Source organism: Cetorhinus maximus, chromosome 9 (genome assembly GCF_964194155.1).
Source record: "Cetorhinus maximus chromosome 9, sCetMax3.hap1.1, whole genome shotgun sequence".
In the NCBI taxonomy this organism is placed as follows: Eukaryota; Metazoa; Chordata; class Chondrichthyes; order Lamniformes; family Cetorhinidae; genus Cetorhinus; species Cetorhinus maximus.
The window spans coordinates 85,128,546-85,416,903 of record NC_135887.1 but is presented as its reverse complement, the minus strand read 5'-3'; the positions used below and the strand labels follow the sequence as shown (position 1 = coordinate 85,416,903).

At 43.8% G+C, this 288,358-nt stretch overlaps 4 protein-coding genes across 7 annotated transcripts in view; 2 read left to right on the top strand and 2 right to left on the bottom strand.

The window, feature by feature from the left end:
• The first annotated feature begins 21,593 nt into the window (after nt 1-21,593).
• Nucleotides 21,594-94,665, top strand: LOC144684776 (tetraspanin-32-like). Of its 2 annotated transcripts, XM_078548985.1 has the most exons (8): nt 21,602-21,791; nt 26,323-26,437; nt 39,340-39,437; nt 56,442-56,516; nt 72,477-72,578; nt 87,239-87,325; nt 89,750-89,833; nt 93,958-94,665. In XM_078548985.1, exons 1-8 carry the CDS (start codon nt 21,726-21,728, stop codon nt 94,051-94,053), a joined length of 723 nt encoding a protein of 240 aa, XP_078405111.1. In that variant the 5' UTR covers nt 21,602-21,725; the 3' UTR covers nt 94,054-94,665. The 2 variants fall into 2 exon arrangements, with proteins under 2 accessions (XP_078405112.1, XP_078405111.1); XM_078548986.1 differs by lacking the exon at nt 72,477-72,578 and having other exon boundaries at nt 21,594-21,791.
• A 16,692-nt stretch (nt 94,666-111,357) lies between these two features.
• On the top strand, nt 111,358-188,297 carry LOC144684778 (CD81 antigen-like). Its single transcript, XM_078548987.1, has 8 exons — nt 111,358-111,517; nt 122,252-122,366; nt 162,552-162,649; nt 177,112-177,186; nt 178,056-178,172; nt 179,679-179,765; nt 184,845-184,931; nt 186,119-188,297. The coding sequence occupies exons 1-8, from the start codon at nt 111,452-111,454 to the stop codon at nt 186,179-186,181; spliced, it is 708 nt and encodes a 235-aa protein (XP_078405113.1). The 5' UTR covers nt 111,358-111,451; the 3' UTR covers nt 186,182-188,297.
• Nucleotides 188,298-189,024: 727 nt separating this feature from the next.
• Nucleotides 189,025-235,528, bottom strand: sigirr (single immunoglobulin and toll-interleukin 1 receptor (TIR) domain). 3 transcript variants are annotated; one of them, XM_078548983.1, is made up of 10 exons: nt 235,373-235,528; nt 226,407-226,730; nt 217,555-217,762; nt 211,968-212,098; nt 211,409-211,549; nt 206,638-206,781; nt 205,875-205,977; nt 204,265-204,415; nt 200,779-200,953; nt 189,025-191,781 (listed from the first exon to the last, which is right to left on the bottom strand). In XM_078548983.1, exons 1-10 carry the CDS (start codon nt 235,500-235,502, stop codon nt 191,675-191,677), a joined length of 1,614 nt encoding a protein of 537 aa, XP_078405109.1. In that variant the 5' UTR covers nt 235,503-235,528; the 3' UTR covers nt 189,025-191,674. The 3 variants fall into 3 exon arrangements, with proteins under 3 accessions (XP_078405109.1, XP_078405108.1, XP_078405110.1); XM_078548982.1 differs by lacking the exon at nt 189,025-191,781 and adding an exon at nt 194,427-195,595; XM_078548984.1 differs by lacking the exons at nt 189,025-191,781; nt 206,638-206,781 and adding an exon at nt 194,427-195,595.
• A 20,137-nt stretch (nt 235,529-255,665) lies between these two features.
• The window catches only part of LOC144685067 (anoctamin-9-like), a 316,975-nt gene continuing 284,282 nt past the window's right edge, over nt 255,666-288,358 (bottom strand). The window contains exons 19-22 of the mRNA XM_078549602.1: nt 276,095-276,214; nt 257,046-257,139; nt 256,393-256,505; nt 255,666-255,711 (exon numbers count right to left, since the gene is read on the bottom strand). Coding sequence (XP_078405728.1) covers nt 255,666-255,711; nt 256,393-256,505; nt 257,046-257,139; nt 276,095-276,214 — 373 coding nt within the window. The remainder of the gene's footprint in view (nt 255,712-256,392; nt 256,506-257,045; nt 257,140-276,094; nt 276,215-288,358) is intronic.

The window sequence follows — 288,358 nt, the reverse complement described above, 5'->3', positions numbered from 1 at the left end:
TTTAAAGACGAGAAGATTGAGAGGAGATTTGATAGAGACGTTCAAAATCATGAATGGTCTAGACAGAATACATAGAGAGAAACTCTTCTCACTGGCAGAAGGCTTGAGAACCAGAGGGCCCAGATTTAAGGTTATTGGCAAAAGAATGAAAGGCAACATGAGGAAAAATCTTTTGTATGCAGCTAGTGGTTATGATCTGGAATGCACTCGCTGAGAGAATGGTGGGGACAGATTTCAAAAGGGAATTAGATAAGCGCCTGAAGATAAAAAATTTGCAGGGCTACAGGGAAAGGATAGTGAACTGGGATTAACAAAGTTGCTCTTGCAGAGAGTCAGCATGGACTCGATGGGCTGAATGGCCCCCTTCTACACTGTACTCATTTTATGAAGAGACATCTAGGACCAGTTAAACATAATATCGAAAAAAAAATTTATGATAATTTGTGACAGCCTATATTATGCACCTGAGGTAAGGGGTGGGGTTTCTGAGTTAAAGAGGAGAATGCTATCAACTGAGCCAGTCTGAATCCCACTGTAATATTATACTAGATTTTTATTCTTTCAAGGAAGGCTGTGTTTGTTGATATGATAAGTTTGTTTTCATCAAGTTGATTAAATTATTTGATTTCTTCAATGGAATTCTTCTGCAATATATTGAATGTTTTTCACACAAGTCATATTAAACAACTGTAACATCAGTTTGGTGAAGGGTCACTTGCTAGATTTATCTGATCTGTGTTCTAGGCACATTCTGAGTTAATCAGGTTGTGTATGTGAGATGCACAGCAAACTGTAAGTCTCAAGTTTCATGCAGTGCAACTGCTCCCTGCAGTGCCAGATTAGCATGCCTTAAGCATTCATACCATGCAGTAGAAAAACTGGGTCAAGTAATGTGACTTCTAATGGAGGAAAATATTCCATCAGTGTGGAAGAGACATAAGGAGCAGGAATCTAATGAGAGACTTTGGACGACCAAATTAGTTTTATGTTCAAACCTAAATAGTGGTCAATTACAAACCATTGCCTTTGAATAACATGATACAAATCTCACATTCAATTAGCTTTTTCTAAATAACTGGTTATTGAGCAGTCCCTGTGTATCAGTGACTTTGTGCGCTTGTTTCTACCAGGGATTTGGTTAAGACTGTTCTCAAACTTATTTCAAAATCCTTAGTATATGCACAGAGAAGAGACTTTCATCCTCTTAGTCAGGCTTGGAAGTAATTCCACATTTGTAGGAAAAGCACAGTAGGATCTACCTTGGAGCATTCAAGGGGTGGTATTTAATGGAGGTGACGGGGGTTTCGTCCAAGAGCTCCATGTAGCCACTTTTCAGGAAGGCCTGCCACATCATGTGTCACTCAGGCACTTGACAGGCCAGCAGCAGTGCCTTTCCATGGGATCAAGGTCCCCGGGTGTGGAAGTCCCACCCACAGAGAGCTGCCAGCCAATCAGAGGCCAGCAGCTCTATTGGATGGCAGCGCCACCAGGGAGTTGGTGGCTGCTGCCAGCACAACACCCACTCGAGGCCTAGTATTGTCATTGGATCCCAGGCCACAGATGAGTGATGGTGGGGGGGGGTGGGGCAGCACGGTGGGGGGGGTGGGGTGGGGTGACACAGAGGGGCAGGGTCTGAGCGGGGTCACCAGCAAGGGCAGGGAGGGTGGCTCTCAGCAGGCCCCTCTTCCCCATGCCAGGATACTCAATCAAGGCACTGAGTGTCTTTGAAAGCGGGACCCGCCTGGACGCCCCTAAACAATCCCACACAAGTTTGCTTGTCATGCTCCCTGCATGGTGAGCCCCCCCGACCCGCCACCGCATTAATATCAGTGGTGGCCAGATGAGAACCTTAAGCGGGCATTAATTTCCCATTTTAAGGGCCTCAATTAGCAGCAGGACACAAGGCCGTCCATAGGCCTTCCCACCGCACACTTAATCAGGGTGGATGCAGGAAGGTAGAGGGGTCCCCATCCCCTCCCTCCCGCCAGATTAAATGCCACCCCCACCATCAAACTCGCCATGGGGAATGGAACGAAATGTTTCTGAAAACATTCTTAAGGCATAGATTATGCTGAAGCTAATTTTTACTCTTTGTCATTTTGTGTATTGATGTTGTTATGTGACTTTACTTGTCAGGTTGCTGAGTAAATGTGGTTTATCATTTTTTTCCTCTATGTTGCTTTTATCAATTCCTTTACATGATAGTCATGGTAGGCAAACAGTTTCATAGGTTCCTAAAGTCATTTTTTTATCCGTGAATACATTTGTTGAACCAGAGATAATATCAGATTTGAGATCCTGTCTTCACTATATTCACACACACTTTCAAGCAGGACTGAAAAAAGGAACCATGGCCAATTTTGCTCTCCTTGTCCATGGTGCTGAGACCGATTATAGTGCCCCTATTGCAGCCCAAGATGGTCAATGAAGTCCTTGGTGCACTCTTTACCTGTTGAAGTAAGCAGTGGTCATCTATCTACATGGCTGGTCAACACCCTGAAACTTTACAAGTGTTTCATCTATATACCACTACACATCAATGGTGAGATTACCACTAAACTCGCTGAGTCATATTCCTCCACCAGATCAAAGATGACTTCTTGCACAAAAGTTAGAGTAAGGCATGTTGAGTGGACCAGTGTGATCCTAGTGAATCACCTGAGATTGTAGTGCCTGTTGAAATAGATGCGGCATCAACAGGGAAATGCTGAAATGGAGGGATGTGAATTACAGATGCAGCAGTAGATAACACCTATTTTGTCTCCCGTGAAGTGGAGCTAAAAACTCAGTTCCATGGGTGCTGGACTTCAATTCAGAGAGCCTATTATATTTATTATGTCCATACTTGAAGTCTACTATCTAGAATAATATTGTGCTGTATTCCAATCTAGACTTTTAACCAGATATTTTGGAACTTCAGTGGCAGATAACTGGAATTCCATTCAGAGGATTGTGAACATGTAGGACTCCAATTCAGAAGGCTTTGCAATTCCAGAGAGTTTAGTATATCAACTCTGTTGTGTTGAACTTCCATTGAGAAAGTCTGATAAGTCTATTGTCCCCATTCAAAGGACGTGATTACCCTGTGGAAGACTTCTGGACGCCGATTGACAACAACTGATGTACTTTATGATGGAGTGTTGGACTCCTGTTCAAGAGGCCAAAAGAGGCCTGGCATCTCTAATAGTAGATTGTTGGACACCCATTGCAAAGGTCTGGTGCTACTGTTGATAGAGTAAATATGCCCACACAGAGCATCTGATAACCAGTGTTAGAATGCTGGCTCCCCATTCAGTTTCTGGTAATTCATTTGTAGAATGCTGAATTCCTGTTCAGAAGATCAGTTATTTCCAGATGAAGTGCACATAATTCTCATCTGTAAGATTCGCCAACTCCAGTAGTAGATTACTCGACTCATTCAAGAACCTGGTCAACACATTACTGGAAGGACATAATTGCTCTGGAGAGAGTACAGAGGAGATTTACGAGAATGTTACTGGGGCTTGAAATTGCAGCTGTGAGGAAAGATTGGATAGGCTAGGGTTGTTTTCCTTAGAACAGAGGAGACTGAGGGGTGACCTAATTGAGGTGTACAGAATTATGAAGGGCCTAGATAGGGTAGCCAGGAAAGACTTGTTTCCCCTAGCTGAGGGGACAATTACCAGGAGGCATAGATTTAAGATGATTGGTCGAAGGATTAGAGGGGACATGAGGAAAAACTTTTCACCCAGAGAGTGGTGGGCGACTAGAATTCACTGCCTAATCGGTGGTTGAGGCTGAAACGCTCAACGCATTTAAAAGGTACTTGGATCTGCAGCTGAAGCGTTGTAACCAGCAAGGCTACAGACCAGGTACTGGAAAGCGGGGTCAAAATGAGCAGCTAGTTTCTTTTTCATCTTTTCTGGCCGGCGCCAACATGATGGGCTGAATGGCCTCTTTCTGCACCGTAACTTTTCTATGGTTCTATGGAACCTGGCATCCCTATCACTTAAAGCAGTGGATTCCAATTCAGAGAGTTGTATAAGCTGGATTTAGTGCAGCCCACTGGAGTGGGAAAGATGAATGGCGAAGCGAAGAATCACACAGGAGGCCATGGATCAGAATTCCGACGGCGGGAACCTCATTGAAATGAATAAAGAGCCACTTGAATATAATTTACATCCAATTTGCAGATGTTTAATGCTACCTCCTGAATTGAATAAAACACACACTGGTTTCTTGTGCTTTTAGTAACCCACCCAGTGAAAGCTGGTGACTTGTAAGTGGCTTCCTTGACTCACTGTGAGAGTTGTTTTGGCTTCCGGGAGACTGAATCACAGGGTACTGGATCGATCTTGGAGCTTTCTCTGTGTATAAAAATTGCAGACCGGAGAGGCTCAGGAGTGGAGCCTCAGCCAGGAAGCTCACTGTGGAGAAGAAATGGCTCAAAATTTAAAGGGGCGGTGCACCACTGAGGTGCAGAGGGGCCATTCCTTAAAGTGGTCTCTCAGATCTCAGGACCCAAGGAGAGGACACCTTGGATGCTGTCTGTAAGGAAAGGATGAGGTATTGACACCATGGGATTAATCTACCCAGTCCTTCTGCATCGTCATGTGCTGGACGGAATGTGCAATGCTGATGAGCATCCTGCTTCACACAACCAGTGCAGCCCACACATCAGTAGCGGCAACAACAGGAGGCAGCACAAGGACAGGAAGCCAGGCAGCAAAAGAGATGGAGGCGCATCGCCTAGTGCATCCAATGTGTGCAGGACCAGGATGGCATACTTGCAGATGTCAGAGAGGCAGTGCCAGAAGAGACTATGCCTCTCAACGCAGACAGACACAGACCTCTGTGCCCTACTGCAGGGTGACCTGCGTCCACAGTGATACTTTAGAACCCCAATTCCAGTGACCCTGAAAGTCTATGCAGCCCTCAATTCTGGGATCCCACAGGTGAGATTTGTGGTATCTTGCAAGCAGCTACTCACCGCTCCTTATAGGAGGTGACAAATGCACTGTTAAGATGCCTGGAGAGTACATCAGATTCAGGACAGATGACAACTGGCAGGCAGAGAAGGCAACAGGATTCACTGTCGTAGCTGGGTTTCCACATGTTCAGGGCATAAAAGACTGCACCCATGTAGCCATCAAGACACCATCTGAGCAGTTGGTGGTTTATATCAATAGAAAGGGCTACTATTCACTCAATATTCAGCTGGGAGTTAAATACTACAGGTGTGTGCTCGATATCCAAGCTGTGGCCATGAAGCCTACGTGCTGCGTGACTCATAGGTGCCACATCTCGTACCATGACCACAGATTAATGGATGGATCCTCAGTGACAGAGGCCACCCTTCGCACCTGGCTGATGATACCTGTCAGAAACCTGCACAGTGATGCAGAACAAAGAGGTACAATGCTAGCACAACAAGGGCCATAATTGAACAAACCATCAATGTTCCGAAGATGCATTTCTGCTGCTTCGATCGCTCTGGGGATTGTCATTGTGTGCTGCACACTTCACAACCTTCCCAGATGAAGAAGAGGAGGCACAATCCTCATCTGATAAGGAGAATGGGGATGTGGAGATTGATCATGAAGGGGACCAGAGCATCTGCATGGAGTTGATGCCTGAACCATGGAGGTAGACAGATGGGAGGCAAAGGAAAACCTTTTCCAAACCTGCTTCCAAAGACCTCAATACCAGTAAGAATCAGCCATTCACCATTCTTATTTTTTGGCTATATTTGGCACATGTCCTTGCAATAAAGCCCTTCCATTGTCCTTCCACTGCTATCACAGAGATGCACGTTGCTGAAATGGTGACCAAGCTCACAATGTTCTTTGCACACATTCTGATGGGTTTCCAAACCTCTTAATGGGGCAACATCAGGAAGCCTTCAAGAAAAAGAGCACACATTGATGTACACCCTAAAACAGTTTAACATGACACAAACATTCTTTCCAAACACAATGAGCTAACCAATGGTGCAACTGTGTCTAAGTGAGCTTTTTAAAACTTTTCCGGGTGCTAAGGTGAGATACATCCCCAGCATCTGCAGATGTGTTGGGGACAGGCTGCTATTCTCTATGCCCCATGGCCTTGGATGATTGCAGTGGACGTCCTCTGGCAGCCCCAGGCCTTCAGGGCCCAGTTAACTACAGGTCTCCTGCTCTCCTGCACCAGTGCAGGAGGCTTCTCTGTGGCCACTGCTGCTGGAGGAGTTTGGAAACACGAACAGAGGGGCTGGGGTGCTCCTGTCAAGACTTGGACAACCATGAGAGGAACGTTCAAGTGCATTAGGCTGCATCTCCCCCCCACCTCTTGGTGCAAATGGCACCTCCCTGCTTCCTGTTGATTGAGGTACCCCTGGAGGAGGGTACAGGGGCACTGACAATCTCTCGCTTACCCACTGCTGCGCTAAGCAAGTTTGCAGGTTTGCCTACTGCCATCTATGGGTGCAGCGATTTGCCTATATTACAGACATATTACAGAGTAGGGCTAGATTATCTGACCATTTTAGGTCTTGGTTGTTTAAAGGGACACTATCTCATGAGAGGACAAGTCATGGTATGCATAGTCAGAGGTTGAAGACAAACAGAATAATAAATATTTCTAATTCATCTTAATTTGAATGAGGTTTTTGGTAAGTAATCACAGCCTAAATATGATTTGTATTTACACCAGGCATCCACTGAGGGTCTCCTGGGTCTGCCTCTCCACTACAGTCACCAACCTCTCCATGGAAGAAGCAATGCACTTAGCCACCTGAGACATGGCAGAGGTCATTGTCTGGATGGACTCTGCCATTGACCGTCCATGTCTGCTCAAAGCCACAGGCAGCTCTGCCAGATTCTCTTTGTTTGCCTCTGTAACTCCACCAGGTTGAGTGTGGTCCTCATTGGAGGCCCATCACTAGCCTGGGGCGAAGCATGGGCCTGGCCTCCAACAGCTGTCTGACTGTCAGTGGCCTGGTCTCTTGCATCCTCCGTCATCGGCATCTACATACCTGCGAGGTACTTACCAGATTGTGGCCTGAGGCCGGTTCGCGATTGTCTCCCCACTGAAGTGAGTGCAGCTGCGCTGCTGCTGGGTTCAGGGGAAAGATGTGACACTGCACTGTCGGAGACAATGGGGCTTTCTGGAGGTTCAGTAGCAGGATGCTCATGAGTCTCGGCTGCAGCAGAACCTGCATGGGAAGCATAAACACTATTAGCTGAGTGAAGACTGTATGACCTACTGCCATCTATGGGTGCAGCGCTCTGCCTATATTACAGACTATATTACAAGTAGGGCTAGATCATCTGACCATTTTAGGTCTCAGTTGTTTAAAGGGACACTGTTTCATGGGAGGACAAGTCATAGTTTGCATAGTCAGAGGTTGAAGACGCAGAACAATAAATATTTCTAATTCACCTTAATTTGAATGAGGTTCTTGGTAAGTAATCACAGCCTAAATATTATTTGTATTTAAAACAATATTAAATTATTGCTTCCTGTCAAGACATGTATTGGTTGCAATAGAAATTCAGCTGCTATTGATTATTTAATTTGTTTCTTGTTATAGATCCATTGACATAACGAATACTCAACCAGAGACTGTTAAAGCTTTGTACTTTAATAGTACAGTAACCGTGGCAACAATTGTATTAATGTTAAGTGATTTTTTTCTCTCAATCTCTTACACCTCTCCTAAAGACACTGAATCATATTGTAATATGTATCCAGGGACACTGGCAATTTTCCCAGTACCTCAGTCGGTGGCTACTTTGTATGTGCAAGCTTAAATAGCAAATGTTAGCAGGTTATAGCCAAGCCAATCTTGTTTTTGTTGAATGGCCACACACATGTATTTGTGTATAGTGATCGGGAATGAAACACAGGATAATTTCTTGCCTTTTGCCCAGAGGTGCTGAAACCAACTCCTACCCTAAATAGCACTCCAGCTGCAAAACTGATATTTTTATTGGTTCTTAATGAAACACACAATGTTGCATCACAGCTGATTGTTACCAAGCTCAGGTGTGCCCCTAGATATTTTCTTGAATTCAGGGTAGTTGATCAATTCCCTAAATGAAACCCACATCCAGAAAATACATTTACTGCCCAAATATAGCATTAGAGGATGTACTATTAAGACCCCTTATTGTGTGTACTGAATACTATGATTACTGCACATGACACCATGTGCATTTTTCCTATCTTTTGGTAGGCAGATTGAGAAGTGCTCTTGTGAGATGTGGCCAATTACAAATGTTTGTTTATTCAATGAACACAACACAGTATTACAGTGACTTTCAATCACTTTCCTATCATTGCTCATATCATGAAACATAAGTAAATGATTGGGCCTAACTCACTTTGTAAGTCCTATCCATCTCTAGTACTCAAACTTCCTGCAGAATGACTCTTTCAAAGATAAAGTGAAAGACAAGTGTTGACTCTGACCCTATCCCAAACTGAGTGTGTCATGAGCTGGTTCACTCAACTGCCAAACAAATCTATCATCTTGAAGACATCTTCCCCTTTCATGTGGGAGTTATCAAAATAATGTTAGTTGTTTAGCTTATCTCACTGCCAGTGGGTTCTGAATGAAAACCATTCCAACATTCTGATGAAAGGTCGCAGGCCTGAAACATTAGCTTGGCTTCTCTCTCCAAAGATGCTGCCAGAACTGCTGTGTGTTTGCAGCATTTTCTGTCTTTATTCCAACATTAAAGGTGTAAGTATCTGGTATTCCAATAATCTTACTCTGAACAATGTTCAGGAAACGTGTAACTCTCTGAAACTCTTTTGTGAACATTATCTAACTTCAGAGCAGCAGTGTGACATAACAATTCAAAATCTCTTCCACAGCAAACAGCTAAAAAGTTGAAACATGAGACTCACCATGAGTTGGTGAGTTTTACCATAACTGCAGAGATAATGGATTTTGCTGAGAAGAGAGACGTAGTGCCGCAGTTTTTCGTTTTGCACCAATCAGGACAAATGCAAGAAAGCTAAATTTCAAACGATCACAACAATTTATGCTACAGGAGAAAAGGCTGTTGATTGGTTGGCAAGGCAAATCTGATTGGTTGAGGTGTTGCCATGGAGAAAGCAATGGGGAACCATAGGCTCCCTATGCTCCTGGATAATTCAAACAAGGCTTGAACATATTCATTTTGTTTGCAGAGAATGAGTCCCTGTGTATGAGTGGATGTTGGAGAGATTGAGTAGACTAGGCCTTTATTCCCTTGAGTTTAAAAGAATGAGAGGTAATCTAATTGAAACATAAAATTCTTAAGGGGCTTGACAGGATATATGTTGAGAAGATGTTTCCCTTGGCTAGTGAATCGAGAACACGGGGTCACAGTCTCAGCCATTTAGGACTGAGATGAGGAGAAATTTCTTCACTCAAAGGGTTGTGAATCTTTGAAACTCTCTATGCCAGAGAGCTGTGGATTCTCAGTCATCAAGTATATTCATATCAGAGGTTGGTGAAATTTTGGATATTAAGGGAATTAAGGGATCTGAGAGAAGTGAGGGAAGGCAGAGCTGAGATAGAAGATCAGCCATGATCTTGTTGAATGTGGGACAGACTTGAAGGGCCAAATGACTTAGTTCTGCTCCTATTACATTGTTATGAGTATACCTTACACTCTTGGTCAAGTGTGACTCATACTCATTAATGTACAACACAGAGTATAATGTTGTATTTCTGTCAATGCTTTTAATGGGGGTATGGGTTTGTTAAAGGTGGTCAGGTGCATTCTTTCATCTTGAATGTACGATGGGTAAGTGTAAATTTTAGATTTCATAAATCCTTGGAGTAGGAGTTGGGCTAGTGCTTACCAGGAAGACATCTATCTGGCAAAACCCCATAGTACTAGACAGTGAAATTCTAACTCATACTCCATAATGTGTGAAAAAATTCAGTTTTATCAATATTACCTTTCATTCAGTCTCTTCCAATTGCCCTAGAATCTACTGTTGAATTGGAATGAGTTGCCACAATGGGACTTCAGACACTGTCACCCTGTAGAACTGTGAGGTTGAGGGCTGGGAGATCAGTTGAGAGCAGGTAACCAACTGAACAAACTAGCTGATTCTGTGGTGAGGAACCAATCCATCGAATGGTGAGCAATCATGGGGTGATTCATGAACACCACTGTAAGTGGAAGATTGATGATGGAGAGGTAAAAGAGTTGTTGATCGACAGATAAAGATCAATTGATTGAGGATTAGAGATTAATGCTATGGAAAGATTAGTTGAATGAGGAGTATGATATCTGGCTGTTGAGGGAGTTGATAGAGAGGTGAGGGATTGGTTGATCAATGAGTAAGAGATCAGGTGATTAATAGTAAGAAATGAGTCAATTGAGCAATAAAATATTTTTTTATATTCATTCGAGGGATGTGGGTGTCACTGGCTGGGCCAACATTTATTGCCCATTCCTAATTGCCCTTGAGAAGGCGGTGCTTAGCTGCCTCCTTGAACCGCTGCAGTCCATGCAGTGTGGGTACACCCACAGTGATGTTAGGGAGGGAGTTCCAGGATTTTGACTCAACGACAGTGAAGGAACATGATATATTTCCAAGTCAGGATGGCAAGTGGCTTGGAGAGGAACTTCCAGGTGGTGGTGTTCCCATGTATCTGCTGCCCTTGTCCTTGTAGATGGTAGTGGCCGTGGCTTTGGAAGGTGATGTCCAAGGAGCCTTGGTGAGTTTCTGCAGTGCATCTTGTAGATGGTACACACTGCTGCTGATGTGTGTCGGTGGTGGAGGGATTGAATGTTTGTGGATGAGGTGCCATGGATGGTGTTGTTCTTGAGTGTTGTTGGAGCTACGCTCATCCAGGCAAGGGGCAACTATTCCATCACACTCCAGACTTGTGCCTTGTAGATTGTGGACAGGCTTTGGGGAGTCAGGAGGTGAGTTACTTGCCACAGGATTCCTAGCCTCTGACCTGCTCTTGCAGCCACAGTATTTATATGGCTAGCCTAGTTGAGTATCTGGTCAATGGTAACCCCCAGGATATTGATAGTGGGGGATTCAGCAATGGTAATGCCATTGAAAGTCAATAGGAGATGGGTAGATTCTTTCTTGTTGGAGACGGTCATTAGCTGGCACTTATGTGGCTTGAATGTTACTTACCACTTGTCAGCCCAAGCCTGGATGTTGCACAAGGACAGCTTCAGTATCTGAGGAGTTGCGAATGGTGCTCAACATTGTGCAGTCATTAGCAAAAATTCACACTTCTGACCTTATAATGGAAGGAAGGTCATTGAGGGAGCAGCTGATTTGGGCTGAGGACACTACCCTGAGGAATTCCTGCAGTGATGTCCTGGAGCTGAAATGACTAACCTTCAACAACCACCACTATCTTCCTTTGTGTTAGGTATGGCTCCAAGCAGCGGAGAGTTTTCCCCCTGATACCTATTGACTCCAGTTTTGCTAGGGCTCCTTGATGCCGCACTCGGTCAAATGCTGCCTTGATGTCAATGGCAGTCATTTTCACCTCACCCCTGGAGTTCAGCTCCTTTGTCCATGTTTGAACAAAGGCTGCAATGAGGTCAGGAGCTGAGTGGCCCTGGTGGAACCCAAACTGAGTGCCAGTGAACAGATTATTGCGAAGCAAGAGCCACTTGATAGCACTGTTGATGACCCCTTCCATCACTTTACTGATGATTGAGAGTAGACTGATGGGGCGGTTATTAGCCGGGTTGGATTTGTCCTGCTTTTTGTGTACAGAACATATCTAGGCAATTTTCCACATTGCCGGGTAGATGCCAGTGTTGCAGCTATACTGGAACAGCTTGGCTAGGAGCGCAAGTCTTCAGTACTATTGCCGGAATATTGTCAGGGCCCATAGTATCCAATGCTTTTAGTTGTTTCTTGATATCACGTGGAGTGAATCGAATTGGCTGAAGACTGACATCTGTGATACTGGGGAGCTCCGGAGGAGGCCGAGATGGATCATCCACTCACCACTTCTGGCTGAAGGTTGTTGCGAATGCTTCAGCCTTATCTTTTGCACTGATGTGCTGGGCTCCCCCATCATTGAGGATGGGAATATTTATGGAGCTGCCTCCTCCAGTGAGTTGTTTAATTGTCCACCACCATTCACGACTGGATGTGGCAAGACTGCAGAGCCTAGATCTTGGTCATGGAATCACTTAGCTCTGTCTATCACTTGCTGCTTATGCTGTTTGGCACGCCAGTAGTCCTGTGTTATAACTTCACCAGGTTGACACATCATCTTTGGGTATGCTTGGTGCTGCTCCTGGCTTGCCCTCCTGCACTCTTCACTGAACCAGGGGTGATCCCCTGGCTTAATGGTAACGGTAGAGTGAGGGGACATACCGGGCCATGAGGTTACAGATTGTGGTTGAGTACAATTCCACTGCTGATGGCCGACAGTGCCTCATGGATGCGCAGACTTGAGTTGCTAGATCTGTTCGAAATCTATCCCATTTAGCATGGTGGTAATGCCACACAACATGATGGAGGATATTCATAATCTAAGGACGGGAATTCGTCTCCACAAGGACTGTGCGGTGGTCACTCCTACTGATGCTGTCATGGACAGATGCATCTCCGGCAGGCAGTTTCATGGGGATGAGGTCAAGTATGTTTTTCCTTCTTGTTGGTTCCTTCACCACCTGCCGCAGACCCAGTTTAGCAGCTATGTCCTTTAGGACTCCACCATCTTGGTCTCTGGTGGTGCTACTGAGCTACTGAAGACTTCACCCAGAGTATTTAAACTAGTGTGGCACGGGGATGGGATCCCAGGTGTAGGATCAGATAGGTCAGATTCAGATCAGAAAAATAGAGGTAGAACATTAGCTAGGGACGTTGTGATAGATATGGAGCTACAGGAGAAGCGAAGTTTACAAAGTGTCCAGCAAGGGAAATTGACGGGGTTAAACGGTTTATACTTCAATGCAAGGAGTATTGCAAACAAGGTAGATGAGTTAAGGGCACAGGTAGACACATGGCAGCAAGATTTCATTGCTATAACAGAGACCTGGCTAAAGGAGGGACAAAACTGGCAGCTTAATATCCCTGGTTATAGAGTCTTCAGACACGATAGAGAAGGAGAAAAAAAAGGAGGGGGGCTAGCACTAATGGTTAAAGAATCAATTCCAGTTGTGAGAAGGGATGATATACTAAATGGGTCAACAAACGAGGCTTTATGGATTGAGCTTAGAAATAAAAAAGGGGCAGCCACACTACTGGGAGTATACTATAGACCCCCAAATAGTGAAAGGGAGATAGAAGAACAAATATGTAGGCAAATTTCTGCTTGTAAGAACAAGAGGGCAATAATAGTAGGAGACTTCAACTATCCTAATATCAACTGGGTTTCAAACAATATAATGGGTACTGAGGGAGAAAAATTCATGCAGTGTGTCCAGGAAAATTTTTTCAACCAATTAGTGACAAACCCAACCAGAGGAGATGCAATTCTAGACCTAGTCTTGGGGACCGAAGAAGGGCAAGTGGATGAAGTGGCAGTTGGCGACCATATCGGGGACAGTGATCACAATTCAGTTAGATTTAGCATTACCATGGAAAAGGACAGAGATAAGGCAGGAGTAAAAGTCTCGAACTGGGGGAAGACACATTTTGCAGAAATGAGAAGGGACTTGGCTGAGGTGGACTGGACAACACTGCCGGAGGATAAAACAGTGGAAAACCAGTGGGAAGCACTAAAAAGCGAGATCCTAGTTGTACAAAGTAGACATGTCCCCTACAAAAATAAGAGTGGTACTGCCAAATTTAGACCCCCCTGGTTGTCTAGAGGAATACAGGGGAAGATCAAACAGAAAAAGAAAGCGTACGATAGGCATAAAGAACTAAGCACTGCAGATAGCCTAGATGAATGTAGGAAGTGCAGGGACGAAGTAAAAAAGGAAATAAGGAAATCAAAGAGAGGGCATGAAACAAGATTAGCAAGTAAAGTTAAAGATAACCCAAAGATGTTTTACCAATACATTAATGCTAAAAGGTTAGTTAAGGAAAAAGTGGGACCTATCAAAGATGTAGATGGAAACTTGTGTGTAGATGCAGAGGCTGTGGGAAGGGTTTTGAATGAATATTTTGTCTCCGTGTTTACAAAGGAAAGGGAGGATGTAGATATAGTAGTCCAGGAGGAACACTGCGAGATATTGGACGGGATAGTCATAAAGAGAGAGGAAGTACTCGGAAGGATTGAAATCCTTGAAAGTTGATAAGTCACCAGGGCCAGATGGATTGTTTCCAAGGCTGCTGAAGGAAGTCAGGGAGGAGATAGCAGATGCTCTGAGGATGATTTTCCAATATTCATTAGATACAGGGGAGGTATCGGACGACTGGAGAAATGCAAACGTAGTTCCATTGTTTAAAAAGGGATCAAAGGAAATGCCAAACAATTATAGGCCAGTTAGTCTTACATCGGTGGTGAGCAAATTAGTAGAATCAATCCTGAGAGATAGGATTAACTGTCATGTGGAAAGGCATGGACTAGTCAAGGATGGTCAGCATGGATTTGTTAAAGAAAGGTCTTGCCTCACAAATTTGATTGAATTCTTTGAGGAAGTGACAAGAAAGGTTGATGAAGGTGGATGTTGTGTACATGGATTTTAGCAAGGCATTTGACAAGGTCCCACATGGCAGATTGGTCAGGAAAGTAAAAACCCATGGGATTCAGGGTAATGTGGCAAACTGGGTAAAAGGTTGGCTTTGTAACAGGAAACAAAGGGTAATGGTCAATGGATGCCCTTGCGAATGGCAAGTTGTCTCAAGTGGTGTTCCACAGGGCTCGGTGTTGGGACCCTTGCTGTTTGTGTTATCTATTAACGATTTGGACGTGAACGTGGGGGGCACGATTGGTAAATTTGCAGATGACACAAAGATTGGCTGAGTAGTGGATAGTGTAGAGGATAGCCATAATCTCCAAAACAATATAGATGGGTTGGTGGAGTGGGCGGTAAAGTGGCAGATGGATTTTAACATAGATAAGTGTGAGGTCATACATTTAGGGAGGTCAAACAGTTACAGGGATTACACAATAAATGGAAATATACTAAGAGGGGTAGATGAATTGAGAGAACTTGGCGTACAAGTACACAGGTCCCTGAAGACAGCAGTTCAAGTAGACAAGGTTGTAAAGAAGGCATATGGAATGCTCTCCTTCTTTGGCAGAGGTATAGAATATAAAAGTAAGGATATAATGTTGGAATTGTATAAAACACTGGTGAGGCCACAACTGGAGTATTGTGTGCAGTTCTGGTCACCACATTACAGGAAGGACGTAATAGCTCTGGAGAGAGTGCAGAGGAGGTTTAGAAGAATGTTGCCAGGGTTAGAAAAGTGTAGCTATGAGGAGAGATTGGATAGGTTGGGGTTATTTTCCTTAGAACAAAGAAGGCTGAGAGGTGACTTGATTGAGGTGTACAAAATAATGAGGGGAATAGATAGACTGGACAGGATAAAATTGTTTCACTTGGTGGAGAATTCTAGAACCAGGGGACATAGATTCAAGATAAGTGGCAGAAGACGTAGGGGGACATGAGGAAGAACTTTTTTACGCAGAGGGTAGTGGGTGTCTGGAATTTGCTGCAAAAGTTGGTGGTAAAGGCAGAAACTCTAAACTCTTTTAAAAAGTACCTGGATCTGCACCTTAAGTGCTGGAAGCTGCAGGGCTATGGGCCGGGTGCAGGAAGGTGGGATTAGAAAGGGCACCTGGGTGTCCTCGGACTGGCATGGACAAGAAGGGCCAAATGGCCTCCTTCTGTGCTGTAACTTTTCTATGGTTCTATAGTACATTCTGCACTCCTGCCACCACCAGTGCTTGCTCCAAGTGGTGTTCAACATGTACTGACGCATCATCCGTGGAGAGTGATATGTGATAATCAACAGGAAGTTTCCTTGATGCATGAGACTTATGGAGTCTGGAGTTGATGTTTTAGAGTCCTAGGGCAACTCCCCCCTGACTATATACCACTGTGCTGCCACCGCTGCTGAGTCTGTCCTGCCAGTGAACCAAATGGTCATCATTAGACTTTTCATTCCAGATTTTTATTGAATTTAAATTTCATCGTCTGCCATGGTGGATTTGAACCCAAGTCCCAAGAGCATTAATCTAGGTTTCTGGATTACTGGTCCAGCAACAATACCACTGCACCACTGCCTCCTCTATGCAATAATTGAGAAGTTATTTTTTTCTCTAATAATCCAAAGTATTTTAAGCAGTTATGTTCCATTCAGGCAGAGTCTTATTTTAATGATTCATTATTTCTAGCTAATAAATATTCTTAATTCATCCAGCTAATGAATAATGTGCAAAATCTCTATTTTCCCCAGCGTCACTGCTTACCCTTTCCATGCTTATTTCCATGTTGTCAACATCCTCCACTCTCTCGCTGTGCTGACTGTACACAAATGCCTGTTTCATTAAAGTACACCGTGTTAACAATCCCTGTGAGTGATGTGCACCAGCTGTTGTTAGATCTCTCACTCCTCGCTCTTTCGCCTCTGTTATGAGAGAGTGTATGATCTTGCTTTTGATCAAACCTCCCACTATGTTCAAGGCGATTTACTGGCCTCTTTATTGGCAACGAAATATATGCAGTTTCCACTTAAAGAAATTGAAATGAATAGTGGGCTTTGCATTCGCATCTCATTATTCTGAGATTCTTTCATCTTTCCCCAACATTTAGAATCAAAACTAATGCCAATTTGAGAAAGTTTTCTTTGTGTGGATTTTCTCTTCTATTATGAGGAATAGCCAATGTTTTTTGGGTTTAGTTCCATGGGATAAAAGCAAAATACCATGGATGCTGGAAATCTGAAACAAAAACAAAAATAGCTGGAAAAACCCAGCAGGTCTGACAGCATCTGTGGAGAGGAATACAGAGTTAACGTTTCGAGCCCATATGACTCTTCATCAGAACTGAAGAGAAATAGAAATGAGGTGAAATATAAGCTGTTTAAGGGGGGTGGGACAGATGGAGCTGAATAGAGGGCCAGTGATAGGAGGAGGCAAAGGAGAGATTGCCAAAGATGTCATAGACAAAAGGACAAAGGAGTGTTGACAGTGGTGATATTAGCTAAAGGAGATGCTAATGATGACATTAAGGGTAGAAAGCAGGATGATCAAGTGACAGATGGCCCCAGTGGGGGTGGGGTAGGGGGAAGGGATCGAAATAGGCTAAAAGGTGGAGATAAGCTTTTAGCTTTTAGCCTATTTTGATCCCTTCCCCCTACCCCACCCCCACTGGGGCCATCTGTCACTTGCTCATCCTGCTTTCTACCCTTAATGTCACCATTAGCATCTCCCTTAGCTAATATCACCGCTGTCAACACTCCTTTGTCCTTTTGTCTATGACATCTTTGGCAATCTCTCCTTTGCCTCCTCCTATCACTGGCTCTCTATTCAGCTTCACCTGTCCCACCCCCCTTAAACAGCTTATATTTCACCTCATTTCTATTTCTCTTCAGTTCTGATGAAGAGTCATACGGACTCAAAACGTTAACTCTGTATTCCTCTCCACAAATGCTGTCAGACCAGCTGGGTTTTTCCAGCTATTTTTGTTTTAGTTCCATGGGAGCCTGGTGCCCTCCGATACTGTGAGAAAGTGATTATTTTTCATGTTAGCCTGAATAGTACGTGCCAGTATGCTATTCGATTATAGATGGCATTGTAGTTCAGTCCAGTCTTGTCAACACTTAACATGCACATATGTGCCTTTCCAGCAGATCACTGGACAGGGATATAGAGGGGGGAGTCCTGCTGATTTTATCTCACTCAACCAATTGTACAGAAATCAATTATAGAACCACCAATTATCACACAATTGTGATCAAAGATAGGACCTTCCTTTTCTGTATGGCTCAGTACCACTATGCCTGAGGCATTTACACACTGAGCACACTATTGCACACCTATAGTCAACATGACACACGTTCATGTCAAGTACAGCAGAGATTAGACTAAAATTCCAATCAATCATACTCTGACCCTCAGTGGTCTCAGCCCTCACCTCAGCAGGGCAGCCACTACTGTACCAGTGTGATACTTCATTCCTCCTATACCCTGATGATCTCTCTATTGAGATGAGTGACAATTTGTACTGAACTTGTTGGTCATGTTGTGCTGTGGAACTGTGCACTGTAAGAACATCGTAATGGCCCAAGTGGTTCACTCTGTTTAGGATCCTAATGGCAAAAAGAGTGAAGACTTTCATCCCATCAGTCTCAGCGGTGATAGGCCAATTTGCTAACTCAGTTGGGAAGATGGTCTTTTGTTGGATCCAAGTGGAACTGTGTCTTGATATACCGATGATAACTGCCTGCCTGAAGGGCTTCCTCATTGGCAGAGTGAAGCATAGAGCAGAAAGGAATCTCATTGTATTCATGTGCCTAGGGCAATCTACAATGAGCGCCAATATATCTGGGTACATGACGTGGTTGGCAAGGATTTTGATAAATACCTACATTCAGCGTGTTTATATCTGAATTCATAGGACAATCTGGGTACTCAAGATGATTCAGGCTACTACACCTGAATACATCAGGGAACAGTACCATTATGGCTGAGTGCAAAGCTCAGTATAGAAGGTCATCAGTGTCAGTGTAGCCAGGCAAAAGGAGGTAATGGGGGTAGGTACATGAGGTGATCAATGTCTTTTGGCTCAGTGGATAGTGCCCCTGCCTCTGAGCTAGAAGCTTTGATTGAAGCCCCACTCCGGGACTTGTTGACTCCCTAAAGAGTGTTCATGGTGCGGCCAAACAGGTTGATAATCAACCTGCTAATCCTTCCAACATACCCATAACAGGCAGGAAGAGCAGGAGAGATTCCTGCGGTAAGCCATGCTAGCTGCAGAGAGATGCCCCTCAAGCTATAACTACTTTTCTCTCTCTAAAAAGAGAGAGATATGTCTATGATCCCTTGTGGACTATGGCTAATTATGATGGCCATGGGGTGATCATTGTTGTTACACTAGGTACCTGTGCCAATTGGCATTGTCAGTCTCCTTGATGAATTAGTTCATGTGATTAATATCTAGTTGAATTAAACCTCATAACTCCATCAAAAGCTTAATTGGTGAAGTCAGCATGTTGCACAGCCATAGAGACCAGAAGCCTTGGATTCAGTTCTTAGGTTTTGCTGAGTCAGTGGAGCTTGACATGGGCAACAATCAGAACTTTGGCCTTCATGCCCTGGACATGGGAGAACAACATAGACCATGCAGGGTGGCTACACTTGATCACCAGCAAGTGGTAACTGGTAGAAGGTGCGTGTGTATGATGTCAAATGTGGACAGGAGTGGGCTGATTGTTGTAATGCACATCATGGTAAAACAACTCTGCCTCTGGGCTCCCACATAAAAATGCTCAGTTGAATGAGGTACAAGACTCAGAACCTTCAGGGAAGGAAATTGGGAATAAGGAATAAAATACATAGAATACATAAACTCAGGTTTTCAGCCTTGAAGGGGAAATAAGAGATCAGGGTTCAATACTTTAATGGGCAGCCTGATGACTGGATAACTGTCATGTTAATATCCGGTGAGAAACAGTACAACAAATTGGAAGCAAACAGCACCACCTGCTGTTGACACATGTGACACAAAATGAAATAACATTACTTGTTCAAGAGAAACATAAATGTTATACAAATATAAAAAAGTGACAATGCGCTTTTGGGGAGGTGGTGGCATAGTCACTGACTAGTATTCCAAAGGCCCAGGGTAATGCTCCGGGGACCGGGGTTCGAATCTCATCATGGCAGATGGTGAAATTTGAATTCAATAAAAATCTGGAATTAAGAGTCTAATGACGGCCATGAAGCCATTGCTGATTGCTGTAAAAATCCATCAGGTTCACTAGTGTCCTTTAGGGGAGGGAATCTGATGTCCTTACTTGGTCTGGCCTACATATGACTCCAGACCCACAGCAATGTGGTTGACTCTTAAATGCCCTCTGAACAGGGGCAATAGATGCTGGCTTAGCCAGCGATTCCCACATTCTACGAGAGAATAAAAAAGATTAACCTTATTAAACAGTCAATAATCAGTTAGCCCCCAAACAACATTTTCTGTCTGCGAACAGGCAGCTAGACACGAGTTCAGAAATTCCAAGTATGTGTTTTTTTTTTTAAAAATTGCCTGCCATCTTATTTTGCCCAAAGCTGAAGAAGCTAATATTGTATTAGAAATAAGATTTCTAACATCATAAAGGTAAAAATGCAAAAATACAAGAAAACATTAACTTTACCCAGACAACATTATATCCTCATCTTCCTACTTCTTTTCTTATTCCCAGCATAACAGAGATTTCAGATGGGAAATCTATTTCTGATGAGCAGCCCTGAGTAAAAGCTGCAGCAAAAGTTCAGAATGAATACCTCTGAAATACTGAAAAGAGCAATATGCTGTCAAAGTAACGCCAGCTCATAACATATCCTTCTCAATGAAGTATCCACTCTTCCCAGAGTTCCCACTGCCATTTATATATTGGCTGTAATTGCTGGGGACAGACTTGGAGTCAAAATTGGGGTAGATGGACAGGGGAGTTTAGCTACACCTTTTGGCACCAGTTATATGGCCTCCAAGTTGGCATTAAATGAGATGTTCTGCAAGGATAATTCAGGAGCATTTTTTTGGCAGATTTGAGATGGTAGTCACTAAGAATCAAGTTTATTCTGTTTAATGCCCAGAAACTGATCAAAATTGGGCTGTAATTCAGTGGAGAATCTACCCCTCATATTCAGTTCCCAGAACTATCCTTCCTGTTAACTGCTCAGCTATGATTCTAATCCTTACAAAGAATATTTTAATAAGTGCAACCAACATTTTTTTTATTATGCTGCACGTGATGTGTATTGAGGCTTCCATCTGGCTCCTGTTTTTTTTCCTAAAGCAATTGATTGCAGCTGCAAACTGCGGACTGAGACTGGGGGCGGGGAAAGAGGCCTTCTACATGTTCATCTTCAGCCAGGGGCAACATTTAGACTGTGCAATTGCACAAAGTGGATCATGAAAGGTTACCAATGAAAGGGATCCCAGATCATCCTGCCAACTATTTTTCTATTACTTTTTGCAAACATGCTTTTTCCTGATTGTACATGTGTGGATCTGACACCAGATTAAGTAGGTGGTATCACTGTTCAGTGGAACCTAGGGGCCTTTTCACCGAACCTTTCCTGAACAAAAACAAACAGATTAGGCCACCAGAACACAAAAGCAAAATACTGCAGCTGCTGGAAACCTGAAATAAAACCAGAAAGTGCTGGAAATACTCAGCAAACCAGGCAGCTCCGTGGAGAGAGAAACAGGGTGAACGTTTCAGGCCAATGAAAGGTCATCGACCTGAAATGTTAACTGTTTCTCTCTCCACCGACGCTGTCTGACCTGCTGAGTATTTCCAGCACTCTGGCTTTATCTGGGCTACCAGAAAGCTGTCTAGCCAAACATGGGCAGTCGGCATGGGGAAAAAAAAGTATTTTATTTATTTGTCCTATTTGTTCCCAGATATGTGCAAGTGGTAAAAGTCATTTGACTGAAGTGTGGATGACTGGAGCAAGGGTTTTTGATAAATACATTCACACATGCATACTTGCATCCATACATGTACTAAAGGCAAAACATAGGCTGCGACGGAACACTCGCTCTGAGCTGAACCAGGCTGGGCTCCCTTTGCTCTGAGTGACAAGCTGGCGAAGGACAGCCCACAGCAAGTTTAGAAAGTTAGAGAAAGTCAAAGTAGCTGCAACCATGAGGATCGGGTGTCTGATTAAAGCTACAAAGTACCAGCTCCTGGGCACCAGTTTCACCGTAATGGTAACTAATAGCTTATGATGCTTATTCTAATGCTAACCCTTCTAATGCAAGTCGTGCTGGAACGAAAATGTTTAACCTATTGTGTGGGAATTTAAAAAAAAATGAAATGTGAAATTCGTATTTTTGAATACCAAATTGGTTGTGCAAGCCTCTTGCTTCGCAGAGGATAAAACCTCTGGTGTAATAAAGTGATGTTTGTGATGTATGTGCTCAGCAGTTTTAACGCCGTATTGTTTGGGCTAAAGCTGTCCCTGGGACTAAGTTTTTTTAAAACTTGGTTTTAGTCGCTCCATCACAATCCCACTCCCCGCCGTTTCCTGGTGTTAATATTTAAGTGTGATTAACGTCACCGCAGGCCGCAATCTTCGTGTTGTAAAACAGTGAATATCTGCGAACTACTGGACTTTGGGGAGGCATCATAGCTGAGTAATTATTTCTTCATGATGCATTATTAAACAGTATGAACAGATGATAGCAACATCGGTTTATGTTATACTGTACTCAAGATGAAAGTAGGTACACTTTTCAGACAGCCCACTCCCGCGTTAGGTATGGAGCCAGTAAAACTCACACTGCACTACTGCAATAACTTGTTTCAGAGCCAGCTTCAGAAAAGCACCTCTTATTGCACAATGTGATATTTTCCGCTTTCTACACCTGTCATCTTGTGGTTTCTCAGAGATCGCCAATTTCAAATACTATGGGCAAACATTACAAAACAGCCAAGAATATGTGGCCTGAATGTTTCGATTTTTCTAAGGTCTTTTCGATCAGCTGCTGTCAAAATAGGGATAGACTACAGTGCAAATTTCAATTTCTAATGAGATAAATCTAATTCCTCATGACCTATCTTGGTATTATCATCAATTGACTCGGATTAGACAGCCCCATTTCTTTCAAGAATATCTCCAATTTGCCCCAAAAGCAGACTACACAGCGTGGACTTATTAGGGACAAAGAGGGTGATATATGCTAGAGGCTGGGGATAGGGCTAGAATATTTAATGAGTACTTTGTACCAATGTTTACCAAGGAAGAGAAAGGATGCTGATAAAATATTGGTAGAAGCAGAGATGGTGGAAGTAGCGGATAGGGTGAAAATTCATAGTCAGTATGTGCTAAAAAGGCTGGCTATGCTTAGAATGGATAAAGTACCTGGTCCAGATGGTTTCCATTCCACATTACTAATGGAAGTTGGAGTGGAGGAAGGGCTTGGTATAATCTTCCAACCTCCACTAGATATGGCAGAGGTGCTAGAGGACTGGAAAGTGGCGAATGTGATATGCTTGTGTAAGAAGGGGTGTAAGGACATTCCTAGTAACTACAAGCCAGTCAGTTTAACATCAGTGGTGGGTAAGGTTCTTAAAACAATAATCAGGGAAAAGATCAACAGGTGCTTGAAGAGGTTTGAGCTAATTAAGGAGAACCAGCTTGGATTTGCAAAAGGCAGATTGTGTTTGACTAATCTAATTTCTTGATTAAGTAACAGAGAAGGTTGTTGAAGCAGATGCAGTGGATGTTGATTATATGAATTTTAAGAAAGCATTTGACAAAGTATCACATCAAAGGCTGGTTAACAAAATTGAGGCTCATGGAATAGCAGGGTGAGTGACAGCTTGTATAAAACTAATTGGCTTAAGAACAGAAAACGAGTCATGGTAAATGGTTGTTCTTCAGACTGGAGGATGGTAGACAGCAGTCTACCAAGGGTCAGTGCTTGGACCACTGCTTTTTTGATATATATAAATGACTTGTATATTGGAACACAGAGTAAAATTTCAAAGTTTGTTGATGACACTAAACTTAGAGGTGTGGCCAATAGTGAGGATGATACAAATTAACTACAAGTCATAGGAAGGCGAGCAGAATGGGGAGACAAGTGGCAAATGGAATTTAATTGATAGAAGCGAGATGATGTATTTTGTCTTAAGGGATATACTTAATGGCACAGTTCTAAAGAGTGTACTGGAAATTGAAGGTCCTAGGGGTTCATGTGCATCGATCTTTGACAGTGGCAGGACATATTGAGAGTAATAAGGAAAGCATATTGGATCGTGAGCTTCATGAATAGAGATATTGAGTACAAAAGTAGGGAAGTTTTGCTGAACCTTTATAAAGCTCTCTTTAGGCCACAACTAAATCATTATTTAGTTCTGCAGAGGAGATTTACCGGAATGGTTCCAGGGATGAGGGATTTTGGCTACAAGGTTAGGTTGGAGAATCTGGGATTGTTCTCTTTGAAGCAAAGGAAATTGAAGGGAGATGTAATAGAGGTGTACAAGATTATGACAGGTGTAGATAAGGTAAACAAAGAAAAGCTGTTCCCATTAGCTGTTGGTACAAGAACTAGGGGACACAGATTTAAAAATTTAGGCAAAAGATGCAGGGGGCATGTGAGGAAGAACTTTTTTTACACAGCGAGTGATAATGACTTGCAACTTGCTGCATGCAACGGTAGTGGAAGCTGAGATGATCAATGTTTTTTTTTTAAAATTGGATGCGCAGTTGAGGAAAATAAACCTGCAGGGTACGTGGTTAGAGATGGGTAATGGCTCTGACTGTATTTTTCTATAGAGAGCCAGCATGGACTCGATGAGTTGAATGGCCTCCTTCTGTGCTGTTATGACTCTATGACTCAATGATTCTACATCCACGTTCTCATATGCACTCTCCAAAATTAGTGTTTTTCCATCAAGAGCTCCTCCTCAGGTTATTGGAAAGGAAATTAAGTTTCTCAGCTCGAGGATTGCAGTCCCTGTCACAAAAGCCTCTTGGTATAAGTCATTTTCAAAAGCAGTTCACATTTATGTGACACATACAGTTATAGCTTCAGGGTAATTTTGTCAATGATAAAGTGAATGGAGGGCAAAAGAGTTAGTCTAAAATGCACCAAAAGTTTTGGAGGAAAGATGTTAAAAGCTGATTTCTATGGCAGTAGATTGGAGAGTAATTTGGTTATCTAGGTCAGTGTTTCTCAAACTTTCTCATTTGATAGACCCCTTTTTCAAATGGATTTGTAATCACAGCCTTATCAAAACTATAATACTCAATATGGAAGTGTTGAATGTAAAGAGTGTTTTAATAATGCTTTTAAGATAACATAGGTTTGCTTACAAATATCAGTGAGATGCGTGCACCTGCTTCTCACTGCAAGGTCTGTCAATCCTCAGTATAACTCGTAAATAATTCTCCACTTCCTCTTTGGGACCTGTACTTTCTTTTCCGACCCTTGGGGGTGGCATTGTGTGTGGTTGTGGTGCACAGGCAGTGCTGTTATTGTGGGAGCACACCATTGCCACCAACAGTCCCCTCCTTGGGCCATGGAGTGCTGGGAGGCTGCCAGGTTTCACTGGCAGTCTCCCTACATGGAGGCAAACACCTATGATGTGAGAAAAATGCCCACAGAGGCAGGAAATGGCCCTTAATGGGCCACTTAAGTGGCTCAATTGGGCTCCCAGCAGGTGGCCAATCTGCCAGCTTTCCCACTGCTGGAAAAATGGCCTGGCATCAGGAAGACGGTGGGCATGCCTCACTGATGCCTTCCTATGCCGTATTGCCAGCTTTCCTGTCTTCCAGCCAGATGCCAAAGGACTGGTAAAAATCAGCCCTTTGTTTGAAAGGAAGTAGTTCAGAAGCACAAAATGGTATCTTTCCGTAAAAAAAGTTGACGATTCAAGAAAGGAAAAGTATATTTCTCAGAAGGGTGAAAGCCAAATTTAGGTTTCCTTTGATCATTTGGGTTTGACGACATGCTGAGTTCAACACAAGTTCAGCAGTAAGTAGTTAATATATAACTAATTAAAATAGAAAGGTGAAGCAGATCAGATTGGAAAGAAGCCTGGTTTGTTTTAACCAAGTGTGTGCTTTGTTGTTCCATATCTCTCACTTAGGGACTGCGTGGATGGACAGTGAAGCTGATTAAAGTATTTCAACCATAGAAAAGCCACATGTGGCTTAAAAGATGCTGGTTGTCCCAACCCTAATGCAGAAAACCAGCCGAAGACAGTGACAATTTTATGCTGTTGATGGCTTCCCCAGAATATTCGGCCAGTGGAATTGGTAGATCTCTGCTTGAATTAGGTGTTCAAGTGATCACATACAGTATAGACTGTCAGTCAAAACAGTTGATTTTGTGATGCTTGATACCTTTAAGTTCAGGGTTGAATTATCTTCAGGAGACAGACAAAAAAAAATTCCCAGAATCCTTGCTCAAGAATGGACTGATTAGAGTCCAATGATTGTGTGTTGTCTGTGAAAGGAAGGGATTTGCTGGGCTGACTGGCCGTCCCTTGTACAAAGGAGTTACAACACAGGAATAGGTAGAATTAGTACTAATAGGAATAGAATTAGTACTAATAAAACTGTTGCAGCAAGAATCAATGACTTCAGAGCAGGAGTGGCAGATAAAGTCAAAGAGGTAGAGGAAGCAAAAGAGATTATAATTATTATTATCGCTGTCTTCTAATGAGTAGTTTGGTGCAGTCCAGAATCTCACATCTCATTACCTTCCCCTTTGTTGTGTTTCACACTAGTTCCTTGGAGTTGCAGTTGCTGCAATAACCTTGTGGATCTCCTTCAGTGATGAGTTTATTGTTATCCGCAATATCACCATTGAAACCAACCGATACGCTAGACTTCATGATCTTGGTGAGTTAACTTGAAGACAACTGAAAAACAGACACTTTTCCCATACAGGCAAAGTCCCTTTATCAATCCTGATGAATACACAGTCTGCTAATGTATCAGTTCTCTGTCAGAACTATATAGACACCAGAATTTATTTAAAATATTGAGCCAGCAATAACATTCATATCTTGACCCACTTAATGCTCAGTCAGTCAATGCTAAATTTAAGCTAACTAAAAATGCTATGATTTTTAATGAGGGTTGAACTGATGGGTCATTGTGCAGATAGTCCAATAGTAGGCACACAGAATCACTAAATGGGAACATAATGGGGAACTATAGACTTTCAGCTGGTGTTTCACATAAAGGAAAACTGGCCACTCAAGTCTAATTTATGCAAGCAAGTGTGAGTTAGATACTGTCTTCCATAACTGGGACCTGATTTCAAATCTAGCTCATACTCATGGAACGAAGGTTTTCTGTCTATAAGGGTCCAACACGAAATGGATAGTAACTCAACAACTTGCATTTATATAGTGCCTTTAACATCAAAAATTATCCCAAAGAGCTTCACAGAATTATTACCAGAGAAAAATCAACACTGAGCCAAAGGAAAGGTATTTGGAAGGTTGATTAAAGGTTTGGTCAAATAGTGGGTTTTAAGAGGGAGTCTTAAAGGAGGAGAGAGAGAGATGGGAGAAAATTCCAGAACAGGAAAGGAACGGCCACTGATGGTGGACAAAGTGAGTGGCGGATGCTTAAAATGTCAGAATTGAAGGCAGAGACCTCAGAGGTTGTAAGCTGGAGAAGGTTATAGAGATATATAGCGAGAGGTCATGAAAGGACTTAAGGATGAGGATGAGAATTTTAAATTTATATCATTTTAAAAATGTTTTCACGTGTTATAACACAGCAGTTGGTAAAGGCTGAATTGTTTAAATCCCAGAGGAAAACTTGAACAACTGCTATAACCTATATTTTCAATTGGTATGTTTGAGATGCAGCTTTGAATTAAGGAATAAGACCACCGAGCCTCTAAAGGTTTTTTATATAAAACTAAGTTAAACATTTATTAATTTAGCAACCAATTAAACACATACACATGTCTACAAATTACTACCATAATAAATTTTAAACAAATCCCCAAATTAATCACTCCCAGGGAAATCTTCACCAAGGCAACAGTAACCCATAGACTTTAAACAGACACCTGGCAAAGCATATTTGACCTTACGAATTCAAAATGAGGTTCTTTTCAATTTGTTTCCTTTGCAGACAGTTGTAGGCTTACAGGCTGGTTAAATGTCAAATGCCTCTGACCTACACACACACACAAACTCCTTTCTGTATATACCTAGCTTTCCCTTTGAATGTAAATTTTCCATTGTATTACTAGGTTTTTAAATTTTACTTCTCCTAACAATAATCCTTTCATTCCACCAATTTTATTAGTAATGTAAACACATTGCTTGGTGTCTCCCAGCTAGGTGCAAGATTTCACTACCACTCTTGAGTGCTTTCTTCAACAAATGCAAATTTACACTTTGCCTTTTAACTTCCTTACGTTTATCTAATTAACACCTTAAAACTACTATACATCAAAGCACCCAGACGAGTTGGCTTTAATCAAATTAAGCCATGCACAGACACAAACATAGACAGAGACCCTATTACAATTTCAATTTAAAAATAATTTCCAATAACATTATAGATATTAATATCTCTTCATTGCATCACAGGATTTGGGTGTCGCTGACCAGGCCAGTATTTATTGCCCATCCCTAATTGCCCTTGAGAATGTGGTGGTGAGCTGTCTTTTTTTTATTCATTCATGGGATGTGGGCTTCGCTGGCTGGGCCAGCATTTATTGCCCATCCTTAGTTGCCCTTGAGAAGGTGGTGGTGAGCTGCCTTCTTGAACCACTGCAGTCCATGTGGTGTAGGTACACCCACAATGCTGTTAGGAGGGGAGTTCCAGGATTTTGATCCAGCGACAGTGAAGGAACGGCGATATATTTCCATATCAGGATGGTGTGTGGCTTGGAGGGGAACTGACAGGTGGTGGTGTTCCCATGTGTCTGCTGCCCTTGTGGGTGGTAGAGGTCACAGTAGGCACTGTCGAAGGAGCCTTGGTGAGTTGCTGCAGTGCATCTTGTAGATGGTACACAGCTGCCATTGAGCATCACTGGGAGAGGGGGTGGATGTTGAAGGTGGTGGATGGTGTGCCAATCAAGTGGGCTGCTTTGCCCTGCAGGGTGTTGAGCTTCTTGAGTGTTGTTGGAGCTGCACTCTTCCAGGCAATTGGAGAATATTCCATCACACTCCTGAGTTGTGCCTTGTAGATGATGGACAGGCTTTGGAAAGTCAGGAGGTGAGTTACTCTCCCAGCCTCTGACCTGCTCTTGTAGCCACAGTATTTATCTGGCTGGTCCAGTTCAGTTTCTGGTCAATGGTAGCCCCAAGGATGTTGGTAGTGGTGGATTTGGCAACAGTAATGCCATTGAATGTCAAGGGGAGATGCTTGGATTCTCTCTTGTTGGAAATGTTCAATGCCTGGCACTTGTGTGGCATGAATGTTACTTGCCACCTATCAGCCCAAGCCTGAATGTTGTATGTGGACACAGACAGGTGTGAATGGTGCTAAACATTTTTTTATTCGTTCATGAAACGTGGATGTCATTAGCTAGGCTAGCATCTATTGTCCATCCCTCCATTTCTGTGGGTCTGGAGTCACATGTAGGCCAGACCAGGTAAGGATGACAGATTTCCTTCCCTAAAGGGCATTAGTGAACCAGGTAGGTTTTTACGACAATCAGCAATGGGCATCATCAGACTTTTAATTCCAGGTTTTTACTGAATTCAAATTTCATCATCTGCCATGGTGGGATTCAAATCAAAGTCCCCAAAGCATTACCCTATGTCTCTGGTATACTAGTCCAGTGACAATACCACTATGCCACCACCTCCCCAACATTGTGCAATTTTCTGTGAACATCCCCACTTCTGGGAATTTGGGAACTGAGAGTCAGTGTAAATGAGGAAGACTGGGTGATGTGTTAGCAGGACCTGGTACAAGGTAGGGTATGGGCAGCACAGTTCTTGGATCAATTGAAGTTTATGGAAAGTTTATGGAGACCAACCAGGAGAGTATTAGAATAGTCATCTCTGGAGGTGATAGTAATGCCAAATTGGGGCTAGTTTTGTCCTGTGAGATGGGACAGCATAGGGAGCGGTTTACTCTGTGTCTAATTTGTGCTGTGCAGGGCACGGGAGATGGGTGCGCATGTGGTGCAAAATGCCAGGATCCGGGGTCTATTGGGGCTGGGCTTGGTGTTGTAAATGTAGTTCTTGTTAAACAGTTAGGTAGAATTGGGGAAATCTGGTGGTTTGGTCAAACTTTTCACATTTGTCGCAGCTCAGGGAACAGTGGGGCTCGATATTACAGCGCACTATCCCCAGTGAGTCGTGACAACCCACCACCCTCCCTGCCCCATGAATAAATGCCCTGCCTGCCTCCAGACACACCACTAGAGTAGGCAGAAAATTCACCCCAAGGTTTGAAAAGCCAGGTATTCAGTTTAAAGTTTGTTTGGTTATAATTATTTGAGTTCAGCTCAGGAAATTAGTTTGTGGCATTGAAGGCTGAAGGTCAAAGGTAAGTTCTGTCCCCTGCTCAGCAGTAAGGGCCTCAGCACAAAACATGGTAAAAATGCCCTTTTGCCATGCCACAGACTAAAATTGTACAAACGTTATGTCCCGACTATATCTTTTCATCATAACTTCTTAATTTAATCAACTGTCAAATTATTGATGCAGTTACAGGCAACTCAATGACTTGGCAAAATTAAACAAGCCACATCCTGGTGGTTTTTGTTCACCAGAGAAGTGTTTCTGTTCAACTAACTTGCATCAGTCACAGAAGTTCTCCCGGCTGCAGTGAGCCACATGCAGGGTGAATTCAACGCACTTGTAATGATGCAGATAATCCTAGATTCAACTACATTGCTCTGCATGAAATGCTTTTATAATCCTATAGAATATAAGTACTTTCAGTTCTAATGAGGCACAGTCTCATATTGTCACAGAAACATTCCCCTCTCTTGTATAAAATAAATAAGTTATGGAATTACAAAAGCACATTACTGCCAAATGCTGGAAATCTGAAATAATAACAAAAAACGCTGGAAATACTCAGCAGGTCAGGCAGCATCTATGGAGTTTCAGATTGAGATGACCTTTCATCAGAACTGAAGAAAGTTAGAAACATAATAGGTTTTGAGCCAGTGGAAGTGGGGGAAGGGTCAAAAAGAATAAAAGGGAAGGTCTGTGATAGGGTGGAGGGCAGGAGAGATTAAATGACAAAGATTTTCATGATGCAAAGGCAAAAGAGAGAGTGGCAATGGATATTGGAAAGAAAGAAAAAATGTTTCCAGATGAGATGTGAATGGCTACATAGCAGCCATCTGAATACAACGCGGAGATATGGAAAGAAACGAGACAAGACCAGATGGAATTAGCCTGGTTGCTGAGTTTAGACTGTCAGATAATACTGTATTTCCCTACAGATAAATCAGATACACAAAGGTCTATCCCTAAACTATTAACCATATAATCATAGAAACTTACAATACAGAACAACGTGCTGGTTCTTTGAAAGAGCAATCGTGCTTAGTTCCACACTCCCACTTTTTGTCCGTAACTCTGTAAAGTTCCTTATTCTCAAGTACCTGTCCAACTCCCTTTCAAGATTATCTATGGAATCAATTTCCATCACCTTTTCAGGTAGAATGTTCCACATCTCGATAATTTTGAATGAAATCATTTCTCCTCATCTCCCCCTCTAGATCTTTTTTCCATTGATTTAAAATTCATAACTTGATTGAGTTATTTTCTGCCATTTTCTGCTTCTTATTCCCCTGCCAAATCAGTTTAAACCCTCCCCAAAGGTATTAGTTAATCTCTCATAGAGAATATTGGTCTCAACTTCCTTCAGGTGCAGCTCATCTATCTTGTAAAGGTGTCCCTTCTACCAGAGCCGGTCTCAAAGTCCCAAGAATCTGAAACCTTCAGTCCTGTATCACCAGAAATGCATTTACCTGAACTGTCTTCCTGTCCCTGTACTCACCAGCAGGTGCACTGGGAGTGATCCTGATACTACTGGGTTTGAGCTCCTGTTTTTAATCTTTTTCCCAGCTCCTGTAACACCCAATTTCTTCACTATCTCCATCTTTAGTTCCAATACGAGCCATGACTTCTGGCTGTTCCCCTTCCCCTGGGAGAATAACCTGCACCCGCTTGGCGATATCTTTTCCCTGGCACCTGGGAGATAACATACCATTCAGGAATCATGCTTGTGGTCATAGAGACGCCCCTCTATGTTCTTTACTATAAAATCCCCCATGACTGCACTTTTTCTACTCTTTTTCCCATGTTCAGTCAAATCTCTCCTTGTGTTGGGAGTTTGATTCCGAGTACTTCCTTCCAAGGATTGTCAGCCTCCCAGTATTCCAAACTGAAAACTGGTTAGCCAGTGCCACAGCCTTGGGGGATTCCTGCCCTACAGTTGTCTCCTTCCTCCCCTGCCTGGTGCTCAGCCATTCCCTCATCATCCAGCCCTTCTGTAGCTATGGAGCAAGCAGACCCTGGAACACACTTTCAAAGAGACTGTCAGACTCTCGAACGCACTTCAGTGCTTGCAACCGCTTCTCAAGTTCCAAAACTCAGAGTTTGAGCTCAAGCAACTGGTGACACTTGCTGCACACAAGGTTAGCCAGGACACATGAATTGTGATCTGCTAGGGTTGTCAATCCACTGACTTCTAAATCAGAGACCCTGACCACAAAAACACTTAACATTGAATCCTACAAAGCTATGAAGTGGACATCTAAGACATTAAAATGCTGACCTATAAAATTATAAGTAACTGACCTTTGAATTATCTAGATACTAAAAGAGTAAAAAGTTAACTAAAAGAACTGGAAATTATACCTATCAATCTAAACACAATGGGAATCGCCATTGAAGTGAATTCCAACAGTGAAAAATGAGCAGTTTAATAAAACAAACTAATATATTCCTGTTACCCAACAACCAGCTCGCTCTGTGGACATGACATCACTTTTAAATTTCTAAGATTTCCATGTTCAGCTCCTGCTCAGACTCTGACTGACCACTATCTCAGTCTCTTTCTGCTCTCGCTGACTCTCGCACTCTTAGGGCTCGCCTATTGTCCTTCGCAGTGTTTTTCACTCTCTCTCTCTGCTCTCAATCATATGGAATAATACCACTCTATTTAGAGTACCTTCCTATAGTGAATTCTTCAGCAATAGCCTTAAAGGCACAGGCTTGCAGCTGAACATCACAACCATGTTGCATGAAGAATGCCATGGGAAATGGCATTTGAACATACATTCACTAACTTTGACTACTCCTGTTAGGGCATTGAACAACTTCTGGTGCTGTTTCCTGACCCTCAGGGTCAAACTGCTGGTATTGATCCCCATGGTTATCTGCTCCCACTGCTTTGAAATATGCATCCTAGCCCCTGTGAAAAGATCACCTCTCTTCTCCTTTCAACCTCCAACACTATAGCCTCCAGGGCTGCATCTGAGATTCTAGGATCCCTGTCTCTGGTTTGTTGTGCCATTATTCAGGTTTCCTTTCTTCTCCTACTGTGTTTCCCAGCCAGTTGAATAAGCTGCTGCAGCCAGCATGCACCTCCTCTTTGAGGAGTTAATCGGTGCTAGCCTCAAATTCTGAACTTGCAGCCACTCAGCAGCACATTTGGCCCTGGGCTGCTTGTCACCATCATGGAAATGAGCATGATGTTTGCATGTTGCCTGCATTACTTTAAATAGTCACGGGTTAATTGCGCATTGTGACCCCAGTGCCCCTTATCAGGTCTCATCAAATTTTTAGCACATTCTGTGTAATATATTCAATCCATGTAATTTCTATTTGTCTAACAAATTCAACTTGGTCTTTCTGTAACACGGTCCTATGCGATTTCTTTCTCTAACACTCTGTATAACAAAATTCATACTGTGTAATTTCTCTCTCACCTGTGTAATGCTCGCTCTTTCTGATCTTATGTCACTCTCTCATCACACTCTATCCATGCAACACATTCCATCCTGTGTAAGATTCTCTGCTGATACACTTTACAGACATAATGCTCTTTCTCTAATATATTTCAGTTTGTATGATTTTTATGCAACACTGTGTCACTGCTGACAATTTGCTGTGTAACATATACCAGCTTGTGTAATGTTCTCTCTGTGCACACTCTCCAGTCTGTTAAATTATTTCTATGCCAGGCTCTCTCATTTCTGCTCCTTGATAGGGTTGAGCAGCATGGCTGGGAGCACTCGGTGCGTTATCTGAGGGGCCCTCTCTCTCTCTCTCTCTCTCTCTCTGCTATCTCTCAGTGACCATGCTAAGTACTGCTTCTGCTATCAGCAACTGACACCTCAACAAGAAAAATCATCCTAGTTATTTTTCTTGCTTCAAGTTCTGCAGAGTGGAAAGAGCTGATGCAATATACATCTCCTGAGCTGTTTATCTTACTGAACAGCAAAGCCTTCCTCTTTGACTGTGACTCTGAAAGCGGGAGCTTCACACTGAAGTGGAATAAACATATTTACGTAGTAAATTCTGGCTCTGGGAATGGTTATATACTGTGATGTGAAGTGCAGGACTGAATCATGTAAACTAGGAAGGTGCCAGAGCCAGTGGAGGCCAAATTGGATAGCCAGAAATGTGTATCGGAGATCTCAGTGGCCAATAAAGCCACACCCAATGGTTGAAGTGAAGGCAGCATACTATCTTTGTGTCGCCTGCTCATTACCATGATTTTTGTGTGAAGCCATGTTAAGTGTTAATTGACTGCACGCATTAGGAGGGGGCCCAAAATTGTAACATCCTAGCACTCCTTGAAGCTAGCCAGCACCTTTAAATGGAAATGTACTTGGAGCAGGTGCTGGGACTCATGCAGGAAGTGAACCTGACCTAGGAAAGAGTGATGAATGACACCACATGGGAGAGAGCATGCTCCAAGGTTATTAGATGCTACACTCAAGGTCTTGGTGGAAATGAGGAGAGACTAGTTCTATATCCACAAGGGGCCAGAAGACCCTCTAGACACACAGTCAAAATATAGTGTAATCAGAGAGCCGTGGCGATCAATGCCAGGAATCAAGCCCTGAGGACCTGGATGCAGTGCCACAAGATGTTCAGTGACCTTACACAAAGGGTCAAGTTCAGTTGATGCATCGTCAAATGTCATATCCTATCATTTGCACAATTAGCTTCAACCATTCCTTAATACACTAGCAGTGAACTGCAGTGGTCCTTCTGCAACATCATTTCCCACTTTCTGCCACTCTGAATAACCACCCTTTACTTTCACTCTGTGTTCTGCCTTGAAGCCAGCTAGCAACCCATTCTACTACACCCTCAGACGCTTATCATTGCTACAAGTATCACACCCACATCTCGCACATTGCACACATTGCCAGCTATTTCAACTGTGACAGCCACAACACTTGAACAAATTGTACAGCACTCGTTGATAAACTTTCTTCTCTTGTAGTGCACACGCACAGGCTGAGGAACTAACTAGAGGGGGACAGGCGCACCTGCATGTCCTAACCGCCCATTGATGACACAATTTAATTTTATTTATTCATGGGATGTGTGTTTTACTGGCCATCCCTAATTGCCCTTGAGAAGGTGGGATGAACCCCCCTCTTGAACTGTTACAGCCTGTGTGATGTAGATGTGCCCACAGTGCTGTCAAGAAGAGAGTTCCAGGGTTTTGACCCAGCAACAGTGAAGGAATGGTGATATAGTTCCAAGTCAGGATGGTGTGTGACCTGGAGGGGAACTTGCAGATGGCGATCTTCCCATGTGTCTGCTGCCCTTGTCCTTCTAGGTGGTAGAGGTCACGGGTTTGGAATGTGCTGTCAAAGGAGACTTGGTGATTTGCTGTAGTGCATCTTGTAGATGGTATACACTGCTGCTACTGTGCTTCAGTGGTGGAGGGAGTGAGTGCTTAAGGTGGAGAGGTTGTAAGGGTGTCAGATGGCGTATGGATCTCTAAAATGCTGTGTTGGCATCAAATCAGCCTGGCACATTGGTTGATGTCTCTGTATACTTTCGGTGGATGTTGTTGTGCACCTACTAAAGCCTTTACCAATATGTTGTCCTGGGGGTATTTACAGAAGTGTGTACGTGCAAAGTGGATGCTATTTTGGGCAAATAGCTGGCTTAATGCTCACATTCCAGGTTCATTAACAATGATTACTTGTCTGAGATGCTGGAAGTTGCTGACCACCTTCCCCCCCCCCCCCCCAAACACACCCAGCTCCCTCTGGAACTGCACCCCAGCAATAGTTAGCACCTTCAAGGGTTAAGGTGGGGAAGGAGAAACTGGGAAAGTCCAGTGGCAATGTTGTTACGCAGGCAAGGGAGAGGGATGCAGGCCTTCAGAAAGATGCAAGTAGAACCTGCCATGGGAAGGAAGTGACCTTGACCCTCGGCGATAAAGTAACATTTTATTTGTAAAAAAATTCTAGATCAGTTCATGGGAATTCTGGGGTGATCTGGGCTCTTCTCCCTCCTCCCTGAATGGCAGCCAGGCACTGAGTTTCTAGGAGTATGGCGCAGGCAGGAGACAGAAATGCTTCCATAGAGGCAAAGGCACCCACCTGCTCTATGTTAACCAGATTCCTTTCAATTGACCTCACATAATCTGATGCGATCAGTGTTGGAGGAAAACAATCAGTCCATATCTGGCCGTAGAACAGCGGTTCTCAAACTGTGGGTCGCAGAGACAGCAGATAGGGTTACGAGCACCCCGTGCTCCACACATTGAGGCCCAGGCTGTGTTTGGCCCTGCCACAGCCCTGCTTGTCTCTTGGACTCACTCTCTCCGTCGGTGAAGAGAGTCCTGGATGGTGCCAACACTGTGAAATACAAGTTCAATGTGTGAGTCATTGATTTTCTCCTCCCACACTTTGTCCTTCTCCCACTGAATGTATTTACCGGATCTGACCTCAGCATTGGCAGTCCAGTCCCTGGGACTTATTTTCTTCTTCTCAAGACCTTTTAAAAAAGTCACGTGCAAGGGGACTCACGAACTTGGGAGTTCCTGTTCTTTGGCCCATAATAGAACCTGTTGTGCACTAAGAGGTAGGAATGTGGATTAACAAACCGATTTATCTGAAAAATTAACTGGAGCCTGAGGAGGACTCAGTTTTTACACTGATGGGTATGTGGGTGGTGATGGAGGGTACAGGGGTGGGGGGGGTTGGTGAGAGAGTAACCCCGCTAATTATTACATGATCCAGTCTAACATAATTACACAGTTTTCCTCCAAGCATCAGTTTACTCCAGTGAAGTATGAGGGAGTGGACTTTATAAGAATAGCAAGTTTTAACTAAAAATGTTAAGAAAATATGAAATTTTTAATAGACAATAGCTGGTAGGCACAACAGGAGCCTGGGGTTGGTGAATCAGCTGAATAACGACTCAAGCTGAAGCTGGGCTCAGGCTTTCAGAGCTGGCGCACCTCCCCATTGGCCGCCACCGGCTACCTGAATTATGTGCTCTGTGGGGGGCAGAGGACCTGATTACAGTGTGTGTGGGAGGGATTGAGGGAGAAGGGCTGATTACAGAGTGTGTGTGGGGGGCCGTGGTGGGAGGAGAAGGGATGATTACTGTGTGTGCATGCGCATGCGTGTGTGTGTGGAGGTGGGGTAGAAGGGCTGATTACAGAGTGTGTATAGGGGTGGTGGGGAAGGAGAAAGCTAATTATAAGTCTGTATGTATGTGGGGGGGGAGCGTGGTGGGTAGGAGAAGGGCTGTTTAGAGTGTGTGTTTTGGGGTGGGAAGAGAGGGGCCTCACTGATGCCTTCAGTCACCTGGGAATATGGAGAGCTTGGCTGAAACCTACATGAGTACATAAAATAATAACATTTTAACAAAGTGCTTTAAAAACAGATTTTCGTAATAGATACTGAATGTTAATATGCTGCTTCATTTACTGTTTTGTTTTTGTTGATCATGTTAATTTTAAAGTGTTAAAATTGGGTCACATTGGAAAATAGCTTGAGAAGCACTGCCATAGAGAAAGCAGCTTCTTGTTACTTTGTCAATACAGTGGTTCAGCACAAAAACAGAATTACCTGGAAAAACTCAGCAGGTCTGGCAGCATCGGCGGAGAAGAAAAGAGTTGACGTTTCGAGTCCTCATGACCCTTCAACAGAACTGAGTAATATTAGGAGAGGGGTGAAATATATTCTTCCTTAACTGAGGTTTTCCACCCACGGTCGTTGACAGGGCCCTCAACCGTGTCCGGCCCATCTCCCGCGCATTCGCCCTCACGCCTTCTCCTCCCTCCCAGAAACATGATAGGGTCCCCCTTGTCCTCACTTATCACCCCACCAGCCTCCGCATTCAAAGGATCATCCTCCGCCATTTCCGCCAACTCCAGCATGATGCCACCACCAAACACATCTTCCCTTCATCCCCCCTGGCGGCATTCCGTAGGGATCGTTCCCTCCAGGACACCCTGGTCCACTCCTCCATTACCCCCTACTCCTCAACCCCCACCTATGGCACCTCCCCATGCCCACGCAAAAGATGCAACACCTGCCCCTTCACTTCCTTTCTCCTCACCGTCCAAGGGCCCAAACACTCCTTTCAATTGAAGCAGCATTTCACTTGTATTTCCCCTAACTTAGTCTACTGCATTCGTTGCTCCCAATGCAGTCTCCTCTACATTGGAGAGACCAAACGTAAACTGGGCGACCGCTTTGCAGAACACCTGCGGTCTGTCCGTAAGAAAGACCCAAACCTCCCTGTCGCTTGCCATTTTAACACTCCACCCTGCTCTCTTGCCCACATGTCTGTCCTTGGCTTGCTGCATTGTTCCAGTGAAGCCCAACGCAAACTGGAGGAACAGCACCTCATCTTCCGACTAGGCACTTTACAACCTTCCGGACTGAATATTGAATTCAACAACTTTAGATCTTGAACTCCCTCCTTCATCCCCACCCTCTTTCCGTTTCTTCCCCTTCCCTTTTGTTTTTTCCAATAATTTATATAGATTTTTCGCTTCCCACCTATTTCCATTACTTTTAAATCTATACCTTTAATGCCCTGTTAGTCTTTCCACCCCACCCCCACTAGAGCTGTACCTCGAGTGTCCTGCCATCCATTCTTAATTAGCACATTCTCTTAGATAATATCACCACCTTCAACACCTCTTTGTTCCTTTGTCTGTGACATCTTTTGATTATCTGCTCCTATCACTGCTTGCTTGTCCCTACAACCAACCCCCCCCCCCCCCAAAACTTCTCCACCCCCCCCCCCCCCCCCCCCACCTTAAACCAGCTTATATTTCACCTCTCTCCTAATATTACTCAGTTCTGTTGAAGGGTCATGAGGACTCGAAACGTCAACTCTTTTCTTCTCCGCCGATGCTCCCAGACCTGCTGAGTTTTTCCAGGTAATTCTGTTTTTGTTTTGGATTTCCAGCATCCGCAGTTTTTTGTTTTTATCTCAGTGGTTCAGCACTCTTGCTGGCCATTCTATTATATGCAAAACACAGTACCTAATCCTGCATCGTTCTCTGGCTCCATTGGGTCAGATTGCCAATACATGCTAACAGGGGAAGTTTTGTGCTGTGTGCTTAAAACTATTAATCAATGCTTTACCAGCCAGTAGACAAGAAATTTATTAGCTTGTCATTTTTAGCTAGATTTAAACTCCAGTCCCAAAGATTAAAGGCCAGAGATTAACCTGCTCCTGACTCTGCATTTGATCAGTTGCTAAATATGGTGACATTTTTGCCTGAGCAGCATTCGCCCAAACTACCACAGGTTAAAGCCAATTGTTGTGTTCCTCTGTCTATTCCTACAGCTGCGTACAGTGGCCTGTCCGCCAGTGTCTTTCTCACTCTCCTGGGAATTATCTGTCTGATTGGAATCATAAGGGAATCAGAATACTTGCTCAGTGTGGTAAGTAGCACATTGCTCAGAATATATCTCACAAGGTATTCATTGGAGGTTATTATTCAGGCAACAACGAACAATTAGATTCTGCTTGAGGTCATCATCAGGCAGACAAACACAGCTCTGTGTTTCAAGCAACGATCTGACTGTTGTATGTGTGCAGGCACATTCTGTCTTTCTCTTTCAGTCTTCTCTCTTTGTTTTTCAGCTCATGCAGTTGCAATATTGCTGGTGTACTCCCAGCACCATTGTGTGTCCTAGCTCAGGTGTGTGTCCCACTTTGAGATGCCAAAAAGGCTGAACAATTCAAAAATAAAATGTAAGAGTTTAGGGCCCATTCCCAAAAGTCTCAAAGCAGGCCAGCTATTCCTGAAGAGACAGAAGAAAAGACCTGGAAAGGGGCTAAACCAACAATAGCAATCCACATGAAGTAGGTAAAAACTAAGAACAAACCAGAAGTATGATTAATTAATGTAATCATGTGCCTGTACTCAACAGGTTAAGCCCCAGGAATTATATTCAAGTGAATTTATCCAACTACTAAATGTATATTTTCTCCAGCATATACCCAACTGATGAAAACAGCCCAAAGTATTCCTTAAGTACGACTCCAAAACACACACATCTGCCTGTAAACTTGGAAAATTAATTAAAAACCAAAATAAGACCCCAATGTGAAAAGATCAGCTGACCTCTACGCTATTTCCACCACACCCCCTCTAGACATCAATTTTCCTTCCTTTACCTTACATTGGGTAAAGAATACCAACTGTAACTTCAGAGAATCCAGGACCAAATTAAGTGAGCTGCAACCTGCCAAACATAATTAACCTGAAAGCAAAATGTTAACAGTTGTAGAAATTCCCCAACTGTGAATAAAACACTGGTGAAGCAGTGACTGAATTCATATTAAAGACTGAAAAACAAAAGAGACAGTCCCCAGGAATTTGAGCTGTCGGCTCACTGTATAAATTGTACCACAATTTAGTCACATTCCACTAGAGGGCAGGAAAAGCCTGCAAATTGACTGACTGTATTTCTTGCTCATACCAGTCCAAATGGAGGGCAGGGATTTCTGCTAGATTGTGTTGGTTTTTCTAGCAGAAATCATCCGAAATCAGCCAAAGCAGCACAAATTATGTTCTGCATAAATCGAGTTTCCATAATGTTTTGCGCTAGTTTTATAAATCTATTGCGCTAGAAGCAAGCCTCACTAAAATGCCCATGGCCCGAGACTGAATTCATTACCATTGTGAATTTCCGCTAATTGCATGCATTTGCAGGCACTTGAGGGGACTCTTAAAATAAAACTGATTCTTTTAGGCATGTGGACATGAATAGTTATCCCTTTAAAACCTTCTAAATTTTATAATTTACTAAGAAGTTTGAATTTTGTTTCCAACGAATAATGATTTTGTTATGCTGCTTTAACACAGCTGAGGAAATTTTGAATCGTCAGAAACAGAACAATAATAACCCTGGATGCATAATTTCAATACACCATTAATTAGGTTCAATTTACAGTAAAATAACTCATTTTAATTACACTGTCGGGGACTCAGCTGGTTTAAGTGTAATATTATTAATATTCAGCTTTGAGCTTTGTCAAACTTAGCCAACTTCAGTTTACAGAGTGAAGTATCTGTCAACAATAATTACTTAACCCTTAGGAATGCGCAGAATGCAAGAGAACATTGCAGTCAATCTTTTTTGATATTCATTTACGGGATGTGGGCATCGCTGGCTAGGCCAGCATTTATTGCCCATTGCTAATTGCCTTTGAGAAGGTGGTGGTGAGCTGCCTTCTTGAACAGCTGCAGTCCACTTGGTGTAGGTACACCCACAGTGCTATTAGGGAGGGAGTTCCAGGATTTTGACCCAGTGACAGTGAAGGAATGGTGATATATTTCCAAGTCGGGATGGTGAGTGGCTTGGAGGGGAACTTCCAGGCGGTGGTGTTCCCATCTATCTGCTGCCCTTGTCCTTCTAGATGGTAGCGGTCATGGGCTTGGAAGGTGCTGCCTAAGGAGCCTTGGTGAGTTTCTGCAGTGCATCTTGTAAATGGTGCACACTGATGCCACTGTTCGCTGGTGGTGGAGGGAGTAAATATTTGTGGAAAGGGTGCCAATCAAGCGGGCTGCTTTGTCCTGGACGGTGTCAAGCTTCTTGAGTGTTGTTGGAGCTGCACTCATCCAGGCAAGTGGACAGTATTCCATTTTACTCCTAACTTATGCCTTGTAGATGGTAGACAGGCTTTGGGGAGTCAGGAGGTGAGTTACACACTGAAGGATTCTTAGCCTCTGATCTGCTCTTGTAGCCACATTATTTATATGGCTAGTCCAGATCATTTTCTGGTCAATGGTAACCCCCAGGATGTTGATAGTGGGGGTTTCAGCAATGGTAATGCCATTGAATAGAAACATAAAAATAGAAGCAGGAGTAGGTCATTTGGCCCTTCAAGCCTGCTCCGCCATTCCATATGATTATGGCTGATCCTCTATCTTAGCGCTGTAGTCCTGTGCTCTCCCCATACCCCCCTGATGCCTTTAGAGTCCAGAAATCTATCTATTTCCTTCTTAAATATATTCAGTGACTTGGCCTCCACAGCCTTCTGTGGTAGAGAATTTCACAAGTTCAATACACTGAGTGAAGAAGTTTCTCCTCATCTCAGTCCTAAATATAGAAACATAGAAACGTAGAAACTAGGAGCAGGCTATTCAGCCCTTCGAGCCTGCTCCGCCATTCAATATGATCATGGTTGATCCTCTATCTCAATGCCATATTCCTGATTTCTCTCCATACCCCTCGATGCCCCTAATATCCAAATATTTATCAATTTCTTTCTCGAACGTACTCAGTGACCTGGCCACCACAGGCTTCTGTGGTAGAGAATTCCACAGGTTGACCACCCTCTGAGTGAAGAAATTTTTCCTCATCTCAGTCCTAAATGGCCTGCCCTGTATCCTGACATTGTGACCCCTGGTTCTAGACTCCCCCCTGCATCCAGTCTGTCTAGCCCTGTTAGAATTTTATACGTTTCAATCAGATCCCCTCTCATTCTTCTAAACTCTAGTGAATATAGGGCCAGTCAAACTGATCTCTCCTCATACGACAGTCCTGACATCCCTGGTATCAGCCTAGTGAAACTTTGAAGCAGTCCCTCTATGGCAAGTATATCCTTTCTTAGGTAGGGAGATCAAAACTGCACACAAGACTCCAGGTGCAGTCTCACCGAGGCCCTGTATAACTGCAGTAAGACATCCCTACGTCTGAACTCAAATCCTCTTGCAATGAAGGCCAACATACCATTTACCTTTCTAATTGCTGCATCTGCCTATTTACTTTGATTGGTGTACAAGGATACCCAGATCCCTTTGAACATCCACATTTCCCAATATATCACCATTTAAATAATACTCTGCCTTTCTGTTTTTCACACCGAAGCGTATAACTTCACATTTATCCACATTATACTGCGTCTGCCATGTGTTTGCCCACACACACAACTTGTCTACATTGCCTCCTTGCATCCTCCTCACAACCCCGCCCAGTTTTGTGTTGTTAGTAAACTTGGAAATATTGCATTTGGGTTCCTCATCCAAGTCATTTATATATATCCTGAATAGCTGGGGCCCAAGCACTGATCCCTGCTGTACACCACTAGTCACGGCCTGCCACCTGGAAAAAGACCCATTTATTCCCACACTCTGTTTCCGGTTGGTCAACCAATTCTCAAACCGTGCCAGTACATTACCCTCAATCCCATGTGCTTTAATTTTGCCCAGTAGCCTCTTATGTGGGACCTTATCAAAAGCCTTCTTGAAATCCAAACACACCACATCCACTGGTTCTCCCTTATCTATTCTACTAGTTATATCCTCAAAAAACTCCAGTAGATTAGTTAAGCTTGATTCCCCTTTCATAAACTTACGCTGACTTTGTCTAACCCCATTAATGCTTTATAATAGAATAAATGGTCTGCCCGTAGCCTGAGTCTGTGACCCCTTGCTCTGGACTCCCCAGCCAGAGGAAATAACATCTCTGCATCCAGTCAGTTCATCCCTCTCTGAATTTATATGTTTCAATTAGATCTCCTCTCATTCTTCAAAACTCCAGTGAATACAGGCCTAGTCAGCCTAATCTCTCCTCATACGACAATCCTGCCATCCCAGGAATCAGTCTGGTGAACCTTCACCGCACTCCCTCTATGGCAAGTCTATCCTCTCTTAGGTAAGGAGACCAAAACTGCACAGAATACTCCAGGTGTGGTCTTACCAAGGCTCTCTACAGCTGCAGCAAGACATCCTTGCTCCTGTACTCAAGTCCCCTTGCAATGAATGGCAACATACCATTTGCCACCTTAACTGCTTGTTGCACCTGCATGCTTGCTTCCATTGATTGGTGCACAAGGACACCCAGATCCCTTTGTACATCAATATTTCCCAATCTATCACCATTTAAATGCTACTCCCCCATTCTGTTTTTCCTACCAAAGTGGATATCTTCATGCTTATCCACATTTTACATACTTATAGAAGCTTTTACAGTCTGCTTCTATGTTCCTTGCAAGTTTACTCTCAGACTCTCTCTTTTTCCCCTCTTAATCAATCTCTTGGTCCTCCTTTGCTGAATCCTAAACTGCTCCCAATCCTCAGACTTGCTACTTTTTCTAGCAAATTTATATGACTCCTCTTTGGATCTAATACTATCCTTAATTTCTTTTGTTAGCCATGGTTGGGCCACTTTTTCTGTTGTGTTTTTGTCCCAAAAAGGAGTGTATAACTGTTGCAATACATACATTTGTTCCTTAAACGTTAGCCATTGCCTCTTCACCAACATGTTTTTAATGAAGCTCCCCAATCTATCTTAGCCAACTCATGCCTCATGCCTTTGTAGTTTCCATTGTTAAGATTTAGGACCCTAGTTTCTGATCGGACTGCTTCACTTTCCATCCTAATGAAAAATTCTACCATGTTATGGTCACTGTTCCCTAAAGGACACCGCACAACGAGATTATTAATTAAACCCTTCTCATTGCACAATAACAAATCTAGGATAGCCTGTTCCATAGTCGGCTCCACGACATACTGGTCTAAAAAACCATCTCGCACACACTCCAGGAATTAATTTGCCACAGTATTATTGCTAATTTGGTTTGCCCAGTCTATATGTAGATTAAAGTCACCCGTGATTACTGTAGCACCCTTGTTGCATGCATCTTTAATTTCCTGTTTAATGCCATCCCCCACCTTATCACTATTGTTGGAGGCCTATAGACAACTCCCACTAACGTTTTCTGCCCCTTGTTGCTTCTTATCTCCACCCAGACTGATTCTACGTCTAGATTTTCTGAGCCAATATCCTCTCTCACTATCGCATTGATTTCATCCTTAACTATCAGCACCACGCCACCTCCTTTTCCTGTTTACCTGTTTGTCTTAAATATTGAGTACCCTTGGATATTCAGTTCCCAGCCTCGGTCATGCTGCAGCCATGTCTCCATAATCGCAATCATATCATACCCGTTTACATCTATTTGCGCTGTTAATTTGTCTACCTTATTGCGAATGCTCTATGCATTCAGATACAGTGCCTTTAAGCTTGTCTTTTTAACATTTTTACACTTTTTTTTTGTACCATGGCCTTATTTGCTGCTAGCCCTCGTTTCCTCTGCCCTCCACTTTTGCTTTCTACTTTTCTGTCTTTCATTCCTATCTTTCTTTCCCTCTCTTGTGTCTCCCCACTCAGGTTCCCATCCTCCTGCCAATCTAGTTTAAACCCTCCCCCACTGTACTAGTGAATACCCCTGCCAGGATATTGGTGCCGGTCCTGCTGGGGCGCAACTCGTCCAACTTGTACAGGTCCCATCTTCCCCAGAATCGGTCCCAATGCCTCAGGAATCTCAATCCCTCCCTCCTACACCACCTCTCCAACCACCAATTCATCTAGTCTATTCTCCTATTCCTGATCTTGCTAGCATGTGACACTGGGAGTAACCCTGAGATTACTACCTCTGAGGCCCTGTTTTTTAATTTATTTCCTAGCTCCCTACATTCTGCTTTCAAGACCTCATCCCTCTTTTTACCTATGTTATTGGTACCAATATGGACCACAACCTCTGGCTGTTCACCCTCCCCCTTCAAAATGTCCCGCAGCTGCTCAGTGACATCCTGACCCTGACGCCATTCTGGTGTCACATCTGCGGCTGCAGAAACATCTATGTGTTCCCCTTACAATAGAATCCCCTATCGCTATTGCTTTTCCACTCTTTTAACTCCCACTCTGTGCAGCTGAGCCACTCGAGGTGCCACGGACTTGGCCCTTGCTGTATTCCCTTGAGAAACCATCTCCCCCAGCAGTAACCAAAATGAAAAATCTGTTGGAGAGGGAAATGGACCCAGGGGACTCCTACACTTCCTGCTTAGTGCTTTTACTTTGTCTAGCAGTCACCCATTCTCTTTCTGCCTATGCATTCTTTACCTGCGGTGTGACCGCCTCACTGTACGTGCTATCCACGAAGATCTCATCCTTGTGGATGCTCCACAGTGACTCCAGGTGTAGCTCCAGAAAATAGATTTCGAGTAGCTGCGGCTTGAGACACTTCCTGCACCCATGGTTGTCCTGGACACTGGAAGTATCCCTGACTTCCCACATGGCACAGGAGGAGCATTCCACTTGGCCGAGCTGCCCTGCCATGACTTACCCTTATATTACTCCCTTTACTTTTACTTCAAGTTTAGAGAATATTAAGGACAGAAGAAATACTCACCAGGTCCTACTTACCAAGGCCGCCACTCTTCTTACTGAAGAAAGTAGAAAATGAAAGGATCACCTCCTTCCCTCTTCAGCGAACTCCCTCTCTCACCAAGCTTCAACTTAAGCACTCTAATGCAGCCCAAAGCAGCACTGTAGATGGCTTGCTCTTATGCTGTCTGAATCTAGCTTCTGAAAACCTGTTTAAGCCAGTTAACTAATTTACTAGCTGCAGCTGCAAGCAGAGCCTGTATAAGCCCTGTTTTAAAGCTGGACTAAACTCACCTTCTCCCAATTCAAAGAGCAACTTTTAGTTAGTTGCTAAATTAAAGATAGATTAGACTTTAGATAGAAATTAACCCTTAAAAGTCTGTCTCTCACCAAAGTCCAACTGAAGCACTCTAATGCAGCCCAAAGCAGCACTCCAGTGCTGGGGCAATGGTTAGATACTCTCTTATTGGAGATGGTCATTGCCTGGCACTTGTGTGGCACAAATGTTACTTGCCACTTGTCCGCCCAGCCTGGATATTGTCCAGGTCTTGTTGCATTTGGACAAGGACTGCTTCAGTACCTGAGGAGTCTCAAATGTTGCAATCAGCAGTGAACATCCCTACTTCTAATCTTATGATGGAAGGAAGATCATTGATGAAGCAGCTGAAGATGGCAGGTTCAAGGTTAGAAAAATACCATACGTCTAGTAAGATGCAAGTGGGAAAAATAACCTACATTTCTCAACCTACTCAATCACTTTTGCCACCCAGATATCCATCAAGTTTGTTCCTGAACTTACTGCTGCTCTCTGGTTCCACTGTCTCTCTGGCCATTTAGTTCCACACGCTATTTTTGTGAATCAGTTGAACTCTTCCAATTTGTTCTCCCAGTCTAGAATCTGAGAGTTCTTGTGGAAGTTGAAGATTATGTCTAATTCTGGCTTCTTGAGCATCGCTCAATTTTAATCGCTCCATCTTTGGTAGTCGTGTTCAGTTGCCTAGGTCCTAAGCTCTGGAATTCCCTCCCCATGACTCAAACCCTCCACTTTGTTTTCCTCCTTTATGTCATGTCTTGTCCTTCATCCGTCCTCATTCTGAGGGTCAATCGCACTATGAACAATCTTTCTCCATTGATTTCTATTCTATGCTGCCCTCGCTGCCTGTCCCATGGAGAGGCTACTCCACATTCTAATATTATCCATCCATACCATCTTGGGTCTTCCTTTTGCATGTTTTCCAGGTATTTTGCCCTGCATTTACCTCTTTATCCAAACATTCCTCTCCTGTTCGCATCATGTGAACAAAATATGTGAACTTCCTTGGCATCACTGCATCAAATGAGTTCGTCCTAACATCAGCTTTCTTGAGCACCCACTTTACACCACTCCTTAAAACCTACCTCTTTGACCAAGCTTTTGGTCATCTGGCTAAGGCTGTAATTATATGCTCCCCACCAACCCCCACCCCCGACCCCCAGGGAGGGTTTGACAGGCAGGGGGGCATAAAATCAGGTGCCACCATGCCCATTCCCTACACACCGCCACTGGGATTTTACCTGTCGCGGGGGAGCTGTCAAGTGACCTGTGGGCCAATTGAGACCCTTAAGTGGCCAATTAAGGGTCTTTCTCCCACTGCCACTGGAATTTTATCATGGCAGCGAATGCCAGAACCAAGCGTCTGGCAGCCTTGTAACTGGCTAGGGTTGAGGGCACTTGTTGTTCAGGCATCCTTTGCGCAGCGGCAGCCACTGCTATAAGGTAAGTCCTCCATCCCTCGTATTACCCACACCACCCTGACAAACCTAGCCCCTCCCCACCCTCCTTGATGGTACCTGTCAGCCTGGCCCGAGTAAAGTCCAGATCCATGACATCTCTTCTTTGTGGACTGCCTGTGGTGGTCACCGTTCCTGAGAGTGCTGCTGAGATGAGAGAAATGTCAACCATTTGATTGGCTGGCAGCCCTCGGAGGTGGGCCTTCTTCCCCGATGTAGGTGGAAAGCTTGCATTGAGTTAATTAACAGCCCGACGCTGTTAAATCACTGTGGGGCTTCCCGGCCAAGCAGAGGCTTTTCAGTCAGGTGTGCAGAGTCACTAACTCAGTGTAAAATTCTGGCCCATGTGGTTTATGTGGCTCCATGTCGTATTTTGTTTTATAATGTTCCCGTGAAGTGCCGGGGCAGGTTTAATTCCATTAAAAGCTCTAGCTGTTGTTGTTGAATATTCTTCCGTATCACTTAAAATCCTGGATATCTAAGTGAGGTCTTGCCTCAGCCGTTTCTTCCCAGATGTAAATATTTCTCAGTTTAATTCTACAGCCTGGAAATTGCTGGCTTAAGTCCAGGGCTTAACTAAGGATCACTTGATGAGGGTTTTTAAACACTAGTAAAGCCCTTGATTTACAGTTTCCTGGAATTGCACTAAACCTTGCCTTTTAACATCCATACACTGGGAAATAAAAAGATGAAACATCAATAATATGGACCATCCGCTCTGCACTGCAATAAAGAGTCATTTAAAAGACTGCAATAATGCAAGGGAGTCTGGAGCTTCTGTTTATTAAGCAATATTGCCGAGACAGAGAAAAGCCTGGTTTGCTGACCAGGTGATGCCAGAAGAAGAATAGAATGTATAGGATTGATGCCTCCGCCAACCCCCAACGCCTAATTAGCAGATTTTGGAGAATATAGCTAAAAGTGTAAATGCTGTGTCCAAAACCTAGAAACAGACAACATATTAGGAAAATAAATACCAGGCCTAAAGAAGCTTGCGGTATATAGGAAGCATCTCCCATTTCTGCTCATTTTAAAATTCTTAGTGCTGGGAGAGGATAAACAGCAAGAGAAGCTTGCGAAAATACAATATTGACATAATGGAAGGACAGAGAATGCTTTGCTTGAATGGGGACTCAGAGGGTACAATATAATTAGAAGAAAGGAGTGTGTATGGAAACCTGTATGCACAGCAACAATTATTAATAGGCTTCACTCCAGCAATATATATCTCCCATCTATAACATGCAATATGCCACCAAAGTTGTGCAGCTGGGTGTCATTGCCACTGCTTTATGAGCTTTAATACTCCTGAACAATTATTTAACTTGCAGGACAAGGTAACTGCAAGGAACTGGCCCAATTTGGAATTAGGCTGGAACAATTGAAACCTTAGTCCTCTTTCATGGATGCCACATTGGAAATCATAGACTGGTCAATGGTTACTGCCTCTGCTAATTACCAAGGGGTTCAGATTGCACACTGTTTGCTTACGGACAGAAATCACTCTTTGAGAACTGATTTTGTCACATGTTCATGAAAATCACATTTCAAGATCAAGGAGGAAGCCTACTACCTGGGTCCACATAGTAATGGATGAAATTCAGTCTGCACTGCCATCTGCAATGGAGCATGCACTCACTCCTGAATCATCTGCATTAGAGACATTGGCAGAGATTGTAGGCAGAGTAGGGGTATCTCTCCTGAATACTACAGAGACCTTGTGCTCCAAAGATACAGGTGCTTTTTGGCTGGTTTGACCAGCAGTAGAGACTTGAGAAATTTTAAGGTGGGGATTCTAAGGCCTCAGAGCTGCCCAAAGTTCTGCCCTTGTACAGATCACCAGACATATTGAGGACATAGCCATCAGCAGTGAGATGCCTCCAATAGCCAGGGATGAAGCAACTTTCTTTCAAACCACTCTGGCTAATCAACTATCTCTACCCAAGTAGTAAACAAAGTGTAGCCAGTGCTAAATTTGGCTGAGTCAGGGAATAAAATAACCAGAGAACTATCAGTAAACCCTGTAGTTGATCATCATGTTTACTCTTTTCATAGTCAAAGAAATAAAAAGTTAATTTCTGGCATCACACACAGTGCATTGGTACAAAACACACTAACCATGGTCACATATGGCATTTGAGAAACTGTGCAGGAATTTGTGGGTGCAAGTGGTTTTTGAGAAGATTTACTTATCCAAATTGATTGCAGCTTTAAGAATTGGCATAGCTCTGGCACACTTATTGGATGGTATCTTGGTTTATAGTCAGGTATACCAACTCTCCTAAGCACGTGGGTGATTGAACAGTTAATTGCTCATTGTCATTTTCACCGTCTTGCTTTGCCATGATTTTGCGATCCTATTTTAAGGGCTCCATGACCAGGTAAAGTTATGGAAGATGCAGCAGACACATTGGCCTGGGTTTTCGTGCCCACCAGCGTCGGGCGTGTTCAGTGGCATGAGCGGACAATATGGCACAATAAGTTTCACGATGGCGTGAAACCATTTCACAATAGTCCGCTCAGCCCGCCAATGACGGGCCGCCATCGGGTGTTGGGAACCTCATTGTAATACATCACCGTATCATGATTAGGCCAGCCTGCTGGAATCATCCCCCTGCTGGATCGTCCGCCCATGTCAGCAAGAAAACATGCTGACATGTTTCACTACAGCGCATAAGCGACATGGACTCAGAGGGCTGCACTTCATTCAGGATTTCAAGATTTCATTGCCTACCTGGCTTCAGTCAGCACTCACACATCAGCGCCAGGCTTCACAGACAGCACCACATCACTTTTAGTGGGCCTCATGGTTGCCTCTACCTACCAGATCAGCCATATGTAGGTGGCCTTTCAATGGCTGCAGGGCTAGGGCTTGCTTGGCGAAGGGGGAGAAGTGGCTTCAGGCAAGGGAACAGGCTGCAGGATGAGGGCTGTACTGGAGAAGGAGGGTAACCCAGGGTGTGTGTGTGAGGGGAACATTTGATCTGTGCATGTGGCCTTAAGATGGTGATGCCTGAGGAGGCAGTCTCCAGAGTAGATGAGGCCAGATGTACACGTGAAGATATATGTGTGAGAATGGATGGTGCTGTCCCTTGAGCTGGCAGTGAGTGAGATGCCAGTGAATGTGTGATGGGCTTGAGTGTGAGTTTGGAGTGATGAGATGGTTGCCATACCCTGGCTGCACGGATGAGATCATTCACCCTCTATCTGCATTGGATGGCCAACCTCTTCTGTGCAGCATTGGCACTGATCACTGCTGCAGTTGCCTACCAAGCCATAGTGGTAATGTTGCTGACCCTTCCGCGGCCATTGTGGGGGCAGAGGACATCACAGTGGGCCTCCATGGCGTCCAAAGGGCGCTGGAGGGCAGCAATCTTCTTGCCTTTCGGGGCAATGTCCTCTTTGCTGCAGTCCTGGGCTGGAAGCACTGAGCGCGGCTGTACTTTAATCGTGTTCCCTGGCATGATGAAGTGACGTGGCAGGCGAATCGGAGCCCACCCACCATGGAAATGGCGCGTTTCCCAGGAGTGCACAAATAACGTGGTGGGTTTGGGATGATATGGCTTGAAAACCCACCATCACAGCCGGCGGGTAAAATGTCATTTTACCCACCAACTACTGCATTTCTGGGACAATTCTGACCATTATTTCTGAGACCGTTGTGGGAGGGTTTATTGTGAGGTGTCTAACAACCATTTGATACTAAGCATTGCTTCAAGATTCCAAAGGAATGTTCATTCTAGGTGTTGCAAGAGCATTTTGCTTAAATCCATTTATCACAAGACTGTCATAAGCTAAGGCTGCAGAGGGTATCATGGATTGTTAGACTCATTCTTCTACTTATCTTCCAAATAAAAGTGGCGTAGATGATTGGCTTAAAATGGGAAATTTGGTAGAGCACTCTATGAAATGAGCATTATTCTCTGCTATTAGGCTGGTTCCTGTAGAGACTGTTGTCATGTCCCTAAGACATGAAAGAGATCATGAACTGTTTAAATTAAACCTTACCTTTTTGCTTATTTAAAAAGTGGATCTTGCTGAACTAAAAGATGGCCACATGATTCACAACTTGCCTACAGTTTCTGGAAATTTCCAGCAGCGGTTACAGGACAAAAGCGAAAGCCTCATCCTTGTGGAATCTCGTACCTCTCATTGTGAGGGCACATTACAATCAATGAAACCAGGGGCCAGTAGAAATTCTGTCTCCCCAACCTGGTCCTATAACAAAGGGAGCATCATCAAAACTCATTATACATGTAGAGGTGCTAAAAGCCACCATCTATCTCCTAAGGTGAATAATGGATTTTGACCAGAGGCATAGAAACTGCTTGTTAGCCTACAACTGACTCATTAATGGGCAACATTACATGACCTAAGCTTCTGGCCTTTGGAAAGTTTTAGTATTACATTTCTAGACTCGCAACTCAGTCTGCTTTTAAACTCCAGCCTGCAAATATCTAAGCAGGACTCCATGCTGACCAACAGCCTGTATCAAGTCTAAGTCTCCTCATAGTCTGTTTTCTGTGGAAGATCCCTGCCATCGCCTTCCGAGCAGACCAAGTTTCTGTATATCAACCTCATCTCCCTGTGTCACTGACAACTTTAAAGGAATTCTGAAAATCTTAGCTGAACCCACCTGAACGACAGCTTCTCCATGAAGAAACCCTCACTGGACTCTGACTTTCTGGACTCTGGCAATCACATGAATTAATATCCATATCTGTGATGCTTTTTCTCTTAAGTTATTCATAGTTTTAAAAATTCCTGTTTCATATCTATCATTGTGTGCTTGTGCGTGTGCAGGAAGTTGCAACTTTTCCCTGGGTTTGGATGTATGAATAAGCCATACTTCCGATTTAACCCTAAGGAAAGTTTGCTGTGAGTCACTTTTAAAATTGACCTCATAAACAGAGGCTTAGGAAAACATGCCACAGCCTATTTCAAAAAATTAATACACCTCTGCTTGTGGACAGACACTGAGAAAAATAAAGGTGTTCAGTTTTGCCTCTCTCCCCTATCCATAACGCTGTGCTATAATGTAAATACAGCATGGGGTTATTGGTCACATCAAGAAACTGACAGGGAATGTATTTTCTGTAGTTTTGAGTATTAGCTGCCTACCAAGTAATGTTTAGTTGACGTTGCTTTTAGTTTGTTTGTTACAGTAAAGTTTTAAAGCTTAAAAGTCTTAAAACTCCGATGCAGATACAATGGGCTGAATGGCCTCTCTACGACATAACTTTTCTATGATTCTACGGTTGAAATCTTGTGCTTCCTTTAAGGCAGTCACTGGGAATTCAAATACCTTTTTATAAGATATCAGTCTCTATGGAGATAGTCATACTACTCACTTACAGACAGTGAACCTTAGTATACTAACTACTGACATAGATTAAAGTTTGTACTGACTAGTCACATACTGTATAGACTGAACTGTATTGGCTACTGTTATATAGACTGTGAACTGAACTGGCTCTTTATATATATAGACTGTGAACTGAACTAGCTCTTGCTCCTATTTATTATGTTCTGAATATACTGCTTACTGAATTACTGTGAGCCTAAGTTTTTTCTTATTCATTTGTGGGATTTGAGCGCCAGCAGTTATTGCTCATTAATTGCCCTCAAGATCCTGAATGCACTGCATACTCACAAACAGACTTCAATCTTGAATGTGCTACTGACATACAAACCGCAAACCTGAATGTGCTACCTATTCACACAAAGACTGAGGTATGTATGTATTATTGACTAATACACAGAACTCAATCGGGGTATGTTAACAACAATACAGATCTCACCGTGTGCGTATTACCCACTCACACATGCATGTTTCCCATTTAACTATTCAGATATACAACAATGCAACATATCCCATCCACCAATATTACATGACATGAGCAACTGCTCAATATTTAAAGAATTCATGCTTGAGACTTCAGCAAGTCTAATATTTGGGCTCAAAACTAGGGAACAGAGAAGCACGGGGCAAGGCCCTTTACCAAATTTCTTCTTGGAACTTATCTTCAGTTTTGAGGGCTCTGACTCTTCCTGAAGTACAATTGCACAGGGACAGGCTATCCTCTGGTATCTCACCCAAATGTCTATCCTTCATGTCACAGCCTGGACAGTGAATATCATCAGACTGGTTAGAGAGAGCCTCACAACCAACCTGAACATTAGATCATAAGTGGACTCTCCAGGAGGACTGACTGGACGGTGCTCAAGTGCTGAAATTTGAATTTATCCACCCCCTCCCCTGGACAATATCTGAACACAACTAAGATTAATTAGCATTCTTACGCCCACCTTAGGGGAGATCACCTGTTGGCACAGATCAGAAATCAAGCCTGCAACCAGGTCCATGTGAATTAGTTATGTAGTCGGCTGTGTTTTTACCTACTAGGTTGCTTAAGCCTTTTGAGCAAATCCTATAAATAGAAGTTTATTTGAAGTGAGTTAGATAAATCAATTCTATTAGGAATGTGGTTTTTAATCATACAGTCAATATTTTAAAGAACATTGAGATTCCAGGCTGAGATGTGCTCACTAAAGGTTTAATATTGTATTCTGTGCTCTGTCTCTCTCTCTGTCTCTGAGAGAGAGTAATAAATCCCAGCAGGGTTGACGGCAAAGCCTTTGAAATGATCAGCCATTCCGAACTATGTAATGAAAGCTGGAATGCAGTTTTTGGATTTCCAGATGGATATTGCTAATCAAACCCCTCTCCACAACTCAACTCAGCTGAACAGCAGTAAGGATGCTCCATTTGGCCTCTCTCCAATTCCCATCTTTAACAAGCAATGGCAGGATCAGGATTCACTATGATAGACAAATAAGTGTACCTTCATTTATTGTTTAGGTTGACACTTAATGAAGCAGTACAGGATGGTTAGTATCTTTGAGTGTATCTACCAATGAGAGTTGCCAAGTTTGGGAAAGAAGAGACTATAAGGGATAGCACAATGAACACAAGAAAGTATAAAGTGAAGAAAAAACTTCTCATCCTATTGAAGGTCCATAGATGAATTCCATCATGGTCTTCCACACCACCATCTAGTAATCCTCTACTTGAAGGAATACTAAGGTTGTATTTCCTCTACCTCCCCTGAAAAGAATCAGAAAGTGCCATTAAATACCTTTCTAAATATGACTGCCCTTCTCAATGGCAAAGGCGGTTCTCCTGTAAGATGTGCAATTTTGATTATCCTACTCATTAAAAGAATATTGGTACATTAGTAATTTACATCAATCCAAACACATTTAAAAACTATCCATTGAACACAAACCATTGGCCATCTTTGGCAGTTTGTTCTCCATGTCCTGTAGCCTGTAGGGAAAAGGTATTTTTTCCACATTTCTAAGCTTACAATTTTATTCTTGTGTCCATTAGTTCAACTTAAACAGATTTTGTACTTCAGTATTATGATCAATATGGCAAACAGCATGTGCCTTCCAGGCTGGAAATGGACCACCAACCATATTCATTCAGGTGCCCAGAGCATAAGAACATAAGAAATAGGAGCAGGGGTAGGCCATTAGGCCCCTTGGTGCACAACAAAAGTATTCAAAAACCTTATAATAAAGCAAGGCACTTACATTGGTTGCAGGGCACTTTTGTGAAATTGGTCTGCTCCAGGATGTGACTAACCATGTGATAAACCCACCATCAAATCACGGCATGAACTATCAGCAGGGGGTACTACAGGAGCTTCACTTAAAGGAGCTCACACCTTCCATTTGCCCTGTTATCTGCATGTCACTGGATCACTTTATCCCGGGTACCATTTTTTCACTTGCTTTCTATCTCTGGCACAACTGTATCACTCTCTCTCTCTCCAGTACAACTGTATCACTTCCCTCACATGCTCTCTCTCCGATACCACTGTATCACACACACTCACTCTCTTTCTATTTCCGGTACAACTGCATCACTTCTCTTTCTCTCTGGTACAACTGTATCACTCTCACTCTCTCCAGTACCACTGTATCACTCGCTCCCTAATCTCTGATACCACTGTATCACTCACTCCCTAATCTCTGGTACCACTGTATCACGCTCTCTCTATCTCTGGTATCAATGTCACGCACACTATGATTCAACTACTCAGTGAACATTAGTTAATTTATTATTCCTCTGCTCAGACAGTAATGTCCTGGTTGCGTTCACTTGTGAAAAATATTGGAGGAATGAAGGGTGGCAGAGGATAAAACTTGGGGATTTATTAAGGCACTGCACAAAAGAACTAGGATCTGGAAATAGGCTGTGTCGACACATGGATTGAGCCTGGGAATATCTTGGTATGTCATGAAAGGTGATATGTAAATGAAAGTCTGTCTGTATTCCAGGAGTCACTAGATTATTCTGTTTCTATTCCTGATGTTTTCATACCCTACCATGTCTATCGCGGGTGTCTCCTCATACCATAGCCTTTATCCCAGATGGATTAGTCTCTAAAACACCTGTTTTCAGTTTTGCATTTCCTCTTTCTGCAGGTACTGTTCTGTTTTGCTCTCCTGTTTTGTGGAGTGGTACAGATGATGTATTGGAGGTCTACTTATAAGCAGCTGGTGAGTCACATTCCAAACCTGGACTTAATTACATTTATTCATTAATACAGCTTGTAACAGACTGGAGAAGTGACAGATTATATACAATGTATACGTTGTAGTTAGTTACAGAGAACAGGTATCACTGGGAGGTGTGATACTTCTATTAAGTGGCAGTGCAGTTTCGTTAACCTCCATCAGTGCCCTTCATTTGGCCATGGTCAGCAATAATTTAGAAAAGACACTCAGATGGGATTTTGGAGAAGCAAAACTGCTACCCTAGACCAGTGATAAGTGCTCTTTGGCGCTTGATACAATAGAGAGGAAGTTTTACTCTCGGGGGAATTCTAACTCCGAAGATTGGGTGGGTTTCAGTTGGATGAGAAGTAAAAATGTAAAAAAAATCTCAAGCGCAAGAATCGGAACATCAAGATGTAGAATCAATTTGGGTGAAACCAAGAAACAGCAAGGAGCAGCAAACATTGGTGGGAGTTGTTTATAGGCCACAAAACAGTAGTGGTAGTATAGGGAAATCAGGAAATTAGAGCTGCATGTAACAAGGGTAATACAGTAATCATGGGGGATTTCAATCTACATATGGACTGGGTAAATCCAACCAGCACTAATGCTGTGCAGGACGAATTCCTGGAATGTATACAAGATAGTTTTCTAGAACAGTATATTGAAGAACCAACTAGAGAACAGTTCATTTTAGATCTAGTATTTTGCAATGAGAATGGGCTAATTAATAATCTTGTTGTAAAGGAGCCTTTAGGGAAGAGTGACCATAATATGATAGAATTTTACATTAAGTTTGAAAGTGATGTAGTTCAATCCGAAGCTAGGGTGTTAAATCTAAACAAAGGAGACAACCAAGGTATGAGAGGCAAGTTGGCTGTTGGTGGATTGGGAAATTGTATTAAAAGGTATGAAGGTAGACAGACAATGACTAGCATTTAAAGAACTAATACATGGATTACAACAAAGTTACACTCCTTTGAGGCAAAAAAACCCAACAGGAAAACTGATCCAACCATGGCTAACAAGATAAACTAAATTTTGTATTAGATCAAAGAAAGAGGCTTATAAAGTTGCCCAAAAAAAGTATTAAGTCTGAGGATTGGGAGCATTTTAGTATCCAGCAAAGGAGGACCAAGAAATAAAAAGGGAAAATAGAATATGAAAGTAATCTAACGAGAAACATAGAAATGGACCATATAAGCTTCTATAGATACCTAAAAAGGAAAAGATTAGCAGAGATAAATGTGGGCCCATTACAGGCAGAGACAAGAGAATTCATGATGGGGAATAAAGAAATGTCAAAGGAATGAAACAACTATTTTGTGCCTGTCTTCACGGTGGAAGATACAAAAAACCTCCCAGAAATATTAGAGACCCAAGGGACTAACAAGACTGCAGAACTGAAAGAAATTAGTATTAGTAAAAATGTAGGACTGGAGAAATTAATGAAAGTTGGTAAACCTCCTGGACCTGATGATCTACATTCTAGAGTGTTGAAAGAGTTGGCTGTAGAAATAGTGGATGCATTGGTGGTCATCTTCCAAAATTCTATAGCTTTGGAAACAGTTCTTGCAGATTGGAAGGTAGAAAATGTAGCCCCACTATTTAAGAAAAGAGGGAGAAAGAAAATGGGGAGCTAGAGGCCTGTTAGCCTGTAGGGAAAATGCTAGTCTATTATAAAGGATGCGATTACTGGAAAGTTAGAAAATAATGGTAGAAATGGACAGAGTCATGGATTTATGAAAGGGAAATCATGTATGATAAACCTGTTGGAGTGTTTTGAGGATATAACTGGCAGAATGTGTAAGGGGAACCAGTGGCCGTGGTGTACTTGGATTTTCAGAAGACTTTCGATAAGGTCGCACACAAGAGTTTAGTACATTAGAGTACATGGGATTGGGGATAATATACTGGCATGGATTGAGAATTGGTTAATGGACAGAAAACAGATTAGGAATAAATGGATCATTCTCAGGTTGGTAGGCTGTAACTAGTGGGGTGCTCAAGGATCAGTGCTTGGGCCCCAGCTGTTCACAATCCCGATCAATGATTTTGATGTGGATACCAAATATAATATTTCGAAGTTGATACAAGATGATACAAAACATGGTGGGATGAGTGTGCAAAAACATGGCAGATGGCATATAACGTGAAAAAATGTGAAGTTATCCACTTTGGTAGGAAAAGTAGAAATGCAGAGTCTTTTTTAAATGGCGAGAGGTTGGGAAGTGTTGATGTCCAAAGGGACCTGGGAGTCCTTGTTCATGAATCACCGAAAGCTAGCATGTATGTGCAACAAGCAATTAGGAAGGCAAATGATATGTTGGCCATTATTGAAAGAGGATTTGAGTACATGAGTAAAGATATCTTGTTGAAATTGTATAGAGCCTTGTTGAGACCGCACCTGGAGTATTGCATACAGCTTTGGTCTCCTTACCTAAGGAAGGATATACTTGCCATAGAGGGAATGCAACTAAGGTCCGCCAGACTAATCCTTGGGATGGCGGGATTGTCCTATGAGGAGAGATTGAGGAGGTCTCTATTTTCTAGAGTTTAGAAGAATGAGAGGTGATCTCATTGAAACATACAAAATTCTTACAGGGCTCGACAGGGTAGATGCAGTAAGGATGTTCCCCTGGCTGGAGGCATCTAGAACCAGGGAACACAACCTCAGAATAAGAGGTATGGCATTTAGGACTGAGATGAGGAAGAATTTCTTCACCACAGAGGGTGGTGAATCTTTAGAATTCTCTGCCCCAGAGGGCTGTGGAGGCTCAGTCATCGAGTATGTTCAAGACAGAGCTCGACAGTTTTCGAGATAGTAAAAACATGCAGGGATGTGGGGATGGTGCGGGGAAATGGTGTTGAAGCAGAAGATCAGCCATGATCTTGTTGAATAGTGGAGCAGGCTCGAGGGGTCAAATGGCCTACTCCTACTCCTACTTCCTATGTTCCACCTCCAAATGCTCCCATTTCCAGTTTTAATGGAGGAAGGACAAGTGCAGGCAACCAACATGCTGGGTCCTCATTTAAATATTTTAATGAGGCTTCATTCCTCAGATTTTTTTTCTCTGTTTTAGCTTTAACACTGGGCCGAACAGGTTTCCCAGACTTTGGAAAACCTGGCAGCTGAAGGGAGGCGACTGCTGCATGGAATGGATTAGTGCATTTCCTGCAATGCTTGTGGGCCACGAAGAGCAGGGGTACTTCATCCTGATTCCTCAAACAAACCTGTTAACCTGCCTGCCTAGCAATAGTAAACCCCCCCCCACCCCCCCATCCCCATGATCTGATCCTTCGCAGCCCGTGATCTCATCTCAGCTTTAATCCCCCTCCCCCCACCAACATGTTCTCCTGGGACCCCCCCCCATTATCCTCTTTCCTCCTCCCCCATTTTATATGGCTATCTGTGATCTTCTCCTTTCTTCCCTAATCTCTCTGCAATCCCGTGATCTTCTCCATCGTGACCCCCACTCTTTCTCTCTCGAGGCCTCACCCATTGATGTCCCCTCCCCTCCACTCACCTACCTGCCTGACAGCCGCAGAGCTTCCCAACTTGGATGGCTGCAACCGGGAAATGGAATCCAAAAATGGTAATGATGTTCTGCTGCTCAATTTACGGGACCTGGGAAAAACACGTAGTCCTGGGTTTCCTGACCTAGCAGAAAGGGTAAATAGGGACTTGGGATAGGGGCTTTAAACTGGTGGAACACCCCCCACCCCTCCTGTGCCGCACCCTGTCTTTTAAGAAATGGAATGGCCTAACAGGAGCGCACAGAACAGACTAAATTAAGGAAGGACATAAATGGCTAGGGAACAAATAGGCCAAAATTTTGACCTCAGCAGGGGCAGGCGGGGAAGCTGACTGCTGCCCGTGATCAAGGTTGGACCGTGATTTCACGCTGGCAGACCAATTAAGGCCCACCAAGCATGAAACGCGTGCTGCAGCGCTCAGCGCTGCCTGTGTAGGGGGAGTGGGGGAGGAGGGCGAGCGTGCAAGTTCGTGCATGTGTGCAGGTACACGCAGGAAAAGCTCCCTGACACACACAGCTGCCTCAGGGAGATGAAGGTATAAAAAATTAAAAGTGAGGCATTTTAAGATATTAAAAAAACATGTCCCCTCATGTGACTCATGAGCAGGGACATGTTAGAAATTAGTATGAAAATTTTTTTTAAATGATGGATCGAAACCTCATTCCGCCTGTGGGTGAGGTTTCGCAAAAAATGCAAAGGCTGCTTGGCCTTTTCACATGCCCGCCAACTGTAAGGTTGGATGGGCAGCGATAATTTAATTAAATTACGTTGTTAATGGCCTTAAAGGCCTTTTACTTGTCGGCAGGTGCGCTGCCAACTCCTGCGCACACCTGCCAACCGAAATGTCATGTGAATGCGTAATGACATCGGGACACTCGCCCGATGTCATTGCGCGTCATTTTACGCTGGTCTGGATAGGGCGCGCGCCCGCCCGACGAGAGAAAATTCTGCCCATAAGAGTTGTAGGACAGAAGTGTAAAAATAGAGTTAAAAATAAAATGAGAGAGACTGTTATTAAAAATGAGGTAAAATATCTGTACAGCAATGCACATAATACCCATAATAAAACAGAGGCACTGGCAGCAACCATAGGTTGCAAGGAACCAGATATCGTTCAGATTACTGCAACATGGCTCCAGAAAAATCAGGACTGGGAATTAAACATTGCAGGGTGTCTTGATAATAGTTGATTGTGGTTGTGGACTCCAGTATTAGATTCCACACGGTACTCTGTGCTATACACAGGGCTACCTGACCTGGGGGTTGAAGGTCAGATAGCACATGTTGGAGCATGTCTTGATAGGGTTCAAACATTGCAGATAAGTGTTCATGTTAGGAAAATGTGTTATCAATAAAATTAGCTCAGATACAATGTCGACAGTCTGTGTGCATCATTAAAAAAAGAAACAAGACACAGGGTTAAACATATTTCGAAAAGGTTGAGGGAGAGAAAGGGGAAAATTTTCTGACCTTATTAGGCACAACATAATGGTAGTACAGAAAAGTGACAAATCCATCAGTAAGACAGAAATAGAATTTATGTGGATAGGCAAAAATGATAAGAAAAATACAAATTAGGGAAATGAGTGAAAACAAAACAGCATAATAATCATGAGGGATTTTAACTACTCCGAACTTAATTGAATCAAAGAAGTAGGTAAAGGGGGTAGGGAATGGACTCCCTACATCAGGTGTTCATAAACTGTGGGATGCGACCCTCAATGGGCTTACAGAGGTCACATTTGGGGCCGCAAGTCGCCCCTCTTCCAAGATAACAATGGTGACTGTGGAGGGGAGACTGCCCAGTCTGGACAGACGGGACAGCCTTGGACCAGTAAATCAATGTCACTAAACAGCAAGGGGTAAGCAGTGAACCCAAAGTGCCCTTGAACATCAGAAATCACTTTTAGCAGTGAATTCAACAGTGCTGAAATGTTTGCGTGTATTCTTGGCACAGGCAGTAGCAGGCAAGTGTAACTCAGTCACTGGCTTATTGCGGGAAAAACCGGGAGGTCATGTGGCTGAGCCGAGAAAGCTAGTGGTGGCTTCAAACTCTACTGCGTTTCTACTCCTGTCTGCCTGTTGTACAGGCTCCTTACCCCAGGATACTGACTGTGCTTTGCGAGCACCGACAACGAGACCAAAAGTGGGGAAGGGGGAGCGGGGCTAGCAGTGTGTGGGAGAGAGTTGGGAAGAGGGGTGTGTCTGTGTGCGTGCATGCGTGCGCAGAGGAGCTGATTACAATGGGTGTGGACAGTGGGGGAAGAGTCTTCTGTCACCAGGAAATATGAAGAGGTTGGCTGAAACCTCCATGGGTATATAAAATAACATTTTTACAAAGTATTTTAAAAACACATTTTCACATGCAAATTTTAATTATATACTGAATGTTACTCTGCTACTTTACTACTGTTTTGTTTTTGTTGGCATCTGGGAGAGTATTACTTTTCAAGTGTTAAAATGGAGTCACATTGGAAAATAGTTTGAGAAGCACTGCACCACATTGTGCACGGGACTTTAATCTAATAAAAGGGAACAAACCAGAGCAGATAAAAGTAGAAAATGTAGAGGAACATTTAAGTAGTAGGGACCATACTATAAAACTTTAAGATAATAATTGAGAAGGACACAAACATGTGTCCTGCCGCTATGACATGAAAGAGATCACAAGCTGTTTAAATCAAACTTTACCGTTTTTCTTATTTAAAAAGTGGACTTTGCTGAACCAAAAGATGGTTGCTATAGGTCACATGATTCACAATATGGCTACAGTTTCTGGAAATTTCCAGCAGCAGTTACAGAATAGAGGCTCAACCCTCATTTTTGTAGAATCTCACACCACTCATTGTAAGGACATATTACAATCAATGAAACCAGGGACCAGCAGATGATCTGTCTCCCCAACCTGGTTCTATAACAAAGGGAGAGCCATTGAAACTCATTATACGTGCAGAGTCGCTGAAAGCCACCATCTATCTCATAAGATGAACAATGGATTTTGACCAGAGGCATAGAAACTGCTTATAGCCTGCAGCTGACTCATGAATAGCTGCTTAACCTTAACCTTAGCTACTGGCCTTTGGAAAGTATTAATATTACATTTCTAGGCTTGCAACTCAGCCTGCTTTTAAACTCCAGCTTGTAAACATCAAAGCATGACTCCAGGCTGACCAACAGCCTGCATCAAGTCTAAGCCTCCTAAAAGCTTGTTTTCAGTGGAAAATTCCTGCCATCGCCTGCCGAGCAAATCAAGTCTCTGTATCCCAACCTCATTTTCCTGTGTTACCATCAACTTAAAGGAATTCTGCAACTCCTCCTTCAGCTAGCCGAACCCGTCTGAACTGTAACTCCTCCATGAAGAAACCCTCGCTGGATCCTGACTTTCTGGACTCTGGCAATCACTTGAACTGATCTTCATATCTGTGGTGCTTTTTCTTTTAAGTTATTCATAGTTGTGAAAACTCCTCTTTCCAATCCTCTTATTGCGTGCTGCTGTGTTTTTAGGAAGTTGCGACTATTCCCCGGGTTTGAATGCATGAATAAACTATACTTCTGATTTAATCAGAGAGAGAGAGTTTGCTGCAAGTCACTGCAAATTGACCTCACAAACAGAGTGTTTGGGGAAATATGCCACTGCTTATTTCAAAAAATTAAAACACCCCTGCTTATGGACAGATGGTGAGAAAATAAAGGTGTTCAGTTTTGCCTCTTTCCCTTGTCCATAACACATGACAAAGACCAGGGTAATAGATGGGAGAAAAGCCGGTTTAGAGAGACTGAGATCAGAACTTTTGGAAAATAAAATGGACAACAAATATTAATGTAGAATGTCAATAGGAAACATCTAAAATTTCCTGTTTTTATTTTTCTGCCTCTATAGGATTTCACTATTTTATGTTCATTGATAATTTTGTTTCATAATCCTACTTTGCCTTCCTAACTTTTTTTACTGCTCTCCGAATCGCTTCATATTTTCCCTTATCGTGCTCTTCCCTGCTGTCCGTGTACTTAGTGTATGCTTTTTTCCTTATCCTCAATTTTTCCCTTGTCTTTATTCATCCATGGTGTCTCATTAGTCTTTAGTTTGCTCTTTGAATGCCACACTTAAAACTATTGTAAAAAATATCTTCATTTTTTCTCACCTGGATAATTTGGCCGTAATTTGTTGGAAATTTACAAGTATTTGCCATACTATGGAACTTTCCTAAGCAGTTATCCTCTGACTAGCCTCAGGATATGCCATTTCCTCACAGAATATACCTGAGCAGCCTTAAAGGACAGTTAAGCACAGCTGTACCTTACCAGCTAAACAACACAGCCGTGGTCCAGATACCAGACTGCCTGCTGCCCATTAGCAACCCCACAGGAGATCAGCTAGTATTAATTAAACACTTGATTAACTATTGGTTGAGCTGCTAAAACAGCAGACATGATTCAGAGACACTAGCAATTAATCTGATGCAGACAGCCCTGGATTTATGTCAGTATAATTCTGAAAGCCTTCACTCAGTATCTATTACGTATGGAGCCTAATGTGAATGTACAGCCCATGGCTCAGGGCCTCATTTAATGAATTCTCTGAGGTCTGTGAGCTATCATTAATAGCTAGAGATTGAATTGAGTTTTGCTTTGTGGAGACTGACGAGATTTCTCAAGCAGACCATCCAATAAAGCTTGTTTAGGAAAGGCACACAGAATAATTTGTGTGGTTTTGCTGCATCTCCAGCTGGATACATCCATTCTGTAAGATATTTACACCATCTAAAATTAAACTACCCTCCAGAACCTGACCCTATATTGACCCCTGTATAGATAAAGGAGCAGCAATAATTTCCCCATAACTAAACTTGATGTATATTCAAGTTCAAAACTAACATCCCAGTGCTGATTACACTTTGTGTGTATCTGTCTGTCTCTCTGCTGATGTCAAGTGCTGATACTATTGTTACTGACCCTAATACAGGTTCAAGCTTGGAGCAAAACCTGGGGCAGAATTTTGCCCTTGACGGGTGGGCGGGCCCAATCGACTCAGCGGCGGGCGGGCAGCCGACTGCCGCCGCCAAAACGGGCCGCGCCGCTATTTTGCGCAGGTGGGCCAATTAAGGCCCGCCCAGTGGGTTTGCAACTCCCGTGGAGAACGGGAAAATAGTCGCAGAGGCGGGCGTGCTCAGACCGCCGGATCCAATGGGTAGCCGGCAGTCTGTATAAAGAGTGGCCAGGCAGCCTGCTTGAGGCAGTGCACCATGGCCACTCGAAGAGGGAGAGAGGCTGCTGTCAGGGAGCAGGAGGAGGGGGGCAGGCTGCAGGAGGGGCCAGCGGGGGGGCCATTATGCCCCTCGCTTCTCCGATGCCTGCCTTTCTGTCCTCCTCCAAGAGGTGTCCAGCCGTCGAGATATATTGTATCCGGATGATGGGAGGAGGAGGGCCCCCCATGTCACCAGGCAGGCGTGGGAGGAGATAGGTGACACAGTAAGCGCCCATGACGATGTGCGGCGCACAGGAGCACAGTGCCGCAAACAATTCAATGATTTGCTGCACTCTGGAAGGGTGAGTACCATGTCAGCCTTGACCATTTGACCCAGCAGGTAGCCTTAGCGTTTGACTGCCCCCCCACCCCATATCTTAGTGCCGTTACTGCATTGGGCATTTGGCGCACGCTGGGTGGGCAAACAGATAGTGACCATGCTTACATCAGCCTTAGTGGTTGAGGAGAAGATGGGTTCTCCCTGCTGCATATGTTGGTGTTTGTCACATTTGAGTAGTGTGGGGGCAACCTGCAGGGGAGGCAGCTAGACACATACTCAGAACTTATCACCAGTAGTGTGGACAGGAGCCGCTGGAGGCCTCAGATGGGCCACTGTGGTTGGGGTGTGGCGTGCACGTGTAGAGTACATGAGCGATCAGCCCCAATAAGCCCTCTTCTCTGTTCTGCAGGCAAAAACTGAGCACAATCAAAGGGAGTGCCAGAGCACTGGTGGTGGGCATGCCCTGCTCCAGCGCCTCACCACCTTCGAGGAGCAGGCCCTGGTGCTGGGGAGGAGGCAGACGGCCAAGGCGGCAGGTGGCGGCGAGGCTGGGGTCCAGCGGCCAGGTATTTGAGGGCCACAGTCCCATCCACTCTGTCTGCCCACCATTCAAAGCACTGATGATTGCTGCAATCGTTAATGCAGCAACACTGCTCATTCACAGACTGATGCAGTCAGACGTGTGGGTCATACACAAAGAGCCCTCGCCCCCTTGAGGATGCGCGTCTCTAGCACCTTCCAAAGTCGCTTTATGCCATTTGTGACCACTATCCCCATGGTCTAACATGCCATGGCATCGCTGCTGCACAACCAAAGACGTTTTGCATCTTAGGGGGTGGTTGGTACCTCCACCACCCTTTCAGCCAGTGCGCCCCACATTACTCTGTCCAAAAGGTCCTCAGCACCTCACCTGTGAACCTCATGGCACTCAACTTAAATAAATGCCACCATGTTACTCATCCCTGCGCCAAGGGGAAATGTTGCCTTCTGCCCACCCAGTCTATGCCCCTCTTAACGGTTATGAAGGTCAATAATGTGACCTGTCAATCTCCTGTGATCCACGGCAAATGCCGCAAGTGTTTGGAATGTATCCTCAGCATCGCAACTCTCCAGGCCAGCATGCATCCAGGTCAGGAACCTCTGCGCTCTCCCCACTCCAATGGCACATAACATTCCATGTGGCATTCCTGAGGCCATCTGACCAGCCTGTCTGTATGCGCGTGTAATGTTTGGGCCTCCTCTTGACTCTTTTCCACCCCACCAATGTTCGTTTCCTATGGGTTTTGAAGAGTGAGTGACTTATGAGGCTGTGAGGGAAAGGGATGAAAGGTTTAACTGACTGTACGCTAACTGATGCACTGTCCTTGTTGTTAATTTCAGCATCACTACCGCATGGCCGTGCCCAACGACACCACAGCTCCCCCCTCCACACCTGAGGCCCAAGACGTGCAACTTGCGGCACATCATTTCAGCCAGCCAGGCACCAGCGCAGACATAAACACCTCGGTGGGGAATTTAACGTCGGCTAGTGTTCCGGGTCACAGTGGAAAGGGCACTTCACAATCGCTGGAGGAGATAGCAGGGACAGAGAGTGCCGATGGCGCCAGCAGCCGGAGGGCTGCAGGGGACCAGGCACATGCTGAGTCCGGCAGTGATGATGTGCCTCTGGAGTTGTCACCAATGCAGCAGCTGCAGGACAAGCGGCAGGAATCGCGTTTGCATCTGGAAGGGTTGCATGAAGGTGTGCTTCAGTTGGTCTCTGCGATGGAGGAGTCCAGGCAGAGTGTCAGTGATGGCATGAACCTCAGGACAGAGCTTCAGGCTTCCTCCACTGCGAGATTGGCGACTCTCATGGAGAGGGGCTTCGATCGGATGGAGACTCTTCTGATTGGGTACGCTCTGACCTGCAAGCCCTCACAGCGCTAATGGCCACAGGTGGTCATTCCCAATGTGGGAGATGTTCTGGGCACCAAGTGTCGCCGCTCGGTGCCCATCCATCTGTGGTGAGCAGGGAGGTCCAATATGACCTCACGTCGGCGCAGCAGCTGCCTGCCGTCGCTGTGAGCTCCTCTCAGGGCGCTCCAGATGAGGGCAGCAGCTCCTCCACCCCTCTGCCAGTGACCGTTGCATCCGTTGAGGCTACGACAACTGGGGAGGTGCCAGTTCTGGAACTAGCCACTCCCTCCCAGGCGGGGCCATCACAGGCTCCATGGGCCAGAGGACACCCGCCAAGGTCATTGACGCCAACAGGACAGCAGAGTCAGCAGCCTGTCTCACAAGCCACTCCAAGCGATGGGGTGGCACCTAGACGTAGCACCCGCAAACGAAAGCATAAGGCACGTTAGGCACTCAACGGGTATGTCACTGGTGATTTTGTGTTGGCCTTAGAATGGGGAAACATATACTTATGTTTGCAATAGAGACGTTTCTGTTATATGTTGGACAGAATAAAGTCCATTTTTCTGACCATGGCTGAGGGTGTTTCCTTTGTGGATTTGTCTGTTTCATAGATATCTCATGAGTGTTTGGGTGGACATTGATGTTTATGTACTAAGCCCTTAGGTGCAGCTGATGAGGTGGAAGATGTAGCACCTAAGTGCCACATGTGGAAGTGCCAGGCAATGCTGGTCCTGCTGATCCATGTGTGTGGAGCTAGCTGAAGGTTCGTTGGATTAAATTGTCCCGGGTGTCCCTGCCTCCTTGGTGTAGTAGTGGGTCGGCGTGCTGCCCCTCATCATTGCCCTGTGCTTCCTCATCCTCTGAGCCACTGCTGGATTCATCCTGTACAGCCTCATCCAGTGTGTCAAGGTCTTCATCATCAACTGCATCCCCCCTTTCCAGCGCAAGATTGTGCAGAGCGCAGCATGCTACCACTGTCACAGAGACGCGATCTGGGGGGTACTGGAGTGCGCCCCCTGAGTGGTCCAGGCAACGGAAGCGCATCTTCAGAAGACCGATGGCTCTCCCCACCACAACCCTTGTGGAGCCGTGGCTCCTACTGTACCACTCCTCGGCTTCTGTTCTTGGATGGCGGAGAGGTGTCATGAGCCATCTTCGCAGGGGATAGCCCTTGTCACCCAGCAGCTACCCATCCAGCCGAGCCGGAGCACTGAAGAGCCCCGGCACCTGGGAGTGTCTGAGGATGTAGGCGTTGTGGGAGCTGCCTGGGTACCTTGCACAGTGGAGAGGTCAGAACCCATACCCCCAGGCTAAATGGAGGCCTTCGGAAAGCTGCAGGCCCGAGAAAGATTACTGTCTGCAAACTGGTTTCAAAGTACACAAAAAACTCTTGGAAATCGATGTGAACTGCTAACAATCAAATAGGCAACTTTAAAACACTTTCTGCATTAAATACTTCATGGAAAACATGAACAACCCCTCTGAGTCCACATATCCCACCAGTACATGAGTTTTAATAAAAAATCTCCTACCCGCCTGCCCATTGGGTCCGTGCGCCAACCCGAAGTTCGCACGGGCCCCTCAAAACGTCGACAATTGGCAAGTTAAGGCCCTTATTTAATGGCGGGCGCGCGTCCCACTGCTGTGCGTGCCTGCCGACCGAAATATCGCGATGCCGCGCGCTGACGCGGGATGCTCGTGCGCCATTTTAAGCCCTGACATGCGGGCTCCGGCCCTGCACGTCAGCCAGAAAATTCTGCCCCTGGTTTCTGGCCCTTTACAGGTACTTCCTGATACCTCCTGTTACTGATGTCAATACCAGTTCATTAACCACATTGATTTTCCCATTACTAATCTCAGTACACAACAAGAATCAAAACCAGATATCTCCATTATTGATGCCAGTGCAGGCCCAAGATCAATTGTGAAAACCCCAATACTTATTCCATTATAGATCCAGGCTTAGTACTTCTATCCTGGTAATTGACCCTGGTACACTTCCAGCCAGCACCAGTATTGATACATAAATTGTGATCCTAGGCCTGGACTAGGATTGATATCCCTGTTAATAGTTCTGATCCAGGTTCATGTATGTACTTATACTGGTCCATTATCAGTACACATCCTGGATCATTGCAGACATCACACTTACTGAGGACAGTCCAAGTCCAGGATTGACAATGATAACCTAGTGAGTTACACCTAAGCCAGAACCAGGATTGATGCCCTTGTTCCTGACCCCAGCCCCTATTGGTGGAAGAGCAACAAAGTGATTCTGTGGTCAAGGCTCTTAACTTAGGAGGAGAGAGATTCATTCAACTGCACTTGATTCTATGCAAAAACAAAGATGCTAAGAGACATGGATGATGTGGATGTGTGCAGGGTTTTAGACAGTAGCTATGAATATAGGACCAGAGTCTACATAAAATTAACAACTCTCAGGAATAACTAGAAATAGAGTCTAGATATTGCTTTGAGGTTAAATAATTACTCCAGCATGAAGAGGCAGCAAAGTTAGGAGTCTGTCAGAAAGCACAATTCCCATGTAAGCATTGAAAATGCTGTGCACTATTGCACTTAAACCCATTAGGCTGTTTTGCTCATTAATTCATAGATAATTGATCATACATTACACTATTACTATACTTTAAAAGTACTTTATTGGTACAAAAGCACTTTGGGACATGCTGAAGTCTTGGAAGGCACTATATAAAATGGAAGTCTTTATTTCTTAAGGGGCCAGTCTACCAAATTCCAATCTTACACATGTAATGTGCTCCTACCACTCACAGAAAGCAGTTACTGCACCTGAGTCAGCTCCTTGACTATCAGGATTCTGAAGGAAACAACAATATATTGAGTACTATCGCTGACATTGTCTACAATCAGTTTTACTTTTAGTATTTCCCTGGTGCATGGTTTAGTAAAGAAAGGGCAGAGAAGGGTCAACAAGAGATACCAGATAGCATCGAAATTATACTATCTAGAACTGCTGCTTTATGATGTATTATAACTAAAGGCAACAAAAGAAGAGCAGTGTCTCCAAGGTTGTTACATAACTATTATATATGCCTCTGAAAGACCTGCAGACAACAGGCAACATAGGGATGGCACTGCTATTGGCCGTATAGGTGACTACTGCTGTCAGTTTTTATGTCTCAAGCCTCTTCTAGATCAATGCAGAGTACATCACCAGAGTACATCAATAGACTCCAAATGCATTACTCAATAGGGACAACAACTTCATCTCCCAAATGGCAACAACAGGTCGATAGGGCTGTCTGTCAATTTCTGACTTTAATAAGCAAAGGGGCAACCGATAATGTCCATCTGTCCACCAGTCCTCTAGCCACAGTGGCCCATGTGAATGTGAAAGGTGTTCTACTTCACCAGTATACAGCTGAGCAGTGACCACCAGTAGGTACAGTGTCACACAGGTCCACGAGTCCTTTACAGGCAGCACTCACAATGCTTTCATTTGAAGGCAATCGTACGAGGCATGTTTGAAGGTGAAGGCAGATGGGCAGGAAGGCTTTTGGAAGATGAAGGTGATGTTCTTCAGCCTTGACACTTACTACACCAATGTTCTTGGGGAAACAAGGCAACCTTTTCCCACTCATCTCATACAACAGCTCTGCTTCACCAGCCATCAGCCAGGGATGCGGTTCCAGGTGCTGTGTTTACAGACTCAATTTCCTGCACTAACATTAGTTTTGTCATCCACATCTTTTTGCCGGCTATCTCTTTTAACAAGTTACCAGTGCCAGACTCTATTCTGGCTGGGAGATTACTTTAAATAAAGTATGATGGCAGCTCCCAGAGGATCTTGAAGCATTGACCATTTATGATTTGTGAAAACTAAATGCTTGCAGTCCTCTGGCGTGGGAATGGAAAATGTATCTAAGTCTTTACCTTTTTGTAGTTTTCTACCTATCTCATTGGACTATCAACTTTTGAAGAGTACACCCTTCTGTGCAACACAGCATGAGTCTCGTCTCCTCACTAAATTGAGCACTTTCTGTCTGTAATCAGCAAAATGGGCAAAGCAACTTCTTCCCTTCTGCATTTTCCTGGGATCTTACTGTGTAATTCTCCACCAGGTTACCTCTGCACTAATGGGGAGCCTCGATTATTTGAACTTGAGGGAAAAAAAAGTGTTTGCCCGTGGCAGAAGCGGATCTGCCCTGGCAACTCAGAGGTCCGGTTGTGGCAAATCTTTCAATGGAAACCTAATTCTAATTTGAATAGGTTAGTAGCAAATGAAAATGATGCCCAGTGAGCTTGGGTTATACCACAATTGGCTGGGAGGCAGAAAATCCAGACAGATCTTGTAGAACCTTATCATTAAAGGCTAAAATAGATAGTTGCTCACAATGACTAAATGCAGACACGTGGACAGCATTGTTTCTGATGCAGAAAGGTTGGAGGTTCTGCTGCAGCAGGTGCACTAAAGGAGAGTGGCCCTATTTGGAATTTGGAACTGAAGGCCAATGCAGCCCCCTAACTACCCCACACACACACACACACACACACACCCCCCCCCCCCCCCCCCCCCACCCCTGCCAGTCAACAACGTGACAAACACTCAGGACTACATGGATGGAAAAAGGTCCAAAACTGAGTCTATGCAGTTTCCCAGGTCCCTTTGTACCACGCTCCAAATGTGAAAGATGTTTGCTGCTGTCAGACCGAAGACAAAGATAACTAGTTTTGCTTACTTTCTTTGTGAGGGTCTTTAGATTGTGGTAAAGATTCAAACTGGACACCTGGGCTATGTAAATGACTAAGCCCAAAAAGACATGAGTTCAGAGTACCTTAGGTTGAGCACATTTCGGGTGCACATTCCATGACTCACAACAAAGATAAGGGGGAAGGGGAGGGAAGGAAAATCAGCAAAACAAAATGCAGCTATATTTTTTAATGTTTACATTATTGCTGAAGAGGTGTGTGTGTGTGTCTGGTTATATGGTTGTAAACATTTGAATACAATGTGTCTCATCAGGTAGAGAATGCAGTGAAGGACGTGTATGATTTTCTATATGATGATTTCACGAGAAACAGCTCCAATCATTCAAAACAGGATTTGATAGCCATTCACTCAACTGTAAGTAATGGTACAATCTGCTTCCACAATCCAAGATTTCTGTTACAGTGGAGATTTTTTACCAGCGGAGAGTTTTCCCCGATTCCCATTGACTCCAGTTTTGCTAGGATTCCTTGATGCCAAACTCAGTCAAATGCGGCCTTGATGTCAAGGGCAGTCACTCTCACCTCACCTCATACTGATTAAAAACTATGGAATGTAAATATTACAGACACCTGACAACAGGACCTGCATTTATATAGCATAAAATATCCCAAAGTACTTCACAGGAACAGTTTCAAACAAAATTTGGCACCAAGCTACATAAAAAGATTCTAGGATAGATGACTAAAAGAAATAAATTTAAAGCAGAGTCAGAACTAGAGAAGTTGGGAGGCTTAATGAGGGAATTCCAGAGTGTAGCACCTCAGCAGCTGACAGCACAGTCGTCAATGGTGGAGCAGTTAAAATCGGGGAAACTCAAGAGGCCAGAATTGATGGAGCAGAATAATCTGGGAGGGCTGTGGACTGTAGAAGGTTACAGAGATAAGGAAGGGCAAGGCCATGGAGAGATTTTAAAACAAGGATGAGGAAGTTGCTAGATTGGTAGCCAATGTAGATTAGCAAGCGAAGGGGTGATAGGTGAATGGGACATGATGCAAGTTAGGATATGGGCAGAATTTTGAATGAGCTGAAGTTTATGGAGGGTGGAAGGTGGGAGACTGGCCTGGAGAACATTAGAAAACTCAAATCTTGAGGTAACAAAGACATAGAGAAGGATTTCAGCAGTGGGTAAGCTGAGACAGCGGTGGAGTCGGTTGCCTGGATTTTACGGTCAATGGTGAAATGACGGCGCTTGGCACTAATCTTAAAGAAAGTTGACTACAATGATCTTGTAATCTCTGTAGCATGGATTTCCCCCTTTCCAATGTCATTTTGAATCTGGCACCAAGTCAAGGGAATCTCCAGGTGTCCAGCAACAGTGATGTCATTAAGCAGGGTAAAGAGCCAATCAGAGACAGCAAACCAAGAAGTAATATGTACTGAAATTTCCAATTTTAATAAGATTTTACAGAGAGCAGAATAAATGATTGAGAAATGGGGTTAAGGTAAAATCTGAAATATCATGAACAAAACTTAAAATATGTTTATTTAAAAAGTGTGATATTGGAGGAATGGAGGAATTTGACATTTCACAAAAATGAAATTGGCTCCAAGGCCATTGATGCTTATCAGCAGCAATTATGAACTTAGTACATCATTAAAAACCCAGTTACACCTCATTCAACAAGGTGTAACTTTTACAGAGAGACTAACAACATTAAAGGGCAACTCAGTGATTCTACTTGATTGCAGTTGGGGGTGGGGGGGGGGGGGGGGTGGGGTGGGGAGTGGCCTTCAAAACCACACCCTGTGCGGCAGGAGGGTCAAAATATTTTTTCCCCTCAAGGGCTCCTTTTGAGATTTTCTCAAGGGCTACTTTTTGATTTTCAGGGCTCCTTTTTCATTCTCACTAACTCCTTTATTAGGTTATGTAGTCACATAGTCACAGTATCTTCTGCATTTGTATTGACTTTTTCTTCAGGGTTCCTCTTTTCTTAGATAAAATAGCACAAGTACCAGAAGGAAAGACTGTAATATTTAGCAATTCATCTAATCTCAAGACGAGAATCAATCAGATCAAAATAGTATGCTAATCATGGGTCAATGCTGGATTAAAAACGCATTTTTAAATTTTAAATTTATTATTTCATGGGATGTGGACGTCATTGGCTAGGCCAGCATTTAATGCCCATCCCTAATTGCCCTTTATTTTGCAAAGTAACGCCTTTATTTCGCAACACATGGCTTGTGCAACAGTGACTCAAACAAAACTAGAACAGAGAAAACATATGGAAAGAGGGTAACAGCAATTTTGATTGAAAAGAAAGTTTCCATTATAACCAAAAGTGTTCATCACCTGGGATGAATACAATTCCCAGTTTACAATAATAAACTAAGATCAGATTCATCTAAAGTTCTAACTATTTGCTGCAATGAAATATAAATCAGACAGGCATAAGCAGTTCAGGTAAGTTAGTGAAAGATCAAATGAATCTTCATGGTTTTCTTCTCATTTCTCATTGCCTCCCCTGTCCCTAGCCCCCATGCACAACCACCATAATACAGAAATAAAATTTGACGGACCTTTTCTCCGCTGGCTGCTGCTCCTGTTCCCAGTACAGGTGGCTCCTCAGGGCCTGCTCCTGGCCTCATTTCTGGACCTCCATCATTTTCCTTTTCTGTTTTTTTTTCCCTTAGACATCACCCCAGTCCCGGAGGATGTCGAAAGTTCAACTCACTGGTCATCTTGGTCCTGGAGAATGTGGAATGTTCAAGTTGAATTGGTCGTGGCCTAAGATAATTACTCCAGCTCCTCCAATGACAGGTTCCCTACCTCCTGCCCTTGCTGTTCCTTCAATCATAGTTCCTGTCTCTGGAGGAGCAGCAAGAGTCAGAGGGAGGGAGCCTGTCATTGGAGCAGCATGAGGGAGACAGAATCTATGATTGGAGGAGCAGCTCCTCACAGATTTTGTCTCACACACTCAGTCCCTGCTCCTCCAATTAAACTGCATGTTGTTTTCCTATTCCCTGTGCCTGTGCCTGTCCCCCCCTGTTTATTTTGAAACCTGCTATGGAGAAGCTTGATATCACCTATAGCAGCTTCTGGATCTCTGTGTTGCACTGCGCATGTGTGGATTCCAGAGGGTGTTGTCAATTTCAGAGGAGGAATGATGCTGAGAATTTCACTATCAACACTACTGCTAAATCTGGGTCTTTATTTTCTTTCAGTGGGTTAAGGCAGGGACAACTCGGCCATACAGACCAGTAAGGTCCTAGGTTTGATCCCTGGTCAGTGCTGAAGTAGCAGATCATAGCGAGGGCCTCATGGTATGTACTGCAATTGGGCATACCCTGCCAATACCCATTGTTCAAGCTCATGCAGAGTGGCTACTTGAGTGAGTTAGCAGTGAAAAGCATTCATGCAAAGAAATGTTGACACTGCCTTGGAAATTGCCGATAATTCAAAAGCAAGGAGCACTGGTTTAGAAGTTCCTGGCAACTATTAGAGATCATTTCTTCCAAATTACGTTACATATACATAAATAAATCAGAAGGAGCTGGCCAGACTGGCAGAACTGAGCCATTTAAAGATGGAGTACTTTCACCTCATACTTCCCTGCATCTTTGGAGAAGGTTTTTTTTTCCATTATGGGAGCTATAGATTTGCATGTCACAATTGTCAAAATGAAGTTTTTTTGGTCATCAACACGTTTCTAACCCCCACTCATAGAAAGGGATATCATTGAGCAGCATGTATTTCCATATTGTCATTCTGCTATTGCTATCTTATGCTATCTTATCAAGGGTGGAGGAGAATAAACTGGAGCAAAGGAGACAGTGAGGGTAAACAATTATTAATGCAGCCCCCCCCACCCCACTAAAATCCATATACCTATAGATGCAACAGATCTTATAAGTTACTGAATGAGAAGTTGTGCCTTTGGCAATGTGTCTTCACTAAGGAAGCCTCGGATGAGTTTTGCCACTTCTAGATGATGACCTCCAGCTCTGATCAAGAGCTGAAACAGCTCTATCCATGACTGTCAGCACAACTTTCAACTTTTGTGCCACATACCCCTTCTGAGCTGCAAATCCAGACTTTTGCAGCATCATTGAAGACTGTGTTCTCCTATACATGTCAGGTCACTGATATTATTTTCAGTGCTGGGACATTCAATCATTTTGGGATGACACCAGGGCTGTTTAGTTCTATCATGTTGCTGATTTCCCCAAAGTTAAGGGAGAAATCGATGGCACCCAAAGATTGTTGGAGCCAGCCAATTTTCTGAATAGAAAGGAATTCTTTTAGTGTTCAAATAGAATGTGACCAGTTACAAGGAATTGTGGTAAATTTTCAGAGTTGCCATACTTCATCTGTCACGACACCATTCGCACCCCCCACCCCCGCCAACTCCCCACCCAGGCCCAGCTCGAATAAGGCAAGACAGCAGAGTGTAGGGGTGTATCCTGAAAGACAGACAAGGCTTCCATCTTTATGAAGCATTCACAGGGAGGAAGTGTGCAAAGCATCCAGGAACGTTTTTCCTTCCTAAACAGTTACAGAAAAGCCACAGGGTACAATCTTTGTGCAACTCACCAGTATCTTGCCCTATGACTAAGCTGAATGTTGAATAGCATGCTCTCAACCTGCACTGTCATCAGAACCTGTATGTTGTATGTTGCACTGGTTTGCAGTTACCAAAAATGGAATGTGCTCAGCCAAGTTCTAACGCCTGGATTTCTTGTGTGCAATTCCTGGGGCAGGATTTTCCCGTCGGGAAATCAGCTGCGTGCCTGCCGACCTGTCAATGGCCAATTGAGGCCATTGACAGAGTCATTGAAGTAATTAATGGATCTGCCCGTCCAACCTTAAGGTTGGCGGGCAGGTCAGGAGCCCTGGTGGGCATTAGAAAAAGCATGAAGCCTCATCCACGGGCGGGATGAGGCTTCATGTAGGTTTTAAAAAGCTTAATTAAAGTTTTTAAAATAGTTATGGACATGTCCCAAATCATGTGACAGTGTCACATGAGGGGACATGTCAGGGAATTTTTTTTTCTATTTTTAATATTTTTTAATGTGTAGTCAATCTCCCTGAGACAGCACTTAGCTTCAGGGAGATGAGTGTGATCTTTCGTGCACATGTGCGAAAGAGCACACTGTCAGGTTTAGAGATTCACCCCCCCACCCGCACAAGGAGCGCACAGTGCTTCCATGTGGACGTCACGCTGGGAGGGCCTTAATTGGCCCGTCCATGTAAAATGGCAGCGTGCCCCTGATCCTGCCCCTGATCCTGCCCCTGGAATTGGTTGCTCACAACTACCACAAGCAAATATGTGTGAGTGGCGACCACTACGCTTAAAGCTATTTGAGAAGATTACCCATCAAGAAAATTTGGCCCCAACGCCATGGAAAGATTAGTGTTGAGAGTTCGGAGGTATGCTACTTCCACCAGTACATATCCTCCTTTTTTGTCCTTCGCTGTTACCCTTGCTCATTCTCTCACTCAAAAGCACCACTTGGCAGGACAACAGCATGGCATCAAACCTCTGTTATAAAATTCCACCCTGAAACCAGAATAATACATCATTTTTTCATAAAAATATAGGCTGGTTTCCAAGATGACAGATCATGTTCCACACTCCATCTTGCACAGGCACCAACACAAATCAGAGTACGGCAGAGTATTATGATAGTGGTTTGAAGAGAGAGGATCAGTTGAAGCACAGAACAATGGTCTGTAAAAGGTAGGCCATCGTGTATCTGTCAAATTCCAATGCATAAGGAAATCAATAGACTTTTGGACTCTAAGGGAATCAAGGGATATGGGGGTGGGGGGTTGGCGGGAAAGTGGAGTTGAGTTTGAGGATTACCCATGATCTTACTAAATGGTGGAATAGATGAAAGAGGTTGTATGACGTACTCCTGCTCCTGTTTCTTATGTAACATGAGGAAGTGGTGGTAATGGAAAAACAGTAGCTGCGGAGGCTTCCAACATATTTCTTACTGCATGGGTAAGGGATCCATACCTTCCTGATCCTGCCATTAGAAGTCGGTTGGTTGATGATCAAAAGACCTCCTAGACCACCTTTCACACAATGCTAAACACCATACCAGAATCGTCAGTGAATGTGATAGTAAGTTAAGCACCAAGAAGCAGCCCCAGATTGCTCCCATTTCATCATCATAACTGCCAAGATTGCTGCAGCGACTCCGTTTAAGCATGTACACATAGGAGGAAACTTTGTTCATGTCAGACTACACTGATTCTCCGGGGACAGGTAGCACTGTGGGCCATTGCCTGTACAGCTAGTGCAGCTTTCTTCAATGATATCAATGAGGAACACTGCATGGGTGGCAGCCAATGGCACTGCCTAATCACGTTTACTCCCCCGTAGCTTCTGCTACAAGTCCGGCAAAGCTACAGCAGCTCTGAGGTAATTCCCAACAATAAGAAACATGTGGTGATAGGCAGTGAAGGCACATCATTAGATAAATATCACCTGAGTACATTCAAGCACTTTAATTTCCCTTGGTGCAGATCACTTCTGTTGTAAAGGGTCATATTAAAGTTCCAGCTAATGAAAAAATAGTGCGAGATGACAGTTAAACAACAGCAGATAGAGAAAGATAACCCGGAATTTTATTCAGCTACTGTTCTTGTACAGGGGCCAAATCTAGATCATATTGGAAGCAGATATCAACAAATGACTACGATGTCAACCTTCTTGGCTGCATCTTTACTTACTTTATTTTCCCCTCCCACGCTTTATCCTTATTTAGTACTGCTTTAAAAAATGGGCTCCCCATCATCCTGCTACATGATGATTCCTTATTTTATAGAGGAACAATACAACATGCAGTGATTATTTCTGATATCTTGACGGATGTGAAACAGACCGACCATATAAATACTGCAGCTACAAGAACAGGTCAGAGGCTGGGAATTCTGCAGAGAGTAACTCACCCCCTGACTAAGCTAGTCCACCATCTACAAGACAGGAGTGTGATGGAATACTCTCCAGTTGCCTGGATGAGTGCAGCTCCAACAACACTCAAAAAGCTTGACACCATCCACGACAAAGCAGTCTGCTTGATTGGCACCCCTTCAACATCCAGTCCCTCCATCACCAATGTACAATGCAGCAGTATGTATCATCTGCAAGATGCACTGCAGCACCAAGGCTCCTTCGACAGCACCTACCAAACCCACAACCTCTACCACCTAGGAGGACAAAAGCAGCAGGTGCATGGGAACACCACCACCTGCAAGCTCCCCTCCAAGCCACACATCATCCTGACTTGGAACTATATTGACGTTCCTTCACTGTCTCTGGGTTAAAATCCTGAAACTTCCTCCCTAACAGCACTGTGGGTGTACCTACTGCCACCTTCTCAAGTGCAATTAGAAATGGGCAACAAAAATGCTGGCCTAGCCAGCAACATCCACGTCCCATGAAAAAATTTTTAAAACCCTGTCTAAGCAGATCTAACAGCAGGAATTTGAGCAGGTCAATAATGTACCTTGTTATGTTTACATTCTACTTGTTCTCAGGGGTTTCACAGCAGCTCATTAACCATGGCTACCGAGTCTCCCTGCAACCAACCATCTAATCTGTAGACCAGATTTTAACCCGGAGCGGAATTAAGTGTGTGGAAGTAAAGGCTGCATCAAATACCAAGCTCCAGTGACCTCAATAGTATGAGGCCTGGTCAATTTTAACCCCCAGCCTGTGCGTTCATGTCCCCTATGAGTTGGGAATAGGCATTTGCCCAGCAGGCTGGTGCAGAATATTGAAAGGCAGGAGGCTACTGGCCATAACCAATAGAACATTTGGCGGAAATTGTGGGAAGAGGCTTTTGTAAGTATCTCTGATTCAAGCACTCCTGCTCCTCCAGGGAATGTTTCAATAAAGAAGATATTTGTTTTATCTTAGTCAGACCCAGGCTCCTTTTCCCACTGTAAAAATGGCAGTTGGAGCTTAATGATGTGATTGGACCCCAGTCTGCATATTTATAGAAGAATCCCAACAGCCACAGGCTATACAGGCCTCAGAGGAGCTGGCTAAAATAGAAAACACCAGAAATGGACTGGGAAATCAGCAGGTATGTCAGCCAGGCAAGGTTAAAATATCCTCTTATGTGCTCCTTCAAATAAAGTGACAGACTGCTGCATAATGAGGGCAATATGGAGGCTTCCTGCATGTTGGCATGAACTTGCATTCAAGTTGTCTGTGGCTAGACATCACCTGAACATTAATGGAATGGAAACTCTTTCTACCTGTGCTGGCTAGGGGGTTAATGGAGCATCCCTGATGCCCAGGTGGGTGCCACCAACCATGTTCTGTATTCTGGGCAAATGGAAGTTGTTTGCCCTGCCCAGCTTCAGTGGCTCAGAGCAAAACAGTGGCATAAAGCTTAATGCGATAACCTTCAGAGCAAAGGGAAGAACCTTCCCTGCCCTAGAAGTTGTTTGGGGCACATTTCTCTCACTCAGTGACAAAAAAATTGTCTCTTCTGACATGCCCAGCTGGGAGCACCTTGGTTTGTAAATGCAGCACTGGTGCCTGACAGGATAACTCTCTTTCTCTAAGTCAAGCAGTACATTAGCAGCCCTTCAGAGGAATCACCAACCGTAATACTTTGCTTATTCTAGGTTCCTTTGCTGCAGCAAACATCAATATTGTAGGTAAGTGCAGCAAACAAGTTATGCTGAGATGCAAAATTAGCACCTTCCCCAGCAAAGGAAACTACTGCCATGAGCTGAAAGCTTTTTTCTAAAAAAGGAAATCACAAGTTTTGATTGAACTGTGGACTGGGTAACTCACTCTAAGGATCCAAATTCAACATGCTAGTGAACTGGTAGTGAGTTACGATTCCTTTTGCCTGGCACCTCAATAACATAGCTTCTCCTTTGCAAGAAGGCTATTGCTAGGCAGCCTCACACGCACCCAAAATCATGACCTTTGCTCTCCCATGGAATGGCCCACATGACCAGTAGAACTTTGCAATTTTAGATTTTGTACATGCTTTTGAAATGCTTGCTTGGTAAATGCATTGCTCTGTACGGTATGAGGATATACATGCCAGGAACCCGAGACTTTATCTCTGGACTGCGCTAAGTTAGGTGATTCAATTCGAGACAATAGTTGGGAAAGTGCCCCTAGACTAGGAATGAACTAGCCAGGGTTTCTCTTCCTGACTGCAGTTCAATGACTGTAATGCATATGTTGTGTGGACATTTAAGGAGGAAATGACTATGTCTGGCTGTGATGCTCTCCACTGCTAAATATCTTACTCATTGTTATAAATACATATCTCCAAGAACTATACTTTTTTTTTTAAATTGTAAGGACATTGAATTGTTTGGACACTTTTTTGGGAACTGACCTGGGTTCGTTTTTTTTAAAGTTAGAAGTTCACTTTGGACTGTGAGGAAACTGCATTTTCCAACAAGTCCCATGACTTCAGCTAAATGACCAGCAAGGCTGGTATTTGTTTACTTGAACTTTAATTGCTGGAGGGAGAAAACTATTGTTTTCAGGTTCTAAGGCCATGTGATTTTCTGGAAACCACCTGACTGAATGTGCTTTCTGTTTTGAACTTGTGCTTTGAACTCAGTTTTGGGAATAAACCAAAAAGGAGAAGGCCCTCTCCCTACCTCAACTGAAATGTGGTGTAGTTATCAGTTCTATGTAGAGATTCTCATCTCAGTACAACTCATCTGTATTTGGAAATCTGAGGACTGACATGAAAGAGAGATCCCAAGGACATAAATTACGCTCTGTCCTCCTCCACACTAAAGCTCCTTTGGAAAGAACTTTCAGACAACTACTATGATCAGAGATCCATCTTTGCACGTGGGAATACCAGGTCAACAGTATCAAAACGCTTCAAGTTTCATCCTTTTTCATAAAGTTTTCCCTTTGGCCAAAAGGTGTTTTTTCCCCTTAAACGCCAATCTCTGCAGAGACCCTAATTGTTTTGTCCTTTGCGTGTATGTGTGTGTGTGTTGGGATTTAAAGGAGTATTTAGTTACACTTCCTGATCACATATTGTATGTTAACCAGTATTTTGCAACTTGTTTTTATTTTAAAATACATTTTGTTTCAAAATAAATCAATCATTCTGAGTTTATTGAAAGAAGCCTGGTTAAAGTCTCTTTTATTCTGGTCCAAACAGTAGTGAAAGTAAACAATTGGCCATTTTGGTGAGTGAATAAAACATTTACATGCATGGTGCAATGTGACTGTGGAATAATGGGGCTCGAGAAACTGCATACTCCTCCCGTCCCAGTTGTAGCATAGATTGGGGGCTTGTCTAGGATATCAAAATGTGGACAATGGGTGATTCGACACGGAATAATGATAATTGGTAAAGGATAAAAAGGACAGATACCAGGTTTCTTATACATCAGTAAACCAAGATGGCTTTTGAAGTTGTTAAGACTTTTCTAAAGATGAAAGATTTATCCCTGACTAGCTTACAAAAAGTAACCAAGTTAATCTAATGCAATTGGAGGATAAGTTGAAGTTAGAATTAACTGTAGAGGTGAGGAGAGCAGACATAGTTGAGGTAATGGTGCAGCATTTGAAATTGGAAGAGATGCAAGAGAGATCACGTTCTCTAGGGGGTGAATCAATTGAGTTAGCTAGGATTCAGTTGCAAATGAAGCAGCTTGAACACCAAGAAGAAATGGAGAAACAAGCTTGAACAAGAGCAGAAAAAGAAAGAGCATTTAAGCAGCTAGAACTGGAATTTCAGCCAGGAGAGAAGGAATGAGAAAGGGAATACCAGCTTAAAAGGCTGGAATTTTAAAAAGAGGCCCTGGATTCTGGGGGAAGTTTTAAAAACTATCCCCAACCCATAGCGCAGTGGGGAGGTGTTTAAATTTGTACAAACCCTTCCAAAGTTTGAGAAAAGGGACGTAGAGGCATTCTTCATTTCCTTTGAGAAAGTAGCTAAGCAAAGGAAGTAGCCAAAATAAAACTGGACACTGCTCCTGCAAAGCAGATTGATGGGCAGAGCTCATGAGGCTTATGCATCACTTTCAGAAGAGGTTTCTATGGATTATGATGTAAAAAAACACTATTCTTAGTGCGTATGAATTTGTCTGAGACAATACAGGCAGAAATTTAGAAACATAAGGAAACAGCCTGGGCAGACCTACATTGAATTTGACAGGGTAAAGCAAAGTAATTTTGACCATTGGATATGGGCATTAAGGGTTGATGCCATGTATGAAGCTTTTATGGAAATAATTCTCTTGGAAGGATTTAAAAATTCACCTCCTCCAATAGTTAGAACCCATGTCAAAGACCAGAGGGTTGCAACAGCTAAACAGGCAGCAGAGATGGCTGACGATTATGAGCTGGTCCATAAGTCCCTTTTTCCGTCACCCGGACAAACCTGAGAAGGCAAGTAGCTAGGGAAAAGAAGGGACAGCTGGGAATGCCCCCTCAGACCAGAAAGGAAGGTGCTGAGGGTGGAAGTGATATTCGAAGGCCTAAGCGTTTCCATTGTAACAAGGTGGGACACCCTCGTGTAGACTGCTGGCAGTTGAACAGGAAATCCATGGGACTTATTGGGGTACATAAGAGCAGTTCAGAAAAAGGAGCCCAGATTGAAAATTTAACAGATCAAGTTGTAGCATTAACTACAGCTGTGAGACCAAGTGCGAACATTGCTGTGAGTTCAGGGGAGGTGAATAAGATACATTAAAAATTTTTGGTGAGAGGAAAAGTAACCCCTTATTCCTCAAATGAGACAGTTACACCTTTAATTATATTAAGACTTATGGAAGCCACTCAAACACTTTTGCTGAGGAAAGGCATAATTTTTCCACTAGAGTGCACATTAAAAGCCAAAGTTTTAATAAATGGTATTGGCGGGGAGTATATACCTTACCTTTGTACAGGGTGCACTTGGACAATGTCTGGGACAGTGATGGTGGGAATTGTCCAGAACTTACTTGTAGACGGAGTTGACTTACTCCTGGGAAATGATTTAGCAGGTGTGAAGGTAGGCTTTCCCATATTTATGAAAAGCCCAAGTTATGGAAAGCCCAAGTGAGGTTAAAGAGAGAGGTCAGTTACAAGAAAAGGTTCCAGGAATTTTTCCTTCATGTGACCTGAACAATGGCTAAGCAAAGCCCTTCATTGGAGGTCAAAATGGTACCACAGACAGACATTCGGTCAGCTGAAGCTTTCTTTAGAGACTTGGATAGTCAAAGAGAAATGTTTAGTAAATTTTCTCAAATCAAGCTCCAACAAGCTGATCCAGAGTCAAGTAAGGTAGCGCAATCAGCCCAAACTGTAGTTGAAGCTGAGGGAGTTCCAGAATGTTATTATGATAAAAGGGGATTCAGATGAGGAGATGGAGACCTCCTCACAGACCTGCAGATGAAGAGTGGACAGTTGTCCATCAGATAGTGGTTCTGCCCAAATATCATAAAGAGATATTACGTATAGCACATAAATTCCTATGGCAGGGCATGTAGGGATACGGCCAGATCTTCACAAGGATGTTGTGCAGTTTTGTAAAACATGCCATACGCGCCAGATGGTGGGAAAACCACAACCTGCAATCAAACTGGCACCCTTAATTCCCATACCAGTTTTTGGGGAACCATTTCATGTATTAGTAGGCTATGTGGGACCATTACCAAAAATGAAAGCGAGACGCCAGTATATCCTTACTATTATGGATATGACAGCTCAATTTCCAGAGGCCATCCCTTTGAGAACAATTACAGCTAAGATAGTGGTAGAGAAATTAAACCAATTTTTTACTAGATAGAGATCGAGTCAGATCAAGGTTCCAATTTTATGTCTAAAATTTTTCAAAAAATATTGTAACGAGTAGTTTGGCTATAAAACAGTTAAAGCCCACAGCATATCATCCACAGACACAGGGAGCTCTAGAGAGGTACCATCAAACTCTTAAAACAATGATTAAAGCACATTGTCATGAATATCTCCATGATTGGGACAAAGGACTGGACTTCCTTTTATTTGCTACCCAAGATTCACCGAATGAATCTATTGGTTTTAGTCCTTTTGAATTAATTTATGGACATGAGATACGAGGTCCTCTGAAATTAACCAAAGAAATGTTTTTAGGACAGAGGGTCGAATTGTCTATTTTGAATTATGTGTCCATGTTCCAGGAACAACTCACGGGAGCCTGTAAAGTGGCTCAAGAATATCTTATCTAGCTTCACGAACAATGATGAAGGATTGGACAGATAAGCAAGCTGAGACCCAAATATTTCAACCAGGGGATGAAATGTTAGCGTTATTGCCTTTATAGGGGGAACCTCTAAAAGCACAGTTCAGTGGTCCATACAAGGTTGGTAAGAGGGTTGGTAAAGTAAATTATTTGAAAGACACCCCAGATTGCAGGAAAAAGAATTACCTGTGTCATTTCAATATGTTAAAACAATACCATCATAAGAAGGAGGATAGGAAGGAGCAGATACGCCAGATAGTAAGGACAGAGGAGGACAGAAGAGACAATGAGGGTGAGGCAGAAGGAGACTTAGACAGTTCACAAATTGAACCTCCTGTTATCTGGTTAGCTAACATTGAAATATAAGGACAGTTAGAAACCGTATTTTCATTCGTAGAGGTAGGACAACAAGAAGGCCTGGTGAATTTACAGAATTTAAAGGAATTTGAGGACAAACCAGGGTGTACAACTTTAACCACGCATGAAGTGGATGTAGGGAAATCTTCTCCTATAAAACAACATCCTTATCATTTAAGCAGGGAGAAACAGGCTCAGGTGAAAGCAGAAATTAAATACATGTTGGAAAATCACCTAATTGAACCTAGTCAAAGCAGTTGGTGTCCTCTAGTAGTGTTAGTGCCTGCAGGATTATAGAACAGTTAATGCAGTAACAAAAACAGATTCGTACCCAATCCCTCATTTAGAAGATTGTATTGACAGGGTTGGCAGTGCCACGTTCCTTACTAAGATAGATTTAAGGCATGTACCTTTAACACCACAAGCTAAGAAGATATCGGCCTTTGTCATACCAAACGGGCTATACCAATGCCGAGTGATGCCATTTGGGCTAAAAAAAATGCTCCAGCCACTTTCCAAAGACCAATGAATCAAGTTGTAACCAGTTTTCCTAATTGTGTGGTTTACTTGGATGATGTATTAATTTACAGCAACAGTTGGAAAGATCATTTAAAACAATTAGAAGCCCTATTTAACCAATTACAATCAACAGATATAGTAATAAACCTTGTCAAATCACAACTGTGATCAGTGATCTGTCTTCGCACACGGGAACACCAGATCGACAGCATCAAAACCCTTTGAACTTTATCCCATTGGCCAAAAGGTGTTTTTTTCCCTTAAACGCCAGCCTCTGTAAAAACCCTGTTTGTTTTGACATTTGTGTGTGTGTGTGTGTTCGGATTTAAAGGGGTATGTAGTTACACTTCCAGATTACAAATTGTATCTCAACCAGTTTCTTGCAGCTTGTTTTTTTAAAAAAGAAGTTTTGTTTCTTAATAAATCAATCATTGAGTTGATTGAAAGAAGACTAGTTAGATTCTCTTTTATTCTGGTTCTAACAAAAGCAGAAGTAAACAATTGGCCAATGTGCTGAGTGAATAAAACATTTACACTCATGGTGCAACCTGTGGACTAGTGGGGCTGGAGAAACTGCACACTCCTCCAGTCCCAGTTGTAACATAATTCGCTACGTTTATGTACAAAGAATAGCCACTTAGGAGAAGTACTAAGGCACTGGAAATGATTGCAACAAAAGTCAGAGCTTTCAGGATTGAGAAAAGGAAATTGGGGAGATTTGGGGGTAAAAGACTGAATGACTCCAAATCCTTCCTTTCTAAAGCACCCAACAAAAGCTTAGATTGTGTACAAACTCATTGTTAAAATCAGAAGTTACATGAACCCTATTCAATAGAATGCATGTGCCTTCAATTTAACACAGAATTTGGTCACAGTCTGAATTCTTATTTTGCACAAATTTCAGGATTCCCTATGCACAGTATTTTATTTCGAGTTGTAGGTAATTAAACTATCACTTCTCTATTTTCTTATAGTTTCTTTGCTGTGGAAAAAACTCAACATTCAGCCACTACAACCCTGTTGAGAATGAAACGTGCTTTGCAGAAGGCCCTCCTCTAAAGGTATGGCAAGTATTGCAACTAAAGAGAACATGAAAGATCATGTCTAGGATTACAGAGAGCAATAGGGACTGTGTCCAGGATTATAGGCAGCAGTATGGATCATGTCCAGGCAACAGTAGGGACCAGGTCTAGGATTACAGGCAGCAGTAGGGCCCATGTTTAAAATTATAGGCAGCAGTAGGGGCCGTGTCTTAGATTACAGACAGCAGTAGGGACCATGTCTAGGATTACAGACAGCAGTATAGATCATGTCCAGGATTACAGGCAACAGTATGGATCATGTCCAGGTTTACAGGCAGCAGTACAGACCATGTCTTAGATTACAGACAGCAGTAGGGACGGTGCCTTGGATTATGGACAGCAATAGGGGCCTTGTCTAGGATTACAGACAGCAGTAGGGACTGTATCTAGGATTACGGACAACAATAGACACAGTGTGTAGGATTACGGACAGCAATAGGGACTGTGTGTAGGATTAGAGACAGCAGTAGGGATAGTGTCTTAGATTACAGACAGCAATAGGGACCGTGCCTTAGATTACAGACAGCAATAGGGACCTTGTTTTGGATTACAGACAGCAGCAGGTACCATGTGTAGAATTACAGACAGCAGTAGGTACCATGTGTAGGATTACAGACAGCAGTAGGGACCTTGTCTTGGATTACAGACAGCAGGAGGGACCATGTGTAGGATTACAGACAGCAGTGGGGACCTTGTCTTGGATTATAGACAGCAGTAGGGACCATGTGTAGGATTACAGACAGCAGTGGGGACCTTGTATTGGATTACAGACAGCAGGAGGGGCCGTGTGTAGGATTACAGACAGCAATAGGGACCTTGTCTTGGATTACAGACAGCAGTAGGGACCTTGTCTTGGATTACAGACAGCAGTAGGGACCATGTGTAGGGTTACAGACAGCAGTGGGGACCTTGTATTGGATTACAGACAGCAGTAGGGACCATGTGTAGGATTACAGACAGCAGTGGGGACCTTGTATTGGATTACAGACAGCAGTAGGGACCATGTGTAGGATTACAGACAGCAGTGGGACCTTGTATTGGATTACAGACAGCAGTAGGGACTCTGTGTAGGAATACGGACAGCAGTAGGGACTGTGTGTAGGATTACGGACAGCAATAGGGACCTTGTCTAGGATTAGAGGCAACAGTATGGATTATGTGTAGGATTATGAACAGCAGTATGAATCAGGTGGAATTATGTTCAGCAGCATGAATCATGTGTAGGATTACTGGCGTCTAAGTTCTGCAAGGTTCCACTGAGGGTTAGGAACAAGGAAGGCCCAGCGTAGGTTTCCACCCATTTATCATGGGCAAGCAAAGGTTGCCCGGACAGAATTACCTCCCGCACTGCCCCCTTCACCAGAAACTGCCAACAAAGTTGAGGACCCTGTATATCCATATTCCAGCCTGTTTTCAGGGCAGTTAGGGCATTCGAAGGCCCAGGCTAACTTGGGAGTCATTGTACCTTATTACATCTCAGAGAAGCACCTCAAAGCACGCAATGGATTAATTTGATGTACAGTGACATTGTTGTGCAGGCAAACTTGTCAGCCATTCTGCACACAGCAAGATCTCACTAACAACAATGAAATGACAATGGCAATGGGTGAGGGAGGTATATTGCTCAGGTTACTGGGCAGCTCCTTGCTCTTCTTTGAACAATGTCATGGGAGTTCTAACGCACATGGTTGGTTTAATATCTCATACAAAAGATGGCACCTTTTGGAATGCAGCACTCCCTCAGTGCTGCATTAGAACGTTAACATAGATTATGGATTAAGATCATGGAATAGAGTTCAAATCCACAACTTTCTGCGGCTGCCAACACAATGGTGGACACCCCCCCAATACCCTAAAGGAGCTATTTTCTGGAAAGTTGAGCATGGAAATGCTGGATCCACTGGTTCCAAGTGCACCATTGAGGGCCGAGAGCCCAAATGGGACTAGGAGCCTTACCGGAAAGGCAGCTATCTGAATGCATCCAAAATAAAATGTGACTTCTCTGCACTTCGACACTCCGGGCACCCCTTTTCTTTTGTCCATCCCTTTGCTCGTCCCTACTTCTGTTGTGCCCCTCCCTCCATGCTGGCGATGTGCCCGAATTACAGCAGATAGCCTGCAGCCCTTTTTTTGACTACTGCCATCCAACAGCGTACCTTCAATGCTTCCATCACCTGGTGAGAGACCTGCCCAGAGCACCAGCAAGTTAATACAACTAACCAACCTCACTTTATCCAGTGAGGTCAGCTCATTTGTGCATAGACTTGTTGCTCGAAACTGAGTCAAGCTGAGAGTTGAATGAGAGAAGGCTTGTTGAACCTGTGTTTTTATCCTTAAAGGTACTGCTTCTTCCATAAAGGCTTTCAGGTGTGAATTTTCGTAACCACGTGTTTTGTCCATTAGGATTGTCTTCAGGCAGTGGAGGATCAGATCACTGGCCTCATGGCTATTGTTGAAGCACTGATGGTGTTGCTGGGAATTGTCACGGTAAAGTCAAACCAGAGCTGCATTGCACTTTCAGCTTGACGAATATTCTTCTTACCTTAAGAATACAGCAAGATCTTTGTTATCTGGCATGCTCGGGGAACAATTGACGCTAATTAATCAAAAATGCCGGTTAACAGGGAGTCATGTTACTCTGGACACAAGACAAGATGCGTTATATCTTTGTTGAGGCACAATAGCCAAAACTGACCCAATAATTTCATCATTTCAATGTAAAACCCAAGAACTGTTTCTGCAGATTTACAATCTATTGTTATTATATTATTTTTTTAAAAAAAATAATGCATTATCTGAACACAGAGTGATTGGCTTTAAAAAAAAATCAAGGCCAGAATTTTCAACCCGTCGGGGTGGTGGGGTGGGGGAAGGGGGTTATGCGGGGGTGGGCGCGAACCTGCCGCGACGCCATTTTACATGGGTGGGCCAATTAAGGCCCGCCCATTGTGATGTGCGCCCGCAAGCGCTGAACGCGCCCTGTGCGGGCGGGGGAATACCCTGAGTGGCTCCTTGCGCTCTTTCGCGCACACGGAGGTGTCTCAGGGAGATTTGTTTAAGTTATGGATATTTGAATGAAGGTGGGGAAAAAATTTAAGGACATGTCCCCTCATGTGAAACTGTCACATGATCTGGGACATGTCCACTATTTATTTCAAAAATTTTTATTTAAATAATAAACCCTTCATGAAACCTCATCCCGTCCGTGGATGAGGTTTCATGATAAATGCGAAGGCCGCCTGGGCTCTTCGCCTGCCCGCCAACCTTAAGGTTGGACGGGCAGCTCAATTAATTACTTTAATTACTTTTTAACAGGCCTTAATAGGCCTTTGACAGTTCGGCGGGCGTGCAGCTGAGTCGGCTGTTTGCCTGCCGAACTGAATATCTGATCGACATGCAGTGGTGTCGGGACGCCTGCCCGACAACACTGCGCGTCATTTTACGCATTGGCAAGCAGACCCCGCTCCCGATCACCAACAGGAAAATGCTGCCCCAAGCTGTCAGAAATCTCAGTTGCTAGAGAATTCTGGGTGGTAGAGGGCCGAAAAACTCATAGTTTACTGTATTTTGAAAAGACCAACTACAAAAGAATTCTGCTAGGGGGACCGAACTTTGTTCTAAAGGGATTAACATGGGAAAAATAAAATTGACAGGACCTGTGGGAAAAAGATGAGGAAAACCACTAGGAAGAATATGTAAACCTCCAGAACAATTGGTGGAACTTTCATTCTGAATGGGTTTAAATGAGTAGTGTTGAATTGATAAATCATTATAAACCCACATGATTTTTCCTTCCTGTAAAAGTCAATGGAGTGTTTAGAGGCCATCCTCAAAGCCCACACCCTAAGACACAGATCTGCATATTATGGAGGCTGGCATCCACCCCTCACATTGTACACTTTTCCTATGCCTGAAGGAATATGCCCATAGGAATCAGTGCTTCCATCTTTGATACACTGACTGGCCTCCCCTTTCAGGAAGAACATGTGTAGAGCTTTTAAGAGAAACCACTCTGCCCAGCAAGCACTGCATGCAAGTTCTCTCTCTTGATTGTGTGGCAAAAGATTAGAATCATTGGCCATGTCAGCCAGTTGCCACATGTCTGCTGAGCAGCAATGCAGTGCACCTATAAATGCTAGGCAAACCCGTGAGATTGCCACCCATTCATTTTACAATTGAAAAGTGACATTTGGGAAAGCTCCGCTCAGCAATATCAGATTCCACTTCCATGCAATCTTCTGGTTTCCTTGTGCTCAGTGCCTCATTCACATCTACACTACCTTAGTGAGCCCCATTGATCCTATCCGGGCTGGTGAATGAAACTGACAGGGTTGCTGAAGCAGTGTCAAAAGTGGACAGATCTGTTATCTATCAGCTGCTTCCACTTTGTTTTCTATTTCTGAGGCTATTAAAGGAGCACAACAATTAGCACAATTCTGTTGTTACTTAAATAATATCCTCATCATCTTATTTTAAAGTTTCAGCCACATTTTTTGTTGCTGCTCTGATCTGTTCAGCCATGATCTGATTAAATGGTGAAACATACTCAAGGAGCTGAATGGCCTACACCTGTGCCTATGTTTCCATTCCCATAGTTTACCATAGATTCACTTGGTCATCACCAAGCGACTGCAGGCACAGAGGCCCTGAGCCACAAAACACTGAACTGCATATTGCAAAAATGATTTTATTGTGCAAATATATATTTACAGTTAGTGCTTCTTTTCATCATCATGGGCAGAATTTTATGGGCCACCCATGAGGTGGGAAAACAGACAGGTGGACCCATAAATTAGGGCGCTGTGCCAACAGCAGCGTACCTGCTGCAGGTCCACCTGCCCCCACCCCCTCCACGATTTTACAGTCAGCTGTAGGGACATCGGATGGGTTACTCACTTGTAGCCCAATTGAGGCCCTTTGGGCAATTAATGCCCAATTAATTGAGGGCCTCATTCTGCCACTGCTTTGATATAATGGGCAGTGGGAGTGTCAGCAGTGGCTTAGTGGACGCACTCACTGCCCTAAATCAGAAGTTTATGGGTTCAAGTCCCACTCTGGAGACCTGACTTCAAAACCCACACTGATGATTGGCTTTATGGTTTAGTGGGTTAATGCGCCTGCCTGAAAAATAGGAGGTTTTGAGTTCAAACCTCAGGCGCACCTTGTCTTTTCATTGAATGCATGGTTTTATAATGGGCAGCAGAAGAGGCCTGTGCCCAACATGTAGCTGGCAGCTTTAATCCTGAGTGCGGCTTGTCAGTTAAAGGGGGTGCGGTATGCCTCCTTCCTGGGCCCATGTGTCAATCGGAGCCACAGCTTTGCCTCTCTAGGCCACCGTCCCTCCAGCCCTGTCCAACATGCCCCCCTAGCCCGCTCCTCCTCGCTTGGACCTGGCCCAACCTGGCCCCAGCAAGATCTCAGACTTACCTCAATAGCCGGGTCCATCACTGAATGTGACCTCCTAGGCCTACCTGCAGCACCAGCAATGGCCATCTCTCCTGCTTGGCATCGCTGACTGCTGTATGAGGTGGGACGTCCTCCTGGAGGTAGAAATAAGCCCCGCCTCATACTAATTAAAGGGGTGTTGCCCAAAAAAATTAAAGTGGGGCGAGCCAGCTAAATGGAGGTGGGCCCACCCCCGAAATTTATGCTGGAGTGCAGCAAGCCCGCCCTCAGTGTAAAACCCAGCCCCACGTGTAGTCCAAGCGGGGACTTGCTGGAGAAGTCGCATCATTGGGAGACAGAATAGTGTCATGAAAACAGACTATAGGCACACCATCGTACTGGGCCCTGATTCTGAGTTGCCGATTAACAGGAGGGCAGATCGGGTGACATCGGTTAGTTGTTTCATAGCGTGTCACCTCAGTGGCACATTTAAAATGAAGATAAACATTATCAGCAAAGGGAGCAAGTTGGCTAGAGGACAGGAAACAGACTAGTGTAAATTTTGATGTCCCTTAGATTGCAGTGTTTGTACCATTACTCTTCTCATTATGGCAAGGACGGGCTGCATGGCCTCCTTCTGTGCTTTAGTTTTATATATGTACGTTTGGGAATAGAAGCCACAATATCAAAATTTGCAGAAGACACAAATGTAGAGAGGTGGTTAATTGTGAAAAAAAGCATAAGTGACTTTAGGAAGACAGACACAGGCAGATACGCGCATAAGATAAAAGCAAAAAACTGCGGATGCTGGAAATCCAAAACAAAAACAAAAATACCTGGAAAAACTCATCAGGCCTGAGAGCATCTGCAGAGAGGAATACAGTTAACTTTTTGAGTCCGTATGACTCTTCAACAGATACGCATCAGATTAAATCTAATGTTGAGAAATGTGAGGTAATTTCGGAAAAGAAATACAAACCAAATGGTTAACATTTGAAAGGAAATAAAAAGACCTGTGGGTTCAGCTATACAATTTTTTAAGTGGCAGGACAAAGTAGAGGTTTAGTAAGTTGTGGCAAGCTGTTCACTATGATAAAGCATTAAAACCATGTACCGGAGTCAACAATTAAGAGGTTAGGAATCGGAAAGAAAACAGGATGGAACTTTTTTTTTAAACTTGACTTTTATATATTGATATTAACTGCTAGTTTCTGTTGTCCCTCCAGGTTTACGGAATGATCCTTGCTGCCTTCCTCTGCTTTGCTGGTTGCTTGACCGTGAGTTGGTACACGAAAGGGAAGTACAAGGTGGCCAAGCAGTAGTGAGCACTGAGCTGGAATCAGAAACTAGGAGCTGGTTGGACAGAAAGAAACACCCTGTGAACTGAGCTTTCCTGATACTGTGAAAGATGTCACCCCTCTCAGATTTCAGATTCTCTTTGCACTGAAGTATCTTACATTCTCATTCTGAAGGAAGGCAAATGAATGCATATCTACTTCACTCGGTCCATTGCGAGCAAATCCCCAGATCTACCTTCTCTCTCCACTGCATTGTGCCTACAGATTCTGCTTTTAAAGTGCACTAGGCTTTGCGTCATGCTGTTGTAGCAAGAAATTTTGATATTGTGATTCTGCGACTATGTGATTCCTTTTTAAAAATATATAATTTTAAAACAGAAAATGATTTTAAAAATGAACATTGAGAAGCTCAGTGATTCTTCTTACTGGGGTTGGCAATTGGGACGGGGAACATATGAACACAAGAACATAAGTAGGCCATTCAGCCCCTCGAGTCTGTTCATTCAATGAGATCTGCCATTCAATGAGATAATGGCTGATCTGTACCTAAACTCCATCTACTTGTCTTGGCTCTATATCCTTTTATATCATTGCCTAGTTAAAGTCTGTTGATCCCAGAATAAATTATTAATTGAGCTAGCATCTACTGCTTTTTGTGGGAGTGAGTTCCACACTTCTACAACCCTTTGCATGAAGAAGTGTGTCCTAACTTCTCTCCTGACTGACCTGGTTCTAATTTTAAGGTTGTCTTAGACTCCCCCACCATTGGAAAATGTGGAAGGCTGATCAATGGGCTTCCGCCTGTCCCAATTGATCCTATTCCTGGGAAGCCTGTGTAATAGTAACCCATGTTTCAGATTCATAGACAATGTTTCCACTCTGGTTGATTAGGAGTGAGGAAACATTGATTAGTGTAGGAGAGGGAGTGAGGTTGGGAAGGAACGAGTATCAAGGCTGGAGAGGAGGAGGGGTACAGTTGGGTTAGGAGCTGGAGGGAGGGATTGTGTTAGGCACTGAAAGGAGCATGGATTGATGGGTAGGTGTGAGAGACTGGAGAGAAGAAGGTGCTGTTGACTCAGCTACCTGTGGTCTGGCATAATGTTTAATTCTTACCCATGAGTTACTTTGGAACAACAAGCTGCTTTGAACAAGAATTTGGTAGTAGTGTCAAACACAGGTTTATGACCTCTTTAAAGAGAAGCATTCTGGATCAGTAATCAGTGCATGTAGAGTCTCAGCCTGCAATGTGATATTTTTATCACCTTTCGGTAACTACAGCTTCTTCTTCTTGTAACACGTGCTGGGTGTCATAATGTTGGTGTCTGAACAAAGCATGTTCATCCCCGTTTTTGCTATTAACCAACCTCTCATATTGTCCTGCTGTATTCAGACTGTCATCCCTGTTATGATATGGCAGGTGGTATTTGCTAGGCTGACCAAATCCACAAGGGAAACTTGACCACGCTATCACAACAATTTTGAAATTTGTATTTATTATGATAAGGTTTGTGCACTGAAGTCAGAAGTAATGAGTCCACTACCACCTTTAGAGATTTTAAAGATTAAATTAAAACATTTTTAACAAAAGAAGAAAAAACTTACACAAACACAAGATTACAGTTACACAGTTATAACAGTTCCCAAGATTCCTACTTATCCAGACTCCCCCTTTAAGGCAACAGTCCAAATAGGTTCCAAATTTATAAAGTCATCCAGCAATATTATCACAAGTACCCACTGGACAATGGAATTCCAAAGGCTTTTAACATAACTTTGGTTACTGGAACAGCAAACTTCTGCAAGGTGGCTAGTGGCTTTTCCCCCAAGTCTGTTTCATACAGCCACCTTTCAAGATCTCACATGCCACACCTCACATAGTCTTCCATCCTTCTTTAAATATATTTCTCCCTTTTTTTCTGTAAATCCTATTCTTTCCCCTTGTCTTTAGAAGTTACTTTCCCAGAATATAACAATCTTTCATGTTATCATTATGGCCAGCACTTTTGGTAAAAATCAACGTAATAACCTTGCCTTATTTATCTTGCCAGTAGTAAACATTTTCCACACCCCTTTGAAAATCAAACACCTTTCCCACTTACCTAAAAATGAAAATTTCATTCACATTGGCCAGGATTTTCCCCTTGGTGATTTGGCGGCGGGGCCCGCTCACTGAGGGGAAAATGACGCGGGATGATGTCGGGAGGAGCCCCTGACTTCATCCTAGTCCGTTTAAATTTTTTGGAAGGTGGGCGGACAGCGAAATCAGCTGTCCGCCCACCGACCTGTCAATGGCCAATTGAGGCTATTGACAGGCTAGTTAAGATAATTAAAGGCCTGCCCATCCAAGCTGAAGGCTAGTGGGCAGGCCAGGAGCCCCAGCAGGCTCCAGATTATTCATGAAACTTCATCCACTGGCGGGATTAAGTTTCATGTCCGTTTTTAAAAAATTTAATAAACTTTATGTGTTTCTTATTAACATGTCCCATCTCGTGTGACATTGTCACATGAGGGGGACATGTTAATAATTATAATATTTCTCTATTTTTTGACTTTTCTTACCTGTCAGTAAACTCCCTGAGACAGTACTTTGCCTCAGGGAGCAGTGCGCGCTTTCGTGCGCATGCTCGAATGAGCGCACTTTGACAGATGGGGAATCCCATAGCGCTTCCTGTCGGGCAGGCCACTGGGCAGGCCTTAATTGGCCCGCCCACTCAAAATGGCAGCGGGCCCCATTTCGGTAGCGAGGGTCAGATGTACGCCCGCCGCAGAGCCGGTGGGGCCCGCCCGCCATCCGAGGGCAAAATTCTGCCCACTACCTCACTTCTTTGATACTTTAAACCTTGCAGTCTAACCGTCTCTAGTTTAATTAAATTAGCCACACACATAGAATCATACACACACACACACACACACACACAAGAGAAAGTATCCCACAATAATATTAGGAAAAATACGATAGTTCCTTGGCAACCTATTTAAGTATCATTTTAGTCTTATTCTTATACCATTGCATTTCACTTAGCCTATATGTTGCCTTTGCACATATTGACATTCTCACAGAGCAGTAATACTCCTTTCTGCCTTTAATTGAAGGAAGTTCTTGTTTCAGCGCATCCTTTCCCTCACATGCATCTACAAATTAACAGTTCTCCTACCCTGAAGTGTTAAATTCTGCTCATTCCAAAATTAAAACGTTTCACTGTTTGGTACCCACTATGTGACTCACACGCACAGGCAGCGAAATGACATGATTGACAGATGAATAGCCCCAATGTTTAATAAACAATGCAACTTCTGTACGATGCTGCTTCCACTGATGAAAGGATTAATTATGCAATGTTCTCAGCTTCTTCAGATGGACTTTACTGCAGTGAGTGTCTGTTTGTTACACTTAAGCACTTGGTACTAACCCTTGCTGGCAATGGCTTATTGAGTAATGATCCACCTGGTGTGATGCTGAGCAACACCCCAGCGTGGCATGTCCCAGGATTAATCCATTCCGTATTGTTAGCTGATCAGAGCCAGGGACAGCTGCTGCGGTGCTGTAATTAACCTCAGCTCCCTAAGGTTAAGGAGGACAAAATTAGGTAGGTTACACAGTCTTGATCATTATTCAATGACTCCTGACGGAATTTGCACTTGTATGGACCTCAGACTCCGACTACCTGTCGAAATTCTTATCACTGTTGAAGGTAGAGGTCCTAAGTACTCTAATTTTATAAAATTCCCAGTCCAATTGTGGAATAAATGCAGAATAATCAGCTGCCACTCCACGTTAATGCATACATGCTGCTTTCAAACATAATACAGGGCACATAGGCTTTTAGAATCACAGACATGATTGTACTTGTATGGCACATTTCACATCCTCATTCCAAAACACCTCACAACCACTGGGGTACCTTAGCAGTTTAGTCACTGTGGTTATGTAGGCAAACACAGCAGTCAAGTTACACACAGCAAAGTCCCATAGACTAGAGTGAGATAAATGACTGGATAATCCATTTTTGCCAGTGTTGGTTGAGTGATAAATGTTAGCGAATACACCCCACCTGCACTTCTTTTTCATATATTGCCTGTCTTTTTTAAAAATTCATTCCTGGTATGTGCATGTCACTGGCTAGGCCAGCATTTATTGCCCGTGCCTAATTGAAAAAGTGTCAGTGAGCTGCCTTCTTGAACCACTGCAGTCCATGTGGTGTAGGTACACCCACTGTGCTGTTAGGAAGGGAGTTGCAGGATTTTGACTCAGCGACAGTGCAGGAATGGTGATATATTATGGTGAGTGGCTTGGAGGGGAACTTCCAGCTGGTGGTGTTCACATGTGTCTGCTGCCCTTGTCCCTGTAGATGGTCCCAGATGTTTGTAAGGGGGGCTTTACAGGGTCAATAGGGCTGAGTTTGCCATTGTCGTTTCCAGTGCCTAGATCGATGCCAGCTGGTCTGTCTGGTTTCGTTTCTTTTTGACTTTCTAGTGTTTTGATACAAGCCAGGCCATTTCATACTCACATGTAGGCCAGACCAGGTAAGAACGGCAAATGTCCTTCCTTAAAGGGCATGAGTGAACCAGATGGGTTTTTACGACAATAATGATTATCATTCGACTTTTAATTCCTGATTTTTATTGAATTCAAATTCCACCATCTGCCATGGTGGGATTCGAACCCAGGTCTCCAGAAGCATTACTAGTCTGGATTACTGGTCCAGTGACAATATCACCACACCATCACCTCCCCCCGGAACATTTTGGTTGGGGGGTGGGGCTCTCTCATGATCAATAACATGGGATCTTTAATATTCGCTTTAAGAGGGGCAGACGATACTTTGGTTTAATATTTCAGCCAAAGGCCAGAATCTTTCACTGTGAAGCACTGTAACCCTCTTGGGATTGCACTAACATCTTAATCCAGTCTAAGTGCTCATCTCTGAAGTGGGGCTTGAACCCACAACCAGCTGATTCAAAGACAGGCATGCCAGTGAGCCAAGGCTGATACAATATATATAGAAGACATGGAGGCCATTTCTTCAGCAAGACTTTTGTTCTGTAAATTTGAGGAATATAGTTGATGATATTAAAACCCCTCCATGGTTTTGATGAATGCACCAGCACAACACAAAAAATAAACATTCTCAGTCTGACTGAAACACAATCATACAAGCAGACTGGCAAAATAAACACCAGCATTATATAGGCAGGTAACAATACACAGTCAGTCAGAGATAGCATTGCACAGTCAGGGAGACCTGAAAGAGCATTATACAGACACAATGCCCAAATGTAGCATTATACAGGCAGGAAATTCAAATACAACTCTATAGAGGCAATTGAATGCATAATGACACAGGAAGATTTAAAATACAGCACCCGACAGGCAGAATGTCCAGGTACAAAATTATATGAGTAGGAAGTAACAGACAGCATTGTGAAGGAAAGAAACTTGATTTAAACACCGTCTAAACACAACGTTCAGCCACAACATGACACAGGTAGATAGACTCCCAAACAGAATATTCAGCCACAACATGACACAAGTAAAGAGCCTGAATGCAACACAGCAGGGCAGAGCCCATATGCAATGCAAAACAACTAACAAGACCCTCCCCTTCAAATAAAGGTGGCACAGTTGATTAAAGGCATTGTGGGAGCTCTCAGGGAAGCAGGCATTGACCTGAATTATTCTGCACTGGCAGTCACATACCAGCTGGATAGTGATGAGGTAAAGGACATAGATTGTACACAAACCCAAAATGGCAACACAGGTGTAATCAATGAGCTCTTGGGAAGCTATAAGATATGTAGAATTGTGATATCCTCTCACAGTGCATCTGTTTCTGGTGAGAGGAGAAAGTAGTGTAGTTACTAGCCTCATTGGAATAATTCATTTGTGACCTTGGTGCATAGGGATCAGTAAACTATCTTATAATGCTGGTGTCACCAGTGCTATCCAGAAAAGAGCTTGATGCCCAGGGATCTATGTGGGAGGCCTTAACCAATTTATAATGGCCAGACCTGATTTACTTCCTGCCAGCCAGCTGCCCACTGAAGCAGATGGAAAAAGGCAACTGTCTAGCCTCAGTCAGCTCAAATTTGTACGGCCTAGCAGGCTAGGAACATATATTTTATCACAATGTACGAGCTTTGGACAAAAGCTAAGTACTAAACAATTCTTCTTTAGTGCTGATAATCTCTGTACCCTCTCTACTGCAATTACATCCCCTCTGTAATGAAGTGACTACAACTGCATGCAGTACTCAAGTTGTGGCCTAACTAGTGTTTTATATAACTCCAGCATAACCGCCCCCCTCCCCAGCTCTTATATTCTATACCTCAGCTAATAAAGGAAAGTATTCCATATACTTACCTTCAGGGATCTGTGGACATTCACTCCAAGGTCCCTCACTTCCTCTGCACCTCTCAGTATCCTTCCAATTATTATGTATTCCTTTGTCTTGTTTGCCCTCCCCAAATGCATCACCACACACTTCTCCGGGTGCTATAATTAACCTCAGCTCCTTAAGGTTAAAAAGGACAAAATCCTCCGGGTTGAACTCTATTTGCCATTTTTCTGCCCACCTGACCAGCCCATTGACATCTTCCTGCAGGCTACAGCAATCCTCCTCACTATCAGCCATGCGGCCAATTTTTGTGTCATCTGCAAACTTCTTGATCATGCCCCCTACATTTACGTCCAAATCATGAATATATACCACAAAAAGCAGGGAACGTAGTATTCAGCCCTGCTGAACCCCACTGGAAACAGGCTTCCAGTCGTAAAAACACCCGTCAACCATTATCCTTTGTTTCCTGCCACTGAACCAATTTTGTATCCAGCTTGCTACATTTCCTTGGGTCCCATGGGCTTTTTTTTAGCAGTCTGCCACATGGGACCTTGTCAAAAGCCTTGCTAAAATCCATATAGATGACATCAACTACACTACCCTCATCAATCCTCCTTGTTACCTTCTCAAAAAATACAGTCAAGTTAGTCAGACACGATCTTTCCTTAACAAATCCATGTTGACTGTCCTCAATTACTCCATGCCTTTCTAAGTGACAATTTATCCTGTCTTTCAGAATTGATTCCAATAATCTTCCCACTACTTGGGTTAGACTGACTGGCCTGTAATTAGCCGGTCTATTCCTCACTCCATTTTTAAACAAAGGTGCAACACTTGCAATCCTCCGGCACCACGCCTGCATCCTATGAGGACTGGAAAATGATGGTCAGAGCATCCACTATTTCCTCCCTGGCTTCTTTTAACAGCTTGGGGTACATTTCATCTGGCCCTAGTGATTTGTCCACACTCAAGGATACTAATCCCTTTAATACTTCCTCTCTCCCTATGTTTATCATTTCCAATATTTCACATTCCCCCTCAACTACAACATCTGCATCACCTCCCCTTTTTGTGAAGGCAGAAAGTATTAATTAAGAACCATACCCACATCTTCCACCTCTTCACGTAGGTTGCCTTTATGGCCTTTTATGGGCCCTACATTCTCCTCAGTTATCCTCTTACTCTTTATGTATTGACAAGACATCTTTGGGTTCACCTTAATTTGCTTGCCGATATTCTTTCCTGATTTTCTTTTCGTTTTCATCCCTGCACTCTCTATACTCCTCATGGTTTTTTGATATTATGAGCAGCACCGGGTATTCATTGTAATAAGTAATTTCCAAATAGAGAAATGAATACAGACTTCAGATTGACTACCCTTTATCCGAAACTCCTGGGGCCAATTGCATTTCGGTATTTGGATATTTTTGGTTTTTAGATATATAGTTAGGATGAATAAGTAGTGACTGGTGGAAACCCAGTTAGTAATGAGGAGTTGGGAAAAGATTTTGTGTCCCTCAGCGGTATGTTAAACAATTTGTGAAGCAAGAGAAAGCAACTTCTGGCAGACCGGACTTGGCACTCATATCTGTACTTCCAAAGACGTGCTGATTCCATTTGATTCCTGAGGGACAGTGTTTTCTTGGTTGAACTGAGTTGCCATGATAGGGTTTGGGTCAGAAGCAAAGACTCTCACAACAACTGGGCACAAGGTAAGGCAAACAACTAGACTTCCCGCACTAAAGGTCAGGTGCAGTCAGCAAGGTTCGTGTCGGCTCAGGCTGTATCGGCTCGGGTCAGGGACTTCCCGCACTAAAGGTACATGAGGTTCAAAAGAAGTTTTCGGATGTGTTTGGTTTTCGGATTTACGGATAAGGGATACTCAACCTGTAACACAAACTGCAATAATATAAATCAGAAACCAGACACACTGCAGTCCCACCCCTGGCCTTCCCTCCAATCCAAATAAATGTCCAGTTTTGGACCTGGCAAAAGGTGGCAATTATACACAGTTACTTACTGGACATTTGAGGAAGTTGTCTTTCTCTTTACTCTCTCTCAGAGCCTTGTAACTGAAATTTACAAAACCCTAGGGTTAAGCATTGATTGTGATCTCAATGTTGCGCAGCATATTTGTGAAGAGCAGCTTGGTCAATAAAGCAACTAAAAGCATTGGTGTATGAGAGGACTCGAATGTAATTAGATAAAAGTGACTCCCAAAAATGAAAACAAATTTTCATCCACCTTTGTGTCTATTCCAGTGCTGAAGCTGAGCTGCAGTCAGCAGTACGTCCAAGGCATCATCTAATTGTAGAAGTGGAGGGGAGCTTAACTGACACCCAAGATAAAATTGCAGTAAGACTGCTGAAAACAAATCAGTTTAGGAATTTAGATAGGTGGTTGAGAGAAAATGGGTTAAAGTAATACAAGAGCAGAGCGACAGAGTGGTTTTGGATTACTTCCCATGTGGAGGGTAAACACCGGCAAGAACTGGATGGCTTGGTGTAATGTCTATATAATTCAGTGGTCCTGGTCATTCTTCTCGGAACCATTTCTAATGCACATAATTCTTTTGAGGTAAGGCAATTAAAACTGAAACCTCATTCCAGAATTGGCGTCACCATTGGTCTATACCATGTCAATATAACTTGTTCTGTCTTGTAATCCACTGTCTCTCAAGTGTGGCCAGTACCTTATTTGACTTAACAGCTGCTTCTTACTGGTCAAATATTTTCAGGGTATCATCAACAATCATTCCCAAATGTTCTTCCTTTCAGCTTCTGCCAATGAAGACTCTTTCATGTTATGCAGACACACTGTTTTCTGTCCCATATGCATTGCTTTGCTGGTATTAAAATCAATCTGCTATACTCTGTGAAAGAGAGAACAAAGGAAAGTCTGTTTTCTGAATTGCAACAGTGACTATATTTTAAAAAGCATTCCATTGGGTGGGAAGTCATTTTGGACACCCTGAGTTTGTTGAAGGCGCTAAATAAATGCAAATTCTTTCTTGTTTATGCTTGTCATCTCCATCAATGGTTACCTTCAAGGACATTTAGACCAATCTTCTTTCTGCTTATTTCCTGCCTACAATTTTGAAACACCAGCTAATCTAATACTACTAGAGATACCCAATTCCATATCATGTGATTTGTGAACAGTGGGAATCCCGCAATGTTTCTCTATAAAACTCTGCTGGGTAATTTTCCCACTATTTTCCATTTATTGTCACTGTCTATCAAACAATTCTCAATCCAGCTATGTGATTTGCCATACTTTCCATGATGTTTGTATGAGGACCTTTGTCAATTTTTCCAAAATTTCCAGACACTAGTTTTACAGGATGACATCATCCATTAGCTTAATTATTTCCTTCAAGAAGTTCAATAGATTTGTAAAGTACATTCCATTATTTCTGACATTATCCTGATTGGTGTCTAAGGTGCCTTTGCATTTAGATGTTCATTTTTTAAAGCATTCCTCATAATACCCTTAACTATTTTTCTTCCAAGTCCAGCTAACAGCCTGTAATTGCCACATTCACAGGTCACTCCTATTTCAATATTAGAACAACTTTTGAAACCCTCCAATTCTTAGGTACCTTGTCAGCATTTATAACTTTGAAAAATATCATCCAAAGCACCACTATTTTCCACTTTTCATCCCTTAAAGATTCTCAGATGTATCTCTGCTGGTCCAGGGATCTTCTGAATATTTAATCCTGCCAGTATTTGGCTAGAGTTGAGGAGTTTCTATATAATACATTGTTCATATATTATATATGGATTGTGAATTACTCAGCCCCATTTAATATGACTAGAACTCATCCACAGTCATCTTTTGCAAACAAATATATGCCGTATTCTGATCGTAGATCATGAGGTTGTGAAAGTGTTATATAAATGCAAGCCCTTTATTTTCACATGATAGTAACAGGATGGTGATGGTAAAGAAGAGGAGAAAGAATAGATGCAGCTATCTCCTAATCAACTGTAATGATGACAAACAGGATAGAAAAGAGGGAGATGCAGCCCACGCTTGAGATTCTCTCTCACACACACACACAGATTTCTTTAACACAGAAGCTGTATAACCCTAATCCGAATGAAATTTTGGGAATTTTCCCTCTAGCTTTTAATAAAATAATGAAGAACCATTAATGGGAAAATGTTAGAAGGAAAGTAAAATATGCTAGCAGTTTAGCTCCTAGGTTTACCTCCTAGGAACAGCAGAAGGCTATTCAGCCCCTCCAGCCTGTTCTTTCATTCAATTGGATCACGTTGTCACATGGAGCAAAGCATCCTGTTTGCAAGGTGTTCCACACTCCCTAGAACTATTTTCTGCTCTCCCCCTTTAGACTAAAAATGTACTAATCTAGAGAGCATTGAAGAATTCTTCTGTTTTGCAACCTATATTGGCTGTACCCCAGTGTATATTTAAATAACTAAATCTCTCCATTTTATGGTCTTGTTGCATTTTTCTCTAACTTGTCTGCACATCTTTTCCTCTGTAGCCTATTGTTCAGTCTACACTGTACTCCCAATAAAGTAACAAATCCTTCCTTACTCTTCAACTGTAACTAAATACCATGTATTTTACCTCCTATATCATCCCTCTGTTGTCATGGTATCCTTGATTAACACTGCAAATCCTTCTCTATTTTTCCTACTCTATCCCTCCTGAATATATTGTACCCCAAAACAGCTAACTTCATACTTGCCCAAATCACTTCTCTGATAATGCTATTATATTCCAACCCACCATAGTAATTTGTGTCTCTGGCTCAGAAATTTTATTCAAGATAATTTATATTTGCACATCTCAAATCTTCCTCAACTTCTTTAGTATTCTCATTCATTTATATGCTCCACCTTCTGATCTGTTTCTTTCATCTTTCCCATATATTTTTTCATGTGTGATGTTTTATTTCCTTCATCCGTTATCTTGTCTTCCCCCCAACCTGTAATATGATTTAAACCCTTCCTACAGCATTAGGAACTCTCCCAGTGATGACACTTATTCCAACCTTGTTCAGGAGAAGTCCATCCATCCTGTAAAAGTCATTCCTATCGATACTAGTCTCAGTGTTCCAGGTATCTGGAATCTTTTTCTCCGACTGCTTATTTAACCCACTTATTCCAATAATCCTACATGGACTCGCATAGCATTTGGAGTAATCCTGGCATTAATACCCTTGTTTAGTTCTGCTCTTTAACCCATCTCTCAATTGCTGAAACTCCCTTTAGAGGACCTCAGTTCATTTTCTTCCTTTATCATACAAACCATACCTTATGAACCATATCTTCCTGAAAACCTGAGGCAGCAGATGGCCAAACAACTGCACCCTTTTCCAAACCTCCCACTCCTCAGCAGAGTGAATCAATGGAGGAAGAACCAGCAGATGATCAGCCGGGGGAGCGGCAGCTGGTGAAGAAGACTAGAAAGAAGAAGGGGCTAAGAAGGGACCAAGCCACTTCCCAGAAGAGTAGCAAGAAGCAACTCCCATCTGACATGGATGACAGGGACTGCCGCTCTTCGGACAAAGAAGGGCAAGAGCGGCACCTACAGAAAAAGGGGTAAAAGTCTAGGGAGCTGGAGGAGGAGACACCCGAGGTCCAGAACATTGGAGCCAATGAAGAGGACAACACATCCCAACTTTGACCTCAACTTACGAGGCCAGCATGCCCCAGCCCCAGCCCCAGGAAGCTGGGAGCAGTGAAGCGCTCAGCACACCCCAGCTCCAGGAAGCCGGGAGCAGCAATGCCCCAGAGGGGGAATGGATCGCAGAGACTTCTCCAACAGAGAACAATTGAAACCTCATTCCTTGCACGAACCGCCCAATGTCATGTGAGCAGAACATCTCCAGCGATTCAGGACAGTTTCCTCAGCCCAACCAAAGTGAGACAATTTGCAAACACTATGGGGTTTGCAGGAGCAGACCAAAAAGGCTGGAACTGTCAAAGACAACAGGTCTGATAAGGGACAAAATGCTTTAAAAATGGGGATAAAGATTGCATCCATTAGCGTGTGCAGCATTAAATCTACTTCACAATGTGTTGCGACCTTGGATTACCTTGCCACGGTCAAAGCTGACCTGCTGTTTCTGCAGGAGTGTGCAATACCACACCTCAGCTGCAACAAGCAATGGCCACAATGGTGGTCCCATGGGTCATCGATCTGGTCAGGAGGAAACGACTCCTGTTTCTCCAGCCTGGGTATTCTGCTGCGGGGAGGAAACTTTTCCATCTCCGAGGTTAAGGAGGTGGTGGGCGGGTGCCTCCTTGTAGCAGACGTACTGTACAAGAATGCACCACTCTGGTTAATTAATGTGTATTCCCTGGCTCAAAACGGTGAGCGGCTGACAGTCCTTCAGCAGCTCCCACTGCTGCTGGCGACTTCCAGGCTGATCATTCTGGGTGGTGACTTCAACTGCATCTTTGATGCAGCTGGACGATCCAGCAGGGCCGACAGTAGACTAGACGGTGCTTCCAGACTCCTGATGGAAACGGTAAAGGATGCCAAGCTGTCTTCAGCAACCCTGCTAATGGAGCGCAGCGTAGATATAACTGGTCGCGGCCAGATGGGTCCATCTCTTCCAGGTTAAACTTCCTGTTTGTGTCCCCAGCATTCACAGTCAGATCCACCGACGTCAAGCTGGTGCCCTTCTCTGACCGCTGCCTCCTACTGGCCAACTGTCACTTACAGGAAGACCAGAGGGTTGGCAGGGGAACATGGCAGCTGAACATGCACCTGCTGACCCCAGAGAACATTGAGGAACTCAAGAGGGATTACAAAGGTTGGAGAACCGTGAAACCCCTCTATGAGTCCCTGACACACTGATGGGAAGCGATCAAGGGGAACATCAAGAAGTTTTTCATCTTTAAAGGTGTTCAGAAGACTAGAAAGGAACAGAGGAAAATGTCCCAACTCCTGAAAAACATGCAAAGTTGCTCAGACTGCTGTTGATGGGGCTCGATGTCAAGGAGGAACTCCAAGAGGTGAAGAGCCATTGGAGGCCTCCAAGATCATCTTCCGGTTCAGAGTCTGCTCCGTGGAGCAGGATGAGATGTGCACACGTTTCTTCTTCCACAAGGTACATAGAGAGAGCCCTGTGATCAGCAGCCTGATGGAAGAAGGTGGCTCAGTAAAGTCATTGCAGTCTGACATTTTGAGGATCAGCAAATCCTTTTATGCTGTATTGTATGACGTGAAGCCCAGAGACTGCGCGGCCTCCCAGTCTTTCCTGTTCTCTATCAAGGAGGTCTTAGACGACAGTACACGGGAGAGTCTGGATAAACCACTAACTCCTGATGAACTCACTAAGGCTCTTGAGTCCTTCGAGAAGTGTAAAACTCCGGGAAGTGACAGCTTACTGGCTGAGTTGTATTTGGCTCTGCGTGACTGGATCAGCCCAGACCTGCTGGAAGTGTACGAGAGTATGCTTCTGGCCAGCAGCATGTCAGAATCCATGAGGAAAGGCATCATCACCCTCATCTACAAGTGGAAGGGGGAAAGGGAGGAAATTAGAAAATGGTGACCCATTTCACTGTTGAATGTGGACTGTAAGATTCTCTCCAAGGTCATTGCCAATCAGGTCAAGTCTACTCTGGAGTTGGTGATCCATCCTGACCAGACCTGTGCTGTACCCGGCAGGAAGATCTCTGACAGCCTCGTGCTGCTAAGGGATACGATTACCTATGTATTGGACAGGGGTGTGGACACCTGCCTCATCAGCCTGGACCAGGAGAAAGCCTTTGACAGAGTATCAGACACCAACATGGTGGATGTGCCCTCCAAAATGGGGTTTGGGGAGGGAATACGCAACTGGATCCAACTGCTCTACACAAATATCTGTAGCGCAACTTCAATCAATGAGTGGGAATCGGAAAGCTTTCCAATTAAATCTGGAGGCAGGCAGGGCTGCCCTCTCTCCCCTGTCCTGTTCGTGTGTTTCATAGAACCCTTTGCTGAGTCTATCAGGGAGGATCTGGGCATAAGAAGAGCAATGATCCCAAGCAGTGGAAGCACTCAGGTCAAAACCTCTCTATCCATGGATAATGCCACTGCTCAGATCCACTGTCGGTGTGCAGACTGATCAACATCTGCGACCAGACCAAGTATCACTACGTGCTGAGGTTCTACCTGTCCCCGGCGTTGCGAAGGATGGGTCTGGCCACGCTGCCGCGAAACGCTCCAAGTAGTTGGACCATGCCATACTACCTGTCCCTCGTGGAAAAATTTATGCAGTGAAACACCTTTGACCACAAGTCCATCAGGCAGTGGTCAGCGTAAAGTCTCAGAGACCCTGCGGGAAAAGGAAACGGTGGATCCTGTTGGATGGCTCCCCAAGCAGACTTTCAGTCATTTGGCAAAATGCCTCATCACCAGAACTTTCCAACAAGTATCAAGACGTAGCTTGGCTGGTGGTGAGAGAGGCCCTCCCCATCAGATCCTTCCTACATGCCAGGAGTCTCACCCCACTCCGCATGCTGCCCTCGAGGTGGCTGTAGTGGGGAAAAGACCATTGTCCACCTCCTTGTGGAATATGCCTTTGCAAATAAGGTCTGGAGAGCAACACAATGGTTTTTGTTGAGGTCCAGCCCGAGCAGCTCCGTGACTAGGGATTGTGTGCTCTACGAGCTGTTCCAAGGGACACACACCGAGAAAAATATCAACTGCAGCTGGAGGTTCATCAGCACAGTGAAAGACGCTCTTTGGTCTGCCTGAAACTTGTTGGTCTTCCAGTGCAAAGAGTTGTCCCCAACTGAGTGTTGCAGACTGGAACATTCCAAGGTCCAGGACGACGTGCTGAGGGACGCGGTGAAGCTTGGGGCAGCTGCCGCAAAGTCGCAATGGGGAAAGCCGTGGTCTAAGACCTTTCAGCCATAGTTCACCAAGAGGCTGGGAATTGTATAACCCCCTCGGGCTGTATGACTCACAATGAATGTATGCAGAGAATATTACAATTATCACAATTGTACTGAAGCACCTCAGAGTGCTTCTATGTGGACAACTTAAATACCATTGACTTCTGATGAAGAATCATATGAACTCGAAACATTAACTGTATTCCTCTCCGGAGATGCTATCAGACTTGCTGAGTTTCTCCAGCTATTTTTGTTTTTGTGTTAAATACCATTGCATTGTCTGAATCTGTTATGACCATTATCAAATGTCTGTAATGTTCCTTGATTGTATTGAAACACCTCACGATGCAACATGATCTATGTGGAAAACTTGAATATGATTGCATGTTTTGTGATGGCTGTTTTAAAATGTTTTGTAATGTTCTTTCAGATATTTTATGAATGAAGTATATCTTTTGCAAAAAAGAGACTCTTCCTCAGAGCTCTGAAGAATCATATGGATCAAAACATTAACTCTGTTTCTCTGGCCACAGATGCTGCCAGACCTGCTGAGTTTTTCCAGCATTTTTTGTTTTTAATTTCAGATTTCCAGCCTCTGTAATATTTTGCTTTCATGCCAATGCTAGGACAGAACAGTTCCTCTGACATGTCTTCCTTCTTCCTTAACCGAGGTTTCCAACCGATGGAGGTTGATAGGGCCCTCAACCGTGTCCGGCCCATCTCCCGTGCATCCGCCCTCACACCTTCCTCTCCCTCCCAGAACCATGATAGGGTCCCCCTTGTCCTCACTTATCACCCCACCAGCCTCTGCATTCAAAGGATCATCCTCCGCCATTTCCGCCAACTCCAGCACGATGCCACCGCCAAACACATCTTCCCTTCACGCCTCCGGCGGCTTTCCGCAGGGATCGTTCCCTCTGGGACACCCTGGTCCGCTCCTCCATCACCCCCTACACCTCAACCCCCTCCCACGGCACCTTCCCATGCAACCGCAGAAGGTGCAACACCTGCCCCTTTACTTCCCCTCTCCTCACTGTCCAAGGGCCCAAACACTCCTTTCAAGTGAAGCAGCGCTTCACTTGCACTTCCCTCAATTTAGTCTACTGCATTCACTGCTCCCAATGTGTCTCATCTACATTGGAGAGACCAAACTCAGACTGGGTGACTGCTTTTCGAAACACCTTCGGTCTGTCCGCAAGCATGACCCAGACCTCCCTGTCGCTTGCCATTTCAACACACCACCCTGCTCTCATGCCCACATGTCTGTCCTTGGCCTGCTGCAATGTTCCAGTGAAGCTCAACGCAAACTGGAGGAACAGCACCTCATCTTCCGACTAGGCACTTTACAGCCTTCTGGACTTAATATTGAGTTCAACAACTTCAGATCATGAACTCTCTCCTCCATCCCCACGCCTTTCCGATCCCCCTTTTTCCAATAATTAAAGAAAATATATATTTTTCTTTTCCCACCTATTTTAAAATTTATTTCCATCTATTGTTTTATCTCCACCTTTTTGCTCATTTCGATCCATTCACCCCACCCCACCCCCACTAGGGCCGTCTGCCACTTGTTTGTCCTGCTTTCTACCCTTAATGTCACCATTAGCACATTCCTTAGATAATATCACCACCGTCAACACTCCTTTATCCATTTGTCTATGACATCTTTGGCAATCTCTTCTTTGCCTCCACATCCAGCTCTACCTGTCCCACCCCCCTCTACCAGTTTATATTTCACCTCATTTCTCTATTTCCTTAGTTCTGTTGAAGAGTCATACGGACTCGAAACGTTAACTGTGTTCCTCTCCGCAGATGCTGTCAGACCTGCTGAGTTTTTCCAGCTATTTTTGTTTTTGTTTAGGATTGTTCGGACCGTGCTGCTATTGGCTAGGACTGGGCCTGGCTGTAATTGGTCCCTGTTACTATTGGCTGGTTGAGCTCTGATGTGATAGGATGGCTGCGGTGCAATTAATTAGGGTAACCCTGAGTCTACTGGGATTGGACAAATTGTGCTTGTATGGGCGGGGCTGTGGATCGAACTAAGCAGTGATTGGCTGTGTGGTGTCAGTGCGTTGTGAGCCTTGCGAGGCGGTGTGATTGGTTGCGCCTGTCGGGAGGGCGTGTCCTGATCCGGAGTTGCTCTCAGTTACCGCCAGCTGCCGAGCTGCTTCGAGTTGTTGTTTGCGAAGGGTCTGCGTGTGAACACTGAACGGAGCCATGGGCGTGGAAGGCTGTATGAAATGCATCAAGTATTTGCTGTTCGTCTTCAATTTCCTTTTCTGGGTAAGTGGTAAAGAGATTGAAGGTGTGAGGGGCAAAATCCAACCCGGGATTCCAGCACCGAGATTGGGCGGAGACACCGCCCGGAGCAGTTTTACATCGAGCGGGGAGCCCCCGGGGGCGCGGGGAGGGGAGGTTCCGACTCAGCCCTCATCCCAATCTGCACCCTGTGGTTTCCCCTTCTCGACAATACAAGGCGGTAACTGCAGTCGAAGAGAAGCCAGTGATGTTCACACTTTACGTTAATCTCTGGCTGTTAGCGTGTCCTGCAAACCACCCGCAAAACCGCCGGCCCTCCTCCTCCTTGCGCCCCCCCCCTTCCTCCTCCTTGCCCCCCCCCTTCCTCCTCCTTGCCCCCCCCCCTTCCCTCCTCCTTGCCCCCCCCTTCCTCCTCCTTGCGCCCCCCCTTCCTCCTCCTTGCGCCCCCCCCTTCCTCCTCCTTGCGCCCCCCCTTCCTCCTCCTTGCGCCCCCCCCTTCCTCCTCCTTGCGCCCCCCCCTTCCTCCTCCTTGCGCCCCCCCCTTCCTCCTCCTTGCGCCCCCCCCTTCCTCCTCCTTGCGCCCCCCCCTTCCTCCTCCTTGCGCCCCCCCCTTCCTCCTCCTTGCGCCCCCCCCTTCCTCCTCCTTGCGCCCCCCCCTTCCTCCTCCTTGCGCCCCCCCCTTCCTCCTCCTTGCGCCCCCCCCTTCCTCCTCCTTGCGCCCCCCCCTTCCTCCTCCTTGCGCCCCCCCCTTCCTCCTCCTTGCGCCCCCCCCTACCTCCTCCTTGCGCCCCCCCCTTCCTCCTCCTTGCGCCCCCCCTTCCTCCTCCTTGCGCCCCCCCCTTCCTCCTCCTTGCGCCCCCCCCTTCCTCCTCCTTGCGCCCCCCCTTCCTCCTCCTTGCGCCCCCCCCTTCCTCCTCCTTGCGCCCCCCCCTTCCTCCTCCTTGCGCCCCCCCCTTCCTCCTCCTTGCGCCCCCCCCTTCCTCCTCCTTGCGCCCCCCCCTTCCTCCTCCTTGCGCCCCCCCTTCCTCCTCCTTGCGCCCCCCCCTTCCTCCTCCTTGCGCCCCCCCTTCCTCCTCCTTGCGCCCCCCCCTTCCTCCTCCTTGCGCCCACCCTTCCTCCTCCTTGCGCCCCCCCCTTCCTCCTCCTTGCGCCCCCCCTTCCTCCTCCTTGCGCCCCCCCCTTCCTCCTCCTTGCGCCCCCCCCTTCCTCCTCCTTGCGCCCCCCCCCCTTCCTCCTCCTTGTGCCCCCCCTTCCTCCTCCTCCTCGCGTGCCCCCCCCCCCCCCCCCGCCGGGCCTGGCCTCCCCTCCTCCTGGCCTGGCCCTGCCCCCTTTCCCCTTCCTCCTCCTTTTCCCCCCAGATCCCTCTGCCCGTCGATGCACTTAAGGGTTCTGCCATTTACCGTATAATTCCTACCTGTATTAGACCTTCCAAAATGCATTACCTCGCATTTGTCTAGATTAAACGCCATCTGCCGTTTCTCCACCCAAGACTCCAACCGATCTATATCCCGTTGTATCCTTTGACAATCCTCTTCACTATCTGCAACTCCTCCAACCTTAGTGTCATCTGCAAACTTACTAATTAGCGCAGTTACATTTTCCTCCAAATCATTTACGTATACTACAAACGGCAAAGGTCCCAGCACTGATCCCTGTGGAACACCAATAGTCACAGCTCTCCATTCAGAAAAGCACCCTTCCACTGCTACCCTCTGTCTTCTATAACCAAGCCAAGCTTGTTGTTCAATTGGGCTCATGCTTTGGGAACTGCGGTTAGACTGTCTAAACTCAATTCATGCAGGTATATGAGACTCCTGTTCCGTTCAAAATGGGCAGATTGGGAAAACACATACTAAAGTAACAAAGGAGAAGTTGAAAAAGCGGAACCTCTAGGAAATGATATAGTTACACAAATCACTTGGAGGGGTGGGTGGGTGGGTGAGGATGGTGGTAAAGCTAAATTTAAAGTAGAGTTTGAGCATAGAGTGAACATTGACGAGCTGTGACTGAGTGGGGGAGGCAAATGAGAAGGGAACCACTGACACGGCAAGTCCCATTCACGCATGTAGGAGTCACTCGACAGCTCAGTGGAAATAAACCAATTGTAGTGACTCCTCTGCCCCAGATCAGCATCGGTGAAGAGCCTGGGCTGGTGCCTAGTTTGACTAATAACAAGCTATGAGGAAACTTCCCTCTGACAGAACCAGTAGGATTTTCCTTCATTTGATATAGCATTCTTTCTAAACCAGGTAATAAAAATAGAATAGTGGAAATACTGAGCAGCTCAGACAACATCTGTAGAGAGAGATCAAACTTGGTGCCTCAAGTCAATGATCTTTCTTCAGAACTGGAAGAATATAGACATGTTAACAGATTAAACAAGTACAGAAGTAAGGAAAGTTGGGGGGTGTGCGGTGTTGGAAGAGACCAAATGGTCTGTGGCAGGGTGCAAGGCTGAAGAGATTGTGACAAAAGGAATGATGATACAAGGCAGAAGCAGATGGTAATGGGATAAATATAGAAACAAAAGATGGGTCCAGAGGGGAGAGAAATTGGAAGTAGCAAAATCATCACCAGCTGCCATCAGCAAGCCTGGAGGCAGGGGGCGATTGGCAAGCCTGGAGGCAGGGGGCGATTGGCAAGCCTGGAGGCAGGGGGCGATTGGCAAGCCTGGAGGCAGGGGGCGATTGGCAAGCCTGGAGGCAGGGGGCGATTGGCAAGCCTGGAGGCAGGGGGCGATTGGCAAGCCTGGAGGCAGGGGGCGATTGGCAAGCCTGGAGGCAGGGGGCGATTGGCAAGCCTGGAGGCAGGGGGCGATTGGCAAGGATTAAACTGAGTCCAGAAGGCTGGAACAATGAGGTGCTGTTCTTCAAACTTGTGTTGCCTTTCAACGGAATTGTTGGAGGCTGAGTCCGAGTGATTATAGAGTTGTTGCACCACAGGAAGCTGCCTTGTCTGTGCTGGCTATCTGCTAGAGCAACTCTGCTTCTCCCACTTGCCCTGTCTTTTCCCCATAGCCCTGCAAATATTTCTGCTCGGATGCTTATCCTCTTCTGTTTTGGAAGCCATGATTGAATCTGCCTCAGTCACGTTCGATGCTTTTCAGATTGAAACCACTCGTGTTAAAAAGAGAAACCCTCATGTTCTTCTGCCGATCACCTTAAATAGATGTCCTCTAGTTCTCAACCCTTCTGTCAATGGAGATGGATTCTCCTCTGTCTAGACCCCACATGATTTTGAACATTTCTATCAAATCACCTTCTCTCAGGAGAGCGACCAGAACTTCTCTAAACTTGCCACAATACTGAAGTCCCTCGTCCCTGGAACCATTTTGCAAATCATTTCGGCCACCTCTAAAACTTCGCATCTTTCAAGTGCGTTGAACAGAATTGGATGCGATACTCCTGTTGAGGCCCAACCATTGTTTTGTAAAAGTTCATGATAACTTCCTTGCTTTTGTGCTCTAAGCCACTATTTATAAAGCCCAGGATCTTGAATGCCTTTTTAACCACTTTCTCACCCTTTCATGACACTACCATTGATTTGTGCACATATATCCCCAGGTGTCTCTGTTTCTTCACTTGCCTTAGATTTGTATGCTTTATTTTATATTGCCTCTCCTTGTTCTTCCTACCAAAATATATTACTTCGCACTTCTGCATTAAATTTCTTCTGTGTGTCCAGCCATTATATGTCTATCTTTGTCCTCTCAGTTCAAAATCCTTCCAAGTTTTGTCATTTTCAAATTTCAAAATTGTGCTTTGTACATTCAAGTCTAGGGACTGTGTATCTACCTCCAGTTCAAAAAGCAACCGTTCAGCCCTATTCTGTTCCTTGTCACTCAGCCAATATAGCATCTATACTTCCATGCCACTGTCTTTTATTCTGTAGGCTTCAACTTTGCTGGCAAGTCTGTAATATGGCGATTTATCAGACAACTTTTGGGAGTCTGTAATATGCCATGTCAACCCTCTGCTACCTCATCAGAAAACCCAGTCAAATTAAACACAATTTGCTTTTATCAAACCCATGTTGGATTTCCTTAATTAGTCCATACTTATCCAAACGATTGTTAACTTTGTCCTGGATTATTGTTTCTAAAACTACTGAGATTAAACTGATTGACTGTGTATTTGCTGAGTTTATGCATACTCCCATTTTTTGAACATGTGTGTAACATTTGCAATTCTCCAGTCCTCTGGCATCACTCCTGTATCTAAGGAGAATTGGAAGATTATGGACAGTACCTCAGCAATTTCTTCCCTCAGTATCCTCTGATGCATTTCACCTGGTCCTCAGCAACTTTAAGTACAGCCAGTCTCTCTCAAACCTCCTCTATTAATTTTAGCCCATTCAGTATCTCAACTACCTCATCTTTCACTATGACTTTGCCCTGGTAAAGAGACAAGTACTCATTTAATATCTTAGCTATGTCCTCTGACCCTATGTGCCAATTCCCTTTTTGGCCCCTAATTGGCTCCTCCCCTCCTATTTCAACTCTTTTACTATTTATATGCTTATAGACACTTTTGGATTCCCTTTTATAATCTGGCGGTCTCCAATGCTTTCTCTTTGCTTCTCTTTCCTTTTTCAGTTTCCCTCTGAAATTTCTCTCTAGCGTGGTTCTCACTTCTTATTACCAACCTGACATCTGTCATACTTTTTTTCTCTGCTTCATCTTACTCTACCTCTTTTGTTATTCAAGGAGCTGTAGCTTTTCCCCTTTTGTGGGAATGCATCTCAACTGTATCCGAACCGTTTCCTCTTTAATGGTCGTCTGGAATGGGACATATTACATGACAGGTGACTTCTTCAGCCCACTCCTCCTTGTGGCATGGTAACACGGCACTTCCAACAATCATGTTTGACAAATCTTACTTTCTTGAGGTTGTAACCATTAGGGTAGGTGAGGGGGAACCAGTGGAGGGAGTGTTATTGGATTTTCAAAAAGCATTTGATAAGATGCCCCACACAAGATTGTGAAGGAGTTGGGAGTAATGTATTGACATGGATTAAGGATTGATTAACAGACAAAAAAAAGGGTGGGGTAAATGGTCATTTTCAGGTTGGCAGAATGTAGCTAGTGGGGTACTACAAGGATCAGTTCTTGGGTTTTGACTATTTAGAATCTATGTCAGTGGCCCAGATCTTATGGTCAGCGGCGAAGCAGAGGCATTCGTCACTGACCATGTGAAAAACTATGCCTCTACCTTTTCCATAGGCTGCAGCTGGAACTTACTCTCCTGGCTGCAGTGTGGGCCCAACAGTGAAAGAAGTGGAGAGGCCCAGTGATAAGGCACATTGCTGGTGAAGCCGTACCCCATTTTAAGTTACAAGCTGAAGATGCCCCTTGAGGTTCAGCTCAATGATGGGTACGTTTTTCTTGATTATTTGTAATCTTTAATTTGTAGTTTTAATTACAGCCTCTCCCCAACCCAGTACCCACCCCTCACTGCTGTCCCTTTTCCCGCAGCACCCCGCCCCCCTCAATCCCACTGATGCCAGAAACAGCACTTGGAGGGGAAAAGACATTCCATTGCTGTTTCCCACATTGGCAGGATTAAGGAATCGAAGGGTGTGGTGTGGGGTGCAGCAAGGAGAGCTGGAGTTGCCTGAGGAGCAGAGCCAAGGGTGAGAGGAGCTGTTGGTTTAAAGGGATTGTTCCTAGCTCCCCAAAATAATAATTACGTAAAAAGTTGTGTAAGTTCTGGGCAATCAACCCAAGTTCCTGACTGACAGGTCCCAGTGAAACCATCAGTTCCAGAACCCGTTCGACATGCTGAAACTTGCAGGTTTGGGCTCCCCGAAAAGTTGCAGTGCCGTTGCCAGCTTTAATAACCATGAACTTCTGTGTTTGCCGCTATTGGGACTGCAATATTCAGGCCATTGATCTACATGTCCAAATATAAGTTTTCTGATGAGATAAAGTTGGGTAGGAAAGTGAGTTGGGAGGAGGATGCAAATAGGCTTCCAAAGGGAAAAAGACAGATGAAGTGAGTAGACAAGAATGTGGCAGATGCAATATAATGCACAGTTTGGTAGGAAAGATGAAAAAACATGTTAAATGGTGAGAGACTAGGAAATTGCAGTCAGAGAGACCTGGTGTTTTGTACACATCACAAAGTTAACATGCAGGTACAGCAAGCAATTATGAAAGCAAATAGTATGTTAGCTTTTATCACAAAAGGATTAAAGAATAAGCGTAATGGAGTCTTAACTATTATGTAGGACCTTGGTGAGAACACACTTGGAGTACTGTGAGCAGTTTTGGTTTCCTTACCTTAGGAAAGATATACTTGCCTTAGTGGAAGTGTAGTGTAATTTCACTAATGATTCCTGGGATGTGAGGATTGTCCAATGAATAGACTAGGCCTATATTCCCTAGAGTTTAGAATAAGAGGTGATCTCATTGATACAGAAAAAGATCTTAAGGGGCTTGACAGGGTAGATGCTGAGAGGTTGTTTCCCCTGGCTGGAGAGTCTACAATTTAGGATCAGGGGAGTGAATCTGTGGAATTGGCTGTAGAGGCTGGGTTGTTAAGTATATTCAAGGCTGAGATAGATTTTTAATCAGTAAGGGAATCAAGGGTTATGGGGAAAAGGCAGGAAAGTGGAGTTGAGGATTATCAGATCAGCCATTATCTCATTGAATGGTGGAGCAGACTCGATGGGCTGAATGGGTTACTTCTGCCCCTCTGCCTTATGGGTAAGGGGTCGGCCACATAAGACTGAGATGATAAATTTGTTCAAGTAAAGAAAGGGTTGTGAACATTTGCAATTCTCTAAATGGTGGATGCTCAGTTGTTGAATATGTTCAAGACAGAGATGAATAGTTTTCATGGATACAAAGGGAATCAAGGGATATGGGAATAGTATAGGAAGGTGAAGTTGACCCCACAAGCTTCTGACTTGGACATGAGAGTGCTACCAACTGAGCCAAGGCTGACACATCTATCCTAGTGAAATCCTAGTGGCTACAGTGTGAGAGGGGGTCTCTGCTAGAGGAGCATGTTTGGACTAGTGTTTTATTTTCCTCTTTCCCCACCCCCCAACCCGTTGTTTTCCCAGGGTAGGAGTCAAATGATCCAAGTATTGTTTTGGCAAACAGTACATCCGTTAGCCTATGGGCTGCTTAACCAGGCTCCAGTTTTCAAAACAAGTTTTTCTGTAACAAACAGTAAGTAATTTCCGGTAAAGCAAGCGTTTCTCTCCCTCCTGAGAAGCTATTTATAGTCTCTGTAAGCACAGGCAGTAAAGGAAGTGCAGGATTTATAGATGATAATGCAGCCAAGGGGCCAAGAGAATCTTTCATTGTGGAAGGAAACATGTGGGAAGCCATTCTTTCAATTTCCCCTCACTTTCTGAATCCCTTATCTGTTTTTTAATACATAATGAATAATACCTATACCAGAGTCCAGAATGAAACAAATAAGATTTGTGATATCCCAGTGATCTCCTGACCTGGCCAACGTGGTCAGGCCTAATATGTTCCACAGTTAGCTGAACCCTCCCTGTTGGAAGAATTCGGCAAACGTCGGCAACTGTAGATGTTGGCCCAGGATTCCTGTGCAGGGCTGGGGGAGGACCCCTGCTGTAGATGTGTATTTGGAATGGTGTGGTTAACACCTTTTAACCATCCTGTGAAAGCATTCTTGACACCCAGGCGTATCTGTGGATTTGATCACTTTCAAAGTTATTTTTCTGCTTCCATTTGCACCCTACTTCCTCAAGCTGCCAACTCTTGTAGACTAATGCAAAATCAAAATACTGTGGATGATGGAAATCTGAAATAAAAACAAAAATGCTGGAAATACTGAGCAGCTCAGGCAGCGTCAGTGCAGAGAAACACAGTTAATGTTTCAGGTTGAGTGACCTCTCATCAGATGAAAGGCCACCTCGATCTGAAACGTTAACTGTTTCACTCCACAGATCCTGCCTGACCTGCTGAGTACTTCCAGCATTGTTTCATAACTCTTGCAAGCTTATGTTTTCATGATTACTGTCATTCTAAATGTGAGTGGAGATTTGGAGGCTGACTTGTGTTTTTAATGGTTCACGCTGTTCTAGCTGAGATTAAGAATTGAATCCCAAGCCTGCCCCTCTGTACTATTTAGCTCAAAACCACACTGAGCATTCACTTTATCAATTGAACCAGCGTGAGAACCCTCAAGTTCTATTTCAACCTTACTGTTTCCAATGTTCCACTGGAATCCCAACCCATCTGCACCCACCCACCCTGCAACTTCGTTCAGTGAACCAGAATGTTTGTTGATGAATCTTTTCCAGGGAGCATTCCCTGGAGCACCCTTATTACTAGACCCCTCTTCCCTTTAAAAATATGCTACAAACGTTATGCCTTCAGTGTTTGGTTCCCCACAACCCCCTTTCAGACTTTCAAGATCAATTGCTTCCTCTGATAGTGAAGACATTTTGGGTGGACCTGCAGCTTAAATCTTAACCGAGTCTTCATGTGTAGTAAGGGCTGTCCTTGAGTCGGCAGCTTTTTAAAGAATCTGGCAACTTTTCTACTTTATAGGTTGGCATCTAGGCTCTTCTAATTCACTGATTGCTCTGGTCTCTGGGTCTTTTCACTCCTGAGTCTGGCGTTCAAATGTAGCCAGAAGCAACAAAATTAAAGTCGTCTCTCTGCGACATGTTTAGAATAGTTTTGGCTTAGTTCTCTATGGGCCAGAGTTTACAGCATAAAACTTCAAATATTGTAGTAAATTTATTTCTCCCCTCTTCCTCGTTCATTTACCTCATAAATTTGGCAGGAAATTTGTTGGGAAAAAATTAACACTCGTGCAAGAGTTTTGCCTTTCCAAAGTTGGCATTTCTAATTTAATTAAGTTGCAGACTTCCTGCGCTATCAACCTGTGATATATGGGTGTAGTAGGGGCTTTTCAATGGATTGTGTGGCGACGTCGTTGACTGACTTTGATCCAAATTTACTCCAAACTGATAGGTTGATTGTCACCTCCCCCAGCTAACTAGGGATGTGTGAAAACTGAACTAGAGGTAACTTCAGTCACGTTCATGGTGAGATTCAGTTTTAAAAGAAATGTTACTTTGGAACATACTGGCGTTGTTTTGGCATTTACACCCAGACTGCAAGTACTGTCTGGTGTGCTCTGTAACTGATCTGATATTTCCTAATGAGCACAGTCATTGCCCTTCATGCACCCCATGCTCTACTAATTTGGAAATAAACTGTTAATCCTGGTCCCCAGCTATGGTTGAGTTTCATAAATGTTTTGCAACCTGATTGATTGCTTTCCCTCTTACACTGGGGAATGTGGAGTATATTTCAATTGTGCTGGGTGTCTTTTTTCAACCCAGGTAAAGAGCCGTGGCTCATAATGCAGTACAGCAGCGAGACTGTAGTGAGGTTGAGGTAAATTAAAAAGTAGTGATTAGGAAATGTCAAGCTTGAGTTGTAAGTGTGTAGATTGGAAGAGACGACTTATGGGAGGTGAGTTCCATAGTTTTGCCTATTGATGGAGTACAGTGCATTTTATTTGATTTCAGTGTTGGAACGGATAAGGAGCATGCCAGATGGCATAATTTGGCGCTGAGAGGAAATAAAAGGAAAGTTCAGAAGAGTAGCCACTAGAGTAAGATATTGGTGAAATAGAGAGGGGTACACTAAGTTGCAATGGAAACAGTTAGATTTGAGAGAGATCGCCCACTGGACCACACCCTTTTCATGCATTCTGTTCAGGGGTGAGATTGTCTTGGAGCTACCATGGAAACAGTTTTCAAATCTTTCTTTCAAGTTGGCCTCCTTACTCAGTTATGGTATATGATCCTCAATTGCAGAGTATCTGTAGATGAGTTTCTGCAGATCTGTCATGACAGTGATAAATGCAACATTGTTCAGGCAACAGATCAACAAGATCAAGAGCAACCTCCACAACAGAGCTGTGGAGGCTAGATCACAAAGTATTTGAAGAGAAGGTAGATAGATTTTTGAAATATCAGGGAGTTGAGGGCTATGAGGAGTTGGCACAAAAGAGGAGTTGAGGCCTGGGGCAGATCAGCCATGATCTTATTGAATGGCGGGGCAGGCTTGAGGGGCCAAATGGCATACTTCTGCTCCTATTTCTTATGTTCTAACTTACTGATCTGAGCTTTTTCTTAAATTGTGGATCATAAATTTAATTCGAAAATGGAAGGTTTTGTAGTTTGGGTACTGAGAGAGGTGCACGCCATTATCTATAGTTTGGTATCTTCGATTTAACTGCAGCAATTGGATAAACTGCTGTTGTGAGGATGTCAGTCACATCTTATTGCACATTGAAGCTTGTCTCTGTCTAGCCAGCTGTCCTCCCTTTATTATGGAGAATTGTCTTTATCCAGCTGAACATCAGCCTATTATACATGATGCCATGAAAGTTGCTACAAGTAGTAGAGAAAAGCTAAGATAAATCTGAAATTAGTTGATAACCAAGCTTCGGTTCAAAAAAACTGGTGGATTGTAGGAAGGAAGGGAGGACTGAGAGCACTGATGAGCCCCACGATTTTAAAGTTCTAGGAAAGAAGGAGCTTGCTAGGAGAAGGAAGATCATGTAGGATGGCAAACGAGGGAAGCTCGTAGCAGCACCAGCCATGCTGGTGTTGGTTGAATAATGATGAAAATAATGCACTGAATGAAAGAATAAAAGAAAAAAAAATCAGATTGGATTCAGAGAAAATATCAATGAAAGTCTGTGGTGAGGGAAATCCAAGTGTTTAATGTTTTTCTTTTTCTTTCTTCAGCTTGCAGGTGGAGTGGTTCTGGGTGTGGCTCTCTGGCTCAGACTTGACCCTAAGACGACCAGTGTGCTAGAGACACATTTTGCAGATCAATCGGCCCCCAGCACCTTTTTCATAGGTAAGGATTGAAGTTTTAAGTTCAGTGCAACCAGACATGAAAGCCGTTGGTCATAGGTAAGAACTGAGTTGGAGATGACAAATGCAGCCTAACCAAGGCCTTGTTAGTTGAAGGAACCACTAGAATTTTAGCCTGAGCTGAATCTGTTACAGTATATTTATAAAATTTTTAAAATTAAAAATGTTAAAACTGCCAGTGGCTGCTGGTAAACATATTGCCTTGCAGAGTACTATGGCGTAATGTCTCAGCAGGCTCCAAGTTCTTTTGACTTGTTGAGTCAGTAGTTGGGACAATTCAGTTGGCCTCTGTGTTCAATCAGCCCGGGCTACTTCCTGATTGGCATTTAGAGAACCTTACTGGAAACCTTGTCTGGTGAGAATAGTTAATGAGTCAGTAGTGATGCTATAAGCAGAATAGCTAGCCAGGCTAGCCCCTCATGAGGAATAATCATTTGGGTGAGGAACTGGAGGGCTGCTGGCACATGCGGGATGATATCCCAGCGCAGTCAAAGCTTTCAGGAGTAATGAACCTTAGAATTTCAATACCAACCAGGAGCCCATGTTCAAAAATGCCCACCATGTCAATATGAGGTAGCAACTGGGTTAATAAAATGGAGTTTCTTAAAATTTTAAAACATAATTCAGGAATATTACATCAGTAAACCTTGATTTTTTTTTAGTAGGGTTTAAACTATTAAGTAGCATCTGACTGACCTTTCCAACCACTACAAGCTTTAATGTGTAAACAAAGCTGATGCTTGTGAACGGAGTTACAGAATAATGAATAACCAAGGATATGGTAGAGAATTTCGTTACTTCTAGTCAAGTAGAAGCTTGGGCAGTTTTTAATCATTGAAGGTTTGTGAGGAAGAAATAAATGGAGCGAGGCTGGCAGAAAAATGTGGTCAGGACTGGGAAGTGTTGTAGAGATATTAGCATAATTCTGTAATCCATAACAATTCATTATGCTTTGGAGTCATTGCCTTCTGTCTAGCTATGAAATAGCTAGTCCATATGCTTTGTTTAAGCAAATGGAATGGGTAGAACACGTTTTTCGTACTCGTACAAAGAGCAAGAAAGCTGTGGAATTCCACCATAGCCTTGATATTGCCAATGGCTGCAAATACAACTGCACTTGGGCTTTTATCCATTGGGCTTATTTTAGGTTGTTACTGGGGACATCAATATTGATCCAAGCAGCTTTGGGCTGATGTGTGAAGAAAGTCATCTTGTCCATGCATCACAATAACACGTTTGTCTTTACAACACTTTTGATGTAATAAAACACCCCAATGGGCTTACAGGAGTATTATAAAGCAAAATTTGACACTAAACCACATAAGGCCTTATTAGGACAGCTGTCAGACAGGTTTTGAAGAGGATGTTAACAGTAGAAAGAGATGTGTGTTTTATGGATGGAATTCTAGAGTTTAGACCCTTGACAGTTGAAGGGATAGTCACGAATGGTGGAATAATTAAAATTAGGATTCTCAAGAGGCTAGAATTAGATGAGCATAGATATCTGAGGGGCATGGAGCTGGAGGAGATTAGTGATAGAGGGATGAGACACAGAAGGTGTTGCTTGCTTATGAGCCAATGTAGGTCAGTGAGCACAGGGGTGATGATGAACAGGGTATGGTGCAAGGAAGGACATAGGGAGCAGAGTTTTGGATGACCAAGTTCACAAAGGATAGAATGTGAGAGCCAGCCAGGAGTGCATTGGAATAGTCAAATTTAGAAGTGGCAAGGTCTGGATGAGAGTTTCAGCAGCAGAGGAGCTGAGATGGATGGAGTTGGGTGATATTACGGTAATAGAAATAAGTCTTAGTGATGGTGCACATGTGGCCAGAAGCTCCTCTGGTACAGACATGACAGAGGTTGCAAAGAACCTGTTTCAGCCTCTTGACAGTTGCCAGGGAGAGGGATTCAGTCAGTGGCTGTGAAGCCCATTGGGATGTTTTATTATGTTAAGTGTTGAATAGGTGCAAGTTGTTTCTGTGATGCACAAACAAGGTGACTTCCTCCACAAATTAGCCCAAAACTGCTTGGATCAATATTGGTGATGTCTCCAGTCACAACCTGAAATAAGCTCAATAGATAAAAGCCCAAGTGCAGTTGTGGTATTTGCAGCCATTGGCAGTACCAAGGCTATGGTGGAATTGGCTGGTAGAATGCACCATAATTCTCATTACAGTTTCCCTGCTCTTTGTATGAGTGGAGGTCAATGCATCCCAGTGATGTGCATGAATTGACTGATAATTGAACCTGACACATGTAACATTTGTGTGTTGTTCCTCTTCCTTCAAAGATGGAAGATACAGCAGTCTGTACTAGGGACTGAGAATAGCGTCTTTGGTATCTCCAATATTTAATCAGACTACTCATCGAATGCTGGATCTTTGAGCAGCCCTGATAATGTAAAGACAGTGAAGGAGTGAGAACTAATACCCTGTTTTCAGTGGTATCACTTAGGGGCAGCATGCGGTTGAGAAAGAGGAGGGGGCCAAGAATGGATCCTTGGGGGATGCTAGAGGTAACGGTGTAGGAACAGGAAGAGAAGCCAATGCAGATGATACTTTGGCTACAATTAGATAAGAATGGAACCAGAAGAAAGCAGTCCCACTCTACGTGGTGGTGGTGGAGAGGCATTAGAGGTGTTAACTGTTTTAAAGGGTGCAGACAGATCGGGGAGGAATAGTTTGCTTTTGCCACAGTCACAAAGGATGCCATTTGTGACTTTAATAAGAGCTGTTTGGCACTGGGGTGGGATGGAAACCTGATTGGAGAAACTCAAGCATGGAATTCCCAGAAAGGGAGGTTAACGATGGGGCAATAGTTTGCAAGGATAGTGGGGTCAAGGTTTAGTTTTTTGTGCAGAGGATTGATGTTGGCAGTTTTGAAGGCGAGAGCATTGAAAGAAAGAACCCTGAGCAAATCAGTTAAAATGCATCTCTTTTCCCCTTGAGCAACCAACAGGAGGATGTGTGTGCCTGAACTCCCTGAAGTTCTGCAATTATCAGTTGTACCATGGTAGTCCTACAAGTTCCATTGCATAGTGATGCAAGTAAATGTTTCCTTGGAAATTTCTATGCTGCCTTAATTTTTAAGGTAGTCCACCAGTGCTTGACCTCAAAACCATGTCTCAGGGTAAATTCTGAGGATCCCTGATCTGCAGCCATGGCTATAATCACCTCTAATTTCCTAGGATACCAGTTGAAGTGAAATGCACTTATGTTTGCATCATGTTATAATCCACATTTTACACTGGAAGCATGTTTTAACTGTGCTTTGTGCATATTTGAGAATCTGATTCGGTCATAATTGATGTGATTTTAAGCAGGTTTGAGATCCTGATTAACAACAGACCAATAATGTAACAAAAATATAAAAATTCAGAAGTTTTCATTGTGTGCAAGTTTTAATGACCATAGATTGACATGACCAGATTGTTTACTCTTGCTTATTCTGTCTTAAAGGATGGGGCTTCCTACGAGAGGCAGTTATTTAGAATTGGCTGTTAGAGATCACTCTTCTGTTTCTGGTTAGCATTTTAAAAATAATAGCTGCTTATGAAGCCACGACTGATTACTAATTTGCTAGATGCCATGACTTTTGTTGCTAGAGATTGGGATCCAGTGACCCAGAACCTCCGTTGAAGTTTTGAGCTGACCCGAGTCAAAATAAGTGAGGATGACAATTTTGAAGATGACAGTGCTGACCCTCTGACTCCAGCCTGTCTCCAGATGCTTGGATATAAGATGATATGCGTGCTTATCAGATGACTTGTTTTAACGGAAAAGGTCTGGGTTGGCAAGAATTGAAGAAAGTTTGTGTTTCAAATTTGGAGATAAAATTCTGAAATTACTGATTATTATAAACAAAATTCTTCTGTGAAGTTCATGTAAAATATTGTTTTTTTTTAACATTACCTTGTCCATCAAATTAGAAATGCCTTCAAAATGAGCCTGTAAACATTAGGAAATGTTCTCCTCGTGTTATACATATACTTACTATTGGACTGGAAAATTTATAGTATATAACAGACTTGACTGTTTAATGTTAATGTTTCCACAGGAATTTTAAGTGTGCACTTTGCAATGTTGATGTAACAATTGAAGCTGCCATTCAATATGGTCTAATGAGTTTCTAGGATTGTTGCTGCCTGTTCCACAATGCACAACTTTCTCCTGTTGGGCATTAGCAAGGTGGTGGCAGAGGAGGTCAGCCCCACTACAGCCCCACAAGAGGTTATTGTAAAGGACAGGAGTGACATGAAGGACCAGTAGAAGATAATCATGGACTAATGAGATGTTTGCCATGAGCCTTTGCTTTTCAACACAACTCTCAAATCTGCCATTCATGCCACTCAGTGAAAGCAGCTGTTAAACTTGTCAAGAAGAATACACTCTGACCATATTTTTAATGTCCAGAAATTTTCTCCCCAGTTTTGTTGTCATCTCAGCTTTCTACCTTGTTGCCTCCCCTTGGTAACCATGTGTGAAGTCCTGTATCTTGACCTAATCAAATGCTTTGCCTAGATGCTGCCTGAGTGGCAGGAAGATAGTTAATGTCTCTGCCATCTTCTGTGAAGAGGAACTATAATCTTAAGATGTCTAACTATATTTATTATTTTAGTAAAGGCCTTTATTTCATTTTATATTTATCTGTCTGTGTGCCTTTAAATGCGCATATACATGTGAAAAAGCAGTTCCAAATGGAGACTCTGAGGGGAGGTGGTAAAAGGTACCCACTGAAATAGCTGGGGATGGTGTGGGGGTAGGGCATGTGGATTCTGGGAATCCCCTGATAATGTCAAACCCAGAGAGAACTTGATGGGAACAGTTCATTTTAGTTGCTAATTAAGCACTCCTCCCACAGATTGTTTTACCCATTACACACCAGAAGGTATTGACATCATACAATCTCTGACTTTCAAATAACAGATCACAAATAACAGTAGTCACGAAGCCTGTTCTACAAGCAGTGCTGTTAAAGGGAAACTGATTTGGGCCATGAAATTGTCACATGGATTGATCCCATTTGAATTCATTTGTGGATTTACTGAATTTTGTGGCTCTTCTAATTTGTTGTCCTCCTCCTCCTCCCCCCTGGCCCCCATCCTGCACGCCTCTGCTGTCCAGTGGGCCTCAAGTGTCCCATTACACTGATTTTTCTGTCTCAATCCTGTCTGTATTTCATGTGCTAACAAGTCAAACCTCTGTGCAGTAGATGAGAATAAGAATGATAGGAACATGGCTGTATGAGAACTGTGATTTGGTGGGGTGAGGGGTGAAATTTATCTCTAATTTTGCTGTTCATTAGCAACAATCACTTCTGTGTGTTTATATGTTTTGTGATTGTTTGGCTGTGATTCCTTCTATGGACCTATACTCTACTGCTCAGATCCCCATTATGAAGTATAGTCACAAACTATGTAGTAGAGGTACTGGAGCCCATGAAATTGGACCGTGCCTGTTTGATGTTCCATATGATGAGACTGATGTTTCTGGGAAGTCCTGACCTGTCCTGGTTGAGGAGGGTAACTTCTTCTCACCAGGGCAGCATGGATTGCATTTCCCTATATGTAGGAATGCTCCTTCAGTGAGTCATCCTAGGGGCATTTAACCTACAAAGGGGTCTCTAAGTGCTACAGTCCCCATATATTGGTAACACATTGTTGTAGATGGCCTGGAACTTGTTTTCCTCCTGAGCAGTCCATCATAACTACTGACATTTGCTACAATCTGGATAGCTTTGTATTTATTGTCAGATATGGGGAAGATGTGGAATTGATCATTGGAAATGTAATGATGAACTCTTATTTATTCAAATGCTCAGTCAGCATGGATTTGCAATGGACAGTCATTTCTGACTAATTTAGTTACATTTCTTTGAGAATGTCATTAACAAGATGTCAACTGTTGCTGTCTATATGGATTTGGCAATTTTTAACTTTTTTTGGTTGAAGCACCCCTTTTTTCAAATGGATTAGTAATTATGGACCCCTTCTGGCCGTACTCTGCTCCTGCTCCCAGCTTGACTTTTACATTATTTCGCAGGCCTCTGGAAAGCCTGTGCAGACTCCTGTGTGTCTGCAAACCTCAGTTTGAGAACCACTGCACTAAAAAGCATTTGATAAGGTTTCACACAAGATTATCAGCAAAACTAAGTGCATGAAATTGGCAGTAACCATGTGATATGGGATGTTAATTGGTTGGGAAGCAGGAGGTAGCAGGGGTAAAAATAATGTCCTCTGATTAGCAGGATGTGACAAGTGGTTTCCTGTTGATTAATGGGGAGCAATTTATTTCTCCTGTTCCTTTCCCCTGCCGGGAGTGTGTATCATTGGGTTTCACTCTGCAGTAAACTTAACGAGTTAATGTTCTCAGTGCCCAAGGGGCACATCACAACCAGGAAGTAGTTTTGGTTGTTGCTGCCAAGGTTGAGTCATATGTGATGACCAACCTGCTAAAAATAAAATCATCCTACAAAATGAGCTGCCCTAAACCCTAATTAACTGGGAGAGTGGCTAGACCCAAAACTAGACTATCACCCTGGACAAACTACCTTACAGTTCATTGAAATTCTAGTGACAACCTTCTTTCTAGAATATATCTTTACCTTCAGGGGAGGCGGCCCTAAAATTAAGGGGACCCATGGAAAGTCCTAATCATTGCAGTGTGTATTTTCCATTATGGAAACAGACACTTCATTTCATCTGCAGCTGAGATGTTTGTCCCATGGTGAGGCCATTTGCTCATTTGACAAGACACAGATTTCTGTCAAGACATTTCAAAGAAAAAATGAATTAGATACATGTGTGTCTGGAGGGGAGAGCATAACCAATGCATGATAGTTTATCGTGGTAGTGAGTTGCTGACCCATTGGAGTCTGATGTGCACTTGATACTAAATTTCTGCTTATGTTTTTGCCTCCAAAGGTTAACCTATGGCTTCTGGAAGCCACACTATATATTGGCTAGACATCAACTGTGATCCTTTGATCAGAGAAACTTCCTCACTAGGAAGTGATTGTCACTGCTCAATTCCCTGTCTGGAAAAATGCCCACTAGCGTTAAATACGTCAGCACATTTGAATCATGTTCTCATTTATTCAATATAGTGATACAGCTCGATTTCCCACTGAATCCCATGTGTGTGTCCATTGACAGAAGAACTGGAGAATCTGCTGCCAACTGCCATAGTGACTTTCTGCCTTTACTATAGTACAAACCATACAGAGCACGCACTTGGAGATTTGTCTGTCTTAATTTGGGCTCTGAAATTGGCTTCGATGCTTCAGGCTAGGGATGGGGAAGAATCAGTTTGCTTCTGTGTGCTATTCAGTGACTTATGCTGGAATGTGTTTCCAGCACTGGTGATAGCTGGTTTTGGCTTATATGGTGCCCCTTGCAGTCCAGTATATTGGCAGTGTTCATCTACAGCTCTTCTATAAAAGACTAGCCATTTGACTGATATCAGTAACCATGGAGATGTAGGTGATGCAGCATGTTCGTACCTGCATGACAGAGAGAGAGCTGCTACTACATAAGGCTTTATCTTGCCTTTGAAGCAGAATTGTGTTGGAGAGTTAATTCACCCAAAGCATCTGTAGACTGACAAAGTACACAACTGCCTTCTCATGCACTCACCAGGACCACATCACTCTCATCCAGCATATAAAGTGCATGCTGGCCCATTTTCCTTAATCGAGCTAACCTCCATGCTTAGGAATGTGTTGGGCTCTGTTGGTGAGTAATGTTACTGAGTGTAGAGACCTCTGCTGGACGCTGGTATCCATCTATAATGCAGCACAAAAGTCATATTGAACCATCATGACTGTAGAAATCGGATCAATTTAAGCAGAGTTGGCTCCCCCAATGATTTCCTGCACGGATGGCAGTGCTGCCTGTAGTGTTAAACCACGCAACCTAAAGGGGAACAATGGAAAGAAAGGACACAGTGCTTCGAGGCTGAGCTTGCCTAATATTTATGCTGAGGCTGCTGCCACCCTGAAAAGGAAAATTGAGAATTATTCATTCACAGGATGTGTGCATTGCTGGCAAAGCCAGCATTTATTGCCCATCCCTAATTGCCCTAGAGAAGGTGGCCGTGACAGCTGATTGGCTTGCTAATCCATTTTGGAGGGAAATTAAGAGTCAAGCACGTTGCTGTCGGTCTGGAGTCACGTAGGCTAGACCAGGTAAGGATGGCAGATTTCCTTCACTAAAGGCTGCCAGTGAGCCATTTTGGGTTTTCTGGCAATCTGATAGTTTATGGTCACCATTGCTAGTATGAGATTTAATTAACTGAATTTAAATTCCCTAACAGTTGGAATTTGAACTTGCATCTCCAATTATTAGGCCAGGCTCTGGTTACTAGTACAGCAATATATCCACTGTGCTACTGTAGCCAAATGGTTAATAGTGGAATACCATGACTCAACTATATTTAAAGCCATAGAGGAACATCAGGATTTCAGAAGATTCTGTAAAGAAATTTGAAGTGCTGTTGATGGTGTAGTTGTTAATGGCAGAGTTTGATGTGTTACTGAGCTTTACAGAGTGGAAGCTGCGGCTTTGATAATCATCATTGGGCAGGAGCAAAGGTGGTACGTTGGTTGTGATGCACCTAGATTAAGGAGAGATGAGTGGCCTGGGCACCTAATTTATCCAACAATCCTGACCAAGAATGTGTGGGGCCATTAAATAAGGACAAGTTTTGGTTTCGCTACAATTCCTGCAATGACACATACTTTACCGATGTTTAAGTCTAGGAATAAAATCGAAGAATGCCTTTTGGGCAAAGTACCAGAGGGTATTGCCTGTGGAGCTACATCCCTAAAGGAAGGGAATTGGACAAGAGTCAATAGCAGAATCCATGAACCAAGTGTTGGTCTCCAGCCTACTGTGTTTGATCAGTGTGGCTGTGCTGTTTCTTGGCACCTGGTGTCTTGGAACCTCTGCTGCTAGATGTACAAGTTCAAGTTGCTGAGTTCATTAGGCTGATGGCTGATGTTGACACAGCCGGATAGGGATTTGGGATACTGTAGGTTTGAAGGGAAATGGAATGCAGTGTGTGACTGGGCTAGGTTTCCTGATCTTGCGTCAGGCCAGTGTTCTTTAGTCTTTACTGCAGCTTTGGAAGGAAGTGATTGTCTTCCATGTGCCTCCAACTAGTTTAACAAGAACTTTACTACATTTTGTTAGTTCTCCGAAGCTGAGATGATGTTTGGACCTGTTGGATTTCTTGTAGTGCTTGAAAATTGGTCTGTTCAGAGAAACCTTTAGCTTTGCGAGTAATCTTTTGTGTGAAACCTAATCGAATGCTGTTCGTACAGTGGCTCTCAAACCAGAGCCTGAGGACACCTGGGGGTCTGTGTAAACTTTCCAGGGGCCTGCGAAATATGAAAAGCACAAGCTGGAGTGAGAGAAGTATGGCTGCAGAGTGGGCTGCCTCATGTAGGAAGTGAGTGCATGGAGCACCACTGACAGTGGTACAAAAGCGAATACGTGTTCTCTTCCGAACAAGATTAAAACATTGATATCCTGAGTGTATAATTTAGATGAGGGTTGGTCTGTGATTACTAATCTATTTGAAAAAGGGGCCTTTCAACCAAAAAAGTTGGAGAATTAAGTCCATATGGACAACCATAGACACCTTGTCAATGACACTTGCATAAAATGTAACTAGTTGGACATGACCTGCCCATCACAAGTCCATGCTGATTGAGCATTTGAACAAATAAGAATTGACCCCAGTAACTTCCCCACATCTGACAATAAATACGAAGCTATCCAGATTGTAGCAAATGTCAGTAGCTATGATGGACTGCTCTGGAGGAAAACAATTTCCAGGCCATCAACAACAATGTGTTGTCAATATGAGGACAGTTAATGTAGCACTTAAAGACCTCTTTGTAGGTTAAAAGCCCCTAGGATGATTTACTAAAGGAGCATTCCACATAAAGGGAAATGCAATTTGTGTTGCCTTGGTGAACAGAAGAGCTACCCTCCCCAACAAGGACAAATCAGGCTTTCCCATAAACATCAGCCTCACCAGATGGAACATCCAACAGGCACATTTCAGCTTGGGGGATAGGGAAAGATAAAAGGAAACCTTATTCTGTTAACTAGTAATGTTCACATATGTACCTTCCTGCAGGGGTTTCTGGACGGTGTTGAGAAATGGGAACATTTTTTGCTTGCGTTTCTCCCCCCCGCCCCCCCCCACCCCCACCCCAAAAAGTACTGTTTGCACCTCTCTCTTCTCACTCTTGCATGCTCAATCTTGAATTGCGTCAGCCTGGCTATCATGGGCATTGCTGGGGCCTTGGTTGTGATTTTCTATTTCCCCTCTTTCCATGGTGCAGCTGTCACTGCCTGTAATGACATTTATCGGGATGCCCAGTGTCTCCCTTCTGTTTCTTTGGTGAATGTTTGTTTGTTTGACTTCCAGCTGCTTGTTTTTCTTCATGGCACTAATCCTGGATTTTGTTGCCTCTGCTTGGTGTTGGGAAAATGGATGGAGAGTGGCAAGGCTGCTTCTAGGGTTGGAACTTGTGCGGATTTGATTTAACACTGTCTTGTAACCATGGCTGGAGGGGGAGAAGGGGATGTGAGAACCACAAATGTCTAGTTGATGGTGAAGTAACAATATCTTGCATACTGTGGCCTTCTGATAGCACTAATGACTCAGCCATATGCACCAAATAGGGCAAATATCTGCTCTGCAGTTGGCAATTAAAGACTAGGAAAGACTACTGCCTCCAAATAACAGAATTGAAAATATGTAGTGTGCTTGTGCCAGTGTGAAATGTTTGAAGGATTCTGAAATGCCCACACTAGGTGGGTGAGGGCTGCAAGGCAAGCAGTTACTTTAAATATTCGCTTTGTCCAACTGTTGCTATAAACAGTCTCAAACAATGACATAGAAGTTGTCTGGCAAAGGTAAGCATTCTTCTTAAGCGAAAAAATATCTTTTTCCAACCAATGTGGAAGAATTTGCCAGAATTGCAGTAAACATTGCCTCATGTTTTATGTGACTGAGCACTGAATTCCCAGAAACCTATTTGCTGCTATTGCAAATAATTCCCATGTCCCTGTGGTTTTCATGAGTCTGTCTTTAGGATCTCAGCTTCTAACTCAGCTGCAGTCAACTGCCATTCTTTTCCAGTGCCTGTCTGTGTAATGGACAGACTCACACCACTATTGCCTCCTTGTCTCTGAAGGAGTGAAGCTGTAGAGTTTAAAGGCTCAGCCCTGTGATATGACCCTTGGGCGTCAGAAGTTGACATCTGTCTCCACTGGTACTGAGATGAAAGCGATGACTTTACCTCTGACTTCCTGAATGCTGTAAATGAATAAATGACATTCAAGAGATCTTTTCCTAAGCAGGATGTGTGATTTGGTGGGAATTGAGGAAACTAAACCAGACTCCTAGCAGAATTGCACAGGAAAGAGGGGTTGTAGTTTTCTAGTTGCCAATTGTTCTTGGGCTGATGCAGAAAAGAATTTGCAAGGCATTTGTGATTTGATGTTTGGAGACTGAGTGCCCTTGGATCCCTAGAGTATTTTAAAACAGATGACAAAACCATTTATGTTCATGTTGTGAATTGGCATCAGAACTCAAAGGTGTGACATACTTTGCTGCGGGTGATTTTATTTCTGGTTTAAACATAATCTGCCATTTTTATTAGGCTGACCCACCATTGCTCAGCCATTTCAGAAGGCAGTTAAGAGTCAATATGCAGCAGGCCTCATCAATTGCCCCACTTGGAAGATTGTGACCTCCCCCACTTGTACCTTGTTAACTGGTGGGTATCAGTTGAATCCTATCATTTCTCTTGCTGGATCGTCACTGAATGAAAGAACGATCTGTAGTTGACACAGCATTCATGGGAATGGGGAAAGCTTTCTAACCAGAATATGTTGCCAGTAGATTTGAGGAGTGTGTTTCCTATTGGTGAGTAGCCGTATAAAATCCCTGATGTGTGATGGAGAAATGGGGAAATACAGAAAAAGGAGACACAGAATGAGGGAATGATATATTAATGTACATTACTGTTCTTGGCTATCCCCTGGAACCTGTGACTGCAGCTTGTGTTGTTTTTGCTTGAGAAACTCAATGGGTATGTAACTTCTATATGAAAAATCCCATACCTGAAGTTTAGCCTGTGTTGACGGCCATGATAACTGAGTATGGGTTAGGGTTGGTGATTGTTTGAGGTGATATGACTCCTTTCTTATTGGGTGGTAGACCTGTATTTGGCAACTGTTAAAAATGCAATAATCAGGTTGAATCCAGTGTGCTTCAGATCTTTCTGGTGATCTGGCAATGTCAGTCATTGGCTTCACTTGTCTCCACTGGCGTAGTGCCCATGATTTCACAAATGCTTACAGTGAGGCAAAACAGAGGGGAGAGTGTTCTGCAAGGCAGTGCCTTGTTATTGGGCTGCTGCAGATGTTGGGAGTTGGTCAAAAGATGTAACACAGGCCTGAGAGGAGTACAGGACTTCTTGAAGTTGACCAGTGTATGGTTGAACAGTTGGTAAAACACCCAGCTATTAGAAGTAAATTATGGCTTTTGACTGCTGGACATTGCAGGCCCAGGCTTTGATCCAACATGCCTTTAGGTAACTAACTTACCAATATCTATGGTCAAGTGGAGGGCAGCTGCAGTGTTAACATCACTTCATCTAACCAAATTTTGTTTTTAAAATTCCACCTGCGTCATCCAAAGGCTTGCAGAGTTTCCATAGTTTCCCTGACTGATCTTGGGTACCTCACCAAAAAGAGACCAGTTTCTTGCATTTATTGCACTGAGCAATGTTTTTGCCCTTGTGTCTTATGGGAAGTTGCGAGGGGCTTTTAAGCAATGCATTCTCTTGAATGATTTTTAAAATTCATTCATGGGATGTGGGCATTGCTGGTTAGGCCAGCATTTATTGCCCATCCCCAATTGCCCTTGAAGGTAGTGGTGAGCTGCTGCCTTGAACTGCTGCAGCCCCTGTGTAGGTACACCCACAGTGCTGTTAGGGAGGGAACCCCAGGATTTTGACCCAGTGACATTGAAGGAACGGCAAGATATTTCCATGTCAGGATGGTGAGTGGTTTGGAGGGGAAATTCCAGTTGGTGGTGTTCTCATGTGCCTGCTGCCCATGTTCTTCTTGATGGTAGCAGTTGTGGTTTGGAAGGTGCTGTCTAAGGAGCCTTGGTGAGTTCCTGCAATGCATCTTGTAGATGGTACACACTGTTGCCACTGTGTGGTGATGGAGGGAGTGAATGTTTGTGAATGGTGTGCCAATTAAGTGAGCTGCTTTGTCCTGGATATTGTTAAGCTTCTTGTGTTGTTGGAGCTGCATTCATCAGGCAAGTGGAGAGTATTCCATCACACTCCTGACTTGTGCCTTGTAGATTGTGGACAGGCATTGGGAGGTCAGGAGGTGACTTACTCGCCGCAGGATTCCTAGCCTCTGACCTGCTCTTGTAGCCACAGTATTTATATGGCTGGTCCAGCTCAGTTTCTGGTCAATGGTAACTCCCAGGATGTTGATTGGGACACTCATACAAGCCAGTGATATACTTGTCCCATTGCTGAGATGTACAGAATGTGCCAGACATCAGAAATAGTACCTGGGTGGAATCTCAAAGTCCCATGCATGACCATAGTAACTGTACAAGTGCTGCCGAATAGGCCTGCCACTGTAATTCTGACACACGCACAGAGCAAAGGAAACTATCTTCAATAGATCATCATACGCAGTTGAATTATAATAGCGCTTGTGAATTTTCTAGTGCTCGGCAGCACAATGTGGCACTCCCAGACACTGTGTGGAAGTGGCAATCGTCGTGGCTTCACAGCCTTACACTGATGTTTCTCTAGGCCTGGTTCCAGAGCCTCTGATAACAAGAAGTTATTCATTGCAGACAAAGGAGGATTGAGGCTGGACTGATGCTGCAGATTGTCTCACGCAAATTCTGTTGTGCCACGGAGCAGGCAGAGCAGGGAGGCGGTGCTGTACTTCAGATATCATTGCTTTCTATTGCCAGGCAGCGGATGTGACCAGAATGAAAACTTCCCACTGGGATAATCAGCCTCTAGTGTGCCCACTTTGATTTATAGCCAGTGCGTCACGTTTCAGAGCTGGATAGTTTCATTTTTGAAAAAAGCAGCAGACTTTAGAGTTAGAGGCTAATATTCCAATAAACTTATTAATTTTTTTGTACCAGCCCACTACCTTCAAGTGATGATGTGAGAAACCGGAAGGGGCAAGTGAAGGTGAGATTCTTGGGAAGAGAAGAAAACAAGGAAACACAATTGGAAGTAAAAGGGAAGGCAAATCTGCTATGAAGGGGACACATGAGGAGGGAGACTTGGGTAAATGAGACATGGGAGGAGGAGGAAAACTGGTGTGGGCAGGTGGAGGAGAGCATGGAGAAAGGGGAGACTGACTGGCAGGAATGAAGGAGTAGAATGGAGACTGGAATATGAGGTGTTTTTTAAAAAAAAAAGTGGGGAGGAGGATTGGGGTCAGGAGCGAAAGCATAGTTTCAACAATTGTGGGGTGAGGGTTGGGAGGAATGAAGATATGTTCCATAAGTGCCCCTGATGTAGGAGTGACCTGCAGTGGGTTGGCCCTCAAGAATACAAGACACCACGGGAAGGAAGAGACAGTGACTGGTGAAGTGAATTTTTGAGTAAATTACTGGAGCGATCTATTTGAAGCCCAATCCACATCAAATGACTTTGTTGCGAGGAATAAATATTGAGCTGTACATGGCTAATCTTTCCCTGACTTTGCTTTAAAATGACCTCTGAAGGCAGGCTGTTTGTGTTTTGGCTGAATAGCTGCAGCATCTCTACGAGCCACTTTTATTATAGAAAATAGATTTTGTTTTAAGGACTGGGTGTACAGCTGTGACAATCGGTGCATGGGCTCTTCGCAGTAACATGCCCCCCCCCCAAAAAAAAACACAGAAGCCATTTGGTTAGTTAGAACTTCCTGTTTACTGTGCAGAGGAACTTGTCAACACCTTTGGTCCATCTTTTGTTGAGCACCCCCACATACTTTCCAGTTGAAGCCACTTCCTGTTGAGCTGTCAGTGTTTGTGTTTTGTTGAGACTTACGGAGAAGCATCTATCTGGTTATAGTAGCTGGTCTGTGGGGAAGGGAGGGAGAATGAAGATCTTAGTAATTGAATGTGAGAGTGATTAAGCAGCAGTTTAAATAGAGTGCATTAGATGCTTTCACAAGTTGAGTGAAACGTTGATTTTAATATCTATCTGACAGCAAGCCATAGCTTTCTATAACTTAACATTGGAAAAACAGAATTCATACTTTTTGAACCTCAATCCTATTTGCCCCACCATACACTGACCCCTGCCCCCACCCTTACTCAGGCTGAACCAGATGGCATGTAACTTCGCTGTCCTGTTAAACCTGAGCTGAGCTTCAAACCTGATGGGCTGTCTATCACCAATAGTACTCGCTCTGTTTCTGCCTGGAGCTCGCCTGTACCCTGCTGAAACCCTTGTTTGCACCTACATTAACCTTGAGGCTGTTTTGTTTCTTCAGTACTCCTCTTTGCTAGCTTCCAAAGTTTCAACCAAAGTGAACAGCAGCTGCCTATATTCAGTCCCCCACACATGTGTGGCAGTTGTCCCCCCATCCCCCACACTCCCACCTGGCATGATCACAGCAAGCAGGCAGGAGCAGAATGACCAAGTTTGAAGCAGTTGCATTTCCTCCTGGCGTAGATTGTGTTCAGGCTCGTGGCAGTACCACAAGTAGTAAGCTTGAGAATTATGGGGTGGTTGGAAAAAAAAAAGTCAGGACAACTGGTCCTTCTGGATTTTGGAGATCTGTCCTGGTACGGTTACAAAAAATGGGACAAATGGCATCCTGGGGAGATTTCCTACAAACGTTTAAAATGTGGATTGATTGGTCACCCAGTTTTTTTTTCTTGTCTTCCAGTGTGTTTTTCCTCCTCACCAGTGGATGGGATTAAATCCATCCTGCTTTACCCTCTAGAACTCCTTTCTTTTCTAGCCTACTCTTTGTCTCAAAAACTATATCGTTTTTGGTTGTACTTTTGGTTATCTTCCCTGCATTCTCCTCTGAAACACCTTTTGGGCACTTTCCTACATAAAAGGTGTATAGAAACACAAGAAAGCATAAGATTTTTTATGCAGCTGGATATGACCATCTGTAATTTATTGCATGAGAGGGTGGTGGACACAGGTTCAATGTTAACTTGTAAAAAGGAATTGGACAGATATGTGGCAATGTAGGGTGATGGAGACAGATTAAGGAGTGGGACTAATTGGATGAGTATTTCAAAGTGCTGGCACAGGCTTAATGAATTATTTTCTGTGCTGTAGAATCTAAGTAATTATAGTCGATATTATTAGATTCATAATTGTCTGGAAAGCTTGCCCCCTCAGGATTTCTAATTGGGATTGCTACCTGTTTATTGTCAAGTGGATGATCAAGCTTGATTGTATTGAATGCCAGAGCAGGCTCGATGGCCTGAATGGCCTACTCTTGCTCTTATGTTCCACCCTATGAAACTTCTGAAATAGAAATAAACTGGAAGTTCAGTTTATTATTCTTTTTCATTTGTTCCTGTGGCTTAAGGCATGGAGATCTTTAATACAGATTTTCAATTAATTGTCATCAGTCAAGCAAGCTTTAGAACTCAAAACACCATTCCACCCCTGGCGCACCATCTTAGTTTTCAGTTCAGTAAAAGGCAGCAGCTCTGGCACTCATTGGGCAGTGACGAGTTGTACAAGGGATTACCTGAGATCCATTGACTGTCCACTTTTAGCAGAGTTGTTCACTTTTTAACAAAAGCAACAACTTCCATTTATATACTGCTTTTAACGTAGAAAAATAATCTGAAACGCTTGAAGAGGCATAATAAAGACACAAAATACAGTCAAAGAAGTTGATATTAGAAGCTTGATGAAAGCAATGGGTTTTAAGGAGTGTCTTACAAGAGGAAGGTGGAAGGGCAGAACAGTTTAGATCAGAAATTCCAGAGCGCAGAAGGCACAGCTGCCAAGATTAAACAGACAGGAGTGAAAAAGGCTAGAGCTTGGAATGTAGAGTTCTAGAAAAGATTCTGTCAGGCTGGCGGAGGTTAATGATAGAGAAGAGGCCCAGCCGTAAAGGTATTTAAACACAGAGAATTGAGCAATATTCTGCTGTAGAAGAAGGTAGCAGCCCAGCTTTGTTCTAGATTTGTATGTAGGAGGCTGTCTCAAGTGCTGGTGTAGTGGTTAAGGCAGTTCTACATTATCTGTAGAAGCCTTTTGACCAAAGTATTGATTTACCAGGTGAGACAGCATACTTACCTCAACTTTGGGAAGCACTTTGGAATGACTAAGGATGTTCTAACCTTATCCTGGACATCTGCAAGAGATCCTTTAATTGCAATGGTCCTTTTTTAAATCCTCTCTTGCCTCTCCCCAAAGGGTTACTGTTCAAAGTCATCAAAGCTTTTACTGTGTTTGATTCCATTAGTCCATCAATCTTATGGTTACCTCAACCAGCTAATCATTCTAAATGCATAGCTTTCACGCAAGCCCTAATATTAAACAGGATATTCAACTGCAGGTGCATCACAGCTGAGCCTGATCCTTTCCTTTCCCAGTCTTCACTTTTCACCAGTGGGCAGTGATCTTAAGTGGGAACAATGGTTGATTTCTTTTTTTCTTGGGGCCCTGAGATTAATAGCAGAGTATTCCTACTACTGTGTCTGAGATTAGCAAAATCTATGGGCCATGGATTAAAGTGGAATTTTTTTGCTGTGTGGCTGTATTATTCCAGGTATTGCTTTTTATTTGAGGGGGCCTTGTTTGACTAATTTTTAATGTTTTTCTTTGCAAGTTTAAAAAAAAAAGTTATGCGCTTTTTGAATTGGCTTTTATCTTCAGGTGATTGAAAAGTGCAGAGAGTGGTTTGGGGATGGTACATGAAATTACTGAGCTCTGTGTTAAGCACTTTAGCCTTGTGCAGCTGCTGATGGTCTTTCCTCTGACTCATCCTGCTTTTGCTGAGGCTGTGCAGCATCTCCAGCCGGCTCTCGTTAGCAGTGGCACTGTGGCTTTGGACTGTGTCCAGTATACCCAAAATGCAATGATGGTTTCCATCCTGTGACAAAGTGCAGTCACTGCTGAAAGCATTTTGTTGCTTCTGTTGATTTTTTTTGCAATTGATTAAAAAATCAGGCTCTGGCAGTTGGCCAGATGTTTACCTGCTTAGTTACTTGTGCATTTTCACTGGGCTATCAAATCAGCAGAGTGAGCAGTTACTGTAGAAGCAAAAAACTGTGGATGCTGGAAATCCAAAACAAAAACAAAAATACCTGGAAAAACTCAGCAGGTCTGACAGCATCTGCGGAGAGGAATACAGTTAATGTTTCGAGTCCGTATGACTCTTCAACAGAACTGTTCTGTTGAAGAGTCATACGGACTCAAAACGTTAATTGTATTCCTCTCCGCAGATGCAGTCAGACCTGCTGAGTTTTTCCAGGTATTTTTGTTTTTGTTTTGAATGAGCAGTTACTCTTGGGCTGCTGGGGAATATGGCACTTACCATAATTTGGCACTCCCAGATCAGGTACAGCAAGCGTTAGACTAGGAATGAAGTTCACTCCATATTGTATTTGATCTGTGCTGTATCCCACCTGAGAGTGCTTGAATAAACAGAGTAAAGCTCCCTCTTACTTTGATGATCTGAATTCGAGTGTCTCTTATTGCAACGCTCATGCTGATCTGATCATAGCCACAACACCTTGTTAAATGTGTTCTCTTGCCATCATCTACAGAGTCCTCAAAAGATTGGCCTTTGGTCCTCTACTGTTATCTTCATGTCACCCCTCAACAACATCATCTGCAGACAGCTTCCATGTGTATGTCAATGATCCCAACCTTTACCTCTCCACTGGCCCTCTTGATCCCTCTACTTCCTCTGCTGTTAGCCTGGATGTCAGGCAAGCATACTCTGATCCAGATAAACACCAGATGACTAAAGCTATCACCTTCCCCCACTGCAAACTCTGTACTCAGCACCAATCCATTTTTCTCTCCAGTCACTGCTTTGTGCTCATCTGGAGTATTTGTGAACCTGGCATTCTGTTTGATCCCAAGCAGAGCTTCTGACTCCTTTTCCTCTCTACCAGAAAGACCTATATAACGTTGCTCATCTCCATTTCACCTTACCTACTGAAACCCACACCCTTGTTCTTGACACCTTCATATTTGGTTATTGTAATGCTGTCCTGGTTGACTAGCAGACTGTGACTATGCAGTCTTAGTAAATGGGCTTTGTAATGAGAAGTTTTATTTAAAAAAAAACTGGCATTTTATGTAGTACCTATCACAACCATTGGGCATCCTAAAGCTCTTTACAGCCAATTAAGTATTTTTAAAAAATATTGTTACTGTTGTTCATATCTGGGAATCAAGGGATATGGGCAGCAGGTGAGAAAGTGGGTCTTAGGCAGAAGATCAGCTATGATGGTATTGAACGGTGGAACTGGTTCGAGGCCATACAGTCTACTCCTCCTATCTCTTGTTTGCTAAATTATATATGAAAATGTGGCAGCCAATTTGTGCACAAGCAGTTCCCACAAACGGCTCTGCGATAATTACTGGATAATCTGTCATTTGGATTGAAGGATAAATATTGGCCAGGACACTTGGGTAACTCTTAAAATTAAAGTAAAACACTGCAGGTACTGGAAATCTGAAATAAAGACTGGAAATTCTCAGCAGGTCTTGCAGCATCTGTGAAGAAAGAAGCAGAGTTAATGTTTTGAGTAGAATACGACTTCAGAATGTTTTTTTCCTTTCATATGATGTGGGTGTCGCTGGCAAAGCCAGCATTTGTTGCCCACCCCTAATTGCCCTTGAATTGAACACTTCAGGGGACAGTTAAGAGTAGCCAACCACACTGCTGTAGGCCAGATCAGGTAAAGACAGGTTTCCTTCCCTAAAGGACATTAGTGAACCAGATGGGCCTTAATGATGATCGATGATAGTTTCACGGTCACCGTTAATGAGACTAGCTTTCAAATCCAGATTTTTTTTTTATTAATTGAATTTAAATTCCACCAGCAGCCATGGTGGGGTTTGAACCCATGTCCCCAGAGCATTAGCCTGGATTACTAGCCCAGTGACACTATTGTCACCATTTGCTTCTCTTCCCCCCCACCCCCCCCCCATAGTCATATTTGACTCTAAACATTAACTCTGTTTCTCTCTTCACAAATGCTACCAAGCGTGCTGGGCTTTTCCAGCACTTTCTGTTTTTATAACACTGGGATAACTCTCCTCTTCAAAATAGTGCCATGGGATCTTTCCTGATTCCTCAGTGGGCAGCAGCACTCCCTTGGCATTGCCTTGGAGTGTCAGCCTAAACCTTACGCTCAAATCCTGTGGAGTGGGACTTAAACCTGTAACCTTCTGACTTCGGGGCAAGAGTGCTACCAACTGAGCCACAACTGACACGTCAAAGTTCTTGCAGTGGCTGGGAATCTAATCCTGGTCAACTGCTTGGATGGCAGCCATGCTCACCAGTAGGGAGGGCTCCAGTGAACCAGTCCGTGTCCTGGTGGAGGAAGAGAGCAGGAAGGGTTTCAGTGAGCGGTTATGTCTCTTGAAAGACCAGGAATAAAACACAGCTGAATCTGGGAATAATTGGGTGACCTAAAGAACTAATGAAAGGAAAGTGTGTGTTGAGGTCAAAGATACAGTAATTGCGTTTCTTTTCCAAGGCTGGCTGCTGAGAATCTGCACATGCCTCATGAATTAATTCACATTCTCTCCTCCACCACTCCCCCATGACCCCCCCCCCCCCCACCTCCCCCCCACAACACCTTCTGCTTTTGCTGACATGCATTTCCACTGTCACCTGCAGCTTTCAGATTTTCACTTCAGCCAAGTGGCCATTCTTTGCAATACAGTGAGCTCATCAGTGATTCCGCCATGAAGGACATCTGACCTGCTCATGATCCTCATTCATGGTGGTGTTGGAGATTGAAAGAACTTTGAGTAATTACTTCTCCCTTCCTAATTGAGGCACTGAGGCCAATTATAGTGCCCCAATTGCCCTATCTGAGACTAGGTAACTCGGCCTAATCGTTTAATCACTAAATGCTGAATTTCTTTAGGAGTTGGGGGGTGGGGGGTGTGAAGAGGAGTGGGAGTTGGGGGGTGGAGGTGTGAAGAGGAGTGGGAGTTGGGGGGGGTGGGTGTGAAGAGGAGTGGGAGTTGGGGGGGGTGGGTGAAGAGGAGTGGGAGTTGGGGGGGGTGGGTGAAGAAGAGTGGGAGTTGGGGGGGGTGGGTGAAGAAGAGTGGGAGTTGGGGGGGTGGGTGAAGAGGAGTGGGAGTTGGGTGGGTGAAGAGGAGTGGGAGTTGGAGGGGGGTGAAGAGGAGTGGGAGTTGGGGGGTGGGGGTGTGAAGAAGAGTGGGAGTTGGGGGGGGTGGGTGAAGAGGAGTGGGAGTTGGGGGGGGTGGGTGAAGAGTGGGAGTTGGAGGGGGGTGAAGAGTGGGAGTTGGGTGTGAAGAGGACTGGGAGTTGGGGGGGGGTGTGAAGAGGAGTGGGAGTTGGGGGGGTGTGTGAAGAGGAGTGGGCGTTGGGGGGGGTGAAGGGGAGTGGGAGTTGGGGGAGGGGGGGGCGAAGGGGAGTGGGGTTCGGGGGAGGAGGGGGCGAAGGGGTGTGGGGTTCGGGGAGGTGGGGGGGGGCAAAGGGGTGTGGGGTTCGGGGAGGTGGGGGGGGTGCGAAGGGGTGTGGGGTTGGGGGAGGCGGAGGGCGAAGGGGTGTGGGAGTTGGGGGAGGCGGAGGGCGAAGGGGAGTGGGAGTTGGGGGAGGCGGAGGGCGAAGGGGAGTGGGAGTTGGGGGAGGCGGAGGGCGAAGGGGAGTGGGAGTTGGGGGAGGCGGAGGGCGAAGGGGAGTGGGAGTTGGGGGAGGCGGAGGGCGAAGGGGAGTGGGAGTTGGGGGAGGCGGAGGGCGAAGGGGAGTGGGAGTTGGGGGAGGCGGAGGGCGAAGGGGAGTGGGAGTTGGGGGAGGCGGAGGGCGAAGGGGAGTGGGAGTTGGGGGAGGCGGAGGGCGAAGGGGAGTGGGAGTTGGGGGAGGCGGAGGGCGAAGGGGAGTGGGAGTTGGGGGAGGCGGAGGGCGAAGGGGAGTGGGAGTTGGGGGAGGCGGAGGGCGAAGGGGAGTGGGAGTTGGGGGAGGCGGAGGGCGAAGGGGAGTGGGAGTTGGGGGAGGCGGGGGGGCGAAGGGGAGTGGGAGTTGGGGGAGGCGGGGGGGCGAAGGGGAGTGGGAGTTGGGGGAGGCGGAGGGCGAAGGGGAGTGGGAGTTGGGGGAGGCGGAGGGCGAAGGGGAGTGGGAGTTGGGGGAGGCGGGGGGCGAAGGGGAGTGGGAGTTGGGGGAGGCGGGGGGCGAAGGGGAGTGGGAGTTGGGGGAGGCGGGGGGCGAAGGGGAGTGGGAGTTGGGGGAGGCGGGGGGCGAAGGGGAGTGGGAGTTGGGGGAGGCGGGGGGCGAAGGGGTGTGGGGTTCGGGGAGGGGGGGGTCGAAGGGGTGTGGTGTTCTATCGTGTATCTTGGCTTAGCTGCTGTTACCCTTGCCTCTCAGTCGGCTGAAGCCCTACTCTTGAACTTGAGCACATATCTAGGCTGACACTGGATGGAGGAGTGCTGCATTGTCTGAGCTGCTGTCTTTCAGATTAGGTGTTAAACTAAGATCCTGGCTGCCCTTTCTGACGGTTGTTTTAAGAGTTTATGGAATGTCTCTTGGAAAGAAAGCAGGAAATTCTAATGTTCGGACTGGCATTCCTCTTCCAACCGGGTGATTGATCTGCTTTGCTGTTCTTGGTAGTTTGCTGTGTACTAATTAGCTACTGCAGTCACCTCCACAACAGTAGTGACTATTTCAAAAGTAATCCACGAGACATGAAATGCTTTGGAGCATCCGGAAGACTTGATACAGCACCAGTTCTGTGTACTGTAAGCGGACTGTGTTAGCAGGAATAATGAGGTTTAAAAGGATTAAAAAGATTCTTCGTGTATATTGCTTGCAAGATGCAAGTCACTGTATAGAAATGTTGCAGTGTGTTGCACTGGAATATTCTCCTGGGAGTCAGTCGGACTGTTGGGCAGGCGTGAATCCAGGGGAAGCATTTTACTGTGGTAATGGTTGGATTGAACTGAAAGTTGCATTGCCTGTGTCCGTTATTTCTGGCTGAGAAACCCTTCTCCACAACAGATTTGTGTGAAGAGGGTGGGGTGGTTAAATGTTGCCTAGTGATGCTGCTGTTTTTGTTTTCTTTTGAGTCCATTGTGGGGTTTTACTTGGAGCTGGTGTGGCCCTGTTTTTTTTCATGTGACTGGTTGGTCACCATGGTGACTGTCTGGTGTGATCCTGTGTGTTCTGCAAACAGCCGAGTGCTGCTTCTCATCAAGCCGGACTGAGCCAGCTGGGCGGGAATGCTGGCTGGGATGCAGAGCTTTTCCACTCATCGTTTTAGCTGGCTAGCTGCCCAGCCTTGTTTTGAGTACTTTCCAGTCGGCTGTTAGGTTGGGATTTCTCTGACTGCAGGAGATGCTTGTTCCTTCTCTTGCAGCTGGTTCACCATATTAACTGAGCGAGTGGCCATTTTGCGTGAAGCTCTTTTCGAGCTGATGGTATTAGTGAAATGGGACACAGTTCCGGGCCTGCAGGTTTCCACACGTTCTCAGCAGTTGGAGATATGAATGGTCTCATCAGCATGCGATGGCTGCAGAGCAGACCTGTAGATTCCTGGGTGGAATTCTTCAGCAACTCACTCCCTGTGAGAATGAGGCAAATGTGCCCCTTCGTCTAGTGCTTCCTATCTCTATCTGCATTCTCAGCTGGAATTATATTGGAAAATAGCAAGAGCCAAAAGAATAAAAATGAGGATATTCAACTGACAGTTTGTGGACAGGGGTGGGTAGAGAAGGAGAGTGATGTTGGGTTTATTTCTGACAGGGGTGTGTGCCTTTTCCTGAGGGGGTTCAGAAGGAGAGAATCAATGCTGGTCAGTTAGTTTCACAGTCAATACCAATCCCATCACTTTGTGTGCAGATTGCCATCTTGTGAATACCAATATGTAGGCTCAATTCTCCACTTTGATGGGGTGGTAAGGGGGAATAAACCTTTAATCCCACAAAGCCACAGGCAAAAAAAAAACACTTGAATACTTGTCCAGGGAGACCTAGAGCTGCTCCCTGGTTTTGAGGCTGCTTGTTCTCTACAGAAATGGGTTTTTAAATTTGTTTATCTTCTGTCACCTGAAGGCACTGACTCTTACTGGGTTAAGGTTTCCTAGTGCCCACCAGCACCTTGCTTAAAGGCCATTCTTTGAGCCTGAATCATGAATCACACTATTTGCCTGCAGAGACCTCAAAAGATGAGCTTGATTTTTTTTTGGTCCTTGTTTAAAGGCCAAAGCAGTGGTAACTGGGTACTGGTCAAGTATGGAAGCTCTATCTGATTCAACCCCTCCTCTGGCCTCTTCAGGAATACTGAATGTGATGGTAGCTCCCCTGTTGTTGCCCTGGCATCATCACAGTTTGCACATCAAGCCTGTGTCCTTCTGCTCACACCATTTGGTATATTTCAAAGCAATGGGAATGACTGGGGGGTGGTGGCTGTTTGTGTGGAGAGGGATGGGATCAGGCTATCGAGGCCAACACTCAACCCTCTGTAAACTACCTTCCATTGCAGACCGAGACACCAAATGGGCCAAGTGCAATCACATTGTGACTAAACATGTGGTTATACATGTGGTCATTCGGACTCGAAATGTTAACTGTGTTCCTCTCCACGGATGCTGTCAGACCTGAGTTTTTCCAGCTATTTTTGTTTTTGTTTCAGATTTCCAGCCTCCGCAGTATTTTGCTTTTATCTTGTGGTATAATACCTGTTTGTGTTTTCTTTTATATTTCAGAATGCAACTTGCAGTAATATTTGATAATATTTTTGAATATTTTATTGGATGATACAGGGCAGATCTTGTTTTCAGGGGCCATAATTCATAGGAGTGTTGGGGAGGAAGGAACATTGGTGGAGAGGGTGGGAGGAATAAATGGACATAACCTGGGCTGAAAGCATCTTGAGGGGAGGAATATGCCCTGTATTCTCCTCCATACCTCACAACTGGTTACTGGAAATGAACAGAACACCAGAGGGGAGAGGTGCGCAAGGACAATGCAAAACATAAACTGACAGATTAACAGTACCTCCCCATCGCACAATTCTGATTTTGTGTTGTCACTTGGATTTCCTTTATGGTAAACTATGTGGGGGTGTGTGCATACCTAGATGAGACGTTGAGACAGCCAGCAGTAAATCTGCACATTCTGTTCCAAACTCGTGTCTGTGGAGACTATTTTGAGCTAAGCTGCACTAGGGTTTGAAATGCATACACTACGGGTCTGTCACGTGGTAGTGGGGCTGTTTTTAAGGTGGTGATGCAGCAAGTGCAGATAAAACTGGTTTAAAAGCAAAGTACCGAGGATGCTAGAAATCTAAAACAAAAATATAAAATAGTGAAAATATAGATGGGAACTGAACATCCAGGGGCATTCAATGTTTACGAAGGACAGACAAATGAGGAAAGGAGGTGGGGTAGCATTGTTAGCAAAGGAGGAAATCAATGCAATAGTGAGGAAGGATATTGGCTCGTAAAATCACGATGTGGAATCTGTTTGGGTGGAGATAAGAAACACCAAGGTGCAGAAAACGGTGGGAGTTGTCTATAGGCCCCCAAACTGTAGTGGAGGTGTAGGGGAAGGCATTAAGCAGGAAATTAAAGGTGCATTCAATAAGGGTACAACTGTAATCATGGGTGGCTTTAATCTACATATAGATTGGACAAGCCAAACTAGCAATAATACTGTGAAGGAGGATTCCCTGGATTGTGTTCGTGATGGCTTTTTTTTAGACGAATACGTTGAGGAACCTAACTAGAGAGCAGGCTACTCTAGACTGGGTATTGTGCAATGAGAAAAGATTAATGTGCAGGGTCCCTTGGGGAAGAGTGACCATAAATTGTCCATTAAGGTGGAGAGTGAAGAAGTTGAATCTGAAAACTGAGCGGGTTTGTGAGGATAATGCAAGGAGGCGATTTAGACAAGTTGTGTGTGTGGGCAAACGCATGACAGATGCAGTATAACATGGATAAATGTGAAGTTCTATGCTTCGGTGTGAAAAACAGAAAGGCAAAGTATTATTTAAATGGTGATATATTGGGAAATGTGGATGTACAAAGGGATTTGGGTGTCCTTGTACACTAGTCAATGAAAGTAAATAGGTGCAGTAAGGAATGCAAATGGTATGTTGGCCTTCATTGCGAGAGAACTTGAGTTTAGAAGTAGGGATGTCTTACTGCAGTTATACAGGGCCTCGGTGATACCACACCTGGAGTCTTGTGTGCAGTTTTGGTCTCCCTACCTAAGAAAGGATATGCTTGCCATTAGAGGGACTGCAGCGAAGGTTCATGCTGATACCGGGGATGTCAGGACTGTCATATGAGGAGAGATTGGTTCGACTGGCCCCCTATATGCACTATCATTTAGAAGAATGAGAGGGGACCTGATTGAAACGGATAAAATTCTAACAGGGCTAGACAGATTGGATGCAGGGAGGATGTTTCCCCTGGCTGGGGAGTCTAGAACCAGGGACCACAGGGTCAGGACACTGGGCAGGCCATTTAGGACCGAGATGAGAAAAATTTCTTCACTCAGAAAGTGGTCAACCTATGGAATTCTCTACCACAGAAGGTTGTGGAGGCCGGGCCACTGTGTATATTCTAGAAAGAAATTGATAAGTTTTTGGATATCGGGCATCAAAGGGTATGGAGAGAAAGTGGGAAAGTAGCGTTGAGATAGAGGATCAGCCATGATCATATTGAAAGATGGAGCAAGCTCGAAGGGCTGAATGGCCTACTCCTAGTTTCTAAGCTTCTAACTAGAAAATGTTGGAGATATAACTGGGTTTAAGTACAGAGGAAGGGTGAAGAAAGAACAGACGGGAAAGTCTATGATGGAGTGAAACGTAGGAGAAATTAAATGACAAAAGGGACGGTGGTGTAAGGCAAAAGGAAGAGATGATGGTTTCAACAAAAACTAGATGGATCTATAGAAGCTGTAGCTGGCGGTGGGGCCGTTGCCGGTCCCTGGTGGCTGGGCTTCATTGGAACAGTAGAGGAGACCAAGGACATAGAGGTGGGAGTGGGACTTAAAACTTAAAATGGTAAGTGATTGGAAACTCGGTAACACTTGAGAACTGAATGGAAGTGTTCAGAAAGGGGATCATCCAATCTGGTTTAGGTTTAGCCATACAGAAAAGATCACGATGAGCACTGGCACAGAAGTACATGTAAATTGCTGTTTCACCTGGGGCCCAGGATGGTGGGAAGGGAGATGGTGAAAGGGAAAATGTTGCATCTCCTGTGCTTGCTTGGGAAGCTGGGTGGGTGGGGTGGTTAGGGTTGATGGAAGCATGGCTCAGTATGCCACGATTGAGGTGGCCCTTTCAGAATGCTGAAAGGAGAGGGGTGGGGTGACATCATGCTGGAGATGGCTGAGGATCGAATATGGAGGCGGTGGGGTAGAAGCTGAGAATGAGGGTAACCCAATTGTGGTTCTGAGGGGGAGGGGAAGGGGTAGAGTAGAAGTGCAGAAAATAGAACCAGACCCTGTTGACCAGTGTGAGGGGAAATCCTCTTTTGAGATAGAGGAAGACAATTCTGAAACACTGGTGTGGAAGGTGACATTGTCAGAAATGTGATGGGGAAAGTGAGAATGAAAGAGCCCTTGCAGAAAAGGCTGTGGGAAAACAGTGGGCAAAGCGTAATCAATGTAGCTGTGGGCTTATAGTCAACATTGATAAAGAGCTTATCCACAGGAATGGAAATTAAGTGAGGAAGAGAAAAGAAATATCAGATGCTCCAGCGAAGGCAAGAGAAGGATTAAAATTGGAAGCAAAGTTGATGAAATGTCCCAGTTTGGGACAAAAGCAGGAAGTGACACAGATGGTTATCAGGGTCCAACAGATGACAAAGATATGTAGGACTGGAACAAAGATTTTTCCTCTAATCCCACGCAAAGACAAGCATAAAGACCCACTTTTCTTTTTTGTTCATGGGATGTGGGCGTAGTTGGATCAGCCTGCATTCATTGCCCATTCCCAATTGCCCTCCTTCAGAGGGCATTTAAGGGTCAACCACATTGCTGTGGGTCTGGAGTCACATGTAGGCCAGACCAGGTAAGGACAGCAGATTTCTTTCCCTAAAGGACATTAGTGAACCAGATGGGTTTTTTTTACAACAGTTGACAATGGTTTCATTAGACTTTTAACTCCAGATTTTTATTGGATTCAAATTCCACTGTCTGCCTTGGTGGGGTTCACTTCCCGGAGCATTACCCCTGGGTTTCCGGATTGCCAGTCTAGTGACAATACCAATACACCACTGCCTCCCCAAATGCAACATTTTGAGGGAATGAGAGAAGTCAAAGGAAAAAGCTGTTCAATGTAAGCAGTTTTTCAGCCAAGTGGAAGGGACTGTTACTGGGGACTGGTTTGCCCTCCATTCAAGGAAGAAATAGAGAAAACACATTTTTTCAGCTGTTGACTGATCTCTTGACTCATGTGGTTGGATGTTACAGATCTTGCTTGCAGTCGCATGCAGGGTCCTCAGCTGGCGCTTACACAGGAGGATTCCAGTACCTTGTGGTTGCAGGTCATCTGAGCTATTTAATCCAAGTTTACATCCACTGCCCTGTGTAGGCTTGGTGAAGTGTCAACACATGATAATGGCAAAATTGTCAGAGGTTTAAGTGGGCCTCTGACCTGATGAAGGATCAGGGATGGCATTGGTACAGTGCTGATGTGACCAGGATTGTCTTCCAGGACCGCTGTGATCTGGCAGTGGAATGGGTCCTGATGGTGGAAGGGGGTGGGTGCCAAACAGTACCTGATTTAATGAGAAGCCATCCCTCTGCCTTAGAGACTGTGTGTGGTCTGTTCATGCAACAATGGAGTCTCGTGCCAGTGAACTCTGACAATTCTTGTAGGTTAGGGAGTGACCTGAATAATGGATTTGAGAAATTATAAAGCAGGGATGGGGTGGGTAGCAGTGCAATAGGATTCCAGTAGTATTTGCTGTCCCTCTGCCCCTCATTATACTTGTCACTTCAATACAGTAGTTTAGTGGCTGTGATACTGTCAGTCCAAGCATTGAGTCTGAATTTGTTAAATCTAGTAATTTAGATCATTTGTGGGCTAACACCAGAAAGCTGAACATAAAAGCTGGAATGCTAATGTCCATTAAGGGAAAAGCCTGCCACTTTGAGTGGTCTGGCACGTGCCCGAATCCAATGTCAAACTTTGACTTATTAATGTCTTCCGAAGTGGCTGAACAAGCCACTCATTTGCACAAACAATTTCTATTCAAGAAGCCCCAGCATCACCATCGCAGACTAGGAATGGCCGGTATATATGGCCTTGCTGGCATTGTTACCCACAACCGGACAGCAGATCTGAAAAGCTGTTTGCAGTGTAGCATTCCATGCAATTCCCAGGAGTCTTCATGTCGCAGTTCAACATTGCATGTAGAAGAATTAAACCAAACAGCTACCATCCCAAATGCCAGGAAGTTCAGTGTTTATATCCAGTTTAAATATACATGTGTTGGAGTGCTGGGATTTTGTCTGAGGCACAGGAAGTCTGCGTATTTCTGCTGCTGGCTGTAGAATTAGAGGAAAGTGCACTTGAGGCTGGGGATGTGCTGGGGTAGTCGGTGCGTATAGTCAGGGTCAGTAAACATTTAAATTAAAACTTAGGTTGTTGATCTAATTCACTTTAGACGGGAGTCGATGCCAGTAAAATGGGGCCAACTGGTGTTGAGTGTTTTGATGCAGCAAGTGTTAGCGTTAGCATTTGGATCAGGACCATAGTATGAGGAGGAAATGCCTGCAGTTTGGGAGTTCTTATATTTGCTTCGTTTCTGAAGGAAAGTTATTCAGAAACCACAATTAATAGCTCCACATTGCATGGAGTGAAATGCCTCCAGTATTGGAAATTTTGAACAAAAACAGTCCAGATTTTGAACCGGCATGTCAAAGATTGCCAGAGATGAGCAGGATGAAATGAAAACATAAAATGCTAAAAACATTCGGCATGTTTGTGGAGTGAGGGGAGCCGTGTTGACCGGTTTTGCTGAAGGGCCTAATCTGAAACATTAACTTGTCTTTCTTGCCACAAATCTGTCTGACCTACTGAGCATTTCCATTTTTCCAGTTTTTTTTTAAAGAAACTTCTGGTGTTACTGTTCAGAATCTGTACTTTCTGGGTGGACTTGTTTGTGATGCAATGGTCAGTGCAACCTCTCCCTGCCCCTTTCCCAACACAAAGTGTTTGGACTTCTGACAGGCAGTAGATTTCTTATTGAAAATAAGGTCGAGAAAGAACAGTATCGCTTGATAACATTTCTCAAGAACAAAGTCTAGGTTCTGGCCTCATCAACTCGGATGCATGAGTTGTTTTGAATGGTTTTGAGCCAACAGTCCAGACTTGAAAACCTCTTGGATGTTAACTGGAAAAGAGGGCACAATCTTGGATCTAGGCTGTGAAAGAATGGAATAGGAAACACCTTTTTCTCACCAAGGCTGGCAGAAATTTAGAATTTGCCCCTCAGAAGGCTGTAGATGCTGGATCACTTGCAGTTGCCAAGGGAATTAAGGGATTTGGATAATGGGTGGGTAAATGGAGTTGAGCCACAGATTGACTGTGGTCTAGTGGAATTTTCAGCACATGGTTGAGGTGCTAAATGGCCCACTCTTTTTATGTTTAAAACAGTTTTTCCCTTCTATCTTGTCATTAGGTGTTATTAAAGTTTGAACTTTTTAAGGAAACCTCAGATTTCAAGATAAATAGAATCCCATCCCTTGTCCTGTTTCCTGCCTAGATTTGAACCTGCAAAAAAATTGGCTGCAGATAACTGAAGGTGATGGGGTGAGCAATTTCCTTTTAATTGGGTGGTTGTTTATGATGGAACAGGAGAAGATTCTTAACCTAAGGACACAGACTAGATCCATTGGGAGTAAAGGTTTAGATGGGCATTCCCAGGTGTTTACTGGGCTTTTATCAGAACCTCACACAGCTGCTACTTACACTACCACTTAGCTGATCCAGGCTTCTTGTTTAACTCTGGGCGTGGTAGAATGTCTCTGCGACTTGTGCTCAAGAGTTACTGAAAAATGTAGGGAAAGGGAGCTGATGGTCTAAAGTAAGGGGCTGAGAGAGCTTGATCTAATCTGATCTGGACTATTTTTTTCCATTTAAGGGATGTGGACACGCTGGCTAGGCCAGCATTCATTGCCCATTCCTAATTGCCCTTGAGATGGTGGTGGTGAGCTGCTGCCTTAAACTACTGCAGTCCATGTGGTGCAGGTACACCCACAGTGCTGTTAGGGAGGGATTTTGACCCAGCAACAGTGAAGGAACGGTGATATATTTTCAAGTCCAGATGGTGAATGGCTTGGAGGGAAACTTCCAGGCGGCAGTGTTCCTATGTGTCTGCTGCCCTTGTCTTTCTAGATGGTAGCAGTCATGGGTTTGGAAGGTGCTGCATTTGGACATGGACTGCTTCAGTATCTAAGGAGTCGCAAATGGTGCTGAGCATTGTGCAATCAGCGAACATCCCCACTTCTGACCTTATGATGGAAGGAAGGTCATTGATGAAGCAGCTGATGGTTGGGCCTAGTTCACTACCCTGAGGAACTCCTGCAGTGATGTCCTGGAGTTGAGGATTGATCTTCAACCACAACCACCTTCTTCCTTTGTGATAGGTATGACTCCAACCAGTGGTGAGCTTACCCCCTGATTCCCATTGACTCCAGTTTTGCTAGGGTTCCTTGATGCTGCACTCAGTCAAATGCTGCTTTGATATCAAGGGAAGTCACTCTCACCTCCCTCCTGGAGTTCAGCTCTTTTGTTCATGTTTGAGCCAAGGCTGTAATGAGTTTCGGAGCTGAGTGGTCCTGGTGGAAACTCTTTCGAGTTACCAACAGTCACAGATTGCAACTTCTTTCGAGTACAATCACAGTTCTTGGTTTTCCAGGAGTGGGACATGAACCCACAACCCTCTGATTCAAAGGCGAGGGTGCTATGAACTGAGCCACAGCTGACACCCCGTGGTCCTGGTGGAACCCAACTGGGTGTCAGTGAGCCGGTTATTGCTAAACAAGTGCCACTTGATAGCATTGTTGATCTGATCCATTACTTTACTGATGATTGAGAGTTGACTGATGGGGTGGTAATTGGCTGGGTTGCTTTTGTCCTGTTTTTTGTATACAGGACATACCTGGGCAATTTTCCACATAGCCAGGTAGATGACCAGCGTTGTACTGGAACAACTAGGTTATGGGTGTGACAAGTTCTGGAGCATAAGTCTTCACTATTGCCGGAGTATTGTCAGGGCCCATAGCCTTTGCAGTATCCGGTGCCTTCAGCTGTTTCTTGATATTACGTGGAATGAATCGAATTGGCTGAAGACTGGCATCTGTGATACTGGGGTCCTCTGGAGGAAGCCGAGATGGATCATCCACTCGGCACTTCTGGCTGAAGGTTGTTGTGAATGCTTCTGCCTTATCTCTTTGGCCTTATCTTTTGCACTAACGTGCTAGGCACTTCCATCTTTGAGGATAGGGATGTTTGTAGTTTGTTTGCCTCCTCCAGTGAGTTGTTTAATTGTCCACCACAATTCACGACTGGATGTGGCAGGACTGCTGAGATTTGATTCATTGGTTGTGGAATCACTTAACTCTGTCTATCACTTGCTGCTTATACTGTTTGGCATGCAAGTAGTCCTGTAGCTTCACTAGGTTGACACCTCAGTTTTAAGTATGCCTGGTGCTGCTCCTGGCATGCCCTCCTGCACTCTTCTTTGAACAAGGGTTGATCCTCTGGCTTCGTAGTAACAGTAGAGTGGGGGATATGCTGGGCCATGAGGTTATAGATTGTGGTTGAGTACAATTCTGCTGCTGTTGATAGCCCACTATGGAAAGGAATGTGGTTTAACAAGGCCTCACCTGGACAGGCCTGAGCATATGACTGTGCTTGAGGCTATTTTGGAAATGCAGAATGGATATGAATCCACTTTGCAGTTCCCAGAATATTTCTGATTCTTGCTGGATAATGGGTGGGTAAATGGAGTTGAGTTAGATTAACCCTGATCTAGTGGAATTTGTCACGTGACATGCTGGATAAAGCACCAGTGTTTCATACTTGTCATGTGTCACTTATTGGGAATATCTTTTTACAATTGCTGTGCCACCCTCAATCCATTCAGAAACTGGTTGCACCCAGAATTTCTGTAGTAGTGACTCTCAAGAGTCGGGGACAGACGGTACCTTGGGTGCACTGGGCCCCTTTGAGGAGGTAGGGACTGAGGTTTGAGTTACATGGGGCTCCTCTCAATGTAGGGTACAATCTGATGGGAAAGGTTCAAAATTGGAACTACTTTGCAAGCTGCAAATTTCATTGTTTTCAACAGCAAAATGTGCACTGGAAGGGGAACTGCTTTCTGTAAGTCTGTTTATGTGTAAAAGGGATCGTGTCCTGACTTGCATCATCAACAGTAGGAAGTCCCCTTTTGAGTTTAGCAAGTGATTTGATCTTGGGCCTCAACCTCTGTTTCCTGACCTGAAATTTGGAATTTTTGCATGAGGCTGAAACATTTCCATTGAAAGGCATCACTCCACAAGTCCAACTATCCTGTGCTCTAAACAAAGAACACAACATGAATAAAATTGACAATGATAAAAATAGCTCCTGTACCAGGGAGGTGATCAGTGAATGTGGGACTTTTAGGGTGGAGCCTCAATTTGGTCTGCAGAGTGTGGGTAACGTGAGCTATGGAGGTGTAAGACCGCTGTTTGTCTTCCCTTCTCTCCATCTCACCGCTATGTGGTAATGACATGCTGTTCTTGCTGTTACAAATATGTTCATAGCACATTATTACGTTGAATGCGGGGCCTGGAACTCATTATTGTAGTGTTTTCCAGATTCTGCTCCACTGAGTGCCGCTAGAGAACATTCCCTAGCCTAGAGTTGTAAACAGGCCACTGAGTCTGGAGTAGGTGGGGATGAGAGGTTTATAATTATATTAGGGGGACAGTAGCATTGTGGTAATATGATTAAATCGGTAATCCTGACACCTGAACTGAAGTTCCAGAGACACTGCAGCAACTGAAGAAACTTAAATTAATTAATAACTTTGGAATTAAAAGTTGGTCTTGGTAATCATGAAACAATCAGGTTGTCATAAAAACCCATCTGGTTCTCTAATGGCCTTCAGGGAAGGAAATATGCCATCCTTGTCTGGTCTACATGTGACTCCAGACCCACAGCAATGTGGTTGATTCTTAACTGCCCCTGAAACAAGCCTCTTGGTTGTATCTATAGAAACGTTGAAAAGGAGTAAAACTGAACAGATCACCCTGCATCAACCTAGGCACTGGATATGAAAAGGGCAGACCCTGTTCAGTGGACCCTGCAAAGTCATCCTTACTAATATCTGGAGACTTGTGCCAAAATTGGGAGAGCTGTCTCTCAGATTAGTCCATCAACAGCCTGACATAGTCATACCAAATCACCTACAACCAATATCCCAGACCCCTACATCTGTCAGGGAAAATGTTCGAAGCTATTAAAGACATCATGGCAGGGCACTTAGAAAAATTCAAGGCAATCAGGCAGAGTCAACATGGCTTCATGAAAGGGGAATCATGTTAAATCAATTTATTGGAGTCCTTTGAAGAAGTAACATGTGCTTTGGATAAATGGGAACCAGTGGATGTACTGTACTTAGATTTCCAGAAGGCATTTGATAAGGTGCCACATCCAAGGTTATTGTAGAAAATAAAAGCTCATGGGGTAGGTGGTAATCTATTGGCATGAGTAGAAGATTGGCTAGTTAACAGGTTAAGTAGAAAGTAAAGTAGGTGTAAATGGTTCATTTTCTGGTTGGCAAGAGTGGAGTGCCATAGGGATCAGTGCTGGGACCTCAACTTTTGTACAATTTTGATAGATGACTTTGATGGTATGGTTGCTAAATTTGCTGTTGGCACAAAGGTAGGAAAGTAAGTTGTGAAGAGGACATAAGCAGTCTACAAAGGTATATAGATAGTTTAAGTGAATGGGCAAAGATCTGGCATATGAAGTATAATGTGAGAAAATGTGAAACTGTCCATCTTGGAAGTAAGAATATAAAATAAGCATATCTAAATGGTGAGAGATTGCAGAGGGACCTGTGTGCTTTAGTGCATGAATCGCAAAAGGTTAGAATGCAGGTATGGCAAATAGTTGGGAAAGCTAATAGAATGTTGTTTATTGTGAGGGGAATTGAATACCGAAGTATGGAGGTTATGCTTCAGTTTTACAGGGCATTGGTAAGACCACATCTGGAGTACCGTGTATAGTATTGGTCTCCTTATTTAAGGAAGAATGTAAATGTGTTGGAAGCAGTTCAGAGAAGGTTTATTAGACTAATACCTGGAATGGTTGGGTTGTCTTATGAGGAAAGGTTGGACAGGCTAGGCTTGTATCTGCTGGAGTTTAGAAGAGTAAGAGGTGACTTGATTGAAACATATAAGATCCTGAGGGGTCTTGACAGGGTGGATGTGGAGAGGATGTTTCCTCTTGTGGGAGAATCTAGAACTAGAAGTCACGGTTTAAAAGCAAGGGTTCGCCCATTTAAGATTGGGATGAAGAGAAATATTTTCCCGAGGGTCGTGAGCCTTTGGAACTCTCTCTTCCTCGGAAGGCAGTGGAAGCAGAGCCTTTGAATACTTTTAAGGCAGAAGTAGGTAGATTCTTGATAAGGGAGTGAAATGTTATTGAAGGTAGGGGGTAACATGGAGCTGAGGTTACAGTCAGATCAGCCATGATCTTATTGAATGGTGGGGCAGGCTTGAGTGGCATACTAATTCGTATGTTTGGATCACCATCCTTGGGTATGTCCTGCCCCACTGGCGCCACTACAAGTGGGGGTACAGTGGTATAAAGTTAGGATGGAGTAGCCTGAAAAGCCCTCAAGGATATGCTCAGTCAGTCAACATCCCTGAAGTTCAGAAGCAAGTTAATATTCTGGGTGCAGCTTGTTACCCCACAGTGCATCAGCCCAGAGCTGCTGAGGCTCAGCTGGTTGATCTGAATCTTCCCCTGTTTTCTCCAGTTGCCCCCGTCCCAGCAGCTGGCTCAGAGTGCCTTGTAAACCACTGTCCTTTCTCGTACCAGCCTAGTGATTGGTAGTGCATCACAACAAGAAAACAAGTTTCAAAATGCAGCTGAATCTAAGAGGCTTTTATTCAAGTCCTGGCATTGGGGTGGCATGGAGTAGGTTGTGTCCTGATAATGTCTTTGTGTGTCAGTAGTATTGCATCTCAGTACAAAGGGTTTATAGAACACACTCCACATCAAACAGATGCATATTGTATTCTGGTAATAGCCAGAGGTGGCATGATAGTGCTCAGTGACTGCTCCCTTGATCTGCCATTAATTGTGACACTTTCTCTATGCAGCATGCTTTTTATTTTACTGTTTTGAATCACTTTCCACGTTTAGTCTCTTGCTGGTATTTAGATGTAGATGTATACTGTCAGCCTGGCATATCTGGTGTCATGTTTGTCTCTTGGGCAAGTGGTCAGTGGTTCAAAAGGTAGGCTGGTACTTGGAGTGTTAAATTGTTGGAGTTGTTGTCCATCAAGGTGATTGATTTAAAAAAAAAAATCTCTACTGATTCCATGGGTTCAATTGACAATTAAAGTTCCCAATGAAAAAGAGCAGGTGTTCTTACGCTGCTACAAAACCTACCCATTTTAAATGGGTGCTCATCGCCTGTGATTAAGCACTTACTGCCATATTTGGTCAGGAAAGTAAAAGCCCATAGGATTCAGGGCAATGTGGCAAACTGGATAAAAGGTTGGCTTTGTAACAGGAAGCAAAGGGTAATGGTCGATGGATGCCCTTGTGAATGGAAAGTTGTCTCAAGTGGTACTCCACAGGGCTCGGTGTTGGGACCCTCGCTGTTTGTGTTATATATTAACAATTTGGACGTGAACGTGGGGGGCACGATTGGGAAATTTGCAGACGACACAAAGATTGGCTGAGTAGTGGATAATGTAGAGGATAGCCATAATCTCCAAAACGATATAGATGGGTTGGTGGAGTGGGCGGTAAAGTGGAAAGATGGATTTTAACATAGATAAGTGTGAGGTCATACATTTAGGGAGGTCAAACAGTTACAGGGATTACAAAATAAATGGGAATATACTAAGAAGAGTAGATGTAGTGAGAGATCTTGGCGTACAAGTGCACAGGTCCCTGAAGACAGCAGTTCAAGTAGACAAGGTTGTAAAGAAGGCATATGGAATGCTCTCCTTCATTGGCAGAGGTATAGAATATAAAAGTAAGGATATAATGTTGGAATTGTATAAAACACTGGTGACGCCACTACTGGAGTACTGTGTGCATTTCTGGTCACCACATTACAGGAAGGATGTAATAGCTCTGGAGAGAGTGCAGAGGTGGTTTACAAGAATGTTGCCAGTGTTAGAAAAGTGTAGCTATGAGGAGAGATTGGATAGGTTGGGGTTATTTTCCTTAGAACAAAGAAGGCTGAGAGGTGACTTGATTGAGGTGTACAAAATTGAGGGGAATAGATAGTGGACAGGATAAAATTGTTTCCCTTGATGGAGAATTCTAGAACCAGGGGACATAGATTCAAGATAAGTGGCAGAAGGTGTAGGGGGGACATGAGGAAGAACTTTTTTACGCAGCAGGCACCTGGGTGTCCAGAATTTGCTGCCCAAGTTGGTGGTAGAGGCAGAAACTTTAAACTCTTTTAAAAAGTACCTGGATCTGCATCTTAAGTGCTGTAAGCTGCAGGGCTATGGGCCGGGTGCAGGAAGGTGGGATTAGAAAGGGCACCTGGGTGTCCTCGGGCTGGCATGGACAAGATGGGGTGAATGGCCTCATTCGGCGCTGTAAATTTTCTATGGTTCTGTTTGCCCTCTAGTGATCCATATGATCATTTGAGACCTGACTTCTAATCCAGGGGATAAAAGTCTCATCTTGGACTGTGATGATGGGCTTTGACTGTTTTGAACAGTCCCAACCTGGTTGCTGGGTGTAAATGCAAAACTTGAAGTGTGACTCGGGCTGCTAAAGGAAATGAGATGGCGGGGGTGGGGTTTAGAAACACTCTAAAGTTAATCTGTAGGTACAATGAATCTAACCAATTCTTACTTGAGCTGGGATTGCTTGATGAGACAATGCAGAGGGAAATGTATTCTGCATCTGCAAGAAATATCAGTGTCAAGCACCCTTGGGTCAGGAACAACATTACTTCAAGAACAGAAGTTTGTAGGATAGTTTGAGGGATTAATCACCTCGTGAATGTCAGTCACAAGGTTGGAAATCAATGCAAGGATTCAGTCTTCAGTTCAATATACAGCAGGAGTAGGCCATTCAGCTTCTCGAGCCTGTTCCACCATTTAGATCTTGGCTGATCTGGACCTCAACCCCATTTACCCACCCTTGATCCATATCCCTTGATACCTTACCGAATAGAAAATCTGTCAAGTCCCATCTTAAAATTTTAGGTGACCCAGCACTCACTGCATTTTCGAGGAGAACTGGTCCCAGATAATAAGGGATTATTGAGCTTGAGTTTGCTGTTGTCATGGTTCAGATGTTTCTGGAGCTTGATGATGTGCTTGGTGCTGCGCTGCCACCAGAATAGTTTGCTTACCCCAGACCTCCCTTTGTTCTAGTTCTGCTTTGTTCTCCAGATTTCCATTGTCCTTTGTGTGGAAAACCATATTGCCTGATTTCACTCCTGAATCTAATTTTAAGATGGTGCCACCATGTTCCAGATTCCCCTATGAGAGGAAATAGTTTCTCTGAATCTTTTGTTTTAACGTATTAAACCTCAATTAGCTCTGTCCTCAACCATCTAAATTCAAGGGAATATAAGCAATATTTAAGCAACCTGTCATCATGAGCTAAGGGAGCACATTGGTTATTCAGTCCCCTTGGTAAGGGGATAAATTGCATATTCTCCTGTGTTCAATCTCATTTGTCTCAACACTGTTAAAGTAAGTGTCATCAGAAATGGAGCCTGCCAGTTATTTGCCTCCGCTTGTAGAATAGTTGGCTCAAAACGGATGCCACTCATGCCTGCCTCTGTATTAACAGTGACAGGCAGCAGCATAATGCTCTAGTATCTGTGATGTAGAGTTAAGGCAGCAGGCCACTGGTGTATGAGTGCTTTCAATTTGGCTGCTTTCACTTTCCCCAAACATGTGCAAGATCCAGTATCAGTTCTTTGTAAATGGAATTGGGCAGATGCATCTGTAACTCAGTCATCTATTTCTTATTCAGTCATAGATCCACCCACGGAGAGCATTTGAAATATTTAAAATAGCTGCAAATGTGACATTTACTGGAATGGGTTTGTTTTTTTGTAAAAAGGGATTATTGAGTTCAAGTTTGCTGTTGTCATGGTGCAGATATTTCTGGAGCTTGATGATGTGTTTGGTGCTGTGCTGCCACCAGGACCATTTGCTTACTCCAGACCTCCCTTTTTTGTTCTAGTTCTGGTTTGTTCTCACCCCTCCCCCGTTCTCCTTGATTATCCCATACCCATTTCTTCACTGATCAAGTCTATTCCTGGGGTTGTCTTCTATTTCTTGCGTGTATGCCCATTCTTTTCTAATCTATATGGTGAGTGTTGGCAGATAGTCATTCAGCCATGGAGGCATCAGCAGCAGTCTCTATCCTGTCCTCACCTGCCACACGTCCAGTCGAGCTCACTGAGTAACAATGGGAAGTGGGAGCCCTAATCATAATCCAGGAATGCTTGGACTAATTGTGGTGCCTGTTGTGCCAACAGTTGCCAGTTTGGATGAATATTCCAAAGTTGCAGTAAAGTTGGCCTCACCCAGATCACAAAAATAAGAAAGGGTGAATGAAAAGAACATTGGGTGTTCAGGCATAGCAGTGAGCTGAATAAAGTGTTTGTGTATTTGCCCCCTAGTAGATACTGCTGCTTTTACGTGTTAATCACTACTCTTTCTCTCCTCACAGGGGTCTACATCCTGATTGGTGTTGGAGCTGTGATGATGATTGTCGGTTTTCTTGGTTGTTATGGTGCCATCCAGGAATCCCAATGCATGCTGGGAACGGTAAAACACAAAGATTCCTTTCTGTTTGGTTCTGTTATTGTTTAGCTTTCACACTCCTCAGACATGGCTGCTGGCTCTAGGACAGGATCCTGATGCCTGCTTTACTTCACTGCTGCAATCTATGACCTACAGTACTGGATAAACTCCCTTTCTGCTTGCAAGTTTTTAAGAAGTGTTTGAAAGCATGCAGAAGTACTTTTTCTAGATTATTAAGGAGGTAGTAGCAGAACATTTAGAAAATCATGATACAATCGGGCAGAGTCAACATGGTTTTGTGAAAGGAAAATTGTGTTTGACAAATTTGTTAAAGCTCTTAGATGTAACAAGCATGGTTGATAAAGGGAAACTAGTAGATGTGTGTTTGGATTTCCAAAAGGCATTTGATAAGGTGCCAAATAAAAGGTTACTGCACAAATAAGAGCTCATTGTGTTGGGGTGATATATTAGCATGGATAGAGGATTGGCTAACTAACAGGAAATGGTGTCTGGATAAATGGGCCATTTTCAGTTTGGCAAACTATAATCAGTGAGGTGCCACAGGGATCAGTGCTAGAGCTATACAATCTATAATTGCAATCTATATTAATGACTTGGATAAAGGGCAGACTGTATTGTAGCCAAATTTACTGACTATACAAAGATATAGTAAGTATCGCAGTATCTTTACAGTGTAGAAGGAGGCCTTTCGGCCCATCGAGCCTGCACTGGCTGTCTGAAAGAGCTTTCCACCTAGACCCACTCCCCTGCCTTATCCCTGTAACCTTCCATATCCTCTCTTTTCAGATAGCAATCCAATTCCCTTTTGAATACCTCGATCGAACCTGCCTCCACCACCCTTTCTGGAAGTTTGTTCCAGACTCCAACTACCCTCTGGGTGAAAAAAATTCTCCTCACATCACACTTACTCCTTTTGCCAATTATTTTGATTCTAAGCCCTCTAGTTCTTGATGTTCTCTTGAGTGGGAACAGTTTCTCACTATTTACCCTGTCCATACCCCCCAGGATCTTGAATACCTCTGTCAAGTCTCCTCTTAGCTTTCTTTTCTCCAAGGAAAACAGTCCCAACCTCTCCAATCTATCCTCATAGCTACAGTCCTTCATCCCAGGAATCATTCTTTTGAATCTCCTCTGTACTCTCTCCAATGCCTTCACATCCTTAAGTATGGCACCCAGAACTGGACGCAGTTCTCCAGGTGAGGCCTAACTAGTGTCTTATACAAGTTCAACATGATCTCCTTACTCTTGTACTCAATGCCCCTGCTAATAAAGCCTAAGATACTATATGCTTTATTAACTGCTCTCTTTATTAACGTGCCCTGCCATCTTCAATGACCTATATACACATACACAGAGGTCCTGCTGTTCCTGCGCCTCCTTTAGAGACTCTCCCTTTATTTTGTACTGTCTCACCATATCTTCCCTGCCAAAATGAATAGCCTTACACTTCTCTGCATTGAACTTCAACTGCCACTTGTCTGCCCAATCCACCAACATGTCTATGTCCTTTTGGAAGTTCAAAACTATTCCCATCACAGTTGACAACATTTCCAACCTTCATTTCATATCTGCAAATTTTGAAATTGTGCCCTGCACACCACAGTCTAGGTCATTAATATATATCGGGAAGACCAAGGGTCCTAACACTGACCCCAACACACAGGAATTTCACTACAAACCTTCCTCTAATTTGAAAAACAACCATTTATCACTACAGTTTCTTGTCTCAACCAATTTCTTATCCAAGTGCCTACTTTGCCTTTTATTCCATGACCTAGAATTTTGCTCATGAGCCTGTATGGCACTGTATCAAATGCCTTTTGAAAATCCATATACACCACATCAACAGTGTTTCCTTTATCAACCTTCTCTGTCACCACCTCAAAAGACTCCAAGTTAGTTAAACGTGCTTTTCCCTTGATAAACCCATGCTGGCTTTGCTTAATTATCCTGCACTTGTTTAAGTGACTATTGATTTTATCCCATACACTCGTTTCGGAAGTTTTCCTACCACTGAGGTCAAACTGACTGGCCTGTAGCTGACAGCTTTATTTCTGCACCCCTTTTTGAACAAGGGTGTAACATTTGCAGTTCTCCAGTCCTCTGACACCTCCCCTATGTCTAAGGAAGACTGGAAGATTATCGCTAGTGCCTCTGCAATTTCCACTCTCACTTCCCTCAGTACCCTTGGATGCATCTTATCCTGCCCTGGTACCTTATCTATTTTAAGCAAAGATAGCCTTTTTAATACCACCTTCCTCTCGATTGTAAGTTCTTCTCATGTACCAGTTACCCCCTCTCTCTCCTCGGCCTGGGTAGCAAGTTCTTACTTTGTAAAGACAGAGGCAAAGTACTCATTTAACACCTCTGCTATTTCTCCCGCCTCCACATGCATGTCCCCTTTTTGTCCCTAATTGGCCCTAATCTCTTATACCACCATTTTATTATTTACATGCTTATGGAAGACTTTGGGATTCCATTTTATGTTCGCTGCCAGCCTCTTTTCATGCTTTCCCCTTGCTTTTCTTCACTTGCCCTCTGGTCCTTCTTTATTCAGCCTAATTCTGCATTGTATTTTCTACCTGACATCTGTCGTATATGCACTTTTTTCATCTTTATCCCTCTCTCTCTTGTCATCCAGGTTGCTCTGGATTTGTTTGTCCTACCTTTTCCCTTCAAGAAAATATACCTTGACATTGTCTGCAATACTTTTTTTTTAAGGTGGCCCATTGTTCAGCTACTGTCTTTTCTGCCAACATTTGATTCCAACTGTCTGGACTCGGGCGGATTCTTATCCCATCTAAGTTGGTTTTCCCCCAAATAATTATCCCTGCTCCATATTGTTCTGTCCTTTTTCCATGATTAACCTAAACCTTATGATACAGTGGTCACTGTCCCCTTGAGGCTCTCCCACTGATATTTGATCCACTTGGGCCAACTCATTCCCCAGAACCAGGTCCAAAAATGCATGTCCTCTCATTGGACTGGAAACATACTGCTGCAGAAAATTATCTTGAACACATTCCAGGAACTCTCACCCCACTTGTCCTTTTGTACTATTCCTATTCCAGTCTATACTTGGATAATAAGTCCCCCGTTATGATTACTCTTTAACTCTTGCACTCCTCCATAATTTCTTTGCAAATTTGTTTCTCCGCATCCCTTCCACTAGTTGGTAGTCTATATACTACACCAATCAATGTTATTACACCTTTTCCATTCCTTACCTCTAGCCAAAGAGTTTCTGTCTTCGACCTCCCTGGAACATCCTTTCTCTGCAGTATTGTAGTGTCATCTTTAATCAATATTGTCACTCTACACAGCCACCCCCCCCCACCCCCTTTCCTGTGTCTCCTAAACACCTTGTACCCAGGAATATTTAACGCCCAGTCCTGCCCTCCTTTGAGTCAGGTCCCTGTTATAGCAATAATATCATAATTCCATTTGTCAACCTGTGCCTGTAGTTCAACCTTATTAATCACATTTCGTGTATTCACATGCATGCATGTTAGCCCTGATTTAGGATTTTTTTACTTTCCTGTTTATTCTGACCCCATTTAATGACTTAGTGTTGCCTACTCTAATTCTATCAAGCTCGCCAAGTATTCTATCTATCTTGATACAAACTCTCTGATATATCCTTATTATCAGTTAATGCTTCACTACTTTCCACTCAGTTTTCCCCCTCCACACTCTGAATTCCCCTCCAGGTTCCCATCCCCCTGCCAATCTAGTTTAAACCCTCCCCAACAGCGCTAACAAACCTCCCCGCGAAGACACTAGTTCCAATCCTGTTGAGGTGTAATTTGTCCTCCTTGTACAGGTCCCACCTGCCCCAGAAGCAATCCCAATGCCTCAGAAATATAAAGTCCTCCCTCCTAATCCATTTCTTCAGCCATGTGTTGTACTGCTCAACCTTCCTATTCATATGTTTACTAGCAGGTGGCACTGGAAGTAATTTTGAGATTATGGCTCTTGAGGTCCTGCTTTTTAATCCCCTTCCTAACTCCCTAAAATCTGCTTTCAGTGCCTCATCCCTTTTCCTATTCATGCCATTGGTCCCAATGTGGACCATGACCTCTGGTTTTTACCCCCTCCCAAAAGAATACCCTGCTGGCCCTCTGTGACATCCTTGACCCTGGCAGCAGGGTCCTAATATGTTAGAGCTTTTTGACGAAGTAGCATTCAAGGTGCATAAAGGGGAGCCTGTAGATGTGATGCACTTGGATTTCCAAAAGACACTTGATAAGGTACCACATCAAAGGTTACTAGACAAGATAAGAGTGCATGGTGTAGGGGTGGCATATTAGCATGGATAAAGGATTGGTTGGCTAACAGGAAGCAGAGAGTAGTGATAAATGGGTCTCATTCAGATTGGCAAGCTGTAACCAGAAGTGCCACAGGGATCAGTGCTGAGTCCTCAACTATTTACGATACATAACAATGACTTGGATGAAGGGACCAAATGTATGATAGTTAAATTTGCTGATGACACCAAGATAGGTAGGAAAGTAAGTTGTCAAGAGAAGGCAGAAAAACTGCAAAAGGGATATAGACAGGTTAATTGAGTGGGCAAGAATTTGGCAGATGGTGTATGATATGGGTAAATGTGAGCTTGTTCACTTTGGCAGGAAGAATAGAAAAGCAGAATACTATTCAAATGGCGAAGGATTGCAGAATCTGGTGGTAGAGGGATCCTGGTGCACTTATACATGAGTCACACACAGTTGGAATGCAGGTACAGCAAGTGATTAGGAAGGCAAATAGAATGTCGGCATTTATTGCAAGAGGCATGGAATATAAAAGTGGGGAAGTTTTACTGCAACTGTGCAGGAGTAGTGTGTGCAGTTTTGGTCTCCTTATTTAACAAAAAAATATAATAGCTTTAGAAGCAATTCCGAGAAGATTCACTGGACTCGTTCCAGGGATGAAGGAGTTGCCTTATGAAGAAAGGTTAAACAGGTTAGGCCAATACCCACTGGAGTTTAGAAGAATGAGAGGCGATCTTATTGAAACACAAGATCCTGAGGGGACTTGATGGGGTGGATACCCAGAGGATGCTTCCTCTTGAGGGAGATTAAAACATAGTTTAAAAATAAGAGGTCTCCCATTTAAGACAGACGAGGAGAAACTTTCTCCCAAAGAGTTATTGGTGTGTGGGATTCTTTTCCCTAGAAAGTAGTGCAGGCTGGGTCTTTGAATTTATTTAAAACAGAGTTAGAAAGATTTTTGTTAGGAAAAGGAGTCTAGGGTTATGGGGGACAGACAGGAAAGTGGCGCTGGACCACGAACAGATCAGCTATGATCTTATTGAATGGTGGAGCAGGCTCAATGGGCCAAATGGCCTGCTCCTGCTCCAATGTTCCTATTACTGATGTTCCTATGTCTGACTGTAGGTAGGAAAGCAAGTTGTAAGGAAGATAGAGAGTCTACAAAGGGATATAGATTGTGACTGTGCAACAAGTAGCAGATGGAGTATAATGTGGGGAAATGTGAGCTGTTCCACTTTTTGGCAGGAAGAATAGAAAAGCAGGATGTTATTTAAATGGAGAAAGACTGACAAATGCTGAAGTACAGAGGGATTTGTGTGCCTTGTACATGAATCACAAAGCTACAGCAAGTAATTAGAATGCAAATGGAATGTTGGTCTTTATTGCAGGGAGAATAGAGTATGAAAGTAGGGAAGTCTTGCTACAATTGTACAGGGCATTGCTGAGATTGCACATCGAGGTCTGTGTACAGTTTTGGTCGTCTTGCTTAAGGAGGGATATACTTGCGTTGAAAGTAGTTCAGAGAAGGTTCACTTGCTTACCTGGCAGGGGCGAGACCATGGTCATGGTCACCTTTGCATGTGTGTAAGTGTTTTTGTGGGTATTATTTGTTTTACTGGGGGGTTTCAGCAAAGGCTTCAACCTTTATGCCATTTGGTATTGGAAGCTCTTTTGTGATTGGTTGTTCTCCTTGAGGCTTCAGTGCCTAACATCGGGAACTTGGAGACGATGGCTGCAACCAGTTGAGCCCCAAACCAGGGGGTACGTAACATCATTAGGTTGGCAGTGAAAAGCAGCGAAGGAGGTACACTCATTGACTGCCCTCTTCATTAAGAGAATCCTGTGGATTTGAAGCTGCGGAGATCTATTGTCTGCCGGACTTCCCCAGCGCTGGATACTTAGATGTGACCTTCAAGAATGTTGCTGCCTGCATCAAGTTCCTGAAGGTGCTCAAGGAGAAGAGACCAGCCACAGCTGAGAATCCTTACGGCGGAGCCACTCTTTACTCTGCCATCGCAAAGGGACCGTGTGGTGACTCTGCACCTCCACAACCCCCATGTTACTGTCATTTATGTGCTCACCTTCCTCACCAGGTTGACAAGGTTGGGAACTGCCCTGAGGTCAAGGTTGCCTTTGGGATTTGGACCAGCAAATGCCAGGTCAAGGTGACACTCAAGATGGATGGTAAGGGAGAAATCCTCCACCCTTCCTCCATCTTCACTATTGGGGGAAGCCGTGGCTACCTTATCAATGCCGGGCAGCCCGTAGTTTCACTCATGGCAAATCTGAACATGTGGCGGCCAACTGTAGCACTGTTCTCTGCAAGGATTGCAAGCAGGAAGGGTACCAGACAAAGGACTGTAAACAGACTAAGTGCCGCAACCTGTGTGGCAGGGCAGGCCACTTCTACAAGACCTGCCCCAAATGTCGCCTCACTTAAGCACAGGGGCCAAACCAAGGAGGGGCAAGCAGATGAAATGGTGGGTGTCACTACCGTCAAGGAGACTTGCAAACCTCCACCCACCAAGGCCTCCAGCGAGCACAGTGGGACAAAGGAGGTCACAGAGACGAGAGGAAGGAAAAGATTGAGGCAGCAGACGGCCAAGCAACTGCACCCTTTTACGAACCTCTCGCTCCTCAGCAGAGCAAATTTAATGGAGGAGTAACCAGCAGATGATCAGCCGGGGGAGTGGCAGCTGGTGAAGACCAAAAAGAAGGGGCTAGGAAGGGACCAAGCCACTTCCCAGACAAGTAGCAAGAGGCGACTCCCATCCAACGTGGATAACAGGGACTGCTGCTCTTCGGATGAAGGGCAAGGGTGGCACCTACAGAGAAAGCAGCGAAGCTCTAGGGAGCAGGAGGAGATGACACCCGAGGTCCAGAACATTAGAAACACTGAAGATGCCAATGCATCTCAACTTCATCCTCCTCCTGAAAAGGCCAGTGCACCCCAGCCGCAGGAAGCTGGGAGCAGTGAAGCACTCCGCACCCCAGCTCTTGGAAGCCAGGAGCAGTAATGCCCCAGAGGGGGAATGGATCGGAGAGACTTCTCCAACAGAGAACAATTCAAACCTCGCTCTCGCACAAACCCCTTGATGTCACCTGAGTGGAACATCTCCAGCGATTCAGGACAGTTTCCTCAGCCCACCAAAAGTGAGAATTTGTGAACACTTATGGGTATGTAGGAGCAGACCAAAGGGTTGGAACTGTCAGAGACAACAGGCCTGGTAAGTGACAAAATACTTTAAAAATGGGGATACAGATTGTGTCCATTAGCGTGTGAAGCATTAAATCTACTGCGCAATGTGTTGTGACCTTGGATTACCTTGCCACGGTCAAAGCTGACCTGTTTCCATTGTTGATTCCAGAGATGCGGGGCTTGCCTTATGAGAAGAGATTGAGCAATTTAGGCCTATACTCGCTAGAGTTTAGAAGGATGAGAGGAGATCTAATTGAGATATATAAGTTGCTAAAGGGGATAGACAAAGTAGACATGGAGCCGATGTTTCCCCTTGTGGGACATTCTAGAACGAGAGGCCATAGTTTTAGGCTAAGGGGTGGTAGATTTAAATCAGAGATGAGGAGGAATTACTTTTCTCAAAGGGTCGTGAATCTGTGGAATTCACTACCTCAGAGTGCAGTGGATGCTGCGACGCTGAATAAATTTGAGGAGCTAGACGGATTTTTAATAAGCAAAGGGTTGAAATGTTATGGGGAGAGGGCGGGAAATTGGAGTTGAGGCCGAAGTGAGATCAGCCATGATCGTATTGAATGGCGGGGCAGGCTCGAAGGGCTGAATTGCCTACTCCTGCTCCTAAACATTATGTTTCTGCAGGAATGTGTGATACCGCACCTCAGCTCCTACAGGCAATGACCACGATGGTGGCCCCATGGGCCATCGATCTGATCAGGAGGAAATGACTCACGTTCCTCCAGCCTGGGTATTCTGCGGGGAGGGAACTTCACAATCTCCGAGGATAAGGAGGTGGTGGGCGGGTGCCTCCTCGTAGCAGACGTTTGTACAAGAATGCACCACTCCGGTTAATTAATGTATGTGCCCTGGCTCAAAACAGTGAGTGGCTGGTGGTCCTTCAGTTCCCACTGCTGTTGGCAACTTCCAGGTTGGTCATTCTGGGTGATGACTTCAACTGCATCAACGATGCAGCTGGACGATCCAGCAGGGCCGACAGCAGATTGGACGGCACATCCAGACTCCTGATGGAAACAGTAAAGGATGCCAAACTGCACAACGTCTTCAGCCCTGCAGATAGAGCATAGCGTAGACACACCTGGTCATGGCCAGATGGGTCCATGCGTTCCAGGATAGACTTCCTGTTGGTGTCCCTAAGCGTTCAGTCAGATCCACCGACATCAAGCCGGTGTTGTTCTCTGACCACTGCCTCCTACTGGCCGACTGTCACTTGCAGGAAGACTAGAGGGTTGGCAGGGGAACATGGCAGCTGAAAATGCAACTGCTGTGCCCAGAGAACATCGAGGAACTTGAGGAATTACCAAGATTGGAGAACGATGAAACCCCTCTGAGTCCCTGACATACTTGTGGGAAGCGATCAAGGAGAACATCAAGAAGTTTTTCATCTTTTAAAGGTGTCCAGAAGGCTAGAAAGGAACAGAGGGAAATATCCCGACTCCTGAAAAACATGCAGAACCTGCTCCGGCTACAGTCGATGGGGGTCGATGTCAAGGAGGAACTCCAAGAGGTGAAGAGCCAGCAAGCCTCGCTGTTTGCCTCTCAGGCCTCCAAGATCGTCATCCGGTCCAGAGTCCGCTCCGTGGAACTGGATGTAACGTGTTCATGTTTCTTCTTCCAAAAGGTACACTGAGAGCTCTGTGATCAGCAGCCTGATGGAAGAGGACAGCCCAGTAAAGTCATCGCAGTCCGACATTTTGAGGATCAGCAAATCCTTTTATGCCAGATTGTATGACATGAAGCCCACAGACAGCACAGCTTCCCACTCCTTCCTGTCCTCTATCAGGGAGGCCGTACATGGGACAGTCTAACAAACTGCTCATTCCTGATGAACTCACTAAGGCCCTTGAGTCCTTTGAGAAGAGTAAAACTCCCAGAAGTGACGGCTTACCGGCGGAGTTGTATTCGGCTCTGCTGGACTGGATCGACCCAGACCTGCTGGAAGTGTACGAGAGTATGCTTCTGGCCGGCAGCATGGCAGAATCCATGAGGAAAGGCATCATCACCCTCATTTGCAAGCGGAAGGGGGAAAGGGAGGAAACTTGAAATTGGCAACCCATTTCACTGTTGAATGTGGACTGTAAGATTCTCTCTAAGGTCATTGCCAATCAGGTCAAGTCCGCTCTGAAGTTGATTCACCCTGACTAGGCCTGCACCTGTACCTGGCAGGAAGATCTCTGACAGCCTCACACTACTCAGGGATACGATTAACTGTGTATGGGACAGGGATGTGGACACCTGCCTCATCAGCCTGGACCAGGAGAAGGCCTCTGACAGAGTATCGCACACCTACATGGTGGATGTTCTCCCCAAAATGGGGTTTGGGGAGGGAATACACAATCGGATCCAACTGCTCTACACTAACATCTGTAGCGCAGTTTCAATCAATGGGTGGGAACCAGAAAGCTTTCAGAATTAAATCGAGTCAGGCAGGGCTGCCCACTCTCCCATGCCGTGTTTGTGTGTTGCATAAAACCCTTTGCTGAGTCCATCAGGAAGGATCCAGGCATAAGAGGAGTGGTGATCCCAGGCAGTGAAGGCACTCTGGTCAAAGCCTCCCTTTACATGGCCGATGTCACCATCTTCTGTTCGGATCCACTGTCGGTGCGCAGACTGATCAACATCTGCAACCAGTTCAAACTGGCCTCGGGAGCCAAGGTAAATTGTGGCAAGAGCGAGACCATGTTCTTTGGGAACTGGGATGACCGATCCTTTGTCCCCTTCAGCGTCAGGTCAGACGGCCTGAAGGTGCTGGTGATATGGTTCGGAGGGACCAGGGTATGCGTTAGAAACGGGAAGGAGTGAGTGACAATGGTGAAGAGGAAACTGGACATGTGGAAGTGATGCTCCCTCTCCATTGTGGATAAGAACCTGGTCCTCAGGTGTGAAGCACTTTTGGTGTTGCTGTATTGGCCCATTCCTCACTCCTGCGCTGTGGTGATCATCCGAGCCATCTTTCGCTTTATCTGGAGGTCGAAAGTGGACCATGTTCGCAGGGACACGATGTACAAACCTCTGGATAAAGGGGGATAAAATGTGCCCAACATCACCCTCATCCTGAAGGCCACCTTTGTGTGTGGCTGCATCAAGCTGTGCATAGACCCTTTGTACACAGACATCAAGTGTCGCTGTGTGCGGAGGTTCTATCGAACCGGTGTTGTGAAGGATGGGTCTGGCCACGCTGCTGTGGAACGCTCCAAGTAGTTGGACCGTGCTGTACTACCTGTCCCTCGTGGAAAAAATTATGCAGCGAAACACCTTTGACCACAAGTCCATCAGGCAGCGGTCGGCATGTAACGTCCTAAAGGTCCTGCGGGAAAAGGAAATGGTGGATCCTGTTGGATGGCTCCCCAAGCAGACTTTCAGTCATTTGGCAGAATGCCTCATCACCAGAACTTTCCAACAAGTATCAAGACGTAGCTTGGCTGGTGGTGAGAGAGGCCCTACCCACCAGATCCTTCCTACATATGGCAGGAGTCTTTCTCTTCCCCCCGGCTCCTCTGCATGTTGCCCTTGAAGTGGCTGTGGTGGGGAAGAGACTATTGTCCACCTCCTTGTGGAATGTGCCTTTACAAAGAAGGCCTGGAGAGAGATTCAGTGGTTTTTTGTCGCGGTTCATCCCGAGCAGCTCCGTGACACAGGACTTTGTGCTCTATGGGCTGTTCGCAGAGACACACATCGAGACAAACATTGACTGCAGCTGAAGGATCACCACCTTGATGAAAGACGCTCTTTGGTCTGCCCGAAATTTGTTGGTCCTCCAGTGCAAACAGTTGTCCCTGGTTGAGTGTTGCAGACTGGCACATTCCAAGGTCCAGGACTATGTGCTGAGGGACGCACTAAAGCTTGGGGCAGCCATCACAAAGGCGCAATGAGGAAAGGTCGCTGTCTAAGACCTTTCTGCCATAGTGCATCGAGAAGCTGGGAATTGTATAGACCCCTCGGGTAGTATGACTCTAAGTATATGCAGTGAATATTACAGGTATCACAAAGCACCTCTGAGTGCAACGTGATCTATGTAGACAACTTAAATACCATTGCTCTGTCTGTTATGACCATTTTGAAATGCCTGTAATGTTCATTGATTGTATTGAAGTACCTTGGCACAACATGACCTATGTGGAAAACTTGAATACTATTGCACTTGTTGTGATGGCCGTTTTGAAATTTTTTGTAATGTTCTTTCAGATATTTTATGAATAAAGTAGATTTTTGCAAAAAGAAAGCTCAGCGAAGGTTCACTAGGCTGATTCCTAGGCTGAAGGGGCTGTCTTATGAGGAAAGGTTAAGCAGGTTAGGCCTTTACTCATTGGTGTTTAGAAAAGTGAGAGGCGATCCAATTAAAAGATAAGATTCTGGGGGGCTTGACAGGGTAGATGCTAGGCGTATCTTCTTTTGTGGGGGCGTGGGGGTATAGAACCAGGAGGCACAGTTTCAAAAAAAGGGGTCTTCACAGTGAGCAGCAGAGGCTGGGTCATTGAATACATTCAAAACTGAGCTGGACAATTTTTGACAAGTGAGTCTGTTATGAGAGCAGGCAGGAATCTGATCACCCATGATCATCTTGAATGGCAGAGCATGCTTGAGGGGCTGAATGGCCTTCTATTTCTTATGATCTTAGTTAAAATCTCAAAAGACAAAGATTTATCAAACAGTATATATAAGGAACTACCAGTGGATGTATTATTTTTGGATTTTCAAAAAGCATTCAATAGGATGCCATTCAAGAGGTTCTTACACAAAATTAGAACTTGTGGGGTTGGAGATAAATTGGCATGGGTTATGGATTGGTTTACTGGGTGGAAAGCAAGGAGAGAGCAGTTCATTTTTGAGTTGCCAGGTTATACTGTTTGGGATACTGCAAAGATGAATAGACCATAAGATGTAGGAGCAGAAGTAGGCCATTCATACTTGGGCTTCAGTTATTTATATTTGGTTGTCCCCTCATCTAAGTCATTGATATAGATTGTATTGTCAGCAAAATTGAATATATTACAAAGTTAGATGGGAAAGCTAGCAGTAAAGAGAGCACAACAAAGCTGCAAAGGTTAATGAGTGGCAAAAGAATGTGGCAGATGGAATATAATGTGAAGAAGTGTGAAGTTACCCACTTTGGTAAGAAAAATAGAAAGCAAAATATTTTCTAAATGGCGAGTAGCTAGGAAATGGTATTCAGTAGGACCTGGGTATTATTGTACACAAGTCACAAAATTAATCTCCTTACCTAAGGAAGGATATAGGTGCCTTAGAGGAAATGTATTGAAGGTTCACTAGACTGAGTCTTGGAATGAGGAAATTGCCATATGAGCAGAAATTGATTTTTGCACTCGTGCCTATACTAGCCTAACTAGTTAATCATAACTAGTGCATCTCCAGCAATGACTACTTTTCCTGTTCCCATTCTATTAACATCGGAACCCCATGTTGTCACAAATTTAAAATTCTTGTCCTCAGCTTTGCACTTCCAATCTTTTAACCTCCTCCGGCCCTGCAAATCCACACTTCATTTCCACCTCTCCATTTCTTTGGATGCAGCCTTTTTTTTCTTTGCATCCTCCTTCCCTTCACCCAGCATTGACGGCTGTGATTTCCTCTGTCTTATGCTGTGGAATCCCCTCTCTGCTACTCCACCTTCCCCTCAGCCTTCAAGTTTCTCCTTAAAACCCAGCTCTTTAAACTTTTCATCACCCACCCCACTGACTTAGTGGCCATTTTTTTTGATTAAGCCTCTATGAAGGGCCTTGAGTTTTCCTGCAGTAAAGGTGCTGTAAAAGGACAAGTGTTTTATGTTGTTAATAAACCACACACAATCCATCAAACCATTGAGCAAACATGCTGTGCACTCGTGGGAATACACACGTATGCTTTGTGTGTGTATTGCCTCTACACCTTGTTACGAGGATGGAAGTGAGACACCAAAGTGTGACTAGTTTTGAGGCTCAAGTTGCATTGTTGAGGTCTTGTGCCTTTCTATGATGCGAATCTCTCTGTTATGAGAAAGGTGTCTCCAGCCCAGCACTAGCAGTTTTGTGGTGCTTAGAAAGAGCAGCTGGCTAGTTTCTGTGGTGTTAAGTCTGCATAGTTCTGAGTGTCTTGTAGCACACGCTGCTCACCAATGCTAGTCATTGGAACCAAAACCGAAATCCTGGAAACCTCTTGCAGCGTTTGAAATGAAGTATTTCATTCCCCAGCTCTTAACATACATTCATGCAGATATATAGTATAGGAATCCGCATCAAAGCAATAGACTTAACATTGGTTTTCAGTCTCACTTTTGCACACTTGGCGATTGTTTAATAGACAGCTGAGGTACTCATTTGATTGGGCGGAACCATCATAAATAAAATTAGATGAGTATTCTATATGTAGCTAGGACCGCAAAGCCATCTTTATGGTCTACTGATCTGCTCTGAGTGCTTTATCCAGTAGAATTCATCAACCAAGAGATGGAGCCACCTCACAAGGAGGTGTGAAAATGCATTTTGAGGTCCAGGAGGAGCAGGAGTTCAAAAGTAACCATTTTCTTGGCCCACTCTGTAGTTGCCAATCTTCATTCTTTCCTAACTTCTATTACCTTCAGTCCCCTAATTCTGCTGCATCCTCCTCCTCCATTCTACTTGTCTCCTGGATCATGAGTCCTCTGACTATACCCTTCATTACAATCTTCCTCACTTCATACTGCAGTTTGTGGTAGAAACTTTAACCACCTTGATCCAATTGTCTGGAATGTCATCCCGAGTTCTTCCACTTCTTAGTTCACCTTTCCACTATGACCGTGTCCATTCTCCTTTTTCCATTGTGAAGAGCCTTGGTGTATTTTTTATGTTAATAGCACTCTGCAGGCTCATTGATTCTGTTGGGTTGGTTGTAATAAGCAGATATGATTGAAAGCTTGTAGCTTATCTGTGCCATGCAAAGGGTGCTGCGCAGGTGTTAGTAACCAGAGCTGCATTAATGTTGTGTTCTCTTTTTTTTTTCTCTTTCAGTTCTTCGCTTGTCTGATAATCCTATTTGCTTGTGAGGTGGCAGCTGGCATCTGGGGATTCGTAAACAAAGATGAGGTTAGTATTCTCAAACGCTCAGCCTTCTGAATGTCCAAAGTGAAGCAGTACTGTGATTGGAGAAGTGGGGTGGGAATTACTGAACCTTTTTCTGGGTGGGCTGAGTATAGAGAACTATCAGGCCTACGATTTGGGGAGGAAGGAGGTTACAAGATCTTGTATTGGGGAGAAGGGATGGGCACTACCAGACCTTATACTGGGGGAGGGGGAAGAATTATCACAATGTATACTGCAGGGAGACTATCAAGTCATGTATTAATGAGGAACCTTGAAAATTTGAACGTTAAGGAGCAGGACTGCTGGACCTTGTATTGGGTGAAAGGTGGGGATAGCAGATCTTAAATGAAAGCTAACTATAAAGTATACAGTTCCTTAGTGGGATTGGGGGCTATTGGATAGTATACTTGTAGAGGAGGAACTGTACTGGGAGATGAGAGGCAGGATGAGGGGAACAGGAAGTGCTGTAGACAACTGGCACTCACTGTCCAGCCTTGTGCTGACTAGTTGAGATACCAGAGAGTTACCACCAGCACTTTTGGAATTTACTCCACTAAGGCTTAGCGCCTACAGGAAAGAGAAGTAACCATGGGAATAATGACATGGAATCTCCTGAATGATGTGGCCAGGCAGCAGTAAGAGTAATGGGAGTACAGATCCTCTCAGTAAAACAAAAGGCTGGAAATTAATAATATATCTTTGAAAAATGTGTTAGAGTCTCCTGAGTAGCAGCAGCTGTGGCATTTTGGGTGGAGGGGATTGGAGCCGGGGTCTTCTGTGCATTCTCTTGTGAGCTCTTCCAACGCCCCCCCCACAAAGCATCTTTCACTTGTTTAACCTGTGTGGGGCTAAACATTTTATTTTTCACACAGGTAGCTAAGGAGATGAAAGCGTTCTATGACCAAGCCTCCACTGCTTATCTTACACCATTGCAAAACCCAGAGAAGAAGGAGCAGGCTAAAGCTGTATTGATTGCAATGCATAGGGCGGTGAGACACTGATATATTCTCAATTATGCTCCATAATTTGAAGGAGTTCTGGGTGTGAATGAGCATTACTCTGTGACCTACTGTTGGCTTTGGATGTGTGTTGCAGGGGAGTCTTTGATCTGGCCGTTTCTGCCTGTGCCTAGAATTTCCATCGGGTTTCTCCAGTGGGAGATCAGGGGAGAGAATCATTCCCACCTCCCTCCCCCTGGCTCCCAAGACCCAGGGCAATCGGGTGAATGGTGAAAAACAGCAGTTTGTCATTTCTGTTGAATTTGTGTCAAACTTGTGCCAAGGTTACAGAAAAGCCTGTGGAAATTTCTTGTTTGTTTTAATTTTTATTCAGATTGGAAAGCTGCTGTATCTGCCCATTTTGCTTCTCTCAGTGGAGGAGGGAGGAGATTCCACAATGCTTCCACTGTTTCTACAAAGTTGTTTTGGTCCAGTAGGAGTGGAGTTGGGGGGGGCGGGGGGTGGGGGAAGGTCATGTCACTTAGTGTTGGATGGGAATTCAATGACATCACTTCTAATAGAGTGAAAGGGAAGTCATGTTGTGCTGATTAAAATAAATTAGGGAATTGCATGAGAAGGATCTGGGGCTTCTGATTGGCCTTACAATATGGCTGAGATAATGCATTCACTTTGTATCACCAGGAGCTGAGCAGAGGTTTGCACCCTTCTGCCAATCCTGAGATGTGGAGGTAACGCAGTAGATTACATGGTTCCTGTGAAAGGGTTTTTTGCTATTTAGGAGGGGGTATGCCATGTTATGCCTCTGGGGTGGGGAGGGATGGGGAAATGAGGAAAATGTGCAAGGTAAATAAAAAGGAAGATGTTAATGGCGCAACAAAGGTTTTTCTTGTTCCTGTGCCTATGGTGCATTGAATTTGGTGAATAAGTGAAAATCAGTTAGAGAGAACTCATCCCTAAGAGAGCCTGCATGATTTTTCAACTGTTGTTTTGAATGGACAGAAAATCTTTAACAGGTCCCTATCTGATATACCTGTGTTCAGTGCATCAAGTGGTCTAGAAAAAGGAAGATCTTCTGCGGATACTCTAGGTGGTGGGGGTTACCTATCTAATGCTGCAAATAATGGATACAAGCTCCTGGGAAGGTGGTGGTGTTTTGTTATGGTGGAGATGCTGATATTCACAGCTCTACTTGCAATGTTGCAGGTCCAGCCACCTGAGATGATGATAGTAATGCCTAGTTGGTATGCTTGTCCCTGTTTAAACTGCCAGTCAAGGTGACATAACCTATTGGACTGGTGAACAAATGCAACATGCCTTCATCTGTCTTGTTAGTATTTGTGGGTCTGTTAGCCTTTCTATTCTGAGCCAGTGGGGTGTTGTCAGTTTAGCACTGCTGTATCACCCTTATCTGAGTTGGAAGGCTTGTAGGATCATTAATACTTATCTCGTTCTGTTGCTATTAGTTACCATATCAAGGTTAGCTTATCTTCCAGCTTGCTTTATATTTTTCCTCTATCCCCACCCCCTCTCTTTCAGCTGGACTGCTGTGGATCCAACTTTGTGACCAAGTTTTTGTCAAATGAGCTCTGCCCCAAACCGACGGGAGTGGGTTTACTGACCAAAGTAAGTAAGATTTATTCTTTTGGTGTTCTCTCCTCTAACTGATCACTGGTTTGAAGTCCTGTTTCATTTTTACTGAAACTCCCAGGAGGCGCTTCCTGAGTCACCTGGCGGTTTAAACACTAGGCTATACAGATGTGATGCTGGTCCATACTGTTAGCTGTTCAGTTGGGGTAGCATCTGTGGTGTTATAATCAACCTCTGTGTTCCTAGGCTAAGGAGGGCAAACAGACCAGAGGTCCTATTCCCAATGGCTGTTAAATGACATTCTTCTGGCAAATACCCAGATGTTGGAAGAGTTTAGGATGAGGATGGAGTGTGATGCTACCCATCATGACTAGCTTGCTCACGTGCTCTGTTCAGGTCCACAAGCAAATGGGCAATTGGCAAAGGTACCTGTGAGGGTATGTTTGTGCCTGTGCAACTGTATCCCAGTAGAAGTCAATGCCTTAAGAAGTGGCGAGGTGAAAAGTGGGGCAAAAATGTATTTTTGAAATAAAATAATTTCCAGTTCCCATTTTCCAAAAAAATATATTTTTGGGAGGTTGTTAGGGGTGGAAATTACATTTTCTGCATAAAAAAGATGCCTGACAATTAAGTGATGCACAAACCTGGAAAGAAGAGGTTTCCCACCTAATTTGCTTCATCTCTTGTTGCTTATTATGCCCATGGTTATAACCTGAAACCCAGAAAAGAGAACATTGCTTTCTACCAACTGTCAGAACCTGGTTATCCATTTTTTAATGTTCCTGTTAAAAGCTCAATGGCTCCACCAGCTGGCAGCTGACTTTAATGATACAATATGAGAACAAGGTGTAGGCCGATCCCCCTTGGCGAATCCAACCAGAAAGACCCCAAAGTTACCCTACCTCCCCTCACCAAAGCTTCCAACAGTTTCGTAAATGCGTGTGTACTTGGAAGTGAAAATCATCTGATCAAATTTTTATTGTAAAATCTTCGCAGGGAAAAGTTAAATATATTTAAGAAAAATTATTTCAATCCATTTAAGCAAAGACCCTTTCATCTTCCAGCCCTCCTATCTGGACTTCTATGTTTTTGATGCCTGTTACTTTTTCATTACTAATGTCCCTGACAGTCTGTCACTGGTTTCATGTCCAGCTTCACCCTGTCAGTACTGTTTAATACTTTTTGTACCTCCCCATGAGGTTTTGAGACCCTATCTCCTCCACCGCCCCCCCCACCCCCCTGCCCAATTATTCCCTTCTGGCTAGTTCAAGGCATTGGCTGTTGCTGACTGGGCCAGCATTTATTGCCCATCCCTAATTGCCCTTGAGAAGGTGGTGCTGAGCTGCCTTCTTGAACCACTGCAGTCCATGTGGTGCAGGTACACCCACAGTGCTGTTAGGAAGGGAGTTCCAGGATTTTGACCCGGCAACGGTGAAGGAACGGTAACATAGTTCCAAGTCAGGATGTGAGAGCCTTGGAGGGGAACTTCCAGGTGGTGGTATTCCCATGTGCCTGCTGGCCTTGGCTCAGTGGTAGTGTTCCCACCTGAGTCAGAACATCATGGGTTAAAGCACCAGTCCAGGACTTGAGTACATAACCTAGTCTGACACTTCAGTGCAGAATTGAAGGACTGTGCGCTGCATTGTCAAATGCCATATTTTGGATGAAGTTATTTGAGGTCTTATCAGCTTATTCAGGTGGGCATTAAAGCTCCCAGGGCATTATTTGCAGAAGTTTGGTCAGAAGAGTATTTATTCCTCCAATTACATGAGAATCAGATGGGCCAAGAATTCAGCGCAGTGGTGATACTGGCTCCAGATGTCATACATTGGACAGTCGTGTGCTCCAATCTTCCAGTGCTGAACTTGCACAACATTTCTGGGGAATGGATTTGAATAAGATGCACTGTGGCCAGTGACCAAAATAAAATCCCACTGCCATGTGACATTCCTCCAACACAGTAGTCCGACTAGAGAGGCAGGCTGGGTGAAGGGTCGTCTAGGGGAAAAGCAAGATAGGTGTGAATGTTACCAAGAGAAAACCAGTAATGGACTACCCATAGTGAGTATAATAGAAGATGCCAAAGGAGCTTGCAGGGTCGATTAGAGCAGTAAAAGGAGGAGTAATAGGGAATTGTGATTGGTGGAAGAAATAATGAAGGACAAAAATATAAACTTGCTGAGAAGAATGAATGAACTTTACACAGCATTGTTCACATCCTTAGGATGGGCAAAGCACTCAACCAATGAATTATTGCGGAGGAGTAATCACTATTATGTAGGCAAATGCAGCAGCCATTTTGCACACAAGACATCACAAACAGCAAATAAGATGACTGACCAGATAAAGGCTGAGAGTTTCCTGGTGGTTTGCACCATTGTAATGGTGCACCTATGTCACTGGACCCAATTTACAACACCCAAAACTGGGAAATTATGGCATCAGTACTTTCAACAATCTGGTCTGACCCAGTAGTGTTTAAAGTTGATGGTTCAAACTGTAAACAAGTGCATATTCAAATTGGAGAAAGATAGTTTAACTTGAGGGTAGATTTTTCGTTAATTAGCTGGAGCAGTGATCCTGTCGCCCTCCAGTTGAGGTTATAGAAGCAGTATGGAACCAGCCTTCATTTCTTCAAAGATTAATCTAAGTGCTTTTACTGATTTGCTACTTAGTTTGAAATAAGATGTAAATGGACACTTTCTAGTCACTGACTACATTTTTAATGTAGCAGATCAACTATTCCAATTACAAATGTTTAAAAAGTCATTTTCAAATGTTTACGGCTTAAGGACTGGCAACCTGTTTTACCCTACCCCTCAGATCGATTTCTGCTTTGTACCATTGATCCTAGACATGGTCATAACTACATCACTGAATAATAAAAAGCACCTTATGAGCAGCAATTAATTTAAACAGTAAGTAAGATCCCTGTGATTCCATTAAATATACAATGTCAGCACCATTCTGCAAACAGCCCAAGTGGCAGCAGCGATCACAACAGCATTAATTCCAAAGCAAATCCAATCGTGTAATTGATTTTAAGGGTGGGTGGGGTGCAGGTAGAAAGCTAAGATAATTAGCTGTTCAACTTTTGAAGTGAGGGAGCACCAGAACAGCACAAGTCTCTGGAAATTATGGATTTGTTGAAAGTACTAATGCCATAATTTCCCAGCTTTGGGTGTTGTAAATTGGGACCAGTGACATAGGTACACCATTACAGTGGCGCAAACCACCAGGAAACTCTCGGCCTTTATCTGGTCAGTCAATCTTATTTGCTGTTTGTGATGTCTTGTGTGCAAAACGGCTGCTGCATTTGCCTACATAATAGTGATTACTCTTCCGCAATAATTCATTGGTTGAGTGCTTTGCCCATCCTAAGGATGTGAACAATGCTGTGTAAAGTTTATTCATCTCAGCAAGTTTATGTTTTTGTCCTTCATTATTTCTTCCACCAATCAAAATTCCCTATTACTCCTCCTTTTACTGCTCTAATTGACCCTGCAAGCTCCTTTGGCATCTTCTATTATACTCACCATGGGTAGTCCATAGCTGGTTTTCTCTTGGTAACACTCACACCTATCTTCCTTTTCCCCTAGATGACCCTTCACCCAACCTGCTGTTCTAGTTAATCTTTACAGATTCCTTCCCTCTCACTTGTGTCCCAGTGCTCCTCCATCCCTGGTGGATCAGTGCCCAGCTCCATAGTACCTACTGGAATGTTCACTCCTTACCCACATGTGTGTCAATTCTAAACTGAAGTTACTTAATTTTAATTCTCCTCTTTCTGACTATCTACCACATTAAACATTCAGTATCCATAAACTCCAATGTACAACTGCCTGTCCTGCATAAAGTCTCATTGTTCCATCACCTTCACCCTTGCTGACCTACACTGGCTCTGTGTATCCCAGCTTTAATTCCACCCTCTGGAACCCGCTTCCTTTTACCTCTCTGTTCCACTCACTTTTTCACGTTGCACCTTTCACATTCAACATGTCCCAAAGTACTTTTGCAGTGTAGTCACTATTCTAATATATGAAATGCAACAGTCAATTTTCACATGGCAAGTCCCCAAAAACAGGAATGAAATAAATGACCAGTGATGTTAGTTGAGGGACAGATATTGGCCACAACACCAGGGCGAACTTTCCTGCTGCTCTTTAAAATTGTGCCTTGTGCCCAACTGAGAGGGTAGATAGGGCTTCAGTTTAAGGTCTTATCTGAAATCCAACACCTCTGACTGTGCAACTCACCCTTAGTACTGCACTGGAGTGTTGGTCTAGATTTTTGTTCTCCATCTCTGGGTTGGATTTGAACCCACAATCTGACTCGGGTGAGAGTGCTACAACTGACCCAAGGATGGCACCAAAAATGAGGTTCTCTAATGTTACCATCTAGCTCATTCCTTTGCACTGGTATCAGTGCTTTTTTGCCTTTCTCTACACTCCTTGATTCTTGTTTATGGTTATATTTTGTGGACAGGGCTGATCGGTTTACCCCAACCATGGCCTAACATAGTAAATTCAGAGGGTGACCATAGCAGAGCCCCAAACTGCGTTTTTTTTTTTGCTTTGATTTCCTACCATAAAAGCTGGAGTCAGTTTTCCTGCCTGCCCCAATTTGACATGAATTGTGATTCAACTAACCATCTCTCTTCAAGGCCATATAATGCTTGATGTGAGAAGTAGAGCAATATCACTTTGCTCTTGAAATTGCCACTTAGCCATGGGAACTTTATTATGAATTGAGTGCTGAAAGTGGAAATATGGCAGTTTTATCTCTGTGCATCACACATGTTGAGGTACAGGAATGTAATGGAGCTGACATTCCTGTACTGTACTCTCTAAATTTGTGACAAACAACCAGAAGTCCTGAGGGTTACAATTCTATTATGGGAAGTGAGAACAATTTGAGGTTGTGAATTAAGATCAGGACAAAATAATAAACCCTGTTGCTCCCTCAGTGCATTGATGACAATGTACTTCGGTTACTTGACAAATCAAATGATAGCTTTGAGGGTTATTTATAAGGTATCATAAGTTTCTAGTGAGTTGTAGTGACTGATGGCAAGCCTGACTAAAAATGCCTTGCTAATGTGATTTGCTTTATTAGGTGGACTGCGGCACACGGATTAACGAGCTCTTTACAGAGAAGCTGTACATCATCGGGATTGCTGCCGTCATTGTTGCAGTCATCATGGTATGATCCTTTAAGTCCCTAACAGCGGGAACCCCAGATAATGCAGGGATTCTTTTGCAGGGTAACTCACTTAACGTTTACTTTGTAAAGGATTGGAAGACAAATGGATTAAGTGGATGGCCTTTCATCTCTGGGTCCTGCATTTGAATCCAACCAAAAGCGACGGAGCATTGTCTCCCGTCCCTGTAAATCATAGCCTCTGTCAGCTGTAAGACTCCTACGTGAAAGAAGCTTGGACCACTTAATGTGATTTTTAATTGGTGCTGAATTGAGAGCAATGATATGGTATAAGCCCTCACCCATGGGCAGTGAATTAGAAAGCTTAGATCGCACGTTCTGACTCTTCTCCCCCTTGCACTAAATAATCGGGTGGTAGTGGGGCCAAACTAGCAGGTAATCAATCCAAGGTGGCCAAATTACTTGCCAGAAATCAGTGTGCCTTGTGCATACAAACTGAGTGGGGTCAAATGAGACAGTTAAGACCCTGCCACCATGTTCCCCTCCTGCCCACCTGATTTGCTACTAGCTCCTGCTCTTACCCGTCATGGCCTGGAAATGGCCAATATCAAATTAAAGGGATTGTCAGCTATAATTGGGGAAAGCTGGATTGGGGTTTAGATAATATTTTATGGCAGCTACTTGTGTTTTGAACCTTTAAAGGCTCTAAATCTAATTTGCTTGCTGCTGTAGGATCTGCAAAAAATACTTGAGTGCTGCTGTTTTCCACTCCAGTAGCTCCTACCCCTTCACTTTAAGGTGCTATTGTAGGCATTTCTCATTTGGCTCCACTGCCTAATTTCCTTTCTCCTAATTTAATGAGTTGGTAGTGCTTCCCACACTGGCGGTTCACTAACCATCATAATGAAGTTGAACCGATATGGTCAGGTCTGCTCAAATTGCACATAACTCCAAGATAACCAGATGTTAGAACACTTCACTGTGGAAGTAATCACTGCTGAGCCTGATTTTTATCCTGGCCCAATGTCTACATGTGCATTTTCCAGCAGGTTTGCTGGATAGCAATCGGGAATTTCTCTCTGACAGAGCCAAGATCAGTGAACTATGTGCAGACCAGGAATGTAAATGAATGTTTTGAAAATCTAGTGTCGATATTGTCTGGTAACTGATCAGGTCTTGAAATGGATCTTACAATATTTTTCCTTTAATGTCTCTCTTCTCAATTTCAGATCCTTGAGATGATTTTCAGCATGGTGCTATGCTGTGGGATCCGAAATGCATCTGTGTACTAGAGGGGCCCTGCTGCTGCCACCTCACAGGGACCTCAGTGAGCGCAGCTGAAAGAAAAGCTTTGTAGTGGAATAGATCCCGTCATAAGATGACCCCTAAACTAATCCTGTTCTCTGTGATGTTGCCACTTGTCACGCTCAGTTTTTAAAAAATATATATATTGTTTTTTTTATATATATATTATATAAAACCATCTTTCCTGGTATGACGGTTCTCCCTTGGTGCCTTGCAGCAGCTCTCAATGGAGAAATCAGTGTGCAGTTGGCATTTGATACCCACTCATCAGGTCTTCAAGTAAATTACCACCTCCATCCAACAGAGCTTTTATGCTGCAGCACAGTCACAATTTTTTATGTTTGGATATGAAGACTCTTTAAGAAAAAAAAATGGACACCCATTGTGCTGCAGGAGGGAGCTCAATGCTCCTTTTGATTTAAAGCCTCGGGTTGCTCAAACAGATGAATATAGATATATAGTAAAATAATTGGAATCCAATTTTTTTTTAAATTGACAGTTTTTTGTGACAACTGCACCAGCTGTGAACCGTATGCTCCCAGTGTGCACTCGATTTGTGTAGGCTTTCCAAAATGATTGTACTGATTTCAAAGTTTTGATCTTTCTTCCCATTGTACTGCAGGTACCTTTTAAAAATATATATGTATAATAACCAGTGCAGTGAGTAACTCATAATGATGGGGGCTGGTCACAGTTTGTACCTGGCCTAATACTTTTTTATTTCTAGTGTACCATTTATTCATTTATATAAATGTAGCTCTGAATGAACTTGAGGAAACTGGACCATGCCCCCCCCATGCTCTCCTGCATTTTAATGTCTTGTGTATCAGTGTAAACTAAAAGTAGATCATCCTGTATCATTTCAGGCGATTTTTTTTTCACTTTTTATATCAGGGTTTCAGATACCTTGGGGTCTATCTGCTTAAAGCCCAGCCTGTGTCTTTTGGGATGCCTTTGACTTTGACAAGATCTTTCTTGTTATCTGGTGGTTTGAGAAATTGCTTGTGTATAAGCTCTGATGCCTTGCTTTTTCAGCTTAAGTCAGATTGCAGTTTTTTCAGTCTTGTGCTTTTACTGTGAAATGCTGTTGATTGTGGCATTCTAACCTAAAGACACCTAAAGAGAATTACTAAAAACAAATCTGGGCACCTTTACTTTTATAATCCATTTACACACTCTGACCATTTGAGCACCGGTAAGATGTTGCTACAGGAACATTAAGCTGTGGTCTCTGCCAGAGTCGACATGGGAACAGAATCTGAAACCTGCCTCTCACTAAAGCTTCTACATAATGTGCCTAGAATCATAAAACACTTCCTGCCAATGAGCTTCCTAAAAGTCGACAGAACAGTGCCTTTGTCTCCGTGTCAAAGCCAATTGTGGTTTGTCAGTTGATCGAACGGGTGGAAGGATGAGTAAACACAGGAGATGGATCATTACTGAGTCCATTTGCTACCCTGGGAAACATGTGCCATGGCAGTGCACTTAACAACTGCTACCCATGTTCAAAAGGAAAGCAATTGATTGGCTAGCAGGCAACTGTCCTGCTCCAGCCTCCATCCCCAGAAGTTTCTTGTGAATTAGGTGGGAGCCTCTATCATGTGAACAACTATCTTTGCCCACCTCCCCAATGCATGTAGAACACGTACAGTTTTTGTTTGGAAAGTGTAAGCACACCCGTCCAACATTAATGATTTTATACTTTGTCTTAAATCTGGTTCAATGTGTACTTACCAGCAGTGAGGTTGTCCCATTAATGCATTGAGTGATAATTTGTCTAATGTTCCAGTAAATTAAAAAAGGGACAATAAAAGAACAAGCATTTTCAATGACTGCCCTTCTGATTTAAGTTGGCAGTAGAAACATGGTCAGGCCTGTTATCACCCAGAGGAGTTCTGATGAAGTGCCCATTTGCTGCTTTACAGCAGTGATTTCAGAAGGGCTTTGCTGTTTTGATGTCCGAGATGGGTAGAACTATTGTATACATTGGGTTATACTACGTGTAATGTCCCGTATGTTTAGCATGTCTGCATCCAGCGGGTTTGTATACAACCTGCCTGTTCTGTGAATACGTTAACAATAAAGATCACTTCCTTTAACACAGCTATGACTCCAATATGTTTGTGCTGTGCCCTACAGACTTGCCCATTTACTTTCCCTGTCTGTTTTGTGCTCAAGGTGAGAAATGTTGGTGCTGGGGAATGGAGCATTTTCCCACTTCAGTATCAGAGTTGAGTTGGGTCACATGGATATGATGCCTCAACATGTACCTGCCCTAACCTCAAGAGCTTGTTATTGTCTGTCACATTTGTCAAATTCCTATCCTGTTACTACTGAGTGAGACTGTCAATTTAGTGCTGATTTAGAGGCTGCTTTGTATAAAGTGGGATTGAGACTTCAATCTAATTTTATGTAGAATCTTTGCAACCACTAAAGAGGAGGCTTTCACCACCCCAGTCTTCATTCTTAGAAAAGTTAACTTGAGCTGGGGGTCTAACACGAGCAGTTTTGTTATTTTTCCAGTTTATCTTCCTCTTGTGATGATGCAGTTCCAGAGACACTGGAGGTTCTGATATCTCAATCAACTGGACATTTTTCTTGTGAACCTAGAAAGATGATGGTGAATGCAACAATGGTGGAATTCACTGGACACAGACCAGTTGTGTCATCCAGATTCCTGGCCTTGCTGAGGTCAGCTAACTATGTACTTACCAGGGATTGAACCTAGCAGTTTTCTACTTGGTATGGCAGAGTACCATATTAAACAGTTATCCACCAGAAGAGCTTGTAGGTGGTACTCTTGAAGCAGCAGCATCCTAATTAAATGAGCAGCATGCAGGTAATTGCCTACTGGACATTGCTGAGTGCTGGTGTAGGAAAACCCTATTGTGTAGCATGCTGTTTGATGAGGCAGGAGAAGCTAGTTGTACTTGTAGGTGGAAGGGAATAATACTGGATCATTGTTCCAACAATAAGCCCTGGTATCAGCTTGTTGCAGCTAGATAGATGTGCAGTGTGTAGAAAGTTAGTGGTGATTAAAACCCTGAATTCTGGAAATCTGAATGGAAATGGGAGGTGCACAGCATCGAAAAAGGTGAACACTTAAGAATCATTCTATTAGACCTAATGTTGAGCACCATAGATGGCATGTGAGTATCTATCAGGAAGAAATGATCAATGTTGGTACACTTCTCATTGAAATGCTGATGGATATCTGCACTGGCATTTTGAGTTTATTTATAAGATGCACATGGAGCAAAACATTCCGCTACACATTTTTCCTACATTTGTGATGGAATACTCCACTTGGGTTGTTGGAGCTGCACTCATCCAGACAAGAAGCTTGACACTATCCAGGACAAAGCAGTCCGCTTGACTAGCACCACATCCACAAACATTTGCTCCCTCCATCACTGACGCACAGTGGCAGCAGTGTGTACCGTCTACAAGATTCACTGCATGAACTCAACAATCCTCCTTAAACAGCACCTTCCAAACCCCTGACCATTACCATCTAGAAGAACAAGGGCAGCAGACACATGGGAACGCCACCACCTGGAAGTTACCCTCCAAGCCACCCACCATCCTGACTTGGAAATAATATCGCTGTTCCTTCACTGTCGCTGGGTCCAAATCCTGGAACTCTCTCCCTAACAGCATATACCTCCACCACATGGACTGCAGTGGTTCAGAAAGGCAGCTCACCACCACCTTCTCAAGGGCAATTAGGTAAGGGCAATAAATGCTGGCTTAGCCAGTGACAGCAACACCCCATGAATGAATAAAATAAAAATTGGTTAATGCATGATGTAGGCAGCTTCATTCAATCCATCTAATTGGTTAGTTGTTGCATATAGCAGTGAGGAGCAAAGTCTGGGCTAAACCTGCCATTGTTCCAGCAGTAGCCCTATTGTGGTTGGTAGTGATTGCAGTCATAGGAACTGGAGTAGGGCATTTAGCTATGGTTACATAAGTTCATTTAGCTTCTCATGTCTGTTCCACCATTCAATGAGATCATGGCTGATCTGCAACTTAACTCTGTAAGCCCTGCCTTTGTCCTTTATCATTTTACTACCTTTGGCTGACAAAAATCTATCTTGGCTGCAATCTGTATGTAAACTACTTTGATTTCCTCTCCCCACACTTAATATGACTCTCTAGATCTGGGACTGAACTTAGCTAGCTTTCACATGTGATTTAAAATGGTATGAACAGATTATTTAACAATAGTGAGCCACACATGTTTTGCTGGATCCTGACCTCACCTGACATCCATATGATCCAGCAGGGGTCATTAAGGACAATGGTTCACTTCCTCAATGTTGCACTGAACTGTTAACCTACTTATGTGCATCAGTGTCTAGAAATGGAAATGTGTAATTCTACAAATTAAATGAAACAAAATTAATAATTTAGCTTTTTTCTTCAATCCTCAGTAACTCTTAGTCAAGTTATGTCACAATTTTTAGGCTGACTGCAATCTGCTGGTACTTCACTCCCACCACCCCGCTAGTGATCATTCTTGATATACAAGTCCAGACTAAGGAGCATGGTGGTTAGGAGAGGTTGAGTGCAGCAGAGTTGATTTTGATCCTCTCCAGCTGAGAACAGTGACTCTGGTTTCCCATCCTGGTCTGCTTAGATCTCCAAATCTGTTCAGCCTCATGCAATTTCCTCAGCTGTTATTCTAGCCATTTGAAGCATGACAGCATAAGCAATAAATTTATTCAATAGTTCAATCAGTTTTGAAATTGTTTCCTTTATATGCCTGCCCACTCAGCCTCTATTTCATTGAAATTAATGGATTTGCTGAGGTTTCTGAAAAATTCAGGAACTTCAGATCTAGCCCTGCTATGAAGTGTGAGTTTACATCTGTTTCCCTCCCCTCAATGAGCGTGGTCACTGACAACTTTAGTTTCCTCATTTTGCTCAGATCAGCCATGATTTATTTGTTCAGTGTTATTTCCAATAACACATTCTGTGACAACCTACTCATACTGCACCCCAGTGTTCCTCCTCTTACTAGTTAAAGGATTGTATTTTGTAAGAAAACAAAATCTCTAAAGAAATGAAGAGACAAAGCAGAGCTTGTTTGCTGCTGTTGCAGTGATTCCATCTCTTTATTGGATAATGCTGATGTGGGCAACCCAGGAAACTGAATTATCCCTTCACAAATATCAATGCTCCTACAGAATTAATGAATTATTTGAGTAATGCAAATACAGCAGAGATTAGAATAAACAAATAAACCATGCAGAAAATGCTGGTCAGTTAACAGCTGAGTAGGACAGCTTAATGCTTTGAAGAGTTTCATCTTGAGTTACTAGCTGAGCATTAGCCAGTCTTATCTTTATCTTTTTAGTTACTGATTGACCTGCTGTCCACTTCTAATGTTTTGTTATTTTATAAGTTCTGCAGAAATCACATCATAAAAGGCCTTGAAATCTTCCAAATCTATCTCCCCCATTTCTGTAAATCACTTATCCACATGTTGAATTCTGCATAGGCTGTGCCTTCCCAAACACAAAATGGATGTGACATCTTGCATCAAGTGGTGTAGTTCTGCATTTCTTCCACTGAATGGATTCTAATGAAGGAAAATTGTACATAATGCAACAGCCAGAAAAGAGAATCAGCAATAACAGTTACAAGAGTTTAAGACAATGCAGGAGGAAAATGGGACAGTGTTGAGGAACTACTGACTAGTAGTAAGGAGAGCACACAATGTAAGCTACAAATCTGACATAGTGTTGTGCTATAGTAGCTTCCTTTTCAGGCCCCATGTTAGAGTAATGTTTTATTTCTATTGTCAACAATGTAACAGGATGATACAAATCTATCATCTCAGCTGTCTGATGCCACCTTCCTCAAAAGCTTCACCTAATGTACCCAATTTTGTCACAGGAGAAACTTTCAAGGGTATGCAAACCAGAAGAGCAGAAGGGGCTCTCGAGCTGACCCACTACAAGAGCAGACCAGAGATGCTAGGAGAGCAAAGAAACCAGTGACCGCTCCATAACCGAGCTCCACTATCACCCGTAGACTTATGATGGTTCTGAAGAGTAAGCAGATGGAGTAACCCTATTCAATAATTCTACACGTCCTGGACTTCTGGATGGTGGTTTTCACCAAGCCAAGGGACTGATCCACCCAATGGTCCTGCAAGTTACTTGCACCACTTTGTGCCTCAAGTGGCAAAAGATAAGGAGTGTTGTTGGAAAATTGAACATAGATACTTGTAAAGAGAGAAGATGTACTTACACTGTGCTCAGTTATTTGTGACTAATAATTTGTGACCATTCAGGAAAAGGGGCACTTATTTCATACTGAATTTCTAAGGAGATAAGTGTCAAGGGAACTTGGCACAGACATCCAGAATTCTTTGTATCCAGCCACATAAAAATTTGTAACTTCAACAACTGATTACACTTTCATTACAATTTCCTTTCAGAAAGTTTCTGGACTTTACCAAAGAACCTTGCAATGGCATGAGTGCCATCCACTACACCTTGCATTTTGAGGAACCCAGCAACATCATAAAAACTATAGGGCTGTATCACACTGCCACCTGGCAGTCATGCCAAATTTGGCAAACTCCCCCGCTCTCTTAAAAATGGGGTCAGTGACAAGGTGAATCAGATGTTTCTCTTCATTAAAATCACTACATGCATGAGTGGGTTGCATTAGATGTTGCTACTGCAATGTTAATATTACACTAGTCCCTTGTGGCTTCTTGAAATGAGCTATACCAAAAACAACTCCCATTTATGTAGTGTTTCCAACGTAGTAAAATATCTTAAGCATTTTATAGGAGTGTTATTAAACATTTCTTGACACTGAGCCACGAGATTTTTGAACAGGCGAAAGAGGCAGATTTTAAGAAGAATCCTAAAGGAGAGAGAGAGAGATGGAAAGGCACAAAGGTTTAATAAAGGAATTCTAGAGCCTAGTGCCCAAACGCAGATGGATCTTTGCTGCAGGTTTTCATATCAAAGGTGGCACTGTCAAATGCTACCTCATGCTCCTCCATCCAGTGCTGCATCTCTTCCTTCTCCACTAAAACAACAAAGGAATGTCCATTGGGAACTCCATAATTGCAACTCAGAACTTCTTTCTTCATGTAGGGAAGTTGGGGGTGGAAAGAGCTGAATAAATATTTCCCAGTAGTCTAACTGGGCCTCAAGCTGCCATAAGTATGATCAGTGCTGTTGAGGTGAAAATCATAAGATCCTCCTCTAAAAGCCTTTTTTCCCCAATTCCTGTAATCCCTTCTCAAAGTTTCCTTTTGGTTTTAGACTCCAAAATAAAGGACGTAACAAGTCTTAGCTGATGCTGGCAACATTTATGGATCTTTTAACTTGCACCTCCTTTAACTTAATTAAGCTTGGGTTTTAGGTCCTCCTCATCTTAATGTGTTGTGATGACCACCCAGCAACATTGGCAAGCGGGGAAAGGCTACAGACTACATCAGAAGTACATTTATAGCTATTACAGGGTCGTAACCCAACAAACATCCACACCGTTCCATAATTTGCTTCAAAGTTAGTGCAAATTTGGGGCCAAGGTCTCGCATGAGGCCTTTTTAGAAAACTTCAGCCATATAGCATATGACTGAATGTACTAAAATAGATAGGAAGTCAGTTACCAGGCACAGAAAAGGTTATAGTAAATTTTTTGCTCAGATTGGAGAAGGGTTGGATAGCCCAGGGTATGTCAGTGCTGTGTCTACCTTCACTAGGAAACTCAATCTTAAAATTTGACAATGCAAAAGTAGGAGATTTGGCAAACAATAAAGAGAAAAGTAAACATTTACAGGATGACATAAATTAGCAGAATAAGCAGACAGGTGGAAGATGCAAGTTAATGTGGCTAAATGTGAGGTAATATATTTTGGGAGAAAGAAAAGGAATTGGAATACGAATTCAGTGGAAAGATGAAAGAAATGGATAGAGAGAGGAGACGGGTTCATTAACATAATTCCCTTAAAGTGAGAGTACAGGTAGATAAAGCAATTATAAAAAGCATTATTTTGGGTTCTACAAATAGAGACAGAGTAAATGAGGAAAAAAGTAATGATAACTTTGTACAAAACATTGTATACAACACAGCATTCTAATAGGAAGGACATTAAAGGTTTAGTGAACATACAGCAAAGATCCACCTAGATGATGCTAGGATGGGAAATTATTTGAGACACTTCACACAATGGGACTATTCACACTGCAGCAGAGAAGAATAAAAGGAAATTTAATAAAAGGTTTTTAAAACAAAGTGAACATTTTGATTTGAACAGTTATGAGAGACTAAACCCTCAAAAACGAACCAACATAAGGCAGATGATAATCTTTGATGTCTTCTTCCAGCATCCCAATAATTGCACTCTTTTCACAACCACAAGGGACATCATTAGTGTAGAAAAAAAACATTACTTTGGTACACACCTTCCCTAATCACCCAAAGAGTTCACAGCGTTAACATCTATGTAATGGGGCTCAAAAAACCAACCCTTTCAGATGCATGAAGACAATAAGTAATGAGAAAGGATAGTGGGGAAGGAGAGAGGAGATGTGCCGAACATCCCCCTATCTCACCCCAGTCCATTGATGATCAATAGCATAGGATGATGCAGGAAATCAGAAGCACATCTTGCACAGGAGTAAAGGGAAACTCCCAATGTGACTACCAACCTTGAGGCTGGTGTTTGCTCTGGGGATAGAGCAGATTACTAAAAATACATCACCCCATCATTAGAGTGCATAGCCTGCTTCTCCAGCCATATATAGAATATTATATTTTGAGAAAAAGCCAGACATTGTATATATTAAACATTCAATTTTGTTTTGACATATACAGCCTTTTTCAAAAACATTCTACCCATTTTGAATGGGCAAAATCCCAGCCATAAGCAGCCACATGTGACAGGACTGAGATCTTGCCACAGAGTAGGTGATAATGCTGCTTGCTCATATATGGAAGAGACAAAAACTGGTAAGTTTATACAATTGCTAGCATCATGGCAACATATCCCACAACTTTCTCACAAAACATGGGATACAAATGTATTCAGGAGAGGCTGTGCATTGAAAACTGAACAAACTAAATAAGAAATGTTGATTGTTGGAGGATGGCATAGTAGTGAAACAAGGTTGATGGCCAAGATGGGGCTGGAAAGGGTGGTTCACTGCTATACCCTGTGATCGCCCACATTCAAATATCTTCTTCAGTTACAAGGCAATAGAAATCTGTTCTTGTTCCATAATTTCGAGATCCGAGATCTGCAATATCCACTTCACTTCTCTCTGTGTCCTCATAAGGAGGTTCCACACTGGGATTAGTCTTTGGTGTTTTAGGAAGGGCAGATACAGGTGGGGGAGGGCCTTTGTAAATCGGTGCTCTCACTCCTAGGAAAAAAGTAAAAATAGTCACTGCCAGCAGTATAGCTCCTGTATTCCTAGTTTGAGAGATCTTTCTGAAATTTGTCTGATGAAATGCGAATTGCACACACCCAGGCTAGATGTGACATTAAAAACTGAGAAGTTCTGACTAAGAAGGAAAGTCAGACAGACCTTTTCATCCAAAGGGTAACAGAGTTGTAGAGTGGGTTACTATAATGATATTGAAACAAACAGAATAAATGCATTCAAGAGGTAAGTAGAATTAATTCTACTGAGAGAAGTAACTGAAAAATGTGATGAGAAAGCAGGTCAGAAGCATTTAGCTTGATCGACTTTGCTCAACTGTTTTTTATTGCAAATATACAAGATCATCTCCCTATTTTCCAACCATAGTACGTGGAAACATAATCTATGCCTCACAGAAAATCCCCATTAGTCCCCCCAGGGAGTAGGGCAAATGTTTGATTTTAATAGATGTTGATTATTCCACACACACTGCCATCATTGTAAAAGTTGTTGATATCTTTTCATCTGCGAGAGGTAATGGGAATGCAGCCTCAGAACTTTGGTGAGATCAGATGAGATCATCTGCTGCACTTCTTTTGATGGCTGAACAAGCCGGTTCAGGAAAGGCAAAGTCTGCCACGAGTGCCACACTTGAAGTTGTCCGTTGCCGGTTGTGCGGGATGATCCCCTTCTTCTAACTATGCTCCAGTTCTGCCGAAGGGCCATGAAGGCTCGAAACGTTAACTGATTTCTTCTCCGCCGATGCTGCCGGACCTGCTGAGTTTTTCCAGGTAATTCTGTTTTTGTTTTGGATTTCCAGCATCCGCAGTAGCTTTTAGCTTTTTGTTTTTATGATCTGCTGGGGCCTTGTTTGTAGGGCTGGCATCTGCTTTGGAGCTTTTAAAATTACATGTCCTGTTGGTGGCGAACTCCTGCCCACTGCTGCTGTCGCCATTTGCATTGATCATTAGCTGGAGTTTCCCACTTGTTGTGATTGGTTGACAGCGAGGGCTTTCGTATCTCTTTTGACAGCAACATAGAATCAGAGCTTTGGGCTCTCAGCATGAGCTACCTCCTTGTATAATATATCTTTGGGGATATGGCCATCTTCCATCTTGTGCACATGACCAAGCCAGCAAAGCCTTTTTTTGCTTGACTAGTGGTAGCATGCTTGGCATGTTTGCCTCGGATACAACTGCTTCACTAGCGCCTATTGTCTTTCCATATGACAGCAAGGATGTGTCGTAGACACCGGAGATAGAGGTTATTGAGAGCTTTTAGTAGGTGCATGTTGTCCAAACTTCACTACCATATAGTAATATGTTGAGGATACAGACCTTGCAGATAAGCATCTTGGTCCTGTGGGTCAGTTTGTTGTTTCTGCACATCCATTTTGTTATTTGGCCAAAGTTGGTGGCTGCCTTTCCAATACATTTGCTGAGCTCTTCATCAAGGAACAGGTTGTCTATAACAGTAGATCCAAGGTAGCAGAATTTGCTAGCTACTTCTAGTGGTGTCGAATCTCATCACATGCAGAGACATAACACCATGTCCCATAACTACAGTTTTCTCGACACTGACGGTGAAGGAGAAAATGACAAGCACAGGGCAGCTGAGCCATGAACCTTTGGAACTGTTTTTCGTCTGAGCAACTAGCACAGTATCATCTGCATATTCTCTGATCAGGACACGCCACACTTTATCTTGGCTTTCAGTCTTGATAGGTTCAGGAGTTTCCCATCTGATCATGTGTGGAGGTACACTCTTTCAATATCAGCAGGGAAAGCATAGGCCAGTAGGACAGAGAAAAATATACCAAACAGAGTAGGGGCTAGGATGCAGCCCTGTTCCACTCCCTTCTTGATCTCAAAACTGTCAGAGGTAGAGCCATCAAACTGAATGGTGCCATGCATGTTGTCATGGAAGGATGTATGAGACTGCAAAGCTTGGAAGGACAGCCGATTTTCTCCAGTATCCGGGAGAGTCCGGAGCCTGTCCTGCTCATGGTGTCAAGTGCTTTTGCAAAATCCACAAAGCAAGGTAGAGTGATATTTGCTGCACTCTGCATTTCTTTTGAAGCTGACATAGAGGGAAGATCATGTGTACCGTGAATCTGTCTGCTCTGAAGCCACATTGTGCCTCTGGGTATACTCTGTTGGCTCGTAGATGGAGCCTCATTAGAATGGCTCTGGTAAAGGTCATCCCAGTGACACTTAGGAGTGAGACGCCCCAGTAGTTGTTGCAAACCCCTCAAACACCTTTGTTCTTGTACAATGTGATGATGTTTGCATCACACATCCCCAGTGGGACAGAGCCTTCTCTCCAGCAGAGGAGGTGATGGTCGTGGAGATATGGCAGCAAGTGGGGCTTTCCGTACTGGAGTAGCTCAACTGGTATTCCATCCTTTCCAGGTGCTTTCCTTGTTGCCAGGGAGTCAATGGCCTTTTCAAACGCAAGTAATGAGTGTTCTGCATCAAGCTCATACATGACAGATAGCTGTAGAAGATCATCAAGCACAGCCAGAGAGATGTCTGTCTCACATGAGTATAGCCCAGAGTTGTGCTCTACCCAGTGGACCATTTGCTTGTCCATGTCAGTGAGTACTTCCCCATCTGTGGATTTCAAAGGAGCAACTTTGTTAATGATGGGGCCGAGTGCCTTTTGATACCGTCATACCTGGCACAAAGGTTACCATTGTCATTAGCAGTTTGTGTTTCTTTTCATGGATCGATCCAATACTTGTTGGCACAGTGCCTTGCTATCTTCTGCACAACTGCTTTGGTTAGCATGAGATTGTCACGTGCTTTAGAGTTAGGAGACATGTTGTAAACCAGGTGTGCTGTGCTCTTTGCTTCACTGATGAGTCATTTCTGCAATCTGGTCTTGAATCAATCTTTGTTCCTGTTTCCTCCTTTGCCAAACATGGTTACTGTAGTTTCATGGATGATTGAGCACAGAGGCTTCCATGCTTCAGTGTTAACTGGTGAGCCCTTATGTGCAAGGGGTTGCCAGAGAGCTTCTGATAACTCCTGACATTTGTAGTTATCCCAAGTGCATGGGATGTTGATGTGAGGTATGCTATTGAATTTGGTTTGTGTATTTTCCGTGGTTGCACCTTCACCCTGCTACTGACAAGCAAGTGATCACACTGCCATCATTGTACAAGGTACAGCATAAAAGGGACAGGCAAGCAAATGGGAGGCCAGCAAATAGAGTAGGGTAAGCAGGAAATTGGGAACTTCAGAGAGACACATGCGGGAGACTGGGAGCCTGAGGTTGGGGTGACCAGAAGCCTGAAAACTGGGAAAATGAGCTGGAGGCAGAGTCAAAGAGACTGGCAAACTGGCAACCTGTAGAGAGTAGGTCAAAAAGAACTCAAGGCTAGAGAGAAACAAATGGGAGAAGGTGAGCTGTAGAGAAGGAAATAGCATTTGACAGCCCTAAATTGACAGGAGAACAGAACCAAGCCAGAGCGGCTTGAGCACCTAGATTAAGCAAAAATACCACCCAACACAATGATCACCACCTAGTTACAACCCCACCTCCCCACCCAAATATTGTGCATTCAGCTTCTATTCTCAGACAAAGGTAGTAAGGACATGCTGAGTGCGCACATGCAGATTGCAGATAAATCGCCCTGCTGCATTTATAGTGTAGAGTTAGCTTGAATTATTGATACAATCCTCACCTGCACTTAAGCACAGCACCAAATCATATTTTTTTATTTGCAAACTTGTCCTTAGAATTTGAGGACCTTAGTAAAGAGAACTGACACCATGTAATGTAATTACAGTCAAATCATCAACAATCAGGCTATATAGATATTTGAAAACACAGCAGGTTAGTTAAAAGGCTTACAAAGAAAAATCGGGTTAACATTCCAGATTTGTATTCTTTGCCAATTAAATGATTATCAAGCCTTTTACTAAAGTTGGGAGAAAAAAAGGAAAGAGCCAGGGGAGAAATAATAATCCCTTCAATTAAATTTTATAGGCTGGATAACCCATAAATTGACCAATAGGAAACTGATGATGCGAAAGATAATCTGAGTGATGATCAGCAATGGAAAGGAACTAAAGATCCAAAGACGATGCAAGTAGTTACAGCGAAATGGGAGAGGACCACACAAAGAAAAAGCCAACAAGAGAGGGGAAATTGAAGAAGCAAAATGAACTGCAAATGTAGGGGATCTAAAATGAAAACAAAAGAAGAAAAAAAGCAGGCCACTAGCACAGGCACAGGTCCTGACTCCACTAGCACTACATTCCCACAAAGGGTTTATACCCAAAGTCAACTAATCACTTTCCCTCTTCCCCCCACCCTGCACTGAGAATTAACAATATAATCAAATCACTAGTACCCCCTGCTGTAAAGAAATTGGAGAATATAGTTAAGTTCTGAAGTCATTAAACTCAATGTTCAGACCACAGGGCCATGAAGTAACCAGGACAAAAGTGTCTTTATTTTTAAATTGACTACCTATTTGCATCTTCCTCTGCCTCCATTCAACTACTTCCTGAACTGTTCATGCATTTGTTTGTCCAGACTCAACTATGCCAATGCCATTCTGGTCAGCTTCCCTTTATCCACCCTTTATAAATTTCAGTTCATACAAAGTTCTGCCATCTGTAATATCCCATACAAGTTCCATCCACCGATCGCTTGGCCATTGCTAATCTATATTGGCTCCTGGTACCTTGACACTGCAAACGTAAAATTTGCATATTTGTGTTTAAATCTTTTCAAACCCTTGTCCTTCCACTTCCCTAACCTCAAGCCCTACATCCCATTCACCAGAATTTTCCATTTCTCATGCTTTGGCCTCATGCATCTCCTCCCAACTTGCCCTATTACTGGTTGTGCTTTCAGCCATTCAGGTTCAACACCATGAAGTTTCCTCTTTATCCCCTCTGCCACTCCACCTCCCTTTGCTTCTTTAAAACCTCCTTAAAACCCACCCAGAGCGAAAAAACAGTAAAAACTGGGAAATAAGAGTACTGGTCCGAACTGTTTTCCCCTATTGGGCACCTCTCAACCTGCACAACTTCTACAATTCACAGGCTTTTAAAACCTAAGGTGGGTTCATTTAATCACTTCTTGTCTTTGTTCTTTTAAACTTTACTGGTGTCCTAATTCTGTGTGCCTTTTCGGAACTGTATTCTCAAATCAATCACTTCACTCACCCAGGTCCCCTTCAGGGTCAGGATCACACCTGCAGTCCAGATAATCTGGGTTAAGGATCAGCATAGGGTCCTCATCATCCTGGAGTCGAGTTTGGGGATCCGCCATGACACATCGATGAGGGACCTTCCGAGGCAAAAGCAATCGCAACTCTTTCCAGAACTCAGAGGAGGGTGTCTGTTAAGCAAGTGCCACAAGAATGTAAGGTAAGAATAGGGGCTAAAGACCAGTCTTTCCAACTTCTCCTTTTCATGCAAGTCCAAATACAACATGTACCCTGATCATTTCATAAGCTCCTATCCTGCTTTCAGTCAATAGTTCTTAGTTTCTTGATTCAACAGATTAAGTTTGGATTGTAAAATGGAGAATTGGATTTCTAGAAAAAAGTAGTTTCAATATGATTATCCTTGACTATTTAAAATTTTTTTTTCATGAGATGTTTGGCAACACTGGCAAGGCCAGCATTTATTGCCCATCCCAAATTGCCATTGAGAAAGTGGTAGAGAACTGTCTTCTTGAACCCCTGAACTCCATGTGGTGTAGGTACACCCACAGTGCTGTTAGGAAGGGAGTTCCAGGATTCTGACACAGCAAAGGTGAAGGAAAAGTAATATGGTTCTAAGTCAGGATGTTGTGTGGCTTGGAGGGGAACTTACAGGTGGTGTTCTGCTACCCTTATCCTTAAGGTTGAGATTGTGGGTTTGGAAGGTGCTGTTGAAGGACCCTTGGTGAGTTGCATCTTGCAGACGGTGCACACTGTTGCCACAGTGTGCCAGTGGTGAGGGAATGAATGTTTAAGGTGGTGGATGGGATCCAATCAAGCGGGCTGCTTTGTCAAGATGGTGTCAAGCTTCTCAAGTGTTGTTGGGACTGCACTTATCTATGCAAGTGTGGAGTATTGTATCACACTCATGACTTGTGCCTTGTAGATAGTGGACAGAGTCAGGAGATGAGTAACCTGCCACAAAATTACCAGCCTCTGACTTGCTCCTGTAGCATTTATAGGGCTAGTCCAGTTTAGTTTCTAGTGAGTGGTTCAATGAGCCTGCATTGACTGTTCTGGGAAGATTGGGTTCACTGTACAAGATGCCAGTTTAGCTTACCCAAGTCCATATTCATTGTGGTGGGTGTCAGTGTGACCCACCCACCATTCAGTAGTGAAGGCGTCAACCTGCCCCACCTAAATCAGCAAAGTAACAGCTCTCAGCAGGAAATAATGAACCCACAAGCTCTTTTTCCACGATTAATAACATCTCTCCATTTCTTCTTTGGCTGAACATAAAGAATTTACCTAGATACATCCCAGGTGAGTCATGACTCCCTGTTACAGCCATTTAGAGTCATGGAATTAATATGGCACAGAATGCCATTCAGCCCATTGAATCTGTGCCAGCTCTAGGTACAACAATCCTGTCAGTGCCATTTCCCTGCTCTATCTCCATTGCCCTGCAAGATAATTTCCCCCAAGTGACCATCCAATTTCGTTTTGAAATTATTGATGGTCTCTGCTTCCACCACCCTCATAGGCAGCAAGTTCCAGGTCACTACCATTCACTGCATACAAAAAGTTTGATCCTCATCTCTCCTGCCCAAACCTTAAGTCTGTTGCTGTATGATCAGCTAACGGCAACAGATTTTCTCCGTTCACCTAATCTAAACCGTTCCTGTACACCTCTATCAAATCTCCCCTCAATCTTCTTTGCTCCAAGGAGAACAATCCCAGCTTCTCTAACCTAACCTTGAAGCCTAAGATCCCTCATCCATGGAACCATACTGGTAAACCTCCTTTGCACCCTCTCAAGTAACCTCACATCCTTTCTAAGTTGTGGTCACCAGAACTGGATACAATACTCTAGTTGTGGCCTATGCAGAGCTTTATAAAGGTTCAGCATAACTTCCTAGCTTTTGTACTCAATATCTCTATTTATGAAGCCCAAGGTCCCATATGCTTTGCTAATTTCCTCTCAGTATGTCCTGACACTTTTAAATAACTATGCACTTGAACCCCCAGGCCCCTCTGTCCCTGAACACTTCACCAAATTGGCTGAAGACTGACTTTGTGATGATGTGGATCTCAGGAGGCCAAGATGGATATCCCACTTCTGGTTGAAGATAGTTGTGAACGTTCAGTCTTCTGCACTTATGCTGAGCTCCGCCATCATTGAAGATTGGAATATTCTTGGAGTCTTCTCCTCCTGATAGCTTCTGAATTGTCACTAGCCACTGACTTTCTCCCTCTCCCCTAGCCACTCTGAGGGTGAACTAGACCATTTACAACCCTGGTGTCCTGTTTGACTGAGGCGAGTTTCAGACCACATATCCCCACTCCATCAAGACCGCCTACGTATACCTACATAACATCACATATCTCCAACTGTCTCAGTTCATCTGGTGCCGAAACCCTTATTCATGACTTTGTTCCATCTAATCTTGACCATTCTAATACTGTCTTAGCTGACCCCCTCCATTTTCCACCCTCCATAAACTTGAGCTCATCCAAAATCCTGATACCTATATCCTAATTCACACCAAGTCCTGTTCCTGTACTCATTAACCTACATTGACTCCAAGTCTGGCAACACCTCAATTTTTCATCCTTCTTTACAAATACCTCCATGTGTTCTTCCCCTTCCTCCCTATCTCTATAATCTCCTCAAGCCTTAAAATCCTCCAAGTTCTCTGTGCTCCTCCAACTCTGGCTTGTTGTGCATCTCAACTTTAGTTACTGCACCATTGGTGACCATGCCTCCCACTGATTAGGCCCAAGTACTGGAATTGCCTCCCTAAACCTTTCTGTCTCTTTAACTCTTTCTCCTCCTCTAAGATGCTCCTTAAAATCTCTCACTTTGGCAAAGTTTTTGATCATCTGTCCTAATATCTCCTTATGTGGCTTGGTGTCAAATTTTGTTTGATGGTCATATGAGGAGTCTTGGGACATTTTACTATGTTAAAGGTGCTATATCCTTGCTATTGTCCACCTCCATTTAGGACTGGGTATGGCAGGCCTGCAGACCTCAGCCTGATCCGTTAGTTGTGGGATCAGTAAGCTCTGACTATAGCATATTGATTTCACTGTTTAGCATGCATATAGTTGTGTTGTAACTTTGCCAGGTTTGCTCCTCATTTTCAGGAATGCCTCTGCTGCTCCTCATGGAACTAGGGTCGATCGTCTGGCTTCATGGAGTTGCAGGAGCGAGGGATATGCCATGTTACGACATCAATGCTAAAGACCTGCAGAATCTCTTGCCTTGACTGTATACCACTATGCTTCACTTCCATTTCTCCTGTTTCAGCTTGAATAATTTACCCAGATCAACCACACCATTGGCTGAAATACCAAAAAAAAGTGTAATCATTATCTGTCACTTTTTGTATGGCAATGTATAAGTTCTATCATTTAGGCCCTGGATGCACAGAATAGAGGTTTCAAAGCTGTTCACTTTGGTCAGGTATCAGTTACATTTAGCTTGGATGTTCAACTACCATACCATTGATGTGGAAGTCCAGAGTAGGAGATTAATGCTTTTCCTCTGTGCTCTGAGAAGTTGAACAGCGGGGTGAGAGAGTTCCCTGTACTGGCTTTCAAACATTATGAAGATAGGCCTTCTGGAGAGATCCAACAGCTGCCATAGAGCTTCCCTGCAAAAGGCATGTATACCTGTCAGAATAATGAACAAATCCTACAATACAAATCAGTAGGACCCACACCAACCAATCCAGGCCTTAGATAATCTAACACGGCCAAATCTAGGTTACACTTGTACAGCACCCTGACCATATCAGGAATTGTCCTTGGACATAACTTGTATTGACCACTTTAGGCTTTAACTGATCCTAAGACCTGGATCATATCAAAGCCTAGCTGCACACAATACTGCATTATCCACACACAATACCGGCTACTCTAAGCCTTTGTCGTACTCAACATAAGCCATCCTTTGTACGCGGAAAGCTTAAATGCCCCCCTTTATGTATGCCTATCTTGACATCTAATCTCTATGCAAGATAGCTCATGGATAAAATGACACTTCTATGATCTATATATTGGAGCCACTTCATTAGATATAACTATCTGACACATAAATCCTCCTTCTATCCAAGAATCATTATGTGCATCCTTAAGATCTGCACATTTATAAACCTACAAATAAATATTCTGGCCATACTCAAACACCCCAGTATAAAAATACAGGGCAGTACCACAAGGATCCATGATGTTTTCAAAAGAAGCAAAGCTTCTTTACATTTGCAGATAGTGTGTTAGCTCCTCAATGTGTATGTAAAATTCTGTTTACAAACTGCATTTTCTATTATGACAAATGTAACATCAGCATTATACACTTCCAGTTTAATATTACTATGGTGTATCTCCTAGCTTGTTCACATGCCAGTTAGTTGTGTCACATTACTAAATGTAACACTACCTTGATGACGGTATCTGTGAACAAGTGTTAGCTACACAAGTTCCTAAAACACAATGGGAGAGACAGAGCTGTAATTTTAATCTCTAAAGTGCAACAAAAATTCAGTTTAAACAGCACTAATATGGGTGTAACTATGGAATCCTTAAACAAGAAAATCATCAGTTTAACTAATTGCCACTTAACATCTAACTAGTCAGACAAGTCATGTGTTACTTGGCAACTTATTGTAAACTGTTGACGATGACTGGTGGCATGGAGGTGGAGCATAATACACTTTTTAGAGAGTACAAGATGTTCAGTATTTCTACACCTTGGCCTATATATTATACACATACACACACACTATAAAAAAGCTAATTATTTTGAAGGAATTATATTGAGATGAGATTTATTATGTTATTGACCCATTGCAGCTTTCCTGATGTTGCAGAAAATGATCAGAGATGCCACAGAGTTCCAGGAATCCTGATGACAGGTCAATAACTAGAGCACTCAAAGTCTGTGTCCCAATCAATCTGAAAGTGTAGCTCTACTGGGGATCCAGTCAGCAGAACATGTTAACTCACTCATTTATATCATGACACATGTTCTGTACACATTTATTTTAAATGGCTGTACAGGATATGCCACTCTCCTTCACCCCTAGCCATTTCGCATCTTAGTGTGGGAGATACCTAAAGTTCAGCCTGCACCAGTCCTGCTCCAGGTATGCCTTGGATAGCACCACAATCAGACGGCGGCAGCGACTAATGTTCATTATCAGCTCTGCAGAGGGCTCTACGTCAAGAGAGAAACAGTAGTTAGTGGTAAACGAGTGAAGAAGCTTGAAGGACTGTTATATCACAGTGTCAGGTTACAGCATAAAACTTTACAGCAACAAGGTTTTATTCAAATAAATTTATGAAGTAATTACGTTGATTCAGATGAGCATTAGTCCTGCATTGCAGATTCTATTACTCCTTACTGACCCTTCCAAGTATCCGGTGAGCTTTGGTTTCAAAAACTTTAATGTTGTAGAGGGAACAAAAGACTGAGGAAAGTTAGCAGCTCTAGGACAGCTCAGTTGGTCAAGGCCATGCTGATAATACAGTCACAGGACTGAATATCCCTGTGATATGGACAGGGGAACTCAGCCAAGGTTTCTGCTCCTGATCATTACACAACAACTCCTGCTGCAATATCACGAGGACAGACTGGACCCAACTTTAATGTCCCCACCATCAGGATGCCCACTGATACTCACTATCCAAGTCCACACATTCAGAATGGGCATCTGGTGGGGTAAGCATGGCACCAAATGGAATTCTATCCAGAATGTCAGTGACAGCATTGCCCCGAGCCATGTAGCCCATGATTAATTGAAGGGCTGTGTCAAATAGTGCTGGTGCTTTGGGCCCGACAGCTTAGGTCTCCTGATCAGTGTAAACGGAGATGTACCTGATCCCGGTAGGATGTCACGGTCATCCAGGTGTAGCTTGTATCCATATCTGTTCTCCAGATGTGGCTTCAGGATGAAGTTTACAAACTTGCGGTCGTCGCCAGCAGACATGTAGGAAACGTAAGCATCATATAACTTCCCATCTGGGAAGAGAAAAATCATAAGGAGAAATTAACATTCCTGCACTTCCCATAAAGCACATTCACAGAACAGAAAGCTTTGAATCATTTTCACAGGTTATCATCTGCCAGTTTCCTTCCATATGTAGATAACGTCAGCCTTAGACTAGCCTCTCACCAAATAAGGTGCCAACCGGATTTTAAAAGTGACTCACTGAACCTGCATAGCACACTGTCCATAGGTACAACTATATGACCAACCCACACTTGTCACATAAAATTAATTCTGTGGCAACCATTACTCTTTCTATAATAATCAAACCCTTTGATCAGATTGCAGCCTGTAACTCATTCCAGGTATTCATCTTTATTTAAATCTAATCACCCAAACTCTTGATTCAATCCATTATTCCACGAGGAAAATTCCACACTCCCAATGCTCAAAGGGAATTTGGGGTTGTAAAATCAGGTCTACTGTGTTGCAACTGACTCTGACTCAAACTGTCTTCAGTACTGCTCCCCAGTGAAGCAGAAGATAGTGAATTTGCTTTATTGTATAAATCAACAAAACCATCAATACTACCCTGAAATAATACTTTCATATTCATTATTATGTATATAAACCATCTGAACTCTTCAATCTGGTAACTCAAGTCCAATTATCCATTATTCAAAAATAAACCTTTATTTATTTATTGTTCATGGGATGTGAACATCACTGGCTAGGCCAGCACTTATTGCCCATCCCTAATTGCCCCTGAGAAGTTGGTGGTCAGCTGCCTTCTTGAACCGCTGCAGTCCACGTGGTATAGGTACACCCACAGTGCTGTTAGAAATTGAGTTCCAGGATTTTGACCCAGCAACAGTGAATTAACGGTGATATAATTCCAAATCAGGGTAGTGAGTGGCCTGGAGGGGAACTTGACGGTAATGGTATTCCTATGCGTTTGCTGCCCTTGTCCTTCTTGACGATAGTGGTCGTGGTTTGGAAGGTGCTGTCTAAGAAGCCTTGATGAGTTCCTGCAGTGCATCTTGTGGATGGTACACACTGCTGTACTTGTGTGTCAGTGGAGGGAGTAGATGTTGAAGGCAGTGTTAATCAAGCTGACTGCTTTGTCCTGGATGGTGTTGAGCTTCTTGAGTGTTGTTGGAGCTGCACTCATCCAGGCAAGTGCAGGCTATTCCATCACATTCCTGACTTGTGCCTTACAGAGGGTGGACAAGCTTCGGGGAGTCAGGGAGTTACTCGATGGAGAATTCCCAGCCTCTGACCTGCTTTTGGAGACACGGACTAGTCCTGTTCAGTTTCTGATCAATTTTAACTCCCAGGATGTTGTAGTGGGGGATTCAGCAATGATAATGCCATTAAATATCAAGGGGAGGTGGTTAGGTTCTCTCTTGTTGAAGATGGTCATTTCCTGGCACTTGTGATGCAAATGTCACTTGCCACTTGTCAGCCCAAGCCTGGATATTGTCCAGGGTTTGCTGCATATGGACATAGACTGCTTTAGTATCTGAGGAGTCGAGAATGGTGTTGAACATTGTGCAATCATCAGCGAACATCCCCACATCTGAACTTAGGATGGAGGGAAGGTCATTGATGAAGCAGCTGAAGATAGTTGGCCCTAGGATACTACCCTGTGGAACTCCTGCAGTGATGTCCTGGAACTGAGATGATTGACCTCCAACAACCACAACCATCTTCCTTTGTGCTACGTATGACTCCAACCAATGAAGTATTTTCCCCATGATTCTTACTGGCTTCAAGTTTTATTAGGGTTCTTTGATGCCACATACAGTCAAATGCTGCCTTGATGTCAAGGGCAGTCACTCCCACCATCTTGAGTTCAGTTCTTTTGTCCAAATTGACACCTCATTTTAAGCTATGCCTGGTCCTGCTCCTGACATGCCCTGCTACACTCTTATTGAACCAGGGTTGAACTTCCAGCTTGATGGTAATGGTAGAGTGGAGGATGTGCCAGACAATGAGGTTACAGATTGTGGTTGAGTACAATTCTGTTGCTTCTGATGGCCCACAGGGCCTTATGGATGCCCGGTTTTTGAGTTGCTAGATCTGTTTGAAATTTCTCACATTTAGCACGGTGGTAGTGTCACACAGCATGATAGAGGGTAACCTCAATGTGAAGGCAGGACTATGTCTCCACAAGGACTGTACAGTGGTCACTCCTACCAATACTGTCACGGACAGATGCATCTGAGGCAGGTAGATTGGCGAGACGAGGTCGAGTAGGTTTTCCCATCTTGTTGGCCCCCTCACCACCTGCCGCAGACCCAGTCGAGTAGCTACGTCCTTTAGGACTTGGCCAGCTCGGTCAGTAGTGGCGCTACCAAGCCATCTTGATGATGGGCATTGATGTCCCCCACTCAGGAGTACATTGTGTGTGCCACCCTCAGTCTTTCTTCCAATTGGTGTTCAACATGAAGGAGTACTGAGTGGCAGGTGGGTGCATAGGGGGGCGGTGTGGGGGGTGTGCAGTAGGTGAGAATTAGAAGGTTTCCTTGCCTATGTTTGACTTCATGCCATGAGACTCATGGGGTCCAGGGTCAATGTTAAGGAATCCCAGGGCAACACCCTCCCAACTGTAAACCACTGTGCCACCATCTCTAGTGTGATTGGCCTGCCAGTGGGACAGGATATACCCAAGGATGGTGATGGTGGTGACTGGGACATTATGTGCAAGGTATGATTCCATGTGTATGATTATGTCAGGCTGTTTCTTGACTAGTCTGTGGGACAGCTCTCCCAATTTTGGCACAAGCCCCCAGATGTTAGTAAGGAGGACAATGCAGGGTCAACAATGCTGGCTTTGCAGTTGCTGTTTCCAGGGCCTAGGTCAAGGCCACGCAGTCTGATTGGTTTCATTCCTTTTAGACTTCATAGTGATTTGATACACCTGAGTGCCCACTGAGCAATAGCGTGGGTCTCCGAATTACTAGTCCAGTCACTTTACCACTACATCACTGCTTCCCCATTTTCCATCAGATTCATTCTCATGCACCCATATTATGAAGAACGCTACTTTTATTTCTCTCATGTTTGGTTTAGGATTTGAGGTTTTGAGCAGTTGTCCTAAATGCATGAAAACCTTTATATAAGGCTGGAGGGTTTCAACTTTTTAATTACCATGAATCAATGTACACTGAGACATGACAAGAATACAAGCCTGACTGCACATTTCCAGCTACTCTGTAGGTTACACGACAGGTTGTAGTATTGAACCGCACAGACGAGGAAGGTCCAAGATTCAGTCTCTGATCATGCTGTGGTAGCTGATTTCAGCCATGACACTATAAATCATCTTCAGTGGTCTGGGTTGAGGACAGGAAAACTACTCAGAGTTCCTGATCACTACAGTAAAGTCTCGCCAATCGCAGGGGTTACTTTCCTGTGAAACCTTGTAAATGGCAAAATCGTGAACGATGAACATGCTTTTCTATGGGAGTCAATTAGATAGGTTCCAGCAATGTGAGGGTAGCATTGGTTTGTGCAGCTACTATACAGCAAATTGTGGTACAGTACCTGTATACGACAGATGGGCAGAGCCTCTGAGCAATAAAATACAAGTATCAAAAATTTTAAAAAGAGACAATCCTGAATTAAGAAAAAAATGAATCACTGCAAAACTGGCAGTCAAAAATCAGTGGACATTTCAAAACTGAACAGAGCTGTTACTGCAGCTCCGGATGGAGAGATTCGGACGTTTCTAGGTTAATGTCTCCATTCAGGCTGCACTTCAGTTGCAACCATTCCAGGCACTGCTTCTCACGCCCGTCGGAAAGGTGCTTAAAAAAAAAGAGAATTAAATATCCACGGCCAGGACCAATGGAAGGAATCCACTTTCAGAGACTTCAACACTATCACCCCATTAAAATGTGTTGAGGTCTCTGCTCTGTCATGGCTGCTGTCTCCTCAGGGAAAGAGGAGAGGGGAAAGAAAACACAGATAAGCAAACATTGCTTACACGATGGGCGATGCAGTATACAGAGTTTACGCAAACAAGGAAGTCACGAAAGGCGGGACTTTACTGTATTCAGTGGTTTCTGCTATACATTGCAAGTGAGCACTTGATGGGATTTAGCTGTTATGACACCAAAATAAGGTGCTCTGTTGACACAGCATCTTAATGGCACACACGGAGAACAGCCATTTAGATGAAGAACAGAGGGGACTAAGGCTAATCATAACATACCCCAGCAATGCTTGCTGAAGAGGTGTTGAGACCATTGGTCAGCTGCAAAGAAACTGAGGGGCATAGTTTGAGATAAAAATGTAAAATACTAGAAACGTTCAGTTTGTCAGGCAGCACATCTAGAGAAAGACAGAGTTAATGTTTCAAGTTGGTGGCCTTTTATCAGAATCAATCAGCTGTTCTGATGAAAGGATATCCACCTGAAACATTATCTTGTTTCTTTCTTTTCAGACTCTAACTGACCTGCTGAGCATTTCCAGTAATTTTTAAATTATAGTTCAGATTTCCAGCATTCACAGGATTCTGATTTAGCATTGTTGAAGGATTTTTTCAGATCATTTAGCTAGAGTTTCAAAGAGGGGCTGCTGATGGATTTAGGGGTAGCCATTCCTGAGCTTTTGGCTGTCAAAATAAACAACCTGAAGGAAAAAAACACCTACCATTGACTTCAAATTCTCCATATTTGTTTCTGTACCAGAGCTGCAGATCCAGTCGGCACTTCACATATAGTAATCCGGCCAGGAGTAATGCAAAAAGCACCAGGAGAGCACCCAGTACTGCTGGCACATGGCTGGCAGTGTCTACAACCGGGAAAAACACATTAAATAACATACACCACTCTGTCATAGACTAATTAGAACAAGTACAGTAAATAACATGGGGTATCAGAGGTCATGTCTCAGCCTATTCAAAATGAAATACTTTGCTGCTCCCCAAGTACTGACGTCTCAAGCTTTATTTTTTTTTAATGTCTTATGTTGTGTATTTTTACTGATAAAAGTTGAGGGATGGAAGTGCTGGTGAATGGGATACTTTCCATACCAAGCACTCTGTTAGCATCAAGCACTTCCAAGTCTTTTAAAGTACAGTTAACCTCTTCCATTCTGCCCCAAAAATATGCCTAAAAACAGGCAAACTATGAGGATTCACACCTATCAGAAAGAAGAATCCTGGTATTTAATGCTGACATTTGTCAGAGTCTGGTAGCACTTGACTCACTTTCTCTTTGTAACGTGAAGGTTGCCAATTCCTTTCTTATGAGACAGGTGAAGATTCCATAGTCACCTTTGTCTGTCACGCTGATGTTCAGAAGACTGGAGAGAAACTTCTCTGAAGCATTATTATTAAACCTGATGAACAAGGATATGAAAAAGATTCCATGACATTATCTAACAATGCAGTGTCCAATATCAGTCTTAGGCCATAAGACATAGGAGCAGAAATTAGGTCATTCGGCCCATCGACTTTGCTCCGCCATTCAATCATGGCTGATAAGTTTCTCAACCCCATTCTCCCGCCTTCTCCCCGTAACCTTTGATCCCCTTACCAATCAAGAACCTATCTATCTCGGTCTTAAAAAACTCAATGACCTGGCCTCCACAGCCTTCTGTGGCAATGAATTCCATATATTCACCACTCTCTGGCTAAAGAAGTTTCTCCTCATCTTTGTTCTAAAAGGTCTTCCCTTTACTCTGAGGCTGTGCCCTCGGGTCCTAGTCTCTCCTACTAATGGAAACATCTTCCCCACGTCCACTCTATCCAGGCCTTTCAGTATTCTGTAAGTTTCAATCAGATCCCCCCTCATCCTTCTAAACTCCATCGAGTATAGATCCTGAGTCCTCAAACGTTCCTCATATGTTAAGCCTTTCATTCCTGGGATCGTTCTCGTGAACCTCCTCTGGACCCTCTCCAGGGCCAGCACACCCTTCCTGAGATACGGGGCCCAAAATTGCTCACAATATTCCAAATGTGGTCTGACCAGAGCCTTATAAAGCCTCAGCAGCACATCCCTACTTTTTTATTCTAGTCCTCTCGAAATAAATGCCAACATTGCATTTGCCTTCCTAACTACTGACTCAACCTGCAAGTTAACCTTGGGAGTCCTAGTCCAGGATTCTCTTAAGTCCCTTTGCACTCCAGATTTCTGAATTCTCTCCCCATTTAGAAAATAGTCTATGCCTCTATTCTTCCTACCAAAATGCATGACCTCACACTTCCCCACGTTGTATTCCATCTGCCACTTCTTTGCCTCTGGTCCCCTCATTCTCAGCTGCATTTGTCCCATTTCAACAGAGTCATACACTGCCTCCTCTGGGGTTGCTACATGATATTCCTATCGTTCCATGTTCCTACATCACCCGGGTTTAGGATTACTTCATTTTGCACTAGCTTTGGCTCACAGGTAGAACTCTCGTTTCTCAAGTTAGAAGACTGTGGGCTCATGCCCTATTCCAGGACTTGACCATACACTATAGTGCAATACTCGGGGAGTGTTGCATTTGTGGAGGTGCTGTATTTCAATGAGGCATTAAACCAAGGCATTGTTTACCCTCTCATATGATAGAATCATAGAATAGTATAGCACAGAAGGAGGCCATTGGAACCATAGAATCAGCACCAGACATGTGGATATAGAAGTTTACATAGCAGTATTTGAAGAGCAGGGAAAGTCTGGTGCCCTTCTTAATTTATTCCTCAACCAACACCAGGAAAACATATTATCTGACCATTTATTTTGTTTTACCTATGGGACCTTGGTGTGCAAACTGGTTGTTGTGTGCAAACTGGTTGCTGTGTCTACCTACACAACAGCTTCACTTTAGTTCAGGATGAGGAAGTGAGGGACAATGTCCTGTTTCAGGCTGATCTGAGCTTCAAAATTCATCATCAAGACCACTTACTTCCATATTTACAATGCTGTTAAACTCTGCCCACCTCACTCCACCCTGCCGAACCCTAATCCACACTCTGCCGCTAACTCACCCCCACAACTGCTGGAACCCTCACCCACATCTTTCTCATTTATTTGTATCTGACAAGGGAAGTGGCTTTTAAATTTCTTAACTTAAAGATGATGTTTACTGCCAAAAAAATCCTGGAACTCCCTTCCTAACAGCAGTGTGGGTGTACCTACACCACATGGACTGCAGCTCATCACCACCTTCTCAAGGACAATTAGGGATGGGCAATAAATGCTGGCCCAGCCAGCAACGCTCGCATTATGTAAATGAATTTTTAAAAAATGCGTGGGGTGATCCTGAGTAACTTCATGCGGATCCATAAGAGAAACTGGGGAGACCTCCAGGTAAACAGAGCTGAAAGGTTAATTGCTTCCCATGTCGTGCTGTTAATTTTCTCACCCAGCACAACGATTCGGCGAGGAAAGCAGGTACCGGGCGAGTGAATATAGTTTCAGGCAGGGTGGCGAGTGAATATAGTTTCAGGCAGGGTGGCGAGTGAATATAGTTTCAGGCAGGGTGGCGAGTGAATATAGTTTCAGGCAGGGTAGGCTGCCAGCAGAAAAAAAATTATCTGGTCATTTATCTCAGATTACAATTCCATAGGCATTGGAAAGAATGGCAACCTCATTACTTCATCCTCTTTGGTTGTGAGTGCAGATAGAGTCAGGAGTTGGACAACTGAGGGAACATCGTAGCTCTGCCCAGTGTTGTTCTCATGATATGTCCTAATGCAACTTTTACAGCAAGGGTAATGCATAATAATCAGGAATAGAAACTGGGGCTGATCGTTCCCTCCTAGAACAGCTAATAAAGGCCGGTTGTAGCACCCTAACTTGCTGCTCTGGCTGAGATCAGGTAACTCACTCCAGGCTAGAGATCAAGTCTAATCCGCGCACCTCAGTGCCACATTTTGTATCCATTTACCAGGAACCTCAATTCAGATTTCTTTATAACAACATGAATGTTTAAGAGTTTCAGCGTAACACTCATATCTGGGCAATACCACAGATAGACCACAGCCAGATAACATCTTCTGAAATCAGGTGGAATTGTAAACTTGAGACATTGTAGAATCTGAAACTGATGACTGAATTACAGTTCAGTTCTTAAACAGGAAGGTAATTCTGTAGGGGTGTGTTGAGGTGCCGGGCAGGGGGGGGAAACAGGTGCAGGGTGGGTAGTTGATCACTAAAAAATTTACACAATTTTACATTCACAAGTTAGATGAATAAAAATATTAATTGGCATTTTTCTTTCTTGAGAAGTCAATAGTTTGCCACCAGGTCAGGCTCTCATCACCAGTCTTTGTTACGATATAATTGAGAGGGAGCATTTTGGAACAACTCCAAAGAATGCAATGCAAATGCAATTTATTTTGTTCTTTGATCTAAAGAGGAGCGGGCCAAATCCAAGAATGCTGAACAGGTATTTTGGGGATATAAAATGCAGCAGGTCCGACGAGACATTCCTTCCGCTTTACGGAAATGTTGTCTAACACACTAACCAGATGTAGCTGATAACATTTTTGATTAGTAAATAAGGAGTAACTGACACCATCTTTGGGTGTGTGGTCTCAATACTCACATTCATGCCATATGCATATGTACTTCCAAGATTTTTGTAGTAAAATAGAAAGATGAAAGGCACAGTGTTCAAATGTTTTTGTTTGCTGAGTGTACTTTACTAGTTACTGATTGCTAGTTTTCTGCCAAAATGGCATGTAACATGAGTGAAAAAGCACCATGGAAACACCAGCAACATTATTTGTGTGGACAGGGTAGCTGTCATCATGATCAACCCGCTCGATTAGAATAGCGCTTTGGGCCAGCAGCTGCAAGCAAGCCAACCAATAACCAGCATCTTCAACAGATGGGTTAGAGCACAGGGCAGGCAGCTTCCAACCACATCCTGGAGAACAGCACTGCTTGTTGTGCAAATCAGTGTTTTCAGCAGTCATTCTAAAGTCTGCTTGCAACTGCTGGACACAATCCTGTAAACTGAACTAAGAATTGCAAAGTCTGATAAATTCATTCAAGAATTCCAAATGTTGGTGAAAGAGCAAAATTGCTAAGTTTCACACTGAATGGTAGCAGATGTTTGCTACAAATTACACAAAAAATAAATGTACCTGTATTGCATGTAAGGTACTTTCAACTAATATTGATGCAAGTGGCGGTGTCGATATTGCAGTAGCCACACTTGTGGCTAGTCAGCAATACCTGCTGAACAACACTGCTTTACAGCATGTAAAGGTAATGTTAGATAGTTTGCACAGATGGAGCTAAGTAGTGCTGAGTCTGCACCCACACTGGAATTAACCTACTGAAAAAGGTTCAAAATACAAATGGAGTTTGATTTAATGCAGAAACGCATTGAAATACGTCAGATGCTACCACAATGGTTTTTAAAAATTCATTCACAGGATGTGAGCTTCGCTGGCAGAGCCAGCATTTTTATTGCCCATCCCTTGAGCAGGTAGTGGTGAGCTGGTTTGTAGTAAAAGACTGTCAATGGACAAAGAAAGGGTTGCAACAATGCCAAGAGTTAACTATTCAAAAGTGATGCCAAAATACACAGGCCAGAAGATCCCAGGCTGACTTCCTGCTCTGTTGTGGAGTTCGTTGATTACAGATAGGGAAGCAGTTGGGGTGATACAATTGGCCTCAATGCCCTTGGGCTAGGGAGGACTGAAATTCAGCCAGTTTTCCATTGCCCGATCACAGTCCACCGAATTGGGTGCACACAGGATCACACTTTGCTCTAATGCCCTCCATGGTTGAATAACACCCCAGTACTCACTATACTTCGTTTAAGTTGAGAATACTGGATGCAGGGTTCAGGCTGGTGTTACAGAGCACCACTGAGGTTGAACACTAGAGAAGAAGAGCAAATAGAACAAGTGGCAATTAGGTGAAGCCAAGCCATAGATTATAGGGGAAAAAAAGCAGAGTGAGGAAAAAGGAATTCCAGTTTCAAGGTCCACAAAAGATAGTTATAGTAGGAGATTATGGAGGAGTTCAATGGCAGGAGACAGCAGCCAGGGTCTCTTGGGACAGTCCCACCTGGCGGTGGGTATGGTGGGGGTGGGGGGGGTGCAAAAGAAGTGGAATGGGGTGTGGTGGGAGGGGTCAGCAACTGGGGCTAAGGGAGGCCAAAGGCTTCCTTGAGGGGGTGGGTGAGCAGTTTTGGTCCTCCTGGTCCTGAAGGACTCATGAAAGGGGGCACTTATTTTGAGTAATTGGCAACTCACATCTCTGCTAAACTGCTGAATTTCCCGAAAAGAATGAGAGATGAGATGAGGAAACTTTGTTTTTATAATGAGTTGTTAGGTTCCGGAATGCACTGCCTGAAAGGGTGGTGGAAGCAGATTCAATACCAAAATTCAAAGGAGAATTGGATAAACGCTTGAAGAGAAAACATATTCGGGCTATGGGGAAAGAACAGGGGACTGGAATTAACTGAATGGTTCTACCCAAGAGTTGGCACAGGTATGATGGACAGAATGTACTCCTCCTGTGTTTTAACATTTTAATGAATTTCAATCATTTTTCTCTGCCACCTTGTCCTGCACAGCCAATCCCAGGGTACGATTCACAGGTGCTGTTTGCCTGTTATACCTCACTCATGAAGCACATTCTTCATATCCAAACCTTGACAGTAATTGTTGACAGCCTACTTGATGGTTGGGGGTGGGGAAGGGAAGATAGAGTACAGCAGAGTTTGATCCTGTCTAAGGACTTTTGAGATGGACAGTTAGACAAAGAGCCCCAAGCAACAGTGCCATGTTAACTGTCCCTATACCCTGCAGCAGAATTTGGGAATTATCGGTTCATACAACATATTACCTGGTCTCCTCAGTACAGCTGTATTTGCTGCTATTGGTGATCATATGTCCATCCTTACTCCACTCAATGCTTGGGTCACACCAGTTGAACTTCTGATCATAGAGTAGCTTCACTGTGCAATTCAACACAAGCCAGGAGCCAATGGGAAGTGTGTAAGCCCGATTTCCAGGAGGAGACAGAAACTTAGGAGGAAGGTTACAACGACTGCCTAACAAAAACAGACATATTACTATAGAACATTTAACTACAAAACACCTCCTACTCTATTACAGTAAGTCCTCACTTAAAATGTATTCCTAGTACTAGGAGCCATTGTTTAAAAATAAGGGGTTGCCCATGAAGAACAGAGATGAGGAGAATTTTTCCCTGAGGGTCGTGAGTCTTTGGAACTCTCTTCTTCAAAAGCCAGTGGAAGCAGAGTCTTTGAATATTTTTAAGGCAGAGGTGGATGGAGTCTTGATAAGCAAGGCGGTGAAAGGTTATCAGGGGTAGGCAGGAATGTGGATTTGAGGTTCCATTCAGCTCAGCCATGATTTCATTGAATGGCGGAGCAGGGTCGAAGGGCTGGGCTGCCTACTCCTGCTCCTAATTCATATGTTCGCATGTTGTGGTTGCGTTCCTGAAAATCACGATTTTGAATGAAACAACTTTAAACGAATCATAGGTTCCCATTGGAGCCAATATTAAAGCCAGAATTAGGTTTTTTCAGACATTTCTTGCCCAGAAAAAACAATGCACAAGTTGAAAGTTTACACCATTCATTTGCAGCACTGTGCATTCCTAGTTGGAATAACTTGCAAAGTAAAATACATCACTAAAAATAAAAGAAGTCCAGTATATAATGCAATGTAAAATGTTTTTTTAAAAAATTATACTCTTTTTGATTAACCAGACTCTGTCTGGTGGCATAAGTGCAGAAGACCCCCGACTACCTGCAGCAACCAACTTCTGCCACTAGATGGTGCCCAGGACTTCAATCCAAGTTCAGAACGGAAGACAGGAACCTGAAGAGGAGCAGCTGAAGAACAGACCTCAGGGACTAAGTTAAGAACAGAGGCCAAAAGGCAAAGGCGGGAGTCGGCAAGGGTGGGAGTCACAGGAAGAGTTATTGAGGGCGAGAACGGAAGCACTGCAGGAAAGGTCATGGGAGTAGGCAGGCCGCATAAGAGGGAGTCTGTGGCAAACAACATTAAAGAGAAACTGACAACATTAAATGGATATACTGACACTACTTTATTAACAACATTAAAGTGAAACAACTTTAAGTGAGTCGATGTTAAGTGGAGGCTTACTGTAAAGAGATTTAGAAGACCCTTCTACTAGAGATTGAGATCTACAAGATCTCTTTTGTAGAGAGAGAACAAGGCACTACTGGCTGCCAGGATGCAGCCAAGTCAGGAGTGGCCAAATCATCTGTCATATCAGTCACAAAATACAGTCTAATGTTTCAGAAATAATCAGATGGGGATTTCTATAAACAAAAAATAAATCTGCACTTCTGCCCTTTCAGCACAAAGAATCAAAAGTAGAAATTTATCTGCACTGAATATGTTCTGATTTCTTTTACTTTAACAACTCTCTTCATCTCCTGCAGGTATATCTCCAGGCATATTAATCTGCAGTTCCAATTGCACGCTAGCAATTCATGTTCACGTTGGCTCACACTAAACAATTGGAAGGAAATACAATAAAAGGTCCAATTTTTAACAAAAACAGAAAATGCTGGAAAACTCAGCAGGTCTAACAGCAGGTCCAATTTTTAACATGTGCTACATGACAGACCAACTGATAAAGCCTAATCTTGAACAAAAAGATTCACTCATTTCTACTCTCCTCTGCGAAGAACATTGGATTGTGCTCAGTACAGTAGTGCTCAACAAAGCAATAAAGATAGCCATACAGTCCAGAAGACTCCAGGTTTGATTCCTGATCCACTTTAATTTAGCAACTCTAATGGTTGGTGTTGTCCAAATGGCATGAGTATTCCTGACACATGGAACGGGAAAAAATATGCCAAACTGATCTGCTCCTACTTGCTATCTAGTGACTGTGCTGGAAATTGTTTATGCAGAGGTTGAGTGAAGGCAAGATTAATGTTTAGATACAATGCTTTCCAATGTTAAATAGCTTGCTGATAAATGAAGTGTGGCTACTTGGAGAGTACCTGTGGAGAATAAGCTTGTGAGGGTGGCAGCTGATACATCAAATGTATAGACTATATAAAAGAAATGTAAGGTTTGGCTGGAACTTGCAATACCCTCATCACAGCAGAAGATTTGTTGGTAGTAATATCTCTGGTATTAAAGAGAGGAGATGTAGGATCGGAATCTCCACCAACTAGAAAATTTATGGAATATAAAATCCAAGCCCACGGATATGTTTTGACCTCATGTTTTGAGCCATAACATACAAAAGCCAAGCTGCAGCCAACAGCACTGGGCTGGGCAGCAAGGGGCTAATTTAAACATTTAATAAAAGACAGTGGCTCATCAAAAGGGTTTGGGCATTGACTGATTGCTATCATGGGACAATGGTACCAGGATAATGCCATTACCTGACATTGGCTAATGCAAGAGACTGATTACCCTATACAATGGTACAAGGAACATGCCATCGATATAATACAATGAAGGAATTGTAATACAACAAAGGCCAGCATCATACAATGGTACTGGGACCTGGCCATTGTAACTATGATTGGTTCCTCTCAAAGACAGGAAGGGTCATTTAAACCTTCATCAACCTTGGAGCCAGGTGCTGTCACTGTATTTCCTGACTGTTAAAACAATGTGAGACGAAGACGGCGGAAGAAGAGTTCAGCATCATGCAGAGCCCGAAATTCATTGAGATGAGGGCGTAAGGGTATGAAACGAAGTCCTTTGCTGAGCACTGAACGTTCAGCATCGGAGAGGGGAAGGTCAGGGGGTATAGTGAATACGCGGCTGGGGCTGGGATTGGAAGATGGGGTGAGGACGGAGGGACAAGCAGGGGTGGAGGGAGGGCTCAGCAAAGGACTTAGTTTCATACCCTTACGCCCTCATCTCAATGAATTTCGGGCTCGGCATGATGCTGAACTCTTCTTCTGGCGTCTTCGTCTCCGTGCTCACTTCTTTGGGCAGGAGTCCTCTCCCCGTTCAACGGATCCTTTTACCCACCTCCAATATTCTCCCTCCACTTGGACCCCTCCCTCTGGATTCTTACCTTCTCTTGATCTTTTCATTGAGAACTGTCGGCGTGACATTAGCCGTCTCAATTTCTCTGCTCCTCTCACCCATTCTAATCTGTCTCTCTCTGAACTCACTGCACTCCGTTCTCTCAGGTCCAACCCCAACATTGTCATCAAACCCGCTGACAAGGGTGGCACTGTTGTTGTCTGGCGCATTGACCTCTACCTCGCGGAGGCTGAGCGTCAACTCGCAGACGTTTCCTCCTACCTCTCCCTGGACCATGACCCCACCACTGAACATCAAGCCATTGTTTCCAGGACTGTCACTGATCTCATCTCCTCTGGAGATCTTCCTCCCACAGCTTCCAACTTGATAGTCGCCCAACCTCGGACGGCCCGCTTCTACCTCCTACCCAAAATCCACAAACAGAACTGTCCTGGCAGACCGATCGTGTCAGCCTGTTCCTGCCCCACGGAACTCATTTCTCGTTATCTTGACTCCCTTCTCTCTCCCCTTGTCCAGTCCCTTCCCACCTACATCCGTGATTCCTCTGACACCTTACGTCACATCAACAATTTCCAGTTCCCTGGCCCCAACCGCTTCCTCTTCACCATGGATGTCCAATCCCTCTACACCTCCATCCCCCACCAGGATGGTCTGAGGGCCCTTAGCTTCTTCCTTGAACAGAGGCCCCAACAATCCCCATCCACCACTACTCTCCTCCGTCTGGCTGAACTTGTTCTCACACTGAACAATTTCTCCTTTAACTCCTCTCACTTACTCCAAATAAAAGGTGTGGCTATGGGTACCCGCATGGGCCCCAGCTATGCCTGTCTCTTTATGGGGTATGTGGAACATTCCTTGTTCCAGTCCTACTCCGGCCCCCTCCCACAACTCTTTCTCCGGTACATCGATGATTACTTCGGTGCTGCTTCATGCTCTCGTCGGGACCTGGAAAAATTTATTAATTTTGCTTCCAATCTCCACCCCTCCATCATTTTCACATGGTCCATCTCTGACACTTCTCTTCCCTTCCTTGACCTCTCTGTCTCAATTTCTGATGATAGACTGTCCACCAATATCTATTACAAGCCTACCGACTCCCACAGCTACCTCGACTACAGCTCCTCACACCCCGCTTCTTGTAAATACTCCATCCCATTCTCTCAGTTCCTTCGCCTCCGTCGCATCTGCTCTGATGACGCTACCTTCAAAAACAGCTCCTCTGACATGTCCTCCTTCTTCCTTAACCGAGGTTTTCCAACCACGGTCGTTGACAGGGCCCTCAACCGTGTCCGGCCCATATCCCGCGCATCCTCCCTCACGCCTTCTCCTCCTTCCCAGAAACATGATAGGGTCCCCCTTGTCCTCACTTATCACCCCATCAGCCTCCGCATTCAAAGGATCATCCTCTGCCATTTCCGCCAACTCCAGCATGATGCCACCACCAAACACATCTTCCCTTCACCCCCCCTGACGGCATTCCGTAGGGATCGTTCCCTCCGGGACACCCTGGTCCACTCCTCCATCACCCCCTACTCCTCAACTCCCACTTATGGCACCTCCCCATGCCCACGCAGAAGATGCAACACCTGCCCCTTCACTTCCTCTCTCCTCACCGTCCAAGGGCCCAAACACTCCTTTCAAGTGAAGCAGCATTTCACTTGCATTTCCCCTAACTTAGTCTACTGCATTCGTTGCTCCCAATGCGATCTCCTCTACATTGGAGAGACCAAACGCAAACTGGGCGACCGTTTTGCGGAACACCTGCGGTCTGTCCGCAAGAAAGACCCAAACCTCCCTGTCGCTTGCCATTTTAACACTCCACCCTGTTCTCTTGCCCACATGTCTGTCCTTGGCTTGCTGCATTGTTCCAGTGAAGCCCAACGCAAACTGGAGGAACAGCACCTCATCTTCTGACTAGGCACTTTACAGCCTTCCGGGCTGAATATTGAATTCAACAACTTTAGATCTTAAACTCCCCCTCCCCCCATCCCCACCCCGTTTCTCACCCTCCCCCCCTTTTTTTTTCAATAATTTATATAGATTCTTCTTTCCCCACCTATTTCCATTATTTTTAAATCTAAAACTAAAACCCTGTTAGTCTGTCCACCCCACCCCCACTAGAGCTGTACTTTGAGTATCCTGTGTTCCATTCTTAATTAGCACTTTTCTTAGACAAATATCACCACCTTCAACACCTCTTTGATCCTTTTGTCTGTGACATATTTTGATTATCTGCTCCTATCACTGCCTATCTCCACAATCACCACACCCTCAACTTCCCTCTGCCACCACCCCCGCCCCCCCCCCCCCCCCCACCTTAAACCAGTTTATATTTCTCCCTTCTCCTAACTATGCTTCAGTTCTGCCGAAGGGTCATGAGGACTCGAAACGTTAACTGATTTCTTCTCCGCCGATGCTGCCAGACCTGCTGAGTTTTTCCAGGTAATTCTGTTTTTGTTTTGGATTTCCAGCATCCGCAGTAGCTTTTTGTTTTTATCAATATGTTTGATATGTTTTGAGTCAAATCATTATAAAAAGAGGAGCATATCAGAGTGTAGCTGCTGCAGTCAGAAGAAGGGTCATCTTGACTCAGGACCTACAACCAACATTGGACAGACCAGCCATGTTGTGGATTGTAAGTGTTTCAGCCAAATCATGGTGACATTGCTTTGAGGGTTTTCTAAGGTTTTGGTCCAAAGGTCCATGTTTTGTGTCAGATTTTAACAAGTCGTAGTGACTTTGTTTGGCTAAAGGAAGACAGTGGTCAACTCGCAGAAGGATTCAACTCTGAATTGAAGGTGCTAATTACAGCTAGCCGCAGGAGGATTTGAACTAGGGTATTTGCATCAATTTTGGGGAAATTCTGTAGAAGGTCTTATTATTTTTCTGAGCTTGGGATCCGTTAGTCAAACTCCAGGCCATTTGGTATTGGGGATGGGTTGTTTATTTTGGGGGATGTGGTGGGGGGTGGTTTCTGTGTTATTTCAACTAATCATAGAGGTATCTGTACTGGGGATATTAGTGGGTACAATAAAACAACAAATTCATTGTTGAGCCAAACTCTGTGTCTGTGTATTTTTGTTCTTTATAAAACCTAAATTCCAAGAAATGTTTGTAAGGTGGGGAGAGGGGTGGAAATGGGAACCTCTTACAAGTGCGAGGAGACAAAATATATAAGATAACTGATTCTGCAGAATAATAGCAATTCCCAATTCCCTTGCTCATTAATACAATTATCACAAGGTCACATCTCCACACTATTACTACACTTGTATTACTACCGAGATTGGTATTAACCCTCAGCACAAAGCAAACAGGCAACAAGCTCTTCAGGCAAACAAGAGTATAACAGTAACCTGGTAATTCAAGGTGACTGCGGTATCCTAATGCCTAAGTGGTCAGGGCTAGGACAACAGGTAAGGTGGGGTCGAAGCACGAGGAATCAAGTAGAGGTAATCAGTGACTGCTTTAACATAACACATCTAGAGTAGCGTGGATGTTACATTAGATTTACTTTTTATTTAGCAGTGCACAGAACTGAAACAGGAACCATGAGGTTGATCCCAGCATCTCTGATAATGGTGCATGAACATGGACATCATGTGCATTTCAAGACTGCAGCACTAGTCTCCCTTTAAAGAGACCAATAAGGACCTGTGAGGAGTTTGGCAAAAACTCACTCCTCACAGGTACCAGCCACATGCTTACTGTGGCTGGGCAGAGTTCAATTCCTCATGGGGTTTTTTTTCTGCCCCAAAATTATTGACCTTTGCTGAGGAATCATTTTGGAGGCACTCACCACCATTCAATACCTCATTCAAGTAGATATTCATCACATTTGAGCCTGGAAAGGTGACTGCAATTACACCCCAAGTGTAATTTACCTTGGGGTGGACGTCAGAGCCAAGTTGAATCCTGTCCTCATCTGAGATCTGCAATATGCACTTTCCAGCTGGAATCACTAGACATCAAACGGGAGGAGGAACCCTAGCTAATATTTCCCTCAAAGAGACCCCGTTTTCAGTGTGACTGCTCTTGTATATAGACTTTCAGCCATACTATTTATGTGGTTCTTAGCACAGAGGGAACAGTGTCCTGTTTGGAAAAGAGACAAGACCACAAGTAGCCAAAATATTATTGCACTGCTCACACAGCCCATGCAGGGAAGTGATGACAACTAGTTGCTGAGTATCCTGACATTTAGGGAGGACATCTTTACATTTCACACACCAGCAGAGTCAGGTCTCAGTCTAACAACCCACTGAACAGTACAGCATCTGCTACCAACAACCTTGTCGAAGGCACAATGGCATTTAATCAAGTGAAAGGTGTGCACAAGAGCAGTGCCTTGGTTCAAGATCCTTTGATTTTCTAAACTGGATAATTCCATGAAGTGAGCAATTCTCTAGCCTGAGCAAAGAAATCCAGATGTGGTCTGTGATACCTATGTGAATGCTGGTACACGGACTCACCAATCTAGAATCTAAATGCTGTCCTCCCCAAGTCCTGGGGACTTTAGACAGTTCTGCCTCTACCGCTGAAGGTAGGCGGAGGTAATGTGTTCACCTGTTTGTTACTGTGTTTGTCTTTAAACAAGAACTAATTGACAGATTTCAACAAAACTTGGTACACAGATAGGGTATTACCCAAAGAAGAACAGATTAGTTTTTGGCAAAGATGTGGATCCAGATCCTGTAATTTTTTTTTTTAAAAAGGATCCATTAATATTAGGAGATGGGGTGAACTGACTTTTTTTTCACCTCCGCCTGTAATGTTTTCACCTGTGTTTATTAGCCTGTTAACAATATATTTCAAAAACCAGCAGATGGATTTTAACAAAAAGTGGTACACAGGTAGAGTATGGCCCAAGGAAGAATGGATTAGTTTTTTTGTCAAGATGCTGATCCGGGGAAAATTGACTTTTTAAAAAAAAAAATGAATGTCTGGGTTGTTTCATTTGGAATATTGTGGATTGTCTCAGCTGCTGTGGTGGAATTTGTTCTAGTTGTCAAAACGTCAGCAGAGCTTTCAGAGCAGGTTGTTGGATGTGGATTGGCTTAAAGGCTCCTCAGTAAGATGGAAGCTCTTAATAAAAAGATTTTATAGAGCATCAACCAGGCAGGGGAAAGCCTAAAGGAAGAGCTACGTAATTGTAATAATGTTGAGTGAACACAGTGCGGTAGAGGTATGCTCTCTACTGAGTGCCCTCTTCACTTATTTACTAAATGTCAATCTCAGTGTTGGTGTTTCTGCCTGCGTTTCAGTATTACTGCCAACATGCATCATTTTCTCCAGCCAGCTGCCACTTTATCAACTATCCCATTCAGACACATGTAATACACCACCTCAGATATAAGCAATGCATGGACATACAGATTTCAGTACTTTGCCCAACTGAAGACTCTGACTAAAGAAAACAAAATCAAAGTTCTTAGAGAAAAATACTTATAAAACCTGCATTTCTATGCAGGAAGATGTCTCAGAGCATTTAAAATTGAGTAGAAAAATATGGAGTGCTCTAATTTACCCACTTCTTCAAACATTGTTCTTCCACATCATTCTCCATCCACCCCTTCGAACCAATTCTCCCCCACATCAGCTTCTGGTAAACTCAAAAATTTAACTGATCCCTCCTGGTTTTATAAACCATTTAAACATACCAAGTTGCTAAATCCTCACCTTCCAATTGGAGTCGCATGGTGAAGGAGTAATACGTCTCGCCGTTCAAGTTGACAATGCAAGTATAATTTCCAGCATCAATATTGTGGAGGGCATGGAATGTGAGAAATGCGGTCCCATTTGGATATGTGGTGTTAATTATGCGAGAACTTTGGTTAATATTCAAAGGAAGACAGTTCTTGCTCCATTCAACAGTGAACCTGGAGGAATTCTGTATCAGCTGCAGCAGCTCCTCATTCAGAGGACAAAACAAGTGATGAATCAGTTCCTGCTCTTTCCATACATAATGGTCATAGAAGCGGTCGGCATCAACACACGAGAAATCTGTCAATATGTATTAAAAAAAAGTGTTGTCAGTGCCTCAGGTTTTACAAATTGTATTACATTTACCTGATGCACAATTCAACCTCAGCCAGATTTGAATGACATAATACCTGACTAAATTTTCAGTTTTTTCAGCTATTGTTCTATAGCCTCAGCAAACTCACCCAACTTCACCAGTGCCACAGCCATGCTGTCCCTGCCCTGCCAAAGCAACTGGGCAGCCAGGCAACACCAGGCGTGTCAGATTTCCAGCTGATCCACAAAACCCTGCTCGAGCCATATCAAAGCTAAACAGCTAAGGGTATGACACAGCTAACTACATATGCCAGTCCTGTGCCAGGCACCCAGATCCACACATAACCAAAACAAGGCATTCCTACTCTTAATGTATTTGATAAGAATTCCAATTTTTGCCACTACACAAGAACTCCAACACCTCCGCCCAAATATGCAGGACAGCAGACAGCATTCACTCACTAATACCACCATCCAACATTCAGGAGAGCCCATCGCGTCTGCACCGGCTCTCCAAATGAGCATTATGACTTAGTGCCATTCTCCTGCCTTTTCCCTGTACCCTTATGCTTTGTTTCTATTTAAATAATCATCTCATGCCCTCTTGAATGCCTTGATTGAGCCTACCTCCACCACACTTTCAGGCAGTGCATTGCAGGCTCGAACCACTCACTGTGTGAAAAAGGTTTTTTCTCACATCACATTTGCTTCTTTTGTAAATCACTTTAAATCTGCACCCTTTCGTTCTTGATCCTTTTACAAGTGGGAACAGTTACTCCCTATCTACTTTATCCAGCCCTCATGATTTTGAACACTTCTATCAAATCTCCTAGCCTTCTTCTCTCCAAGGAGAACAGTCCCAACTTCTCCAATCTATCCTCATAACTGAAGTTCCTCATCCCTGGAACCAGTCTTGTAACCTCTTCTGCACTCTCTCCAGTGCGTTCACATCCTTCTTACATAGTGTGGCACCAAGCTGTACACAATACTCCAGCTGAGTTCTTACTTGTGTCTTACATAAGGTCAGCATAAGCTCCTTGTTATTGTACTCTATGCCCCTATTGGTAAAGCCCAGGACACTGTATGTTTTATTAACTGTTCTCTCCACCCGGTCTACCACCTTCAATGATTTATGCACATATACACTCATGTTCCTCTGCTCCTCCACCCCCTTAAGAATTGTACCCCTTATTTTATATTGTCTCTCCAGTTCTTCCTACCAAAATGCATCATCTCACACTTCTCCACATTGAACTTCATCTGCCACCTATCTGCCCACTCCGTCAGCTTGTCTATGTCCTTTTGAAGTTCTATACTGTCCTCACAGTTTACAGTGCTTCCAAGTTTCGTTTCATCCACAAACTTTGAAATTGTCCCCTGCACACCAAGATCTAGATCATTAATATATATCAGGAAAAGCAAGGGTCCCAAAACTGACCCCTGGGGGACTCCACGACAAACCTTCCTCCTAACTGAAAAATATCCATTGACCATTACGCTCTATTTCCTATTACTTAGCTAATTCCATATCCACGTTGCTACTATCCCTTTTATTCCATGACTGTCTCTTTTATTCCATTATCTCTCAGCCTTATAAACTCAAGGGAATGCAAGCCAAGTTTATGCACCTTGTCCTCAATATCTAACCTTTTAGTCTTGATGTCATTCTGGCTGATTCACTCTCCAACCCTTCCTCAGGTGCCCAAATGGAATTTCGTACTGTAGACGGGACCTGATCAAGGCTCTGTAGAACTGAAGCATAATTTCCTGCCCTTTGTATTTCAACCTCCCAAAAGCCAACATTCCTTAGACTTCCTGATTACTTTTTGTACCCAAGGACCAGCTTTTAGCAAAACATGTACTTGAACATTCAAAGCCCTTTGTATTAGGAAAATATTCTAATTTGTCTTTCTTGGATCGAAAGTGTGTGACCTGAGAGTTATAATCATAGAAAGTTTATGACACAGACGGAGGCCACTTGGCCCACTGTCTCTGTGCCAGCCGAAAAACGAGCCACTCCGTCTAATCCCACTTTCCAGCATTTTGTCTGTTGCCCTGCAGGTTAGAGCATTTGAGGTGCATGTCCAGACACTTTTTAAATTAGTTGAGGGGTTTTGCCTCTACTACCCTACCAGGCAGTAAGTTCCAGACCCCCACAATCCTCTGGGTGAAGAATTTTTTTCCTCATCTCCCCACTAATCTTTCTACCAATTGCTTTAAATCTATGCCACCTCGTAATTAAACACTCTGCTAAGGTAAAAAGGTCCTTCCCATTCACTCTATCCAGGCCCCTCACAATTTTGTACATGTCATTCAAATCTCCCCTCAGCCTCTTCTGTTCAAATGAGAGCAATCCCAGCTTATCCAATCTTTCTCATAACTGAATTTTTCCAGTACTGGCAACATTTTTGTAATAAGAAGACCAGAACTGCACAGTACTCAAGTTGTGGCCTAACTAATGATTTATACAGTTCGAGTATAACCTCCCTGCTCTTATATTCTATACCTCAGCTAATAAAAGGAAAGGATTCCAAATGTCTTCTTAACTGCCTTATTGACTTGTCTTGCTATCTTCTGGGATCTGTGGACATTCACTCCAGTGTCCCTCATTTCCTCTACACCTCAGTATTCTCCCATTTATTGTGTTTGCCTTTGCCTTCTTTGGTCTCCCCAAATGCATTGTCCCATACTTCTCCGGGTTGAATTCCGTTTGCCACTTTTCTGCCACCTGACTAGTCCATTGATATCTTCCTACAGTCTGCAGCTATCCTCCTCACTATCAACCACGTGTCCAATTTGAGAGTTGCCTGCAAACTCCTTGATCATCCCCCCTACATTTCCATCCAAATCGTTAATACATACCACAAAAAGCAGGGAACCTACGGAGCCCTGTGGAACCCCAGTGGAAACACCCTTCCAGTCTCAAAAACACCAGTCAACAAATATTCTCTGTTTCCTGCCACTGAGCCAATTTAGTCTCCAGCTTGCTACATTCCCTTGGATCCTATGGGGCTTTTATTTATTTTTTTTAAACCAGACTGCCAGGTGAGACCTTGTCAAAAGCCTCGCTAAAATCCATATTCTTGACATCAACTGCGCTACCCTCATCAATCCTCCTTATTACTTCCTCAAAAAATTCAATCAAGTTGGTCAGACATGAACTTCCCTTAAAAAATCCATGCTGATTATCCTTGATTAACCTGTGGCTTTCTAAGTAACAGTCTATCCTGTCTCTCAGAATTGATTCTAATAATTTGCCCACTACTGAGGTTAGACTGACTGGCCTGTAATCATTCTATCTATACCTCGCTCTGTTTTTAAAGAAAGCTACAATGTTAGCAGTCTTCCAATCCTCTGGTATCACACCTGTAACCAATAAGGATTGGAAAACGATGGTCAGACCCTCCGCAATTTCGTCCCTGGCTTCTTTCAACAGCCTGGGGTACATTTCATCCGGCCCTGGTGATTTATCCACTTTCAAGGATGCCAATCCCATTAATATTTCCTCTCTACCTATGTTTATCACATCCAATACTTTACACCCCTCCTCCTCCCCCTCAAGTACAATATCTGCATTGTCCCCCTCTATTGTGAAGACAGATGCAAAGTATTCATTAAGAACCATACCAAATTCTTCTGCCTCTACACATAGGTTGCCTTTTGGTCTTTTATGGGCCCTACTCTTCCCTTAGTCATTCTCATTTTCACCTTGATTTTGCTTGCTTATATTCTTTCATGCCCTCTTTGCTTTTCTAATTTCCTTTTTGATTTCATTCCTCCACTTTCTATACTCCTCTTGGCTTTCTGTAGTATTGAGTTCACCCTGTTGGACATAAGCTTTCCTTTTCGGCCTTATCTTGCCCTACAAACTCCTTGCATGAGGGGCTCTAGATATGGCCAAACTACCCATTTAAATTTATGGGAGTGTGTTTACTCTGAACATTTTGAAGTCTCCCCCTTTGAATGCCTCCCACTGATTTACCTTCAAGTAGCTGTTTACAGTCCACTTTTGCTAAATCACTTCCCTACAATGAACTCCATCTGCCACAGTTTTGCCCACTTTGTCTGTGTATGACACTTTGCAACTTCCTGCTTCTAACATTACAACTTACTGTGCTTCCTGTTATGATATGGCAGGCGGTATTTGCAAGGCTGACCAAATCCACAAGGGAAACTTGGCCACGCTATCACAACTATTTTGCAATTTGTTTTTATTATGAGAAGGCTTGCGCACTGAAGTCGGAAGTGATGAATCCACCACCATCTTTAGAGATTTTAAAGATTAAATTAAAACATTTATTAACAAAAGAAGAAAAAAAATTAAAACACATACACAAGATTACAGTTTCACAATTATAACAGTTCCCAAAATTTCTACTCAGCCAGACTCCTGACTACACACCCCCTTGAAAGCAACAGTCGTAATAGATTCCAATTTTATAAAGTCATTCAGTAATATTACCACAAACCCACTGGACAATGGACTTCCAAAGGCTTTGGACACAACTTTGGTTACTGGAACAGAAAACTTCTTCAGTGGCGAAAGGCTTCCCCCGCCAAGTCTGATTCACACAGTCACCTTTCAAGATCTCACATGGCCATGCCTCACACAGCCTTCCATCCTTCTTTAGATATATTTTATCCTTTTTGATTTGTAAATCTCATTGTTTCCACTTGTCTTTAAAGTTACTTTTCCCAGTATATAAAAAAACTTTCATGTTCTCGTTATGGCCAGCACTTTTGGGAAAAATCAACGTAATAACCTTTCCTTATTTATACATTTTCCATGTCCCTCTGAAAATCAAACACTTCTCCAATTATCTAAAAATGCAAATTCCATATCTACTGACCTCAACCTAGCTTTACTCATCTCCATTTTAAATGCCTGTTTTACACCTCACTTCTTTGATAATTTAAACCTTGCAGTTGTCATCTCTAGTTTAATTAAGTTAGCCACACACACAGAACCATACATACACACACAAACATAAACCTGCTTTGAAGTATCCCATAGTAATGTTAGGAAAAATATGATAGTTCTTTAACACTCCTGACATAGTGTCATCTGAAAACTTGGATGCACAACTGACTATTCTTTCATCCAAGTTATTGATATACATGGAGAGGAGTCAAGGCCCCAGTGCAGATCCCAGGTGAACATCACTCTATACAGGCAAAACACTGCAGATGCTGGAAACCTGAAATAAAAACAGGAAATGCTGCAAAAACTCAGCTGATCTGGCAGCATCTGTGGGGAGAGAAACAGAGTTAACATTTTGAATACAATGTGGCTCTTCTTCGGAACTTGTTCACCTTCATTGCTTTCCATTTCCCTCTTAGTATTTGATAAGCTCACTTCCACAGCCTCATCTCCTTCCTCAGTAGCTGCCTCAGGCTCTGACTTACCCCATCTGGATTCCAACTGAAGTTCCATCCTTCACCTTTCAAATCCACCCAGAATTATAGGTATCTCTGAGACACAGTCTGATCTCTCAGACTGCTGTTTTCACTGCATCCCAAGATCCACACTCAGTGCTATGCGCTGCCACATCTACACACTCAACCCCTCACTCCAGCCGCACCAACTCATCCTATCTCAAAGCTGGGCTGGTCCCCAGCTTAATTTCATTCGTCCTCTCATTCAACGCCTTAACAAGAAATTTTTTCTCTTTCTTTCAGGTGTTAAGGAAGGTAAGCTCCAACACCCCTCTAGGTTCTTCTGTCGCCTGTATTTCATTTCAACAATTTCCAGTTTCCTGGCCCTATCTGCTACCTCTTCACTATGGACATCCAAATCCCTCTACACCTCCATTCCCCACCAAGAAAGTTTGAGGGCTCACCACTTCTTTCTCGAACGGAGGCCCAATCAGTCCCCATCCACCATCATCCTCCTTTGCCTGGCTGAAAAAAAACAGTTCCAAAGAAGAGTCATATTGGACTCGCAACATTAATTATGTTTCTCTCTCCACAGATGCCGCCAGATCTGTTGCGTTTTCCCAGCACTTTTTTTTCATGCCACTCAATACATCTCATCAATCAGAGCATATTCTCTTTATCTCCACCTTCTAACCAACTACTAATCCATCTCAGAAGGTTATCTCTAATTCTATGCACTTTCATTTTTCTCAAAATCCCTAACTGATCCTGATAAATTCAAGTTTCTCCAAACACTGAAAAGAATGTAGAGAAGAATAATTTAGAAATTGTTATCTTTCAAAATCTTTGCTGAAAATTAGTCAAAAATAAATTTAGAGCAGATATCGGAAAACAAGTTATTTACCCAAAAATGATGGGTATTTGGAATGATTTGCCAGGCAAAATGAAGATTAAAACATTAGAGACAGTCAAAATACAAGTGGATATTAAATTGGAAGGGTTAGGATATTAAGGGATTTCCAATCTTCATATTTTATATTTACACTGATCTCTCAAACAGCCCCCCAGAGAATGAGTCAGCCTCATGACAGGCATATCCTTTAAATCAAAGGCTAACAGGGGGGCATTAGATTAAAGTGATAACCTGTGATGTGTAGAAGTTGCTTATGAAAGTCTGCAAAACCATGGTGGTCTAGAGGTGCAAATGTTCCATGCAAGTCCTTCTATCATGCCGAAATCAAATGTCCATCATATAGCTATCCGTGACTTCTGGGGAGAAGGGAGAACAATCAAAGGAAAAAGTGCATTCAGCTTGATGGTGAAAGAGTTAATATCTGAGCCAGTCAAACCTTCAGTTCTGTACACAGGTACTTTGTACCTTTCCATTACCTGGAGCCACACAGTACAGGATTTAACCGAACAGCAGGTGTTGTGTAAATACTGTTCTATCTGCCAGTATCTGACTCACCCTCACATGACATAGCTCAGCACTTTAAGCTGCTCTCTCACTGCCCATGTAACATGTCACACAGACTCTTTGGGCCCAAAATAGATAGATTCACAGAGATGACAGATGGAGCTGAGGAAAGCAAAACTATCAAAAGGTGTGGCATGGATGAACTGCCTAAGGGCATGCTGGTGAATTGAGAGTGTGCATCACTGTTCCCATGGTTTTGAGAACCAATCACGATGTGCAAGTTCCAGAGCAGCTGCGCACTTGCCCACTGGGTCTGGCTTCCCATCAGGAAGTTTCCCCTGGGCCAACAGAACAAACTACTTGCACAGAATCCCATACTGGGCCTTAACCAATTTGAGGAAAGCCCATTATCAAGAGTGATTCTGAACATTTTTAAAAAACTACAGCAATTGTAGGAAATATGTCCTAATTGGAATAATTACACAAGAAAAAAAATGCAAGCTGACCGACATCAACACTATCCCCTGCGACCCTCAAGCCCCCTCCTCCCGCTCCCCATTTGACTGGTAACAATACTTTATCATACTTTGGGATTCAATTCACTCAAACTAGGAGTCTGATTCTGTGCTTACAACTGGATAAAAGTACAACAGCTGCAACAGTCTTAACCATGACATTAACATTTTCAATCAGACTAGTTCTATAGTAAAAACAGAAAATGCTGCAAACACTGAGCAGGTTATGGCAACATCTACAAAGAGAAAAACAGAATTAACATTTCAGGTCGATGACCTTTCCGCAGAACTTGAACAACTTTTAGTTCTGATGAAAGGTCATCAATCTGAAATGCTAATGCTGTTTCTCTCTGATACTGCCAGGCTTGCTGTACATTTCCAGCATTTTAAAAAAATTATATATGCATCCTCTATCCTCAATCTCAAACCTTCACTTTTATTTTTCCAATTTTCTCCTTTGCTCTTTTAAAGTTGCTAAATCTTGCTGGAATATAGTTCCACAAACTCTAGCAGCCTTCCAGTACTTTATCTGTTTAGTCATTTTTTGTGCATGAATGAACCTGGGCAATGAGTGTTGGCAATACATTCAACATATTGCAAAACCGTCAACCATCTGAACAACATTGTCTCTGCCCAGCATCACAGGGAGGTTTGCTCTAGGCATAAGCTCCTCACAAAGATAGCAGTCAATTTGGGGAAAGTCTTTGTAACATTATCGACAGCTCTTAAACACTTTTTGATATGGCCTAAAACAGCTGCAGTAATCCACATTTAGGATATAAGTCCACATACTTAAAGTGTACCCTCCATTCTGAAGACATCTTTTTCATACTTTAAACAGTGCTCACAGGCTAAGGCCTGTGATTCTTCCTTTTAATTGAATGGGAATACATCCTTATGTTAAGCCTGAAGAACAGCTGATTATGCCAATTCAGGCAAATTAACTACTTTCTTCTCCTTTACACCAATCCAAAAACCTAACTCCAGCTAAATTTTTGATCATCCCTGCTAATCTCTTTCTTTGACTTGTCATTCATTTTCTTTGATTATAGCTTTCTGAAGTGTTTTAGGATGTTTTTCCACATTAAACGCACTGTGCAAATGCAAGTTGTTTCTTTTTTATATTCTGATTTGTACACTTTCTATTTCAGATTAAGATTTCCAACAGTTGCTTTTACTTTCTTACCCAAAGGTTTGCATTCTGAGTTTGCCTTCTCCTGAAAATATATACAAGAGTTACAAGTCACATTGATACTAAAATTACAGACTGATACTAGATTGATGAGGCCTACTTTATAGCTGATACCTACTGATCTTACCTGGTTTTGAGATGCCATTTCTCTTCAGATCATTTGCGTCAGCATTTCCAGCTTTGCTAACCAGCACACAGAGAGTCAATACTGAACAGGGACTTCGAAACCAGGCAAATTTCTTGCTCTCCCACATCATATCGGTGTGCCCTTTTAAGATGGTGATTGCCGTTTTCCCCACTCACAATGTGTGCCACGGAACGGACGACTAAATTAGGTCCAGGTGTATCAGAAAATAATAAGGCACAAACTCACTGCAATATCTGCGTGTATTCCTCGGATTCCAAAATGGCAAACTCTGTTTGCTGTCCAGGTATCAGAAAATTGAATACAGATCACAAATTCGTATGGAATCCAGGTGAGTCTCCAGGTTATATGCCAGCATATAAACTACATGTCTTCCAGCTACATCAAATCCCAGATTTCAAATACAGGAATTAACAGTTCAAGAGTGTACCTGCTGCAAATCTAAGAGTTAAATTGCAGCTAATAATTTCTGCATTCATTACAATTATCTGAGTCCAAGCTCTCTATTGTTTTTAACGTTTTCTCTGTAAATCCATCAGCAAGACTTAATGACTGCAGCTTCCTCACGGCTCCGCCGGCTCTACAGCCGCCTGCAGCAGGTGCGCTGACTCTGGCAGCCAGCGCTCTGCATGCTGGGTTTATAGTCCTGGCGGCTGCGTTTCTGAACCTGAATGGGCGAGGAGTAAGAGCAGTGAGGACTACAAATCCCGAAATGCACCATCTACTGGCGACACAGCTCAAGACACGGCAGCAAAGGAGCCAGGTGAGAAGGGGGAGGGACTAAAATGGAAGCGCGATACCGGGGAGGGTAGCTGGTACATTCCGGAGGCAGGGCTGGGAGGGGATTACTGGGAAGGGGCATGGAACAATGAGAGGAGCATTGGAAGTTGAACAATAGGGAGGGAGCACTGAGGAAGAAGCACTGGAACAATGGGGAGGGAGTTCTGGGGAGGGTCACTGGAACAATGGGAAGGAAGAATTGTGAAGGGTCACTAGAACAATTGCAATGAGGAGGGAGCACTGGAACAATGAGAGAGCACCAGGGAAGGTCACTAGGGCATTGGGGAGGGCTATTGGAACAATGGGGGGCACTGGGCTGGGTCACTGGAACAATATGGAAAGAGCACAAGAGAAAGTTACTGGAACAATACAGAGGGAGCATGGGAAGGGTCACTGGAACAACGAGGGAGCCCTGAGGAAGGTCACTGGAACAATGAGGGAACTCTGGGAAGCCACCCTGGAACAATGGAGAGTATTGGGGACGGTCTCTGGAAAAATGATGAGGGAGCCATGGGGAGGGATCTGAAACAATGGGAAGGGTGCACTAGAGTGGGTCACTGGAACACTGGGGAGGGTCTCTGGGACAATATGGTGGGAGCACTGGGAAGTGAGGACAGGAACAATGGAGAGGGGGCACTGTGGAGGGTCACAGGAACAATGAGATGGTCACTGGAATAAGCGGGTGGGGCGCTGGGGTAGGGGCAAGTGAGGACAGGAACAATGGAGAGGGGGGCACTGTGGAGGGTCACAGGAACAATGAGATGGTCACTGGAATAAGCGGGTGGGACGCTGCGGAGGGGCAGTGGTACAATGTTAAGGAAGCACTGGTGCAGGTCAATGGAACAATGATAGATCATTGAAATAATGGGGAGGGGCACTTAAACATTGGGGAAAGGCTCTAGAACAAAGGGAAACAATGGGAAAATACCTATTAGACGAGCCAATTTCAGTGATTTAAGAAGAGATCTAGCACAGGTCAACTGGAAACATAGATTGGCCAGAAAACCAGTAAATGTGTTTTTGGCAGGCCTTCAAGGTGGAGATACTTTAGGGGCAAACCAAGCACATTCCATAAAGGGGGAACGATGATGCTTCCACAGCTAGAGTTCCCTGGACGACAAAGGAAATAGAGGTTAAAATAAAACAGAAAAACTTATGATAATGTCAGGTACAGGATGCAGTAGAAAACCAGGCAAAATAGTATGCAGAGTAAAATTATAAAAAAGAGGAGTTCCAAGTCAGGAACCTTCAGGTGTGGTTGTACTCATGCCGTATGCTGCCCTTGTTCTTCCAGGCAGTAGAAGTCACAGGTTTGAAAGTTACTAGTGAAAGAGACTTGTGACTTGCTGCAGTGCATCTTGTAGGTAGTACAGACAGAATGCGCAGTGGTGGAGCGAGTGAATGTTTAACATGGATGAGGTGACAAAGGCCTGGATTTTCATTCTCGAGGAGGGTGCGCAGAGACATGAAATCTGGCTCGCAACACCCGCCTCAGGAAAAACTGCCCTGAATGGCTCGATTTTCACTCTGGGGTGTAAGTGAGGGTGAGAGGAGGAGTCAGGCCCACCGACCCTGGAAGCAGTAGCAGAGGCAGGCCCTGTATGGGGTGCACGTCTTAGGTGCAGTGTAAAAGGCCAACCTGTAGAGAGTTCCTGTTGTGATCCAGGAAGTTGATGAAAGAGCTGCTGGATCTGAGAGGAGATATCTATCAGGAGTCAGGTCAGCACTAACTGGTTGTTGACACTGGGAGAGATGCCCTATCATTGACCTTCCATATGTAGACATTACTGCTGCAAATTCACCTTGTAATGAAGGAGCATAGTCTAGAAGTTAAGGCTGGCAAAGCTTCACAAGATGCAGTCATGGAGTTGGCAGCATCTTGGTAGCACCAGCTGCTCACAATACATTGACTTAGATTAGCATAATGCCACAGGGAATGACAGCTAGATACCCATGCAGAACCTTTGCCCTTCCACGTCCCTCCAGCTCGTTGTTGGGGATGGAGAATTGCCCAAAGCAGGTGCTAAAGAGGGTGTTATAGGCATTTTAGAACATGATGCTAATCGTAGAGGTGATCCTGTTGGCGCACTAAGTAGAAAGGGACTTTGGTATGAGATGAAGTACAAAGGTTGGGTTGCATGATAAGGGCACTGTGATTCTGATTAAGGATAATGGCTTGTATCCAAGCATGCTTTCACAATGTCAAGGGCTTACTTGCCAAACACTCTCTTCATATACAGTATAAATTGTCTTCCCCCTATTCTGATATCCTTGTAAAGTGTCCTGAATAGTGCAAGACATGGGAACATAGGAACTAGGGATAGGAGTAGGCAATTCAGCCCCTCGAGCCTGCCCATTACGATCATGGCTGATCTCATTTTGGCCTCAACTCCAATTTCCTGCCCTCTCCCATAACCTTTCAACCCATTACTAATTAAAAATCTGTCTATCCCCTTTAAATTTATTCAGCGTCCCGGCATCCACTGCACTCTGAGGTAGTGAATTCCACAGATTCACGACCCTTTGAGAAAAGTAATTCCTCCTCATCTCTGGTTTAAATCTACCACCCCTTAGCCTAAAACTATGGCCTCTCCTTCTAGAATGCCCCACAACGGGAAACATCCGCTCCACGTCTACTTTGTCTATCCCCTTTAGCATCTTATATACATCAATTAGATCTCCTCTCATCCTTCTAAACTCTAGCGAGTATAGGCCTAAACTGCTCAATCTCTCCTCATAAGACAAGCCCCGCCTCTCTGGAATCAATCTAGTGAACCTCCTCTGAACCACCTCCAGTGCAACTACATCCTTCCTCAAGTAAGGGGACCAAAACTGCGCACAGTACTCCAGGTGCGGTCTCACCAATGCCTTGTACAGTTGCAACAATACTTCCCTATTTTTATACTCTATTCCTTTAGCAATAAACGCCAAAATTCCATTTGCCTTCCTTATTACCTGCTGTACCTGCATATTAGCTTTCAGTGATTCATGCACAAGGACACCCAGATCCCTCTGCACTGAAGCATTCTGAAGTTTCTTTCCATTTAAATAATGTCGCCTTTTTATTCTTCCGACCAAAATGGATAACTTCACACTTATCCACGTTAAACTCCATCTGCCAAATTTTGGCCCATTCACCTAACCTGTCCATATCCATTTGTAGATTTCTCATTTCTTTATTGTAACTTACTTTCCCATCTATTTTGGTGTCATCTGCAAATTTAGCTATAGTACCTTCTATCCCTGAATCCAAGTCATTAATATAGATTGTAAGTAGTTGAGGCCCAAGGACGGAACCCTGTGGCACACCACTAGTTACAGCTTGCCATCCAGAAAAAGACCCATTTATTCCGACTCTCTGCTTTCTGTTGGTTAGCCAATCCTCTATCCAAGCTAATATATTACCCCTAACTCCGTGTGATCTTATCTTGTGTATTAATCTTTTGTGTGGCACCTTATCAAAGGCCTTCTGGAAGTCCAGATATACTATATCTACAGGATCCCCATTATCCATTTTGCTTGTCACATCTTCAAAGAACTCTAGCAAATTAGTCAAACACGATTTACTCTTCATAAAACCATGCTGACTCTGATGGATTGCATTTTGACTTTCCAAATGCCCCATTACTACTTCCTTAATAATGGATTCCAACAATTTCCCAATGACAGACGTTAAACTATCTGGTCTATGGTTTCCTACTTTCTGCCTCCCCCCCCTTTTTGAATAAGGGCGTTATATTAGCATTTTTCCAATCCACTGGAACCTTTCCAGAATCCAGGGAATTTTGGGATATTATAGCCAGTGGATCCTCAATCTCCACTGCCACTTCCTTTAAAACCCTGGGATGTAGGCCATCAGGTCCTGGGGACTTGTCACCCTTTAATCCCAATAGTTTGCTCAGTACTTTTTCTCTAGTGATGGTGATTGTTCTAAGTTCCTCCTTCTCTATATCCTCTGCACTACCTGTTACTATTGGGGTGGTACTAGTGTCCTCCACTGTGAAAACCAAGGCAAAATATTGATTAAGCATCACTGCCATTTCTGCGTTCCCCACTGTTAACTCCCTAGTCTCATCCTCCAAGGGACTAACGTTCACTTTAGCTACTCTCTTTCCTTTTATATACTTGTAGAAGCTTTTGCCATCAGTTTTTGTATTTTGCGCTAGTTTTCTTCCATAATTTACCTTTGCTCTTTTTATTATTTTTTTAGTAACCCTTTGCTGATCTTTAAAAGTTTCCCAATCTTCCAGCCTGCCAATGACCTTTGCAATTTGGTATGCCTTAGTTTTTGCCTTTAAGTTATCTTTAACTTCCTTGCTTAGCCATGGATGCTTTTTCCCCCTCTTACCATCTTTCTTCCTCTTTGGGATATATTATACTTGGGAGGAATTGAATATCTCCTTAAATATCTGTCACTGTTCATCAACTGTCCTACCTTATAGTCTTCCTGCCCAGTCCACTAGGACCAAATCTGCCCTCATACCTATGTAGTTACCTTTGTTTAACTCCAGAACACTAGTATGGGACTCAAGTTTCTTGCTCTCAAAAACTTTGACATGTCTCTTTTTTTCAGCAATATAATTACCTCCTTTCACACAGGTCCCAGCAGCAATCACCCACTACTCCCCACCACTCACCCCCCACCCTGGGCTGCCTCATTCCTCAGGCATCAGGAGCAGGAAGAGATGTCCGAGGAGGCAGAATCATATCTGACCAGTCCATGCTCCACTAACACAGATACTAGCATTTTCGAGGGATGTAGTGTGCATTTAGAGTTGGTGACACATGCTGAAGGGCACCACACCAGAGTGCAGGGGATGTGTCCAAGTCCAAGACATCTATGCACAGTCCTGCTTTGGAGAAGGGAGGACAGTCGCAATGATGCTCCAGTAGGCACTGAGATAGAGCCTCAGGAGTCATTTTATGGGGCACAGTACTTGCAGCATCAGCAGCAAATGTGTGGACATCTAGCGGAGTTCCCTGAGGCAATGCAAGCTCACGAACTTCAAATGAAGGAGTACGTGGCAGTGATGAGCTCGACTTTGTCTTGGGGGCTTGAATGCATGAACTCTAATCATGAGAGAATGGTCAATCTCATAGAGAGACATATGCAGCATCGCTCAGAGTGCATGCAAGAGCAGTGTAACTTCCTCAAAGGGTTCAAGGCTAATTCAGTAGCCTGGAGCAATGTGTTCAAAGTATGAGTGCTGATCTGCAAGGAATATATGAGGAGCTGCATTCCCATACTGGACGTTCGCACTGGTGGCTCAACAGTTGCTGAAATTGATGACTGTTCAGTCCCAGCTAACACACCTGAAGACCAACCTAGGGCTATGGAGGTTAGTGAGGAGGATGAGAGCATCTCAGCACCCTCATCATCTTCTAACTCACCAGCCCCCCTGACCAGAGCCCTCGATTGTGGTACATGTCCCAGTGACAATGGCTGCCCCTGCAGGAGATAGGTCCCCACGAGTTTATACACAACAAGGACTCTTCAATGCCATATAGCTGGTGAGGTGAGCAGCCTGCCTCCATCTCCTTCGAGGCACCAGTGGTGGTGGGGAGCACCATGTAGGAGTGTTCGTGAGCACAGGGTGCCGCTATGACTTGATTACTGATGAGTTCACCGTGGTTATATTTAATAGCACTTTGTTAAGATCACAGTTAATCACTTTGTAAATACACATATCAGGTCAAAGGAATGTTTTGGTCTGTTTTTATATATTAATACCTTCAATTAAGATGTTAACAGAGAGCATGAGGTTCTTATCTTTGGCATCGGAGACTGCATCCTGAAGTTCATCTCTCATTGACAACATCAGGAGAAAGGGTGTGCCTGTGTATGTCTGCCAGTGGAAGGCTGGTTCCTTATCCAGATCTTCACATAAGGTAGTAGTCCTCCAACGGTTGCTGATTGAGAGGCGCCTTGCAGCATTTGTTCTCCATCGATGATTGACCTTCCCTCAAAAGCAATGATCAGACTCAATGATCAAATCCAGTTTATCTGTTGTACTTCAAGCATAAGTGCTATAAGGCAGTCATCTGCATGTGATTATTACACGGTGACAAAGTGGATTCCCCACAAGTCAAGATACCATTAATGCTCCAGGGAAACACGCTTGTGTGGTATCTCCCCGCCAACTGAAGCCTTTGTCTTCTAGGTGATAGAGGACATGGGTTCACAGGGAGCCTAGATATCTGGTAGCACTGCATGTTGCAGATGGCACACTGCTGACATTAAGCGCCGGTGGTGAATGGATAATGTGAAAGGTAGTTGAAAGAGTGGCAAACACACATGTGGCATCATCCAAGACAATGTGTAGTTGCTGCAATAGTATTGCCACATACAATCATATCTGCATGTCATACACCTTAGTCATACTTTCTCCTGGTAATCTTGGCTAAGTGGGCATGGTTTGACTAGGCATAAGGGGACGTTTTCTCCAGGACTTTGAAGGCCTCTAACAGCATGGTTGTGAAGAACTTCTCAAGGTGTATCTGTGGACTATGTTGAGACCAAGGGTTATGACAGTCATGGTTTCAGCCATGCTGCTGACACTAACTATCAGTATGTCCTATTAGTTTTCTCTCTTGTTGGGGTGGGCTTTTCCCTGAAGATGTTTGGCTTCCATATTAAAGGTCAATTTTGTGGAAGCTGCTCACAGGGGACTAGCTGATGGACTTGGTTATGTATCATATTGTGCACCTAGGAGAATCTGCTCTTTGTTAAGAGGCTCCTGGCGATTTCCCCCACCTGTAAGGAATTGGCCGTGGGTTAATGGACCTGCCCCTCTGGTGGTTTCCCATCGCTGTCCTACTCCTCCTCCTCAGTGTCATCACCATTGCCTTGGATCGGGGCCTCCTCCTCTTCCTTCTCATTATCATCCTCCTCAGATGAGCTAACTGTAGCGCTGGCTTCTGTCCCCTGTTTGTAGCCCCCTCTGCTGAGCCATATTGTGCAGCATGCAGCACACCATGACTATTCTGGAAACACTTGCAGGAGAATACTGGAGTGCTTCTCCAAAGCGGTCAAGGCGGCTGAGGCACATCTTCAAAATGCCAATAGTCTGCTCAATGACGCTGTGGGTCTGCACATGGCTGCTACTGGATTGTCTTTTGGGCTCTGTTGGCGCTGCCTAAAGGGGATTATAAGTCACCTCCTTAAGGGGTATTCCTTGTCCCCCAGAAGCCAACCACAGATCTGTGTTGGGGTCTGGAAAAGCTGAGGCAGCTGTGAATTCATGAGTATAAATGAGTCATGGCAGCTTCCTGGATAACGTGCACATATGTGCAGGAACATCTTGTTGTGATCGCACACCAACTGGACATTCAGTGAGTGGAATGATTTTCTATTAATGAAGGTATCCGGCTGATAAACTGGTGCTCTTGTGGTGACGTGTGCAGTCTACAGCTCCCTGTATTTGAGGAAAGCCTGCTATGTCTACAGGCCTCTGCATCTACGCTGATACCTCCATGTAGAAGCTTATGTGCTCCCCCACTCGAGCAAAGAAGGTATCTGTTACATCTTTGATACTCCTGTGGATGGTGAAATACGGCAGACCCCTGGAATGATCTGGCTGTATAAAAATTGAGAGCCACTGTCAGCTTGAGTTCCACTGGCAAGGCATAGGGATCTGTTGACCGTGGTTCCAGATCTTGCTGAACAAATTGCTGTAACCATTTCTCAGGATACTCTCAGCCTTTGTCTTCGCTGGTTCTTCGCCATGTCAAGTTATGGCCATTAGATTCAGTGGACCTTTACCTCGGGGTAATACCTACTGGTCTTCCTCCCTCTCCCACCTGATGCACACTGCGCTGTCTCCAGCTCCTGGCCGTGTCCCCTGCCACTGGCCTCATGCTCCTCCCGCTCACATGTCTCGAAGTCCCACATATGAGATGGTCCTATCTCCATTTCAGTAGATTGTTTGGCATTCTGCACACTTGTCCTCTCAACAAACCTGTTGCTCTATCCTTCCTTTCACATGGTTGCCTGAGCCAGGGAATTATCTTGAAGGGCCGCAGAGATATGCCCTTCCAAAGTCACAGGCCACCTAGAGGTCAGCCACTCACCTCTATTTATACTGGTGGACCTTCTGTGGCACATTTTTCTGCACTCTCCAAAAATTTTAGTCTTTTCCAGAGAACTTCCAATAGGTTTATGACTTTGCCACAAAGTTGTAATTCACACAAGGTAGATTACGGTAATGGCACTGATGAAAATCACTTCTAATTGAACTCAGCTGCACTTTTAAATGTCCTGCTGGATTTGTAACACGCATGCATGAAAAGCATCCCACCACCTGCGCCGCCATCCCCCCCTCCCCCCGTGTATCTCCCACACCCCCAGCCGAAAATGGTTTCTCCTGGATATCGCGGCAGGACTTCCAGATCCAGGTTCCCAGCACCATTTGGATATGCCGTGGAGCCTCCACAGCTCCACAAAAATCTAGATGAAAGTGTCTGCTTTGTCCTGGAACATGTCAAGCTTCTTGAGTGTTGTTGGACATCCAGGCAAGTGAAGAATATACATCAGGATCCTGGATAATGCCTTGTAGATAGTGGAAAGGCTTTGGGAAGTCAGGAGGTGAGTCACTCACTGCAGAATACCCAGTCACTTAGCTGCCCTTGTAGCCACAGTATTAAAGTAGCCAGTTCAGTTAAGTTTCTGAGTAATGGTGACTGTCAGGATGTTGATGGTGGAAGATTCAGAAGTGGTAATACTGTTGAATGTCAAGGGGAGATGGTTAGATTCTCTCTTGTTGGAGATGGAATTGCGTAACACTTGTGTGAAGCGAATGTTCCTTGCCATTTATCGGCCTAAGGCTGAATTTTGTCAGGGTCTTGCTACATACGGCATGGAGTGTTTCATTATCTGAGGAGTTGTGAATGGAACTGAACACTGAAATCATTAGTGAATATCTCCACTTTTGGCCATATGATGGAGGGAAGGTCATTGATGAAGAAGCTGAAGATAACTAGTCCTAGGACAGTGCCCTGAGGACCTCTTGCAGTGATGTCCTTGTGCTGAGATGATTGACCTCCAACAGCCGCAATCATCTTCCTTTGTGTTAGGAATGACTCCAGCCAGTGCAAGGTTTTCCACCTGATTTCCATTGGCTGCAATTTTGCAAGGCTCTTGATGCCACACTTGGTTAAATGTTGTCTTGAAATCAAGGATGTCGCTCTTGCCCCACCTCTGGAATTCAGCTCTTTAGCGTATACTCGGACCAAGGCTGTAATGAGTTCTGGAGCCAAGCAGAATCCAAACTATGCATTGGTGAGCAGGATGTTGCTGAATAGGTGCCACTTAATGTGCTATGGATGCTACCCTTCATTTTGCTCATGATTGAAATTCAACTGATGGGATGGTAATTGGCTAGCATTAGATTAGAACTGCTTTTTGTAGACAGGACATAGTTGGGCAATTTTCCACATTGTCAGTTAGATACCAGCTTTGTGGCTGTACTGGAATGATTTGGCTAGAAACGCAGCTAGTTCTTAAGCACTATAGTTGGAATGTTATTGGGGAGCGTAGACTTTGCTTTATCTAGTGCACTGAGCTGTTTCTTGATATCACGTAGAGTGAATTGAATTGACTGAAAACTGATATCTATTTTTTCCTTTATTAATGGGATTTGGGCATCGCTGGTAAGGCCAAAATTTATTGCCCATCCCCAGTTGCCTTTAAGAGGGTGGGGGTAAGCCTCCTGCTTGAATCACTGCAGTCCATGCACTGTAGGTACAGCCACAATTTCATGAGGGAGTTCCAAGATTTTGGCGCAGTGACAATGAAGCAATGATGACTTATTTCCAATTCAGGATGGTTTGTGAGTTGGAAGAGAATTGCAGGTAGTGATGTTCTCATGCCGCCTGCTGACCTTGTCCTTCCAGATGGTAGAGGTTCCAGGTTTGGAAGGTTCTGTTGGAGGAGCCTTGGTGAGTTGCTATAGTGCATCCTGTAGATATAAGCATAGACAGATTTATGATACAGAAGGTGATTGTTCGATTCATCATGTCCCTGTCAGCTGAAAAAGAGCTACCACCCATATCGACCTTCCAGCTTTTGGTCCGTAGCCATACAATGCCTCAAGTGCATATCCAAGTGTTTTTTAAATGCGTTGAGGTTTTCTGCCACTATCACCCTTTCAGGCAATGATTTCTAGATCCCAACCACCCACTGGGTGAAAAAAATGGCACCTTAACTTCCCTAAAATCAATAATCAAAGTAACCAATTACTTAAAGTCTATGCCCTTTGGTGTTTGACCTCTCTTGCTGAGGGAAATAGATCCTTCTTATCCTCCATATTTAGGTTCCTCATAATTATTACACGTCATTTAAATCTCCCCTCAACCTCCTCTGTTCCAAAGAAAACAATCCCAGCCTATTCAATCTTCCCTCATAGATAAGATTCTCTGTATCTGGCAACATCCTCGTAAATCTCCTCTGTACCTACTCTAGAGCAATCACATCCTTTCTGTACATTTGTATATCACTAGCATAACCCCATTTCTGTTATACTCTAGACCTTGGCCAGTAAAGGGAAATATCCCGTAAGCCTTCTTGATCACCTTATCTACTTGTCCTGCTACCTTCAGGAATTTGAAAGTATAGTCATAATAAACAGTGGGAACCATTTAATGAAACAAGCAAAATATTCAACAAAAATACATTCCATTGAAAAACAAAAACTTAACAAGAAAGATACATATGTAGCTTTCTAATGAAGTTAAGAATAGTATTAGATTAAAAGACAAGGCTTGTAATGTTGCAAAGAGTAGTAGTAAGCCTGAGGATTGGGATTGTTTTAGAAACCAACAAAGGGTCACCAAAATTTTGATAAAAAGGGGAAAAAAATAGAATATGAGAGTAAACTAGCCAGGAATATAAAAACAGATTGATATGGCCTTCCTTCCATCATAAGGTCAGAAGTGGGGATGGTCGCTGATGATTGCACAATGTTCAGCACCATTCGTGACTCCTCAGATACTAAAGCAGTCCATGTCCAAATGCAGCAATACCTGGACAATACCCAGGCTTGGGCTGACAAGTGGCAAGTAACATTTGCGCCACACAAGTGCCAGGTAATGACTATCTCCAACAAGAGAGAATTTAACCATTATCTATTGACTTTCAATGACATTACCATCACTGAACCCTCCACTATCAACATCCTGGGAGTTACCATTGACCAGAAACTGAACTGGACTAGCCAGATAAATACTGTGGCTACAGCAGCAGGTCAGAGGCTAGGAATCCTGTGACGAGTAACTCACCTCCTGACTCCCCAAAGCCTGTCCGCCATCTACAAGGCACAAGTCAGAAGTGTGATGGAATACTCCCCACTTGCCTGGATGAGTGCAGATCCCACAACACTCAAGAAGCTTGACACCATCCAGGACAAAGCAGCCCACTTGATTTGCACCACATCCACAAACGTTCACTCTCTCCACTACCGACGCACAGTAGCAGCAGTGTGTACCATCTACAAGGTACACTGCAGGAATTCGCCAAGGCTTCTTAGCCAGCACCTTCCAAACCCATGACCACCAACATCTAGAAGGACAAGGCAACAGATATATGGGAACACCACCACCTGGAATTTCATTTCCCCTCCAAGTCACTCACTGTCCTGACTTGGAAATATATCGCCGTTCCTTCACTGTCGCTGGGTCAAAATCCTGGACCTCCCTTCCCAACAGCATTATGGGTGTACCTACACCACATGGACTGCAGCTGTTCAAGAAAGTTGCTCACCACCACCTTCTCAAGTGCAACTAGGGATGGGCAATAAATGCTGGCCCAGCCAGCTAAGCCCGCATTCCCTTAAAGAATTTTTAAAAAACTGTAAGAGCTTGTACAAGTGTATGAAAAGGCGGAAAGTTGCTCCATTGAAAATATTTAGGACTGAGACAGACAAGCTTTTGGTCTCCCAGGGAGACTTGGGACATGGGAAGTGGGCAGGAAAGTGAAGTTAAGGCTGATGATCAACCATGTTTATATTCAATGGCAGAACAGGCTCGTGGGGCTGTATGGTCTACTCCTGCTCCTACTTCTTATGTTCTAGCTGGACGATGAAAAATGCGCTCTCCTGCAAAGAAGACATTTTTAAACTGAATGCAGAAATACAAACAAACAAAAAAATGATAAGCCCCGTTGCAAGGACTGAAAACCCTCCCTCTCTTGCTCAATGAACAACCTGTTGGAATTCTCCGACAAATTCTAAGCACACCACTAAATTAAAGTAATCCAAGAGAATGCCCATCAAACTGAAAGAAAACCACTGCTTCCTCCTCCCCCCACAACATACAACAATGTATGAGTATACCGTTATGTTAATTGATGTATATGACCAATAATCACTGGAACTAAAAGCCCTTTATGCCAACTCTAACTGCAACTAGGGATGGGCAATAAATGCTGGCCCAGCCAGCTAAGCCCACATTCCCTGAATTAGCTATTCACTTTGCAGAACACCTGCGGTCTGTCCGCAAGAAAGACCCAAACCTCCCTGTCGCTTGCCATTTTAACACTCCACCCTGCTCTCTTGCCCACATGTCTGTCCTTGGCTTGCTGCATCGTTCCAATGAAGCCCAACGCAAACTGGAGGAACAGCACCTCTTCTTCCGACTAGGCATTTTACAGCCTTCCGGACTGAATATTGAATTCAACAACTTTAGATCTTGAACTACCTCTTCCATCCCCACCCCCTTTCCATTTATTCCCCCTCCCTTTTGTTTTTTCCAATAATTTATATAGATTTGTCTTTTCCCACCTATTTCCATTATTTTTAAATCTATACCTTTAATGCCCTGTTAGTCTTTCCACCCCACCCCCACTAGAGCTGTACCTTGAGTGCCCTGCCATCCATTCTTAATTAGCACATTCATTTAGATAATATCACCACCTTCAACACCTCTTTGTTCCTTTGTCTGTGACATCTTTTGATTATCTGCTCCTATCACTGCTTGCTTGTCCCTACAACCAACCCCACCCCCCCAACTTCTCTCCCCCCCCCCCCCACCTTAAACCAGCTTATATTTCACCCCTCTCCTAATATTACTCAGTTCTGTTGAAGGGTCATGAGGACTTGAAACGTCAACTCTTTTCTTCTCCGCCGATGCTGCCAGACCTGCTGAGTTTTTCCAGGTAATTCTGTTTTTGTTTTCTAACTGCAGTACTTGGGATTTACCAAAGAGTAACAGTGTACCAGTGCATTTCCCAGAAAATGATAAGACACACTGGTAAAGATAAGCCCATTGTAGATATTGCTGGGCCTATTTTTACCTATTTTTATTTTAGTATGTATTTTTCTGCTAGGGCCTTCTCTACTTATTGGCCCCTTCCATTTAGTGGGAGTATCATTCCTGCTGTGCCTCTTTTATGTTTATTAAATTGCTACCTTCACTCAATTACTGCTGGCTCAATGATTTTGTAGTATTTACTTCTTCCATCAATCTGGTGTAACCATTTTCTCCAGCTCTGCCAACTGGACTCTCAACTTCTCTGTCCTCTTCCCAAGCTCCCTGCTTGTCCTTCTCTCCTTCTCTACACTGATGTTTTTACCCTATCTCCGAACCCCTCTCTCCCATCCCTAACTTCACCCCAATTTCTCTTTCTCCCTATCCTCTTTGCTACTTTCCCCAGCTAGTGCCCCCTTTTGCAAGCTCTCCCCTTTCCCTGTTCTCTTCTACATATTGAACATCCACATTCCTTTCCTATCTCCCTCCCAGGCTCTCTGCTTGTCTTTCCTTCGATTATTGTGATTGGCTCCAACAGGACACCGCTTCTTTTAGTCACCAGTTCCACTCTGACACCCTCACCCATGCAGATCTCTTAACGTTCCTCCTCTGTCATGTCTCTACACTCCACCTCTTTTAACATTGTTCTACTTCCTTCTCTCCCCATCCTGCCAGCCTCTATCCTACCCTAACTCAATATACCTTTCCCCTCCTCCCTCCCTCTACCACTCTGATCTTGATCTTCACAGTCCTACCTTAGCCATGTTCCAATTATTTTGGGCCTTCTAACTGCTGGACTGAAAATTGCACCCATTCTCGAATCTTCATTTGCAATGCTATGGAAGATTCTCTATTTATATTATAATGATCATTTTAAAAAACATAAATTTGCTTCATATTTTAAATTTAAAGTGAAGTTTGATATGATGTTCTACAGTTTACATTATGAAAGCATAAGCTGAGTAGCTACATGGTTTTCTTGTTTCCCAGGCACACCAGTGAAAGCTAATCTAGACCTCAAGACAAGGATGTATGCTCTGAAGGTGTGTGGACAGTTGGGGTTCACCCAGGAGAGTGATCTAAGACACAAGAATCAAAATAGGAGACCCAAAAATGTAACAGATATGCATTTATATTGTTTTAACACTGGTTGTATTTGCTACCTTACATCATATTTGTATATTGTACAACGATTGTAGCAAAATGTAAATAAATGAAAAAAAGGGCTGGGATGTGAGATTGCAGTTTCTGCATAAAGTTTTAAATCACAAGCCAAATAAATTGACACAGTAGAAATCACAACAATTGGCAGTCATACATAGAACAGCAGAAATGCATGGGAAATTAACATCCAAACTGCAGCAATATTTAAAAACTTAATCTTATCAAAATATCCAATCAGAAATAATATCTCAATTCAAAGAGTCAAATTTGGCTCAAGGGCAGTTATTTACAGTCAACAAGTAGATTTTTATTTCACAATTTTCTTCAATGGTTCATCCAAACTTAGCCCGGTTCACCATTCTTCATGTGTAAGCATAGAGAATAAGGCTTGGATTTTCCATTTTCTGCCAAATGAGGGTCGGGGAGGGTCTGTCCACCACCTTGACCTGTATTATTTTCCTAGGTTAGGGGTCATTAGCTATGTGAGGCAAGTTCTTAGTGCGACACCTATTCTAAACAAGGAAACTGCCACCATCAAAGAAGATACTGAGGCTCTGTTGCAGGACAATTGTTGTAGGGGAGGGAGCCCATTTAAAGGGGACAGAATCACCCTTAGGAAAGACTCAGGACATTTTTTCAATGAAGGACCTGGACTGGACTGATGCTTTCAAGATTTGAGTGTTTGGGGCCTTTACAGAGTGAAAGATAACTATTATCAACAAACCAATGGCCCTTCTACTGCTGCGCTGGAGTCTAACCCACTCCACTCATGGTGATTTGAGTAGCTGCAACAGAATATGGAGCAATTGGGTGAGCTTTTAGACCTTACCTCGTGTGCATGCAGAAGGATGGCTTTCCATTTTGCAGCAGATTAGGCCCTGGCTGGTCCACCTGATTTCCTTGAAAATCCAACCCTAAGCATTGGCAACTTATTTGACTGTCAAATTTGTCTTGCCCTACCATCAATACACTCACATTTTCCAGCATTGGGCCACCTCATAGCAGACAGAAGTAGGAATCATGCCTGCTATTTTTGTTCCCCACCTAGACAAGGGTGCTGAAGTCAATTACTGTTCTGAGATCACTTAACTTACCATTTGCTGTTAAGGTATGCAGAGAAATTCATTGCTGACACTAATGAGAAAGAAACACCAGCTGTTTAGGATGAAATCAACATGATATAATCCTGATTGTGATGTTTTCAGTCCGTCAAAGTTTATAGTGAAAAATTAGGAGCCTGCAAATTATCTGCCTCCTGAACTAGAATTAATTCACAATGTTTCTTCAATGTACAATGCTAATGCTGTGCCGCACATTTTAATTTCAAAATTTCAAGCTGATTACCCCCACCAGCTCCTATGGTCCAATGAGCAAGGACAACTCCATTGCAACACTAAGCCATATGAACTAGAAGGCCCCAGATTTCTTACCCAGTCTGTACTGAGTTAGCTGATCTTAGCCACATTAGCAGTTCAGAGCTACAATTAGTCTTAGTGCTCAAGGTTCATGTTATTGACTGCAACCCAGTGTCTCTGACTATTAAGTGCAGGCTTAGGCTGATAAATGGCAAGCAATATTTGCATAAGTGCCAGGCAATGACCATCTCCAGCAAGATAGAATCTAACCATCTCACCTTGACATTCAACAACATTGCCACTGCTGAATCCTCCACCAGCCACCATTAATCAGAAACCTAACTGAAATACTGTAGCTAGTAGGGCAGTTAAGAGGCTGGGTTTGTGAACACTGGGTGAGGGCAGAATCAGGCTCAGATGTGATGCATTCAGTGATTGAATTCTCTGCAGACATCCCCCTTTCTATGCTATCACACAAAGATTGATCAATCGGGCAAAGGTTCTACTGTCTTTACGCATTGAAACAATTCACCATCAAGACAGTGCTTTAAGGGGTGGGTAAAACTAAAACAAAGTTAGAATTACAGCAGAAATACTGATCTGCAACACTGGAATGGAAATGGCCTGTCTCAGGAGCCTAGGTACCTTCCATAGACTAACAATAACCTTGATTCTACCTGTATGTGATTGATCGACATCCGTTTGGGTGAGTTTTGATGACTGTCACACAATTATTTTCAATTATTTATGAGGAAAATATGACATGAAAACTGTTAGATTGTTGGAAATATTTATCAGGGTCTGAGATAGACAGGTTTTTAATCAGTAAGGGAATCAAAGGTTATGGGGAAAAGGCAGGAAAGTGGAGTTGAGGATTATCAGATCAGCCATGATCTCATTGAATGGCAGAGCAGACTCAGTGAGCCAAATGGCCTACTTCTGCTCCTACATCTTATGATCTCATGGGGTTATTAATATTCTTCAGCTAAATAAGCTTACAATACCTATCTGGTCTGGTCTACAGGTAATTACAGTTCTACACAATGTGGTTGACTCTTCATGCCCTTGGGGTAGCTTTGGGCAGACAAATTCTGCCTTGTTAGTGATGTCCATATTTCAAGAACAAGTAAATTAGCATGAAAATCTACTCAATTACCCAGTATTTCAATAGTTCTTTTGAAATATAACATGGCTAAATGCAAACCAATAAGATGTATGTGGAAGAAAGGATATCACACATGGTTTTGGTATGTCCTTTTGGGTGCAAAGGTGAGGTTTGAGCTACTGCAGATCACATGCACAGCTTGTACATTAATAAACAATGATAACACCAAAAGCACCCTGAATTGGGACAGCAGCATTTGCTATCCATAAGTTGTTGTGTCCCAGTGCCCACTTTCTAATTTTTCATTGTATTTAGAGGTACAGGATGGGCACTTGAGTTCTGATAAAACCACATAAACATAATTTGATTTTAGAACTATTAGGACTTAGGTTTCTTTTACCACAGGTCCAATTAATTCCAGGGATTGGCAGTTCTATAAGATTCTACAAACGGGGATCTCCTGAACTCACTAGGGGTTTTCAGGTTGGATGCAAACAGCCTATGGGATTTTCCAGATTGGGAGCTACAACCTGTCCAAATTTTCTGGGTGAGGGAGGGTGTGGGAGCGGGTGTGCTCAGAACTGTGATTTATCAGACTGGAAGCTCACAACTTTACCCAGGCTGGGGTCTGACAGGCTTCCTAGGATTACATGCAGAGTGCATTCATAACCTCTTGAATTTTTGAATGAACTTAAAAATTGAGGTTATCAGAGGGCTGTAGTGAAGGGTCCTATTACAAGTCTGATCTGCTTCAGTATTAGAATTTAGGAAAACATTAAGCCATGAACATGAAGAAATGTGAACAATGCTCAGCTTGATTTGTGTCAAACTGAATGAAGCCATCTTTCTCTTCTTGGCTGCAATCAGGTTTGATGACTGAGTGGCACATCCTTCACTGACAGGATTCAGCTTTGTGAAATATGATTTTTTTTTTTCAAATTCATCTTGCTCCAAATAGTTTGTTTGATCCAGTACAGTAATATAAAAGGTACTGTGTTATCAAGCAAGTTGTCAGTCAGCCTTCTCCAGCAACCATCTTTGGCGCATAATCTTTATTTTCGTATCTTTCATGCAATTAACTGATAATTCGGCTTATTACTGTGTGAAGGCACTGGGGTTTTCATTGCTAAAATCCTAAAGGGAAGAAATATAGCATAACTTGAAAAAGTTCAAGCAACATAAATATTTTATCTCTGATCATTCTTGACTTTCCCCTCATTTTCCTATCATAATGTGATAATACTATATACAAAGACTAGGGTGGAATTTTGACTTTGGGTGGTGGTATAAAGCAGGTGACCAACCTCACAGTGTCTTAAACCTGCATAGGCTGCTTCTATCTCCTTCCCAAGCTTCACAAACAGCATTGTCGATAGTATCACAAACAGTGATAGTAGATCCATCACTTCAGTCTTGCCTCCCAGACCCGAGTTCTTCCTATCTCGGATCTATTTTTTTCTCCCCTTCTCTAGTATCTTCCCATCAAAATCCAAGATTTTTATGACATGCTCATCACTTTAAAAGTTTCTAATTTCCTGGTCTCAGCTTTTCACCATGGGTGCCTAAACCCTCTACACCTCAATCCCACCAGGATGGGAATAGGGCTGTCCACTTCTTGGAATGGAGGCCCAGCCAAACCCCATTCACCACCAGCTTCCACTGCCTGGCTTGAACAACTTCTCCTTTGACTCCATCCACTCCCTCCAAATCAAAGGTGTTGCTGTGGAAATTCATGTAAGCCCTAGCTATGCTTGCTTTTTTGTGGTATATGTGAAACATTCTTTGCTTCAGCCCTGCTCAGCAACCCCCTCGCCTCTTTGATTTCCTGGTACGTAGCTGATTGTATTGGTCCCAGCTCTTGCCCTGAACTGGAAAACCCTATTAACTTTGCTTCCAATTTCTTTCTTTCCCTCACCATCACATGGTCCATCCCCTACTCTTCTCTTCCCTTTCTCAACATCTGTGTCTCCATTTCAGGGGATAGGCTATCAACAAATATTCATTATATACCTATTGACTCCCACAGCTAATTTCACTACACTTCCTCCCACCCCACATCTTGTTAGGATTCTATTCCATTCTCTATATTTCTCTCTCCAGTGATGCCACCTTCTACACCACTGCTTTTGATATGTCTTCCTTTTATCTCAACTGAGGATTCCCTTCAACCTTGGTTGACAGGCTCTCGACTGTGTTTATTCCATTTCCTGCAGTTCTGTTCTTGACCCTTCCTAATCCTTCCAGAGCCACAAAAAGATTCCCCCTTTTCCTTACTTTCCACTTAACCAGTGTCCACATTCAATGGATCATCCTCCACCATTTCCGCTGCCTTCAACATGATGCCACTACGAAACACATCTTCCCCTCCCCTTTCAGCGCTCCACGATACCCTGGTCCACTCCTCAACCAATCCCAACACCCTTCCTGATCCTTCCCATGACACCTTCCCAAGAGGTGCAACACCTGCACTTTTACCTCCTCCCTTCCCAGCATTGTTTCTTTGCTTGTCCCATTATCATCTCCTTTTGTTTTGCACCATTATTCCTTTTCTCATTTAATCAGTCCCACCTTCTACCCCATCACAGATCTTCCTTTTTGTTCTTTCCTCCCCTTCCCCTGTCTCTTCACTTGCTTAAAACCTGTTACTTTTTACATTTTTCCCAGTTTTGATGAAAGGTCTAAAACAATGTAAAAGAACTTGAATTAACCATTCTTCTCTCTCCACAGACGCTGCCCAACTTGCTGAGTACTTCAGCATTTTCTGTTTTTATTTCAAATTTCCAGCATCAGCAGTATTTTGCCTTTGTAAATGGTCATTCATCTCATTGTTGTCTTAAGATCTTGCTGCATTCAAAATGACTGCCTTATTTGTGTATGTAGCTGTCAGTGAACTTCAAAAGGATTCAGTGTGCAATGTGCTTCAGAATTTTGAGAATTATAGTAGGACGTAGTAACTTTTCATTTACATACTGTAAGGATTCAGATGTCATAAAGCTGTAACAGTTTATATCACCACAGAAACATAGGAACCATGCCAGGGCTGTGTTAATACAGCTCCAATAGGGCACCATACCAGGGCTGTGTCTGCATTGCACTGACACTGATGTCATACCAGAGCTGTGTTTTTACATCAACACAGGTGTCCCTCCAGGATTGGAATTACACCACACTATTACCACTGCCAGATCAAGGGCCAAGGTTACTCAACATTTATACCTGTGTCACTCAAAGTCTGCTTGAACCACCCAAACAATCAGATAAGTCCGCTTTCACACTGTTCTGGTTACAGGCTCTCTAGAAATGTATTTTTAGAACCCTGGGTTTCATAACATCACAGTATCAGTCTAATAAAAACTTACCTGAGCTCCTCCTTTAATCGGTAGTATGTATTTTTTAGATTTTGATTTCGCACTGATACTGGCACATCAGGAATAAACCAAGATGCCAAGAACTTGATGCAAACAGCAATGTTCTAAAACAGAAATGGATACAGTTGTTTGATGTGATATTCTTACTATGCTTGTACAACCAAGTGCCCTACTGTATCAGAATTACTTATATAATATCCAATAAGATACAAATCCTCACATTGATTGGGATAAACAGAGATATTTATTGCTGTTTAGTGAACATTGTACAATACAGAAGATTAACTGACCTATCTAGAGCTCTAGAGCTCATTCTCCTTCTATGGTTGCGGTTAGCAGTGGACATAACATCTGCCAACATGATTCCATCACAAATTTTCTGCATTTTGTTCCCAGGGATCTTATTTGCTGTGTGGAGCAAGTTTGGAGTAGTAATATATCTCCTAATAGCTTTAGCACTGCTAGGAGGGAGGGAAATACTGTTTTGTGCACATGGTAGAAATGGCTTCTGCCTCAATTTATAGGTCAGTTAACATAGTTGCTTTCTCTTTAGGTCCCAGAAATGCTAAATACAATGTGGAATCTTAAGGCCCTGGTATTCAATGCAGTGTAACTGCACTGTATAGAGGAGAGCTATTATTTACCTCAAATAAAAGAAGGAAGGCCAAACGAGCAGCAAAAATGTGCCAAAATTGGCCAGTATGCTCATAGTTGTATTCATTTCTGTAGTCACGATACCTGAGATGAAAGAAGTTACATGAATAAACTCAAAACTTGTGAACCTAACGCAGTCAGAAATATGAAGCAAGCATTATATATTCAGAAGAACATCTCTGGTCCAGTACTAGTAACAATTAATGTTGCAACAAGAGTGATCAATAGCAAGATGCAGCACTTAGACCACAGTGTGAAATAATTGCTGTTGTAATTTTTTACAAAGTTTTGATTATCTAGACTACAAACCTTTAAAGATTCATTTACTGATGTTAGAATTTATTTTCACAAATGCCTGCATCAGGTTATGTTAAAAGCTAGATCCTGAAATAGCTGGATTCCCATTCAAGCATCAGAATTGTGAAAGATGGGATTTTTATTCACCAACTATCTAGGCCATTGATTACCCTTCCATCACAAACAATGTGGCAGGCCACAACTCTATTAGCACAACAGAGGCATCTACCCCTTCACTTTGATTGCTGCCCCACACTAACTTGACATTCTAAATGAGTGTATTAACACTCAATTTTTTTAAACCTCAGCTTTAGATAGATCTGCAACATTCAAGAGTAGGTAGAATTTTCCATTAAGGCAGAATCCCAGTGCATCTTCAGGCGGGTGAGTGTTCTGCCCACCCCAAAGACCTACTTCTGGCTGATTAAATCATGAAACAAAATATCTTGGTGGGCTCCTGATTAAATTTCTACCATCGTCGTGGAGCTTGCCTTTGGGAAGGATGAAAGTCATTGCAGCAGACCTTGGATCGCTAGCTATAAAACAGGCCAGAATTTGATGTCAAAATAACAGTGAGGCTAATGGCTTTCACCATTATTTATGTGCAAACAGTACAGCAATTTTAGTCGAGGGCAGATGCGCTGTTAAACATAGATATCCAAATGTTGCTGTCCAAGACGCAAAGTTTGCATTGTAAAAATGGCATCTTTCTGTCTGCCTCACCATTGAAATGTATATAATGGAGCGAGGTTGATGCATTTGAGTGGTAGATACAGACTAAACTTGCCATGAAAGTTCAGTTCATGTACCCACTTAACAGCATGATGAATGTTAATTACTACCAATCAACATCTCTGGTTCTGAAAATGAACTATTTCATGTGTGGAATCTCATTCTTTTAACTGTTTTAATGGTTGTTGGAGATTTTAAAAATACAGAAGTTTAACTGTAATTTTTAAATAACTTTTCATATCATCCTGTCAATCGTTCTGTCTCTTTTTCCTCTCTCTGTTAATCCAATCTTTCTTTCCCTCTCTTTATTTTTCTTCCTGTACCTAATTTGACACTGATCCTGAAATTCCTTTAACCGGATATCAAGTGGCACCCACCATTTAATAGACTTGGCCTTGCCTGTTTAATCTCCATGGGGAGGATTTTTTCCTCATCGGGCCAATTAAGGCCTGCCCAGCGTGAAATGCGAGCAGCAGCGCTCAGCGCTACCTGTGTAGGGAGGGTGAGGAGGGCGAGCGCAAACTTTGTGCATTCAAGTGGGTATGCGCTGGATAAGCTCCTTAAGGCCCAGAGCTGCTTCAGGGAAATGAACAATTTAAAACATTAAAAATTAAGATTTAAAAAAATGTTATAAAACATGTCCCCTCACGTGCAGGGACATGTTATAAATGAAATGTTACAATTTTTATTTTATTTTTATTTGCTGTTGGAAACCTCATCCCACCCGTGGATGAGGTTTCCTAAAAATGCAAAGGCCGCTTGGCCTTTTTGCCTGCCCGCCAACTGTAAGATTGGATGGACAGCACAAAATTTCTTTCAATTATAACTTTAATGGTCTCAATAGGCCTTTTAATTGTCGGCGGGTGCACTGCCGACTCAGGTGCGGGCCTCCTGACCGAAATATCGCGTGAGTGCACAATGACGTCGGGATGCTCGCCCGACATCATCATGTGTCATTTTACACTTGGTCGAGTGGGCTTGTGCCCGTCTGATGAGCGGAAAATTCTCCCCCATGACAGATTGCATAGCAAGGATGGTACCATCTACAGGGCATTTCAGATCTGAATGAATAAGGCTAGCTCCTTAACTCCTTAACTAATTAGATTGAAGGATTGTGAACTGAACGACATAAAGTCTGGATAAGGAAGTGTAAGTTGGAATGGACAAAATCAATGCAGAGTGGTAGCATGGAGTGGTTGTGAAAAGAGTGCAGCATTAACAGATTGCTGAAGTCTGTGATTTGGTGCAATTGGGAATTCTCTGGTGAATATTTCTCAAATTGAAATTCAGTTAAACATTTAGAGTTTGACGTAGAGCTTTAAACACAATAAAGAAACTGTAAGCTAGTTAAGATACCTAGTTAACAGTAATGGCACCATGTCTGTCTCTTCAGCAATATTCAAGTTCTGTACTACCAAGCAACCATTTTTAAAATAAAATTACAAGAACTGAACATTAGATATAAATAATTTAGACTGAGATATAAAAGAGCAGGCTGTGTCTGGACTGCAGTATGTGGGAGCTTTCGGACAGGGAAACTGTCCCTTGGTGAAAATATCTTCACTAGACGTCTTCTTGAATCTATACGGCTCAGAGTCATATAGCTGGGCTATGAGTTGGAGATATTCCAACACTTAAGCAAGGAGGAGCATCGGTTTAATGTCTCATCTGAGGGATGGCATCTCCGACAATGTAGCACTCCCTCAGTACCACACTGGAATGTCCACCTAGATTATGTGCTCAAGACTTTGGAGTAATATTTGAAGCAATCTTCTTCTGACTCAGGCGAGAATGGTAAGAAACAATTGCAATGCTGGGGGGAGAACGCGGTAGGGGTATTGAAAGTCAACTGGATGCATGAACTAAAATGGGTTAGTCTTGCTGACCATAATTATCTTATGACTGTATGAAAGCCCAAATACTTTTTGTTTAAAGAATTCTTCCAGTTCATACAGAAAATATATTTAATTTTTAATTTATAAATAATTTTCTGAGCTGCAGTGTGTCCCAGAAGTAGTAGTGTGTTTTTTCAGCATTATATGGTTCTGAAAGTCCTCTCAAACCACTTTGAAATTGTGTTCAAAGGAGCTGCTCCTAGATGCATGGAGCAGCTCAGCTGGAAGCAACACATGATCTTGCAGGTTTTCCTGCAGCTTCAAAAATTAACTTTCTTTCCCTTCTAATTAGGAAAAGAAGATATGACCCAAAATATGGCTGTGATGCAGCCTATGCAAACTGCTAATCATTCATAATGGAACTCAGTAGCTAAGATGTTTCATTCTGCTATGTTCTAAATCCATCATACAATTTTAGGGAACTCCTTGCGCTGAATGTTCCTGCAGCAGCAAGGGTGTCAACATGACAGTTCCGCTCGTGGGTTGGACAGCTGACCCTGCGTAATTACGGAGTTTCCAGCCAATTAGCTATTCATGTGCGAGTAGCCTTACCAATCATATATGTCATTACCTCACAGGGTTGAAGGTCCATGCGCCATATTTAAGGCGCACCTAGACAAGTATTCATTCCCTGCAAGCCAGCTGCATCAGTCTCACTGTCTGAGAGGAGATTTGTGAACGGGAGCTGCTGCCACACTCTCTCCACCCGCCACCCTTGGACCCCTGGAGCTGCTGCCGCCTCTTCTCCATCTGTTGATCCCAATCACCCGCTGTCACCCCATACAAAAGTGGACAAATGAGTAGCCCCACTGTTCAGCGGTGCCTCCCCAAGGGAGGTCCTGATTCTCAGGGATGGAAGGAGGAGGCCCTAACGCATGGCCAAGATGACCTAGATGGAGGTCACAGCAGAGATTAACAGCCATGGGGTCCACAACAGAAACTGGGTCCAGTGAAGGAAATGAATGAACAATCTCCTGTGCTCTGTAAAGGTAATTGGCACTTTGTGGTCACTGCAAAGTTGTGCTCTTAAGGGCATCAAGCAATATAAACATGCAAGTGGAGAGGGATTCCAGGCAGGAGTTTGGGTTGCAGGTCTCAGCATCAGATGGAACATGTGGACTGAATGTGTGGGAGCCACTTTATGCTCTGAAAGTTGTACCAGTTGCAGGACAGTATGTGTGTGGAATACTTACTAGGGCGGGCACAGGAGCTGTCATAGACAAGCATGCTCATAAATGGTTATTGTAGTATATGGGTCTGGCATAGAAAGGGTTAACGTGGGATAGGGTACAGTACTGCCCACGCTGTGATGTAAAGGAACACATGACAGAGATATGTGTAGAAGCAAGCATGGGGACAGCTCCTAGGTTAGACCTTATACTGTATATATGTACATAGTTATGAGTAGTTAATAAATGCTTACTGTTAAACTATACAATACTCAGAACCTCTTTGTGAGACTCACCGAACTACACTCAACATCAACATGGTTGCAACTATCGGAAAAACCCAGAACCTCACAAGAGCTGTAGCAGAAATTTAAAGTTTGGAAGAATAAAAGAGCAGCATTCTGACCTGACAAAAAGCACCAAATTGGAGTTGCAGAGGGAGATCGCCTGAGAGAAGTTCAAAAAGCAGGATTGGAAACAGAAGGCAGAAATAAAACTCCACTGTGCAACAGAAGACTCCATTGAATCCTATGGAAGACCAGCTTCAATACCCAGAGAGTGCAGAGTCAGAAGACCTAGTAGGGGCGAGCTAAAAATTTAAGTTCTTGGCCAGAACTAGTTTAAAAAGCTTTTCAATCATCAGCAGTCAGAACCTGCAGTTTTGAAAAGCATCGCGAACAGCCTGCGTTCCGAATCAACGCCTGACCATGTGACGGCTATGGTTGTTCCAATCAAAAAGAAAATCAAATAAAAAATTATTCTTCATTTAAATAAACCCTGCAAAAGCCAGGAAACAACACTTTCAAGACCCAGGAACCCTCAGATAGTGCGGGGAAGACCCAGAACAGCCGATCCAGGCAGTCACTGCTGCAAATTTTAAACAAGGGGCGAGGAACCTTTTTCTTATCACGGGCCATTCACACATAGACAAAATCAGTTGCAGGCCATGCACACACGTAAAAATCAACTTAATTTAATTTTTTTTAGACAGAATACAGGAAAGCTTTTTTGCGATAAGTTCACTCACCACATAACTGGCTTGCGTAACACTGTCCATCTCCTTCCTCAGTCTTGTGAAAATTGTTTGCTGTGTGTTCAAATTCTTTTTAAGTGCTTTAATTTTTCCACTTGCACTTGTCCTTGAAGTTCTTTATATTTTATGTGCTTTGTGCTGTAGTGTCTTTCTGCATTGGCTTTTTAATGACAGAAATCACTTCACAAATCAGGCACACTGGCTTGCATTTCACCTCCCCAAAAAATAGTCATTTGTCCATTTTTCATTAAAAATACAACACTCCGCTTCCACTTTTCTTCTTATGTTTGCAGTAGCCATTTTTTATAAGTAAACACACAGGGTTGGAGTTATGTGCGAATAACCCATACATCCTAGTATAAGAATGAGTGTTGAGACATGACAGGGAACGAGATGCATGGTTGGGAGGAAATTACAACTGCGACACACGCGTGACTTTTGAAAATTGTCATGCTAATGCAAACATGCAACTAACCACTCCACCATCAACAAATTTGAATACTATATTGTTAAATATTGTTAGAGTGCTTTCGACTGAAGCAAATTCGTAATGATGCTGACAAATGCTATTTTGAAGCAGCTACAGTCACAGGTCTATAAATTTTAGAAATTTTGCTGCGGGCTGGATGAAATTGAGCAATGAGCCGGATCTAGCCCATGGGCCGTAGGTTCCCCACCCCTGTTTGAAGCAAAGGAATCAAGACCGCCATTACTGCAGGAGCCTGCCAAAACCATCAAATGCGGGAAACTTCATTTAAAGCTGTACATGCATTTAAATTTTAATGACCATGGATCAAAAATCTACTCTACCAGACCAGTTTTGACTCATCCAAGGCCTAGACCAGTCACAAAATTGGGGACTTTGGAGAAATAAATTCCTTATATACATGAATGCTTCAAGCCTAGGCAAAAAGACAGAAGCGGAACAGATTAATACATGGCATTATTTGGTGGGTCCAATAGCCGATGATATAATAATTAGATAAGGAATCAATGAACCCTCAGTAAAATCTGATGAAGTTTTAAAATAATTTGACATACATTTTAATTTGTGAAGTAACAAGATCCTTGAGAGAGTTTAACAACAGCCAGGGGAACCTGTTGACTCCTTTATTAACAAGCTGTACAGAATAACTGAAGGCTGTGACTATGGTGACCTGAAATCAGAGCTAATCAGGGACAGAGTTGTTGTCAGAGTGGCGGACGATGCCCTTTCCGACATGCTTCAAGCTAAGGAAGATTTAACCTTTGAAAAAGCCATTCAAATTGTCAGGCAATCAGAAATTCGTTTACAGCACAGGTCCATCCTAAGGGACAAAAAGCAAGCCATGATGCGGAGCAACCCCCATAGTCAGCTACTAAAACAGCAGGGACACTCCAGGCCAAGGGAAGTAATACACTAACTGACCAGTATAGGGTGGACGACAAGCCAGCACTGTGGAACCAAGTGACCCCGCAGGCGTGACCAATGTCTGGCAATTGCAGCACAGTATTTTAACTGTAACCACATGGGGCACTTTGGAAAGCTATGCAAAGCTAAAACAACCATATGCACAGAGGATCCAAAGACAATCCACAAGTTCAAGATACCACAACAAGGAGAAACACAACCACGCTTCTTGGGTGAGGTCAAAGATTTGGAATTTTCATTCTGGAATGCACATTTCGGTGAATGGTTACCTCACAAACCTTGGGCATGGGAGGCAATGTAACCATCCTCTCAGACAAGGAACCATGGCTGGTGACCCAACAGCTGATGCCACTCATAATACAGCTGAAAGGAGCATGCAGCATCAAACTCCCAGTAAAAGATACTCTGTAGACGATAGTCTGGCACAAAAGGATATGAGAGACCCTATTTGTCGGCCACAACCAAGAATGCTGCCTTTTAAGCTAAAAAGCCTGTGTCAACCTCAACCTCTTACAGAAAATTGACGAGATCAACCAGCAAGGGCCTGGTTCCAAATTTCAAAAGGAGTTCCTAAGACTCTTTACTGGATTGGGGTGACTGAGGACTGTGTACAGGATAACATTGAGGAAGGATGCTAAGCCCATGTGCCTCTTCATACCACGGAAAATATCCCACTCACTCATGAAGCAAGTGCAGCAGCAGCTGGACAAAATGACAAAACTGGGAGTCATTTTCCCTGTCACTCAGCCAACCGAATGGTGTTTCAGGATGGGCCCAGTCCCGATGTCGACTGGTCCATACGTATCTGTATTGGCTTGACACAGCACAATAAAGCTGTGTTGAGAGAAGTCCACCCAATGTCCTCAGTGGATGACAGCCTAACCAAACTCTCTAAGAGCAAGTGTTTTTAAAGCTCGACGCTAACAGCAGCTTTTGGCAATTTCCACTAGACGAAAAGTCCAGATTGCTGATCACATTCATCACCCACTTTGACAGATTCTGTTTCAACTGCTTGTTGTTCGGAATTATTTTGGCACAGGAGATCTTTCAACGCATGATACCAGCCATTTTGCAAGGCCTCAAGGGTGTCATCTGCCATATGGATGATGTTTTGGTCCATGGCACTACAGTGGAAGAACACGACAAAAGGCTCACAGTGGTCCTAGAATGCTTGCAGGAAGCAGGGCTAACACTTAATGAGAAATGCGAGTTCTCCAGGACTACAATTCTTAGGACACATCGTCAGCAACAAAGGCATTACAGCGCTCCTGCAGAAAACAAAAGTTATCAGTCAGTTCCCAACCCTATCCCCAATTCTGGACCTCCATAGATTCCTGGGTACGGTGAGCCAATTAGCGAAATTTTTACCCAATCAGGCACAGGTCACAGACCACTGCGGCACCTTCTCAAGAAAGAACAAGCATGGTGCTAGGACACAAACCAGGAGCAAGCATTTGGTCGCATCAAAGCCACGCTGCTCTCAAATGAGGCAGTGGTGAGAGTGTTGAAGGAGATGTTCGCGAGCCAAAGCATCTCAGACCAGGTATGTCTGATAATGGTCCACAACTCACAAATGAATACTTCACCCAATTTGCCATTACTTACGGCTTCCAACACCGTACCAGCTCTGCAAGATACCCACAGTCGAACGGTAAGGCAGAAAGAGGGGTCTGCACCATAAAATCTCTCCTGAGGAAGAATGACAACTTCCCAACAGCACTGTTAACCTACAGGTCCACCCCACTATAATGTGGCTTAGCCCCAATTGATCTCCTGATGGGCAGAAAATTCCGCACACAATTCACAATCCTGCCAAAGAAACTAATACCAGCATTGACAGCCAAAGATTACCAAGATATCCAGGACAGAGAGCAGTCCTAAAGGTAGAAGCAGGCTTCCACCTACAACAAAAGGTACCGCACCAGACACCTGCCACAAAAACAACAGAGTCAAGGCAAGATCTGGAAGAATCATTAAACCTCCAGACCACCTGAACCTGTAAACACAGAGACTTGAGGCGGGTGAGAAAGGGTAGAAGAAGTAATGTAAATATGTTGGAAAACTGGGGGAGTGGTGGGGGGGGGGGGGGGGGGGGGGGGGGGGGGGGGGTTGTAGTATAAGGGTCTGGCATAGAAAGGGTTGACATGGGACTGGGTACAGTACTATCCACACTGTGATGTAAAGGAACACGTGAACCTGAGTCCAGAGGGCACTCTTGGATTAGACAGAGACGTGTGTAGAAGCAAGCATGGAGACAGCTCCTGGCTTAGACCTTATACTGTATATATGTATATAGTTATGAGTAATTAATAAACACTTACTGTTAAGCTATACAAGACTCAGAACCACTTTGTGAGACCTACTGAACTACACACATCATCTGACAACAGTTATGCACCCATTGGGATGACACTCAATCCTTCTGTGTGCCTGCAGGAAAACAGAGCTCACAACTTCATGAAGTGCTCCAAGACGGGTGGAAGTGTCCCCAACTTAAGATTCTTGACCCTCACAGAAACGAAGGCTTTGGAACTTGGTGGGGAGGAATAGGGATGATTGTGGGCAGACAGGGAGGCCGGAATTTCAAGGCATTTGAGTGAGGATGCCTCCAGTCTGGTACTGACAACTGGACATTCAGGAGTAATGCCTGATACATTGATGGGAAAAGTGATGGTGCATAACCGTGATCTAATTCTTTGTGTTCTCCACTGCAGGTCCCTGTAGCAAGACAAAAAAAAAGCAACCTTCCCCAAACTCCACCTCCACCTCTGAGGATGAGATAGAAAGCTCAGAGGATGCAGTATCATGTCATTTCCCTGCACCCTCCACCAGCGCAGAGGTATTCATCTTGGTGGGTATGCGTTTGAGATCAGGCTTGGTGTCACAATCTCATGATTGCATCACAGAGATGTCCCTGCTGCTGATGGAAGATGTGACAACCAAAGTCCCTGTCAGTTAGATAACTGCTGGAGACCAGGCCAATGCTGAGCCCCATGCTGATGACGTCCCTCTAGAATAGGCCCTAAGAAACCTGTTGGAGATGCAGAGGCAGGCAAGGGAACATCTGTAGAGATGCCAGAAGCCATGTGCAGCCTTGAGTGAAAAGTGATGGAGTCCATCCAAGTTCTGAGTGCTGACATGGCTCCGGCGTGCGAGCACTTGGTTTCCTCCATGGAAAGGTTGGTGACTGCCTTGGAGAGCCAAGTCCAGCAGAATACTCAGCGGATGCCATATATGAGCTCCGACCTGCATTCTGTGGGTCTGGCCATGGGCTCCAAACAGCAGTGGTTATGTTAAAGGAGGTTGAGGCACCTCAATCCCCTTCCAGGTGCACCTTCTCCTCCTGGTCTTAGGGAGGTGCCTCATGCACCAACAAGGAACAGCATCACCTCAGTGCGCTCCAAAGGTGCACTGCCACCCCTGCTCCCCTCTGCTGGTGTCCCGATCACCTCCAGCAGGTGAGGCCAAAGAGGGTGCACTTGCACCTCTGAGGGAGGCCCTCAACAGACCGGAGCCCTTTGGCCTTGGACCAACAGTGGACAAACATCAAGGTCATCTCCGGCAACAGGGCATAGCTGTCAGCAGGCTGCCTCCACCTCAACTGCAGATGTCAGGATTGCATGAAGGGGTAACGTTAGTACGCCTAAGGTAAAAAAAAATTATAATGGCACAAAGCTGGCATGGGTGTTTCTTCATTATATTTATATAATTCATGTAAATATATGGTTTGGAGCACTTTATTCATGTCTGTTGAATGGTTGTAATGTTGGGAGTTGTAACAATTGATAGGTGCGTTTAAGGATGTTGCACTTCATGGACGATAAATGTTAGGTGATGCGGCCTATGGAAAGGCTATTTATTGTGTGGCCTTAGAATCAGTGACATCTCTGAATATCTTGACATGCAGGTTTTATTCTTGGACAACCTTTGTAAGGTTTGGAACTTAGTTGGCAAGCAGCATGGTAGTGCTCACCCACTTATCATCCATCAGAAGCTGTTGTTTAAACAGTGTTTGTTGCTGACACAATCCATGTATTGCAGTTGAACTCATAGAGTTCTTAGCAAAACATTTTCATAATTTGGAGTGTGTATCACTGAGTCATGTGCAACTTCCTTCCAAATCACAAGTGTATGTGGCTTCCACGAAAGCATGCATATGGGCTTGCTCATGCCAAGAACCTCAGCATTTCTCCTTCTAGGTGCCAGAGGTTGCGGGCATGTATGTTGGTCTGGAAGGAGTGTTCAATTCCACTAGCGCTTCCATCACGATTTTTATTGAGGAGAAGCTCAAGAGATCTTGCAAGGGCCTCATTCCAGCTGGAATCTGGATGCAATGAAAGTGTCATGGGCCTGTCTGATGCCACTTCATCACCCTGGCATCTACAGCTACAGCTGCACTCTGCAATCCCTCATGAACATCAGCTTCTTCCCCTTCTTGTTATCCTGAGGAGGCATCGGGCACTTCCATCTTCCTGTCTGCAAATTCCTCACCCCTTTGTTGCATGAGGTTGTGTAGGGCGCAGCAGGCCACAATGATCCCAGAGACTCTCCCTGGCATGTACTGCAGCGCTCCACCTGAGCAATCCAGGCAGTGGAACATCATCGTCAGCAGTCCCATGGTCTGTTCTTTTGTTGCCCTTGTCAGGGGTGTAATGCCAAATTTTGAGGTGCTGGAAGTCTAAGAAAATGTGTTGGCCATGTCATTTCTAAATCTACTATTACGTTGTTTTCCAAGGTATTAATCATTTGAATCCCCAAATGTTAGTAAAACTACACTTTTTAAGTGAAAAATATTAGTAAGTACCAGTAGGCATTTTATTTCAAACCATGTGGTATTTTGAATCATTAGTCTACAGTGTAGCTTGAATTTCATTATGCAACAGTTTAATTATTGAATTACAGAAAACTTTACTTACTTCTGACTAGGGGATAGAATATAGAGGGAGCCACTGCTTTTCTTGATTTATATTAATAAACTAGACCTGGGTGTACAGGGCACAATTTCAAAATTTGAAGATGATGCAAACTTGGAAGTATTGTGAACTGTGAGAAGGAGCGTGATAGACTTCAAGAAGATATAGACAGGTTGGTGGAATGGGCAGGCACAGGGTGCATGAAATTTAATGTAGAGAAGTGTGAAGAGATACATTTTGGTCAGAAGAACGAGGAGAGGTGACATAAAATAAAGGGTACAATTCTAAAGGAAATGTAGGAGCAGAGAGACCTGGGTGTATAAGTGTATAAATCATTGAAAGTGGCAGGGCAGGTTGAGAAAGCAATTAATAAATTATTCTGAATCCTCGATTTTATAAATAGGGGCACAGAGTACAAAAGCATGAACCTTCATCAAACACTGGTTCAGCCTCAACGAGAAGGATGTGAATGTTTTAGAAAGGGTGCAGAAAAGATTTACAAGAATGGTTCAGAAGATAAGAGACTTCAGTTATGTGGTCAGATTGGCGAAGCTGGGGCTATTCTTCTTGGAGAAGAGAAGGTTGAGAGGAGATTTGTTAGACATCTACAAAATCATGAGGGATCTGGATAGAGTAAATGGGGAGAAACTGTTCCTATCGGCAGAAGGTCAAGAACCCTAAGGTGATTAACAAAAAAACCAGAGGTGACATGAGGAGAAACTTCTTTAAGCAACAAGTGGTTTTGATCTGGAATGCACTGCCTGAATCTGTGGTTCAGTTGCAGTTTTCAAAAATAAACTGGATAATTATCTGAAGGGAAAAAATTTTACAGGGCTACAGGGAAAAGGTGAAGGAGTGGGCCTAGCTGAGTTGCTATTGCAGAGAGCTGACACAGAGACAATGGGCGGAATTTTATGTGCCACTGGCGTTGGGTGTGCTTGGCGGCGAGTGGACAATATGGCAAGAAGGCCAGAAATCGGTTTCACAACATCGTGAAACCAATTTGTGATCGTCCGTTCAGCCTGTCGATGTCAGGCTGCGTTCCCCACCATCGGACAGCAGGAGCCTTATTGTAATACATCTGCATATTATCATAAGGCCAGCCTGCTGGAATCACCCCCCCACCACTGCTGGATCATCCGTCCATGTTGGCATGATTACATGCCCGTGCAGAACATGTCTTGATAAGTGTGATGCGCGGAAGTCAGGGCTTTGCTCACATCACAGACATCCGAGAAGCAGAAGATGCTGGAGCCCAATAGCTACAATACATTCCCATGGCATGCTCATGGACATGGCTCTGCTGCGAAGCAATCCACAGAAGTTGGAAAGTCACCGTTGAGGGTCTGCTTACAACAGATGATGGTCGAGGGGGTGCAGAGGAAGATGTTCTGGAGGATGGGAGAGGAAGGTCTAGGATCAACTGGCAGAGGAAGAGGTGTCAGGATGGGATGAGTTTGGGATGGGGGGAATGAATGTGTCAGGAAGGGGTGAGGTTGGGAAGGGGGGAATGAATGTGTCAGGATGGGGTGAGGTTGGGAGGGGGGTGAATGAAGGTATCAGGATGGGGTGAGGTTTGTAGGGGTGGAATGAAGGTGTCAAGGAGGGGAAGTCGGGGTGGGGGGGAGGGGGGACCGCGGGGAGGAGGGGGTAACAGGGGAGAAGATGGCACTTGGGGAAGTAGGTGTAAGGGATGCAGAGAAAGGAGGGAGTAAGGTTGGAGGAAGAAATAAGGGTAGAGGAGAGAGTTGGGAAGGGGGAAGTACTAAGGGTGGAGGAAGAAATAAGGCTGGAGGAAGAAGTAAGGGTGTCTGAAGGAGTCAGGTGGGTGGAAGCAGTAATGCTGGAGGAAGAAGCAAGGCTGGAGGAAGAAACAAGGCTGGAGGTAAGAATCGGGAGGGGGGAAAGACTAAGGGTGGCGGAATAAGTAAGAGTGTCTGAAGAAGTCAGGAAAGGGGAAGGACTAAGCCGGGGTGGAATCCGGGAGGGGGCGGGGGAAGGATCATGTGTGCAGGGGGGAGTCCGGGAGGGGGCACAAGTGGTTCGAAGGGGGGATGGGGTTCCAAGGGGGGAAGGGGTTCAAAGGGGAGAACGGGTCTGGAGGGGGGATGTCCAGGTGAACGTGCAAGGGAGGGCTCTGATGAGTCCATGACTGCTTCCTGGGGAGCGAACTGAGGGTGGGCGTGTAATGAGGGAATGGTGAGAATGACTGAGGGCAGAGTGAGGCAGTAGGGTGGGAGGGTGAGGGTTTGATGGTAGCGGTAAAAGGGAAGGTGAGGGTGGTTGGTGGGGACTCGGGCCCTGGGGGTGGGAAGGAGGAGGTCGGGGAGGTGAAAGTGGATGGGGGTGGGATTTTCGGGAAGGAAGGAAATGTGCATGTTCACCTGAACATCCTCAAAGGAAAAGGGATGTGACTGGTAAGTCAAGGAGGGGAGGTGGAAGGTGATGCCAGGGGGGTCAACAGTAATAGGGGAAAGGAAATGGGTGACTGGGGGAGGGGGAAAAAACGGGGGAGTGCATTAAAAACCGAATCATGACCATGCTGTCTAAATTGAAAGTGAAACGACTGCCTGAGGGGTGGTAGAGGCAGGAACCCTCACAACATTTAAGAAGTATTTAGATGAGCGCTTGAAATGCCATAGCATAATGGGATTAGAATAGATAGGCACTTGATGGCTGGCATGGATACGATGGGCCAAAGAGCCTGTTTCTGTGCTGCATAACTCTATGACTCTATGACTGTCGTGGTGGGCAAGATCACGTGGTGCACGAGAATGTGATCATTGGGTGGGCGGAGATGCAGGTCAGCTCAGATGGGCAACTGAAAGCGAATCCCAGCAGGCAGCATTCAAAATGCTCATGACATTGAGGTGAGTGTGATATGTGAAGCATCCGTATGCGTGGGAGAGCCATTGCACGAGGCTCCGAAAGCCCTGCCACTCACACACATGTCTCCCTCCAGAATCACTCATTGGCAAGCTGCTCCCTCTGTAGTGACAGAGGACGAGGTTGAGGGGCTCACAGGCAAAGGGGACTTGAAGGGAGAGGACAGCCTCTAAGGTTCCTGATTGGATGACGCAGGGGTGCTCAGCTGCCACTCCTCCTCCCTTCGGGTGCCCCAGGGGCCCCAGCCTGACTCCTTGAGGGGAACGAGCACCTGGAGGGAGGTCGAGGTGCCCTGTTTCCCTTCTGCATTGCCACTGCAGAAACTCACCCATGGATCCCGCGATGGAGTGCAGGTCTGCACACATCTCCTTGTTCTGCTGCCCCATGCCGTCTGCCATCCTCCCCATGGAGACTTCCATGCACACACATGTGGGCACCACTTCATCAGAGAGCAGGCAGACACACTCCTATGACTCATGTGCCACTCTGTTGAGGGCTTCTAACAGCTCTGCATGATGTTCCCACGCCTTCTGATGACTCTCCAAGATGAGTTGGAAGGCTAAATCCAGAGGCTCGTCATCTGACTCGGACCTCACTGGTGCCTTTTCCCCAGCAATCCTCTGAGTGCCAGGGAGCTCAGCCAAACCTGCCTCCTCCTGCTGCAGACATGTGTCCGTGCGGTGACTGCCAGATTGTGAACCCAAGCCTGCTCTAGATCCAGGTCCCACTGCATTGTGTGTCTCTGCGCTGGGGGAGGGTGTGGGTAAGCGCTGTGACGGGTCTTCCAGGTTACTTATTTCCAGCTCTTCAATGGAGGAGGTGTCCTTTTTGCTGGAGGCGAGGACCCGGGTGAAGGTGAGGGACTGGCTGGCTGAGGGTGTTGGTTGCTTGGCAGAGCTCCCTGAGAACCAAAGTGGAGATAATTAGAGCATGGCAGCACAGTCAAAAGCAGGAGAAAGAGCACTCAGATTTATATTGAGAGAGGGATTCTCATGAGGATGTGTAGGATGTTCTGAAGATGTTTGCCGCCGACCTCACCGTCACTGCAAATTTGGTCCATGTCCTCACCAGTCTGTGCAATCGCACACTCCTCAAAGTGAGTGAGGGGCCTAACGTGGGCCACTCCATCCCCGGCCTGGGACATCTCCCTGCTTGTGTGAGCAGGCTTCTCCTGCTTGGAAACAGATGGAGTGTGAGCAGGACGCATGGCACTGCGTAGAATGTTTGTGTGGTGAGCAGAGCCATGGACAGGATAAGGACATAAGCTCGAGGAGGTATGAGTCTGATGGAGATGTGAGGGTGTGTGACAGTTAGTGGTGCTGTCCTTTGAGGTGTGAGATCCCTGTGGATGTATGATGGGTTTGTGAGTGTGTGAGTTGAGACTGATGAGAAGAGTGAGTTACCCTGGTGGAACGGATGAGACCATTCATCCTGTAGCGGCAGTGGGTGCCTGTCCTCTTTTGCAGGGTGTTGGTGCTGATCACCACTGCCACCGCCTCACATGCTGGATTGGCGATGCAGCTGCCCATCCTGCGGCCAGGGCAGGGGTAGAGGACATCATGGCAGGCCTCCATAGTGCTCAAAAGATGCCCGAGGAATGTGTCACAGCTGCACTTTAAGTGTGGCACCCGGCGTGATGAAGTGCCGAGATGATGGTGTGGCGGGCACATGAGAGCCTGCCCATCATGGAAACAGCAGGTTTCCCGGGAATGCATAATTAATGCGGCGGCTTTGGGATGATATGACGTGAGAAGCCGCCATTGTGGCCGGCGGGTAAAGCGTCATTTTACCCGCCCGTTACCCCACTTAGTGCAAATCTAGGATGATTCTGCCCAATGTGCTGAGTGGCCTCCTTCTTTGCTGTAACCATTCTATGGGCAGGATTTTTCAGTCGGCATGTGGGGGCGGGCCCGACGCGCAATGAAGTCAGGTATGTGCCCTGATGTCATCGTGCTGAGTAGCGATGTTTCATTCAACGGGCGCATCCGGAGTTGGCTGTGCACCCACCGATATGTAAATGGCCTATTAAGGCAATTAAGGATCTAATTAAGGTTGTTATAAACACTACACGTCCAACCTTAAGGTTGGGTTACATTGGCACACAACTGAATTGCGCATTCCCAAATGAGGAGGGAGGCGCAGTTGAGACACATTATGAACCTTGCAATGACAGTGCAGGGAATCAGGAAAGTGAAGCAATGATGTCCATTAACGTGAGACAAATCTTCCAAAGTGACACTAATCGATCTCCTTGTTTTAACCCTTTGTTCACAGCGTGTAAATTCCACAGAGTAATAATGAACTCCACAGCAATTGGGCCAATGGACCAGCTCCAGGATCCTGATAGAAAGTCGGCACTGGACAGTTCACTGAGGAGAAGCCTCCCTCAAATAGTCTAATTTCCGGATGAACATCTACCCACATGTTTATTCCCAAGGGTGTAGTATTAGAGTGCAGTGAATGAGGTCCTCAGCACCTGGGCTGAAAGCAGCACAGCCAAACACCTGGCCAAAGCAATGTCATAGCAGCAGGTCATGTTGGGTGGGGAGGTGGACCTTGATATGCACCTGGCTCTGGCCGTCATTTCAGGGACGAGTACTATTGACACAGGAACAAAGCCCTAGAATCCACATTCACTCTCGAGTCATTGACAGAAAGAGGATCCTTGGAGACTAATACTGACACTTGTCTCTTTCTCATCGATACTGCAGACAGGAGACCATAAGAAAGATGGAGGCTGGATTTATCGCTGCCTGCATTATCGCTTACAGGCAGGAGAGAAAAAGGAGAAGATTGCGATGGAGGCATCTAGATCATCAAAGGGAGGAGCAAGACCCTCAAGACCAAGAGCCAGCAGGGCCATCTCCAGACAAGGGATGGGGTTCATAGAGACAACGTGCGTAGGCGGCTCACAACCAGTGTTGCTGACGGCTCCACATGTCCAGGGATCTGGTGACTCACATTTACTACATTCTCCTGGAATTGGTGTCACAGGGACTTGGAGGGCATCCATTGTTGGTGGCTGTGAAAGTAACGGCCGCTCTGAACTTCTATGCCAGTGGCTACTTCCAGGGTTCCACTGGGACCTCTGTGAGATATCTCAAAAGTCCACATATAAATGCATTCGTGAGGTCACAGACACCCTTTTTGCCAAGGCCCCCAATTATGTCAACTTCGATAGAGATCTAGCAAGCCAGGACGTCAAAGCACTGGGCTTTGCTTAGATTGCTGGATTCCCACAGGTGCAGGGTGCCATCGACTGCACTCATGTGGCTATAAAAGCTCCCTGGCAACAGGGACTGCAAGACTAAACCTGAAAGGCTACCACTCGCTCCCCACATCACCCTTGACCAGCTGTCATTGATCTTCAAGTTTCCCCCGTCATCATCAGTCAGCCCCCCGATGCAATGGAACTGCCCCCCATTACCCTCGACCTGCCATCCATCATCCTTGACCCACTGTCTATTATCCTTGAACTTCCCTTTGTTAACCTTGACTTCAGGATTTCACCATTGACCTTCCCTGTATGAGCCTTGATAATCCACAATCAAGCTAGACCTACTATCTTTTGACATTGACCTTCCTTGTATAGTCCAGCTTCCTCCTTCTGATCCCCACGAGACTTTGTAGGACTGCTACCACCCTCCATCCCTCTGTTAGCCATGCCCCATTCCCCTTTGACTGCAACCTCTGTTCCTCCCTCCCTCTCTCGGTCAGCCATGTCCCTTTCCCCTTTGACTGCCACCTCTGCCTCTCCTGCCTTCCATCAGTTAGCCATGCCCTGTTCCCCTCTGACTTCCACCGCTGTTCTTAACCTCCCTCCCTCAGTCAGCCATGTCCCGTTCCTCTTTGATTGCCACCTCTGTCTCTTCCTCCCTCCTTTGGTCAGCTATGCCCCATTGCCCTTTGACTGCCATCTTTGTCCCTCCCTCCCTTGGACAGCCATGCCCTGTTCCCTTTTGACTGCTATTACCTGATTTCAATTAACAGAGCCTTCACTCCATTGCTTGAACAAAGCTCCCCATAGAAGAAAAAGCAGCTCTGACTCACTCCAAATCCACCAGGAAGACCACGTCGCCTGCTGCATACTATGTTTAAGCAGTCGTGAATCTGAATGCTCAGGTTTCTTGTTTGCTGTTTACTTAATTGCAAAGGTACATTTAATCCTGGAAAAGGTGCATTACATTGTATTAAAAGGATTCCTGACGCTTGCCATTGTGAAGCTCAATCCACCATCAATCCACTACCAATTTATTTCAATAATTTCATCCTGCCATCAGGAAGGTGACTTTTTGCCTCCCATTCAGTTAAGTGCCTCCACCACCTTGTTTTCTGCTCCTTGGAGCTTCACCACATCCCACCCCTTGTGTCAAATAAGGTAAACAGGGTAAAGGATGAAAGGACTTGACAAATGTTAGGGTTCTCATGAACTTAGAGATAAGAAATGAACCTTTTCCAATAACTCAGTTTGTAAAGACCCTGCCTATTGTGTAACTGAACCTTACAGATCTGGAAGATCCCAGATTCATTCTCTAGTCTGTATTGAATTCACTAAGGATGACAACAGGGTGCTTCAATCGACCTAAGTGTTCTGGTCTAGGGAGAGGGGGAACCTGTTAAGACATCAAGTTCTTTTTATTATCCGGAGAATCCTGCTAGAAAACCTCGATGTGTGGATGTCAAGAATAGGATTAATATCTTACCTGCAGTGGGTTATTGGGAATCCCAACAATTTTGATCCATCATCCAAAGGAACAATTTCTTTTTCATAATTCTTCAGGTGGAATACAGAGAGGCTATTATTAACATACCCAGTCAAACAACTGCAAAGGAAACACATGCAGGTCAACTTGCACTTTTATAGTACCTTTAATATTACAAAATATGCCAAAATACTTTAGATGTAAGGGCTAATGTGGTTAACAATAAGAATAATGTCATGACTATGTAAGCTAGAAGGAAAACTAATGTATAAGTAAGTATTAAAACTGTCTAGGATATCCGAGTCTGGAGGCATGTTGCAGCTCTTGTGCTGATAACTCTAGATACAAGTTGCAAGAGTCAAGAGATTGGACCATGACAAAGAGGATGAGTATGCAGAAGCTTTGTGCAAATGACACCTCTGATTTGAGGCTCTCTGTGTACATGAGAGACCTGTAATTGAGGGCAAGCCGGGTGTAAGAAAGTGACTGGGCTAGCTTTGCCACAGTTTTGGCAAGATATAGGCCAGAATATTGCTGTCAGCGTGAAGGGGCTGGTCTGACACGACAATGCGAAAATGGCGTGAGATAATGTTGGCCGTTTGTTCCGACACCATCATACGTCATTTAGATCTTTCATTCGGCTGGCGCACGCCGGAGGCGGCTGTGCACCTGCCAAACTGTCAATGGCCGATAAAGGCCATTAAAAAACCAATTAAAGCTGTTTGCAACGCTGCCCGTCCAACCTTAAGGTTGGCGGGCAGGCGAAGAGCCCAAGCGGCCTTTGCATTTTTTAGGAAATCTCATCCACGAGTGGGATGAGGTTTCCTAAAACTTTTGTCAATGGAATGATAAAATTCTCCTGAATATAAAAACATGTCCCAGCTGATGTGACACTGTCACATGAGGGGACATGTTTAAATAATTTTGTACTTTATTTATAGCAAAATTTTTTAAGCAACTTAACCTTCCTGAGCATTACTGGCCATGCGTCATGCTGGGCGGGCCTTAATTAGCCCGCCCACGTAAAATGGCGGCGCGCAGCCGATCGCGGGTGGCGATCGGCTCCACGCTCGCTCCCAAGCAACCCGCCCAACAAAGGTAAGTTTCTGGCCATAAAATAAGGGACCCAAGGTAGGTTTGGTGTAGAAGACTTCGGGACGAGCTCAGGAGGCATTGAGGACTTGGACCAGGAGCAACAGGTGAGGGAGATGTGCAGAATCAACTTCTACCAAGGGCACAATGGATAATATAGATTGCAAGTGCCTCTGTATATCACTGCTCCAGTACTATATTGCATTAAGTCTTATGAGAAAAGTTTGGACAGTTTGGACCTGTATTCATTGGAGTGTAGAGGAATGAAAGGCGATCTTATTGAAACATGTAAGATTCTGAGGGGACTTGACAGAGTGGATGCTGAGAGGATGTTTCCCCTTGTGGGAGAGACCAGAACTAGGGAACACAGTTTAAAAATAGGGATCTCCTACTTAAGACAGAGATGAGGGGAATTTTTTTCTCTCAGAAGGTCGTAAGTCTGTGGAACTCTCTTCTCCAGAGAGCAGTAGAGGCAGGCTCATTAAATATTTTTAAGGCAGGCTAGAAAGTGGCATCGAGATCACAATCAAATCAACCATGATCTTATTGAATGGTGGAGAAAGCCCGAGGGGGTGAATGGCCTACTCCTGCTCAAAATTCGCATGTTTTTACTTGTACTGAAAGAAGTTAAATCACTGTCACTGATATGGATTGACTCTAAATCATTAGAAATTGAAGTCCAAAGAGGACTAAAAACTGGTGACCATTAACAGCAGGGTGCTGACTGATAGTTGATTTTTTTTTTCTAATATATTCGTTACCAGTAGGATCCTAGGGCTAATGCCAGTAACAAAAGGAACCTAAGGAAGCAAAGGGCATTGGGAGCTATCAGTGATAATAGCAGAAAGTTTGTAGAAATAGCAGGCTTGATAGAGATTGAGCGTGCTAGGGATAACAAGTCTGAATAGCTGTGTGTGACTTAATTTCATTTGTGATGAAGGGGACTCATATCAAAAGGCAACTGAGTGGATCCAGAATCCAGTGGTTCTGGGTAAAATCAAGTTAGGTAAAGGAAAACATCCATAAAGTTAAGCAGTGCAAAGAAAGATATAAGACAAGACAAATATTGGAAGTTAGAGAACCAAAACAGCTGTTGAGACAACAGTTCAAAGTGTGAAAGACATTCAATTTGAATGCTTACAAATCACTACTACTATAAGTTTGCTGATGACACAAAGATGGCATTGGCAAGTGGCATTTTAAACAGTGTAGCTGGAAGCATAAAAGTATATTAAGTGAATGGGGAAAACTCTGCTAAATGGATTTCAATTAAGACAAATGTGAGATCATTCTCTTTGGACCTAAAAATTATAGTACAGAGTACTTTCTAGACAGTGAAAATCTAGAAACAGTGGAAGTCCATTGATGTACATAAATTTTTTAAGTGTTATAGACAGTAACAGAAAATAATCAAAAAGGCCAATGGAATGCTGGCCATAATATTTAGGAGAGTAGGATACAAGGAGGTAAGATTTATGAGCAATTCAAAGCCCTGGTTGGACCACATCTATGAGCAGTTCTGGGCACCATACCTAAGGAAAAATATACTTGCCTTGGAGAATGTGCAGCATAGATTTATTGGAATCCAAGGGTTATGTTACGAGGAGAGATTACACAAATTAGGATTGTATCCCCTGGAATTTAAGATAGTTTAGGATTAAAGTTTAATAAAGTTCTCAAGCTATTAAAGGGAACTGATAGGGTAGCAAGAGAGAAAGTTACAGGTTGATTGCATTGGCCCATTTCACAGGTCCCAGAAAAATGACTAGTACATCTTGATTACAATTGACTATTTTTCCAAATGAGGCTTTCGTTATTAAATAAAGGAAAAAAATGTATGGACAGAATTTTCATCTCGTATATGTTCAGGTGACTGATTCTGATACGTGGGCATTTTTCCAGATTTTAAAATCTGTTTTTATTGCATTTAGATTCTTTAGCTCCCTGAGGCAGTTCTCTGCCTTCAGGGAGCTTTCAATCTGCGATCCCCCCACCATCCACGCTGACTTCAGCGCTCACCCTCCTCCTGCCCCCATCCCGGCAGCGCTGAGCCTTTCAGCGTGCGTTTCATGCTGGCTGGCTGTTAATTGGCCAGCCACGTGAAATCGCGGTCGGGGGGCTGATCGCAATGTGGGGGTCTGTTCCCCAGCCGTTCCCAAGCCTGCTGATTGTGGGCATCCGCCAAATTAAATATCCTGCCCCAAGGCACTGGTGTGAACCCCATCGAGAAACTAACCTTGAAATAATCAGGATAGAGTTAAACACACAGGTATCTGGCAGAGGGATTACAATTAAAGAGGTGAGGGTAAGGGCGAAATAATACTTAATAAGAATTATCCACAAGATGGATACCGATAAAGGGAAAGCTGGAAAATCTTTTAAGTCCACGATCTACTGGTGACATGGATTACAGAAAGGTGGCAGATAATATCATCAAGGCTATGCCGTGTAGAATAATATATCTTAAAGGGAAAATACAACCAGTGACAGCCTTAGAGACCTGCTAGAGGAATGTATTCCTGAATGCATGCCAGTCTCCACCCTGATAGGATGGCTTGGGAAAGTCAACAACATGAGTCTAGGTTGATACTTTGGTCAAGGGCTCTTGGTAAGACAGTCATGGCCAGAAAGTTACCTGCGTCAGGTGAGCTGGACGGGAACGGGTGGGGGCAGGCGTGAGCTGATCGCCGCCTGCGATCAGCTGCGCACCGCCATTTAACGTGGGCGGGCCATTTAAGGCCCGCCCAGCATGACGCACGGTCGGTAGCACTCAGCGCTACTTGTGCGGGTTGGGGGGAGGAGGGAGAGTCGGGGCCTGCACTCTTTCGCGTATACGCCGTGCAGAGCACAGGAATCTCCCTGAGGCACGGAGCTGCCTCAGGGAGATTAAGCTGATAGTGCAAATTTTTAATAAATGATCTGAAAAATTATTTAAACATGTCCCCTCATGTGACAGTCTCACATGAGCTGGGACATGTTCATGCATCTCTCAAAATTTATTTAATTATTTTATTAAACTTTCGGGAAACCTCATCCTGCCTGTGGATGAGGTTTCCTGAAAAACACAAAGTCTGTTTGGGCTCTTTGCCTGCCCACCAACCTTAAGGTTGGACAGGCAGCGCTGTTAATCAGCTTAATTAGTTTCCTAATGGCCTTAATAGGCCTTTGACAGTTTGGTGGGCGCACAGCAGCCTCCGGCGCGTGCCCGCCTAATGAAATATCGAAATGACGCGCGATGATGTCGGGACGCACGCCTGATGTCATTGCGCATTATTTTGCACTTTGGTGTGTCGGGCCCAGCCCCGCACACTGATGGCAATATTCTGGCCCATGTGACTGGACCAAAATCCCTAGTAATAGTCATTTGGTAATACAGAACTTGAGTATCACTGAAAAAAGACATGTCAAAGCTTTTCGTCTTGCACTCACCAGGACACTCACAAGAATACCTAATGCAAATGGAACAACAATTATACTTCATGAGAAGAGAGTGCTGATTGGCTGGCAAGTGGATTCATGATTGATAGAGGTGTTGCCATGGAGAATACATCAGTTAACTGGTGATTGACCGTTAACTGCCAAGCTTTGTTTAAATTCAAACCAGGCAGGTTGACTCTGATTGGTCAAGGCATTGCCCTAGGAAATAAACCAGAGAATGGGTGGTGCCTTTACCAATCAGAGTCCACTTGCCAACCAATCAGCACTCCCTTCTCATGAAGTATAAATTGTTGTTCCCTTTACATTTAGTATTCTTGCTAATGTCCTGATGAGTGCAAGACAACAAGCTTCAATGTGTCTTTTTTTAGGGATTCCCTACTAATAAAGACGCCACACGTTAAGAATGAAAACTGGTGCCATCCTGCTACAGGGCGACGTCAATAGTACAGATGTGACAAGGCAATTTTGTTCAATATCATTACCCATCACACTTCCTGGTCAACAACAGCAATAATGGCAGCAAATGTGGTGTAGTAAATATGAAAGGTTGTCAACAAAGAGACAATACATGATTATCTCGGCAGGTTGACAGAGCACAAAGCTTGTGTGTACAACCTGGCTCCCCGGGCACAGGTATATCAAATGAAAGTAGTGTCCGATAGAGAAGGCACCCATGTTGACCATAAGCAAAGAGAGGGGTACTGCTTTACCACAACAGAGGATTAGTTAATCCTTGGACCTAGTGGATTTGTAAAGCTATGGTGACAGATGAAGTTGAGTGACCAACTGGTTACTCCTTACTAGTGGCATAATAAAAGTACCATTACAGAATAGATCCTGCTTGTTAAGGAAGCAGAACAAAAAAAATCACACAGTTTGGACATACTATACCACCCTTCTTGTTCAGCTTACAGTCAGTTTTGGAACGAAGCAGTGTACACACTGAATAATGATGTACATGTAACAATATATTAGACAAACAGCCAGGCTAACTAATGGATTACGAAAGCATGAAGTAAAATGGTGTCACATGAACGAACTCTTTAATTTTTGCAAGTCTTTTATTACAAAACCCTGCTAGCTTTGGGGCAGTCTGTAGAAGGAACATCTGAACGTTGCAAAAAAGCTGTTTACCTCTCTCTCAACCAAAGTGAACCCTGCATGCTTGTATCGTATTGTGGACAGTGCACAGAGAAATTCTACAGAAGACTTCAAATTCCTAAGCGGCGTTTCCAGGAAAAAAGACAAGAACCTTAAGAATTGCCTCAGCCACAAACAACAGTGAAGGACTCATAATCAGTGAACTGTTTACATCTTTGCCTCTTATTGTTGAATTTTAATTTGGCCAAAAGTTCTTCTATGTTGTATCTTGTATTTTTGCATGCGTGTGTGTATGTGTATGCTGGGTATGTGTGTGTGAGTGTTTGTGTGTGATGTTGTGATGGTTGGGACATGTGTTTACCTTGAATATTTTAATATCTTTACCTGGGTGTGTTTTTAGCACAATAAAAACAAACCCCTTATTCATTTAAACATAATAAAGCCTGCCGGACTGGGTTCTTTGTAATCAGCATTTAAATAGTTAAGTATATACATTGAATTGGCACATTCATCCTTATAAATTTCAAAATACCCTGTTATAATTGACCATGAAGTGGGAAAAAAAGCCGGGGGTGGGGTGCAGGAGTCCCTTGCACCTGTCCTCACCTCGTCATAAGAGTCCAAAGAGGTGAAAAATGACTGACACTGAGTAGCATTTGGGAAAGACTTAGCCAACTTAAGGCATGACCAGCTTTAAGAAAGCTTTTGAAGGAGGAGAGACACAAGAGGAAAGATGTAATCCTTGAAGGGCCTTAAATGACACTGCAACTTCTTTTCACTTCACCGAAAAAAATCCTGAGCTGCTTTCTGTGTGACCTTCAACCAACATCTTAACGTCTGCTGGTTAGGCTACTCGATCCCAGGTACAAATGAACTTTACGTATTGTTGTGTGATCACTTCAAGGAAATATGCAAATGAGCAAGTAACCAGGATGTAAAGTAGCAGGTGACCAGCGGCAAGTAGGGCAGTGTAGGAATTGCAGTTGTGCTGTACTTGTGAGTAATAACTGCAAAATCCACAAAGTAGATTTGTCTGCTGAGCCATTCTCTATTGTACCTTCAAATAAACTGAATCTACATGTAGTTTACCAGTCCTGTGTGTGAGATTGGTAAGTTTGTGTAAAGCAAATATAGAAATGCAACATGGTGGCAGTGATGTGAATTTGAAAACCACAGGACGAGCCACAGACAATACAACGGCTATATGTATATCGAAACCCCATGAGGCAGAGTTCCTCTACAGACGGTGCTTTGCAGAACAGTGAGTACCCATTATGTGGACTAGCTGGACCGGTGGTTAATGGAAGCAGCAAGTCAGTTCAGAGTCATGCTGTGCAGTTGGTTTTGAATCGGCTGGGATAACTGCAGGGCCATTGCGATGTCCTCAAGTGCCATTCCTGCGCAAACGACAAAAGCGTGCAAAGTGGGAAAGAACCTGAACCGCAGCTCCAGAACAAGACAGAAAAGAAAAAAAATACACAGTAGCTGCACTGGTGAATCTCTCCATGGAGTAGACAGGTTACAAATACCCTACACATTAGGAAGATCACCACCAAATTCCCCAGCTTGAATTGGAAAGCCACAGATGTCCTATCTGAATTTAAGCTTTTCAGGCAAAGGATGAAGCTATGCTTTTTAGATTTATGTGTCACAGAACTAGATAAACAAGCAATGAAAATAAAGATAACCATTGGAAATGAGGGGTTGCACTAAGTCAGCACTTCAGGCTTTTCTGAGGAGGATCAGAAGGACCCTGTTAAGCTATGGAACATGCTGGAGGATCAGCTTTCATGTGACAGTGAACTTCACTGTTTGGATTGCTGATTGCTTACAGAAAGCAGACACATGAATCAATTGTTCATTTTGTCAGCAGATGCCATGATAAGGGCAAGGACTGTGATTTTTCAGAACCTGAGCTGTCTAAACGGATAATGGAGAGACTTCAAGTATTATACCTGGTGGATATGAGTGGACCAGCAAAGCAGGGTTACCGGCATATACTGAACTCAACATTGTGACCATACATGAGATTACCAATATACCAAGTGCGATAGAAGAGGTCAAGAATAATCACATTAAGTCTGTCTATGACTTACAGCAGATATGCCCTGACAAATTCGGCACTATAGGGAACTTCAAAGGTGATGCTGCAGTTCACCTCAGGGAAGATGCAATTCCATCGATTGAACCTCCTAGGAAGTGCAGTGTGCACATTCAGGAGAAGTTAGAATGAGTTGGATGGCATTGTGCAAACTAGGTGCCTGGCAAGGGAAACTATGTATTGGCTAGGGATCAACAATGATATCGAGAAGATAGTTATGATATGTGAAGCATGCCAGAGTCACCAACCACAAAGAATCTCTACACACTCATGAGATTCCATCCTACCCTTGGTGAAAAATTGCGATAAATTCATTCACTATCTGTTGTGATGACTTTCTAGTCATTGACTGCTTTTCTACGTTTCCAATCATCAGACTATTGATGGATACTTCAAGTGTATCCATGGTGGACACAATGAATGTAATATTCAGTTTGTTCAGTATCCTGAAGAAATCATATCAGACAATGGGCCACAATATACTGGCAGATATTTTAGGGACATGTGTGCTTAATGGGGCGTAAATAGTGTGACAGCCTCACCACACTATCCCAGGTCCAAAGGACTTGCCAAGCAAATGGTTTGCACCATTAAGGTATTAATCACAAAGTGCAGGGAAACAAAACAAGATCTCTGTATTGCCATGTTATACTTAAGAGCAACACCTTTAGATATGGACTTACCGTTATCAGCAGAAATGAATTTTGGAAGGCAGTTTAGGACAACCTTGCCAAGCAATCACCTGCCCCAGTTGTCAGAGATACAGAAGAAACTTTTCAAAAAACTTGGGAGAATGAAGATGGCACGTGCAGGTGCAGATCTGCCTAGTCTGCATGTAGGACAGATGATTCAGATCAAATATCCTACTCAGGGAACCTGGTCACCCACAGAAGTATACAAAGTATGCAGTGAGCCTAGATCCTATGAGATCACAACATGGAAGGGAGCGACGTTAAAAAGAAACAGAAGCCAATTAAGGGAATTGTACTCCTGTATCACACCCAGTGCTCCAAATGCATCCAAAACACATCCAAAGATTAATTCGGAAAGTGAAATTGTGGAAGACCATCATGAACACAGTCAACACTCCAATAACACATAGGATGCCATGCACCAACAAGTCAAAAACACCTAGGTAACAGGTGTAAATTTCAGGAAGGTCATACCATCATGAGATCTGGGAGCATTAGCATTCCACCCATATATATAATGCAGGCTCTTAAATCTTAAACAAAGATCTGCCTTTTGTATAAATAGTTTTCACAACCACCTTACTGCTCATGTATTTTTACTCAATGTATGTAATATTATGTTGGAAAAAATTTGGGGCAGGATTTTTACCTCGTCAGGTGGGCGCGGCTGCGAAACCGAGGGCCCCAACTGCTATTTCACACTGGATGGCGAATTAACGGCAAGCTAGCGTGAATCGCGCGCTGCAATGATGAGTGCTGCCGGGGTGGGGGCAGGAGGAGGGCGAGCACGAAAATTTGCGCATGCGTGCAGGTGTGCACACTGAAAGCTTCCTGAAGGCACAGAGCTGCCTCAGGGAGCTGAAGAATTTCAAAAACATAAATAACGAATTTAAAAATGTTAAAAACCTGTCCCCTCATGTGTCTCTGTCACATGAGCAGGGACATGTTATAAATGAGATTTAAAATTTTTATTTTATTTTTAATTCCTGTTGGAAATCTCATCCAGCCTTTGGATGAGGTTTCATAAAAAATCCAAAGGCTGCCTGGCCGATTTGTCTGCCCGCCAACCATAAGGTTGGACGCACAGTGAAAAATTGCATTTAATTGTTACTTTAATGGTCTTAATAGGGCTGTGGCGTTGACATCGGGACGCTTGCCAACGACATTGCGCGTCATTTTACACTCGAGTGGGTCGGGCGCACGCCCGCCCCTTCAGTGAAAAATTCTGGCCTTGATATTGTGATATCACTTTAAGGGAACGTGCAATTAAACAAGTAGCCAGGATGTAGAGCAGCTTGTGACCAGCAGCTAGTAATGTGTAATCTGGTGTAGAAATTGCAGCTGTGCTGTCCTCATGAGTAATAGTTGCTGAATCCATAAAGTAGTTCCCTGATGAGCCATTCTGTACTGCATCTTCAAGTAAACTGAATCTAGTTTACAAGTCCTGTGTGTTAGATTGGTAAATTTGTACAAAGCAAACATAGAAACACAACATATATGTGCCACATGCTGCACCCATTTGTATCTCAAAAAAGCTCCAATTTGCATAATACAAGTGGCGTCCAGCCTGAAGTAGGCAGGAGCTCCATCTGCCTTTCTCAAGATGCTGTTAAAGTTAGTTGCAGATGGAATGCTAGCATAAATAGGGTGGTAAGTGGCCCAACACCTGGGTACTATTGCCCCAATTATGTTAGGCAGTAAAAATTACTGTTCAGCCTATAGTAACAAAGAGGCTGGGGAGAGTATCCCAGTGTGTGAAGCCAAGACATCCTGTAGCTGAATATGGAGCAGAGAAAAGGGAATGCAAAAATATAAGTCTGAAAAGCTGATGACGCATTATGGAACTCAGGGTTGAAGAAGATTACAGATGTAAGGAGAGTTGAGGTCATGGGAAAACCTATAGAAGAGGACACATTTTGAAATCTATAGGATGAGGAGCCAATGATCGGATAATCATGCAATATATTGGCAGGACTTTATTATCATCATTTTATTCCATTTAAACAAATGCTATGACAGGCTTACCAGTGTTGGGCTGGAAAGTCAGAGGTAGAAGGCCTCAGCCAGGTACCATTCCCAATGGCAATCAGGAAAGATCGGAGCATGGTGGGGGAGGGAGGTGGGACCTGATCATGGCAATTGTGAGTATTGTTGTTAAAAAGCCAGGAACTAATTATTATATGAATATACATCCTCAGATGCCACATTCACTGCTGCAATGCAGTCATGTGCCAAGTAACAGTGTATTAATCCACCAGTCCATCAGCCATATGGGGAACTGTAAGAAATACACTCATTGAAGCTCCAGCATTTTGAGTCTAAAGTGTGATTATTTCTAACTTATAGTAACCAGAGACATAACATGATGGCAATGGTTGTGAGTAACAACTCAAACAATTTAAACAAATTTAATGCTGAAGTAGATCAAAAAATCAATCCAAATTAGTACCAGAAAAAGAGTAAAACTGAGTGAATTGTGCGAAAATGAAATGGTCACTGTAACAATAAACACAAAGCTCCAACCCATGATGAATTGGAGGGCTGATGACATCATAGAGGCATTTGAGAAGTTTAAACTAAAATTCAGCAGCTTTCTAAACCTCACTAGAAAAGAGGAAAGGGTCAGCTACATCCTTTTGTGGACAGGAGAGAAATGTTAGGTTTGTTTAATAGCTGGGAGCTGAATGAAGATGGCAGTAGAAACACAGGCAAAGTTTTTGAAAAAATCTGCACACATCAGCAGCATAAGCCAAATCATTGGATCTACTGATATGAATTTCAAGGTCTAAGGCAGGGAACAGGTGAGCCAGTTGACAATTTCGTAACAAATTTAAATTTAAGGACACAAATGGAAAGATGCAAGAACAGCTCATTTGAGGCTCTGCACACCTTGAAGTACAAAAAGGTTTAATAGGAAAGGACAATCTCACAATATTGCAGGTTGTAGATACTGCCATGAGTAGACAGATGAAGATGCTGATTACCCAAACGGCAAGCTTTCAGTTAAGTCAAGAGAAAAGCAACAGGGTTGTCACAGTGAAACTGCAACAAGAGAATGCACAGCAGACAGAGTGAAAAATGTGCAAGAGCTGTGGACAACCACAAGCGTTCATAGGCAGAAGGAAATGTCCTGCATATGGTTCAAACTACAGAGCTTGTGGAAAGCCAAATCGCTGGAAAAAGATGTGGAGAACAAAGAAAGAAGATAGTAAGTGAGTTTATCAGAATCAGAGCAACAGAGTGAATGAGAAGGAAAAGAAACCAAATGCCCTGGAAGATGATGATGAGTCTGAGGACGCAATAGGCATAAGAACCATACAAATGCATAAAAAGGTTGGATGCGACAGTTCCCAGAGGAAATAAATTCACAGACCAATTCAGATAAGGAAGAGGGTGAGAAATAAGCCAATAACCATAAAGCTGAAGCTTGATACCAGAGCACAGAGTAAAATCATCTGCTCAGACAATACCAGAAGATCTTTCCTGAAAATTTAAAATGGGTATCCAAGGCAAGGTGCTGTGAAACCTAGCAACATCAGGCTAATGGCATATTGGGGACCTGAGATTCGACAGCTAGGAACAACCCAAATCAGATGGGACACAGAAAGGAAAAAATGTTAATTGCATGTTCTATGTCACTGAAACAGATGGTCCTGATATCCAGTTGTGAACAGCAGCAGCTTATCTCAGTAAACAATGAGATAAAAGATCTAAGTATGAAGATCCATCAGCTAATAAGTGTAACACTACTGAAACTGAGTCAAATTAGAGATGAGACCAGCAAAGATGAAGGGTTATAGACGCTCTCTCAGAAAGTGATCCAGGGATGGCCTGATGAGA

Bases quoted from the DNA above. Each gene is read 5' to 3' on its own strand.
- LOC144684778 (XM_078548987.1), top strand. From the start codon at position 111,452: ATGGGCGTGGAAGGCTGTATGAAATGCATCAAGTATTTGCTGTTCGTC. The intron at 179,766-184,844 runs GTAAGTAAGATT...TTGCTTTATTAG, and splicing joins GAGTGGGTTTACTGACCAAA to GTGGACTGCGGCACACGGAT. The intron at 184,932-186,118 runs GTATGATCCTTT...TCTCAATTTCAG, and splicing joins TCATTGTTGCAGTCATCATG to ATCCTTGAGATGATTTTCAG.
- sigirr (XM_078548982.1), bottom strand. From the start codon at position 235,502: ATGATGTGGGAGAGCAAGAAATTTGCCTGGTTTCGAAGTCCCTGTTCA. The intron at 226,731-235,372 runs GTAAGATCAGTA...ACATATTGACAG, and splicing joins AAATGGCATCTCAAAACCAG to ATTTCTCGTGTGTTGATGCC. The intron at 206,782-211,408 runs GTAGGTGTTTTT...TTCTCTTCCCAG, and splicing joins TGGAGAATTTGAAGTCAATG to ATGGGAAGTTATATGATGCT.
- LOC144684776 (XM_078548985.1), top strand. From the start codon at position 21,726: ATGAGGATCGGGTGTCTGATTAAAGCTACAAAGTACCAGCTCCTGGGC. The intron at 39,438-56,441 runs GTAAGTAGCACA...CTCTTTCTGCAG, and splicing joins CAGAATACTTGCTCAGTGTG to GTACTGTTCTGTTTTGCTCT. The intron at 89,834-93,957 runs GTAAAGTCAAAC...TTGTCCCTCCAG, and splicing joins TGTTGCTGGGAATTGTCACG to GTTTACGGAATGATCCTTGC.